Source organism: Hevea brasiliensis, chromosome 7 (genome assembly GCF_030052815.1).
Source record: "Hevea brasiliensis isolate MT/VB/25A 57/8 chromosome 7, ASM3005281v1, whole genome shotgun sequence".
In the NCBI taxonomy this organism is placed as follows: Eukaryota; Viridiplantae; Streptophyta; class Magnoliopsida; order Malpighiales; family Euphorbiaceae; genus Hevea; species Hevea brasiliensis.
The window spans coordinates 25332810-25621167 of record NC_079499.1 but is presented as its reverse complement, the minus strand read 5'-3'; the positions used below and the strand labels follow the sequence as shown (position 1 = coordinate 25621167).

The 288358-nt window shown below is 36.1% G+C and overlaps 2 protein-coding genes and 1 non-coding gene across 5 annotated transcripts; 2 read left to right on the top strand and 1 right to left on the bottom strand.

The window, feature by feature from the left end:
• The first annotated feature begins 99151 nt into the window (after positions 1 to 99151).
• On the top strand, positions 99152 to 99258 carry LOC131181786 (small nucleolar RNA R71). The gene has a single exon (XR_009150263.1). It is a non-coding gene; the product is annotated as a small nucleolar RNA R71 (small nucleolar RNA).
• A 77202-nt stretch (positions 99259 to 176460) lies between these two features.
• LOC110653527 (uncharacterized) lies at positions 176461 to 178291 on the top strand. Of its 3 annotated transcripts, none has more exons than XM_021809204.2 (2): positions 176461 to 177283; positions 177404 to 177704. In XM_021809204.2, the coding sequence occupies exon 1, from the start codon at positions 176564 to 176566 to the stop codon at positions 177266 to 177268; it is 705 nt and encodes a 234-aa protein (XP_021664896.2). In that variant the 5' UTR covers positions 176461 to 176563; the 3' UTR covers positions 177269 to 177283; positions 177404 to 177704. The 3 variants fall into 3 exon arrangements, with proteins under 3 accessions (XP_021664896.2, XP_021664894.2, XP_021664895.2); XM_021809202.2 differs by lacking the exon at positions 177404 to 177704 and adding an exon at positions 177920 to 178291 and having other exon boundaries at positions 176462 to 177283; XM_021809203.2 differs by lacking the exon at positions 177404 to 177704 and adding an exon at positions 177917 to 178291 and having other exon boundaries at positions 176462 to 177283.
• A 953-nt stretch (positions 178292 to 179244) lies between these two features.
• On the bottom strand, positions 179245 to 180730 carry LOC110653526 (fasciclin-like arabinogalactan protein 21). The gene has a single exon (XM_021809201.2). It carries the CDS (start codon positions 180566 to 180568, stop codon positions 179504 to 179506), a length of 1065 nt encoding a protein of 354 aa, XP_021664893.2. The 5' UTR covers positions 180569 to 180730; the 3' UTR covers positions 179245 to 179503.
• Between the last annotated feature and the right edge of the window lie 107628 nt (positions 180731 to 288358).

Genomic DNA, 288358 nt, shown 5'->3' with positions numbered 1-288358 from the left:
TTAGCTCAGCATAAATTGCTGAAAGCTACCAGAGTCTGCAAGGAGTTCAGATGCACCTGGGCTACACAGACATGATGGAACTTTAGAACGGCTCTATAAAACTCGTTCAGGGGAAATCGAAGCTCAACTTTCAATTGTTCCTCATAAACTATGATCAGGGTAGTTTCTTCAAATAAATGATCAGCTTGGAGATCGCCATGGCATCTAACAAGTTCAAAGGAGTCAGTCGGAAAGTTGTACTCTTGGCTAATGGACTGGAGATCGATCTCCTTGAGAACCGATGGCAACTAGTCCATGGGTAAGTTCTCTTTCCCTGAAGACGATGCTTGTTTTGATCTAGTCACCCGACCATGGGTTGGGACAGTGGTTATAGAAGGTTCAGGTCGCTCACTCGGTTTGGCCACCTCACCTTTATCCGACGTCCATGAGATGTGAACAAGAGGAGGACTGGCAGATCTCTGACTATCAGTACCACCAATTTTCAGAGAATGAAAATGAAATCGATCGGAAAAAGATTAAAGCTCTTACCAGAGTATAAATCGATGCCAGAAAACTCTACAAAAAAAAAAGGGAGAGTGTCGAATCGCTAGAGAAAAGTCTAAAAATGACATAGGGGAACAAATAGCTAACCTCCTCCTTATTTATGCCTGCCCTAGCATTAAATGCTCACGAAGCCCCAAGGGACGCATCGGTTAACGGGACTGGGTCATTTCAAGGACACGTCAAAAGAAGATTCTAGAAACATAGTAAAGGTCTGACAAATAAGATCGGCTAACGAAGATCATTTGATAAAACAAGGTTCCGAACCAACAGATTGGCAAAATGGCGATTCGTCTAGGGATCAGATCGAGCACATTTATCAGAGATCAGAATAATAACCAATGCAATAATAAAAAACAAAATAAGCATATCCAAATTTCAATAATAGATTTCATTTTATTTCCAAAAGGTCAGATTACATCATTTGGGCGATCTCTCAAGATCGGTAATTACAAATGTCCTTACACTACATTCTACCTAAATTAAACCACTCCCTAACCCAAAGTGTCTCACGGTAGGCCTATGTCAAAGCCTAGTCTTGTGGCTGAATAAAAAGATGTGTTTGATCAAAAAGCCAGCAATAAATACTGGACAGATGTATAGCTCAGATGGGGTGACAATGACTCTCATGATATTGAGCGGTGTCATTGTCGATGTTGTTGACTAGAACCGAGCTGCAATTGGGACCCTCAAGATAGTGAGGAGCCAAATGAACTTTAAGAGGCAGTCACTGATATTAATATTGAAATTAGTGGTTCTCTTGTCAGAGATAGGTTTGTAAGCCACACCGATGAGCCGATTTGAGATCGGCACGGTAGTCAGTTTCGACCTTGATCGATCAATTAGTCCAGTTCTCTCACCATCATCAGACGACGCCCTCATGAGCCTCTGATCACCGAAATTGCTCATTTTCAGGAGATGAACAAAAAAAACATTCAGAAAAAGATTAAAGTGGTTATCGTGAGAAGAATTCCTACCGAAAAAACCAAGAACTAAGAAATAAAATATTGAAGATTCACTGTAGGAAGAAAGTTATGAGTATGCGAGGAAAAATCCATCAGCATATATATAGGGCCTTGACATTGATTACATGCAGAACTCGAAGTGGTTCATCGACAATTGAAAATTTTATTATTTTGACCAACATAGAGAAGGGATAGAAGGAGGTCAGAGAATAGAAAGTGATCGAGAAAGTAGAAAGGTCCAGATGTAAAAGAAAATAGAGATCAGAACAACAATCCTAAGATCGGTCAGTCATAGTGAGAAAATCGAAAAAAGGAAGGACGACCTACAGAGATCAGGAAACTTAGGGAGTTGGATAGCTTCTAATCATGACCCTTAATTCGAAGACACTAGCTCCCTCCACCATTAGATTAAAGTCAGTTAAAGCATTGCAGGCATGGTCCAATCTTCACCACACATCCCATTTATAAGGATGCACTCCTAGCCGTCGGACTCCAAATGGTTAAAGCAGCCTAGTACATCTCGATTTACACCGTTGATTATAATTGTAAGGATAGATTTTGAGCCTTCAGATCAAAAATAAATAATAGATTCGGTGTTTTTTATTCCCAACCCTTGGATCCATTTTGTAAGGCAAGACCCTTGACCGTTGGATTAAGGGGTAAAAGGACAGAAATTCTGAATAGAATCCTAACCCTCAATTTTAATTCTCTTTAATTTCAGGACATTGGATTATGTCTTTTTGAATCAAGGCCTTCCGTCTCCTCCTGCTGGAATCTTGACTCTCTATTTTGAGTACCCATCTCCTATAAATACCTGCATGCGATGCTATGGAGGTAGTGGTGATTATTGAGGAAAAACCCCAGAATTTTGCTGGAGCTTTATTTTTAATTGAAAACTCTCAAGGCTCCCAGAGACTTTAGAAACAAGTTTTCTGAAGGATCTTACCACGGAAACTATAGAGCTTGCAAGCCATACTTTGGATAACCTCACATAGCCTTGGGAATTCAATCACCGTTTCTCACGAAGATCTCACTTCAGTTGTTTACAACTCCTCAAAATCACCTTACTGTCTCAGTGTTAGTGGTGTCGGATGCACGAAGACATCGGTACTAGCTTACTCTTTGTTTCAGCCTCTTCTACAGGTAAGTGCTTGACTTATCATTCTCGAGTGTTCATGGCATAGTTTATCTTAACAAATCTTTAGAATAAGTTTACGTCGAAACTAGACTTATTTCACTTTTTATGAGGTCAACGAGTTTTACCTTTTAGTTTTACATTGTCTTTAATTTCTTTATGTTATTTTGTGTAAAAAGAGAATAATTCAGGATACTGACATTCTATAAGTATCACAAGTAGTATGGATGGGAGAAAACGATGTGGAGATTCTTATCAGAGTAAAAATGATTAGGAATAGTATGGATGAATTGGGAGTTTAGTTATTCAGCCTAGCTCAAAAAAAAGAAAAAAAAAGAAAAAATGAGAACGGGATTCGGGATCAAGTTCGGATGAGAACTTTCAAAATAAAACGTCTAGAAGGTTCAAAATAAGGAGTCGTAATAAGCTTAGGGAAGTTCGGTAAATAAATCATGAGATCGGAAACAAAAGTAGGGGATAATAGAAAAAACGGGAAGTGATATGAGTAAAGTTCTCATATCTAATATGGTCAAATGAGATCGGTCTCACGACCGTGTCCTTTTAAAATTCATTTTGACATACTTCAAGAGATCAGGAGAGAGTCCTTACCCAAATATTCTTAACAAAATTCTAATATATAAATTAGAAGAGATCGAGAGAGAGTCCTCACTCGAGCTCTCTTAACAAATTTCTAATATACACATTTTAAAGAGATCGGGAGAGAGTTCTTATCCCAATCATCTAAATAAAAATTCTAATATATAAAAGAAATGAGATCAGGAGAGAGTCCTCACTCGAGCTCTTTTAACAAATTTCTAATATGCACATTTTAAAGAGATGGGGAGAGAGTTCTTACCCGAATCTTCTTAACAAAAATTCTAATATATAAAAGAAATGAGATCGGGAGAAAGTCCTCACCCGAGTTCTCCTTACAAACTTCTAATATACATATTTTAAAGAGATCGAGAGAGAGTTCTTGCCCGAATCTTCTTAACAAAAATTCTAATATATAAAAGAAATGAGATCGGGAGAGAGTCCTCACCCGAACCTCTTAACAAATTTCTAACATACATATTTTAAAGAGATTGGGAGAGAGTTTTTACCCGAATCTTCTAAACAAAAATTCTAATATATGAAAGAAATGAGATCGAGAGAGAGTCCTCACCCGGGCTCTCCTAACAAATTTCTAATATACACATTTTAAAGAGATCGGGAAAGAGTTCTTACTTGAATCTTCTTAACAAAAATTCTAATATGTAAAAGAAATAAGATTGGGAAAGAATCCTTACCGAATCCTCTTAACAAAAATTCTAATATACACATTTTGAAAGATCGGGAGAGAGTTCCTACCCAAAAACTCTTCAATCAAAATTTTAATACCGAGATACTTAATATGTGAGCCGAGAACCTTCCTCATCCATTACGGATCTTTAGGGACTCAAATAACATCTCTTCAATATTAGAACCCCAAAATGAATAATTAAATAAGATATGTAATAAATCAAACAAACAAAACACTAATTCACCATGGGGACATCCCATGTACCCGTGTTCTTGGGAAACCCAAAATGGTGAGATATTGAGCGCTCCTTCTGTCAATAAAAGCATCGACAATATGACTCCAAAACCCCCAAATTGTTAATCGTAAAAAGTACATCGTTAAATTTGCTAACCCTCGTTAAGAGACGAGGTAGTGTGCTTAACACCTTCCCCACCCGTGAATGGACACCGAACCTAGAATCTCTGTTTCGGAAGTGATTTTTTTTTTTCAGTAATGGTTTCCTTTAATTTCCCTTAAAATTAAAGTGGAAACTCCTCACTTTTTCCACTTCGGTGAGAATCGTCTGGAGACCACAAAGTCCTTGTGACAACTTGGCGACTCCGCTGGGGAAGAAGACCAAAATAACCCTAGTTTAGAAGTCCAAAAGGCAAATTTAATCCTATGCTCTTATTGATAATTATGGGGTTGATTCATAGAATTAGAAGTTTTAATATTTTAATTATTACTATTCTCTCTAATTGTTTTGTTTGTTTCATTTATTATAGTAATCTTCGCTTAAATTCCCTTGAATAAGGAAGAGGTAAATATGTCACTTCACACACTGATCGCCCACATGATGTCCTCACACACTTTAGCCCTATACCTGGGCTCTCTTACCTTGTAGGAACTAGGAGGGGGTCATGTAGCGGTACCCGTGGGTTTTTACCCCGTTAGTATCCGTGAAGGCTTCTGCTCATATTGGAACTTATTTCACCTATTGTGATAACCGTGGATTTTTCCCGTCATTATCATAATTGTGAAATAAGGGTCTACTGTTTACAGTAGTGAGGATTTAGGAACCTGTGGCTTTAGAAAATTAGACCTTGAGCTAAACCATCACATTAGTCTGAGCCTATGATAAGCCATCCTTGAAGGTAGGACCATCATATTAGATAGTACCTACCTGGTGTCACAGTTACCCTATTTTAGGACAAAAGCGACATACTTGCTTTCACTTTACTCTGTTTATATTTTTAAATTTTTCTTAAATAACATGAGGGTAATTTTGAATCATACTGCCAGGATGATCTAAACACCTTCCTACTTTGATAGATGTATAGATATTGCCACGCTAGCAGTATAATTCAAAATTACCTGAATTTGTTCTACTAATATATTTCCTCTATGGGTATTATAAATTGGTATCTGCCAAGGGTAAGGAAAACTTTAAAATGGCATCTTTGCATCAGTCAGTTGATAAAATTTATGATGAATAGTATAACTCCCATGGGATTTATCCTCATTAGAGCTATACAAAAAGGCGTATGCGCCTTATGAACAAGTATCATAGCCATGCATACGCCCCATCATTCATGGTTGGACTATCGAATGATGTTATTATAAAGAATGATGTAATTTACCCTCGACAAACATCATTTTGGCAATTGCTTGCCGCAGTATCCTTTGATCAGCCAAAACTTTGGTCACAATAAAATTATTTATAGAAATAAAATAATACACTTACACCACAAGAAACCAATATTGCTCCCAAAGCAAATTCGATCCAGCAACCAGTTGTACCAAGAAAAGTTTACTTAACAAGTTCCCAAGCGAAGAAGATAATGAAAAAGCAAGAACAAGTGCAGAACCTATAGGGCAAGTTTCAGAATTAAGGGAACAGATCTCAGAGTTAGTGAAGATGATAAAAGAAATGTCCCAAAACAAAGAAACCACCCGGCCAGCACCGGAACCAAATTTACCAGTGATTCCCCCACTTACAACAACAGTTGATACTTATGCCCAAAAGCTTCACAATCAAGCCTCAACTTCTTTTACCTTCCAAACTCCTATCCTTGACTCAACAATCACCTTCAATCCAACAATCTCAAGTAGTGAATTACCTATCTCCTACCATCAAGCTATCTTAAATGTAGAATTTCATCCTTCAGTACCAATCCCTTCAGTTTACCCTACGACTAATCTTCCAACTGGAGGAATAGTTTATGCAATAGGGGGAGAAAACATAGAAGAAGAGGATGGACAATCTCACTCAGAATCATTTATCAATGTCCTGCACCTGGATTCCATGTCTAAAATACAGATCTCACTAACCACTGAGGAACAAGAGCTTGACAATTGGGAAGCCAAGGATATCCCTATGCATTATTTTGAGTAAAGTATATTTTGTTACCAGCACTTAATTACTTTTTCCATGGTGTCAAGTGTAATTCTGTAAATAGACCTCTTTTTATTATTAAGCAATTAACAAATTAATAGTGCATTTTCTCAAACTCTGTGTCAATATTTTCTTTTAAAAAGTTCATTGTAAAAATCCATTCTTTAATATAATCCATTTTCACTTCTCTAAGACCATTGACCAACCCCACCATAATAATCCAATCAACTCTGAAATCCCTTATGTTAACTTTGAGAGTCCCATAATTGCCATCGATACAAGTGATCCTGAAGAAGAGCCTGCAAAAGAGTTGAGAGAAGCAGATGAACCCACTCTAGTACCTTGTGGAGATGAAATGAATATTTTGAATTTAGGGACAGAGGAAAATAAAAGGGAACTCAAAATCGTGAATAATGAAAAATTAGAAGACATGCTCCAACTGCTAAAGGAATTCATTGACGTATTCGCTTGGGGGCTATGATGACATGCCGAGACTAGATCCTTAGATAGTCACGCATAAGATTCCTTTGATCCCTGAAATAGTCCCGGTTAAACAAAAATTGAGAAGAATGAACCCTGACACACAGCTCAAAGTAGGGATGAAGTTAAAAAGCAATATGATGCTGGATTCCTAGAAGTAGTAAAATATCCGGAATGGGTAGCTAACGTTGTCCCCATAATGAAGAAAGATGGCAGAGTGAGGGTATGCGTTGACCACAAGGATCTCAATAAGGCGAGTTTAAAAGATGATTTCCCTCTCCCGTATATAGATGTACTAGTAGACAATGCTGCAGGATTGGGGAGATGCTCATGTATTGACGGAGCCTCAGGGCATAACCAGATTTTGATGAACAATGATGACAAAGAAAAAACTGCCTTCATCACCCAGTGGGGAGTCTTTTGCTACTGGGTGATGCCTTTTGGGCTAAAGAATGCCAGGGCTACTTACCAACGTGCCATGGTCACATTATTTCATGACATGATGCATAAAGAAGTAGAAGTTTATGTGGATGACATGATTATTAAATCCAGGGGGACTGAAAGCCATGTACAGGTATTAAGAAAAGTATTCGAAAGGCTCAGAAAATATCAGCTGAAGCTGAACCCGACAAAATGTGTGTTTGGGGCAAAATCAGGAAAGCTGTTGGGATTTATAGTAAGTGAGAAGGGAATAGAGGTGGATCCAGACAAAATTCGAGCCATCCAAGAGATGCCCTCCCCAAAAATGGAAAGAGATACTCGTGGTTTCCTAGAAAAGTTGAACTACATCTCAAGATTCATCTTTAACCTCACCGCCAAGGCTGAACCCATTTTCAAGTTACTTAGAAAGAATAATACTGCCAAGTGGGACCAAGCTTATCAAGAGGCTTTCGAAAGGATTAAGTAGTACTTGCCAAATTCGCCAATTCTGGTTCCTCCGGTGATGGCTAGGCCATTAATTCTGTATATGGCAGTTCAGTAGAGCTTGATGAGTTGTGTTCTGGGACAGCATGATGACACCGGGAGGAAAGAAAGAGCCATTTACTATTTGAGCAAGAAATTTAACGACTGCGAGTCGAGATTGTCATCCCTAGAAAAAACCTGTTGTGTGTTGGCTTGGACAGCGAATCGACTCAAACATTACATGTTGAATCATAAAACATGGGTCATCTCGAGGATGGATCCGATCAAGTATGTATTTGAAAGCCCTTTCATACCTGGGAGATTAGCAAAATGGTAGGTCATACTTTCTCAGTATGACATAGTCTATATGACAAGAAAAGCAGTAAAAGGAAGTGTGATAGCTGACCTCCTGGCTAAAAACCTAATCAATGATTATGAAGCCCTGGATTTCGAATTCCCAGACGAATATATTAACACAACGAGCAATGATGTTGAGGGTCCAAATGTTGTATGGGAAATGTATTTTGATAGAGCGGTCAATTTAGTTGGCAATGGGATCGGAGCAATACTGGTTGCCCTAGATGGGAAACATTTCCCAATAGCTGTTAAGCTGAGGTTCGGCTACACAAACAATGTAGCAGAGTATGAAGCCTGCGTAATTTGCAGGCCACCATTGAAATGAAGATAAATAAGTTAGAGGTGTATGGGGATTCAGCTTTGATCATTTACCAAGTCAAAGAGGAATGGCAGACTAAAGACCCGAAACTGATCCCGGATCAAAAATATCTCTTTGAACTAATTAAGGAATTTGAGGAGATCTCTTTCACTTACCTGAGTCGGGACAAGAACCAATTTGCTGATGCCTTAGCTACTCTGGTATCATGATGTCCAGGTTTACATAAAAAATATGGAATATCCTCCTGGGGCAAGCAGAAACAAAAGGAGAATGATCAGACGATTAGTAATGGCATACTTCCCCAATGGAGAAATCCTGTACAAGAGAAGCTCCAATGGTGAGTTATTGAGGTGCCTGAATGCCAAAGAAGTAAGAAGAATTCTATTTGAAACCCATGAGGGGAATTGTGCTACTCATAGCAATGGGTATATGATGGCAAAGCAGATTTCAAGGCGGGGTTACTTCTGGACCACCTTAGAAAAGGATTGCATTGAGTACTTCTGAAAGTGTCACAAATGCCAAGTTTATGCTAATTAGATAAATGTCCTACCTTATCAGTTCTACAATCTCACCTCACCATGGCCATTTGCAATGTGGGGTATCGATGTGATCGGTCCGATTAATCCGAAAGCATCCAATGGGCACAGATTCATTTTAGTAGCCATCGACTACTTCACTAAATGGGTGGAAGCGACTTTGTATGCTCACATCACTTAGAATACCTTTCTGAAAATTTTTAGGAATAATATTATCCACCAGTATGGTCTTCCTGGAGAGTTTATCACTGATAATGCTAAAAATCTAAATGGTCTGAAGATTCAGAAATTGTGTGATCAGTATAAGATTCGGCATCTCAATTCATCGCCATATCGGCCCCAGACGAATGGAGCTGTAGAAGCTGCCAATAAAAATCTCAAACGGATAATTAGAAAAATTATAGTCACTTATAAAGATTGGCATGATATGCTTCCCTTTGCTCTTCATGCCTATCTAACTACAGTACGAACGTTAACTGGGGCAACTCCATATTCGATGGTCTACGGGATGCAAGTTGTTCTACCAATTGAGGTAGAAATTCCTTCTTTAAGGATTCTAAAAGAGGCAGGACTAGATGAGACCAAATGGGTTCAGTCAAGCTTAAATCAGCTGAATTTGATAGATGAGAAAAGACTAATGGCGATATGCCACAGTCAACTGTACCAAAGAAGGATGGCTAGAGCATCCAATAAGAATGTATGCCCATGCTTATTCCAATCAGGAGATCTAGTTCTAAAGAAGATCCTCCCAAATCAAAGTGATTACCGAGGCAAGTGGTCACCAACTTATGAAGGGCCTTATGTGGTTAAAAAAGCATTTTCAGGCGGTGCACTTATCTTAACCCACATGGGTGGGGAAGAATTGCCAAGGCTGGTGAATGCAAATGCTATAAAAAGATATTATGCATAAAAAAAAAAAGAGGTAGGAGTGAAAACCCGAAAGGGCACTCCTAGCAAAATGAGGGAAAGAAAGTGAAAACCTGAAAGGGCGCTTTCCACAAAATGAGTGAAGGGTGAAAATCCGAAAGGATGCCCTGGAAAAGAGAGCCTAAAAAAAATAATAAAAAAAAAGAGGTAAGAGTGAAACCCCAAAAGGGCGCTCCTAGCAAAATGAGGGAAAGAAGGCGAAAACCTGAAAGGGCGCTTTCTGCAAAATGAGCGAAGGGTGAAAATCCAAAAGGACGCCCTGGAAAAGAGAGCCTAAAAAAATATAAAAAAAGGAGCTAGAAGTGAAAACCCGAAAGGGCGCTTCTAGTCAAAAACGACGAAGAAAAAAAAAGAATTCCAAGATCAAGGGACAGTAAAATACACAGCACGCTTTTCAGAAGGTCACTTGAAAAGATGGCAATTGAGGGACTTCAAAATTGACTGAGGACATTTCTGAGATTTATTTCTATACTCTTAGCCACAAAGTTGTACCTTTATTTATGACACCCCTTACCTGTCTACTGTATAGCCGAGTAAGATATGTCACACAGTGTACCGGAACACCTTATTTTAATTCAATTATTTTTATTCTTCCTAATTTATTTCTTTCATAGTTATGAAGTATAATTCATGAAATATCATTCATTTAAGTCATTTATTGAAATTATAATTTATTTGAGGTTTCACAAATTTTACAGAAAATCCAGTAGAGTGCCCACTAAAAATGGATAAAACAGTTCTTCGGAACCTGTAAAAAACACTTCCAAAATTTTCAATCAATCCCAAACTCCATTTCATCAACAAAATCTCAATATTTTTCAACAACATTTCCATTTCTCAATCATTCATTTCATATGATATTCATATAAAAGTCATCAATAAATATTCACTTTTTCATTTATAAACATAATTTCCACTATTTACATTGATAACAAAATACATTACATGAGTCTCAATTTCACATGAGAAAGTAAAAGTTAATTACAAAATATCAAAACACAACCTAGTGTCCTACCAATGCACTGATAATGGTGAGGTGACACGGACACTATACAGAGCTGCAGAAGGTCTCACCCAGTCTGTGGTCTACTGGGCTCTTGGTCGGTCTCTCTAGAACCTATGCATGGTAAAAAGCAACGCGCTAAGCAATAATGCTTAGTGGTGCCAATAATAGAATAAAAAGAAATAAAAGAAAATAATTATGCAGTGCATGTTCTGATGTCTTATGCAGACCATTTTTTGATCATTATTTGTAATCTTATTTATTATATACTTGTTATATTCATAATTTTATTAAATTTATCCACTTTCATTTTTGGTTGCCTAAGTAACCTATACTGGATGACTGGACTGGATAAATGGGTAAACTGGCACTGGGTATCAAGTACCTCGGGCCGTCACACCATCGGTCACATACGTATCTCCCGGTGTGCAACAGAATAGCTAATAAGCTGTAATAACATTAGGCACAAGGCCAAGTCTCAACACAATGTCAGAATGACTAAAATCCATAAAATCACAGAATGGCCTAGTGCCATGTGCAGTACTGCTAATTGAACCCTAATGGCATGCCAACCTATCCAAACTAATCTTGCTAGGTGTACTAGGGCATGTTACACTTTTAAACTTTATAATTCTTGAAATTTAGGTTTAGGTGTTACTATTCATTTCCTTAGTCAACTAAAATGTTGACTATTGCATAGACAATAGATACATTAGTTCTAATACTCCCAACATATCACATTTTGCATTCTAAAATTGTTGGTATTGGTTGCCAATACCATTTCTAAGCTTAGTGTTAGTTATTCAAAATTTTCAGATTTTAAGCCTCATGTTTATTATTCCATTGGTCATTTGTACAGTAGGAATTTGGTAAAATTGTCTTCATGAAAGTTGTTCCTTATTGTGTCTAGTTACATTTCTTTTTTTGAATCACTCCATTTGGAGTTTTGTAGCTTAATTTATGTCCTAATCACCATAACTGGCCAGATTGCAATTTTCCAGATTTTCTGGGCATAACCAATTTTGTAGGTTTTGTGCACTGACCATAGGTCAGTTTTTGAACATGTTATGTTCAAAATTTGGGTTTGGTTTCTTCACTAAAGTTGTAGGTATATGTCTCAGCTTTCTGCTGGTAAAATTTCAGAACAATTGGAAGTTTCTACACTGAGTTATGACCAAATGAATAGATACTGTTCATTTGATCATTTTGCCCAGGCAGAATGCAGGTCACCCAGATTAGGACAATTTTTAAGTCAACTTGGTTTGGATTTCTGGGCAGGGTTTCTTCACAAAAGTTGTGCCATTATGTGTCTAGTTTCATGTCCAATTGGCCTTCCACCAATTGAACCTCTACAACTCCATTTATAGCTGCCTAAACATGCTGGACTCACACTCAGTCCTGTAGGTCAGCCAAGGCAGCTCACCCAAACTCAAATACCAAGCCACAACTCACTTCATTTCCTCCTCACACACATTCAAATGGTGACTAATTGACCATTATAAGGTTAATAAACCATCATATGAGCAAACCCTTGAATTGTTCAAGTGTCCAATTTTTTTCATGTTCATACATGCACAATTCTTGCATTTCACCTACTTAACTATGTTCAATCACCCATCCACTACCAAAGACTGCTCATAACTATTTTGCTATTAAGCAAAATCATCAAACCCTAGCTAACCCTAGCTACCAAAATTTTTAGAGTGCACACACACACATTTTTATCTTATTTTCTTACATTTCCTACTTACTTCATACCATTAAACATGAATTTAATCAAAAATAGCAAAAGTTTGGACACTAACCTTGATTTAGCTAATTCCCAAAGCTTGAGAACTCCTCTTTTTCTCTTTCTTTTTGCTTCTTAAGACTTGCTCCAGGTGTAAGGGTAAATATTTGTGAAGGGAAGCTAGGGTTTTGGGGTGATTTGGGTGGTGAACTCAAGCTTGGTGAAGCTTTAATGGTAGAAGGGAGAAGGGAGGGCTTCGGATGGAAGAAGAAAGGAAAAAGAAATCTGATTTTTTTTCTTTCATTTCTGCCCATTTAACTCATTTTAAATGAGTTATAGCCATGTGTCACCATGTGATTGGGTGGAGGCACACTAATGATATCATGTAATGTCATAATTTCCTATTTAATTCATTTTCTTTTTCTTTTCTTTGCTACTCATTTTTAATTCAATTTTTAACAATATTTATTCATATTTTAGATCATAATAATTATTTACTTTATTGGACAAGTCGGTCAAAAATCACCTCTGAAGAAGAAATGACCAAATGCCTTCTGTTTGGCTTAACAGACTAAAATTGTCTGTACCAATTAAAAAAATTTTCTAAGCATTTTCTTGGCATTCTAATACTATAGAAACCTCAATAACCCTTCTCTGGAGTCCCAAAAATTATTTTATGAATTTTTTCCCTGGTCTAGGGCTCCTAGTTGCGAGAACCACAACTTCCCACTAGGTTACCCATCGCTCATTTAACGTAGTTGTATTTTATTTCTAAAATTTTTCCTAAATTCTTCTTATTAATATTTGAGTTAATTATGGTTCCTCACTTTAGTTTAAATATTTTTCTAGACGTTCTAGTTGTTAGGACCGACACTGGTCACCAGAACAGTAGAATGTACGGAGTTGCTACAAGGAGGGTGTTACATTATTCTTTTGATAATTATCTTCATTCGCCATGAATAAATTTGTGCATATCTTGTATTCTTTAATTTATGTGCTATAAATTTGTTGAAAGCTTTCATATAAGATGAGAATCTAAACATAGTTAACTTCATATACTTTACTTTGAGACTTACAGGAGGGTAAAGAATCATCAGGCAATTAGTGCATCTAAGAGGCGCAAACCTACAAGGGCGATTCCTGCAAAGCCAGACAAAAAAAAAAAGGGTAGAAGTGAAAGCCTGAAATGGCACTCTTAGCAAAATGAGGGAAAGAAGGCAAAAACCTGAAAGGGCGCTTTTTGCAAAATGAGCGAAGGGTGAAAATCCGAAAGGACACCCTAGAAAAAAGAGTAAAAAAAAAAAAAAAAAAAAAACTAAGAATGAAAACCCAAAAGGGCACTTTTAGTCAGAAATGGTAAGAAGTAAAAGCCAAAAATGCTACTAGAGAAAATCATGGGCCAAGCCTCGTAACTCATCCTAGCCTTTTCTATCAATCGTTTATCTTCGGGATCTTGTTAAGTAAACTTCGTTTGGAATAACACCTTGCATCATATTTGTTTTGCGAACATTTGAGGTATATACACAAAACTTACCTACGATAGTTAGTTAAGTAAGCTCTAAGTCAATTTTTAATTTCTCATTATTAACTTCTGGATTCAAGATCCAAGTTGATTTTAATTTTCAGCATTTAATTTCCTATCATCAACCTCTGGGTTCAAGATCCAAGTTGATTTTAATTTTCAGCATTTAATTTCCTGTCATCAACCTCTGGGTTCACATACAAGTTGATTTTAATTTTCGGCATTTAATTTCCTGCCATCAACCTCTGGGTTCAAGATCTAAATTGATTTTAATTTTCGGTATTTAAATTCCTGTCATCAACCTCTGGGTTCAAGATCCAAGTTAATTTTAATTTTCGGCATTTAATTTCCTGTCATCAACCTTTGCGTTCAAGATCCAAGTTGATTTTAATTTTCGGTATTTGATTTCCTGTCAACAACCTCTGGGTTAAAGATCCAAGTTGATTTTAATTTTCAGCATTTAAATTCCTATTATTAACCTCTGGGTTTAAGATCCAAGTTGATTTTAATTTTCGGTATTTAAATTCCTGTCATCAACCTGTGGGTTCAAGATTCAAGTTGATTTTAATTTTCAACATTTAATTTTTTGTCATCAACCTCTAGGTTCAAAATCCAAGTTGATTTTAAGTTTTAGCATTTAATTTCTTGTCATCAACCTCTGGGTTCAAGATCCAAGTTGATTTTAATTTTTAGCATTTAATTTCCTATAATCAACCTCTGGGTTCAAGATCTAAATTGATTTTAATTTTTAGCATTTAATTTTCTGTCATCAACCTCTAGGTTCAAGATCCAAGTTGATTTTAATTTTCAGCATTTATCCAAGTTGATTTTAATTTTAGCCATTTAATTTCTTGTCATTAACCTCTGGGTTCAAGATCCAAGTTGATTTTAATTTTTGGCCTTTAAATTCCTGTCATCAATCTCTGGGTTCAAGATTGATTTTAATTTTCGGCATTTAAATTCCTGTCATCAACCTCTGGGTTCAAGATCAAAGTTGATTTTAATTTTTGGCATTGAATTTCCTATCATCAACCTATGGGTTCAAGATCTAAGTTGATTTTAATTTTCAGCATTTAATTCTTGTCATCAACCTCTGGGTTCAAGATCCAAGTTGATTTTAATTTTCAGTATTTATAAGTTGATTTTAATTTTTAGTATTTAATTTCTTGTCATCAACCTCTGGGTTCAAGATCCAAGTTGATTTTAATTTTCGGCATTTAAATTCCTGTCATCAACCTCTGGGTTCAAGATCCAAGTTGATTTTAATTTTCGTCATTTATCCAAGTTGATTTTAATTTTCAGCATTTAATTTCTTATTATCAACCTCTGGGTTCAAGATCCAAGTTGATTTTAATTTTTGGCATTTAAATTCCTATCATCTACCTCTGGGTTCAAGATCCAAGTTGATTTTAATTTTCAGCATTTAATCTCCTGTTATCAACCTCTGGGTTCAAGATCGAAGTTAATTTTAATTTTAAGCACTTTAATTCCCTGTTATTCGAGATCTGAGTTGATTTCAACCTCTAGATACTAATGTCCTAGCCGCCCAAAATATGGTTCTAAATCTTTACATGATTCCTACACAAGAGAATTTCATTCTCTTTAATAGAAATTATTTAAAGTGGGACAGCTGTAGACACCATAATTTGGTCAACTCTCAAATGCAATGCTCTTTTAAAAATTGACATTTCTTTATGTTATCCATTCTCAACCAATGACCCAATCACAGGTTACTTTTCCGAACTCACCAACGGCTTGTCTTTGGAATAACTCGATTTCGCGTTCAAGTTAGATTGCTTTCTGATCTCTTAAGCCTTTATCCGATGTGTTCGAATCGGTCTTCGATCTCCGATCCATTCAATCTTACATGCTATTGTTTTTCGATCTCTCTATGTTTACATACCTCAAAATTCCATATCTGTATGGTGTTGTGATCAGGTATCTCACTCGAGTTGCCCAAATATTCTTCAAACAAAGCTAAGGTTTTATCCGATCTCCAAATAATGATTCCGACCCTAATAAGTTCAAGCCATTTTCAAATCTTTATAATTCTACCAAAGCACTATTCAAATGTTTTAAGGTTTCAGTCGATATACAATCATAGCACTGTCCGATCTCATGTTCACGTATGATGGTTTCTCGATCTCTTAAAGTGGCTTGATGTTTTATGATTAATAATCGGTCTTAGGTTTAATGTTCAACTATATTCAATTGATTAAGTACTCAGGCAAATTGTTTTGGATGTTTTCCGATCTCATCAAGAAATTGAACATGAAAAAGACTTAGATTCATTTCAAAATAAAAATATACAAGCCATTCGGCAGGAGGGTCTCCCCTAACCTGCTCTCCAAGTACATTATTAGTTTTATCATTCTCTCTCTCTCTCTCAGGCTCCTCCTCGCTGTCCTCTTCAACTCTTGAGATGAGATCTACCATCCAGGAGAAGTCTTCCTCAGGATAGCGCCTCACAAGCTTGGCCAGAAGATCACCATGAGCATTCACATAAGCACCAGCTTCTCTCGCCACAGCCTCTTCTTCTTTTACTTTAATCTCTTCAATAAGGCGAGTGACATCGATAGATCGACAGGCTCGAGCATCTTCAAGTTCCCACTCCAGTTCAGCTATCCTATCCTCGTAAGACTTCGTCCGATCTTCAATTTGAGCGATGTGGTCCTAAGCAAATAAAAGTTAGGCTTTGGCGGAAGCTGCATCCTGGACTGCCTTCAGAATCTCCTGTCTCAAGAGATGGGCCTTTTCTCTAATTATATGTTAATTCACATTGCTCTCTAAACCCAAGCTCATTGTCTGAGCTAGGAGATCGTTAATGCTATCCAGAGTCAGTCTATTCCGATCTTCCTGAAAATAGATGGTGGCACCCAGGACCTTGGCTAAGTCAAGATTCCCCCGAACTAAGTGGTTCCTTTCCAGATAGTGGATAAGGACCTGAGCACCACGAGAGAGTGTCCTTACTTTTAGTCGGGAAGACCCTCCTTTTACACTTGAAGAGACCGGTAGAGGAGGTGGTTCAGCTTGTCGAGGAGGGGAAGGAGCGATCTCTACCTATGGGGTTGGTTATTCTGAAGGTTGGAAGGAAGAGCTTGGCACTTCTATCGAGTCCCGCCTCGGCATTTGGGAGGCAGCAGCAGCTTTCATTTCTAGCACTTTCTGGGTGACCTCCCTTTTTTGCTTAAATCTCTCCTTTGTGCTCTCGCCTCTCACCATACCTGTACAAAGAATAAGTTAGTGAGATTACCAAAGTTAAGAGACTGAAGATTTAGATTATACTGATCCCAAGTACAAGGTTAGAGAGTTACAGCTCATAGTTCTCATGGGCAATCATTTGCATTAATTACCATTTCAGTTCGGCCATAACCACATCCAAACATGAATACTTGTGAGTGGCCACCTGATCCTTTAATTCCTTTACCATGGTGTCCTTGTCTTTATTTAAGGTGATCTTTTTTGGAATGAAAGGAACAAGATACTGCGAACTACGCAGGATGCCCTCAAAGCCATTCGGGTCCTTACACCTCAATATGAAGAATCGATTTTTCTAGTTGTTCAACAAGGAAGGGAGATCGGTAAAGAGTCCACAATTCGGCTTGGCTTGGAAAAACCAATAATTATTGTCTTTCCACTGAGCGAGCCTATGCAACTAAGTAAAAACATTCACCGTAGGTTCGAGCTTTTCAACTCGGCATAAACCGCTGAAAGCTACTAGAGTCCGCCAGGAGTTTGGATGCACCTGGGCTATACAGACATGATGAAACTTCAAAACGGCTCTATAGAACTTGTTCAGGGGAAACCGAAGCCCGGTTTTCAATTGTTCCTCATAAACTATGATCAGGTCAGTTTCTTCAAAGAAATGATCGGCTCGGAGATCGCCATGGCATCTGATAAGTTCGAAGGAGTTAGTCAGAAGGTTGTACTCTTATCTAATGGACTGGAGATCGATCTCCATGAGAACAGATGGCAACTCATCCACGGGTAAGTTCTCTTTCCCTGAAGATGATGCTTGTTTTGATCTAGTCACCCGACCATGGGTTAAGACGGTGGTTGTAGAAGGTTCGGGTCACTCACTCGGTCTGGCCACCTTACCTTCATCCGACGTCCATGAGATGTGAACAGAAGGAGGACTGGCAGCTCTCTGACCATCGGTATCGCCCATTTTCAAAGAATGAAAATGAAATTGATCGAAAAAAGATTAAATCTCTTACTAGAGTATATATCGGCACCGAAAAGTTCTATAAAAGCAAGGGAGAGTGTCGAAGTCGCTAGAGGAAAGTCTAAAAATGACATAAGAGAACAAATGGCTAACCTCCTCCCTATTTATACCCGCCCGAGTATTAAATGCTCACGAAGCCCCAAGGGATTTATCGGTTAGCGGGACAGGGTTGTTTCAAGGACACGTCAAAAGAAGATTCTAGAGACATAGTAAAAGGCCTGACAAATAAGATCGGTTAATGAAGATCATTAGATAAAATAGGGTTCTGAAGTAACAGATCGGCAAAATGGCGATTCGTTTAGGGATCAGATCGGACACATTTATCATAAATCGGAATAATAACCAATGCAATAATTAAAACAAAATAAGTAGATCCAAATTTCAATAATAGATTTCATTTCATTTCCAAAAGGTCAAATTACATCATTTGGGTGATCTCTCAAGATTGACAATTACAAATGTCCTTACATTACATTCTACCTAAATTGAACCACTCCCTAACCCAAAGTATTGCATAGTAAGCCTATGTCAAAGCCTAGTCTTGTGGCTGAATCAAAAGATGTGTTTGATCAGAAAGCTAGCAATAAATACTGGATAAATATACAGCTCAGATGGCGTGACTATGACTCTCATGATATTTAACAGTGTCATTGTCGATGTCATTGACCAAAATTGAGCGGCAATCGGGACCCTCGAGATGGTGAGGAGCCAAATGAACTTCAAGAGGCGCTCACTGATATTAAGATTGAAATTAGCAGTTCTCTTGTCAGAGATCGGTCTACAAGCCACACCAATGAGCCGATCCGAGGTCGGCGTGATAGTCAGTTTCAACCTTCATCGGTTAATTAGCCTAGTTCCCTCACCGTCATCAGACGATGCCCTCATGAGCCTCTGATCACCGAAATTGCTCATTTTCAAGAGATGAACAAAGAAAACATTCAAAAAAAGATTAAAGTGGTTGTCATGAGAAGAATTCCTACCGGAAAATCCAAGAACTGAGAAATAAAACATTGAAGATTCACCCGAGGAAGAAAGTTGTGAGTATGCGAGGAAAAATTCGTCAGCATATATATAAGGTCTTGGCATTTATTACATGCAGAACTCGAAGTGGCTCATCTACAATAAAAAAATTTATTGTTTTGACCAACATAGAGAAGGGATAGAAGGAGGTCGGAGAAGAGAAAGTGATCAAGAAAGTAGAAAGGTCTAGATGCAAAAGAAAATAGATATTGGAATAACAATCCTAAGATCAGTCAGTCACAGTGAAAAGATAGGAAAAGGGAAGGACGACCTACAGAGGTCAGGGAACTTAAGGAGTTGGACAGCTTCTAATCATGACCTTTAATTCATAGACACTAGCTCCCTCCATCCTCAGATCAGATTCAGTTAAAGCATTGCAGGCATGGTCCAATCTTCACCACACATCCCATTTGTAAGGATGCACTCCTAGCCATTGGATTTCAAAAGGTTAAAGTAGCCCAGTACATCTCGATTTACACCGTTGATTATAATTATAAGGATGGATTTTGAGCCTTCAGATCATCCCAGCCCTTGGATCCATTTTGTAAGGCAAGACCCTTGACCATTGGATTAAGGGGCGAAAGGACAGAAATTTCAAATGGAATGCCAACCCTCAATTTTGATTCTCTTTAATTCTAGGACGTCGGATTATGTCCTTTTGAATCAAGGCCTTATGTCTCCTCTTGTTGGAATCCTGCCCCTCTGTTTTGAGTACCCATCTCCTATAAATACCTGCATGCAATGCAATGTAGATAGTGGTAATTATTGAGGAAAAATCTCGAAATTTTGCTGTAGTTTTATTTTTAATTAAAAACTCTCAAGGTTCCCAGAGACTTTAGAAACAAGTTTTCTGAAGGATCTTACCACGGAAACTATAGAGCTTGCAATCCATACTTTGGATAACCTCGCATAGCCTTGGGAATTCAATCACTGTTTCTCACAAAGATCTCACTTCAGTTGTTTACAACTCCTCAAAATCACCTTACTATCTCAGTGTTAGTGGAGTCAGATACACGAAGACATCGGTACCAGCTTACTCATTATTTCAGCCTCTTCTACAGGTAAGTGCTCGACTTATCATTTCGAGTGTTCATGGCATAGTTTGTTGCAACATATCTTCGGAATAAGTTTATGTCGAAACTGAACTTATTTCACTTTTTGTGAGGTCAATGAGGTTTACCTTTTAGTTTTACATTGTCTTCAATTTTTTTATGTTATTTTGTGTAAAAAGTGAATAATTGTGGATACTGACATTCTATAAGTATCAAAAGTAGTATGGATGGGAGAAAACAATGTGGAGATTTCTATCAGGGTAAAAATGATTAGGAATAGTACAGATGAATTAGGAGTTTAGTTATTCAGCCTAGCTCAAAAAAAAAAAAAAGAGAGAAATGAGATCGGGAATCGGGATCAAGTTCGAATGGGAACTTCCAAAATAAGACATCTAGAAGGTTCAAAATAAGGAGTCGTAATAAGCTGAGGGAAGTTCGGTGAATAAATCATGAGATCAGAAACAAAAGTCAGGGATAATAGGAAAAGTGGGAGGTGATATGAGCAAAGTTCTCATATCTAATAGGGTCAAATGAGATCGGTCTCACGACCGTGTCCTTTTAAAATTCATTTTGACATACTTCAAGAGATCGGGAGAGAGTCCTTACCCAAATCTTCTTAACAAAATTCTAATATATAAATTTGAAGAGATCGGGAGAGAGTCCACACCCAAGCTCTCTGAACAAATTTCTAATTTACACATTTCAAAGAAATCGGGAGAGAGTTCTTACCCGAATCTTCTAAATAAAAATTCTAATATAAAAAAGAAATGAGATCGGGAGAAAGTCCTCACCCGAGCTCTCTTAATAAAATTCTAATATACACATTTTAAAGAGATCGGGAGAGAGTTCTTACCCGAATCTTGTTAACAAAAACTCTAATATAGAAAAGAAATGAGATCGGGAGAGAGTCTTCACTCGAATTCTCCTTGCAAACTTTGAATATACGTATTTTAAAGAGATCGGGAGAGAGTTCTTACCCGAATCTTCTTAACAAAAATTCTAATATATAAAAGAAATGAGATCAGGAGGGAGTCCTCACCCGAGCCCTCTTAACAAATTTCTAACATACACATTTTAAAGAGATCGTGAGAGAGTTCTTACCCAAATCTTCTAAACAAAAATTCCAATATATGAAAGAAATAAGATCGGGAGAGAGTCCTCACCTGAGCTCTCTTCACAAATTTCTAATATACACATTTTAAAGAGATCAAGAGAGAGTTCTTACCCGAATCTTCTTAACAAAAATTCTAATATATAAAAGAAATAAGATCGGGAGAGAATCCTTACTCGAATCCTCTTAACAAAAATTCTAATATAAATATTTTGAAAGATCAGGAGAGAGTTCCTACTTGAAAACTCTTCAATCAAAATTTTAATACCGAGATACTTAATATGTTAGCTGAGAACCTTCCTCATCCATTACGGATCTTTAGGGACTCAAATAATATCTCTTCAAGATTAGAACCCCAAAATGAACAATTAAATAAGATATGTAATATATCAAACAAACAAAACATCAATTCACTGTAGGGACATCCCATGTACCCATGTTCTTGGGAAACCCAAAATGGTGAGATATTGAATGCTCCTTCTGTCAATAAAAGGACCGACAGCATGACTCCAAAACCCCTAAATTATTAATTATAAAGAGCACATCGTTAAATTTTCTAACCCTCATTAAGAGACGAGGTGGGATGCCTAACACCTTCCCCACCCATGAACAAACACTGAACCTAGAATCTCTATTTTGGAAGTGGTTTTTATTTTCAGTAATGGTTTCCTTTAATTTCCCTTAAAATTAAAGTGGCGACTCCTCACTTTTTTCACTTCGGTGAGAATCATCTGGCGACCGCAAAGTCCTTGCAACAAAGGGTATGTTACAAAGCCATCGGAGCCTGCTTTAATTGTAGTGGTACAGGGCTTTCTGCAAAGGATTGTACCAGTCCTTGCAGGTCTGGGCCACCTACTACCACTGAAGGGTCAGTCCAAGGTTTTGCTATAAGAGGTTCACAGCCAGCTAGTAGAGGAAGATGTCACATCCTACTCCTCCATAAGATGTAACATAATCCCGTAGTACACCTAATGAATTACCGTACTTCGCCTACCGGTAACCCATTAAATATATTACATGGGATTTTAAATCAATTTTCATGAAATTTAAATCATCGATTAAAATCTGGTGTTATAAAAATTTTTCAAAATTTCGGCAGAATGTCGGCTGTATTTTGAGAAAACAGTTCTTCAAAACCTACAAAGAAACACACTTCCAATATGATTTCTCAAATACAACTCCAATAAACTTCATTTCATCTCACAATGCAATCTCATCATAAAAGAAACATTTCATTGATTACAAGGCTCAAAATTAATATTACAAAACTATTCAGGTAAATGAAATCTCAAATTTACATTTACAATGATTTACATTTAATTACATATCAAAATATTTTACAAGAGTTTGTATACAACTGCTCAAATAATCTACATACATATTATTACATGCATACATCAAAACCTGTGTACATGGGTATACTTAGAGCTGATCTGAATGTCTCTTCAAAGAAGCTTACTCAATTGCTCTATGCTCTTTTCACCTTCAATAGCATACAAAGCTACGCTGAGTGGTGAACTCAGTGGTGCACAACTATAACTTAAAACATAGTTCAATATACCTTAGCAAAATTACAGCAAATAATTTGGAAATCAGGATACTCATCAAATTCCAAAAATCAAATTATTCATTGCCAATAACATAAATCATTTGTATGAAATGACTTTGATCGTGAAATTCAATTTATCAAATCACAGCCAAACATTTTAGGTAATTCTAGTAAAATCAATTATACATAAATCATAATTGAAATCACAATTCTTTACTATTCAAAACCATTTTTTATCTCAAAAACCATTCTTTATCTCGAAAACCATTCTTTATCTCGAAAACCATTCTTTATCTCACTAACCATGCAAGACTAATTCGAAAGGGCCATCTTCGGGGTGATTTTAACTCCCTATGGTCAGGAAGGTCGAATCAGATTCTAACTCCCTATGGTCGGGGAGGTCAAATCATCGTGCACAGTACACATCACAATAATGAATCTTCTGAAAGGGCCATAATATAAAACTTAGATCTAACCTCTAATAAGAGGAGAATCTAAGCCTATGCACATACCATGATAATCAAAACACAACTAACTCCATTGTCTTCTCAACAAATGAGAGAGACGGGTAATAACCTAGTCAAGCATCTATAATGAGATACAAAATAATATCACATTCCTTTTAGTGAGCATAAATCACAATATAATTTGATTCAAAGTCAATTTCAATATCCAATAATTTTTATGCTCATCACAATTCAAATCATAAATTTGCATTTTTCCATGCAAATTGCCCATCACAATTCAAAACATGTTCTATCACAATTTTCTAAAACATAATTTATTCAATCCACAATAATGCTTAATACTTGTGGAAATACCATTTCACAAAGCTAAATTCATACATACTATAACAATTTCAATAATCATTGAATTAAATCCAATGCTTGTTAAACATAATACATAAGAAAAATATGTCATTTAATCACATGAAATATTTAGAACAAAATCAGTTAAAAACTAGTTGTGCACAAACCTTTGATAAATGCTCTTGGCTCTGACTCAGTGTTTCCTTCTCCTTTCCTGAGTCTTTGCTAACTGAAACACACAATTTGAAGTGTTTCAGTGCTCATTTAAACCGTCTTTAATAATAAGGCTTAATAATTAATTTAATGAATTCTATTATTTTCTTAGTCAACCTAAGATGTTGACCCTCGATGCATTCTAGGTGAATTAGGTTTAATGTTACCAATATGTCACATTTTATAGCCCTTTAGTGTTGGTATAAGTTACAAAATTCATTTTTAAGTGTATTGCATTTTATTGCAATTTACTGGATTTCGGTGTACTATTTTGACCTAGTCGGATGACCTAGTTTCCTCAGTTTTCGAGTTTCGGTCCAAACTACAAACTTGTAGGTCTATGTCTTATTGCACATGGGGCAAAATTTTAGGTCATTCTGAGTTGTGTAGACTAAGTTATGGTCAATTTACCAATGCTGGATAGAATGCACCAAAATGGTAACTTTAGGTCATTTTTAGGTCACTTTTGGTTCGGCTAGTTTTGGTACCTAAACTTGTGCAAGCTATTTGGCTTGGTTCTGGCCATTTCTGGGCTTTGGTATCTCCATAAGAATTGTAGATCTATGTCTAAACTATTCATGGTAAAAATTTCAGGTCAATTGGACTTGTTTTGAGTGAGTTATGGTCAAAACACTAACTACTGCCCAAATGGTCACTTTTCAGGCTTTCAAGTCACTAATCCGGATTTGGTCATTTTTCAAGTTACCTTCTAGGCAGAATTTAGGTAAGCTTCCTTCATGAAAGTTGGCACATTTTGTGCCTAGTTTCACCTCCAATTCGTCTCATACCAATTGGAGTCACACACTTAAGGTTCTAAGCCAAAACATATACTGTCCTATTACACATTGTTCATCCTTAACCAATTACACATCCAACACTTACCAAGTTAACTCTTCCATTCCAATTCTGGTTGTATCATACCATTAACACATTTTACTTCACATTTTTTGTCATTTTGGCAGCTTGTAACCACTCTCGACATATATACTATAATACAGAATTTTCCAAAGTCCCATTTACAACAATTCAACCACATGAACATACCTCATTTCCATATCCAATTTCAAACAAAAATTTATATACACATGCTGCCATCAATGACAACATAATTCAACAATATTTCATGAACTCAAACACTTCAATCTTCTTCATGAGGCCACCACAAATTTACATATACTCATCAATTTCCATTTTCACTTTTCAAGCTTCCAAATCAAACCTTACACATGGAATTCAACTACAATACAATCAAACATTTAAATCATCATTCAAACCACTATTTACATGCAAGAATAAGCTGTTCATATTGAAGTTCCATGGTTGCCAAAATGTACATCTCCATTAAAACATCAAACTTCAAAAATTCTTCCATAAATCAACTACCCACAACCTTGGTTACACTTTTAATGAAATAAGAATTGAAAACACTCACTTACCACTTTTGAAGCTTGATCAAAACCTCACCAAACCTCCTTAAAATTACTACCAAAATCTTCCTTGTGATGTGGGGAGCAAAGTTAGTGAAGCAAGCTTTGGGGTTTGAGTTGAAAATGGAGTTTAGGAAGCTTTCAAAATTCGGCAATGGAGGAAGCTTAAGAGAAACAATTCGGCTAAGAGGTTGATGAAGGTTGAAGATGAGTATTAGTGGATATATACATGTCCCAAATAGCTTTTATACCTCCACTAATTGATATTAAATTATTTTAATACTTTAACTTTCCAATATTCTAAATTACCCCTTTATTTCACCTAATTTCAATCTATCTATATATATTTGCATATTTTTACAGGATTTTTAAAATTTAATGCTACTTATTTCTCATGGAAATTTAGGTCAAAAGTCAACTCTAGATATCAAATGACCAAAATGCCTCTCTTCGGGTTATATTTTGGATTTTTCGGTACTACCGATTAACTCCTTGTACCGCCGATTTCTTTAATTTTCTTTTTTCGTTTATACTAAATTATTTTTTTTTTTGACATTTTCCAAGTGTAATATCATTTATTTTTAATGGAAATTTAGGTCAAAAGGCAATTCGAGATGTCAAATGACCACAATGCCCCTATTCGGGTTGCATTCCCGATTTTTAGGTAACACCGAGTTTTGTCATTTTCTCGATTTCTCGTTTTTCTTTATACTAATTAATTAATTTTTCTTTGATATTTCTAATGAAATTTATACTTTAATAAGTCTTTAATTATGTCTTAAAACTAAATTTTGAGGGTTCCCTGCAGTCCTAGGGTTGGCTATTGCCTATGCCGTAACTTCCCCGTGCAGTCACCCATCGCTGCGATGCTAGCTCGTTTAACTTAGTTTCATTTCATTGCTATTATTTTTCCTTTGTTTTTCTTGTATTTTCTTTTCTTGTATTTTATTATTTTATGTCTCCTCACTAACAATTAAATGTAGTTCTAGGCATCCTAGCTGTCCGGACAGACACTGTTCATCGAAACAGTAGAACGCACTACCGAACATAGGGGTGTTACAGAAGAGGCAAAAGTAGGGGCAGTACCTTAGGCAGTTAGGGTACAATTAATCAGTCAGAGCAAGGTAGTGCTCTAGCCAGAGTGTACACTATGCGGCAGAGAGAAGAAATAGAGACATCTGATATTGTAGCTAGTACATTCTCTATCTTTGAACAAGATGTGTATGTGCTATTTGATCCTGGATCTACTCATTCTTATGTTAGTGCCAGCATCACTTGTTTTACTATTGTCCCTTATGTGAAAATGGATTTTGAGGTGCTAGTAACTAGTTCGCTAGGACAAGAGGTTAGGGTAAATAGAATGTATAAGGATTGTCTTTTGGTGATCCAAGGACATACTTTCCTATCTGATTTGATTGAAATGCCCTTCAGAGATTATGATATCATTTTGGGCATAAATTGGTTAGCCAAACATCATGTTATGATTGACTGTAGACTGAAAACAGTCACTTTTGGTCTCCCTCATTATGCTGATGTGGCAATACATGGGGAGAGGCAATTATTGCCATTAAATCTCATTTTAGTTGTACTTGCTAGAAAAATGATCCGAAAGGGGTGTGAGCCATATTTGGCCCATGTGATAGATACCCAAGTAGAGAGTCCAGCATTGAGGAACATTCTTACCGTATGTGACTTTCCGAATGTGTTTCCTGAAGAATTGCAAGGATTACCTTCGAAAAGAGAAGTATAGTTTGAAATAGAGGTTATGTCTGGTGTGGAAAATCTCCATTACTTCGTACAGAATGGTACCTACTGAGTTAAGGAATTGAAGGTACAGTTGTAAGAATTACTTGATAAGGACTTCATTCACCCCTATCACCTTAGGGTGCGCCAGTGTTGTTTTTTAAGAAGAAAGATCGTAACACCCTCACTTTAGCTAGTCCGAGCATTCGACTATTTCAGTGACCAATGTCTGTCCGGATACTAGAATGTCTGGAACTGTAATTAAACTAGAGTGAGGAGTCATAAATAGACCAAATAGTAGTAAGAAAAATTAAGGAAAAATTTTAGAAATGAAATACAATAAAGTTAAATGAGCCGGTGCCCTAGCGATGGGTGACCCTAACGAGAAGTTGCTGTCTTCACAACTAGTAACCCTAAACCCGAGGGGAATCCCGTGAAATAATTTCTGGAATGCCAGAGAAGAGTTACGGCGCCCTGGGTAGCATTAGAATGCCAAGAAAAGGTTAGGAGAATTTTTAAGATCGGTACAGACAATTTTGGCTCCTTAAGCCAAATGGAGGGCATTTTGGTCATTTCGTCTTCAGAGATGATTTTTGACCAACTTGTCCAATTAAGTAAGCGAATTATATGACATAAAATATGAATTAATATTGGTGAGAAATTAATTAAAAATGAGTAAAAGAAAGACTTATCGGGTACTAAAGAAAAAGGCAAATTGAAAACTTGGCAAGAGTGAAAATTCGATCAATGAAATTTTGAAGTCCCACATTAACTAGGAATGAAATTTATTAAGTCATAAAGCTAAATTAGTTTAATTAATGAAGATTATAAAAATTAAATATAATTAAATAAATAGTCAAACTAAAATGATTAGAAAATTCAAGGTAATTACAAAATTGCCATTCCACTTATTTACAAATTTGCCATTGAATATTTAATTAATATATAAATCACTTTTTGGGCAAAAAATTCAGGCACCTTCTTCATGTTTCCTGTCCATCCTTGCTTGCTCTCTCTTTCTTACATTTTCCTCCATTAACACCTAAAATAAAAGCTTGAATTCCTAGGTTTCTCACGTGATTTCTTTAGGAAATCAATAGAAACCACAAAACTTAGCCTTGAAAAGAAGTGAGCACTCAAGAAATCAAGAAAAATTGGAAACTTGGAAGAGCAAGAAATTCTGCTAAGAAGGGTTTACCAAGGGGAATTGAAGTTTGATTAAAGGGAAGGGTGCTTGAAGGTTGATTGAAGCGGGTTTGATACATTTGGGAATTTTATTATCTATGTCTTATTTATTGAAATTAAGAAAATATTATTGCTATTGGGATGTATGATTGTTGAAATATGTTGAGAAGATACCAAATGAGTTAAGGGAGTGTGGTGTTGTGTTTATGCAGGATTTTTTGGACCTTGAGTCCAGTGTGGTTTTTAGGCCATAAGTAGAATTGTGCAAGTCCAATTGGTGCAAGGCTAATTAGATATGAAACTAGACACATAATGACACAACTTTCATGAAGAAATCCTGCCAAGAGAACCAAGTTATAATGACCTAGAAATTGCCCCAATCCCGATGACCAACAAGTTGTCCTTGGAAAATGACCAAATGAATAGTATTTGTTCATTTGGTCATAACTCACTGTAGAAATGTCCAATTGATCTGAAATTTATATCAATGGAAAGCTTAGACAATTTAGAACAACTTTCATGAAGAACACAAACTTAAATTTTGAACCTAACCAATTGAAATTTCTAGCCCAATTTAGGACACTAAATCTGGCAGAACCAAATTCTGCCCATAATTTTTGGACAAGACCAATCCGACTAGTTATGGTATTTAGGCCATGACTTGAGCTACAAAACTCCAAATAGAGTGATTCAAAAAGGAAATTAAAGAAGACACATAAAGGAACAACTTTCATGACGAAAGTTTTATCAAAATTCTACTATAGCAAGGTCCAATGGAACAGTAAACTTTGACGTCAAATTCTGAAAAATTGAAATAAAACCTAGGAGGCTAGGAATTGAGTTTGACAATCAATGCCAACAAAAATAAAGTGCAAAATGTGATATCTTGGTGAATTTAGGCTCAACAAATTTATTATAAATCAAAAAGTCAACCTTTGAGTGAAAAGATCAAATGAATACTAACCACTAAATTATGTGAAGTAAAAAAATCAAATTATAAGAACCATTGTAGTTATTAATATAGGATGTGGTAGGTAAATTGTGAATAGTGAATTTGAGTGATACTAGGATTTAAGGAAAATTTAGCTAAATTTGAAATCTATGAAATATTCATGGATTACTTAAAATATAAATGATAATTCACCTAAATTATGAGGAATAGATAGTTAGGGCTTATATGCCCATTACAAATAGAATTTATGATACATTAGTAATACAATTGGAAATATGAAATTGTAATTAACATAAGTGAATTGTCAAATGTATAAATGAAATGAAGTCAACATAAGGAATTATGTTTCATTGTAATTAGAACAATAATAATATCCTACCCAATAAGTGGTACATGAGAGAAATTAAGGTGAATTATGAATACTTGTTCTCATCATAAGGAAAAAGAGAAATTAAAATTTATACATAAATAAGTTTGTATTTCAACTACATTTCTAGGGAAAATTTAATTTTCAGTTTTGGACCTCATAATATATTCATAATATAACTGGGAATATAAAATGTGAATTATATATATATGGACTGTTAAATGTGAAAATGAGGCAAAATTATCACTAGGGCTTATGCCTCTTTTGTAACTAGAAATTAATACCTTATTAATTAATGGCATATGAGAAATAAAAAGAATGTTTTGAGTACAATGGTACATGAGAACCATTATTGTGAATTGTGATCAAAATGAATGATAAAATGAATGTATAAATTTTGAGAAATGCATAAATGATGTATAATTGTGATTCAGAAAATTTATGTTCCCACTGGGAACAGAATTAAGTGATATAAATTATAATTAAAACTTATAATGAATTAATGATATACTAATGCATATTAACACTTAATGGTACATATGTGCCTATGTATCGCCTAGACATGTTTATCAAATTGGATAGATTAGCATGCCAATAGGGCATTGTTTAGCAGTACTGCGTAAGGCTTTATGCCTGTATTCATGGCTTTATGCCCGTACTCATAGCTTTATGCCCGCACTTGTAATACTCCTATGTTCGGTAGTGCGTTGTACTGCTCCGGTGACAGTGTCTGTCCGAAGAGCTAGGATGCTTGGAATTATATTTAAATATTAGTGAGGAGACATAAAATAATAAAATACAAGAAAAGAAAATACAAGAAAAACAAAGAAAAAATAATAGCAATGAAATGTAACCAAGTTAAACGAGCCAAAAACTGTAGCGATGGGTGACCGCACCAGGAAGTTACGGCGTGGGCTGTTGACTAGTCTTGAACTGCAGGGAACCCTAGAACATATTTTTGGGACTTAAATAAACATCTATTGAAAAATAAATGGTATTAGAAATGTCAAAGAAAAATTAAATAATTAGTATAAAGAAAAACAAAAAATCGAGAAACCGATAAAAACTCGGTGTTATCGAAAAAGCCGAAAAGCAACCTAAATAGGGGCATTGTGGTCAATTGACATCTCGAGTTGCCTTTTGACCTAAATTTCCATTAAAAATAAATGATATTACACTTTGAAAATATCATGAAAAATTAAAATGAGATACATTATGTAAATAGTGAAAGAAAAGAGGTTAAATGTGGGAATTATGGAAAATTTGATTAAACAAACATTATAATTAGTTTTAGTGCTCCACTAACATCTTCAAAGTGGACCATTAAGCAGATTTGTGGCAGAATATACCTTCATCTTCTTCATTTAGCAAACCAGCCGAAAAACCTTGGGAGAAAAACTCCATAGCCAAAATCTTCCAAGCTCCATGCAACCTTGGTTAAGTCACTTTTTCCACTAGGTTCCTTCACTAAACCTTGTCCACACACCTTGGGCAGCATACTTGGAGCAGGAAAGATAAGTTTTGGTGAGGTTTTGAAGAAGTCCAAAAGAGGTAACTGGGTGTTTTCAATCCTTGTTTCATTAAAAGTGTAACCAAGTTTGTGAGTAGTTGATTTATGGAAGAATCTTTGTTGTTGATGAATTATTGGAGTTGAGCCATTTAGGCAGCCATGAAACCTCACCATGAACAGCTTGTCCTTGCATGTAAATGGTTGTTTGGATGATGATTTAAATGTTTAATTGTATTGAAGTTGAATTCCATGTGTAAGGTTTGATTTGTAAGCTTGAAAAGTGAAAATGGAAGTTGATGGATATGTGTAAACTTGTGCCAGCCTCATGAAGAAGATTGTAGTGTTTAAGTTCATGAAATATTGTTGAATTATGTTGCTTATGGTGGCAGCATGTGTATGCGAATAATTGTTTGGATTTGGACATGTGAATAAGGTATGTTCATGTGGTTAAATTTTTGTAATTGGACTTTGAAAATTCTGAGTTATAATGTGTATGTTGAGAGTGGTTACAAGCTACCCAAAATAACCAAAATATGATGTAAAGTGTGTTAATGTTATGGTACTAAATCAAAATTGGCATGAAAGGTAAACTTGGTAAGTATTGAATGTGTAATTGGTAAGTGTTGAAGAATGTGTAGCAGGGCAGTGTGTGTTTTAGCTTAGAACCTTAAGTGTGTGACTCCAATTGGTATGAGACTAATTGAAGGTGAAACTAGGCATAAAATGTGCCAACTTTCATGAAGGAAGCTTACCTAAATTCTGCCTAGAAGGTAATTTGAAAAATGACTAAATCCGGATTAGTGACTTGAAAGCCTGAAAATTGACCATTTGGGCAGTAGTTAGTGTTTTGACCATAACTTACTCAAAACAGGTCCAAAGGACCTAAAATTTTTACCATGAATATTTTAGACATAGATCTACAATTCTTATGAAGACACCAAAACCCAGAAATGGCCAGAACTAAGCCAAATAGGTTGCGCAAGTTCAGATACCAAAACGGGCCGAACCAAAAGTGACCTAAAAATGACCTAAGCCTACCATTTTGGTGCATTCTGTCCAGCATTGGTAAATTGACCATAACTTGGTCTACACAACTCAGAATGACCTAAAATTTTGTTCCGCATGCAATAAGACATAGGCCTACAAGTTTGTAGTTTGGATCGAAACCCGAAAACCAAGGGAACTAAGTCGTCTGGCTAGATCAAAATAGTACACCAAAATCTGGTAAATTGCAATAAAAGGCAATACACTTGGAAATGAAATTGGTAACATATACTAACACTAAAGGGCTATAAAATGTGACATATTGGTAACATTAGAATTGACTCACTCAGAGTGCATCAAGGGTCAGCATTATAGGTTAACTAATGAAATGAATTGAAGGGAATAGTACCAAGAAAATTTAAATATTAGATTTTATTGTTAGAAACAAATTCATTGAGTACTGAAACAATTTAAATTGTGTGTTTCAATTGAAAAGATTATTGAGAAGCATAAGGGACATTGAGTCAAGACCTAAAGGTGACTCAAATCAGGTTTGTGCATAATAGTTTTTATATTCACTGTTTTTACCAGAAAATTTATTTGGAGAAATGAGTTATGAATAATTTTTTATTGTTTTGGCTTTGGGAATCTTAATTGGAAATTATTGTATTGCCTACTTTGCTAATGGAAATTTTGAGATAAAATATGATTTGTGATTTGTATGAAGTATTTAAATATTGTGATTTGGAATTGTTTTGATTCACACTTGGCATGACAATATTACTATGTTCCTCCTCCATTTATGGGGTGAGTGTGATTATATTCCTCCCTCGTTGACTTGTCAGTCTGAGGTGAGTGTGGATGAGTGCTCATTATCTAGCTAGCTTCCTCCCTCATTGATTTCGATTAGTGGGGTGAGTGTGCCTTGTTGTGATGTACACACGGCATGTTCAGAAAAATTTGTGTCATGGCCTAAATTGTGTTATTGATTGGCAAAACTGTGTTATTCAGTTATTTGATCAAATTATGTTATTGATTGGCAATACTGTGTTATTCAGTTATTTGATCAAATTGTGTTATTGATTGGCAACACTGTGTTATTCAATTGTTGATCAAATTTGTGTTATATAAGCTTTGAAAAATTGTGAATTGTTTGGATTGTAAATTGTCAATAAAAAGTTTTACATACTGTATTTTAAATTGTTATTGTGCACCACTGAGTAAATTTTACTCAGCGATAGCTTTCATTCTTTGTCGCGAGTTGTGACAGACGGAGAAGCGTGAGTAGGCTGCTTGTACCACATTTGGAGATTTTGCCGGGTATATTGATTATACCATATTTTGTAGTTTTTATTGTAATGTATGTGCATTGTATGTATATATTGTACTTGGTCTTGAGCAGTTATAAACTAAAATTGTAAACTATTTGGCCTGTAAAAGTATTGTGATATATTTCTTTTATCTCAGCTTTTGAAAACATTGGAAAATTATTATGAATTTGAGTTGACAAATGTTGAGAAACTTATAGTGTTGATTGGATATTGGAGTTTGGGGATTGAACAAAATATTGGAAGTGTTTTTTTTTACAGGTTTTTAAAGAACTATTTTATTCAAAATACATATGGCACTCTGCCAAAATTTTTACAGAAATTATTAATTCTTCAAATGTGTTATCTGGTTTCAGTTTAGTTAAAAAATTTTTTAACACCTATAGATAGTGCTCACCACTGTAAAAAGAAGTAAGAAAAGGTTTAAAATCCCTTATAGTGTATTTAATGGGTTATCAGTAGACGAAGTTGATAATTCATTAGGTATACTATGGGATCATGTTATGCCTTACGGAGGGGTAAGGTGTGACAGCACTCATGGCTTTTATGCCCGATTATGTGTTATCATGGCTTTTTAGCCATATTGACTGCATACGTGGTTGATGTTCCACATCCCATGGTATGACGACCTGAGGCACCGCGGTGTCCAGTGCCAATGACCCGTTCTCCAGTTTAGTCAGCCTGTCATAGGTTACCTAGGCAGTGTAAATTATTGAAATTATTTAAGAACATTAGTAATTAAAAACATTAGAAAGTATTGAATGAAAAGAGGAAAAAAATTAGCATGGAAACATAGTTAAATCAAGTAGTACAAACGAAATTTTTAGAATTATAGGAACCAAAAATACAATACTCCTAGAATTAATCAGTATATCGAATATTATTACTGTATAAACTCAGCACTTTCAAAGAGGGACAAAATATAATATAAGATAGTTGATATTAGAAATATTATACTAAATTTAATTGATACCCGAGGATCTAAATTATACTTTATAATTATACTACAGCCTTTTTTTATTTGTATATATTATTTTCTTGTTATATTATTGCACCATTAAGTAGCAATGCTTAGCGCGATGGATTGTTTCCTACACGCAGGTACTGAAGGTAAAGCCCAGCGAATACTAAACAGGGATTTTGGAGTTATGATCTGCAGAAATATCTGAAGTATTCAAGGTTATCACCTCCTCAGTAATGCATGTAGATAGGGCCCATATAGATCATATTTTGTATTTTGTATAAAATGCTTAGTTATTGTATTGTAATGTAGATTATGAACAAGTTATTAATAGGAATGTGATGTAAATTAATAAATTAGTTATTTTCATATGTAATTAATTTATATATCTTGTAAATTATGAAATTATGTAATTTTAACATGAATGAGATTGTATGGGTTTGAAGACAGAATTGAAATATATAGATGATGCATGAAATGATGAGATGATTATGAGAATTATTGATGAGATTTTTATTTGTAAAATATTATTAAATTTCAAGTAGATGAATAGTGAAAATACGCCAACTGGTAATAAAACAGGAGAAACTCCGCTGGTTTCTCTTTAGAAAAATAATTTATATTAAAATATAACGAAAACAAATTATTAAAAGAATAAAATAAGATAAGATAGGGTACTCTGGCACCGAGTGTTACATGTCTTACTCAGTTACACTGTAAACGGGTAAGGGGTGTTACAAAGATGGTATTCTCCATCTGTGTATCGACTACCGACAGTTGAATAAGGTGGCCATAAAGAATAGATATCCATTGCCTCGCATAGATGATCTGTTTGATTAGTTGAAGGGTGCAGCTATGTTTTCCAAAATTAATCGAGTTATTATCAGTTGAAGGTGTAAGAGCAGAATATTCCAAAAACTACTTTTAGAACTCAATATGGCCACTATGAGTTTCTGGTTATGCCATTCGGGTTAACCAATGCTCAGGCTACTTTTATGGACCTGATGAACACTATCTTTAGGCCATATTTAGACTAGTTTGTTGTGGTATTCATCGATGACATTATGGTGTATTCGAAGAGTGTAGAGGAGCATGATAAGCACCTGAGGATTGTGCTACAGACCTTAAGGGAGAAACAGTTGTATGCCAAGCCATCGATGTGTGAATTTTGACTAAAGGAAATTACTTTCTTGGGGCACATTGTATTAGCTGAAGGCATTAAGGTAGATCCAAGCAAGGTAGAAGCTATCCTCAATTGGAAGCCATCTAGAAATGTTATAGAAGTTTGTAGTTTTCTGGGCTTAGCTGGTTACTACCGCCAGTTTGTAAAGGGATTTTCTATGTTAGAGCTACTTCAGAAAGATGTAAAATTTCAGTAGACTGATAAATGTTAGCAAAGCTTTGATGAGTTGAAAAGATGTTTGACTGAAGCTCCATTTCTGACTTTACCTACTTCAAGTAAAGAATATACTGTTTACAGTAATGCTTCCCATAATGGGCTAGGCTGTGTATTGATGCAAGACCGAAATGTTATTGCTTATGCATCACGTTAGCTGAAACCCCATGATAAAAACTACCTTACACATGAATTGGAGCTAGTAGCCATAGTATTTTCTCTGAAGATCTAGAGATATTATTTATATGGGGAGAAATGTTACATCTACACAGATCACAAGAGCTTGAAGTATTTAGGCACACAAAAAGAATTGAATTTGAGACAGAGGAGATGGCTGGAACTGATTAAAGACCATGACTGCTTAATAGATTATCAGTCAGGGAAAGAAAATGTGGTAGCAGGTGCCTTAAGTTGCAAGACTATGGCTAGTTTAAGGGTTTCTCCTTTGTCTATGGTGCATGAGTTGAGGGCACTACATGCTAATGTAGAGATAGATGATGAAGGACAAATGATAGCTACTTGGCAAGTGAAGCCAATATTAACTGATCAGATAAAAATAGTAGCTCACAATGATGAAAAGTATGTGAAATTGATGGAAGAAGCTCGGGATGGCAAGAAACTAGACTTTTCAGTGAATGATAATGGCTTACTATTACACCAGGGTAGAGTGTGTGTTCCAAATGATGTAGAATTGAGGCAAACCATTATGAAGGAAGCACATGACTCTCCTTTTCTATGCACCCTGGTGGAACCAAAATGTATAGGATTGTCAAGGAGCACTATTGGTGGATAGGTATGAAGAGGGACATAGCTAATTATGTATCTAAATGCCTAACTTATCAGCAAGTCAAGGCTGAACACCAAGTGCCAGCTGGTTTGCTGCAGCCATTGCCAGTTCCCGAGTGGAAATGGGAAAGGATCATGATGGATTTTGTGATGGGACTTCTTAGAACTCAGAAGAATCATGATGCAGTTTGGGTCATTATGGATAGACTGACTAAGTCTGCTCACTTTCTGCTAGTGAGGATGGACTATAGCCTGGACAGATTGGCTAAACTGTACATTGATCAGATAGTAAGACTTCATAGAGTGCCGGTATTGATTATGTCAAACAGAGATCCAAGGTTCACTTCTAAATTCTAGGGTAGTTTGCAAAAAGCCCTAGGAACTAGATTAAACTTTAGTACTATATTCCATTCACAGAAAGACAACCAGTTTGATAGGGTAATTTAGATATTGGAGCATATGCTACAGGCTTGTGTGATTGAGTTTGAAGATAGTTGGGACACACACTTACCTTTGATTGAATTTGCATACAATAATAGCTATCAATCAAGCATTGGAATGCCTCCATATGAACCTTTGTATGTCAGGAAGTGCAAAACTTCTCTGTGTTGGGATGAAGTGGGTGAAAGGAAACCGATTGGCCCAAAAATTGTTCAACAGACAGAGGAGAAGGTTAAACTTATCAGAGACAGACTCAAGGCTATATCAGACCGTCAGAAGTCCTATATTGATATGAAAAGAAGAGATATTAATATGCAGTGGGTAACAAGGCATTCTTCAAGGTTTCCCCTTGGAAAAAAATTATGAGATTTAGCAGAAAGGGGAAGCTGAGTCCTCTCTTCATCAGGCCGTATGAGGTTCTAGATAGAGTGGGTCATTTGGCATATAGATTGGCACTACCTCCAGAGTTAGAAAAGATTCACAATGTCTTCCATGTATCTATGTTGAGGAGGTACAGATCAAACCCCTCTCATGTTCTAGCAGTATAAGAGATTAAAGTGAATCCAGACCTCACTTATGAGGAAGAGCCCATAAAAATCTTAGCATATGAGGTGAAGCAACTGAGGAACAAGCAGATACCAGTGGTCAAGGTGCTGTGGAACCATCATTCAGGCCAGGAGGCTATTTGGGAGCGCGAGGAGGACATGAGGAGACAGCACCCACAACTGTTCAGAGATTAATACTAGGTAAATTTTTGATATGAAATTTATTTAAGGGAGGGAGAATTGTAACACCCCTATACTATGTAGAGTATACATTCTACTGTTTTGGTGACTAGTGCCTGTCTGGACAGTCAGGATATTTATAACCACATTTAAGTCATCTAGAAAAGCTAAAAATAAAAATTAATAGAAATTACTTGAAGGTGAAATGAAAATAAGAAAAACAAAACATAATTGGTTAAATGAGCCAAGGTCCTGGCTATGGGTGACCGAACTGGGAAGTGACTGCAACTCAGTTGCCACCCTAATTTCGTGTGGGACCCCATGACACCTCAAGCCTAGGGATAATTGCGAAGCTAATGGTAATGTGAAAACCATAGAAACGAATTGAGAACAAGTTCAAATAATTGAAACAAAATTCAGGAAGCAATTTAGTGCTATTAGAACAATTGATCAGACCGATAAGGGGCATTTTGGTCAATTCACCCCTAGAGGTGATTTTTCACTTACATGTCCATTAAAATATGTAAAATTAAAATATTAAAAAATATATTAGAAATTAAGAGGCATAAAGAAAGAAAATGAAAGAAATAGAAAAATTCAAAATTTAATTACTTTAATGACATCACTATGAGATAATTAAAAATTTTAATTTTGATTTATTAAATTATGGGATAATTATAACATAAATAAGACAAAATTTAAAAAGGAAAAATTCACTTTCTTCTTCCTAAAAGCTAGTCGTCCCTCTCTCTCCATCTCTCTCTCTTTTTCTTTCCTTTCCACCATTGTTAAGGTTGTGAAGCTTAAATTTCACTAGTTTTCTTCCATAATTTCCCTAAGTCCCAATACAAAAGTTTATCCCTAGACCTTGCTTTACACTTTGGGAGCCAAAAGGAGAGGAAAAACTTGAAGTTTGGTTAGCTTGGACTTGAGCTACTTGAGGTTAGTGTTAATTCTTACACTTCTCTTTCTTTATTCATGATTAGGCACTTAAATTGAGTTAGGACTTACTGAAATTGAAACAAAAATTGAATGCTTGGGTACCCACAAATTTCGGCCAGCCATGGTGTTGTGAGGTGTTGATGTGTTTTAATTCAATTAAAGGTGTATTCAAGTTTAAATGATCAAGGATAGGTGATTAGTATACTTGAATGATATGACTTTGCATGAATTGAGAAAAAGGAGAATTAGGGTTTTGAGTGTAACACCCCTATTTGCATAGCCTGGTATATTTTACTGTTCCGGTGATCGGTATCGGTCCAGACATTTGAGGGGATTAGAATCACATCTAAGACAACTAGATAAGCCTTGACCGCAAATAATTTGTAATTGCCAAATAATTAAGTATAAAGAAGAAAAACAAAGCATAAAATGTTAAATGAGCCGAGAGTCAAAGCGATGGGTGACCTTCCCGGGAAATGACTATGAGGTCAATCGTAACCCAAATTCTGAACCGAAAAATGTGACGCCGCAGTCCTTACGACTATTGCGAACACAGTGGAAAAGAGAAAATCACGAAAAAGAATTTTTAAGTAGGTCAAATAATTAGGTCAGAGATCCGGAAGAAATATCGAATAACTTGTAAATCGGATTGAACTAAAGAGGGGCAATTTAGTCAATTCACCCCTAAAGATGACTCCTGACCTAACTGTCCAATAAAATCAGAGAAAAGAAAATTTTGGAATCGAAAATTAAATTAAAGAACTAATGGAAAAATAAATGCAAAAGAAAAAGAAAAAGAAAAAAAAAAAGAGAAAAAGTGTTATTACATCACTTGGATGACATCATGGGTGATGTCAAAATCCAATTTAATTTTCCCACAATCTTTGACCAAGTTAATTAAAGTTAATTACATATAAAATAACAAAAAAGAAAAGAAAAAAAATCACTCTTCTTCTTCTTCCAAGTTGGCCGCCCCACCTCTCTCTCTCACCACCATTGAAGAACTACCATGAAAGCTTGAATCCAAGCTTGATTTCAACCACTTAAGCCTACTTTGACCCTAAACTAATCCATAAAAACTTGTTAGATCAACTTGAGAAAGTTTTAGAAGAAGGAAAGAAAAGAAGAAAAGGAAGAAAGTGAAGATTGAACTTCAAAGTTTAAGGTTAGTGGTTTGAATTGAAAATTTATGTTTAGTACTTATGTTTTTAGTACTTATGTTTTTAGTGTAAGTAGCTTGGATCTTAACTTAAAATCAAAAGAAAACACTTGTTGGGGAAGTAATATGGAAATTTTGGCCAGCTTAGGTTAGGGTTTGAAATGAATGATTTTGATGTGTTTGATTGGTTGTTTAGGTTGAATGAAGTATGTAGACATTAGATGTACACTTTGATGGCATTGAATTACACAAATGTGTAACTAGGGTTTTTAGCATTTTGAAAAATTGGAGAAAAAGTTGAGAATTGGTCAATTGATGCAATTAACCTTAGTTGAGTTGAGAAATGGTCAATTGTGACCATTTGTGGTGTGTGTGAATTGTTAGAACCAAGTTTTAATTCGGATTGGTTAGGGCCAGTATTGTAACACCCCTCACCCGACTACAATGTAGCCGAGCGAGGCGTGCTACATTCGGTGTCGGAGCACCCTATCTTATCTTACTTTATTCCTTTAATAATTTGATCTCGTTATATTTTAATATCAATTATTTTTCTACGGAGAAACCAGAGGAGTTTTCCCTATTTTATTATCAGTTGACGTATTTCACTATTCACCTGCTTGAAATTTCCAATAATATTTTATAATAAAAATATCATTCATGCTCGTCATATTCATCTCACATTCAATTCTTGTAATTCACATACTCATTTTTATATATCTATTCACACTTAATTCATATGTTTCAATTTCATATTCATTTCCATGCATTTCCATTCATGCACAATTTATATATAAATTCTCAAGTTTCATTAATTTACATGATTTACAAATTAATTACAGTTCCATAATCTATATTTCAACATACAATTCATAGTTTACATTACAAATAATAACTGATTATAATATACAAAATACATAATATGGTCTATATGGGCCCTATTCACATGCATTGCTGAGGAGGTGACAACCTTGAACACTCTGCAGATCAGAACTCCAAAATCTCTGTTTGGTATTCACTGGGCTTTAACTTCAGTACCTGCGCGAGGAAACAAATCCATCGCACTAAGCATTGTTGCTTTGTGGTGCAATAATATAACAAGAAAATAATATAACAAGTAAAAATAATTAGAGCATATTTTCTATACTCACAAATTTTACTGGGTTCATATGAAATTTGCCATACAATACATTTTTCGTCATTTATGTTGCTCTCTAGAATCACTTCTTTCATAAGTTTACAATAATCATTTATATAATGTACAAATAAATCTAAAATTTATACTTATACTTATATTCTTATGAAAGTCACATTTGTAATGTTATTTAAGTTATAATTCTTCTACTAGTCTTTTAATCACTTTCTTGATACTTTCTAAGTTGTTTACAATCATTTCGTAATATTTAAAATTTTTAGAACTAGTTTAATTTACTTCAAATCATTCTAAGGAACAAATTTTTGGAGCTAATCTAATTTATTTCAGAACTTCTTCTCATTTATTTACTTTCTAGCATTTTTAATTGCTAATATTTATAACTTATTTTAATAAATTAAACTGCCCAAGTAACCTACGACAGGCTGACTAAACTGGATAACGGGTCGTTGGCACTGGACACCGCGGTGCCTCGGGCCGTCATACCATGGGACGCAGAATGTCAATCACGTATGCAGTCAGTATGGCTAAAAAGCCATGATAACACATAATCGAGCATTAAGCCATGAGTGCGGGCATAAAGCCATGAATACGGGCATAAAGTCATGAATACAGGCATAAAGCCTTTCACAGTACTGCTAAAACAATACCTATTGGTATGCCAATCTATCCAATTAGACACACATGTCTAGGCAATACATGGGTACATTAGTACGATTATCAGTTTATATGTTTCATCATTTCATTATATTTTTCATTTATATTTTATAGCATTCTAATTTTGTTTATAGTGGAAGCATAATTTCCAAATTCACATTTCTAGATAATTTATGCATTCATCGTAATATTCATAGTAATTACAATTCACATTCATTTAATCTCATGTACCATTCACATTCAAAACATCTTTCCTTTCTCTCTTGATGGGAACCTAAATCTCCAATGACATTTTTATCACATTTATTTATTCAACAATCTATTCATGCAAGGTACATTTCATACTTCAAGTTGTATAGCTAATATATTATGAACTCCATTGGTGTTGGGAGTATAAGTCTCAACAATCCATCTAGGTTAATTTCATTTCCTATTCAAGTGGTATCACTCATGTTTTATTAGACTTACTAGTAATGGGAATACAAATCTTAATTATATATTCACATAACTTAAATATTCATTACGTCATTTTGTCACACTTTACTCCTCTGTAAGGCATAACATGATCCCGTAGATTACCTAATGAACTACCACACTTCACCTACCGATAACTCATTAAGTACCCTACAAGGGATTTTAAAACCATTTTCTTACATTTTGGAAGTGGTGAGCATTTTAGTAGGAATTAAAAACAATTGATTGAAGTTTGAAAACTAGTTAAGATTTTTGTCCCATTTTATTTGTCCGCAAATTTTAGAAATATTTCGGCAAAGTGTCGTCTATATTTGGAGAAAATAGTTCTTCAAAAGCCTGTAAAAACACTTCCAATAAATATTTTCACAACTCCCAACCTCCAAATAATCTTAATTTAACTCAAAATTTTTAGATCAAACCATTTTAAAAAAATTCCATCAACATTGCATTCAGTAAAGCTAATTTACATTCACAAGTTTAATTTACAGATATAAAATCCAAAAATAATACTATTACAGTTTATAAATACAACTGCTCAACTTTACATTAATACATATAAACGATATTTATTTACATCAAACTAAATTACATTGGGTATAAATAAATACCCATACAAAAAAGATCAGTGAAGTCCTAAAATCAGTAGCTCACTCTACTGCTTTTTCCTTGTCTCTATCTGTGACAGCAAACAAAGCCATCGCTGAGTATAAAAATACTCAGTGGTGCACAATAAAGTATAAAATGCATAATATACAACATTTATGAACAATTTATAATTCAAAAATCTCATTATCGCATTCCCCAATTTTTCAAATTACATTTATAACAAATCATAATTTTCAAAGCTTAATATAACACAACATTGATCAAACAATTTAACAAACATAGTGTTGCCAATCAATAACACAACTTAGGCCATGACACAAAATTTTCAAATATGTCGTGTTGTACACCACGACAAGGCAAACTCACCCTACTAATCGAAATCAATGAGGGAGATAGCTAGCTAGCTAATGAGTACTCATCCAAACTCACCTCCTGACTGGAAAGCCAAAGAGGGAGGAATATAGTCAAATATCAAACTCACCCCACAAGTGGAGGAGGAACTGTAACACCCCATTTGCATAGCCTGGTAGATTTCACTGTTCCGGTGATCGGTGTCGGTCCGGATAATTAAGGGGATTAGAACTATACTTAAGACAACTAGAGAAGCCATAAACACAAATAATTAGTAATGTCCAATTAGTTAAGTATAAATAAGAAAAACAGGACATAAGAAGTTAAACGAGCCGAGAGTCACAGCGATGGGTGACCTCCTCGGGAACGACTGCGAAGTCATTTTAAACTCAAATTTCGAACCGTAAAAAGTGACGCTGCGGTCCTTAGGACCCTTATAAACATAGTGGAAAAAAGAAAATCACGAAATAGAATTGTTAAGTCAGTCAAATAATTAGGCCAGGGAGCCGAAAGAAATATGGAATTATTTGCAAACCGGGATGAAACGGCGAGGGGCAATTTGGTCAATTGACCCCGAGAGCTGACTCCTGACCTAATTGTCAAATAAAATCGGAGAAAAGGAAATTTCGGAATCGAGAATAAAATTAAAGAACTAATAGAAAAAAAAAAACAGAGGAAAATGAAAAAGTTAAAAGTGATGACATCATGCATGATCTCATGCATGATGCCAAAAATAAATTAATTAGTTGAATTATTTAATTGGACTTTTTGTGGTCTTCCATAAGCCTAAATAAATAAAGAAAAGAAAAGAAAAAAAAAACAAAAATCCTATCTTCTTCCACCTCTCTTTGCCGCCCCACTCCTCCCAAAATTCTCCATGGAAGTTTCTTCATTAAGCTTACACTTAAGCTTAATTTTCTCCACTTAACCTTTATAACTTCCCTAAAAACTTCACTAATGCTTGTTATTACAACTTGAGAAGAAGAATTACAAGAAGAAAGAAGAGTTAAAGATAGGGTTTGAAGGATTTAAGAAAGGTTAGTGTGCTAACTTACCATTTTACTTCTTTAAATGCATAATTAGTTGTGAAAGAGAGCTTAGAACTTGATTAAATGAAACAAATATGGGGGAAGGACCATTGCTGAAATTTTGGTCTGGTTGAAGGGAGTATGAATTGCATGAATTTAATGAGTTTGAATGAGTTTATGGATCTCCATTAGTTGAATGATTAGGACTAAAACCATTAAATGTAGTTAAATGCATGAGATGAATAAGTTAGAGTTTGAATGTTAGGGTTTGTGAACCAAATTTTGGAGAAATATATAAATGATATCTTTGACCAATTGTGGACTGAAAAATGGTCAATAATGACGAAAGGAAATGTGTGGGAATTGTTAGAATGGAAGTCAAATTCGTAGGTCAAATGGTCATGCTGCCAGCAGCATGACCAAACCAACTTTGAAGGACCAAAACGGAAATTTTACAAGTCCAATTGATATGCCACCAATTGGGGATGATAATAGACATAAAAGGGCACAATTTTCATTAAGGAACCATGCCCAAAAACTGACCAAAACCTAGTGAACCAATTGACCAAAGTGAAATGAGAGCAGGCTGCCACTGCACAAACTGACCAAATGAACAGTAATTGTTCATTTGGTCATAACTCGAGCTAGGAAGGTCAAAAGGACCTGAGATTTTACCAGTAATTAGATAAGACATAGATCTAAAACTTTCATGAAGAACACCACCCAAATTATGCCATTAACCTAGTCAAATTATTGAGCAAAGTTGAGTTATTAAACCTGCAACTCTGCAGAATTGCCATTGAGCAGTAAAGTTCCAATGGCTATAACTCTCTCTAGAAAACTCCGATTTAGGTGAATCTTGAACCGATGGAAACCTAAGACATAGTAGAACATTTCGTATGAAGGAAATTAGACCAAATTATGGACTTAACTTGATCAAATTATTGAATGAAGTTGGACTAAAAATCTGCCAGAACCAAAATTGCAGGGATGAGCGATTGCGTGAACAAGAATTGTATTTTGGCTATAACTTGAGCTACAAAACTCCAATTGGGGTGATCCAAAAATGAGAATACACTTAAGACAATAAGGAACATTTTCTATGAAGGAAGGTTTGCCAAATTCCAACAGTAGATGGACCAATGAAACAGTGCAATTTAGAACTCCAAAACCGAAAATTGGCAATTTTGCCTAAAAGACCTAAGTTTTGAGAAAATGGCCAAAACCAACAATTTTAGTGACCAAAATGTGGTATGTGGGTGAAGTTGGAATTCCCATACCTATTAAGCCTTAGAAAGTCAACTATTTGACTTGAATAGTGCAGTGAATAGTAACCCGAAACACAAAATTTAAAGAACGTTGAATTTAGCACGTTAGAGCTAGGTAATTGTGAAGCTAAATTTATTTTGGATTTATGTTAAGTTCTAGTAATGAAACATTGTAAAATTGTGTGTTTCAGTTGAAAAGAATATCGGGAAGGAACCCGAGGAACCGAGTCGAGGCTAAAGGACGACTCGCTTGAGGTTTGTGCACAATAAACCCTATTTAAGCATTTTATCCTTGAAAATTTGATTTAGTACGCATTATGAATTTATGAACTTTTGTGTTGCCACCTTGTGATGAAATTGTAACTTTGGAAATTGATTTGATTTTGTATGCAATATTTGAATGAAATGTTTGAAATGGATTTTTGATTCACACTTAGCATGACAGTTACTTATTATTCCTCCTCCATTTATGGGGTTGAGATCGTTTATTTTCCTCCCTCTCTGGCTTGCCAGTTGAGGTTGTAGATCGAATGAGTACTCATTAGCTAGCTAGCCACCTCCCTCATTGATTTTCATTAATGGGGTTGAGATTGCTTTGTCGTGGTGTACAACGCGGCATTGATCGGAAATTTTGTGTCATTGCTTAAGTTGTGTATAACTTTGGCAACACTGTGTTTATGAAATTGTTTGACTAAACTGTGTTTAATAGATTATTTGACAAAATGATGTTATTATGAACTTTAATATTTGTGAAATGTAATTGAGAAACATTTAAATTGTGTTTGGCAATGAATGATTTATTTATTGCATTTTAAATTTTTATTGTGCACCACTGAGTATTTTTATACTCAGCGATAGCTTATTTTGCTATCGCATAAGAGCAGAGAGAAAGCAGATCGAGTCATTGTTAAATCGAGGACTACTCTGATTATTTTGTACGGGTATTATTTTATACCCTTGTAGATAATCTTAATGTAAATATAGAAATGTTATTTGTATCAATGTAAGTTGAGCAGTTGTAAATAAATTGTAATGAAATTATTTTGGACTTTCTTCTGTAAATTTAATATTTGTACATATGAAATTCCTACTTTATGCTTTGTGAATGGAATTATTAACTATTCTGAGTTGATAAATTTGATTTGGATTGTGGAACTGTTTTGAAATGAATTGATTGGAGTTGAATTGTGATTTATTGGAGGTTGGAAATTGTGAAACATTTTTGGGAGTGTTTTTCTCAGGTATTTGAAGAACGGTTTTCTCCAAAAACAAACGGAACTCTGTCAAAATTTTTATAAAAATTGCAGCAAAAGTAAAATGGACAAAAATTTTTACTAGTATTTAAACTTGAATAAATGATTTTTAATTCTCACTAAAATGCTCACCACTTCCAAAATGTAAGAAAATCGTTTTAAAATCTCTTATAGGGTACTTAATGAGTTATCGGTAGGGGAAGTTCGGTAGTTCATTAAGTATTCTATAGGATCATGTTATGCCTTACGGAGGGGTAAGGTGTGACATGTTTTAGTGGTATTAGAGCATGGTTTTTCAATAAATTTTGACTATGTTTATGAACATTTTATTGACAAGTACAACTGCTCAAGTGTCTTTAATTGATACATATGATATATTTACATCATGAATATGCACTAACGGAGATCAACCTCCTAGTGTTTGATCTCAGGAAGTAGAAAATTGTGAAAAACAGAATGGAAGGAGGAGATCATTCCGAAGAACAATCTGTTGAGGCTGAGGTTCAAGGGGAAGCCCCAGCACTCCAGAACGTGAGTGGGTCAGCCACTCCAGCTCTTGCTCCAGCACCGCAGTTTCCTGCTCAATTTGTACAGCAGATGGCTGCGTTCTTCCAACAAATTGCGGGTAATGTGCCACCCCAAGCTCAGATGCCAGTACCAGTAACACAACCACAGCCCTCAACTCGGCAATATGAAAAATTGATGAAATTTGGGGCCACCGAGTTTAAAGGTACTGTGGATCCACTGGAGGCAGAACAGTGGTTGTAAAGAATGGAACGAGTTTACAGAAAACTGCAGTGCACGAAAGAGATGAAGTTCGAGTATTCTGTTTCCTTGTTACAAGGGGATGCATATGAATGGTGGAAGACCATCCCCCACAGCCTGGTTGAGCCGCCTGTGCTGACATGGACAGACTTCCTGAGGGAATTCAGGCAGAAATGGGTTCCCGATGCTTATGTAGATAAGAAATTGCAAGAATTCCTGAGTTTGAAGCAAGGGGACCGAACCATAGCAGAGTATGAGAGAGACTTCTCAAGGCTAAGCCACTATGTTGGAAGCTTAGTCTCCACCCCCAAAGACAGATGCAAGAGGTTTGAGTCCGGGCTAAGGCCAAGTCTGAGGATGCAAGTTGTGGGTTTCAGACATCAGAATTTCGCTGAATTGATCTCACAGGCCCTAGAACTGGAAAGGATAGAATCAGAAGGGGCAGTGAAGAAGGGTCCTCAAGAGAAAACTGAAAAGACTACGGGGCAAGCATCTGAAAGTGGTTCTGGGAAGAGGAAACAGTTTGGGGGATCTAGCTCCCATAAATCTGGCAGAGGCAGATTTTCTGGCCAAAGACCACCCCGGTCTGGTCAGCAGACCCAACAAGCTTCTCGAGGATCTCTATCAGTATGACAGTGTGAGACTTGTGGGAAAACTCATGGCGGGGTTTGTTTTAAAGCTACTGGTGCATGTTTTAACTGTGGAGGGAGCGGACATTTCGCGAAGGATTGCACTATCCCACGCCGGTCTGGATCTTTCACTACATCTGAAGGATCAGCCCAAGTCTCTGCACCCAGAGGGTCACAGTCAGCTGCTAGAGGCAGAGGCAGAGGTAGGGGTCCTGGTAACACCCTTGGAAGTCAAAGCACTGTTAACCAGCCAAGCACTGGCGCACTACCAGAGTGTATACCATGCGTCAGAGGGAGGAGGCTGAAACATCAGACGTAGTAGCTGGTATTTTCTCCATCCTTGACCAAGATGTGTATGTGTTATTTGATCCTGGCTCCACACATTCATATGTTAGTGCTAGTGTGATGTGCTCTACTGCTATTCAGTGTGTACCAATGGACTATGATGTGCTAGTAACTAGTCCATTAGGCCAGGAGGTCAGGGTAAATAGGCTATATAGGGACTGTCCTTTGGTGATCCAAGGACATACTTTTCTATCTGATTTAATTGAAATGCCCTTCAGAGATTATGACATTATCTTGGGCATGGATTGGTTAGCCAAGCATCATGCTATGATTGACTGTAGACTGAAGACAGTCAATTTTGGTCTCCCTCAATATGGTGATGTAGTAATACATTGGGAGAGGCAGTTATTACCTTCAAACATCATTTCAGCTGCACTGGCCAAAAAAATGATTAGAAAAGGGTGTGAGGCGTACTTGGCTCATGTGATAGACACCCAAGTGGGGAGTCCAGCACTGAGGGACATTCCTACTGTATGTGACTTTCTGGATGTGTTTCCTGATAAATTGCCAGGATTACCTCCAGAAAGAGAGGTGCAATTTCAAATTGATGTTATGCCTGGTGTGGACCCAATCTCCATAACACCATATAGAATGGCACCTATAGAATTGAAGGAGTTGAAAGTGCAATTGCAAGAATTGCTTGATAAGGGCTTTATCCGCCCTAGTGTGTCACCTTGGGGAGCGCCAGTATTGTTTGTTAAGAAGAAGGATGGCACTCTCCGGTTATGCATTGACTATCGGCAGTTGAATAAGGTGACAATAAAGAACAGATATCCATTACCCCGTATTGATGATTTGTTTGATCAGTTGAGGGGTGCAGCTGTATTCTCCAAAATTGACCTGAGATCAGGTTATTATCAGCTGAAAGTTCAAGAGCAGAGTATTTCAAAAACTGCCTTCAGAACCTGCTATGGTCATTATGAGTTCTTGGTCATGCCATTCGGGTTAACTAATGCTCCGGCTGCTTTCATGGATCTGATGAACACTATCTTCAGACCATACCTCGACCAGTTTGTTGTGGTATTTATTGATGATATATTGGTCTATTCGAGGAATGCAGAAGAGCATGATAGACATCTGCGGATTGTACTGCAGACTTTGAGAGAGAAACAGCTATATGCCAAACTGTCGAAATGTGAATTTTGGCTGAAGGAGATATCCCTTTTGGGGCACATAGTATCAGCAGAGGGTATTAAGGTAGATCCTAGCAAGATTGAAGCTGTCCTTAATTGGAAGCCACCTAAAAATGTCACAGAGATTCGCAGTTTTCTGGGTTTAGCCTGATACTACCGTCGATTTGTGAAGGGATTCTCCATGTTGGCATCTCCATTGACCAAGTTGCTTAGAAAGGATGTGAAATTTCAGTGGACGGAAAAATGCCAGGAAAGTTTTGATGAATTGAAAAGATGTTTGACAGAGGCTCCAGTCCTGACTTTACCTACACCGGGTAAAGAATATACAGTTTACAGCGATGCTTCTCACAATGGGTTAGGTTGTGTGTTGATGCAAGATCGAAATGTTATTGCCTATGCATCACGCCAGCTGAAACCGCAAGAGAGGAATTATCCAACACATGATTTGGAGCTTGCAGCTATTGTGTTTGCTCTTAAGATCTGGAGACATTATTTGTATGGGGAGAAGTGCTACATCTACACAGATCATAAGAGCTTGAAGTATTTGGGCACCCAGAAAGAGTTGAATTTGAGACAGAGGAGGTGGTTAGAGTTGATAAAAGACTATGATTGCCTGATAGACTATCAGCCAGGGAAAGCTAATGTTGTGGTTGATGCCTTAAGTCGTAAGACTATGGCAAGTCTACAGGTTACTCCCTTGTCTTTGATACATGAGTTGAGATCATTACATGCCAGTTTAGAGATTAATGATGAGGGGCAGACAACAGTTGCATGGCATGTACAGCCAGTGTTAATTGATCATATCAGAATGGCTGCTCAGAATGATGAAAAGTATCAGAAGCTGTTGGAAGAAGTTAGACAGGGCAAGAAACCAGAGTTGTAACATCCTCCCGGTAGCAATTCTGCACAGTCTACTGTTCCGGTAACCAGTGTCGGTCCGGACAACTAGAACGTTCAGAAAAATATTTAAACTTAAGTGAGAAACCATAAATAACTCAAATATTGACAAGAAAAATTTAGTAAAAATTTTAGAAATAAAATACAACCAAGTTAAACGAGCCGGTGCCCTAGCGAGGGGTAACCCAGAGGGAAGTTGCGATTCTCGCAACTAGGAGCCCTAGACCCGGGAAAAATTTCATAAAATAATTTTTGGGACTCCAGAGAAGGGTCATTGAGGTTCCTACGGCATTAGAATGCCAAGAAAATAATTAGAAAAAATTTTCAATCGGTACAGACAATTTTGACCCGTTAAGCCAAACGGAGGGCATTTTGGTCATTTCGCCTTCAGAGGTGATTTTTGGCCGACTTGTCCAGTTAAGTAAATAATTATAATGATCTAAAATATGAATAAATATTGCTAAAAATTGAATTGAAAATGAGTAGAGAAAAGAAGAAAAGAAAATGAAGGAAAATGCTTAATTATGACATATGATGATGTCATTTAAAAGCCCCCTCCAATCACCATTTGACAAACCAATAAAAAGAGATAAAAATGACTTAAAATGAGATAAAAAAAAAGGAAACCAGCAGTTTCCTTCTTCATACGGGCTGGAATAAGAGAGAAAGAGAGAGAAAAGGAAAAGAAAGAAAGAAAGGAAGAAGGAGAAGGAGATGAACAGTAGCAGAAAAAGGGGTTCAGCAGGGCAGCATGTTTCTCTTCCGTCCAGGTGAGTTTGGCTCAACATCTATGGTTGATTTTTGGATATGTTTGAGGTATGTATGTGTGGAAGTTATGGTTAAAATTTGGTGATTTTTCAACGGTTGGATTTGGAGAAATATATTGTTGAACACAGGCTGTCTGTAGGTTGAATTCTGAATTTTGGCTACTGAAATTTGAAAAAAATAAATAGTTAGGATGCTTATAAAATTATGAAATTTGGTACAAATGATATTTGGGATGTTGAGGCTGCTGGGTTAAAATTTGGTGAATTTTAGACTTGTGGTTTATGAGATATAAATTGTTTTGCATGAGCTGTCTGAGTAAGACTGATTTCTGCAACAATTCAGATTTTGAAGGGTTAAATGAATGTTTTGATATCTCATGATATAGAGATTATTTGATGCTAAAATTTTTACTGATATTGTATAGGGATGTCTTGAATATATGGTTAAAATTTGGGATTTATCTAACGGTTAGATCATTATATATAAATTTGAATGCACAAGCTGCCAGATTGGGTATTAATGGGTTGTTGTAGATTTAAGATTTATGATAGGAGTTTAGTCCAATTTAAGGGGAAATGCTGTTGAATTTTTATTGGATATTTAATTTAGGAAAGTGTTTATAATTGATTATGATTATTATGATTCTAGGGGAAATCTTGAAGAATAACAAGCTCAAGGTTGGTTTCAAAAAGGTTAGTGCCTATTTATACTTATACTTCTTTTATTCCATATTAAGGACTTAAAATAAGTAAGGAATTGTGAATTAAATGAATGAAATTTATGTATATGTACTCCTTGAATTTTGGCAGCCCTATTGAAGGAATAGAAATGGAGTGTTTGATGGACTTAGAGTGAACTAGAGCTTAGGTTTAAAGTGTATACATATATATATATAGAGAATGAAAGAGTAAATTAGGGAAATTGTGAAAAACTTTGAAATTTAGCTAGGGTTTAGGAATGAAAATTTGACTTGGCTTATGAAATGGTTAAAGAACATTCTAATGGTCAATTAGTGACCATTTGAGGTATGTTGACCATAAATTGGACTGAAAAATGGCATGGCAAAGTGGACTGGTAGGTCGCTAAAGACAAGAAAGATGGTGGCTGAGATTTCAGTCCAATTGGACTGCCATAACTTTGGCTGTGTAGGTTCAATTGGTATTTGGCCAATTGGACATGAAACTAGGCTTATAATGGCACATTTTTGCTGAAGAAACCAAGCCCAAAAGACCAAATCAAGTGGACCAAAAGTTGGCCCCAATCCGGATACCCTGCAAACAGCCCCTGCAGAATGACCAAATGAACAGTAACTGTTCATTTGGCCATAACTCACTGTAGAATGGTCAAATTGACCTAAAATTTTTACAGCAACAAGATATGATATAGAAAAACAACTTTCATGAAGAACATCACCCCAAATTATGTCATTAACCCATTCAAATTATTGAGCAAAGTTAAGTTATCAAACCTGCAACTCTGCAGATTTTCATTTGAACAGTAATGTTTGGATCACTATAACTCCCTCTAGAAAACTCGGATTTAGGAGATTCTTGAACTGATGGAAACCTAAGGCATGGTAGAACATTTCATATGAAGAAAGTTAGACCAAATTATGAACTTAACTTGGTCAAATTACTGACCAAAGTTGGACCAAAATCTGCCAAAACCCAAAATTTCAGCATGAACAGTACACATGAACAGTAAACTTATTTTGACCATAACTTGAGCTACAAAACTCCAAATGGAGTGATTCAAAAAAAGAATCAGCTAGACAAAATAAGGAACAACTTTCATGTTTACCATTTCCTCAAATTCCCACTGTAACAGTGCTTAATTGAACAGTAAATTTAAGCTTCAAAAACTGAAAATTTTGGTTCCCTTGGTTTAAGCCTAGAAATGGTAATGGTGATCACTTCCAACAAGTTTTAAATGAAAAATGTGTATGTTTGAAGTGCCAAAGTCAATGTACCTACTTTCTATGCAAAAGTCAACTTTCTTGTTGACCAATGAAATGAATAGTGACACCAATAGTTAAAATTCAAAGATTGAAGAATTTTAAAGTATCAAATGCCCTAGTATACCTAACAAGATTGGTTTGGATAGTTTGGCATGCCAATAGGGTATTGTTTTAGCAGTACTGCGAAAGGCTTTATGCCTGTATTCATGGCTTTATGCCCGTATTCATGGCTTTTATGCCCGTATGCATGGCTTTTATGCCCGATTATGTGATATCATGGCTTTTTAGCCATCGATCGCATACATGGTTGACGTTCTGCGTCCCATGGTATGACGGCCCGAGGCACCGCGGTGTCCAGTGCCAAAGACCCGTTATCCATTCCAGTCGTCCAGTATAGGTTACTTGGGCAAGGAAAAGTATAACTGTGATTGAACTGATTATTAAAGAAAATACGAAAATTAAGAATCAGCAATGATTACAAAAATACAAAGAAGCTCAAGATCATGAAGAAAATAATTAACGAAATGCATGAAGAAGTTAATATCATAAAACATGATTAGCCCTCGACTAAACAATAAGTTAGTAATTATTCATTTCTTATGAACACAATAGCAAGGAAATTATTATTTTTATTGCATATTATATTTTCTTGTATTATTGGCACCACTAAGCTTTATGCTTAGCGCGTCGCTTTTGCAACGCCAGGTGCGAAGATTTGGACAGAGGGCCCAGTAGACCACATATTCGGTAAGGCAGTTCACAGTTCTGCATAGTGTCCGTGTCACCTCACAGACTACAGTGCATTGGTAGGACACTAGGTCCCATTTTGTATTTTGAGATTTTTGTAAATTTGGTAATTAAACTCTTATTTTATCATATGTATTTGAAATAAATGTAATATAATTTTGTATTAATGTAAGTACTTGTAATTTGTGATTATAAATCACATGTGAGAATTTATTTATGATTTGAGTCTAATGATGATGTGAAATGACAAATAGAGGAATCGTTAAGAAATTGCTGTAACTTGATGTGATACAAAATGTGAATTGTATATGAGTACCATGAGATGAATGATTGAGAAATAAATGAAATTGCTGAGATTATTCTGAGACTTTGTTGATAATTGGAGTTGGGATTGATTGAATATGATCATAGGAAGTGTTTTTCACAGGTTCCAAAGAACTGTTTTCTCCATTTTTAGCCGGTACTCCGCCGGATTTTCTATAAAATTTTCGGAACCTCAAATAAATTACAATTTCAATAAATGAATTATATTTCACAAGTTATTTTCAAAACTATGATAAAAATGAATTAAGATAAAATAGAGTGCTCCGGCACACTGAGTGGCATAACTTGCTCGGCTACACTGTAGTCGGGTAAGGGGTGTCACAAGAGTTCTCAATCAGAGATGATGGTTTACTGCTACACCAGGGCAGAATGTGTGTTCCTAATGATGTTGATTTGAGGCAGATCATTTTGAAGGAAGCACATGAGTCTCCTTTTGCTATGCACCCTGGTGGTACAAAAATGTATAGACGGCTAAAGGAGCATTACTGGTGGATGGGTATGAAGTGAGATGTGGCAGAGTTTGTATCCAAATGCCTAACTTGTCAGTAAGTAAAGGCAGAGCATCAAGTGCCAACTGGGTTATTACATCCACTGTCAGTGCCAGAATGGAAATGGGAAAGAATAACAATGGATTTTGTAATGGGACTTCCGAGGACACAGAAGAGTCACGATGCAGTGTGGGTCATTGTTGACAGATTGACTAAGTCTGCTCATTTTCTGCTAGTTCGAATGGACTACAGTTTGGACAGATTGGCCAGCTTGTACATTGACGAGATTGTGAGACTGCATGGAGTGCCAGTATCCATTGTATCAGACAGAGATCCTAGGTTCACTTCTAGATTCTGGGGTAGTCTTCAGAGAGCCCTAGGAACTAGATTGAACTTCAAGACATTCCACCCACGCATGCATGGCCAGTCTGAGAGGGTAATTCAGATCTTGGAGGACATGCTACGGGCTTGTGTGATTGAGTTTGAGGGTAGTTGGGATACACACTTGCCTTTGATTGAGTTTGCTTATAACAACAGTTACCAATCAAGCATTGGGATGCCTCCATATGAAGCTTTGTATGGCAGGAAATGTAGAAACCCGTTGTGTTTGGATGACGTGGGTGAAAGAAAAATGATTGGCCCTGAAATTGTTCAACAGTCTGAAGAGAAAATCAGGGTCATCAGAGGTCGACTTAAAGCTGCATCAGACCGTCAGAAGTCCTATATTGATTTGAAAAGAAGAGATATTGAGTATGCAGTGGGTGAAAAAGTTTTCCTCAAAGTTTCTCCTTGGAAGAGAATTATGAGATTCGACAGAAAGGGGAAACTAAGTCCTCGTTTTATTGGGCCATATGAGGTTCTGGAAAGAGTGGGTCCTTTGGCATATCGGTCGGCACTACCTCCAGAGTTGGAAAAGATACATAATGTCTTCCATGTGTCTATGTTGAGGAGGTATCGATCAGACCCATCTCATGTACTACCAGTAGAAGAAATTAAAGTGAATCCAGACCTCACATATGAAGAAGAACCCATAAAGATTCTGGCTTATGAGATGAAGCAGCTACGGAACAAGCAGATACCGTTGGTGAAAGTGCTGTGGAACCATCATTCGGGCCAGGAGGCTACTTGGAAACGAGAGGAGGACATGAGGAGACAGCACCCACAGCTGTTCAGAGATTGATACCAGGTAAATTTCGAGACGAAATTTATTTTAAGGGGGGGAGAATTGTAACACCCTGTTTGCATAGCCTAGTAGATTTCACTGTTCCGGTGACTGGTGTCGGTTCGGATAATTAAGGGGATTAGAACCATACTTAAGACAACTAGAGAAGCCATAAACACAAATAATTAGTAATGTCCAATTAGTTAAGTATAAATAAGAAAAACAGAACATAAGAAGTTAAACGAGCCGAGAGTCACAGCGATGGGTGACCTCCTAGGGAACGACTGCGAAGTCATTTTAAACTCAAATTTCGAACCATAAAAAGTGACGCTGCGGTCCTCAGGACCCTTATAAACATAGTGGAAAAAAGAAAATCATGAAAAAAAACTATTAAGTCAGTCAAATAATTAGGTCAGGGAGCCAGAAGAAATATGGAATTATTTGCAAACCGGGAAGAAACGGCGAGGGGCAATTTGGTCAATTGACCCGAGAGAGTGACTCGACCTAATCACAAATAAAATCGGAGAAAAGGGAATTTTGGAATCGAGAATTAAATTAAAGAACTAATAGAAAAAAAAAGAGAGGAAAATGAAAAAGTCAAAAGTGATGACATCATGCATGATCTCATGCATGATGCCAAAAATAAATTAATTAGTTGAATTATTTAATTAGACTTTTTGTGGTCTTCCATAAGCCTAAATAAATAAAGAAAAGAAAAGGAAAAAAATAAAAATCCTTTCTTCTTCCACCTCTCTTTGCCGCCCCACTCCTCCCAAAATTCTCCATGGAAGTTTCTTCTTTAAGCTTACACTTAAGCTTAATTTTCTCCACTTAACCTTTATAACTTCCCTAAAAACTTCACTAAAGCTTGTTATTACAACTTGAGAAGAAGAATTACAAGAAGAAAGAAGAGTTAAAGATAGGGTTTGAAGGATTTAAGAAAGGCTAGTGTGCTAACTTACCATTTTACTTCTTTAAATGCATAATTAGTTGTAAAAGAGAGCTTAGAACTTGATTAAATGAAACAAATATGGGGGAAGGACCATTGCTGAAATTTTGGTCTGGTTGAAGGGAGTATGAATTGCATGAATTTAATGAGTTTGAATGAGTTTATGGTCTCCATTAGTTGAATGATTAGCACTAAAACCATTAAATATAGTTAAATGCATGAGATGAATAAGTTAGGGTTTGAATGTTAGGGTTTGTGAGCCAAATTTTGGAGAAATGTATAAACGATATCTTTGATCAATTGTGGACTGAAAAATGGTCAATAATGACCAAAGGAAATGTGTGGGAATTGTTAGAATCGAAGTCAAATTCGTAGGTCAAATGGTCATGCTCCTGGCAGCATGACCAAACCAAATTTGAAGGACCAAAACGGTAATTTTACAAGTCCAATTGATATGCCACCAATTGGAGATGATAATAGACATAAAAGGGCACAATTTTCATTAAGGAACCATGCCCAAAAACTGACCAAAACCTAGTGAACCAATTGACCAAAGTGAAATGAGAGCAGGCTGCCACTGCACAAACTGACCAAATGAACAGTAATTGTTCATTTGGTCATAACTCGAGCTAGGAAGGTCAAAATGACCTGATATTTTACCAGTAATTAGATAAGACATAGATCTAAAACTTTCATGAAGAACACCACCCCAAATTATACCATTAACCTAGTCAAATTATTGAGCAAAATTGAGTTATTAAACCTGCAACTCTGCAGAATTGCCATTGAGCAGTAAAGTTCCAATGGCTATAACTCTCTCTAGAAAACTCCGATTTAGGTGAATCTTGAACCGATGGAAACCTAAGACATAGTAGAACATTTTGTATGAAGGAAATTAGACCAAATTATGGACTTAACTTGATCAAATTATTGAATGAAGTTGGACTAAAAATCTGGTAGAACCAAAATTGCAGCATGAACAGTGCACGTGAACAGTAATTGTATTTTGGCTATAACTTGAGCTACAAAACTCCGATTGGGGTGATCCAAAAATGAGAATACACTTAAGACAATAAGGAACATTTTCTATGAAGGAAGTTTTGCCAAATTCCAACAGTAGATGGACCAATGAAATAGTGCAATTTAGAACTCCAAAACCGAAAATTGGCAATTTTGCCTAAAAGACCTAAGCTTTGAGAAAATGGCCAAAACCAACAAGTTTAGTGACCAAAATGTGGTATGTGGGTGAAGTTGGAATACCCAAACCTATTAAGCCTTAGAAAGTCAACTATTTGACTTGAATAGTGCAGTGAATAGTAACCCGAAACACAAAATTTAAAGAACGTCGAATTTAGCACGTTAGAGCTAGGTAATTGTGAAGATAAATTTATTTTGGATTTATGTTAAGTTCTAGTACTGAAACATTGTAAAATTGTGTGTTTCAGTTGAAGAGAATATCGGGAAGGAACCCGAGGAACCGAGTCGAGGCTAAAGGACGACTCGCTTGAGGTTTGTGCACAATAAACCCTATTTAAGCATTTTATCCTTGAAAAATTGATTTAGTACGCATTATGAATTTATGAACTTTTGTGTTGCTACCTTGTGATCAAATTGTAACTTTGAAAATTGATTTGATTTTTGTATGCAATATTTGAATGAAATGTTTGAAATGGATTTTTGATTCACACTTAGCATGATAGTTACTTATTATTCCTCCTCCATTTATGGGGTTGAGATCGTTTATTTTCCTCCCTCTCTGGCTTGCCAGTTGAGGTTGTAGATCGAATGAGTACTCATTAGCTAGCCAGCCACCTCCCTCATTGATTTTCATTAATGGGGTTGAGATTGCTTCGTCGTGGTGTACAACGAGGCATTGATCAAAAATTTTGTGTCATTGCTTAAGTTGTGTATAACTTTGGCAACACTGTGTTTATGAAATTGTTTGACTAAACTGTGTTTAATAGATTATTTGACAAAATGATGTTATTATGAACTTTAATATTTGTGAAATGTAATTGAGAAACATTTAAATTGTGTTTGGCAATGAATGATTTATTTATTACATTTTTAATTTTTATTGTGCACCACTGAGTATTTTTATACTCAGCGATAGCTTATTTTGCTGTCGCAGATAAGAGCAAGGAGAAAGCAGCAGAGTGAGCTGCTGTTAAATCGAGGACTACTCTGATTATTTTGTACAGGTATTATTTTATACCCTTGTAGATAATCTTGATGTAAATATAGAAATGTTATTTGTATCAATGTAAGTTGAGCAGTTGTAAATAAATTGTAATGATATTATTTTGGACTTTCTTCTGTAAATTTAATATTTGTACATATGAAATTCCTACTTTATGCTTTGTGAATGGAATTATTAACTATTCTGAGTTGATAAATTTGATTTGGATTATGGAACTGTTTTGAAATGAATTGATTGGAGTTGAATTGTGATTTATTGGAGGTTGGAAATTGTGAAACATTTTTTAAAGTGTTTTTCTCAGGTATTTGAAGAACCGTTTTCTCCAAAAACAAACGGAACTCTATCAAAATTTTTATAAAAATTGCGGCAAAAGTAAAATGGACAAAAATTTTTACTAGTATTTAAACTTGAATAAATGGTTTTTAATTCTCACTAAAATGCTCACCACTTCCAAAATGTAAGAAAATCATTTTAAAATCTCTTGTAGGGTACTTAATGAGTTATCGGTAGGGGAAGTTTGGTAGTTCATTAAGTATTCTACAGGATCATATTATGCCTTACGGAGGGGTAAGGTGTGACAGGAACATATTAATATTTCCATGCCAAGTGTGAATTAAAAACAATTTAAATCAAGTTATTCAAATATTTTATGCAAAACCAATCAATTTCCAAAGTCAAATTTCCATTCCCAAAGTGGCAACACAGTAGTTCTCGAAACCCATAATTAATACAATAATTTCACAATGCATAACTAAACAAATTTTCTATGAGAAGACGATAAATTAAGGTTTATTGTGCACAAACCTGATGTGAGTCACCTCTAGGTCTTGACTCAAACCTTTAGACATTCTGGGTCTTTTTCAACAGAAATATGCAATTTATTGCGTTTCAGTATCTTATCTCACAATAAATCCAATAATTAATTTATATATGTTCAATTCTAGCTCCAATATATATAAACATACATCCTTGAAAATTTTTATGTTGAGGTTACTATTCATGGTACTATTCAAGTCAAAATATTGACTTTCTTATGCTTAATAGGTATGGGAAATCCAATTACCCACATACCACATTTTGGTTACCTAACTTGTTGGTTTTGGTCATTTTCTCAAAACTTAAGTCTTTTAGGCAAACTTTCAAATTTTTAGTTTTGGTGACCTATTTTGCACTGTTCCATTGGTCATGTTGCTATTAGAATTTGGCCAAGTTTTCCTCATAGAAATTGTTCCTTATAGCCATTTGAACATGGCTGCCGAATTGGCCTAACCCAAATTTTCTAGGCAAATTCTGGGTTCTGGTAGTTTTATGTCACCAATTTTGAGTGACTAAATGACTTGGTTAAGGACATAATTTGGGTTTGTGTTCTTCATGAAAGTTTTAGGTCTATATCTCAGCTTTCTACTGGCAAAATTTCAAGTCATTTAGACATACCTAGCCCAAGTTATGGCCAAATGAACAAACACTATTTATTTGGTCATTTTTGTACAGGGCAGAATACCTAAGTCTGGATTTGGCCAATTTGTTCACTATGCTATGGTCACTTTTTGGGCATGATTCCTAAATGAAAAATGTGTCATTTTGTTTCTGGTTTCATTCCCAATTAGCCTCACACCAATTGGTTTGGTAAATTTTTAGTTTTGGTCCCCGAAAGGAACCTTGGTCCTGCTACCTGCAGAATGCCCATAACTAATCCGAATTTAAACCTAATTCCAACACTTCCAACATACCACAATTGGTCACATATGACCATTTTTCAGCTCAAACAAGGTCAGACACACCATTTGACCATTTCTCTAAATTTTGTCTCCCAAAACCCTAGGTCCAAAACCCTAACACACTTGATTTGTTACATTTAATTGATTCCAAGCATACCAATATCATTTCTCAACTCATTCAAGCTTACATGCACTTTTAATTCAATCAAACACATCATACTCTCATAAATCTATGGCTGGCTGAAATTCTTCCCTTTCCAATCATACAATTTTTTTTTTTCACTTTTCTCAATTTAATTACTTCATTTCTAATGCTAACTAAACATAATTAAGCTAAATTTCAAGATATCTAAAGTAATTTAGCTTGAACATTAAGTTACCTCAATTGATGAATTTCAATCTTCTATTTCCTTCAATTTCTCTCAATTTCTTATGTCCAATCTTCCATTCATAGGTGATTTAGAGGTTTTCTAAGGATTGAATCATGAAAATTTATGGAAAATTCAAGGTTTAATGAGCTTGAAATATGCATCCATGGAAGAAAAGGAAGAGAGAATGAGAGAGAAGGAGTGGTGGCCAAAATGAAGGAAGAAGAAGCAAAAAAATTTTTTCTTTTCTGTTAAATTTTAGCTAAATTAATACATAATTATCCCATAATTTGTAAATTCTTAATTATTAAGTTTATTGCATCATGCATGATGTTATGCATGATGTAATAAACCTTTTTCACTTTTTCAACTTTTTCTTTTTCCTTTTTTTTTTCATTTATTTTTCTTTAGTTCTTTAATTTAATTCCCGACTTCGAAATTTTCTTTTCTTTGTTTTTATTTGACAGTCAGGTCAGGAGTCAGCTCTAGGGGTCAATTGACTAAATTGCCCCTCACCGGTTCGACTCGATTTGCAAATAATTCAATATTTCTTCTGGATCCCTGACCTAATTATTTGACTGACTTAATAATTCTTTTTCGTGATTTTCTCTTTTCAATTGTGTTCACAAAAGTCCTAAGGACCACGGCGTCACATTTTACGGTTCGAAATTTGAGTTTAAATCGACCTCGTAGTCCTTCCCGAGAAGGTGACCCATCATTGTGACTCTCAGCTCACTTAAATTTTTATGTTATGTTTTTCTTATTTATACTTAACTATTTAACAATTACTAATTATTTATGTTCAAGGCTTCTCTAGGTGTATTAAACATAATTCTATTCCTCTTAATTGCCCGGACCGATACCGGTCTCCGGAACAGTGTAATTTACCAGGTTATGCAAATAGGGGTGTCACAATTCTCCCCCCCTTAAAATAATTTCGTCCTCAAAATTGTGTCCACTATCTGTCCTCAATTAGTCATATGTGTTATTTTCTCATGTTTTTCTCACATTTCTATGTAGCCTCATCGTCGGAATGATGGTCCGTAGCAAAATAGATGAACAGCTTGTCCTTGCATGTAAATGGTTATTTGGATGTTGATTTAAATGTTTAATTGTATTGAAGTTGAATTCCATGTGTAAAGTTTGATTTGTAAGCTTGAAAAGTGATAATGGAAGTTGATGGGTATGTATAAACTTGTGGCAGCCTCATGAAGAAGATTGAAGTGTATAATTTCATGAAATATTGTTGAATTATGTTGCTTATGGTGGCAGCATGTGTATGTGAATAATTGTTTGGATTTGGATATGTAAATTGGGTATGTTCATGTGGTTAAATTATTGTAATTAAACTTTGAAAATTCTGAGTTATAATGTGTATGTTGAGAGTGGTTACAAGCTGCCCAAAATGGCCAAAATATGATGTAAAGTGTGTTAATGTTATGTTACCAAATCAGAATTGACATGAAAGGTAAACTTGGTAAGTATTGAATGTGTAATTGGTAAGTGTTGAATAATATGTAACAGGGCAGTGTACACTTTAGCTTAGAACCTTAAGTGTGTGACTTCAATTGGTATGAGACCAATTGGAGGTGAAACTAGGTACAAAATTTGCCAACTTTCATGAAGGGACCTTACCTAAATTCTACCTAGAAGGTAACTTGAAAAATGACCAAATCCGGATTAGTGACTTGAAAGCCTGAAAATTGACCATTTGGGCAGCAGTTAGTTTTTTGACCATAACTTACTCAAAACAGGTCCAATTGATCTAAAATTTTTACCATGAATAGTTTAGACATAGATCTACAATTCTTATGAAGACACCAAAGCCTAGAAATGACCAGAACCAAGCCAAAGAGCTTGCACAAGTTCGGATACCAAAACTGGCCGAACCAAGAATGACCTAAAAATGACCTAAGCCTACTATTTTAATGCATTCTATCCAGTATTGATAAATTGACCATATCTTGGTCTACACAACTCAGAATGACCTGAAATTTTGCCCTGCGTGCAGTAAGACATAGATCTACAAGTTTGTAGTTTGGACCGTAACTCGAAAACCGAGGAAATTAGGTTATCCGGCTAGGTCAAAATAGTGTACCGAAATTCGGTAAATTGCAATAAAATGTAATACACTTGAAAATGAATTTGGTAACATATAGCAACACTAAAGGGCTATAAAATGTGACATATTGATAACATTGGAATTAACTCACTTAGAGTGCATCAAGGGTCAACATTATAAGTTGACTAATGAAATGAATTGAAGGGAATAGTACTAAGAAAATTTAGATATTGTATTTTATGGTTAGAAACAAATTCATTGAGTACTGAAACACTTTAAAATATGTGTTTCAGTTGAAAAGGATATTGAGAAGCATAAGGAACATTGAGTCAAGACCTAGAGGCAACTCAAATCAGGTTTGTGCACAACTAGTTTTTAAATGATTTTATTCTGAATATTTCATATGATTAAATGACATATTTTTCTTATGTATTATGTTTAACAAGCATTGGATTTAATTCAATGATTATTGAAATTGTTATAGTATGTATGAATTTAGCTTTGTGAAATGGTATTTCCACGAGTATTAAGCATTATTGTGGATTGAACAAATTATGTTTTGGAAAATTGTGATAGAACATGTTTTGAATTGTGATGGGCAATTTGCATGGAAAAATGCAAATTTATGATTTGAATTATGATGAGCATAAAAATTATTGGATATTGAAATTGACTTTGAATCGAATTGTATTGTGATTTATGCTCACTAAAAGGATTGTGAATTGTTTTATATCTCACTATAGATGCTTGACTAGGTTATTACCCGTCTCTCTCATTTGTTGAGAAGACAATGGAGTTAGTTGTGTTTTGATTACCTTGGTATGTGCACAGGCTTAGATTCTCCTCTTATTAGAGGTTAGATCTAAGTTTTATGTTATGGCCCTTTCGGAAGTTTCATTATTGTGATGTGTACTGTGCACGATGATTCAACTTCCCCGACCATAGGGAGTTAGAATTTGATTCGACCTCCCCAACCAAAGGGAGTTAAAATCACCTCGAAGATGGCCCTTTCGGATTAGTCTTGCATAGTTAGTGAGATAAAGAATGGTTTTCGAGATAAAGAATGATTTTCGAGATAAGGAATGGTTTTGAATAGTAAAGAATTGTGATTTCAATTATGATTTATGTATAATTGATTTTGTTGGAATTAGTTATGATTTGATAAATTAAATTTCGTGATCAAAGTCATTTTATACAAATGATTTATATTATTGGCAATGAATATTTTGAGTTTTGGAATTTGATGAGTATCCAGATTTCCAAATTATTTGCTGTAATTTTTGTTAAGATATATTGTACTATGTTTTAAATTATAATTGTGCACCACTGAGTTCACCACTCAGCGATAGCTTTGTATGCTGTCGCAGGTGAAAAGGGCATAGAGCAATTGAGTAAGCTTCTTTGAAGACACATTTAGATCAGCTCCAGGTATATCATAGGTATACCCATATACATAGGTTTTGATATATGCATGTAATAATATGTATGTAAATTATTTGAGCAGTTGTATAAAAACTCTTATAAAATATTTTGGTATTTAATTAAATGCAAATTATTGTAATGTAAAATTTGAGATTCCAATTACCTGTATAGTTTTGTAATATTAATTTTTGATTCTTGTAATCAATGTAATGTTTCTTTTATGATGAGGTTGGTTTGAAAATAAATTGATTTGATTATTGAGATTGAATTGTGAGATGAAATGAAGTTTATTGGAGTTGTATTTGAGAAATCATATTGGAAGTGTTTTCCTTTTCAGGTTTGAAGAACTGTTTTCTTAAAATCCAGCAGGCACCTTACCGAAATTTTGAAAAAAATTTTATAACACCAGATTTTAATCGACGATTTAAGTTTCACGAAAATTGTTTAAAATCCCTTGTAGTATATCTAATGGGTTATCGGTAGGCGAAGTACGGTAATTCATTAGGTGTACTACGGGATCATGTTACATCTTACAGAGGAGTAGGGTGTGACATTCAATATGTTATCTCACAATAAATCTAATAATTAATTTATATATGTTCAATTCTAGCTCCAATATGCTTAAACTTACATCCTTGAAAATTTTCATGTTGAGGTTACTATTCATGGTACTATTCAAGTCAAACAATTGACTTTCTTATGCTTAATAGGTATGGAAAATCTAATTATACCTACATACCACATTTTGGTTACCTAACTTGTTGGTTTCGGTCATTTTCTGAAAACTTAAGTCTTTTAGGCAAACTTTCAAATTTTCAGTTTTGGTGACCTATTTTACACTATTCCATTGGTCATGTTGCTGTTAGAATTTGGCCCAGTTTTCTTCATAGAAATTGTTTCTTATTGTCTTAACTTTATTTCCCTTTTTGAATCACTCCATTTGGAGTTTTTTAGCACAAGTTATATCCATTTGAACATGGCTGCCGGATTGGTCTAACCCAGATTTTCTAGGCAAATTTTGGGTTCTAGTAGTTTTAGGTCACCAAATTTGGGTGACTAAATGACTTGGTTAAGGGCATAGTTTGGGTTTGTGTTCTCATGAAAGTTTTAGGTCTATATCTCAGCTTTCTACTGGTAAAATTTCAGGTTATTTAGACCTTCCTAGCCCAAGTTATGGCCAAATGAATAAATACTGTTCATTTGGTCATTTTTGTATAGGGCAGAATACCTAAGTCCGGATTTGGCCAATTTGTTCACTATGCTATGGTCACTTTTTGGGCATGATTTCTAAATGAAAAATGTGTCATTTTGTGTCTAGTTTCATTACCAATTGGCCTCACACCAATTGGGTTGGTAAATTTTCAGTTGTGGTCCCTGAAAGGGACCTTGGTCCTGCTACTGCTTACCCATAACCAATCCGAATTTAAACCTAATTCTAACACTTCCAACATACCACAATTGGTCACATATGACCATTTTTCAGCTCAAATAAGGTCAAACACACCATTTGACCATTTCTCCAATCCCAAAACCCTAAGTCCAAAACCCTAACTCACTTGATTTTTTACATTTAATTGATTCCAAGCATACCAACATCATTTCTCAACTCATTCGAGCTTACATACGCTTTTAATTTAATCAAACACATCATACTCTCATAAATCTATGGCTGGCTGAAATTCTTCCCTTTCCAATCATATAATTTTTTTTTTCAATTTTCTCAATTTAATTACTTCATTTCTAATGCTAACTAAACATAATTAAGCTAAATTTCAAGATATCTAAAGTAATTTAGCTTGAACATTAACTTACCTCAATTGATGAATTTCAATCTTCTATTTCCTTCAATTTCTCTCAATTTCTTATGGCCAATCTTCCATTCATAGGTGAATTAGAGGTTTTCTAAGGATTAAATCATGAAAATTTGTGGAAGATTCAATGTTTAATGAGCTTGAAATATGCATCCATCAAAGAAAAGGAAGAGAGAATGAGAGAGAAGGAGTGGCGGACAAAATGAAGGAAGAAGAAGCAAATTTTTTTTTCTTTTCTTTTAAATTTTACCTAAATTAATACATAATTATCCCATATTTTTTAAATTCTTAATTATTAATTTTATTGCATCATGCATGATGTAATAAACCTTTTTCACTTTTTCAACTTTTTCTTTTTCCTATTTTTTTTTATTTATTTTTCTTTAGTTCTTTAATTTAATTCCCGACTCTGAAATTTTCTTTTCTCCGATTTTATTTCACAGTTAGGTCAGGAGTCAGCTCTAGGGGTCAATTGACCAAATTGCCCCTCGCCGATTCGACCCGGTTTGCAAATAATTCAATATTTCTTCCAGATCCCTGACCTAATTATTTGACCGACTTAACAATTCTTTTTTGTAATTTTCTCTTTTCCACTGTGTTCACAATAGTCCTAAGGATCGTGGCGTCACAATTTACAATTTGAAATTTGAGTTTAAATCGACCTCGCAGTCCTTCCCAAGAAGGTAACCGTTCGCTGTGACTCTCCGCTCACTTAACTTTCTATGTTCTGTTTTTCTTATTTATACTTAACTATTTAACAATTACTAATTATTTATGTTCAAGGCTTCTCTAGTTGTCTTAAACATAGTTCTAATCCTCTTAATTGCCCGGACCGACATCGATCTCCGAAATAGTGTAATTTACCAAGTTATGCAAATAGGGGTGTTACGCATTTAGGTAAATTACTATTTCTATTCCAAGTAATCCATGAACATTTCATGGATTCCAAATTTCATACCTTAATTTCCTCTACCATTTTAGTTCTTACACTTTGTGTCTTTATACCACTATTCACATTACTATTCACTCAAATTGTTGACTTTTTAATACATAATAATTTATTGAACCTAAGTTCTCCAAGATACCACATTTTGCATTTTATTTTTGTTGGTATTGATTTCCAATACCATTCCAAAGCTTATCTTATGTTATTCAAAATTTTCAGATTTCATACCCTAGATTTACTATTCCATTGGTCATTTGTACAGTAGAAATTTGACAAAATTATCTTCATGAAAGTTGTTCCTTATTATGTCTAGTTACATTTCTTTTTTGAATCACTCCATTTGGAGTTTTGTAGCTCAAGTTATGGTCATTTTACTCTAACTGGTCGGATTGACCTGTACCTAGAATTTCTGGGCAATTTAGTTTTGCTAGATTTGGTGACCTAAGTTTGGTTGGCAATTTGACTAGGTTATGGTCAGAATTTGGATTTGTGTTCTTCATAAAAGTTGTAGGACTATGTCTCAGCCTTTTGCTGGTAAAATTTCAGATCAATTGAACTTTTATACACTATGTTATGACCATTTGAACATATACTGTTCATTTGGTCATTTTCCAGGGATAGCATGTTGGTCACCCAGATTAGGGTAATTTTTAGGTCAACTTGATTTGATTTTCTGAGCATGGTTTCTTCACCAAAGTTGTGCCATTATGTGTCTAGTTTCATGTCCAATTGGACTTGCACCAATTAAACCTATACAACTCCATTTATAGCTGCCCAAACCTGCTGGACTCACAACCAGTCCTGCAGGTCACCAAGGGCAGCATGCCTAAACTCAACTCCATTATCCTTACTCACTTCAATTCCTCCTCACACACATTCAAATGGTCACTAATTGACCATTACAAGGTTAATATACCATTTTATAAGCAAAACTCCAATTTTTTCACAAACCCTAATTCCCAAGTGTCCATTTCATGCTTTTCATGTCATCTAACACATCCAACACACATAGTTCAACATTCAACTCAAGTTATCTCATCACAAACCATTTCTAAACAATTCAAGTCATACAAATCAACAAATCTCATCCTTCTCCCATGGCTTCAAATTTTCATACACACTTCAATATAATTGTTTTGTTCAATTTTACAACAAATTCTCATTTAATTTGTCTTCCTAACAAAGATTAAAAGATATGGAAGTGAGTATAGGCACTAACCTTGTTGGAGCTACTCCTAAGCTTGCCAAACTTTTGTTTTTCCTCTTCAAATTGCTATCCAATGCTTGCTCTAGTGGTAGGGACAATTTTTCATGAAGAGAAATTAGGGTTTGGAGGTGATTTAGTGGGTTAGCTCAAGCTTGATCAAGCTTCCATGGAGTTTTCTTTCCTCTCTCTCTCTCTCTCTCTCTCTCTCTACGTTTTTTGGCTGCCCAAAGGTTGAAGATGCAGATTGTTTGTCAAGTTTTGGTCTTTCTTATCCCTTTTAATGAGTTTAATAAATTATGATTGGTGGAGGAAATTTAAATGACATCATATGATGTCATAATTAGCATTTTCTTTTATTTTCTTTTCTTCTCCTCTACTCATTTTCAATTTAATTTTTAGTAATATTTATTCACATTTTATATCATAATAATTATTTACTTAACTGGACAAGTCGGTTAAAAATCATCTCCGAAGACGAAATGACCAAAATGCCCTCCGTTTGGCTTATTAAGCCAAAATCGTCTGTACCGATCGAAAAATTTTCTAAATCTTTTCTTGGCATTTTAATGCCATAGAAACCTCAATAACTCTTCTTTGGAGTCCCAAAAATTATTTTATGAATTTTCTTCTGGGTCTAGGGCTCCTAGTTGCGAGAACCGTAACTTCCCACTGGGTTACCCATCGCTAGGGCACCGGCTCATTTAACTTGGTTGTATTTTATTTCAAAAATTTTTTCTAAATTTTTCTTATTAATATTTGAGTTAATTATGGTTCCTCAATTTAGTTTAAATATTTTTCTAGACGTTCTAGCTATCCAGACCGACACCGGTCACCGGAACAGTTGAATGTGTAGAATTGCTACAGTGAGGGTGTTACAAGCATGCTGACAGCTTGACCTAGGTCCCTTTCAAGGACTAAAGCCGAAAATTTTCCAAAATTTATGTAAAAATAAAAATGGACAAATATTTTAACTAGTCTTTAAACTTTCAGTAAATATTATTAATACCTGCTATAAAAAGCTCACCACTTTTAAAAAGTAAGAAAATTATTTCAAAATCCCTTATAGTATATTGAATGGATTACCAGTAGGCAAAGTATGGTAATTCATTAGGTGTACTACAGGATCATGTTATGCCTTACGGAGGAGTAGGGTGTGACATGTTTAGTGGTATCAGAGCAATGGTTTTAAAGTAAATTTTAAACTGTGAATTTGAAATATTTTATCAGAAATTATAACTACTCAAATGTTTGATACATATAGTATATTTATATCATAAATATTAACTATTAGAGAGAAATCTCGTTGTGTAGGTTGTATCGGGAAAAGAAGATTTTGTGAATAGAAATGGAAGAGGGAGATAAAACAGTAGAACAACCAGTTACAGTTGAGCCACAAGGGGAGGCCTTAGCTTCTCAGAGTGTTGAAAGTAGTTGAGAACCCATCAGCAAAAAATCAGAAGTTCCTACCCTAACCGTGTCTGTGAGGTATGTGGCAAGTTACACGGGGGTATGTGTCATTAGGCCACTGAAGCCTGCTACATTGGGGTGAACATGGACACTTTGTTAGAGATTGTACTAGAGCATCTCAATCTACTCTTTAGAGTTCACAGACAGTCGGTCAGGGCCAAGCTAGAAATAGAGTTGGTACTCCTCGCAATCCAAGCACGGCGAATCCACCCAATCATAGTATCGCATCAGTCAAAGCATCTACTATGCACCAGAGAGAAATAGCAGAAACTTTAGATGTAGCTGCTGGTAAGTTTTTAATTTTTAGAGGAAACAATTAGTTATTATTTGACCCCAGCATTACTTATTTGTATGTTAGTGTTAGAATTATATATTCTGCTGTTATTCCTTTGTATGGGAATTGTAACACCCCTATTTGCATAGCCTGGTATATTTTACTGTTCCGGTGATCAGTGTCGGTCTGGACAATTAGGAGGACTAGAACTATGTTTAAGACACCTAGATAAGCCTTGAACGCAAATAATTAGTAATTGTCAAATAGTTAAGCATAAAGAAGAAAAACAAAGTATAAAAAGTTAAATGAGCCGAGAGTCACAGCAATTGGTGACCTTCTCGGGAATGACTGCAAGGTCAGTCTAAACTTAAATTTCAAATTGTAAAATGTGACACCGCGGTCCTTAGGACTATTGCGAACACAGTGGAAAAGGAAAAATCACGAAAAAGAGTTGTTAAGCAGGTCAATAATTAGGTCAGAAATCCAAAAGAAATATCGGATAACTTGCAAACCGGATTGAACCGACGAGGGGCGATTTGGTCAATTCACCCCTAGACCTGACTCCTGACTTAACTGTCCAATAAAATTGGAGAAACAAATCTTTAGGAATCGAGAATTAAAATAAAGAACTAATAGAAAAATGAATGCAAAAGAAAAAGAAAATTGAAAAAGTTTATTACATCATTGGATGACATCATCATGATGTCAAAACTAATTTTGATTTTTCCCTACATAATTGACCAAGTCCATTGTTGTTAAATAAAACATAAAATACATAAAATTGAAAAATTAAGTTGTGTTATTGATTGGCAACACTATGATTATTAAATTATTTGATCAAATTTGTATTATATTAAGTTTTGAAAATTGTGAAATATTTAAATTGTGATTTATTATAAATGTGATTTTAAAAATTGTGACATGTAATTGTGAAATATTAAACTGTGAATTAATGATAAATCTTTTATATTTTTCATTTTATTTTTTATTGTGCACCACTGAGTATTTCTATACTCAGCGATAGCTTTCTTTGCTGTCGCAGATAAGGAAAATGACATAGCAGCAGAGTCAGCTGATACAGTAAGAAAGGAGCACAGTTTGGAGATTTTTGCACGGGTATTCGTTGATACCTTTATAATTATTTTGATGTAAATGGTTTAGTGTCATATATATTAATATAGACTGAGCAGTTGTACGGTCAATGTATAATAATATTATTTTTGAGATTTATGTTTGTAAATTAAATTATGAATGTAAATTAAATATTTAAAATGCAATGTGCATGAGTTTATGAAATGTTTTGAGGTAATAATTTTTGATATGAAATTTGGATTTTGAATTGAATTGTTGCTATTGATGTTGATTTGAGTTTTAGTGGTTGCAAATGGAGTTGAGAAATGAAAAGAATTGTTTGGAAGTGTTTTTCATAGGTTTTAAAGAACTGTTTTTCCCAAATATAGACGGCACTCTGCCAAAAATTTTCTAAAATTTACGTAAAATAAAAATGTATAAAAATTTTAACTAGTCTTTAAACTTTAAGAAAATTGTTTTAAAAATCCCTTGTAGTATATTTAATGGGTTATCGGTAGGCGAAGTACGGTAATTCATTAGATGTACTACAGGATCATATTACATCTTACTGAGGGGTAAGGTGTGACATGTTTATTGGTATCAGAGCAATGGTTTTAAAATAAATTTTAAACTGTGAATTTGAAATATTTTATCGATAAATACAACTGCTCAAATGTTTGATATATATGACATATTTACATCATGAATATGCACTAACGGAGGTCAATCTCCTTGTGTTTGTTATCAGAGAGTAGAAAATTTCTAAAAGCAGAATGGAAGAAGGAGATCATTCCGTAGAACAATCTATCGAGGCTGAGGCCCAAGAAGAAGCCCCAGCACTCCATAATGTGAGTGGGTTAGCCACTCTAGCTCTTCCTCAAGCACCGCAGTTCCCTGCTCAGTTTGCACAGCAGATGGCTGCATTTTTTCAACAAATAGCTGGAAACTTGCCAACACAAGCCCTTACAGTATAACCACAGCCCCCAGCAAGACAATATGAGAAGTTAATGAAATTTGGGGCTATAGAATTCAAAGGAACAGTGGATCCACTGGAAAGTAAAACAGTGGTTAGAGTGGATGGAACGGGTTTTTAAAAAACTACACTGTGCTGAAGAGTTAAAGTTCGAATATTCAGTATCACTCCTCTAAGGGAATGTATATGAATGGTGGAAGACATCCCCCATAGCCTGGTAGAGCCATCAGTCCTCACATGGGTAGACTTTTTGAGGGAATTTTGGCAAAAGAAGTTCCTCGACACATATGTGGACATGAAACTGCAAGAGTTTTTAAGTCTAAAGTAAGGGGACAGAACTGTAGCAGTGTATGAAAGAGACTTCTCTCGACTAAGCCACTATGCTAGAAACTTGGTCACCACCCCCAGAGATCAGTGTAAGAGGTTTGAGGCCGGGTTGAGGCCTACTTTGAGAATGTAAGTGGTGGGGTTCCAACACCAAAATTTTTCTGAATTGATTTCACAAGCCCTAGAACTGGAAAGGATAGAATCAGAAGGGGCAGTGAAAAAGAGTACAAAAGAGAAAGAAAACAGTAAAAGCTACTGGTCAAACTACAGAAAGTAGTTCGGGTAAGAGAAAACATTTTGGAGGATCTAGCTCACGCGAATCGGCTAGAGGTAGTTCTTCTGGACAAAAACCACCTCGATCCGATCAGCAAACTCAGCAGACACACAGAAATACGCTGTCGGATTGACTTTGTGAGACTTGTGATAAATCACATAGTGGAGTATGTTATAGAGCTATAGGAGCATGTTTTAATTGTGGAGGGATTGGTCATTTTGTTAAGGATTGCGTAAGTCCACGTTGCTATGGATCATTTATCACGTCAGAAGGATTCGCCCAAGTTTCTACCCCAAAGAGTTCAACAGCAGTTGGTAGAGGTAGAGGCAGAGGTAGGGGCAGTACACTTGGAAGTCAGAGTACTATGAATCAGCCAGGACAAGGTGATGCTCCAACTAGAGTATACACTATGCGACAGAGGGACGAGGATGAGACTTCTGACATTGTTACTGGTATTTTCTCAATTCTTAATTAAGATATGTATATGTATAAAAATCAATTTTGATGTGTTAGTGATTAGTCTTTTAGGATAAGAATTACGATAATAAGCGTGATTGGAATTAATTTTGGAAAAGTTTCTAGTGAGAGACATCTCCTAGACTACGATAAATTATTGTCACATCTTATCCCTCTGTAAGGCATAACATGATCCCGTAGAATACCTAATGAACTATCGCACTTCACCTACCGATAACTCATTAAGTACCCTACAAGGGATTTTAAAAAAAATTTCTTTCTTTTGTTAAGTGGTGAGTATTTTCTAATAGGTATTTAAAACATTTAATTGAGATTAAGAACTAGTTAAAACTTTTGGCCCATTTTATTTTTCCGCAAATTTTATAAAAATTTTGACAGAGTTCCATTTATATTTTGAGAAAATAGTTCTTCAAATACTTGTAAAAAAGAACTTCCAAAAATTTTATCAACCACTACTTTAATTTCACAATCAATCTCAACAATTTCTCAAATCTCAAAATTCAACAGTCAACATTTCCCAATTTTCAAAGTTCAATCATCAATAAAATAATATCTATCAATCTCATTCAAATTAAAATAAAACATTTCCATTCATTAAAGACAACAAACTATATATATACATCATACCAAAATCTACAGTATGAAAATTCAAACTAAATTTTATTACAACTTTATACAAACTTTGTACAAACTGCTCAAGACCGTTTTACATGTCCATACATTCATGTGCAATACATACATCAAAATAAATATTTATAGGCAGGGTATAAATTATACCCGATAACTTCAAGCTGATAAATCCTCAATCCTCAGTAGTTCAGTCTGCTACTCCTCTAGTCTCTATATATGCGACAGCAATAAAAGCTATCGCTGAGTACTAGGATTCAGTGGTGCACAACATACTAAAAGAATCTTTATGCAGAATTTAAATCACATTTATTCAAAAGTTGAACTAAGCATGCGAGTTAAACACAAAACATAATTTATGAGATTTTAATCCCAAACAATTTCATTTAGAAGTATCAAATCACATTTCATAAGACCCACAGTTAGATCATGCCATTCGAAACCAATAGAATCTCAATAGCCAGAGGCTAAAGAGAAATCACATCATAAGGCTAGCTAGCTCAAATATATGGATATCCATTCACATCCTCTTCTACTGGCACACCTCAACACTTCTCCAGAGAAGAATCAAAATTTAAAACTAATTACCCCCACTAGTCGTGCTAGTGAGGTGTTCAAATATATGGTCATGACATTGTAGTTTCAAAACTTATCTTAACAATTTGCTAAACATTGTCATTTTAAATATACACAATAACTTTCACAATTTAAATCAAAACATCATAAATAAGGTCACAATAAACTTTCAACAATTCAAAGCAAAAGTAAAATGCATATTTCATTCACTTTATCAATGAATTTTAAAGCATAGTGATGTTGTGCACAAACCTCAAGCGAGTCACCTCTTAGCCTTGACTCGGTTCCTCGGGTTCTTTCCCGATAATCTTTTCAACTGAAACACACAATTTTACAGTGTTTCAATACCATAACTTAGCATAAATCCAAAAATAAATTTAACTTCACTTTTACCTAGCTCTAATGTGCTAAACTCAACGTTCTTGAAATTTTGTGTTTTCGAGTTACTATTCACTATACTATTCAAGTCAAATTGTTGACTTTCTAACGCTTAATAGGTATGGGAATTCCAACTTCACCCACATACCACATTTTGGTCACTAAATTTGTTAGTTTTGGTTGTTTATTCAAATTCTAAGTCTTTTAGGCAAATTTGATAAATTTTCAGTTTTGGTGTCTAAGGTTGCACTGTTCCATTGGTCACTTTTCTGTTGGAATTTGGCAAAACTTCCTTCATAGAAAATGTTCCCTATTATCTTAAGTTTATTCTCCTTTTTGAATCACTCTAATTGGAGTTTTTTAGCTCAAGTTATAGCCATTTGAACTATGGCTGCCGGATTGGAACAACCCAGAATTCTGGGCAATTTTTGGTGCTGGAAGTTTTAGGTCACCAACTTGGGGTGGCAAAATGACTTGGTTAATGGCATAATTTGGGTTTGTGTTCTTCATGAAAGTTTTAGGTCTATATCTCATCTAACCACTGGTAAACTTTCAGGTCATTTAGACCTGCCTAGCTCAAGTTATGACCAAATGAACACACACTGTTCATTTGGTCAGTTTGTACAGGGCAGCCTACAATTTTCTAACTTTGGTCAATTTATTCATTAGGTTTTGGTCACTTTTTGGGCATGCTTCCTAAATGAAAATTGTGTCATTTAGTGTCTATTTTCATCCCCAATTGGTCCTATACCAATTGAACTTGTAAAAGTTCATTTTGGGTCCCTCAAAAAAATTTAGTCATGCTGCCAGCAACATAACCATACTCCATCCGAATTTGGCTTTGATTCAAACACCTCTAACACTCTTCATTAGGTCACAAATGACCATTTTTCACTTCACATTAGGTCAAAGACATCATTTACCACTTCCTCACATCTTTGGTCTCTAAACCCTAATGTTCAAACCCTAATTCACAACTCATGCATTTAGTTACTTTCAAAGCCTTTAATCCTAACCATTCAACTAATTAAAGCTCCTATACCCATTCAAACCATTCAAATCATGCAAATCACCCTTCCCTTCATGCTGACCGAATTTCAGCTTAGTCCCTCAACAATTTGTTTCATTTCATTTTAAGTTTATTTACAAGTAATTCAAGCTAAAAACACAACAAATAAATCTCAAACTTTCAAATTGATGTGCTTACCTCACTTGAATTTGAATTCTTTAATTTCCCTCTTCTTTTCTTCTTTCTTTGATGACCAAGCTTCTTCTCAAGTGACTAAAACAAGCTCTAATGAGGTTTTTATGGAAGTGATTAAGGTTTAATGAAGGATTGTAAGCTTGAGAGCAAGCTTTAATAGAGGACTTTTCATGGAGATGGGAAGGAGAGTGGGGCGGCAACTTTATAAGGAAGAAGACTTTTTATCTTTTTTCTTTTCTTTTCTTTTCTTTTCTTTTTATCTTATGGAAGACCATAAATTCCAATTAATTAAATATATTAATTATTATTTTTATGGCATCATGCGTGATGTCATGCATGATGTCATCACCTTTTTAACTTTTTCATTTTCTTTTTTTTTATTTATTTTTCTATTAGTTCTTTAATTTAATTCTCGATTCTGAAATTTTCTTTTCTCCGATTTTATTTGACAGTTAGGTCAAGAGTCAGCTCTCGGGGTCAATTGACCAAATTGCCCCTAGCCGGTTCATCCCGGTTTGCAAATAATTCAATATTTCTTCCGGCTCCCTGACTTAATTATTTGACTGGCTTAACAGTTCTTTTCATGATTTTCTCTTTTCCACTGTGTTTATAATAGTCCTAAGGACTGCAGCGTCACATTTTAAGGTTCGAAATTTGAGTTTAAAATGACTTCACAGTCCTTCCCGAGAAGGTAACCCATCGCTGTGACTCTCGGCTCTTTTAACTTCTTATGTTCTGTTTTTCTTATTTATACTTAACTAATTGACAATTACTAATTATTTGTGTTTATGGCTTATCTAGTTGTCTTAAGTGTGGTTCTAATCCCCTTAATTGTCCGAACTGACTCCGATCACCGGAACAGTGAAATATACCAGGCTATACAAATAGGAGTGTTACAATTCTCCCCCCCTTAAAATAAATTTGTCTCGTAATTTTACCTGGTATCAATCTCTGAACAGCTGTGGGTGTTATCTCCTCATGTCCTCCTCTCATTCCCAAGTAGCCTCCTGGCCCGAATGATGGTTGCACAGCACTTTTACCAACGGTATCTGCTTGTTCTGTAGCTGCTTCACCTCATAAGCCAGAATCTTTATGGGTTCTTCTTCATATGTGAGGTCTGGATTCACTTCAATTTCCTCTGCTGGTAGTACATGAGATGGGTCTGATCGATAACTCCTCAACATAGACACATGGAAGACATTATGTATCTTCTCCAACTCTGGAGCTAGTGCCAAACGATATGCCAAAGGACCCACTCTTTCCAGAACCTCATATGGCCCAATGAAACGAGGACTCAGTTTCCCCTTTCTGCCGAATCTCATAATCCTTTTCCAAGGGGAAACCTTGAGGAATACTTTCTCACCCATTGCATACTCAATATCCCTTCTCTTCAGATCGATGTAGGACTTCTGACGGTCTGATGCAGTCTTAAGTCGATCTCTGATCACCCTGATCTTCTCCTCAGTTTGCTAAACAATTTCGAGTCCAATCATCTTTTTTTCAACCATGTCATCCCAACACAACGGGGTTCTACATTTTCTACCATGCAAAGCTTCATATGGAGGCATCCCAATGCTTGATTGGTAGCTGTTGTTGTAAGCAAACTCAATCAAAGGCAAGTGTGTATCCCAACTACCCTCAAATTCAATCACACAAGCCCGTAGCATGTCCTCCAATATCTGAATTACCCTCTCAGACTAGCCATCTATCTATGGGTGGAATGCAATACTGAAGTTCAATCTAGTTCCTAGGGCTCTCTGAAGACTACCCCAGAATCTAGAAGTGAACCTAGGATCTCTGTCTGATACGATGGATACTAGCACTCCATGCAGTCTCACAATCTCATCAATGTATAACTTGGCCAATCTTTCTAAACTGTAGTCCATCTGAATTGGCAGAAAATGAGCAAACTTGATCAGTCTGTCAACAATAACCCAAACTGCATCATGACTCTTATGTGTCCTCGGAAGTCCCATCAGAAAATCCATTGTTATTCTCTGCCATTTCCATTCTGATACTAGTAGTGGATGTAACAACCCAGTGGGTACTTGATGCTTTGCCTTCACTTGCTGACAAGTTAGGCATTTGGATACAAACTCTGCCACATTCCTTTTCATACCCATCCACCAGTAATGCTCCTTTAGCCCTCTATAAATTTTTGTGCCACCAGGGTGCATGGCAAAAGGAGACTCATGTGCTTCCTTTAAAATGATCTACCTCAAATCAACATCATTAGGAACACACATTCTACCACAGTGTAGTGATGAGACCATCATCTCGATTGAGAATTACGGTTTCTTGCCTGTCGGACTTCTTCCATCGACACGATACTTCTAATCATTCTGAGCAGCCATTCTAATCTCATCAATCAACACTGGCTGTACATGCCTTGCAACTGCTGTCTGCCCATCATTATTAATCTCTAAGCTAGCATGTAATGATCTCAACTCATGTACCAAAGACAAAGGAGTAACCCGTGGACTTGCCATAGTCTTGCGACTTAAGGCATCAGCCACAACATTAGCTTTCCATGGCTGATAGTCTATCAGACAATCATAGTCTTTTATTAACTCTAACCATCTCCTCTGTCTCAAATTCAGCTCTTTCTGGGTGCCCAAATACTTCAAACTGTTATGATCTGTGTAGATGTAACACTTTTCCCCATACAAATAGTGTCTCTAGATCTTAAGAGCAAACACAATAGCTACAAGCTCCAAATCATGTATTGGATAATTCCTCTCATGTGGTTTTAGCTGGCGTGATGCATAGGCAATGACATTTCGATCTTGCATTAATGCACAACCTAACCCATTGTGAGAAGCATCACTATAAACTGTGTATTCTTTACTCGGAGTAGGTAAAGTAAGGACTGGAGCTTCAGTCAAACATTTCTCCAATTCATCAAAACTCTGTTGGCATTTATCTGTCCACTGAAATTTTACATCTTTTCTAAGCAGCTTGGTCAATGGAGATGCCAACATGGAGAATCCCTTCACAAACCGACGGTAGTATCCAGCTAAACCCAGAAAACTACAAATTTCTGTGACATTTTTGGGTGGTGTCCAATTAAGGACAGCTTTAATCTTACTTGGATCTACCTTGATGCCCTCTTCTGATACTACGTGCCCCAAGAAAGATATTTCCTTCAGCCAAAATTCACACTTCGACAATTTGGCGTATAGCTGTTTCGCCCTCAAAGTCTGTAGTACAATCCGCAGATGTCTATCATGCTCTTCTGCATTCCTCGAATAGACCAATATATCATCTATAAATACCACAACAAACTGGTCGAGGTATGGTCTGAAGATAGTGTTCATCAGATCCATAAAAGCAGTCGGAGCATTAGTTAACCCGAATGGCATAACAGGTTCTAAAGGCAGTTTTAGGAATACTCTGCTCTTGTACTTTCAGCTGATAATAACCTGATCTCAGGTCAATTTTGGAGAACACAGCTGCACTCCTCAACTGATCAAACAAGTCATCAATGCGGGGCAATGGATATCTGTTCTTTATTGTCACCTTATTCAACTGCCGATAATCAGTACACAAGTGGAGAGTGCCATCTTTCTTCTTAACAAACAACACTGGCACTCCCCAAGGTGACACACTAGGGCGGATAAAGCCCTTGTCAAGCAATTCTTGCAACTGCACTTTCAACTCTTTCAATTCTGCAGCTGCCATTCTATATGGCGTTATGGAGATTGGATCCACACCAGGCATAACATCAATCTCAAACTACACCTCTCTTTCTGGAGGTAATCCTGGCAATTCATCAGGAAACACAACCGGAAAGTCACATATGGTAGGGATGTCCCTTAGTGCTAGACTCCCCACTTAGGTGTCTATCACATGTGCCAAGTATGCTTCACACCCCTTTCTGATCATCCTTCTGGCTAGTGCAACCGAAATGATGTTTGATGGCAGTAAATGCCTCTCCCCATGTATTACCACATCACCGTACAGAGGGAGACCAAAAGTGACTATCTTTAGTCTACAGTCAATCATGGCATGATGCCTGGCTAACCAATCCATGCCCAAGATGATATCATACTCTCTGAAGGGCATTTCAATCAAGTCTGATAGGAAAACATGTCCTTGGATCACCAAATGACAGTCTCTATAAATTTTGTTGACTCGGACCTCTTGTCCTAACGGACTAGTTACTAGCACTTCAAAACCTATTTGGACACATGGAATAGCAAGTAAACTGACTATGCTAGCACTAACATATGAATGGGTTGAACCGAGATCAAACAATACAAATACTTCTTAATCAGAGATAGAGAATGTACCAGCTACTACATCGGAAGTCTCAGCCTCTTCTCGCTGTCTCATCGTGTAAACTCTGGCTGAAGCACTTCCTTGTGCTGATTGACCAACTGTGCCCTGACTGCCTGAAACAGTGCTTCTACCTCTGCCTCTTCCTCTGCCAACTGACTGTGAACCTCTGGGAGCAGGACTCTGAATAGATCCCTCGACAGTAGTAGGAGCTGGACCATATCTCGGAAATGGAGCACTAGTGCAGTCTTTAGCTATATGGCCCTTGCCTCCAAAATTAAAACAGGCTCCAGTGGCCCAATAGCATTCCCCCCCATGAATCTTGCCACAAGTCTCACAGGGGCAGGCAGAATGTGAACCCCTGCTCGACTGCTGACTAGACCTAGGAGGTCTCTATCCAGAAAATCTGCCCCTACCAAATCTTCCACCTCGACCCCTGCTGGGTCCACTAAATTTCTTCTTCTTCCCAGAAGTCCCACCAAAACTCTGTTCAACTGATTTTTCCCCCTTGTCTTTTTCTGATTTCTCAGCTTTCTCTGATTTTTCTTTCACTGGGGTTACTTCTGATTCTATTCTTTCCAACTTAAGTGCTTGAGACATGAGCTCTGAGAAATTACTATATCGAAATCCCATAACTTGCATCCTTATGCTGGGCTTCAAACCCGTCTCAAATCTCTTGCACCTTGCCTTGTTGGTAGAAAGGAGACTCCCAGCATAATGACTTAAGTGGGAGAACTCCCTCTTATACTCTGCCACTGATCTATTCCCTTGTTTCAAACTCAAAAATTCTTGTAGTTTCTGCTCAACATATGCATCTGGGATGTATTTCTGTCTGAATTCTCTGATGAAGTCATCCCAGGTCAGCACTGGTGGTTCAGCCAAGCTGTGGGGGATGGTCTTCCACCAATCATATGCATCCCCTTGCAGTAGCGACACAGAATACTCAAACTTTAGTTCATCTTAGCAGTGTAGCTTCTTAAATACTCTGTCCATTCTTTCAAGCCATTGTTCTACCTCTAAAGTGTCCACAGTACCCTTAAATTCTGCAGCCCCATACTTCAATAATTTATCATACTGTCTGGCTGGAGGCAGTGGTTGGGCCACAGGTGTCTGAGGTAGAGCTTGAGTAGGCATACCCCTAGCCATTTGTTGAAACATCGTAGCCATCTGCTACGCGAACTATGCAGAAAACTGCGGCATTTGCGGTGCTGGTGCTACAGATCCACTAACATTATGCAAAGTTGGGGCTTCCCCTTGTGCCTCAGCTTCAACAGACTGCTCAACTGAGCGATCCCCTTCTTCCATCTCAGTCTGAAGTTAGGGTATCTCCTGAACAAGTAACACGAGGAGATTTCCCTCTGTTAGTTCATATTCATGATGTAATGCACTGTATGTAACAATTATGGACATTGAGCAGTTGTACTTAACAAGAAAGACACAAATTCTTAAGTTAAAACATACTTCAAAAATTTGCTCTGATACCACTAAAACATGTCACACCTTACCCCTCTGCAAGGCATAACATGATCCCGTAGAATACCTAATGAACTACCGCATTTCACCTACCGATAACTCATTAAGTACTCTACAAGGGATTTTAAAACAATTTTCTTTCTTTTGTTTAGCGGTGAGCATTTTCTAATAGGTATTTAAAACATTTAATTGAGATTAAGAACTAGTTAAAACTTTTGGCCCATTTTATTTTTCCGCAAATTTTATAAAAATTTTGACAGAGTTCCGTTTATATTTTGAGAAAACAGTTCTTCAAATACCTGTAAAAAAGCACTTCCAAAAATTTTCTCAACCACTACTTCAATTTCACAATCAATCTCAACAATTTCTCAAATCTCAAAATTCAACAGTCAACATTTCCCAATTTTCAAAGTTCAATCATCAGTAAAGTAATATCTATCAATCTCATTCAAATTAAAATAAAACATTTCCATTCGTTAAAGACAACAAACTATATATATACATCATACCAAGATCTACAGTATGAAAATTCAAACTAAATTTTATTACAACTTTATACAAACTTTGTATAAACAGCTCAAGACCGATTTACATGTCCATACATTTATGTGCAATACATACATCAAAATAAATATTTACAGGCAGGGTATAAATTATACCCGATAACTTCAAGCTGATAAATCCTCAATCCTCAGTAGCTCAGTCTGCTGCTCCTCTAGTCTCTATATCTACGACAGAAATAAAAGCTATCGCTGAGTACTAGGACTCAGTGTTGCACAACATACTAAAAGAATCTTTATGCAGAATTTAAATCACATTTATTCAAAAATTAAACTAAGCATGCGAGTTAAACACAAAACATAATTTATGAGATTTTAATCCCAAACAATTTCATTTTGAAGTATCAAATCACATTTCATAAAACCCACAGTTAGATCATACCATTCGAAACAAATAGAATCTCAATAGCCAGAGGCTAAAGAGAAATCACATCACAAGGCTAGCTAGCTCAAATATATGGATATCCATTCACATCCTCTTCTACTGGCACACCTCAACATTTCTCCAGAGAAGGAATCAAAATTCGAAACTAATTACCCCCACTAGTCGTGCTAGTGAGGTGTTCAAATATATGGTCATGACACTGTGGTTTCAAAACTTATCTTAACAATTTGTTAAACATTGTCATTTCAAATATACACAATAACTTTCACAATTTAAATCAAAACATCATTAATAAGGTCACAATAAACTTTCAACAATTCAAAGCAAAAGTAAAATGCATATTTCATTCACTTTATCAATGAATTTTAAAGCATAGTGATGTTGTGCACAAACCTCAAGCGAGTCGCCTCTTGGCCTTGACTCGGTTCCTCAGGTTCTTTCCTGGTATTCTTTTCAACTGAAACACACAATTTTACAGTGTTTTAGTACCATAACTTAGCATAAATCCAAAAATAAATTTAACTTCATTTTTACCTAGCTCTAACATGCTAAACTCGACATTCTTGAAATTTTGTGTTTTTGGGTTACTATTCACTACACTATTCAAGTCAAATTGTTGACTTTCTAAGGCTTAATAGGTATAGGAATTCCAACTTCACCCACATACCACATTTTGGTCACTAAATTTGTTGGTTTTGGTTGTTTATTCAAATTCTAAGTCTTTTAGGCAAATTTGATAAATTTTCAGTTTTGGTGTCTAAGGTTGCACTATTCCATTAGTTACTTTTCTGTTGGAATTTGGCAAAAGTTCCTTCACAGAAAATGTTCCCTATTGTCTTAAGTTTATTCTTCTTTTTGAATCACTCCAATTGGAGTTTTGTAGCTCAAGTTATAGCCATTTGAACCATGGCTGCCGGATTAGACACAACCCAGAATTCTGGGCAATTTTTGGTGCTAGCAGTTTTAGGTCACCACCTTTGGGTGGCCAAATGACTTGGTTAATGGCATAATTTGGGTTTGTTTTCTTCATGAAAGTTTTAGGTCTATATCTCATTTAACCATTGGTAAAATGTCAGGTCATTTAGACCTGCCTAGCTCAAGTTATGACTAAATGAACAAACACTATTCATTTGGTCAGTTTGTACAGGGCAGCCTGCAATTTTTTTTAATTTTGGTCAATTTATTCATTAGGTTTTGGTCACTTTTTGGGAATTCTTCCTAAATGAAAATTGTGTCATTTAGTGTCTATTTTCATCCCCAATTGGTCCCATACCAATTGGACTTGTAAAATTTCATTTTTGGTCCCTCAAAGGAAATTTGGTCATGCTACCAGCAGCATGACCATACTCCATCAGAATTTGGCTTTGATTCAAACACCTCTAACACTCTTCATTAGGTCACAAATGACCATTTTTCACTTCACATTAGGTCAAAGACATCATTTACCACTTCCTCACATATTTGGTCTCTAAACCCTAATGTTCAAATCCTAATTCACAACTCATGCATTTAGTTACTTTCAAATCCTTTAATCCTAACCATTCAACTAATTAAAGTTCCTATACCCATTCAAACCATTCAAATCATGCAAATCACCCTTCCCTTTATGCTGATCGAATTTCAGTTTAGTCCCTCAACAATTTGTTTCATTTCATTTTAAGTTTATTTACAAGTAATTCAAGCTGGAAACACAACAAATAAATCTCAAACTTTCAAATTGATGTGCTTACCTCACTTGAATTTGAATTCTTTAATTTCCCTCTTCTTTTCTTCTTAGGTCACCCATCCTAGGATTTCTCTCAAGCGAGCACGCTTAACCATGGAGTTCTTCCAACTCTCCAGGCCATTCCACCAAAAGGCGCCTCTAGTGATTAGTTCCCCCATTTTATATATCATTACTTTTTGAACCCAAGACCATCTCCGTGCTTTGCCGATGTGGGATTTGCCTAAGGGACCTTTCTCCCCCCCTTTCGGGACTCAGCGTCCTCGCTGAGGTTTGCCCCACCATCGCCCAAGAGGACACGCGAGTGGCTCTGATACCAATTGTAACAATCGGGCTCCCACCACTAGAGGAATTGTCTTCTCAAGTGACTAAAACAAGCTTTAATGAGGTTTTTATGGAAGTGATTAAGGTTTAATGAAGGATTGTAAGCTTGAGAGCAAGCTTTAATGGAGAACTTTTCATGGAGATGGGAAGGAGAGTGGGGCGGCAACTTTATAAGGTAGAAGACTTTTTATCTTTTTTTTTTCTTTTCTTTTCTTTTCTTTTTATCTTATGGAAGACCATAAATTATAATTAATTAAATATATTAATTATTATTTTTATGGCATCATGCATGATGTTATGCATGATGTCATCACCTTTTTAACTTTTTCATTTTCTTTTTTTTTTCTATTTATTTTTCTATTAGTTCTTTAATTTAATTCTCAATTCTGAAATTTTCTTTTCTCCGATTTTATTTGATAGTTAGGTCAGGAGTCAGCTCTCGAGGTCAATTGACCAAATTGCATCTCTTCGGTTCATCCCGGTTTACAAATAATTCAATATTTCTTCCGGCTCCCTGACCTAATTATTTGATTGGCTTAACAATTCTTTTTCGTGATTTTCTCTTTTCTACTGTGTTTATAATAGTTCTAAGGACCGTAGCATCACATTTACGGTTCGAAATTTGAGTTTAAAACGACTTCGCAGTCCTTCCAGAGAAGGTCACCCATCGCTGTGACTCTTGGCTCATTTAACTTCTTATGTTATGTTTTTCTTATTTATCCTTAACTAATTGACAATTACTAATTATTTGTGTTTATGGCTTATCTAGTTGTCTTAAGTGTGGTTCTAATCCCCTTAATTGTCCGGACCGACTCCAGTCACCGAAACAGTAAAATATACCAGGCTATACAAATAGGGGTGTTACAATTATAAATTTAATTAGTAAGCCTAATTATGTAAGGCAAGAGGACCTAAAAGTAAGTTATAGTAATATAGCTACCTTAGATGCAGATAAGGGTATTACTGCTGATAGATGTCAGTGGGTACCATAATCAAAATAAGTTTAAAATATTAGTGGATTTGAAAGAAATAAGATATAAGGAAGTTTGATCTATTGAGATGTATCGTAGTAACTATGCAATATTCTTGATGTTTGTGCTATAAGCTGCAGATTACAGTACTAACTTGGGATTTATTGTGTAGAGCTACGTACTACCTGATAGTATACCAAGATAAGAATAGTTGTAAACGACATCTGTTTTGGTAAAATTCTGTTGGGACAGAATTTTATTATTGGAAGGGAGTTTGAAAATCCTAACCCGGGATTTAAAACTCTAAAGTTAGAATATCGAGAGGTTATAGTTCAGTACAAAAGGAAATAATGACTACACATCAGTGTAAAATAAGCTATAAAATATCGATAGATAAAAGAGTTGTGGAAGTAAAAATTAGAGTAGTTGGTGCAAATGTAATAAAGAAACGTTATGAATATTAGTTAAAGTGTTGACTAGAATGGTCAGAGGACCAAATCAAATTAATATTGAAGTATAGCGAATTTATTAGGGATGATAAGAGGTGCTAAATCATGACTCGACAGTTAAGTTAAGGAAGAAGATAAGATTGAGGAATAAAATAATTAAAGTTAAGTTGTGGAATAATAAAAAAAAAAGATTACAAAGGAAAATAATTGCTAAAGTAACAGTAAGAAAAGATCATGACTGTACAAACAAATTAAATGTTACATGAGATTGTTAGAATTCTTACACAGACTCAAAGGAATGAAGATTATAAGATTATGTAAAAAGGAGAAAGACTAAGTTCTCATTATCTAGGATCACATGAGGTCCTAGAAAGAGTGGATCAGTTAGCACACAGATTTGCTTACCTCTAAAATTGAAATGAATTCAAAATTAACTTATGACAGAAGCTCATAAGGAACTTGGCACATGAGATAAGCAATCGATATGTAAATATTACTGGTTAAAGTGCTACAGACCATCATTCCAATGATAAGGCTACATGAAAATGTGAGAAAAACATGAAAAAATAACACATATGACTAATTGAGGATAAATAGTGGGCAGAATTTCAATGACGAAATTTATTTTAAGGGGGCCAGAATTGTAATACTCCTATTTGCATAGCCTGGTATATTTTACTGTTCCGGTGACCAGTATCGGTCTGAACAATTAAGAGGACTAAAGCTATGTTTAAGACACCTAGATAAGCCCTGAATGCAAATAATTAGTAATTGCCAAATAGTTAAGTATAAAGAAGAAAAACAAAAGCATAAAAAGTTAAATGAGTCGGGAGTCACAGCGATGGATGACCTTCTCGGGAATGACTGCAAGGTCAGTCTAAACTCAAATTTCGAACCGTAAAATGTGATGCCGCAGTCCTTAGGACTATTGCAAACACAGCGGAAAAGAGAAAATCATGAAAAAGAGTTGTTAAGCAGGTCAAATAATTAGGTCAGGGATTTAGAAGAAATATTGAATAACTTACAAACCAGACTGAACCGGCGAGGGGCGATTTGATCAATTCACCTCTAAAGTTGACTCCTAATCTAACTGTGCAATAAAATCAGAGAAACAAATCTTTGGGAATCGAGAATTAAATTAAAGAACTAATAGAAAAATAAATACAAAAGAAAAAGAAAATTGAAAAAGTTTGTTATATCATTGGATGACATCATCATGATGTCAAAACTAATTTTCGATTTTTTCCTACATAATTGACCAAGTTAATTCTTGTTAAATAAAACATAAAATACATAAAATTAAAAAATTAAACCATTCTTCTTCTTCTTTTTTCAAGTGTACCGCTCCACCTTCCTCTCTCTCACACCACCATTATAGAACCACCATTAAAGCTTGAGCCCAAGCTTGATTCCACCCATTAAACCTTACCTGGCCCCAAAATTCTCTGTCACAAGATAAAAGAGAGAGAGAGCCCCCTTTTTCTGATGTTTTCTCTTCTATTTATAATGTTTGCTATAGGGTTAGGTCATTTTGAGTCCAAAAGGCTTTAGGAGTCTCATTTGAATTGGAAAACAAGAGAGAGAATTCGAGTTATAAAACTGGCTGCCGTATAGTACATGGCCCGTGTGTCACTACACGGCCCTAGGCTGTGTAACTTGCTGGAGTGGAACTGCAGAGTCTTGCATTGGCACAGAGAGTTACACGAGTCTGTGCCAACTACACGGGCCTGATTACACAGCCGTGTACTATTGTTCCCATAAGGTTCTTTAAGCTTGTGCCTGGCAGAGACTTACACGGGTCCCTGCAGATTACACAGGTCTAATTACACGACCCGTGTACTTTTGTTTCTCCATTGGCTATCTGGCTTTCTTCTGGTAGAAGGTTACACGGGTCTGGGGCTTGGCTTACACGACTCGTGTACTTTGTATCAGTAGCTCTTGACCTCTCCAAGCTTCCTTTTGCACTCCTATACTATGGGGCTTCACACAAACACCTAAAATGATGCAGAAAATATAGAATTAAGGGCTTGACAATAGAAATTACAAAAACTAATGAAATCAACTACTATGCATGAAAATACTTACCTAAATGCTATGAGATAGTATACAAATGTGCTTAAAAACATCTATACAATTCAAGTGTATCAAATACCCTCATACTCAAACTTTTACTTGTCCTCAAGCAAAGAAAAACTCTATTTTAAAACACATTTTAGGGGATACTTAGGAATATAACCAACAATTTAATAAGCATAGAGTTGAACTTCTCCAACCTTCATACTAATTTCCCTCTTTCAAGGCATAAGGGTTCTAATAGCTGCCTGTTTAGAACTTCACCTCCTTTCATGGTGCTTTAACTAATTATTCCTCTTTGCAAGGCCATTAATAAGTCACAAATAACCTATTTTATCGGGATAGATTTGAGAAGCACTAACTCCCCCAAATTTGCCTCTTTTGTGAGTAATTGTGATGAAGTAATTCAATTCCAACTCCATAAGCATATCTCAATTTTCTATCTCCACTAATATAGCATGCACTTTTCAAAAGATCAAAAGGTCTTTAAAAAAAAAGGGTTGTACAGGGGCTAAGGGGATAATGACTTGGTTGCCAATGAAAGGTTTTTAGGGAATGCAAATATGAGGATAGCATGTATGCATAAAATACCAAGTATACTAAGTTCATTTCTACATACTTTGTATGGAGAAGAGGGGCTTTTGGTTTATTTTTTTTTTTATGTCCCTTTTGTCCTCTCCTCCAAACTCATTGCTTTTGCTAGGTTGGAAAGGCAATTTTTTTTCCTTTGATTTCAATTGCACACTTACACTTTTTCTTGAGTTCTACATCCTCTCTTCATTTTTCTTATGTATTTTGCTTCCTCAAAAGGGTATGGTAGGTGTTTAGGCTAGAGGCTAGGTAAATAACATGGGTAAACAATAAATTTTAAGGGATAAACATAGGTTTCAAGTTGGTTACAAGGGATATACATTTTAATTAGGGGTGGCTAAGGCTTAGTGAGGCTATATCAAAGAATGCCTTAATCATTTCTTCATCAAGCATATGCTAGGATTTCGCCTTGATAGGTCAAAGAGATATGTTCTAGAGCTAGTGAGGCCTTTTTTTTTTTTTTTTTAGGTTTACTTGTATTTCAAAAATTGTTCTCCTAATTTTACAAGTTCAATGTGATAAATTAATAGTTATGAAGAGGTTTAACTAGTCTAGTTCCATTAAAGAGATTAGTTTCTTCACAAATAACATGTTAGAATCCCTTTTTGCCTATCTAAATATGTTCAATCCTCTATCCCATGTAGTCCAATTATTAGCTTACTAGAAATTGGTTATAGTGCTAATTTTCAAAAATTTTGATACACAAGAATAATGTAGCTGAATTTAAACAATGTAATGATGTGCATGTAATGATATGCAAATGTAATGATATGCAATGCACTTGTATCCCCCCCCCCCCCCCAAACTCAAACCAGACATTGTCCTCAATGTTAAAATAATATGCAAAATTAGAGAAAATGTACAAAGATTATAAGGAAGCATATTATTTATTAGGTATTGAAAAGTTTGAACATTAAGCATATAAAAGAGACCTATGATTGCAACTTAGGACTAAGGCATGTAAGATATTACAATAAAGATTCCATCCTATAGTCCTAGCTCTAAAAGGTCTATGATGGTGATGATGGCGATGCTGGCTCCTCCTCCTCATCATTTAGCTTCTCCATTAGCGTGTCCAATTTGTTGTGGGCTTCCTAGAGACTGTCCTTGATTGCATGCATTCTGCTATATATTTGAAGGAACGGAAGCGTGAAAAACACAAGATTATACCATTGAATTCAAAATTTTTCACCTAGGGTCACATGCACCATGCAAGATTTATTTTTATCTATTTGATTTCAATGATAAACAACATATTAAAACTCTTTTAATATGTTTTTTGGATCTGTATTTGCCATTTAAGATTTTAAAATTAATCAGATTAATTTTAGAACCCTAGATTAAATCAAGAACGATTACACTAACCTCTTGATGTGCTGCAGCGTGTCTGCGCCTTTGAGATTCGTCTTCAGGACACCAGATGTTGTCCCTCTAGCTTGTCCACACCAAGAACACCAATGGCAGCCCTTGAACAGCTTCTAAAGCCTTTTCTATTAATTAGAAATTCAAGTTCTGCCTTTTAAGAGATTAGAGATGTAAACATGACACTAGAAACAATTTCTAGTGTTCTTAATTCAAGAGATTGATGGCTAATCTCTTTGAATTGATGAGAGATGAAGAAGAATGGCTGGAGAGGCTCAAAATGGCGTGACAAATGAGAGGAGAGGCTGCTGGTTATGTTTTCTTTTCATAACCACACTTAAATAGCTAGGTTAACACATTAAACCCTAGCCACATGTCACCTTTTGATTAGCTCTAGTTTTAAGTGACCCAATCACATTGTGCCAAGTGTCAAACCTATATTTAATCTTGATTTTAATCATCTTACATGATTAAAAATATTTGGCAAGCTTATGTGTTATGCCATGTGTCACCATCTCATGGTGCCACGTGTCACAATCGTGAAATGACCAAAATGCCCTCGTGTCTTAATTTTGAGTTCTTAACCCAAAATAATTATTTTCTTCTTATAATCTTTTTATTTCAAATATATATTAATTAATTATTTTATATTAATTAATTTTCATCAATTAAATTCATATTTAAACACTTTAAATATAAATTTAATTTATACTACACATCCAATAATCTAGATTTGGTTTCAAGTCATGCTAGGGACTTTGCAATTTAATTGCAAACCAAATCTATTTAATTAATCAATTAAACTCTTTAATTAATTAATTAAATCATATTTAAATAGGTGATAACTTGTGTATGCGTGACTTACTAGGCTCATCACTAATTGGCAATGAGACATGATATCAACTCTTAATATCATCGAACTCTTTCTTACCATAAATGATTTCTCTAAATCATTTTATGAACCTCATAGACCATGGTTAACACCTAGCATAGCATGCCATGGCCACCCAATTAGTAATAAGGTTTACCTTAAATGAACCTATAATCATATGTTACCATGCACTAGAATCTCTCTCATAAAATCCCAACTCAAGCCGAGTCATGGTTTATGTCAAACTCCATTTGCTATGAATATTATGTTCTCTTTTAATTCCAGTTCTTGATTAAAAGATTTTTCTCATCGTAAACTCTTTCTCAATAAATCTATCTGTCTGGCCAGAACTTGAAACATCAAGAACAATTAAATGAACATAGGATTTTATCTCTATTTACTTAGAGGAACAGATTCCATCTTGATCAACACCTACCTCCATATATAACTAGCAGAGCCAACACATGCCCATATACCCATACATAGTACAAGTATGAAAGCGATCAAACTCAAACTACCTATATACAAGATAACTGTGCTATCTCAGTCTAAAGATTATATGCACTGATATGATTTATGACAAAACATTGACAAGAGTAAACTCCATGTGCTTGTCATAAGTGTCACTGGTTCGGCCTACTTATCATTTATAAGTGCCTATCATGTTTGTTATATGGCATGAGACTCACCATTCCATCTTATTTATATCTCATATAAATAACTTAGGAACAAACATGAATACAATCTTTCTGGATAAGTCATGTCCTTATTATGAAGTATCCTCGATTGTGAACCTATTTATGATACTTTGTGCTAGAAATATTGTCACTCATATTCTTAACAACTTAAGAATAATATTTCTAACAAAATATCAATGGACCTTTTCTATTACACATAAATATATTATGTAAACGGAAAAGTGGAAATGCCTTTTATTATTAAAAATATGTACAAGATACATACTAAATGATATGCTCTAGGGCATACTACTAACAATATTGTGGTCTCCATGCGCTGTAGGTATGTGAGGACCGGATTTGTTGGTGGTGGTGTGTATGGAGGCACTCAAACGGGGAACTCTTAGAACATCCGCTCTTAGCCTTCTTCTTGAGGCTGCGAAGTCTCGCCAGGTCCTTCTCGTGCTTCATCTCTCCGAGGGATGGCGTTTCCTTCGGCATGCAATAGGTAACATGTGTTGCCCACCTTCCTACATATCCCCATGGATATGCAAATAGTTTGATCTATTCTTAACGTTCCAGTGACAGAGCGCAGCCTGTGATGTCCTAGAATGAAGCCGAAGTGGAGGGCAATGGTTATGATAAGGCCACTAAGCATGATGTGCCCGGTAGACTGATGACAAAGGCATCAAAGATGGTTGCACAAAAAAAAAGCCGATGCTGCAGCACTGTTCGGTGACCATACACCACAAAAAGAATAGCCCATTGGCATTTACAACTCCAAGGCTGTCGCCACGGTCCATGATGGTGTGGGCGGTGAACTGATGCATATAGTGCAGGGCTGGACTTGTGATGCCTGTGGATTTGGACTTGTTAGAGTTATATGGCTCCGTGTTTGGGGCAATGGAACTCCAGAAGTTGATGTTGTTGTAGAGCATGCGGTTCCTAGGGATCTCCTATGGCCGACGCTGTCAAACCTGAAGATGGCGTTGAACTCATCAATGTTCATCACCTGGTTAACATCGAGGAGATGAAATTCAACCCTGCCCCTATCCTCCCTGTCGATAGGCCATAAGGTGGCCTTGAAACTGCCCAAAAACTCCAGAGTGGTGTCCTTATATGCTGGAAATTAGAGTTGGGCGAACCATGTCCACCCAACGCTATCGAGTAGCCCATTGATTTCATTCTGCAGCCCGATTTGCTCCAACAGCAGAAAATCCATGTTTTTGGTGGAGCTTATTTTTCGGGTGTGAAGCCGAGTGCACATTACCTTATGAGCATCATCACGAAATCCCCAAGGAATGGAAATTTTGGGTTGTGGAGTGGCATGTGGTTGGGGTTGCGGTGGAGGATGGGCAGGTTGAGATGGTTTAGGAGAGGCTACCCTTGTTCTTAGGGGTTGGGGTGGAGGCTGAGGTAGAGAAGATGAGGATTCTCCTCTTTGCCTCGAGAAAGAGCCGATTCTTCTTGTAGATCACTTTACAGGGGCCATTGATGAGTTTTTGGGAAGGAGAAGAGTAGGGTTTGGTGAAGGGAGATGAGATTTGAGGGGTTTTTATAGCCTAGGAGGGGTGGAAATGAAGGGTTTTGCCTTTATGAATGGTTTTAATGCTAGGAGTGCATTTAAAGAGCCGTTAGGACTCTTCATTTCACACGTTTTGCTCCCTAAGAGTCGCATCTGCGACATGATACATGGGTTATGTATCACTACACGAGTCCTGACATGTAGGGCCGTGTAAATTTCTGCCTGAAAATTTCAAATTCTATTGTAGTACACGGCCCGTGTAAATGAGCTTTAGGACCCGTGTAACTTTCTGTCTCCCGAGTTGCTTTACTCGATATGTTACACGGCCCGTGTCAAATACAAGGAGGCCCGTGTAATTCCCTAACTTTAAGTTATTCTGCTAGAGCCATTACACGGTCCGTGTAAATTGGGTTATGGACCCGTGTAACTTTCTGTCTCCCTCAGAGTTAAAAATGCAAGAAATTTACGGACTTTTAGAAAGTTACATGGGGCGTGTACAACCAGTACATGACCCGTGTAATTTTTTGATTTTCTAAATTTTTGTAAAATGAAAAAAATTTTATCATCACAACACATGAAATGGATGTAAAGTTTAGGAATAGAGCTACTTCCCTAGTTTTGTCCAAATTTCCCTTTTGTGGTTTTCACTTGGTGATTCCTTTCCTCTCTTTTTCTCTACTCCCCTTTCCAAAAAAAATCTTACAAAATGAAATGCTAATAAGTGTGAAACAAAAATCAATATGAAAAAGGAAAAAAAAGAAAAGTTCAGAAAAAATTTTGGGTTGCCTCCCAAAAAGCGCTTGTTTATAGTCTTTAGCTGGACCTTACTTGTTTATGATCTGTCGGTAGGATGGTCGAGGGTGCAATTGACTACCATTTCTATGGGTTCTCCCTGAAAGTAAGGCTTCAGCCTCTGCCCATTAACCTTAAATGCACCTGAGGTTTCTCTCCACACTTCTACTGCTCCATGTGGGAAGACTTGGGTGACCTTGAAAGGTCCGAACCATCTTGATTTTAGCTTTCTCTAGAGTTGAATAAGAGGACAAGATCTCCTTCTTTTATTTCTTTCCTTACTATGCGCCTATCATGCTATCTTTTGGTTTTATCCTTGAAGATTTTGGCATTTTCATATGCATCCTGTCGGATTTCTTCCAACTCATTCAGTTGTAGGAGCTTTTCTCACCAACAGCTTTGAGGTCAAAGTTTAGGATCTGAATTACCCAGTAAGCTTTATGCTTAAGTTTAACAGGGAGATGGCATGATTTTCCATTAACCAGTCAGAAGGGTGTTGTGCTAATTGGGGTTTTATATACAGTGCGGTATGCCTATAGTGCATCATCTAACTTCATGCACTAGTCCTTCCTGGATCTGTTTATAGTTTTCTCCATAATCTGCTTCAGTTCCCTGTTTGAGATTTCTACTTGACCGCTGGTTTGAGGATGATAAGGTGTGGCCACCTTGTGAGTTACTTCATACTTTTTCAATAGTGTTTCGAACTGTTTCAAACTGTTGGTTGCAAAAGTGACTTCCTCCATCGCTGATTATTGCTCGTGATGTGCCAAATCTTGTGAAGATGTTCTTCTTAAGGAACCTTGTGACCACTCTAGCATCATTGGTTGGTGTTGTAATTGCTTCTACCCATTTTGACACATAATAAACTCCAATCAGAATATACTTATTTCCACGGGAAGAGGGAAATGGGCCCATGAAGTCTATTCCCCATACATCAAACAATTCTATCTCAAGTATACCATGCAATGGCATTTCATTCCTTCTTGAACTGTTACCTGTTCTTTGGCATTGATCACAACCTAGCACAAAGGATTTTACATCCTTAAACAAATGTGGCAGTAAAACCCTACTTGCAAAATCTTGGTTGCGGTTTTTAAGGTGCCCAAGTGTCCTCCATATAGTGATGAATGGTAATGATGAATGATACTTTTCATATCTTCCTCTAATATGCATCTTCTTATCAGCCCATCATTACATCTCTTGTACAGTAGAGGTTCCTCTCATATGTAATATCTCACATCATGTAGGAATTTCCTCCTTCGCTGATAAGTCATGTTTGGAGGCAGTACCCTGCATACAAGAGTCAGCGTACCAAGGAGCCTTAGAGAATGCAAGTAATTGCTCATCAGGAAATAAATCATCAATTGACAAATCTTTGAAGTCCTCTGTGTACTCTAATTTTAGTCTGTAAAGATGGTCAGCTACCACATTTTTGGATCCTTTTTTTCCCTTGATTTTAAGGTCAAATTCTTGCAGGTGTAGAATCCATCGAATCAGCCTTGGTTTTGCTTCCTTCTTATTCAAAAGGTATTGGATTGCAGCATGATCTGTGAATACAATGAATTTTGACCCAATGAGGTAAGATCTGAACTTGTCCATTGCAAACACCACTGCTAGGAATTCCTTCTTTATGATGGCATAATTGATTTGCGCATCATCGAGTGTCTTGCTAGCATAATAAATAGCATGGAGCTTTTTATCTTTTCTTTGCTCGAGCACTGCTCCAACTGCAAAGTCACTCACGTTACACATCACCTTGAATGGTAGCTCCCAATTTGGTGGCTGCATTATTGGTGCTGATATCAGGGCCTCTTTGATCCTGTTAAAGGAGACAAGGCAATTTTCATCAAAATCAAAGGGAATATCTTAACTTAACAAGTTGGTAAGTGGCTTAGCTATTTTGGAAAAGTCCTTGATGAATCTTCTGTAGAATCCTGCATGTCCCAAAAAACTTAGCACTCCCTTCACTGATATTGGGGGTGGCATGTTTTCAATGATCTCAATTTTTGCCTTATTAACTTCAATTCCTCTTTCTGATATCAAATGTCCCAGAACTATACCTGCCCTTACCATGAAGTGGCATTTTTCCCAATTTAGGACCAAGTTTGATTCTTCACATCTTAGCAACACCTTAGATAAATTAGCTAGGCAATCATTAAAACTAGTTCTATAGACAGAAAAATCATCCATAAAAACTTCCATGATATCTTCAATATAATCAGAAAAGATAACCATCATGCATCTTTGAAAGGCAACAGGAGCATTACAAAGACCAAAAGGCATTCTCCTATATGCAAATGTTCCATAGGGACAAGTGAATGTTGTCTTTTCTTGGTCTTCTGGGTGAATAGGAATTTGAAAGAATCCTGAATACCCATCTAGATAACAGAAATAAGAGTATTTCGCTAACCTTTCCAACATTTGGTCAATAAAAGGGAGAGGGAAATGGTCTTTTCTGGTAGCACTGTTCAATTTCCTATAATCTATGCACATTCGCTAACCAGTGACTACTCTAGTAGGGATTAGTTCATTGTTTGCATTTTGAATAATAGTTGTCCCACCTTTCTTAAGAACTACATGTACTGGAATAACCCATTTACTATTAGAAATTGGGTATATGATACTTGCATCTAATAGTTTTAAAATTTCTTTTTTTACTACTTCTTTCATGTTTGGGTTAAGTCTTCTTTGGTGTTCGATCGTGGGTTTACTGTTTTCTTCCATTGGTACCCTATGCATGCAAATCGAAGGGTTGATTCCCTTCAAGTCTTCTATTTTATACCCTCTGGCTTTGCTATGAATCCTAAGTTCTCTTAACAATTTTTCCTCTTTTAACTTAGACAGGCTAGCATTGATTATAATAGGATATTTAGAATTTAAGTCCAGAAATGCATACCTTAGCAAAGAGGGGAGAGGTTTAAGCTCTACCTATTTGGCATTTTCCTGGAGCTCACCTTTGGTTTATTCCTCCTTCAACTTCTCCATCTCAGAAGCCTTAGCTAAGGGTAGGGGTGGATAAGCTGCTAACTGTTGTGCACAAGCTACTATTTCTGTATTTTCATCATCCACTATGTGGCTGTGCATAATACATGCTTCAAGAGGATCTTTAGGATGTGTCTTATGAAATTCCTTTTCAACTTGTTTGTCAATTATGTCACCCTTGAAGCATTCATCAAGTTCAAACTTGTGTTTCATTATGTCGAACAAGTTGAACTCCACTTCTTCTTCTCCTACCTTGAGGGTTAGTTGCCCATTTTTGACGTCTATGATGGCTCCGGGGTTTGCCAAGAATGGTCTTCCCAAGATGATAGGAATTTGAACATCTTCTTCCATCTAAAGGACAACAAAGTCCACTAGAATGAAGAATTTGCCCACTTTGATAAGAATATTCTCAAGTATTCCCACAGGATATTTAACAAATCGATCAGCCAATTACAATGAGATTGTTATGGGCTTCAGTTCTCCGATCTCCAGCTTTTTGCATATTGATAGACGCATTAAACTAATGCTTGCCCCAAGATCACAGAGGGCCTTGTCTATTTTCTTGTTACCAATGAGGCAGGGTATGGAAAAGCTTCCTGGATCTTTCAACTTTGGAGGTAGTTTTTTTTGCAGTATGGCACTGCATTCTTCTGTTAGAGCTACTATTCCATAATCTTCTAGCTTTCTTTTCTTTGACAGAATTTCCTTAAGAAATTTGGCATAGGATGGCATCTGAGAAAATGCTTCAGTGAAGGAGATGTTGATGTAAAGTTTCTATAAAACCTCCTAAAACTTCCCAAACTGCTTGTCTAATTTGGATTTCTGAAATCTTTGAGGAAAAGATAGGGGACGCTGGTATGGCTCTGGTAATTTCTTTGTCTTCCTTGCTTCTTCTTCCTGATCTTTCTTAGCTTCTTCCTCCTTTTTCTCTGCTTAGCCTTTAGATTTTTCTATGGTTTCCTCTATCGGTTCTACTTCTGGTTGTACTAGAGTTCTCCCACTCCTCAGTGTAACTACCTTACAATGCTCCCTTGGGTTCATTTTTGGTTGGCTAGGTAGTTTGCCAGCAGCCTTACTTGAAGAACTTGCTTGCTGAGCGATTTGATTCTCTAGCATCTTGTTATGAATAGCAAGTTGGTCCACTCTGAAAGTCAGCTGTTTAATCAATTCATTTTGTTGTTGTTGAGCTGCTAGGAATCCTTCCATCATGGTTTCCATGGTCATTTTCAGTTCAGGTTATTGAGCTTGGAGGGGTAGTGATGGCTGTGTAAAATTTTAACCTCTGTTCTGAAATCCAGGGGGTGCTAGTGGTTTGTACCCTTGTTGCTTGATTATTGGCTAGTTTTGCTGATTAGACCATAAGAAATTTGGGTGGTTCCTCCATCTAGGGTTGTAAGTATTTAAATATGGATTGTTGGGCTGCCTCTAGTTGAAGTTTCCTCCATTATTCATATAGTTCATCTATCCTGTGGAGGGTTCATTGAAATTGTTGTATTCTGAACTCATGTATCCTTCTCCATAGCTGTCCTCATGTTGACTGTTTCTACCAACTACGTTGGCTTGCATTCTTTCGAGTCTCATTATGAGCTGATCAAATTGAGCATTTATCATGCTTAGGGTGTCTACTTCCAGGACCCCTATAGTTCTCCTTGCATTTCTTCTTTCATTTGAGCACTCATAATTATGGTATGCAACCCTTTCTAGAAGTTCAAGTGCTTGTTTCACTGTTTTCTCCATTAGATCACCCTCTGCAGCTAAATTAACTGTGCTCCTTGTAAAGGCTAGTAATCCATTATAAAAATTTTGCACTAATAGCCAATCTTCTATGCCATGGTGTGGACATTCCCTCTGCAAGTCTTTATATCTTTTCCATGCATCATAGAGTAATTCTCCTTCCTTTTGTCTGAAGGTGTTGAGCTCAAGCCTCAGTTTTACAGTCTTTGCAGGTGGAAAATACCTTACAAGAAAAGCTTGAGAGAGGTTTTCCTAAGTGGTGAACGTTCTAGTCGGTTGAGAAAGTAAACACTTCCTTGCTCTGTCCCGAAGGGAGAATGGGAATGCTCTGAGTCTTATTGCTTGATCAGACACTCCATTCATCTTGAATGTGTCAAATAGGGCAAGAAAGCACTAGAGGTGATAGTACGGGTCTTCTGTTGGTGAACCTGTAAACTAGGTTTGTTAAATCATTTAGAGCCATGCTGGTTTTAATTCAAAGTTGTTGGCTTCCACTGTGGGTCTAGTGACACTAGCCTGAAATCCTTGGATAGATGGAGCTCCATAATCTCTCAAGAGTCTTGGTCTGTCTTTATTATTGGCCATGGTTGGAATTTCAGGATCTCCTTGACCGTGCTCTTGATGTTTCCTTTCCCTCTTGATGGCTCTCAGAGTTCTGTCTATCTCTGGATCACAGTCCAAAATTTCTTCTTCTGGCTTTGTTCTAGTCATATACCAGATCGGGCACCTGAGAGAAAAGAAGAGAAATACAATCAGTAAAATAAAATTAGATAATAAATATAATTGTCTAAATCAGCTAAATTGCCTATCACTTGATATTACTAAAACCAAAAAAAATTCCCCCGGCAACGGCGCCAAAAACTTATTTCGCTGGTTTTACAACCCCACAAGTGCACAGATCGCTAACAAGTAATAAAGTGATGAGTAGAGTATCGTTCCCACGAGGAATTTGATTAGCAAGTACCAATCTACACAGTAATTTTGACTGTCTAGGCTATTGAATGCTTAGGGAATGAAGTTCGTTAACCTTAAACACTAGAATAATAAACTTGAAACGAAATGATTTATTTAAAATAATTCTGGAATTAAGATTTCACATTTGAATCTTGCTATGGATGTTATCTTGTTTATTTACTAGTTTTGAGAATCGTTTACCATGTGGGAAATTAGTCCTAAGCTATCCTAAGTCCTCTCTTTTTAATTAACTTAAACTCTACTTTCATGGCGATCAGATTAATTAAAATCCCTTAAGGTCTTTGACTAATTTTGAGGTTCCACAAAGGTATCAGCCTATGTCTAGGTCAGAATTTCTAGGTTCAAGATTTTGATTTTCTAATATTAATCTTCACCTTTTAGTTCTTCAATTAATATCTACAATCAATACAAAGTGGGTACCAACAAATAGCATGCATTAAGATCACAAGAAATTAAATCAAGGGACAAATCTCAAATCCAATAAATAAAATTTAATGTTTATCCATAACAATTATTACAAGCATTACTCTCCCAAATCTAGAATAAGAAAACTACTCACTCATGAGTTCAGCAAACATCATGACAAAAAGGTAAAGATAATAAAAAAAAAAAAGCATATAGAAGAAATAAAACAATAAAAAATCCGTTTAAGGAGATGGAATAAAGGAACCGAAGAGAGTTTGCAGCTTTGATCTTATGGGACTTCAGCTGGAGAACTCCCCTTGATACTGATATTCTTCTCCTCAAGACGGCTGGAGAGAGTGCAGAATGTGAGTTTCTCTAAAACTCCTAAAAGTGCTGTCGCAAGATAAAAGAGAGAGAGAGCCCCCTTTTCTGATGTTTTCTCTTCTATTTATAATGGTTGCTCTAGGGTTAGGTCATTTTGAGTCCAAAAGGCTTTAGGAGTCTCATTTGAATCAGAAAACAAGAGAGGGAATTTGAGTTATAAAAATGGCTACCGCATAGTACACGACCCGTGTGTCACTACACTGCCCAGGGCCGTGTAACTTGCTGGAGTGGAACTGCGGAGTCTTGCATTGGCACAGAGAGTTACACAAGTCTGCGCCAACTACACGAGCCTGATTACACGGGCCGTGTACTATTGTTCCCATAAGGTTCTTCAAGCTTGCGCTCGGCAGAGACTTACACAGGTCCCTGCAGATTACAAGGGTCTAATTACACGACCTGTGTACTTTTGTTTCTCCATTGGCTATCTGGCTTTCTTCTGGTAGAAGGTTACACAGGTCTGGGGCTTGGCTTACATGACGCTTGTACTTTGTATCAGCAGCAATACTCAGTCTCTTGACCTCTCCAAGCTTCCTTTTGCACTCCTAAGCTGTGGGGCTTTACCCAAACACCTGAAATGATGCAGAAAATATGGAATTAAGGGCTTGACAATAAAAATTACAAAAACTAATGAAATCAACTACTATGCATAAAAATACTTGCCTAAATGCTATGATATAGTATACAAATGTGCTTAAAAACATCTATACAATTCAAGTGTATCAGCTAACATAAAAAACCCCTTTACAAAGCGGTGGTAGTAACCAGCTAAACACAAAAAACTACGAACTTCTGTAACATTTCTGGGTGACTTCTAGTTAAGGATAGCTTCTACCTTGCTGGGATCTACCTTAATGCCTTCAGCTGATACAATGTGCCCCAAGAAAGAAATTTCCTTCAGCCAAAATTCACACTTCGATAGCTTAGCATACAACTGTTTCTCCCTTAGGTTCTGTAGCACAATCCTCAAGTGCTTATCATGCTCCTCTACACTCTTCGAATACACTAAGATGAAATCGATGAATACCACAATAAACTGATCTAAATATGGCCTGAAGATAGTGTTCATCAGGTCCATAAAAATAGCTAGAGCATTGGTTAACCCAAATGGCATAACCAGAAACTCATAATGGCCATATCGAGTTTTAAAAGTAGTTTTTAAAACACTCTGCTCTTACACCCTCAACTGATAATAACCCGATCTCAAATTAATTTTAGAGAACACAGCTGCACCCTTTAACTGATCAAATAAGTCATCTATGCGAGGTAGTGGATATATATTCTTTATGGTCATCTTATTCAACTGTCTATAGTCGATACACAGGTGGAGAGTACCATCTTTCTTCTTAACAAATAGTACTGGTGCTCCCCAAGGTAATACATTGGGACGGATGAAGCCTTTATCAAGTAATTCTTATAACTGTACCTTCAGTTCCTTCAACTCAGTAGGTGCCATTCTATACGGAGTAATGGAAATTGGTTACATACCAGGCATAACCTCTATTTCAAACTGCACCTCTCTTTACAAAGGTAATCTTGGCAATTCTTCAGGGAACACATCTAGAAAGTCACATACAGTAGTAATGTCCCTCAATGCTGGGCTCCCTACTTGGGTGTCTATCACGTGAGCCAAATATGTTTCACACCTCTTTCAAATCATTTTTTTAGCCAATGCAGTTGAAATGAGATTTGATGGCAATAACCGCCTCTCCCCATGTATTACCACATCACCATACTGAGGGAGACCAAAAGTGACTGTCTTTAGTCTACAATCAATCATGGCATGATACCTAGCTAACCAATCCATGCCCAAGATGATGTCATAATCTCTGAAGGGCATTTCATTCAAATCAGATAGGAAAGTATGTCCTTGGATCACCAAAGGACAATCCTTATACATTTTGTTTACCCTAACCTCCTGTCCTAACGGACTAGTTACTAGCACCTTAAAATCCATTTTAACATAAGGAACAGCAGTAAAATAAGTAATGCTGGCACTAACATAAGAGTGAGTAAACCCGAGATCAAATAGCACATACACATCTTATTCAAAGATAGAAAATGTACCAGCTATAATATCAGATGTCTCTGCCTCTTCTCTCTGCCGCATAGTGTATACTCTGGCTGGAGCACTACCTTGCTCTGATTGATTAACTGTACCTTGACTACCTGTGGTACTACCCCTACATCTGCCTCTGCCTCAACTAACTGGCTGTGAACCTCTTATAGCAGAAACTTGGACTGACCCTTCAGTGGTGGTAGGTGGCCCAGATCTGTAAGGACTAGTACAATCCTTCACAAAATGCCTTGTACCACCATAATTAAAGCAGGCTCTAGTGGCTTTGTAACATACCCCTCTGTGGTTCTTACCACATGTCTCACATGGATGGTGACTAGATCGAGGTGGTCTCTGTCTCGAAAATCTTCTCCTACTAGATTTTTTTCTACTTTATCCCCCAAAGTTCTTCCTCTTACCAATATTACTGCTGGAACTCTAATCCACTGGCTTCCAATTAAGGATAGCTTCAATTTTACTAGGATCTACCTTAATGCCTTCTGCCGATACTATGTGCCCCAAGAAAGAAATTTCTTTCAGCTAAAATTCACATTTCGATAATTTGGCGTATAGCTGTTTCTCCCTCAAAGTCTGTAGTACAATTAACAAATGTCTATCATGTTTCTCTACACTCCTCGAATACACCAAGATGTCATCAATAAACACCACTACAAATTGATTTGAGTATGGTCTGAAGATAGTGTTCATTAAATCCATAAATGCAGCTGGAGCATTGGTTAACCCGAATGGCATAACCAGGAACTCATAATGGCCATATCGGGTTCTAAAAGTAGTTTTAGGGATACTCTGCTCTTGCACCTTCAGCTGATAATAACCCGATCTCAGGTCAATTTTGGAGAACACAGCTGCACCCTTTATATGATCAAACAAGTCATCAATGTGGGGCAATGGATATCTATTCTTTATTGTCACCCTATTCAATTGCCGGTAATCAATATACAAGTAGAGAGTGCCATCTTTCTTCTTAACAAACAACACTGGTGCTCCCCAAGGTGACACACTAGGGCGGATGAAGCCCTTGTCAAGTAGTTCTTGCAACTGCACCTTCAACTCTTTCAATTCTGCTGGTGCCATTCTATATGGTGTTATGAATATTGGATCCACACCAGGCATAACATCAATCTCAAATTGCACCTCTCTTTCTAAAGGTAGTCCTGGCAACTCATCAGGGAACACATTCGGAAAGTCACATACTGTAGGGATGTCCCTCAATGCTGGACTCCCCACTTGGGTGTCTATCACATCTACCAAGTATGCTTCACACCTCTTTCTGATCATTTTTCTGGCCAGTATAGCCGAAATAACGTTTGATGGCAATAGCTGCCTTTTCCCATATATTACCACATCACCGTACTGAGGGAGACCAAAAGTGACTGTCTTTAGTCTATAGTCAATCATGGCATGATGCCTGGCTAACCAATCCATGCTCATAATGATGTCATAATCTCTGAAGGGCATTACAATCATATCAGACAGAAAAGTATGTCATTGGATCACCAAAGGACAATCTCTATACATTCTATTTACCCTGACCTCTTGTCCAAGTGGACTCATTACTAGCACCTCAAAATCCATTTTCACACATGAAACATCAAGACAATCAACGATGCTAGCACTCACATAAGAGTGAGTAGAACCCGGATCAAATAACACAAGTACATCTTCATTAAAGGTGAAGAAGGTACCAGCAACTATGTCTGAAGTCTCAGTCTCTTCTTGCTGTCTCATTGTATACACTCTAGCTGGAGCTTGCTCAGGCTGATTTAATATGCTTTGACTTCTGAGGGTACTACCCCTACCTCTGCCTCTACCTCTGCTAGCTGACTATGAACCCCTCGGTGTAGAGGCTTGGGCTGATACCTCTGATGTGGCAAATGGCCCAGAACGGCGTGGACTGGTACAATCTTTTGCAAAATGTCTGGTCCCTCTATAATTAAAACATGCGCCTGTAACTTTGAAGCATGTCCCACCATGTGTTCTACCACAAGTCTCACATTGATGGACTGATAATGCCCCTCTGGGTGCCTGCTATGTCTGCTGAGTCTGCTGACTAGATTGGGGTGATCTCTAGCCAGAAAATTTGCCTCTACCAGATTTACGGGAACTGGATCCCCCAAAATTCTTTCTCTTCCCAGAACCACTTTCAGGTGCTTGATCAGTGGCTTTTTTAGTCTTCTCTCTCTCTTGTGTACCCTTCTTAACTGATCCTTCCTTTTTAATTCTTTCTAAGTCCAAAACCTGTGAGATCAACTCAGAGAAATTCTGATGTCAGAACCCCATAACTTGCATTCTCAGATTAGGCCTTAACTCGGCTTCAAACCGCTTACACTGATATCTAGGGGTGGAAACTAAGCATCCAGCATAGTGGCTCAACCGAGAGAAGTCTCTCTCATACTTTGCTATGGTCCTATCCCCTTGCTTCAAATTCAGGAATTCTTGCAGCTTCATGTCTATATAAGTGTTGGGGACCCAATCCTACCTTAATTCCCTCAGAAAATCTGCCCAGGTGAGGACTGGTGGCTCTGCCAGGCTGTGGGGGATGGTCTTCCACCATTCATAGGCATCCCCTTGCAGAAGTTATACAGAATACTCAAACTTCAGCTCTTCTGCACTGTAACACCGCTCACCCGACTACAGTATAGCCGAGCAAGGCATGCTACGATCGGTGCCGGAGCACCCTAACTTATCTTACTTTATTTTTATTTAAATAATTTTGAATTCATTTAATTTAATATCAATTATTTTTCGACAGAGAAACCAGCGGAGTTTCCCCTATTTTATTATCGTTTGGCGTATTTCAATATTCACCTGTTTGAAATTCAATAATATTTCCAAAATAAAGTCTTATCCATGCTAATCATAATTATCTCATCAATCATTCTCATAATTTTCTCATATTTCAAATCTCATCCATACATTTCAATTTCATAATCAATTCCATACATTTCCATTCATACTCAATTCATATGTAAACATTCTCAAATTCAATGAGCAAAATTTTCAAATTTCCTTAATTTACATAATTTACAAAATAATTACAAAATTTCATAATTTACATAATGTATAAACTAATTACATATGAAAGAGCTAATTTATTAATTTACATCACATTTATATTAATTACCTATTCCTAATCTACATTATAATGCAATATCTAGCATTTTATACAAAATACAAAATATGATCTATATGGGCCCTATCTACATGCATTGCTGAGGAGGTGATAACCTTGAACGCTCTGCAGATCAAAACTCCAAAATCTCTATTTAGTATTCGCTAGGCTTTAACTTTAGTACCTGCGCGAGGAAACAATTCCATCGCGCTAAGCATTGCTGCTTAGTGGTGCAATAATATAATAAGGAAATAATATATAAATAAAGATAGAAACAAAACATAATTCAAATAATTAAGGTTTATTTATACTTCACATGCGGTTTCTAAAATTTAATACGGTTTATCCTAATTTAGTCTTTTTTGAAAGTGTTTGTTTCGCCAATGTACAATAATAATGTATAAAGAAAAATGATCTAAAAATAATAAATATATGCTTATATTATCATGTAAGTCACATTTTCAATATTTATGTGTGTTATAATTTTTAACATTTTCTCAATACTTTCTAGGTTGTCTCAGATTATTTCATAATAAGTAAATTTTGATATCGGTCCAGTTCATTTCGATTCTTTTTAATAAATAACTATTCTAATTTATTTTAGGTCATCTTACTCATTTCTTTTATTTAATATCTAATATTTTTAATTGCTAATATTCTTAACTTATTTCAATAAATTTCACTGCCCAAGTAACCTATGACAGGCTGACTAAACTGGATAACGGGTCGTTGGCACTGGACACCGCGGTGCCTCGGGCTGTCATACTATGGGACGCAGAACGTCAACCACGTATGCAGTCAGTATGGCTAAAAAGCCATGATAACACATAGTGGGGCATAAAAGCCATGAATGTTGGCATAAAGCCATGAATGCGGACGTATAGCCATGAATACGGGCACAAAGCCATGAATACAGGCATAAAGCCTTTCGCAGTACTGCTAAAACAATACCCTATTGGCATGCCAAACTATCCAATCTGAAACACATATCTAGGCAATACAAGGGCACATAATATTATTAAATATTAATATATTGTGTTTTATGACTTCATTATTTCATTATAAATTTCAATTATAATTCATATATTCATTTGATGATTTATATGATCACAATTCACATCAATTATCCTTTTATACCATTGTACTCAAAATACTTCTCCTCTCTACAATAATGAGAACTAATGTCTCATTCATACATTAATATGGTTCATTTATTCATTCATTATGTTATTCATATTGATCACAATTCTAAACAATGGTTTACATGTACCATTGTATTCAAAACATTTTTTTTTCTTTCTCATTTATACATTCAAGAATCTACTTATGTAATTACAAATTTTATAATTCAAGTTGAGTTACTAATATTTCATGAATTCCATTTGTGATGGGCATATAAGCCCTAACTATCTATTCACATCAATTAGGTGACTTATTTTTCATGTTTCAAGTAATCCATTAATATTTCATAGATTTCAAATTTATGGCCTTAATTTCTTTTTTAACAATTTTGACTAGGATGCATAGTCCACATTTGTCATACAATTCTAAGCATTTAAGCTTAGAATTGGTTCTAGGTCTTCATATTAGTTTGCTAATTATTTTGATTACTATTCACCTTACTAGTCAACCAAAATGTTGACTTTTTAATACATAATAAATTTATTGAACCTAAGTTCTCAAAGATACCACATTTTGCATTCAAAATTTGTTGGAATTAATCTCCAAATCCATTTCCAAGCCTAGCACTAAGGGGGCAGAAATTTCAGATTTTTTTGCCCTAACTTCACTGTTCCATTAGGGACTGTTACATTAAGAATTGGAGGAAATGGTAAACATGAAAGTTGTTCCTTTTTTTGTCTAGTTGAATTTCTTTTTTCGAATCACTCCATTTGGAGTTTTTTACCTCTAGATATGGTCCAAAAACCACAGCTGGCCGGATTTCAATTCTGCAGAGTTTACCAAATCTACAGTACCATGAACAGTGACTGCCACTGCCTTGTTGGATGGGTTCTGGCCATAATTTGGGATAGGTTTCTTCATGAAAGTTGTTTTTCTATGTCTTATCTTGTTGCTATAAAAATATCAGGTCAATTGACCATATCTACAGTGAGTTAACTGTTCATTTGATCATTCTGCAGAATTGGCTTGCAGGGTACCCGGATTGGGGCCAACTTTTGGTCCTCTTGCTTTGGTCTTTTTGGCATGGTTTCTTCAGCAAAAATGTGCCATTATAAGTCTAGTTTCATGTCCAATTGGCCAAACACCAATTGAACCTACACAGCCCAAGATATGGCAGTCCAAACAGGCTGGACTCACAGCCTCCCTGCTGCTGTCACTAGGCAGCCTGCCCATTTCACTTTGCCATGCAATAGTTCACTCCTAATTATGGTCAACTTACCTCAAATGGTCACTAATTGACCATTAGAATGTTCTTTAACAATTTCATAAGCAAAGTCAAATTTTCACTCCCAAACCCTAGCTCAAATTCATGGTTTTGTATAAACTACCCTAGTTAACTAACTAAATCAATATCCTTATGTTTATATACTTTAAACATGATTTCTAGTTCACTCCAAGTCCATCAAAAACATTCAATCCTATTCCTTCCTTAGGGCAGCCGAAATTCATAGAGTACATATACATGAGTTTAGTTCATTTAATCTACCATTTCATAACAATTTCAAGTTCCTAACATGAAATAAAAGAAATACTTATATAAATAAGCACTAACCCCACTTGAGAGCTTTTCAAGAGCTCAAATTCTTCACTTTCTTTCCTTTTCTAGGCTGCCAATCACTTTCCCAAGATGAGTGGACAAGTTTTAATGAAGAGACCTAAGGGTTTTAGGGTAAGAAATCAAAGATTGGAAGGTATAAAAAAAAAATTAAAAGCTATGGAGGAAGAGGAATGGATTTTTGGCTGGTTGAAGATGAATAAGGAGACCAGAAATTTTTTGTCTATTTTTGACTCTTTTAAGTGTTTTAAGAATGCTTGTTGACTTGTGATTGGTTGGGAGTAAGTGAGTGACATCATGTGATGTCATTATCTTTAATTTTCTTTATTTTCTTTTCTTTTCTTTTCTACTAACTTAAAATTAATTTTTCATCAACATTAATTCATATTTTATGTCATAATAATTATTTACTCAACTGGACAAGTCGGCCAAAAATCGTCTCTGAAGGCGAAATGACCAAAATGCCCTCCGTTTGGCTTAACGGGTCAAAATTGTCTGTACCGATTGAAAAATTTTTCTAAATATTTTCTTGGCATTCTAATGCCATAGGAACCTCAATGACCCTTCTCTGAAGTCCCAAAAATTATTTTATGAATTTTCCCCCGGTCTAGGGCTCCTCGTTGCGAGAACCACAACTTCCCTCTGGTTACCCATCGCTTGGGCACCGGCTCGTTTAACTTGGTTGTATTTTATTTCAAAAATTTTTCCTAAATTTTTCTTATTAATATTTGAGTTAATTATAGTTCCTGACTTTAGTTTAAATATTTTTCCGGACGTTCTAGCTGTCCGACCAACATCGTCACCTAATAAGAGATCAGATTTGACTAGCTAAAGTGAGGATGTTACATGCACACTTTAGTTTTTGAAAAACCCTTTCCATTCTTTTTAACCATTGTTTTGCTTCCAGAGGATCCACGGTTCCTTTGAATTCCATAGCCCCAAATTTCATTAGCTTCTCATACTGTCTTGCTGGGGGTTATGGTTGTGTTGCAGGGGTTTGTATCTATGATGGGGTTGGCAAGTTCCCAGCCATTTGCTGAAATAAAGTAGCCATCTGCTGTGCAAACTGAGCAGGAAACTGCGGTGCTTGAGGAGGAGCTGGAGTGGCTAACCCACTCACATTCTGGAGTGCTGGGGCTTCCCCTTCTGCCTCAGCCTCAATAGACTATTCCACAGAATGATCTCCTTCTTCCATTCCGATTTCACTAATTTTCTACTTCCTGATAACAAATACAAGGAGGTTGACCTCCATTAGTTCATATTCATGATGTAAATATGTCATATGTATCAATTAGGACACTTCAGTAATTGTACTTATCACAAGAAATTATTACATGCATAGTCAAAATTCATTTCAAAACCATGCTCTGATACTACTAAAACATGTCACACCTTACCCCTCTGTAAGGCATAACATGATCCTGTAGTATACTTAATAAACTACCGAACTTCGCTTACTTATAACCCATTAAATATACTACAAGGGATTTTAAAACAATTTTATCATCTTTTGAAGGTGGTGAGCTGTAACACCCTCCCGGTAGCAACTCCGTACATTCTACTGTTCCGGTGACCGGTGTCGGTCCGGACAGCTAGAACGTCCGGAAAAATATTTAAACTAAAGTCAGGAACCATAATTAACTCAAATACTAATAAGAAAAATTTAGTAAAAATTTTAGAAATAAAATACAACCAAGTTAAACGAGCCGGTGCCCAAGTGATGGGTAAACCAGAGGGAAGTTGCGGTTCTCGCAACGAGGAGCCCTAGACCCGGGGGAAAAGTTATAAAATAATTTTTGGAACTCCAGAGAAGGGTCATTGAGGTTCCCATGGCATTAGAATGCCAAGAAAATACCTAGAAAAATTTTTCAATCGATACAGACAATTTTAACCCGTTAAGCCAAACGGAGGGCATTTTAGTCATTTCGCCTTCAGAGGTGATTTTTGGCCGACTTGTCCAGTTAAGTAAATAATTAATATGACATAAAATATGAATAAACATTACTAAAAATTAAATTGAAATTGAGTAGAGAAGAAAAGAAAAGAAAATGAGAATAAATGTCAATTTTGACATCATATGATGTCATTTAAAGGAATTCCAACCAATCACATTAAAGCATAACTTAAGTAAGTGATAAAAGAAGACAAAAAACACCAAAAAAAGGAAAAAACAATCTGTTTCTTTCCCAAATGAAAGAGCAGCCGTTTCCCTCTTTTCCCATAGCCAAACCTCCATTGATTTTCAATCCAAAGCTCAAATTCCCTCTTCATTTCACCCTAAAACCCTAGAGACCTTTCACTAAAATTTGTCCTTGCACCTTGCAAAACCTCTTGGCATGCCAAGAAGAAGAAAGAAAGTGAAGTTTGGGGCTTGGAAAAATCTTCCTACAAGAGGTTAGTGCACATATACAGCTAAAGCTCTTTATTTCTATGTTGAGGGACTTGAAATAAGTAAGAATTTGTAACTAAAATGAATAAAAACTATGTGTGTGTATGGCATCAATTTCGGCTGCCCTAAGGAAGGAACAAAGGTGGAGTGTTTGTGATGGTTTTAATGGACTTAGAATGAATTAAAGATTATGCTTAAGGTGTATATACACATATATAATGAATGAAAGTGCTTAACTAGGTATATGGGTGAATTGAAATGGAAACTAGGGTTTTGAAAAGTGAAAATTTGACTTGGCTTAGAAAATTGTTAGAGAACATTTTAATGGTAAATTAGTGACCATTTTAAGTAATTTGACCACAATTTGGACTGAAATATAGCATGGCCAAGTGAATGTGTAGGCTGCCTAAGGATAGCAGCAGAGTGACTGAAATTTCAGTCCACTTACATAGCCATAACTTTGGCTGTGTAGGTCCAATTGGTGTTTGGCCAATTGGACATGAAACTAGGCTTATAATGGCACATTGTTGCAGAAGAAACCATGCCCAAAAGACCAAAGCAAGAGGACCAAAAGTTGGCCCCAATCCGGATACCCTGCAACAGCACTTGCAGAATTGACCAAATGAACAGTAATTGTTCATTTGGCCATAACTCACTGTAGATATGGTCAATTGACCTGAAATTTTTACAGCAATAAGTTAAGATATATAAAAACAAGTTTCATGAAGGAACCTACCCCAAATTATGGCCAGAACCCATCCAACAAAGTGATTTTAGTTACTGTTCATGTTACTGTAGATATGGTAATTTCTGCAGAATGGAAATCAGGCCAGCTGTGGTTTTTGGACCATATCTGGAGATACAAAACTCCAAATGGAGTGATACAAAAAAGGAAATTCAACTAGACAAAATAAGGAACAACTTTCATGTTTGCCATTTCTTCAAATTCCCACTACAACAGTGTCCAATGGAACAGTAAAGTTGAGTTACAAAAACTGAAAATTCTGCTTTCCTTGGTTTAAACTTTGAAATGGTATAAATGCTTAATGCCAACAAGTTTTGAATGCCAAATGTGGTATATTGGGAGTGCCAAAGTCAATGTACATATTTTCTATCCAAAAGTCAACATTTTTGTTGACCAATGAGGTGAATAGTGACACCAAAAACTTGAAATTCACAAATTGAAGAATTTAAAAGTTTCAAATGCCCTAGTATACCTAACAAGATTGGTTTGGATAGTTTGGCATGCCAATAGGGTTCAGTTAGCAGTACTGCACATGGCAATATGCCATTCTGTGATTTTATGGTTTTTAGCCATTCTGACCTTGTATTGAGATTTGGCCTTGTGCCTGTATTATTTACAGCTTGTTAGCTGTTCTGTTGCACACCGGGAGATGCATATGTGACCGATGGTGTGACGGCCCGAGGTACTTGACACCCAGTGCCAGTTTACTCGTTTATCCAGTCCAGTCATCTAGTGTAGGTTACTTGGGCAACCAAATGAATTAAAGTGGACAAAGTTAATGATATACAAATTCAAAACAAATGAAACATATACATTCACTACATATCTATTTTCTTGCTATTTCTTTTATTTTCTTATTGCACCACTAAGTATTATTGCTTAATGCGTTGCTTTTGCCACGCGTAGGTTCTGGAGATACAGATTGTGAGCCCAGTAGACCGCAGACTGGGTGAGTTCATCTTGCAGCTCTACACAGTGTCCGTGTCACCTCACTACCTGCAGTGCATTGGTAGGGCACTAGGTGTCATTTTGTCATTTTGTAATTAAATTTTTATTTTCTCATATGTATTTGGATTTATGTAATGTATTTTGAAGTTCATGTAAATAATAAAGATTTATGGTTATGTATGGAAGTAATTTGAGTATTTAATTGTTGTTTATATATGAGAACCCTGAGAAATGATGATTGAGAACTGAAACTGAACAATGTGAGATTTTGATATTGAGACTCTGTTGATGAATTGAAGTTGGGATTGTTTGGAAAATTATTTGGAAGTGTTTTAACAGTTCAAGAACTTTTCCATTTTTAGCCAGACTACTGGATTTTCTTTAAAATTTTCGGAACCTCAAATAAATAATAATTTTGATAAATGGCTTAAATAAATTATATTTCACAAATCATATTCAAAAGCATGATATAAATTAATTAAGGTATATTAGAGTGTGCCGGTACATCGTGTGGCATTACTTATTCTGGTATACTGTACACGGGTAAGGGGTGTCACATTTAGTGGTATCAGAGCACGGTTTAGGCGTTTCTGGGCCTAGATTGAGTCCATACCATGCATTGCATTTGTAAGAGTCGAGGTGACACTAACGCAGATCTGTTTGTCTTTGTTAAATACGATATGGACCCTTCATCTCAGAGGGCAGTCGAGGAGGAAGTGGAGAGTCATGCTCCACCTGCAGTAGCTGAGACTGGGGGCATGAGAGAATATGCTCCGCCAGCTCAAGCAGAGCCTGCTCAGCCTCCACAGGCCATGTTCTAGCAAATGGCCGATTTCTTTAGACAAATGGCCGGGGTAATGCTAGCACCACCACCACCACCACCAGCTCAACAGCAGAAATCACACCTGGAAAGGCTAAGAAAGTTTGGAGCTGTGGACTTCTATGGCAAGAGAGAAGATGACTCTGTTGCAGCCGAGAATTGGTTGAACAGAACAGGCAGAGTTCTAAAACAACTCCACTGCACTCCAGAGCAAAACCTGGAAGCTGCCATATCTTTGTTGCAAGATGATGCCTACGAATGGTGGGACACGGTATCCAGTGAAGTGAAGCCAGAAGCTATAACTTTGGACTTCTTTCTCTCTGAATTCAAGAAGAAATATGTGGGTACTGTATACCTGGAAGAGAGAAGAAGAGAGTTTATTAACCTGAGGCAGAGACAGTTGTCAGTGGCTGAGTATGAGAAAGAATTCGTCCGATTAAGCCGCTATGGAAGGGAGATAGTCCCTAATGAAGCTGAAAGATGTAAGAGATTTGAAGAGGGACTAAATGACAACATAAAGATCCAGCTCACTACCCTGGGAATCACAGAATTTACCAAGTTAGTGGAAGCTGCAATAAAGGTTGAAAAAGTAAGAATAAGTGAGCGCACTGAAGGGAGAGACGAGAAGAGGGGACCGGTCGCCTAGCTCATCTCCGCACTGGAAGAAGTTCAAAGGTCCACCCGCACGCAGTTCAGTGGCAACCACAAGGTCGTGGTCACCTCAAGGGCCCAGGCCACAGTTTACCCCTAGGAGAGGTCAGTCCACACCATCAGTGGGCAGCTCTCCAGGGATGGGGTTCAGGGGACCAGCCCCAGCATCTTCTGCATGTCCACACTGTCTGAAGTGGCACAAGGGGGAGTGTTGGAGAGTGACTAGATGCTCGCTAAGGTGTGGGTCAACAGAGCATCGCTAAGGAACCGCCCATGCAGAACTACTACATTTGCTCCAACACAAGCGCATGCACTGCTCCGCACCAAAGAGGGTAGGAAATCTGGTAAACTGAGGTCATTGGACCATCACAGAGGCTCGTGACTGAGCAAGAAAGAGGCCTGACAGCAGACCACCAGCAAGAGCTTATGCTATTAGAGCTCAAGAGGAGCAAGATGCCCCAGACGTCATCAGGGGTACGTTCTCCCTCTATAATACACCTGTGCATGCATTGGTGGATCCAGGATCCACTCATTCATATATCTGCATCAACTTACCTGTAGAAAGAGAGATACTAGTAGGGGAGAGTGACCAAGACATTCTGGTCACTAATCCATTGGGCCACAGTGTAGTAGTAAACAAAGTGTACAAGGATTGCCCGTTAAGGATTCAGGGGTATGAATTTTTGGCAGACCTGATTGAGTTGCCCTTCCACGAGTTTGACGTGATTTTGGGAATGGACTGGTTGTCATGTCATCAGGCAATAGTTGATTGCAAATTGAAGAGAATTTCCCTGAAAACTTCTGGGGGTAATGAGATCACTGTTGTGGGTGAAAGGACAGATTTCTTGTCCAATGTCATCTCAAACACGATTGCAAGAAGAATGATGAAAAAAGGCTGTGAAGCCTACCTAGCACATGTGGTGGATACTAGGCAGGCTAAGCCAAACATGAGTGACATACCCACAGTAAGAGACTTCCCAGAGGTATTTCCTGAAGAATTGCCTGGTTTGCCACCAGAAAGGGAAGTTGAATTTGCTATTGAGACACCGCTGCAAAGACCCATTTCCATTGCTCCTTATAGGATGGCACCCACGAATTGAGGGAATTGAAAACTTCGGTTGCAAGAGTTGCTTGATAAGGGTTCATACGCCTGATGTGTCACCATGGGGAGCTCCAAGGTCGCTTTGTGAAAAAGAAGGATGGGACCTTGAGGCTTTGCATTGATTATCGGCAGTTGAATAAAGTGACTGTGAAGAATAAATATCCGTTGCCTAGAATTGATGATCTGTTTGATCAGTTGAAGGGAGCAGGAGTATTTTCTAAGATTGATCTCAGATCAAGGTATCATCAGTTGAGGGTGAAGGATGTAGATGTGCCCAAGACTGCATTCAGGACCCGATATGGGCATTATGAGTTTCTGGTGATGCCCTTTGGCCTAACTAATGCACCAGCGGCATTCATGGACCTTATGAACCGTATCTTCCATCCATACCTAGATCGGTTCGTAGTGGTCTTTATTGATGATATTTTAGTGTATTCCAAGACCAAGGAAGAACATGATGAGCATTTGAGGATTGTTCTACAAACCCTGAGAGAAAAGAAGCTGTATGTTAAGTTGTCCAAGTGTGACTTTTGGTTGAATGAGATTGCATTCCTTGGACATATAGTGTCAGCTGATGGGATTAGGGTGGATCCCAAGAAAATAGAAGCAGTGATGGAATGGAAGCCTCCCAAGAATACAACTGAGGTCAGAATTCTTAGGGCTAGCTGGGTATTACAGAAGATTTGTGAAGGGATTTTCCCTAATAGCTGCTCCAATAACCAAGTTGTTACACAAGAATGTCAGATTTGACTGGAATGACAAGTGTCAGACCAGTTTTGAGAAGTTGAAGGCTATGTTGACAGAGGCACCAGTGTTAACATAGCCAGTGTCAGGAAAGAACTTCGTGGTCTATAGTGATGCCTCACATAATGGGTTAGGGTGTGTATTGATGCAAGAGGGAAAGGTGGTCGCTTATGCTTCCAGGCAGTTAAGGCCACATGAACAAAATTACCCTACCCATGATCTAGAGCTTGCAGCAATTATCTTCGCACTGAAGATATGGAGGCATTACTTGTATGGTGAAAAGTGCTACATTTACACAGACCACAAAAGTCTGAAATATTTGCCAACTCAGAAGGAGCTCAACCTTAGACAGAGGCGATGGATTGAGTTCCTGAAGGACTATGATTGTGTAATTGACTACCATCCTGGGAAGGCAAATGTAGTTGCTGATGCTTTTAGCAGAAAATCCATGACAGCTTTGAGGTCATTGAATGCCCGTCTATCTTTGGTTCGAGATGGAGCTATTTTGGCTGAGTTGCAAGTGAGGTCAAATCTGCTATAGCAAATTTTAGATGGGCAAAAGGTAGATGACAAGTTAATAGCTATTATGAACAAAATCTCAGAGGGAAAAGCAACTGACTATGGAGTGAAAGCATATGGGTGTCTGTATTACAAAGGAAGATTGTGTGTACCAGATGATGGGGAATTGAAGGTCAGTATTCTGATAGAGGCACACACTAGTGTATATGCTATGCACCCAGGAAGTACAAAGATGTATCATGATCTGAAGCTTCAGTATTGGTGGCCTGGTATGAAGAAGGACATAGCTGACTATGTGACTAAATGCTTGACATGTCAGCAAGTCAAGGCAGAACATCAAGTTCCATCAGGTTTGCTACAGCCTATACGCATACCTGAATGGAAATGGGATCGGATCACCATGGATTTTGTAAGTGGTCTACCTCTCACCCAGAAGAAACATGATGCATCATGGGTGATAGTTGATAGATTGACCAAGTCAGCACACTTTCTACCAGTTAGGACTAACTACTCACTGGAGAAGTTAGCAGAGTTGTATATCAGTGAGATAGTTAGACTGCATGGAATTCCACTTTCCATCATATCTGATCGAGACCCAAGGTTTACATCGAGATTTTGGAAGAAGTTGCATGAGTCCTTGGGTACACAACTCCACTTCAGCACAGCTTTCCATCCTCAGACGGATGGGCAATCAGAAAGAGTAATCCAGGTAAACAATTGAAACCAATGAAATTGATACAAATATTGAATTAAAATGATAATAATAACATAAAATATATGTCAGGTCCTTGAGGATATGCTGAGGAGTTGTGTCATTGAGTTTGAGGGAAGTTGGGATAGATACCTCCCACTGGTAGAATTTGCATACAACAATAGCTACCAAGCTAGCATCCAAATGGCCCCATATGAAGCACTGTATGGAAGAAAATGTAGAACTCAGCAGGCCGGACTGAATTGGGCGAAGACAACCGGTAGGGCTGCACTGGTGAAACATCGAGGAGAAAGTGAAACTAATCAAAGCCAACTTGAAGGTTGCCTCGATGCATGTAAATCTTATGCCGACCTGAAGAGAAAAGAAATAGAATATGTGGTTGGCGACAAAGTGTTCCTCAAGGTGTCACCGTGGAAGAAGGTATTGAGGTTTGGAAGAAAAGGTAAGTTGAGCCCTAGGTTCATTGGCCCATATGAAGTCATTGAACGTGTGGGTCCAGTGGCCTATAGGCTAGCTTTACCACCAGAGCTGGACAAGATCCACATTGTGTTCCACGTGTCCATGCTCGTAAGATATCGCCAGATCCTTCACATGTCATCTCCAGTGGAAGAAATTGAAATACAAATGATTTGACATATGAAGAAGAACCTTTACGGATCCTGGCTCGGGAAGTAAAAGAGTTGAGAAATAAGCAGATTTCATTGGTGAAAGTGCTTTGGAGGCACCACAACACCGAGGAGGCGACTTGGGAAAGTGAAGAGACGATGAGGCAACAGTTCCCTCAACTGTTTGCATCAGGTAAATTTCGAGGACGAAATTTAAATCAGAGGGGAAGAGTTGTAACACCCTCCCGGTAGCAACTCCGTACATTCTACTGTTCCGGTGATCGGTGTAGGTCCGGACAGCTAAAACGTCCGGAAAAATATTTAAACTAAAGTCAGGAACCATAATTAACTCAAATACTAATAAGAAAAATTTAGTAAAAATTTTAGAAATAAAATACAACCAAGTTAAACGAGCCGGTGCCCAAGCGATGGGTAAACCAGAGGGAAGTTGCGGTTCTCGCAACGAGGAGCCCTAGACCCGGGGGAAAAGTTATAAAATAATTTTTGGAACTCCAGAGAAGGGTCATTGAGGTTCCCATGGCATTAGAATGCCAAGAAAATACCTAGAAAAATTTTTCAATCGATACAGACAATTTTAACCCGTTAAGCCAAACGGAGGGCATTTTAGTCATTTCGCCTTCAGAGGTGATTTTTGGCCGACTTGTCCAGTTAAGTAAATAATTAATATGACATAAAATATGAATAAACATTACTAAAAATTAAATTGAAATTGAGTAGAGAAGAAAAGAAAAGAAAATGAGAATAAATGTCAATTTTGACATCATATGATGTCATTTAAAGGAATTCCCACCAATCACATTAAAGCATAACTTAAGTAAGTGATAAAAGAAGACAAAAAACACCAAAAAAAGGAAAAAACAATCTGTTTCTTCCCCAAATGAAAGAGCAGCCGTTTCCCTCTTTTCCCATAGCCAAACCTCCATTGATTTTCAATCCAAAGCTCAAATTCCCTCTGTCCTTGCACCTTGCAAAACCTCTTGGCAGCCAAGAAGAAGAAAGAAAGTGAAGTTTGGGGCTTGGAAAAATCTGCCTACAACAGGTTAGTGCACATATACACCTAAAGCTCTTTATTTCTATGTTGAGGGACTTGAAATAAGTAAGAATTTGTAACTAAAATGAATAAAAACTATGTGTGTGTATGGCATCAATTTCGGCTGCCCTAAGGAAGGAACAAAGGTGGAGTGTTTGTGATGGTTTTAATGGACTTAGAATGAATTAAAGATTATGCTTAAGGTGTATATACACATATATAATGAATGAAAGTGCTTAACTAGGTATATGGGTGAATTGAAATGGAAACTAGGGTTTTGAAAAGTGAAAATTTGACTTGGCTTAGGAAATTGTTAGAGAACATTTTAATGGTAAATTAGTGACCATTTTAGGTAAGTTGACCACAATTTGGACTAAAATATAGCGTGGCCAAGTTAATGTGTAGGCTGCCTAAGGATAGCAGCAGAGTGACTGAAATTTCAGTCCACTTACACAGCCATAACTTTGGCTGTGTAGGTCCAATTGGTGTTTGGCCAATGGACATGAAACTAGGCTTATAATGGCACATTTTTTCAGAAGAAACCATGCTCAAAAGACCAAAGCAAGAGGACCAAAAGTTGGCCCCAATCCGGATACCCTGCAACAGCACCTGCAGAATTGACCAAATGAATAGTAATTGTTCATTTGTCCATAACTCACTGTAGATATGGTCAATTGACCTGAAATTTTTACAGCAATAAGTTAAGACATAGACAAACAAGTTTCATGAAGGAACCTACCCCAAATTATGGCCAGAACCCATCCAACAAAGTGATTTCAGTTACTGTTCATGTTACTGTAGATATGGTAATTTCTGCAGAATGGAAATCAGGCCAGCTGTGGTTTTTAGACCATATCTGGAGCTACAAAACTCCAAATGGAGTGATGCAAAAAATGAAATTCAACTAGACAAAATAAGGAACAACTTTCATGTTTGCCATTTCTTCAAATTCCCACTGTAACAGTGTCCAATGGAACAGTAAAGTTGAGTTACAAAAACTGAAAATTCTGCTTTCCTTGGTTTAAACTTTGAAATGGTATAAATGCTTAATGCCAACAAGTTTTGAATGCCAAATGTGGTATATAGGGAGTGCCAAAGTCAATGTACATATTTTCTATCCAAAAGTCAATATTTTTGTTGACCAATGAGGTGAATAGTGACACCAAAAACTTGAAATTCACAAATTGAAGAATTTAAAAGTTTCAAATGCCCTAGTATACCTAACAAGATTGGTTTGGATAGTTTGGCATGCCAATAGGGTTCAGTTAGCAGTACTGCACATGGCAATATGCCATTCTGTGATTTTATGGTTTTTAGCCATTCTGACCTTGTATTGAGATTGTAACACCCCTCACCCGGCTACAGTGTAACCGAGCAAGGCATGCTACAATCGGTGCCGGAGCACCCTAACTTATCTTACCTTATTTTTCTTAAATAATTTTGAATTCATTTAATTTAATATCAATTATTTTTCAACGGAGAAACCAGCGGAGTTTTCCCTATTTTATTATCGTTTGGTGTATTTCAATATTCACCTGTTTGAAATTCAACAATATTTCTAAAATAAAATCTTATCCATACATTTCAATTTCATAATCATTTCCACACTCATATCATCATTTGAAAAATCATTATGTAATTCAAATCTATACTCATTTGTACAAATTCATTCATGCTCCATTCTTATAGCAAAATTCTCAAATTTGCATTAATTTACATCATATGCAATAATTAAATAGATCATTAATTTACATGATATACAAATTAATTACAATTTGCTAATTTACATTACAATATAAGAAATAAATAACATACACAAAATACATGATATGCTTAATGTGAGCCCTATCTACATGCATTGCTGAGGAGGTGACAACCTTGAACGCTCTGCAGATCGAATCTCCAAAATCTCTATTTAGTATTTGCTGAACTTAACTTCAGTACCTGCGCGAGGAAACAATTCCATCGCGCTAAGCATTGCTGCTTAGTGGTGCAATAATATAACAAGGAAATAATATACAAATAAAGATAGAAATAAAACATAATTTAAATAATTAAGATTTATTTATACTTCACATGCGGTTTCTAAAATTTGATATGTTTTATCCTAATTTAGTCTTCTTTGATAGTGTTTATTTCGCCAATGTACAGAAATAATGTACAAAGAAAAATGATTTAAATATAATAAATATATGCTTATATTATCATGTAAGTCACATTTGCAATATTTATGTGTGTTATAATTTTCTTGCTAATCTTTTAGCTTTTTCTCAATACTTCCTAGGTTGTCTCAGATTATTTCATAATAAGTAAATTTTGATATCGGTCCAGTTCATTTCGATTCTTTTTAATAAATAACTATTCTAATTTATTTTAAGTCATCTTACTCATTTCTTTTATTTCATATCTAATATTTTTAATTGCTAATATTCTTAACTTATTTCAATAAATTTCATCGCCAAGTAACCTATGACAGTCGACTAAATCGATAACGGGTCGTTGGCACCGACACCGCGCGTTCGCCGTCATACCATGGGACGCAGAACGTCAACCACGTATGCAGTCAGTATGGCTAAAAGGGCCATGATAACACAATCGGGCATAAAAGCCATAAATATTGGCATAAAGCCATGAATACGGGCATAAAGCCATGAATACAGGCATAAAGCCTTTCGCAGTACTGCTAAAACAATACCCTATTGGCATGCCAATCTATCCAATCTGACACACGTGTCTAGGCAATACAAGGGCACATAATATCATTAAATATTAATATATTGTGTTTTATGAATTCATTATTTCATGAGAAATTTCAATTATAATTCATACATTCATTTGATCATTTATATGATCACAATTCACATCAATTATCCTTTTATACCATTGTACTCAAAATACTTCTCCTTTCTATAATAATGAGAACTAATGTCTCATTCATACATTAATATAGTTCATTTATTCATTCATTATGTTATTCATATTGATCACAATTCTAAACAATGGTTCACATGTACCATTGTATTCAAAACATTTTCCTTTCTCATTTATACATTCAAGAATCTACTTATGTAATTACAATTTTTGTATTTCAAGTTGAGTTATTAATATTTTATGAATTCCATTTGTGATGGGCATATAAGCCCTAACTATTTATTCACATCAATTTGGTGACTTATTTTTCATGTTTCAAGTAATCCATAAATATTTCATGGATATCCAATTTATGGCCTTAATTTCTTTTTAACAATTTTGACTAGGATGCATAGTCCACATTTGTCATACAATTCTAAGCATTCAAGCTTAGAATTGGTTCTAGGTCTTCATCTTAATTTACTAATCATTTTGATTACTATTCACCTTACTAGTCAACCAAAATGTTAACCTTTTTATACTTAATGGATACATTAATTCTAATTACACCAAGATCCCACATTTTGAGTTTTACATTTAATAGTATTAATTGCCAATTGCAATTTAAAGTCCCCTAGATGCATTTCTAATTTCAAATTTTAAATTTCAAGTTTTTGTGTCACTATTCACCTCATTAGTCAACAAAAATGTTGACTTTTGGATAAAAAATAGGTATATTGGTTTTGACACTCCCAACATGTAACACCCTCCCGGTAACCACTCTGTACATTCTATTGTTCCGGTGACCGGTGTCGGTCCGGACTGCTAGAATGTCCGGAAAAATATTTAAACTAAAGTCAGGAACCATAATTAACTCAAATATTAATGAGAAAAATTTAGTAAAAATTTTAGAAATAAAATACAGTTAAGTCAAATGAGCCGGTGCCCAAGCGATGGGTAACCGGAGGAAAGTTGCGGTTCTCGCAACGAGGAGCCCTAGACCCAGGGGAAATATTATAAAATAATTTTTGGGACTCTAGAGAAGGGTTATTGAGGTTTCCATGGCATTAGAATGCCAAGAAAATACCTAGAAAAATTTTTCAATCGGTACAGACAATTTTGACCCGTTAAGCCAAACGGAGGGCATTTTGGTCATTTCGCCTTCAGAGGTGATTTTTAGCCGACTTGTCCAGTTGAGTAAATAATTAATATGACATAAAATATGGATAAACATTACTAGAAATTAAATTGAAGATGAGTAGTGGAGGAAAGAAAAGAAAGTAAAGAAAAAGCTTATTTATGACATCATTGTGATGTCATTTAAAATTGCCAACCAATCACCATTAAGTAACCATTTGACTAACTAATAAAAGAGCTAAATAAAGACCAAGGAAGACCAAAAACCAGCTGCCTTCTCTTCAGCCAAAAACGTGAGTTTCTCTTCTTCCTCCCTCCATTGATGTTCAATCAAGCAAGCTTAATTTCCTACCTTGTTTCACCATAAAACCCTAACCCCACTTCATTAAAATTTTACCCTACACCTTAAACAAGCTTTTGGCAGCCAAGAAGAGGAAAGAAAGAAAAGTTTGAGTTGGGAAAAAAAACTGCCCTATTCAAGGTTAGTGCACTATATACCTAAAACTCTTTAATTTCATGAAATGGAACTTGAATTTAGTAAGAAAATGTAATTTAAATAAACAAAATTCATGTGTATGTGTACATGAGTTTTGGCTGCCCTAGTGAAGGAATAGGAAGGAGTGTTTTTGATGAGCTTGAAGTGAAGTAGAATCATGTAGGAAGTTTATAAACATAAGAATAATAAGTTGGTATGCTAACTAAGGCATTTTGTAGAAAACCTAATGTGAAGCTAGGGTTTTGGGGAGTGAAAATTGACTTGGCTTAGGAAATTGTTAGAGCACATTTTAATGGTCAATTAGTGACCATCTTAGGTAAGTTGACCATAAAATGGACTGAAAAATAGAATTGCAAAGTGAAGTTGCAGGCTGCCTTAGGACAGCAGCAGAGGGACTGAAAATTTAGTCCACTTGCACTGTCATAACTTGGGCTGTGTTGATCCAATTGGTGTTTGGCCAATTGGACATGAAACTAGGCTTATAATGGCACATTTTTGCTGAAGAAACCATGCCCAAAAGACCAAAGCAAGAGGACCAAAACTTGGCCCCAATCCGGACACCCTGCAACAGCCCTTGCAGAATTGACCAAATGAACAGTAACTGTTCATTTGGCCATAACTCACTGTAGATTTGGTTAATTTACCTGAAATTTTTACAGCAACAAGATAAGATATAGACAAACAACTTTCATGAAGGACACCAATCTAAATTATGCCACTAACCTAATCAAATCATTGAGCAAAGTGAAGTTTACTGTACTGAGATTTCCAGAATTTTCATTTGAGCAGTAATGTTTGGATGGCTATAACTTTCCCTAGAAAACTCAGATTTAGGCGATTCTTGAACCGATGAAAACCTAAGGCATAGTAGAACATTTCATATGAAGAAAGTTAGGCCAAATTATGAACTTAACTTGATCAAATTACTGACCAAAGTTGAACCAAAATCTGCCAAAACCCAAAAGTGCAGCATGAACAGTGCACGTGAACAGTAAACTTATTTTGGCCATAACTTGAGCTACAAAACTCCAAATGGAGTGATTCAAAAAAGGAAATTCAACTAGACAGAATAAGGAACAACTTTCATGTTTACCATTTCCTCAAATTCCCACTGTAAAAATAACAAATGGAACAGTAAAGATGAAGCACCAAATCTGAAAATTATGTTCAATTAGCATTAAGCTTAGAAATGGTATTGGCAACCAATACCAACAAGTTTTAAATACAAAATGTGGTATGTTTGGGGTGTTAAAACCAATACACCTATTTTCTATCCAAAAGTCAACATTTTTGTTGACCAATGAGGTGAATAGTGACACCAAAACCAAAAATTGGCAATTTTGCCAAAATGACCTAAGCTTTGAGAAAGTGACCAAAACCAACAAGTTTTGAATACAAAATGTGGTATGTTGGGAGTACTAAAACCAATGTACCTATTGTTTATGCAAAAGTCAACATTTTAGTTGACTAATAAAATGAATAGTGACATGAAAACTTGAAATTCAAAAATTGTGAAACTTAAAAGTGCAAAATGCCCTAGTAGGCCTAATGTGATTGGTTTGGATAGATTGGCATGCCAATAGGGTATTGTTTTAGCAGTACTGCGAAAGGCTTTATGCCGTATTCATGGCTTTATGCCCGTATTCATGGCTTTTATGCCCGTATTCATGGCTTTTATGCCAATTATGTGATATCATGGCTTTTTAGCCATACTGACTGCATACGTGGTTGACGTTCTGCGTCCCATGGTATGACGGCCCGAGGCACCGCGGTGTCCAGTGCCAACGACCCGTTATCCAGTCCAGTCGTCCAGTATAGGTTACTTGGGCATGGAAAAGTATAACTATGATTGAACTGATTATTAAAGAAAATACGAAAATTAAGTATCAGGAATGATTACAAAAATACAAAGAAGCTCAAGATCATTAAGAAAATAATTAACGAAATGCATGAAGAAGTTAATATCATAAAACATGATTAGCCCTCGACTAAAACAATAAGTGAGTAATTATTCATTTCTTATGAACACAATAGCAAGGAAATTATTATTTTTATTTGCATATTGTATTTTCTTGTATTATTGGCACCACTAAGCTTTATGCTTAGCGCGTCGCTTTTGCAACGCGTAGTTACTGAAGATTTGGACAGAGGGCCCAGTAGACCACAGATTCGGTAAGGCCGTTCACGATTACGCATAGTGTCCGTGTCACCTCAACTTCGGTGCATTGGTAGGACACTAGGTGTCATTTTGGCATTCTGTAATAAATTTTGATTTTCTCATATGTAATGAAACTTATGTAATGTATTTTGATTTTCATGTAAATAATGCAAATTTGTGCTTGTAAATGGAAAAGTGAATATTGATCTGTGACTGTTACATGACTATCAAACGAGATGAATGATTGAGAATTGAAATTGAGAAATGAATGGTTGACAAATGTTGAGATGATGATTATTGGAGTTTGAGAGTAATTGAATACGAATATATGAATATTGGAAGTGTTTTTCACAGTTTCCGAAAAACTGTTTTCTCCATTTTAAGCCAGTACTCTGCCGGATTTTCTATAAAATTTTCGGAACCTCAAATAAATTACAATTTCAATAAATGAATTATATTTCACAAGTTATTTTCAAAACTATGATAAAAATGAATTCAGATAAAATAGAGTGCTCAGACCTTGAGTGGCATAACTTGCTCGGCTACACTGTAGTCGGGTAAGGGGTGTCACATTTAGTGGTATCAGAGCACGGTTTAGGCGTTTCTGGGCCTAGATTGAGTCCATACCATGCATTGCATTTGTAAGAGTCGAGGTGACACTCATGCAGATCTGTTTGTCTTTGTTATTTTGAATAGGATATGGACCCTACATCATAGAGAGCCATTGAGGAGGAAGTGGAGAGTCATGCTCCACCTGCAGCAGCTGAGACTGGGGGTATGGGAGAACCTACTCCGCCAGCTCAAGCAGAGCCTGCTCAGCCTCCACAGGCCATGTTTCAGCAAATGGCCGATTTCTTCAGACAAATGGCTGGGGTAATGCCAGCAGCACCACCACCACCACCTCTACAACCAAAATCACATTTGGAAAAACTGAGGATGTTTGGAGCAGTGGACTTCTATGGCAAGAGAGAAGATAATTACATTGCCGAAAAATTGGTTGAACAGAACAAGCAGAGTCTTAAAACAACTCCACTGCACTCCTGAACAAAACCTAGAGGCTGCCATATCCCTGTTGCAAGACAATGCATATGAGTGGTGGGATACTGTGTCCAGTGAAGTGCAGCCAGAAATAGTAACTTCGGACTTCTTTCTCTCAGAATTCAAGAAGAAATATGTGGATCTTGTATACCTAGAAGAGAGAAGAAGGGAATTCATTAGCTTTGAGGCGAGACAGGTTGTCGATGGTGAGTATGAGAAGGAATTCGTCAGATTGAGCCGTTATGGAAGGGAGATAGTCCCTAATGAAGCTGAAAGGTGCAAGAGATTCGAAGAGGGACTGAATGACAATATAAAGATTATGATCACTGCCTTGGGGATCACAGACTTCACCAAGTTAGTGGAAGCTGCATTAAAAGTGGAGAAAGTGAGAATAAATGAACAAAATAGGAAAGATAGGCAGCGTAAGAGGGAATTTGGACCAGGACAGTCAAGTATACCAACTGATAGTAAGAAGTTTAAGGGTTCTAGTTCACAAGATCAGACACAGGGCCACAGAGGCCAGATTGGAATATCTATAGCTAGTTCCCCGGCACAATAACAAGGATCAACCTAGTGCTGAATGTATGCATTGTGGTAGAAGACACAGAGGGGAGTGTCGATTGTTAACTGGAGAGTGTTTCAAGTGTGGGGCTACGAATCATTTCATAAGAGATTGCCCTCAGAGGAGTGGTTCAATAGCTCCGGTACAAGTTGATAGATCTTCGCCTATAGTTCAAAGGGGTAAAAGATTGGGTAGAGCGGCTTGGTGACATTTCACAGAAGATTGTTTCTGAGACAGTTGAAAAGCCCGAAGTCAGGGTGGCACCACAAGTATATGCTATGGAAGCTCAGGAAGAGCCAAACCCGGACACTGATGAGGCGATACAAGGAAGTGAAGAAACAAGGAAGTAGCAACTCCCCGATTACTTAAGTCAGGTATATTTCGAGGACGAAATTTAAATTAGAGGGGAAGAGTTGTAACACCCTCCCGGTAACCACTCCGTACATTCTATTGTTCCGGTGACCGGTGTCGGTCCGGACTGCTAGAACGTCCGGAAAAATATTTAAACTAAAGTGAGGAACCATAATTAACTCAAATATTAATGAGAAAAATTTAGTAAAAATTTTAGATATAAAATACAGTTAAGTCAAATGAGCCGGTGCCCAAGCGATGGGTAACCGGAGGAAAGTTGCGGTTCTCGCAACGAGGAGCCCTAGACCCGGGGGAAAAATTATAAAATAATTTTTGGGACTCCGGAGAAGGGTTATTGAGGTTTCCATGGCATTAGAATGCCAATAAAATACCTAGAAAAATTTTTCAATCAGTACAGACAATTTTGACCCGTTAAGCCAAATGGAGGGCATTTTGGTCATTTCGCCTTCAAAGGTGATTTTTAGCCGACTTGTCCAGTTGAGTAAATAATTAATATGACATAAAATATGGATAAACATTACTAGAAATTAAATTGAAGATGAGTAGTGGAGGAAAGAAAAGAAAGTGAAGAAAAAGCTTATTTATGACATCATTGTGATGTCATTTAAAATTGCCAACCAATCACCATTAAGTAACCATTTGACTAACTAATAAAAGAGCTAAATAAAGACCAAGGAAGACCAAAAACCAGCTGCCTTCTCTTCAGCAAAAAATGTGAGTTTCTCTTCTTCCTCCCTCCATTGATGTTCAATCAAGCAAGCTTAATTTCCTACCTTGTTTCACCATAAAACCCTAACCCCACTTCATTAAAATTTTACCCTACACCTTAAACAAGCTTTTGGCAGCCAAGAAGAGGAAAGAAAGAGAAGTTTGAGCTGGGAAAAAAACTGCCCTATTCAAGGTTAGTGCATTATATACCTAAAACTCTTTAATTTCATGAAATGGAACTTGAATTTAGTAAGAAAATGTAATTTAAATGAACAAAATTCATGTGTATGTGTACATGAGTTTTGGCTGCCCTAGTGAAGGAATAGGAAGGAGTGTTTTTGATGAGCTTGAAGTGAACTAGAATCATGTAGGAAGTTTATAAACATAAGAATAATAAGTTGGTATGCTAACTAAGGCATTTTGTAGAAAACCTAATGTGAAGCTAGGGTTTTGGGGAGTGAAAATTGACTTGGCTTAGGAAATTGTTGGAGCACATTTTAATGGTCAATTAGTGACCATCTTAGGTAAGTTGACCATAAAATGGACTGAAAAATAGGATTGCAAAGTGAAGTTGCAGGCTGCCTTAGGACAGCAGCAGAAGGACTGAAAATTCAGTCCACTTGCACTGCCATAACTTGGGCTGTGTTGATCAAATTGGTGTTTGGACAATTGGACATGAAACTAGGCTTATAATGGCACATTTTTGCTGAAGAAACCATGCCCAAAAGACCAAAGCAAGAGTACCAAAACTTGGCCCCAATCCGGACACCCTGCAACAGCCCCTGCAGAATTGACCCAATGAACAGTAACTGTTCATTTAGCCATAACTCACTGTAGATTTGGTTAATTGACCTGAAATTTTTACAACAACAAGATAAGATATAGACAAAAAACTTTCATGAAGGACACAAATCTAAATTATGCCACTAACCTAATCAAATCATTGAGCAAAGTGAAGCTTACTGTACTGAGATTTCCAGAATTTTCATTTGAGCAGTAATGTTTGGATGGCTATAACTTTCCCTAGAAAACTCAGATTTAGGCGATTCTTGAACCGATGAAAACCTAAGGCATAGTAGAACATTTCATATGAAGAAAGTTAGGCCAAATTATGAACTTAACTTGATCAAATTACTGACCAAAGTTGGACCAAAATCTGCCAAAACCCAAAAGTGCAGCATGAACAGTGCACGTGAACAGTAAACTTATTTTGGCCATAACTTGAGCTACAAAACTCCAAATGGAGTGATTCAAAAAAGGAAATTCAACTAGACAGAATAAGGAACAACTTTCATGTTTACCATTTCCTCAAATTCCCACTGTAAAAATAACAAATGGAACAGTAAAGATGAAGCACCAAATCTGAAAATTATGTTCAATTAGCATTAAGCTTAGAAATGGTATTGGCAACCAATACCAACAAGTTTTAAATACAAAATGTGGTATGTTTGGGGTGTTAAAACCAATACACCTATTTTCTATCCAAAAGTCAACATTTTTGTTGACCAATGAGGTGAATAGTGACACCAAAACCAAAAATTGGCAATTTTGCCAAAATGACCTAAGCTTTGAGAAAGTGACCAAAACCAACAAGTTTTGAATACAAAATGTGGTATGTTGGGAGTACTAAAACCAATGTACCTATTGTTTATGCAAAAGTCAACATTTTAGTTGACTAATAAAATGAATAGTGACATGAAAACTTGAAATTCAAAAATTGTGAAACTTAAAAGTGCAAAATGCCCTAGTAGGCCTAATGTGATTGGTTTGGATAGATTGGCATGCCAATAGGGTATTGTTTTAGCAGTACTGCGAAAGGCTTATGCCGTATTCATGGCTTTATGCCCGTATTCATGGCTTTTATGCCCGTATTCATGGCTTTTATGCCAATTATGTGATATCATGGCTTTTTAGCCATACCTTGCATACGTGGTTGGCGTTCTGCGTCCCATGGTATGATCGCCGAGGCACGCGGTGTCGGTGCCAACGACCGTTATCGATCGATCGTCCAAAGATAGGTTACTTGGGCATGGAAAAGTATAAGCGTGATTGAACTGATTATTAAAGAAAATACGAAAATTAAGTATCAGGAATGATTACAAAAATACAAAGAAGCTCAAGATCATTAAGAAAATAATTAACGAAATGCATGAAGAAGTTAATATCATAAAACATGATTAGCCCTCGACTAAAACAATAAGTGAGTAATTATTCATTTCTTTTGAACACAATAGCAAGAAATTATTATTTTTATTTGCATATTGTATTTTCTTGTATTATTGGCACCACTAAGCTTTATGCTTAGCGCGTCGCTTTGCAACGCGTAGTGCAAGATTTGGACAGAGGGCCCGATAGACCACGATTGGGTAAGGCCGTTCACGATTACGCATAGTGTCCGTGTCACCTCAACCTGCGATTGCATTGGTAGGACACTAGGTGTCATTTTGGCATTCTGTAATAAATTTTGATTTTCTCATATGTAATGAAACTTATGTAATGTATTTTGATTTTCATGTAAATAATGCAAATTTGTGCTTGTAAATGGAAAAGTGAATATTGATCTGTGACTGTTACATGACTATCAAACGAGATGAATGATTGAGATTTTAAATTGTGAAATGAATGGTTGAAAGATGTTTATATGATGATTATTGGAGTTTGAGAGTAATTTAATACTAATATATGAATATTGGAAGTGTTTTTCACGAGTTAGAAGAACTATTTTCTCCATTTTTAGCGGTACTCGCGGATTTTCTTTAAAATTTTCGGAACCTCAAATAAATTACAATTTCAATAAATGAATTATATTTCACAAGTTATTTTCAAAACTATGATAAAAATGAATTCAGATAAAATAGAGTGCTCCGGCACACTGAGTGGCATAACTTGCTCGGCTACACTGTAGTCGGGTAAGGGGTGTCACATTTAGTGGTATCAGAGCACGGTTTAGGCGTTTCTGGGCCTAGATTGAGTCCATACCATGCATTGCATTTGTAAGAGTCGAGGTGACACTAATGCAGATCTGTTTGTCTTTGTTATTTTGAATAGGATATGGACCCTACATCACAGAGAGCCATTGAGGAGGAAGTGGAGAGTCATGCTCCACCTGCAGCAGCTGAGACTGGGGGTATGGGAGAACCTACTCCGCCAGCTCAAGCAAAGCCTGCTCAGCCTCCACAGGCCATGTTTCAGCAAATGGCCGATTTCTTCAGACAAATGGCTGGGGTAATGCCAGCAGCAGCACCACCACCACCTCCACAACCAAAATCACATTTGGAAAAACTGAGGACGTTTGGGCGGTGGACTTCTATGGCAAGAGAGAAGATAATGCATTGCGGTAGAAAATTGGTTGAGCGAGAACAAGCAAAGTCTTAAAACAACTCCACTGCACTCTGAACAAAACCTAGAGGTCGCCATATCCTGTTGCAAGACGATGCATATGAGTGGTGGGATCGTGTCGATGAAGTGCGACGAGAAATAGTAACTTGGGACTTCTTTCTCTCGAATTCAAGAAGAAATATGTGGGTCTTGTATACCTAGAAGAGAGAAGAAGGGAATTCATTAGCTTTGAGCGACGGTTGTCGATGGTGAGTATGAGAAGGAATTCGTCGATTGAGCGTTACGGAAGGTAGATAGTCCCTAATGAAGCTGAAAGGTGCAAGAGATTCGAAGAGGGACTGAATGACAATATAAAGATTATGATCACTGCCTTGGGGATCACAGACTTCACCAAGTTAGTGGAAGCTGCATTAAAAGTGGAGAAAGTGAGAATAAATGAACAAAATAGGAAAGATAGGCAGCGTAAGAGGGAATTTGGACCAGGACAGTCAAGTATACCAACTGATAGTAAGAAGTTTAAGGGTTCTAGTTCACAAGATCAGACACAGGGCCACAGAGGCCAGATTGGAATATCTATAGCTAGTTCCCCGGGCACAATAACAAGGGGATCAACCCTAGTGCCTGAATGTATGCATTGTGGTAGAAGACACAGAGGGGAGTGTCGATTGTTAACTGGAGAGTGTTTCAAGTGTGGGGCTACGGATCATTTCATAAGAGATTGCCCTCAGAGGAGTGGTTCAATAGCTCCGGTACAAGTTGATAGATCTTCGCCTATAGTTCAAAGGGGTAAAAGATCGGGTAGAGCAGAAACGGCTGACATTTCACAGAAGATTGTTTCTGAGACAGTTGAAAAGCCCGAAGTCAGGGTGGCACCACAAGTATATGCTATGGAAGCTCAGGAAGAGCCAAACCCGGACACTGATGAGGCGATACAAGGAAGTGAAGAAACAAGGAAGTAGCAACTCCCCGATTACTTAAGTCAGGTATATTTCGAGGACGAAATTTAAATTAGAGGGGAAGAGTTGTAACACCCTCCCGGTAACCACTCCGTACATTCTATTGTTCCGGTGACCGGTGTCGGTCCGGACTGCTAGAACGTCCGGAAAAATATTTAAACTAAAGTTAGGAACCATAATTAACTCAAATATTAATGAGAAAAATTTAGTAAAAATTTTAGAAATAAAATACAGTTAAGTCAAATGAGCCGGTGCCCAAGCGATGGGTAACCGGAGGAAAGTTGCGGTTCTCGCAACGAGGAGCCCTAGACCCGGGGGAAAAATTATAAAATAATTTTTGGGACTCCGGAGAAGGGTTATTGAGGTTTCCATGGCATTAGAATGCCAATAAAATACCTAGAAAATTTTTTCAATCAGTACAGACAATTTTGACCCGTTAAGCCAAATGGAGGGCATTTTGGTCATTTCGCCTTCAAAGGTGATTTTTAGCCGACTTGTCCAGTTGAGTAAATAATTAATATGACATAAAATATGGATAAACATTACTAGAAATTAAATTGAAGATGAGTAGTGGAGGAAAGAAAAGAAAGTGAAGAAAAAGCTTATTTATGACATCATTGTGATGTCATTTAAAATTGCCAACCAATCACCATTAAGTAACCATTTGACTAACTAATAAAAGAGCTAAATAAAGACCAAGGAAGACCAAAAACCAGCTGCCTTCTCTTCAGCCAAAAACGTGAGTTTCTCTTCTTCCTCCCTCCATTGATGTTCAATCAAGCAAGCTTAATTTCCTACCTTGTTTCACCATAAAACCCTAACCCCACTTCATTAAAATTTTACCCTACACCTTAAACAAGCTTTTGGCAGCCAAGAAGAGGAAAGAAAGAGAAGTTTGAGCTGGGAAAAAAACTGCCCTATTCAAGGTTAGTGCACTATATACCTAAAACTCTTTAATTTCATGAAATGGAACTTGAATTTAGTAAGAAAATGTAATTTAAATGAACAAAATTCATGTGTATGTGTACATGAGTTTTGGCTGCCCTAGTGAAGGAATAGGAAGGAGTGTTTTTTATGAGCTTGAAGTGAACTAGAATCATGTAGGAAGTTTATAAACATAAGAATAATAAGTTGGTATGCTAACTAAGGCATTTTGTAGAAAACCTAATGTGAAGCTAGGGTTTTGGGGAGTGAAAATTGACTTGGCTTAGGAAATTGTTGGAGCACATTTTAATGGTCAATTAGTGACCATCTTAGGTAAGTTGACCATAAAATGGACTGAAAAATAGGATTGCAAAGTGAAGTTGCAGGCTGCCTTAGGACAGCAGCAGAAGGACTGAAAATTCAGTCCACTTGCACTGCCATAACTTGGGCTGTGTTGATCAAATTGGTGTTTGGACAATTGGACATGAAACTAGGCTTATAATGGCACATTTTTGCTGAAGAAACCATGCCCAAAAGACCAAAGCAAGAGTACCAAAACTTGGCCCCAATCCGGACACCCTGCAACAGCCCCTGCAGAATTGACCCAATGAACAGTAACTGTTCATTTGGCCATAACTCACTGTAGATTTGGTTAATTGACCTGAAATTTTTACAGAAACAAGATAAGATATAGACAAAAAACTTTCATGAAGGACACAAATCTAAATTATGCCACTAACCTAATCAAATCATTGAGCAAAGTGAAGCTTACTGTACTGAGATTTCCAGAATTTTCATTTGAGCAGTAATGTTTGGATGGCTATAACTTTCCCTAGAAAACTCAGATTTAGGCGATTCTTGAACCGATGAAAACCTAAGGCATAGTAAAACATTTCATATGAAGAAAGTTAGGCCAAATTATGAACTTAACTTGATCAAATTACTGACCAAAGTTGGACCAAAATCTGCCAAAACCCAAAAGTGCAGCATGAACAGTGCACGTGAACAGTAAACTTATTTTGGCCATAACTTGAGCTACAAAACTCCAAATGGAGTGATTCAAAAAAGGAAATTCAACTAGACAGAATAAGGAACAACTTTCATGTTTACCATTTCCTCAAATTCCCACTGTAAAAATAACAAATGGAACAGTAAAGATGAAGCACCAAATCTGAAAATTATGTTCAATTAGCATTAAGCTTAGAAATGGTATTGGCAACCAATACCAACAAGTTTTAAATACAAAATGTGGTATGTTTGGGGTGTTAAAACCAATACACCTATTTTCTATCCAAAAGTCAACATTTTTGTTGACCAATGAGGTGAATAGTGACACCAAAACCAAAAATTGGCAATTTTGCCAAAATGACCTAAGCTTTGAGAAAGTGACCAAAACCAACAAGTTTTGAATACAAAATGTGGTATGTTGGGAGTACTAAAACCAATGTACCTATTGTTTATGCAAAAGTCAACATTTTAGTTGACTAATAAAATGAATAGTGACATGAAAACTTGAAATTCAAAAATTGTGAAACTTAAAAGTGCAAAATGCCCTAGTAGGCCTAATGTGATTGGTTTGGATAGATTGGCATGCCAATAGGGTATTGTTTTAGCAGTACTGCGAAAGGCTTTATGCCGTATTCATGGCTTTATGCCCGTATTCATGGCTTTTATGCCCGTATTCATGGCTTTTATGCCAATTATGTGATATCATGGCTTTTTAGCCATACTGACTGCATACGTGGTTGACGTTCTGCGTCCCATGGTATGACTGCCCGAGGCACCGCGGTGTCCAGTGCCAACGACCCGTTATCGATCGATCGTCCAAGATAGGTTACTTGGGCATGGAAAAGTATAACTGTGATTGAACTGATTATTAAAGAAAATACGAAAATTAAGTATCAGGAATGATTACAAAAATACAAAGAAGCTCAAGATCATTAAGAAAATAATTAACGAAATGCATGAAGAAGTTAATATCATAAAACATGATTAGCCCTCGACTAAAACAATAAGTGAGTAATTATTCATTTCTTATGAACACAATAGCAAGGAAATTATTATTTTTATTTGCATATTGTATTTTCTTGTATTATTGGCACCACTAAGCTTTATGCTTAGCGCGTCGCTTTTGCAACGCGTAGGTACTGAAGATTTGGACAGAGGGCCCAGTAGACCACAGATTGGGTAAGGCCGTTCACGATTCGCATAGTGTCCGTGTCACCTCAACCTGCGATTGCATTGGTAGGACACTAGGTGTCATTTTGGCATTCTGTAATAAATTTTGATTTTCTCATATGTAATGAAACTTATGTAATGTATTTTGATTTTCATGTAAATAATGCAAATTTGTGCTTGTAAATGGAAAAGTGAATATTGATCTGTGACTGTTACATGACTATCAAACGAGATGAATGATTGAGAATTGAAATTGAGAAATGAATGGTTGACAGATGTTGAGATGATGATTATTGGAGTTTGAGAGTAATTGAATACGAATATATGAATATTGGAAGTGTTTTTCACAGGTTCCGAAGAACTGTTTTCTCCATTTTTAGCCGGTACTCCGCCGGATTTTCTTTAAAATTTTCGGAACCTCAAATAAATTACAATTTCAATAAATGAATTATATTTCACAAGTTATTTTCAAAACTATGATAAAAATGAATTCAGATAAAATAGAGTGCTCAGACAATCGAGTGGCATAACTTGCTCGGCTACACTGTAGTCGGGTAAGGGGTGTCACATTTAGTGGTATCAGAGCACGGTTTAGGCGTTTCTGGGCCTAGATTGAGTCCATACCATGCATTGCATTTGTAAGAGTCGAGGTGACACTAATGCAGATCTGTTTGTCTTTGTTATTTTGAATAGGATATGGACCCTACATCACAGAGAGCCATTGAGGAGGAAGTGGAGAGTCATGCTCCACCTGCAGCAGCTGAGACTGGGGGTATGGGAGAACCTACTCCGCCAGCTCAAGCAAAGCCTGCTCAGCCTCCACAGGCCATGTTTCAGCAAATGGCCGATTTCTTCAGACAAATGGCTGGGGTAATGCCAGCAGCAGCACCACCACCACCTCCACAACCGAAATCACATTTGGAAAAACTGAGGAAGTTTGGAGCAGTGGACTTCTATGGCAAGAGAGAAGATAATTCTGTTGCAGCCGAAAATTGGTTGAGCAGAACAAGCAAAGTCTTAAAACAACTCCACTGCACTCCTGAACAAAACCTAGAGGCTGCCATATCCCTGTTGCAAGACGATGCATATGAGTGGTGGGATACTGTGTCCAGTGAAGTGCAGCCAGAAATAGTAACTTGGGACTTCTTTCTCTCAGAATTCAAGAAGAAATATGTGGGTACTGTATACCTAGAAGAGAGAAGAAGGGAATTCATTAGCCTGAGGCAGAGACAGTTGTCAGTGGCTGAGTATGAGAAGGAATTCGTCAGATTGAGCCGTTCTGGAAGGTAGATAGTCCCTAATGAAGCTGAAAGGTGCAAGAGATTCGAAGAGGGACTGAATGACAATATAAAGATTATGATCACTGCCTTGGGGATCACAGACTTCACCAAGTTAGTGGAAGCTGCATTAAAAGTGGAGAAAGTGAGAATAAATGAACAAAATAGGAAAGATAGGCAGCGTAAGAGGGAATTTGGACCAGGACAGTCAAGTATACCAACTGATAGTAAGAAGTTTAAGGGTTCTAGTTCACAAGATCAGACACAGGGCCACAGAGGCCAGATTGGAATATCTATAGCTAGTTCCCCGGGCACAATAACAAGGATCAACCTAGTGCTGAATGTATGCATTGTGGTAGAAGACACAGAGGGGAGTGTCGACTGTTAACTGGAGAGTGTTTCAAGTGTGGGGCTACGGATCATTTCATAACAGATTGCCCTCAGAGGAGTGGTTCAATAGCTCCGGTACAAGTTGATAGATCTTCGCCTATAGTTCAAAGGGGTAAAAGATCGGGTAGAGCGGCTTGGTGACATTTCACGTAAGATTGTTTCGAGACGGTTGAAAAGCCCAAGTCGGTGGCACCACAAGTATATGCTATGGAAGCTCAGGAAGAGCCAAACCCGGACACTGATGAGGCGATACAAGGAAGTGAAGAAACAAGGAAGTAGCAACTCCCCGATTACTTAAGTCAGGTATATTTCGAGGACGAAATTTAAATTAGAGGGGAAGAGTTGTAACACCCTCCCGGTAACCACTCCGTACATTCTATTGTTCCGGTGACCGGTGTCGGTCCGGACTGCTAGAACGTCGGAAAAATATTTAAACTAAAGTCAGAACCATAATTAACTCAAATATTAATGAGAAAAATTTAGTAAAAATTTTAGAAATAAAATACTGATTAAGTCAAATGAGCCGGTGCCCAAGCGATGGGTAACCGGAGGAAAGTTGCGGTTCTCGCAACGAGGAGCCCTAGACCCGGGGGAAAAATTATAAAATAATTTTTGGGACTCCGGAGAAGGGTTATTGAGGTTTCCATGGCATTAGAATGCCAATAAAATACCTAGAAAATTTTTCAATCAGTACAGACAATTTTGACCCGTTAAGCCAAATGGAGGGCATTTTGGTCATTTCGCCTTCAAAGGTGATTTTTAGCCGACTTGTCCAGTTGAGTAAATAATTAATATGACATAAAATATGGATAAACATTACTAGAAATTAAATTGAAGATGAGTAGTGGAGGAAAGAAAAGAAAGTGAAGAAAAAGCTTATTTATGACATCATTGTGATGTCATTTAAAATTGCCAACCAATCACCATTAAGTAACCATTTGACTAACTAATAAAAGAGCTAAATAAAGACCAAGGAAGACAAAAACCAGCTGCCTTCTCTTCAGCCAAAAACATGAGTTTCTCTTCTTCCTCCCTCCATTGATGTTCAATCAAGCAAGCTTAATTTCCTACCTTGTTTCACCATAAAACCCTAACCCCACTTCATTAAAATTTTACCCTACACCTTAAACAAGCTTTTGGCAGCCAAGAAGAGGAAAGAAAGAGAAGTTTGAGCTGGGAAAAAAACTGCCCTATTCAAGGTTAGTGCACTATATACCTAAAACTCTTTAATTTCATGAAATGGAACTTGAATTTAGTAAGAAAATGTAATTTAAATGAACAAAATTCATGTGTATGTGTACATGAGTTTTGGCTGCCCTAGTGAAGGAATAGGAAGGAGTGTTTTTGATGAGCTTGAAGTGAACTAGAATCATGTAGGAAGTTTATAAACATAAGAATAATAAGTTGGTATGCTAACTAAGGCATTTTGTAGAAAACCTAATGTGAAGCTAGGGTTTTGGGGAGTGAAAATTGACTTGGCTTAGGAAATTGTTGGAGCACATTTTAATGGTCAATTAGTGACCATCTTAGGTAAGTTGACCATAAAATGGACTGAAAAATAGGATTGCAAAGTGAAGTTGCAGGCTGCCTTAGGACAGCAGCAGAGGGACTGAAAATTCAGTCCACTTGCACTGCCATAACTTGGGTTGTGTTGATCCAATTGGTGTTTGGACAATTGGACATGAAACTAGGCTTATAATGGCACATTTTTGCTGAAGAAACCATGCCCAAAAGACCAAAGCAAGAGGACCAAAACTTGGCCCCAATCCGGACACCCTGCAACAGCCCTTGCAGAATTGACCAAATGAACAGTAACTGTTCATTTGGCCATAACTCACTGTAGATTTGGTTAATTGACCTGAAATTTTTACAGCAACAAGATAAGATATAGACAAACAACTTTCATGAAGGACACCAATCTAAATTATGCCACTAACCTAATCAAATCATTGAGCAAATTGAAGTTTACTGTACTGAGATTTCCAGAATTTTCATTTGAGCAGTAATGTTTGGATGGCTATAACTTTCCCTAGAAAACTCAGATTTAGGCGATTCTTGAACCGATGAAAACCTAAGGTATAGTAGAACATTTCATATGAAGAAAGTTAGGCCAAATTATGAACTTAACTTGATCAAATTACTGACCAAATTTGGACCAAAATCTGCCAAAACCCAAAAGTGCAGCATGAACAGTACACGTGAACAGTAAACTTATTTTGGCCATAACTTGAGCTACAAAACTCCAAATGGAGTGATTCAAAAAAGGAAATTCAACTAGACAGAATAAGGAACAACTTTCATGTTTACCATTTCCTCAAATTCCCACTGTAAAAATAACAAATGGAACAGTAAAGATGAAGCACCAAATCTAAAAATTCTGTTCAATTAGCATTAAGCTTAGAAATGGTATTGGCAACGAATACCAACAAGTTTTAAATACAAAATGTGGTATGTTTGGGGTGTTAAAACCAATACACCTATTTTCTATCCAAAAGTCAACATTTTTGTTGACCAATGAGGTGAATAGTGACACCAAAACCAAAAATTGGCAATTTTGCCAAAATGACCTAAGCTTTGAGAAAGTGACCAAAACCAATAAGTTTTGAATACAAAATGTGGTATGTTGGGAGTACTAAAACCAATGTACCTATTGTTTATGCAAAAGTCAACATTTTAGTTGACTAATAAAATGAATAGTGACATGAAAACTTGAAATTCAAAAATTGTGAAACTTAAAAGTGCAAAATGCCCTAGTAGGCCTAATGTGATTGGTTTGGATAGATTGGCATGCCAATAGGGTATTGTTTTAGCAGTACTGCGAAAGGCTTTATGCCGTATTCATGGCTTTATGCCCGTATTCATGGCTTTTATGCCCGTATTCATGGCTTTTATGCCAATTATGTGATATCATGGCTTTTTAGCCATACTGACTGCATACGTGGTTGACGTTCTGCGTCCCATGGTATGACTGCCCGAGGCACCGCGGTGTCCAGTGCCAACGACCCGTTATCGATCGATCGTCCAAGTATAGGTTACTTGGGCATGGAAAAGTATAAGCGTGATTGAACTGATTATTAAAGAAAATACGAAAATTAAGTATCAGGAATGATTACAAAAATACAAAGAAGCTCAAGATCATTAAGAAAATAATTAACGAAATGCATGAAGAAGTTAATATCATAAAACATGATTAGCCCTCGACTAAAACAATAAGTGAGTAATTATTCATTTCTTATGAACACAATAGCAAGGAAATTATTATTTTTATTTGCATATTGTATTTTCTTGTATTGTTGGCACCACTAAGCTTTATGCTTAGCGCGTCGCTTTTGCAATGCGTAGGTACTGAAGATTTGGACAGAGGGCCCAGTAGACCACAGATTGGGTAAGGCCGTTCACAGTTCTGCATAGTGTCCGTGTCACCTCAACTTCTGCAGTGCATTGGTAGGACACTAGGTGTCATTTTGGCATTCTGTAATAAATTTTGATTTTCTCATATGTAATGAAACTTATGTAATGTATTTTGATTTTCATGTAAATAATGCAAATTTGTGCTTGTAAATGGAAAAGTGAATATTGATCTGTGACTGTTACATGACTATCAAACGAGATGAATGATTGAGAATTGAAATTGAGAAATGAATGGTTGACAAATGTTGAGATGATGATTATTGGAGTTTGAGAGTAATTGAATACGAATATATGAATATTGGAAGTGTTTTTCACAGGTTCCGAAGAACTGTTTTCTCCATTTTTAGCCGGTACTCCGCCGGATTTTCTTTAAAATTTTCGGAACCTCAAATAAATTACAATTTCAATAAATGAATTATATTTCACAAGTTATTTTCAAAACTATGATAAAAATGAATTCAAAAAAAATAGAGTGCTCCGGCACACTGAGTGGCATAACTTGCTCGGCTACACTGTAGTCGGGTAAGGGGTGTCACACAACATACCACATTTTGCATTTAAAACTTGTTGGAATTAACCCCTAAATCCATTTCCAAACCTAAAACTTAGGGAGCAGAATTTTCAGTTTTTGTGACACAAATTTACTGTTCCATTGGGCCCTGTTGCAGTGGGAATTTGAGGAAATGGTAAACATGAAAGTTGTTCCTTATTTTGTTTAGTTGAATTTATTTTTTTGAATCACTCCATTTGGAGTTTTGTAGCTCTAGATATGGTCCAAAAACCACAGCTGGCCGGATTTCAATTCTGCAGAATTTACCAAATCTCTGATACCATGAGCAAAGGATCGTGACTGCCATTTGGGTTAGGTTCTGGTCATAATTTGGGGTATGTTTCTTCATGAAAGTTGTTTTTCTAGGTCTTAACTTGTTTCTGTAAAAATTTCAGGTCAATTGACCATTTCTACAGTGAGTTATGGCCAAATGAATACTGTTCATTTGGTCATTCTGCACTGGCTTGGTGTGGTACCCGGATTGGGGCCAACTTTTGGTCCACTTGCTTTGGTCTTTTGGGCATGGTTTCTTCAGCAAAAATGTGTCATTATAAGTCTAGTTTCATGTCCAATTGACCAAACACCAATTGGACCTACACAGCCAAAGTTAAGGCTGTCTAAGTGGGCTGGAATCACAGCCTCATTCTCATTGTCACTAGCAAACCTACCAACTTGGTTTGTGACACTTTAGTTCACTTCAATTTATGATTAACTTGCCTCAAATGGTCACTAATTGACCATTAGAATGTCCATTAATCACTTCATAAGCCAAGTCCAATTCTTCACTCCCAAAACCCTAATTTCCATTTCAATTCACCCATACACCTAGTTAAACACTTTCATTCATTAAATATGTGTATATACACCTTAAACATAATCTCTAATTCATTCTAAGTCCATTAAAACCATCAAAAACACTCCATCATTGTTCCTTCCTTAGGGCTGCCGAAATTCATGGTGGACATACACATATATTTGGTTCATTTAATTCACAAATTTTTACCTATTTTAAGTCTCTAACATGGAAAATAAAGAGTTTAAGTTATATATGTGCACTAACCTCTTGTAGGGCAGAATTTTCCCAAGCTTAACTTCACTTTCTTTCTTCTTCTTGGCTGCCAAAAGGTTATGCAAGGTGCAAGGATAAATTTTAATGAAAGGAGTAGGAGGAATTATGGTGAAAAGAGGAGAGAAATGAAGCTTTGGTTGAAAATCAATGGAGGTTTGGCTATGGAATTTGAGAGCTACGGGTGAGCTTTGTGAAGGTGATGGCTGCTGGAATTTTAGGAGCTTTTGTTGTATTCTTATACATATTTTATTAGTTAATTTAAGTGTTGACTAAATGTGATTGGTGGGTAAGTGTTTAATGACATCATATGATGTCATAATTGGTATTTTCTTCCATTTTTTTTCTTCTCTTCTCTACTCATTTTCAATTTAATTTTTAGCATTATTTATTCATATTTTAGATCATAATAATTATTTACTTAACTGGACAAGTCGGCCAAAAATCACCTGTGAAGGCGAAATGACCAAAATGCCCTCCGTTTGGCTTAACGGGTCAAAATTGTCTGTACCGATTGAAAAATTTTTCTAAATATTTTCTTAGCATTCTAATGCCATAGGAACCTCAATGACCCTTCTCTGGAGTCCCAAAAATTATTTTATGAATTTTTCTCCAGGTCTAGGGCTCCTCGTTGCGAGAACCGCAACTTCCCTCTGGTTACCCATCGCTTGGGCACCGGCTCGTTTAACTTGGTTGTATTTTATTTCAAAAATTTTTACTAAATTTTTCTTATTAATATTTGAGTTAATTATGGTTCCTGACTTTAGTTTAAATGTTTTTCCAGACGCTCTAGCTTTCTGGACCGACACCGGTCACCGGAACAGTAGAATGTACGGAGTTGCTATCGGGAGGGTGTTACAACTCTTCCCCTCTAATTTAAATTTCGTCCTCGAAATTTACTGGGTGTTTTAGGTTCTGAGATAATTCTTTTACCTTTCTATTACTCCATCTGTCTACTTCTTTTATATATATGGTACTATTTAGTCTTTTCGAATATATCATTATACACTTAGGCATATCACAAAGGAAATATTTTACCTCAAATTCATATCTGGGGCTTCTTGCTCCTCTCTAACTTGGGTGACATTACTATTGTACTTGGTCCTTCCACGTCCTCTGTTTGGGTCCGTGGTAAATTCCTCTTAGGACAATCTTTCAGACGATGGTCTATGGGCCCACATCTATAACAGGCTCCAGTCAATCCCCTACATTCACCTTTATGCCACTTGTTACAATGGCCACATTTTCTTGCTTGTCCTGGCGCACTCACTACTAGTGTTTCTGGTTGATCTCTTCTGGGTATAGGCCTGGGTTTGGATCTCCTACTTTGATCAAACGTCTGACTTAACTGTTCTCTCGGTCTCTTATTACTAGACTGTCCAAATTTCCTCTTTTGCTGATCACCACTACTCTTTTGTTCCTCTTCATGAACACAGCTAATATATTTCTTTCTAAACTCTATCAGAAAGAATTCCTAAGTTACGTCGGCCGGTGGCACTACCTTGGTTACAACATCCCACCATTGATATGCAGCTTCTTGTAACAGTGAAACTACACACTCCAAACTTTGTTCTGGTGTGCAATGGAGCTGCTGCAGGACTCTATCAGTCCTTTCTAACTAATACTCAGCCGCTGAAGAATCGTCTTCCTTTCTACCATTGAAATCTACAGCTCCATACTTCCTAATTTTTCCTAGAGGTGATTTCTGCTGAGGCAGTGGTGGAATAACCCCAGTCATCTGTTGAAAGAATCCAGTCATCTGCTCAAACAAGGCCTGTTGGGGTTGTACAGGCACCTCTTGCACTAGTGGCGCAGAATCTCCCTGATTTCCAATATCACTTCCAGTCGGAATAAGGCTTACTACTTCTTCTTCTACTGCCCTCTGCGATTTTGAGTCCATACTTTAACATAAAATAACCATGCAGCCGAGAATTGGTTGAACAGAACAGGCAGAGTTCTAAAACAACTCCACTGCACTCCAGAGCAAAACCTGGAAGCTGCCATATCTTTGTTGCAAGATGATGCCTACGAATGGTGGGACACGGTATCCAGTGAAGTGCAGCCAGAAGCTATAACTTGGGACTTCTTTCTCTCTGAATTCAAGAAGAAATATGTGGGTACTGTATACCTAGAAGAGAGAAGAAGAGAGTTTATTAACCTGAGGCAGAGACAGTTGTCAGTGGCTGAGTATGAGAAAGAATTCGTCCGATTAAGCCGCTATGGAAGGGAGATAGTGTCACACCTTACCCCTCTGTAAGGCATAACATGATCCCGTAGTATACCTAATGAATTACCAACTCCGTCTACTGATAACCCATTAAATACACTACAAGGGATTTTCAAACAATTTCGTGCAATTTAAATCATCGATTAAAATCTGGTGTTATAAAATTTTTTTCAAAATTTCGGCAAAGTGCCGGCTGTATTTTGAGAAAACAGTTCTTCAATCCTGCAAAAGAAAAATGCTCCCAATATGTTTTCTCAAATACAACTTCAGTAACTTCAATTCAATTCACAATACACAATCAATTCATTTTCAAACTAATCCCATCATAAAGAAATATCTCATTCATTTCAAGACTCAAAATTTATATTACAAACTATTCAGATAATTGAAATCCCAAATTTACATTTACAACAATTTACATTTGATTACATACCAAAATATTTTACAAGAGTTTTATATACAACTGCTCAAATAATTTACATACATATTATTACATGCTTACATCAAAACCTATGTACATGGGTATACCTATGATATACCTGGAGCTTATCTGAATATATCTTCAACGAAATTTACTTACTGCTCTATGCTCTTCTTACTCATGATAAAGATACAAAGCTATCGAGTGGTGAACCTGGTGCACAACTATAATTTAAAACATAGTACAATATACATTGACAAATTTTACAGTAAATAATTTGAGAATCTGAATACTGATCAAATTTCACAACTCAAAATACTCATTGCCAATAATGTAAATCATTTGTATAAATGACTTGGAGCACAAAATTCAATTTATCATATCTTGACTATCCATTTAAGTAATTCCAACAAAATCAATTATACATAAACCATAATTAAAATCACCATTCCTTACCATTCAAAAGCCATTCTGTATCTCAAAAATCATTATGTATCTCAAAAATCAATCTTTATCTCACTAACTATGCAAGACTAATCCGAAAGGGCCATATTCGATGTGATTCTAACTCCCTATGGTCGGGGAGGTCGAATCAGATTCTAACTCCCTATGGTCGGGGAGGTCGAATCATCGTGCACAGTACCATCACAATAATGAATCTTCCGCAAGGGCCATAACGATAAAATAAACTTAGATCTAACCTCAAATCAGAGGAAAATCTAAGCCTGTGCACATACCATGGTAATCAAAACACAACTCACTCCATTGTCTTCTCAACAAATGAGAGAGACGGGTAATAACCTAGTCAAGCATCTATAGTGAGATATAAAACAATATTACAATCCATTTAGTGAGCATAATCACAATATAATTCGATTCAAAGTCAATTCTAATATCCAATAATTTTTATGCTCATCACAATTCAAATCATAAATTGGCATTTTTCCATGAAAATTACCATCACAATTCAAAACATGTTCTATCACAATTTTTCGAAACATAATTTATTCAATCCATAACAATTCTTAATACTGGTGGAAATATCATTTCACAAAGCTAAATTCATACATACTATAACAATTTCAATAATCATTGAATTAAATCCAATGCTTGTTAAACATAATACATAAGAAAAATATGTCATTTAATCATATGAAATATTCAAAACAAAATCAGTTAAAAACTAGCTGTGCACAAACACATTTTAAAACAATAACATACAATTAATCATATGAAATCTTATTCAGAGTAAAATCAGTTGAAAACTAGCTGTGCACAAACACATTTTAAAACAATAACATACAATTAATCATATGAAATCTTATTCAGAGTAAAATCAGTTGAAAACTAGCTGTGCACAAACCTCTGATGACTGTCTCCCTGATCTGGACTCAGTGTTTCCTTCCCTTTTGCTGAGTCCTTGTTAACTGAGAAACACAATTTGAAGTGTTTCAGTGCTAAATTAAATCGTCTCTATCGATGGTGTTTGGTAAATAATACATCAACTCAATTATTCACTTAATCACCTAATATACCGACTCGCTATGCGTTTTAGGTAAATTAGGTTTTAGTGTCGTTAATATGTCACATTTGATAGGGTTTTAGGTTTGGTATGTTTTACCAAAGTCATTTCCTTGCTTAGTGCATTTTAATGCAAATTCTCGATTCAGGACACCGGTTTGACCTAACCGGACGATCTAGTTCCTCGGTTTTCGGTCTCGTCGAAACTACAAACTTGTAGATCTAGGTCTTATTGCACGTGGTGCAAAATTTCAGGTCAATCCGAGTTAAGTAGACCAAGTTATGGTCATTACACTATTGCTGGTCAAGTGGTACTATTTTAGGTCAATTTTAGGTCAAATTGGTCAATTCTGGTTCGGCCAGTTTTTGGACCCGAACTTGTGCAAGCTTTTTGACTTGCTTCTGGTCATTTATGGGTTTTGGTGTCTTCATAAGACTTGTAGGTATGGGTCTTAACTATTCATGGTTAAAATTTCAGGTCAATTGGACCTGTTTTGAGTGAGTTATGGCCTAAACACTCACTGCTGCCCAATTGGTCATTTTTCAGGTCCTAATTGTACCTAATCCGAATTGGTCATTTTCTTAGGTCACCTTGCAAGCAGAATTTTGGTATGGTTTCTCAATGAAAGTTGGCACATTTTGTGCCTAGTTTCACCTCAAATTGGTCTCATACCAATTGAGGTTACACATTTAAGGTTATAGGCTAAAATGTACACTGCCCTTGATTACTTTGCTTAACACACATCAACTACACACATTTACTTTGCAATTTGTTTACTTCTCTACCAATCTGTTTTGGTACATTAACCATAGTATAATCTGCTTTACATTGACATTATTTTGGGCAGATTACCATTACCCTCAACACACCAAATATAATTCACATTTACAATATCTCAATACCATTACATACACACCTAAACACCACTAATTCTCACATACACTTTACACAATAATTTCATACACATATCCTTCATTCCTTAATGCCACAATTCTGCCAACACTCCCATGAATATACACATTTATTCAAGTGTCCCCAAGGCTTCCGAAATTGTCCTTCAACACCACATTGCCCTACAATCCATCAATTCTCATCCAAGTGCCAAAATCACCATGTATATGTGAAACAATTCATTAGGATATTAATTTACCATGATCAACATTATTTCTCATCAATTATATGCATAATAAATCATCAAATGTGTGACCCCATGGCTGTCCAAAAATGGCTATCTCAATAACTATTTCAACTTCAAAATTTCCTTCACAAAACTAACACCCATAACATAAACATAAAGTTTAACAAGAAAATTCTCAAAAATGCAAACTTACCTTTAATTGTAACTTGCTAAACCTTCACCAAACTTCTCAAAATTGGTATCAATATCTTCCTTGTGATGTGTAGACCATTTTTTGTGAAGGAACTTAAAGGATTGGAGTTGAAATGGAGAGTTAAGAAAGCTTGTATGAAAAATGGCTATGGAGTTTCCTCTCACCTCATTCACGGCAATGTTGAATGCAAATGAGGAAGATGAATTATTCAGCTGCATTTTAAGTGTACACATGTCCCACTATGTGTTTAATTAATTCCCTTAGTGGTCCACTAAAAAATTAAATCATTTTATAAGTTAAACTTTCACTTAATCCCACATTAACCCATGATTTTAGCTATTTACTTTAGGTACCACCAAATTAATTTTTCATTTCATTTTCTAAGTGTAATATTATTTATTTTTAATGGACATTTAGGTCAAAAGACAATTCGGGATGTCAAATGACCATAATGCCCTGTTCGGTTGCATTCAGATTTTTCTAATATCTGGGTTTTGTTTGTTTTTCGATTTCTCACTTTTCTTTGTACTAATTATTTAATTTTTCTTTGATCTTTCTAATGATATTTATTCTTCAATAAGGGTCTATTTAAGTCCTAAAAATGTTTTCTAGGGTTCCCCGCAGTCCAGGGCTAGTCAACGGTCCACGCCGTGACTTCCCAGTGCGGTCACCTATCGTTAGGTTTCCCGGCTCGTTTAACTTGGCCACATTTCTTTGCTATTATTTTTCCTTTGTTTTTCTTGTATTTTCTTTTCTTGTATTTCATTATTTTATGTCTCCCCACTCATATTGAAGTGTAGTTCTAGGCATCCTAGCTGTCCGGACAACACTGGTCACCGAATGAACGCACTACCGAACTTAGGGTGTTACAATTCTCTCCCCTTAAAATAAATTTCGTCTCAAATTTTACAGCATTAGTCTCTGAACACTGTGGGGTGCTGTCTCCTCATATCCTCTTCACGTTCCCAAGTAGCTTCCTGGCCTGAATGATGGTTCCACAGCACTTTAACCAGGTGTATCTGTTTGTTCCTCAGCTGCTTCACCTCATAAGCCAGAATTTTTTATGGGTTCTTCCTCATATGAGAGGTCTGGATTTACTTCAATCTCTTCAACTGACAGTACATGAGATGGGTCTAATCTGTACCTCCTTAACATGGACACATAGAAGACACTGTGTATCCTTGCTAGCTCTGGAGGTAATGCCAACCGGTATGCCAAGGGACCCACTCTTTCCAGAACTTCATATGGTCCGATGAAACGAGGACTCAGTTTCCCCTTTCTACCAAATCTCATAATCCTCTTCCAAGGAGAAACTTTGAGGAATACCTTATCACCCACTGCATACTCAATATCTCTTCTCTTCAGATCAACATAGGACTTAAGGTCCGATGCGACCTTGAGCCTATCTCTGATCAATCTGATCTTTTCCTCTGTCTGCTGGACAATTTCTGGCCCAATTATCTTCCTTTCACCTACTTCATCCCAACATAAAGGAGTTCTGCACTTCCTGCCATACAAAGCTTCATATGGAGGCATCCCTATGCTTGATTGATAGCTGTTGTTATAAGCAAATTCAATCAAAGGCAAGTGTGTATCCCAACTACCTTCAAATTCAATCACATAAGCCCGTAGCATATCCTCCAATATCTGAATAACCCTTTCAGGCTGGCCATCTGTCTGTGGGTGGAATGTTGTGCTGAAGTTCAATCTAGTTCCTAGGGCTCTCTGAAGACTACCCCAGAATCTAGAAGTGAACCTAGGATCTCTGTCAGACACAATTGATACTGGCACTCCATGCAATTTTACAATCTCATATATGTACATTCTGGCCAATCTTTCCAGGCTCTAATCCATCCGAACTGGCAAAAAGTGAGCAGACTTGGTTAGTCTATCAACTATAACCTATACTGCATTATGACTATTCTGTGTCCTCGAAAATCTCATCACAAAATCCATAGTTATCTGTTCCCTTACAATGTTTCATAGGGTGCCACTTGTATGCTAGCTTGACACTTATTAATGTATACAAATTCTGTTAGTGGGATGTATCTGTCCCATCTCCTCTCGGATTCAATGACACAAGTTCTCGATATATTCTTGAGGGCTTGTCACATTTTACCGATTATTATTATCATTTCATTTCATTATTTATAGGAACTCAATGAGTTTCCGAATTTACCTGAATTACTTGTTTCGATTGTCCATCCATTTGAGGATGATAAGTCGTACTGATATCTTTAAACTTATAGCAATTACTGTGGTACAGGTAATTCACATTAATATAACTGAGTCACTGACTCTAGCTACCTTACAAGTGTAGTCGTTTGATAGGCTAGTTCTGAAGTTTTACATTTCTGACTAAAATTTTCACATTTATTTCTAGTAATAATACTCTATTCGGGTGCAACTGTATCAATTTATAGATTACTTACAAATATTCTTAATTTACTATACCACGAGGAAGCACGTAGCTCTACACAATAATCCAGTGTCGGTACTGTAATCTGCAGCTTACAATACAAACATCGAGAACATTATATAGTCACTACGTTATAACCTCATAGACTAGGTTTTCTAACATCTTATCCTTCTCGAATCCACTAATATCCCAAACCGATTCTGATTACAATTTCCTTTGACAATTACTAACAGTAACATTTTTGCCCTCATCTAGAGCAATTCTATTACTGTAACTTACTTTTAGGTTCTCTTGCCATACATTAGTAGGCTCGCCAATTAGCTTTATAATTTACGGTATGTTAGAAAATACTTTTAGCTAACAATTCTTCAAAAATTAATGTCAACCATACTTGTTATTATAGTTATTATCCTAAAGGACTAGTTACTAATACATCAAAATTCATTCCCATGTAAAGGAATAACAACAGAACATATAGTTCTGACACTAACACACAACTAAGTAGTGCTGGGATCAAATAATAACTAATTGTTTCTTTCAAAAATTAAGAACTTACCAGTAGCTACATCTGAAGTTTCTGCTCTTTCTCCTTGGCGCACAGTGGACGCTCTGACTTGTGCACTACCATATTCGGGTTGATTCACTGTGTTATAGTGGTGAGGAGTACTAACTCTATTTCTATCTTGACTCTGACTGACGGTCTGTGAACTCTGGAGAGCAGATCGAGGTGGTTTAGTACAATTTTTAGCAAAGTGTCCAAGTTTTCCACAATTGTAGCAGGCTCCAGAGGTCTTATAGCATATCCCACCATGATATTTTCCACAAGTTTCACATAGGCGGGAAGGGTAGGAACTTCTAGTTGTTCGACGACTGGACCTTGGTGGTCTCTGTCTTAATGATCCACCTCTATAGTATCCCTGAGCTCGGGGTTCCTCAAATTCTTTTCTCTTTCTCAAATTCTGCTCGAGCTCACCCATAGGTTTATCCTCTTTTCCATTTCACACCGCCTTGTGGGGTTGGGTTTGTATTGGGCTTGGGTCAATGTGATTATCAGCCATTTGTTGAAAGAAAGTGGCCATTTGTTGGGCCATTTGTGCAGTAATTTGTACTGGTAAAACTGGTACAGTCGGGCCTTCGACACTTTGTGGAGTTGGGGCCTCAACTTGTACTTTTTCCATCACAGACTGTTCTATTGTCTCATTCTTCTCTTCCATACCTCTTCACAAGATTTTCTATTCCTGTACAACCAACATAAGGAGATTCCTCTCCATTAGTTCATATTTATGATGTAAATGTACTATATGTATCAAACATTTGAGCAGTTGTAGTTCTGACAAAAAGATTTCAAATTCACAGTTCAAAATTCAATTTAAAACCATTGCTCTGATACCACTAAAACATGTCACACCCTACCCCTCTGTAAGGTATAACATGATCCCGTAGTATACCTAATGAATTACCAACTCCGTCTACTGATAACCCATTAAATACACTACAAGGGATTTTCAAACAATTTCATGCAATTTAAATCATCGATTAAAATCTGGTGTTATAAAATTTTTTTCAAAATTTCGGCAAAGTGCCGGCTGTATTTTGAGAAAACAGTTCTTCAATCCTGCAAAAGAAAAATGCTCCCAATATGTTTTCTCAAATACAACTTCAGTAACTTCAATTCAATTCACAATACACAATCAATTCATTTTCAAACTAATCCCATCATAAAGAAATATCTCATTCATTTCAAGACTCAAAATTTATATTACAAACTATTCAGATAATTGAAATCCCAAATTTACATTTACAACAATTTACATTTGATTACATACCAAAATATTTTACAAGAGTTTTATATACAACTGCTCAAATAATTTACATACATATTATTACATGCTTACATCAAAACCTATGTACATGGGTATACCTATGATATAGCTGGAGATTATCTTAATATATCTTAAACGAAATTTACTTATCGCTCTATGCTCTTCTTACTGCGATAAAGATACAAAGCTATCAATGAGTGGTGAACTCTGGTGCACAACTATAATTTAAAACATAGTACAATATACATTGACAAATTTTACAAGAAATAATTTGAGAATCGAATCGATCAAATTTCACAACTCAAAATACTCATTGCCAATAATGTAAATCATTTGTATAAATGACTTGGAGCACAAAATTCAATTTATCATATCTTGACTATCCATTTAAGTAATTCCAACAAAATCAATTATACAGAAACCATAATTAAAATCACCATTCCTTACCATTCAAAAGCCATTCTCAGATCTCAAAAATCATTATGTATCTCAAAAATCAATCTTTATCTCACTAACTATGCAAGACTAATCCGAAGGGCCATATTCGATGTGATTCTAACTCCCTATGGTGGGAGGTCGAATCGATTCTAACTCCCTATGGTCGGGAGGTCGAATCATCGTACGCATACCATCACAATAATGAATCTTCCGCAAGGGCCATAACGATAAAATAAACTTAGATCTAACCTCAAATCGAGGAAAATCTAAGCCTGCACGTACCATGGTAATCAAAACACAACTCACTCCATTGTCTTCTCAACAAATGAGAGAGACGGGTAATAACCTAGTCAAGCATCTATAGTGAGATATAAAACAATATTACAATCCATTTAGTGAGCATAATCACAATATAATTCGATTCAAAGTCAATTCTAATATCCAATAATTTTTATGCTCATCACAATTCAAATCATAAATTGGCATTTTTCCATGAAAATTACCATCACAATTCAAAACATGTTCTATCACAATTTTTCGAAACATAATTTATTCAATCCATAACAATTCTTAATACTGGTGGAAATATCATTTCACAAAGCTAAATTCATACATACTATAACAATTTCAATAATCATTGAATTAAATCCAATGCTTGTTAAACATAATACATAAGAAAAATATGTCATTTAATCATATGAAATATTCAAAACAAAATCAGTTAAAAACTAGCTGTGCACAAACACATTTTAAAACAATAACATACAATTAATCATATGAAATCTCATTCAGAGTAAAATCAGTTGAAAACTAGCTGTGCACAAACACATTTTAAAACAATAACATACAATTAATCATATGAAATCTTATTCAGAGTAAAATCAGTTGAAAACTAGCTGTGCACAAACCTCGATGATCTGCTCGATCCGGACTCAGTGTTTCCTTCCCTTTTGCTGAGTCCTTGTTAACTGAGAAACACAATTTGAAGTGTTTCAGTGCTAAATTAAACTGTCTCTATCGATGGTGTTTGGTAAATAATACACTGAACTCAATTATTCACTTAATCACCTAATATACCGACCCTCGCTATGCTTTTAGGTAAATTAGGTTTTAGTGTCGTTAATATGTCACATTTGATAGGGTTTTAGGTTTGGTATGTTTTACCAAAGTCATTTCCTTGCTTAGTGCATTTTAATGCAAATTGCTGGATTCCGGGACACTGGTTTGACCTAACCGGACGATCTAGTTCCCTCGGTTTTCGGGTCTCGGTCGAAACTACAAACTTGTAGATCTAGGTCTTATTGCACGTGGTGCAAAATTTCAGGTCAATCCGAGTTAAGTAGACCAAGTTATGGTCATTACACTATTGCTGGTCAAGTGGTACTATTTTAGGTCAATTTTAGGTCAAATTGGTCAATTCTGGTTCGGCCAGTTTTTGGAGCCGAACTTGTGCAAGCTTTTTGACTTGCTTCTGGTCATTTATGGGTTTTGGTGTCTTCATAAGACTTGTAGGTATGGGTCTTAACTATTCATGGTTAAAATTTCAGGTCAATTGGACCTGTTTTGAGTGAGTTATGGCCTAAACACTCACTGCTGCCCAATTGGTCATTTTTCAGGTCCTAATTGTACCTAATCCGAATTGGTCATTTTCTTAGGTCACCTTGCAAGCAGAATTTTGGTATGGTTTCTCAATGAAAGTTGGCACATTTTGTGCCTAGTTTCACCTCAAATTGGTCTCATACCAATTGAGGTTACACATTTAAGGTTATAGGCTAAAATGTACACTGCCCTTGATTACTTTGCTTAACACACATCAACTACACACATTTACTTTGCAATTTGTTTACTTCTCTACCAATCTGTTTTGGTACATTAACCATAGTATAATCTGCTTTACATTGACATTATTTTGGGCAGATTACCATTACCCTCAACACACCAAATATAATTCACATTTACAATATCTCAATACCATTACATACACACCTAAACACCACTAATTCTCACATACACTTTACACAATAATTTCATACACATATCCTTCATTCCTTAATGCCACAATTCTGCCAACACTCCCATGAATATACACATTTATTCAAGTGTCCCCAAGGCTTCCGAAATTGTCCTTCAACACCACATTGCCCTACAATCCATCAATTCTCATCCAAGTGCCAAAATCACCATGTATATGTGAAACAATTCATTAGGATATTAATTTACCATGATCAACATTATTTCTCATCAATTATATGCATAATAAATCATCAAATGTGTGACCCCATGGCTGTCCAAAAATGGCTATCTCAATAACTATTTAAACTTCAAAATTTCCTTCACAAAACTAACACCCATAACATAAACATAAAGTTTAACAAGAAAATTCTCAAAAATGCAAACTTACCTTTAATTGTAACTTGCTAAACCTTCACCAAACTTCTCAAAATTGGTATCAATATCTTCCTTGTGATGTGTAGACCATTTTTTGTGAAGGAACTTAAAGGATTGGAGTTGAAATGGAGAGTTAAGAAAGCTTGCATGAAAAATGGCTATGGAGTTTCCTCTCACCTCATTCACGGCAATGTTGAATGCAAATGAGGAAGATGAATTATTCAGCTGCATTTTAAGTGTACACATGTCCCACTATGTGTTTAATTAATTCCCTTAGTGGTCCACTAAAAAATTAAATCATTTTATAAGTTAAACTTTCACTTAATCCCACATTAACCCATGATTTTAGCTATTTACTTTAGGTACCACCAAATTAATTTTTCATTTCATTTTCTAAGTGTAATATTATTTATTTTTAATGGACATTTAGGTCAAAAGACAATTCGGGATGTCAAATGACCATAATGCCCCTGTTCGGGTTGCATTCCCGATTTTTCGGTAATACCGGGTTTTGTTTGTTTTTCGATTTCTCACTTTTCTTTGTACTAATTATTTAATTTTTTTTTGATCTTTCTAATGATATTTATTCTTCAATAAGGGTCTATTTAAGTCCTAAAAATGTTTTCCAGGGTTCCCGCAAATCCAGTAGCTAGTCAACGGTCCACGCCGTGACTTCCCAGTGCGGTCACCTATCGTTAGGTTTCCCGGCTCGTTTAACTTGGCCACATTTCTTTGCTATTATTTTTCCTTTGTTTTTCTTGTATTTTCTTTTCTTGTATTTCATTATTTTATGTCTCCCCACTCATATTGAAGTGTAGTTCTAGGCATCCTAGCTGTCCGGACAACACTGGTCACCGGAACAGCAGAACGCACTACCGAACTTAGGGGTGTTACAGATAGTCCCTAATGAAGCTAAAAGATGTAAGAGATTTGAAGAGGGACTAAATGACAACATAAAGATCCAGCTCACTGCCCTGGGAATCACAGAATTTACCAAGTTAGTGGAAGCTGCAATAAAGGTTGAAAAAGTAAAAATAAGTGAGCGGACTGTAAGGGAGAGACAAAGAAAAGAGGGACCGGTCGCCTAGCTCATCTCCCCGCACTGGAAGAAGTTCAAAGGTCCACCGCACAGTTCAGTGGCAACCACAAGGTCGTGGTCACCTGTGGGCCTAGGCCACGCTTACCCCTAGGAGAGGTCACCACACCATCGTGGGCGCCTCCAGGATGGGGTTCAGGGACCAGCCCCAACATCTTCTCGCATGTCCACACCGCCTCAAGTGGCACAAGGGGGAGTGTTGGAGAGTGACTGGTGCTCGCTAAGGTGTGGGTCAACAGAGCATCGCTTAAGGAACCGCCCACGCAGAACTACTACAATGCTCCAACACAAGCGCATGCACTGCCCTCGCACTACGCAGGGGTAGGAAATCTGTAAATCTGAGGTCGTTGGACCATCACAGAGGCTCGCATCTCGAGCGCCAGAGAGGCTCGACAGCACTCACCAGCAAGAGCTTATGCTATTAGAGCTCAGAGGAGCAAGATGCCCTGACGTCATCAGTGCGTTCTCCCTCTACAATACACCTGTGCATGCATTGGTGGATCCAGGATCCACTCATTCATATATCTGCATCAACTTACCTGTAGAAAGGGAGATACTAGTAGGGGAGAGTGACCAAGACATTCTAGTCACTAATCCATTGGGCCACAGTGTAGTAGTAAACAAAGTGTACAAGGGTTGCCCGTTAAGGATTCAGGGGTATAAATTTTTGGCAGACCCGATTGAGTTGCCCTTCCACGAGTTTGACGTGATTTTGGGAATGGACTGGTTGTCACGTCATCAGGCAATAGTTGATTGCAAATTGAAGAGAATTTCCCTGAAAACTTCTAGGGGTAATGAGATCACTGTTGTGGGTGAAAGGACAGATTTCTTGTCCAATGTCATCTCAGCCACAGTTGCAAGAAGAATGATGAAAAAAGGCTGTGAAGCCTACCTAGCACATGTGGTGGATACTAGGCAGGCTAAGCCAAACATGAGTGACATACCCACAGTAAGAGACTTCCCAGAGGTATTTCCTGAAGAATTGCTTGGTTTGCCACCAGAAAGGGAAGTTGAATTTGCTATTGAGACACTGCCGGATACGGCACCCATTTCCATTGCTCCTTATAGGATGGCACCCACTGAATTGAGGGAATTGAAAACTCAGTTGCAAGAGTTGCTTGATAAGGGGTTCATACGCCCCAGTGTGTCACCATGGGGAGCTCCAGTGCTGTTTGTGAAAAAGAAGGATGGGACCTTGAGGCTTTGCATTGATTACCGGCAGTTGAATAAAGTGACTGTGAAGAATAAATATCCGTTGCCTAGAATTGATGATCTGTTTGATCAGTTGAAGGGAGCAGGAGTATTTTCTAAGATTGATCTCAGATCAGGGTATCATCAGTTGAGGGTGAAGGATGTAGATGTGCCCAAGACTGCATTCAGGACCCAATATGGGCATTATGAGTTTCTGGTGATGCCCTTTGGCCTAACTAATGCACTAGCGACATTCATGGACCTTATGAACCGTATCTTCCATCCATACCTAGATCGGTTCGTAGTGGTCTTTATTGATGATATTTTGGTGTATTCCAAGACCAAGGAAGAACATGATGAGCATTTGAGGATTGTTCTACAAACCCTGAGAGAAAAGAAGCTGTATGCTAAGTTGTCCAAGTGTGACTTTTGGTTGAATGAGATTGCATTCCTTGGACACATAGTGTCAGCTGATGGGATTAGGGTGGATCCCAAGAAAATAGAAGCAGTGATGGAATGGAAGCCTCCCAGGAATACAACTGAGGTCAGAAGCTTCTTGGGGCTAGCTGGGTATTACAGAAGATTTGTGAAGGGATTTTCCCTAATAGCTGCTCCAATAACCAAGTTGTTACACAAGAATGTCAGATTTGACTGGAATGACAAGTGTCGCACGCTTTTGAGAAGTTGAAGGCTATGTTGACAGAGGCACCAGCAGCACACAGTGTCAGGAAAGGACTTCGTGGTCTATAGTGATGCCTCACATAATGGGTTAGGGTGTGTATTGATGCAAGAGGGAAAGGTGGTCGCTTATGCTTCCAGGCAGCTAAGGCCACATGAACAAAATTACCCTACCCATGATCTAGAGCTTGCAGCAATTATCTTCGCACTGAAGATATGGAGGCATTACTTGTATGGTGAAAAGTGCTACATTTACACAAACCACAAAAGTCTGAAATATTTGCCAACTCAGAAGGAGCTCAACCTTAGACAGAGGCGATGGATTGAGTTCCTGAAGGACTATGATTGTGTAATTGACTACCATCCTGGGAAGGCAAATGTAGTTGCTGATGCTTTGAGCAGAAAATCCATGACAGCTTTTGAGGTCATTGAATGCCCGTCTATCTTTGGTTCGAGATGGAGCTATTTTGGCTGAGTTGCAAGTGAGGCCAAACCTGCTACAGCAGATTTTAGATGGGCAAAAGGTAGATGAGAAGTTAATAGCTATTATGAACAAAATCTCAGAGGGAAAAGCAACTGACTATGGAGTGAAAGCAGATGGGTGTCTGTATTACAAAGGAAGATTGTGTGTACTAGATAATGGGGAATTGAAGGTCAGTATTCTGAAAGAGGCACACACTAGTGCAGTCCTTGCCAATTCAGCAGCTCACTCTACTGCTTTTTCCTTTCCCCTATCTGCGACAGCAAAAGAAGCTATGGCTGAGTATAATTACTAAGTGGTGCACAATAAAAATTTTAAATATGGTACATAGAACATTCATTGGCAAATCACAATCTAAATATTTCTTAATCCCATTTCACAAATTTCAAAGCTCATTATAACACAAATTTGATCAAACAATTTAATAAACACAGTGTTGCCAATCCATACACAACTTAAGTAATGACACAAAATTTTCGATCAGTGTCGTGTTATACATCACAACAAAGCAATCTACAATCTCACTAATCAAAATCAATGAGGGAGGTGGCTAGCTAGCTAATGAGTACTCATCCGATCTCGACCTCAACTGATAAGCCAGAGAAGGAGGAAAATTGTGACACCCCTTACCCATGCACAGTATACCCGAGTAAGCAATGTCCCACGGTGTACCGGCACACTCTATTTTACATTAATTATTTTTTTTGTCGTAATTTTGAATATAATTTTTGAAATATAATTTATTTAAGCCATTTATCAAAATTATTATTTATTTGAGGTTTCGAAAATTTTAAGGAAAATCCGACAGAGTACCGGTTAAAAATGGAGAAAACAGTTCTTCGGAACCTGTTAAAAACACTTCCAATATTCATATCTCATCACTCTCAAACTCCAATATCAAAATCTCAACATTTTTCAATTTTATTTCTCAATCATTCATCTCATGTGATAATCAAGTACAATTCACAGATAGATATTCACATTTTTCATTCACCAACACCATTTTCATTATTTACATGAACATCAAAATATATTACATAATTCCAAATACATATGAGAAAATAAAAATTTAGTTACAAAACACCAAAATGAAACCTAGTGTCCTACCAAAGCACTGTGGAGGGTGAGGTGACACGGACACTGTGCAAAGCTGCAGGATGGACTCACCCAGTCTGCGGTCTACTGGGCTCACGTTCAGTATCTCCAGAACCTACGCGTGGCAAAAGCAACGCGCTAAGCAATAATGCTTAGTGGTGCAATAATATAATAAAAGAAAATAGCAGAAAATAAATATATATTTAATGTATGTGTCTTATTTGTTTTGTATCTGTCATATTCATTTATTTCTTTAACTTTGTCCATTTTCATTCATTTGGTTGCCCAAGTAACCTATCTTCGACGATCGGATCGATAAACGGGTAACCGCACCGGGTATCAAGTACCTCGGTCGTCACACCATCGGTCACATATTTATCTCCAGTGCTGTAATGCGCTAATAAGTCAGATAACATCGAGCACAAGGCCACATCTCAATACAAGGTCGAATGGCTAAAAGCCATGAAATCACTGAATGGCATATTGCCATGTGCGATCGCTAATCGAACCCTATTGGCATGCCAAACTATCCAAACCAATCTTGTTAGGTATACTAGGGCATTTGATACTTTTGAGTTCTTCAAATTTTGAATTTCAAGTTTTGGTGTCACTATTCACCTCAGTGGTCAACAAAAATGTTGACTTTTTGATAGAAAATAGGTACATTGGTTTTGGCACTCCCAACATACCACATTTTGCATTCAAAACTTGTTGGCATTAAGAATTAATACCATTTCTAAGCTTAAACCAAGGGAAGCAAAATTTTCAGTTTTTATAGCCCAACTTTACTGTTCCATTGGGCACTGTTACAGTGGGAATTTGAGGAAATGGTAAACATGAAAGTTGTTCCTTATTTTGTCTAGTTGAATTTCTTTTTTTGAATCACTCCATTTGGAGTTTTGTAGCTCCAGATATGGTCCAAAAACCACAGCTGGCCGGATTTCCAATTCTACAGAATTTACCAAATCTACAGTACCATGAACAGTGACTGCCACTGCCTTGTTGGATGGGTTCTGGCCATAATTTGGGGTAGGTTTCTTCATGAAAGTTGTTTGTCTATATCTAATATTGTTGCTGTAAAAATTTCAGGTCAATTGACCATTTCTACAGTGAGTTATGGCCAAATGAACAGTTACTATTCATTTGGTAATTCTGCAGAATTGGCTTGTAGGGTACCCGGATTGGGGCCAACTTTTGGTCCTCTTGCTTTGGTCTTTTGGGCATGGTTTCTTCAGTAAAAATGTGCCATTATAAGTCTAGTTTCATGTCCAATTGGCCAAATACCAATTGGACCAACACAGCCAAAGATATGGCAGTCCAAGTGGGCTGGAATCACAGCCACCCTGCTGCACTTACTGGGCAGCATACTCATTCACTTTGCCATGCTATATTTCAGTCCAAATTTTGTCAAATTTTCTCAAATGGTCACTAGTTGACCATTAGAATGTTCTTTAACAATTTCATAAGCCAAGTCCACATTTTACTCTCAAAACCCTAGTTTCCATTATAAATTTTTACAACATACCTTAATTACTAACTCATTCACTAACCACATGCATACATGCTTTAAACATGATCTCTAATCCAATTTAAGTCCATCAAAACACTCCATCATTGTTCCTTCCTTAGGGCTGCCGAAATTCATGGTAGGCATACACACAAATTTGGTTCATTTAATTCACAAATTCATGTTGATTTCAAGTCCCTAACATGGAAAATAAGGGTTTTAAGTAGATAGGTGCACTAACCTCTTGTAGGGAAGAATTTTCTAAGCTCAAACTTCACTTTCTTCCACTTTCTATTCTTCTAATTGCTGCCCAAGTCTTGCTCTAGTGGTAAGGGAAATTTTTAGTGAAGGGAGGATAAGTTTTTAAGGTGAATTGAAGTGGGAAATGAAGCTTAAGGGAGCTTTAATGGTGGAACCTCTTCTCTCTCTCTCTCAACGTTTTTTTGGCTGCCCAAGGTTGAAGATGCAGATTGGTTTTTCAATTTTTTTTGTCTCTTTTATCTCTTTTAATGAGTTAAACAAATTGTGATTGGTGGATAGGTTTTTAATGACATCATATATGTCATTATTAGGTATTTTCTTTCATTTTCTTTTCTTTTCATCTCTACTCATTTTCAATTTAATTTTTAGTAATGTTTATTCATATTTTAGATCATAATAATATTTACTTAACTGGACAAGTCGGCCAAAAATCGCCTCTGAAGGCGAAATGACCAAAATGCCCTCCGTTTGGCTTAACGGGTCAAAATTATCTATACCGATTGAAAAATTTTTCTAAATATTTTCTTGGCATTCTAATGCCATAGGAACCTCAATGACCCTTCTCTGGAGTCCCAAAAATTATTTTATGAATTTTTCCCCGGGTCTAGGGCTCCTAGTTGCGAGAACCGCAACTTCCCTCTGGGTTACCCATCGCTAGGGCACCGGCTCATTTAACTTGGTTGTATTTTATTTTTAAAATTTTTCCTAAATTTTTCTTATTAATATTTGAGTTAATTATGGTTCCTCACTTTAGTTTAAATATTTTTCCGAACGTTCTAGCTGTCCGGACCGACACTGGTCACCAGAATAGTAGAATGTACGGAGTTGCTACCGGGAGGGTGTTACAAAAATAATCGATCTCAACCCCATAAATGGAGGAGGAAATAATATGGTACTATCATGCTAAGTGTGATTCCAAAATCAATTTAAAACCATTTATTCAAATATTTCATACAAATCACACTAAATTTCCAAAATCAATTTTTCATTCATAAGATGGCAACACAATATTTTTTGAACTCATAAGCAACACAGGAATTTCATATTACACACCAAATCAAATTTTCAATGATAAAATACTTAAATAAGATTTATTGTGCACAAACCTAATGTGAGTTGCCTCTAGGCCTTGACTCAAGGTTCCTTATCCTTTCCAAGTCTTTTTCAATTGAAACAAGCAAATTACAATGTTTCAGTATCATAAATCATAATAATTCTAACAATTTATTACATATTTATTTAATTGTATCCCTGCATAGGCTTAAAACTGTATACTCTAAACTTTGCATTTCGGAGTTACTATTCATGGTACTATTCAAGTCAAAATATCAACTTTCTCATGCTTAATAGATAGGTGAATTCTAGTTACACCCATATACCATATTTTGAGTTCCTAAGTTGCTGGCTTTAGTTGCCATTTAAAATTCTAAGTCTCCTAAGAGAAAATTCAATTTTTTATTCTTGGTCCCTTGTATTTTACTATTCCATTGGTCTTGTTACTGTAGGAATTTGGCTAAGTGTTCTTCATCAAAGTTGTTCCTTATTGTCTTATCTTTAATTTCCTTTTTGAATCACTCCATTTGAAGTTTTTTAGCCCAAGATATGGCCATTTTCCTAAGACTGGCCGGATTGGTTCAACCCAGAATTTCTGGGCACTTTATTGGTTTTGGCAGTTTTGGTATGCTAACTGTAGCTCACTTTTTGGATGGGTTATGGTCAAAATTTGGGTTTATGTTAGTGCTATGTCTCAACTTTCCATCTGTATAAAATTCAGGTTATTTGGACTTTCCTACACCAAGTTATGGCCAAATGAACAAACACTGTTTATTTAGTCATTTTGGTACAATTGCAGTGCACATTACCCAGATTTGACCTAATTGTTTACTATCTTAATGTCATTTTTTAGGCATGGTTTCTGCATGAAAATTGTGTTATTATGTGTCTACTTTCATATCGAATTGGCCTCACACCAATTGGGTTGGCAGAATTTTAGTTTTGGTCCCTGAAAGGGACCTAGGTCATACTGCCTAAAGGTGAACACTCTCCAATTCAAATTGAATTGCATTTCTACTCATTCCAACACATCTCAATTGGTCACAATTGACCATTTCTAATCTCAATTAGGGTCAATTGCATCAATTGACCATTTCCTTCAATTTTTTCCCCCAATTTTAAGAACTCATGAACTCTAATTTTGTAATTTATTCACTTATTGCAAATAAAGTATCTCACTATGTTCTACACACTTAATTACATTTCTATATCACTTTAATTTCATCAAACTCAAACAATTTGAACTCCTATATGGGCTGGCCGAAATTCACAATTAGTCCCACAAATTTGTTTTGTTCCAATTTTCCATAATTTCTAAGTTTATTCAACTATAAACACAATAATTTAACTAGAAATTTCAAGTTTAGCTTACTAACATTTCTTTGAATTTCAAATCCTTCAATTCTCTATCTTTTTCCCTTTCTTTTCTCCTTCAATCTTCTTGTCTAGTGGTACTAGCAAGGTTTCTTTAGAAATTTAGGGGATTTTATGTCTAATTTGGGAGTTTGAAAAGCTTGAAATCAAGCTTTTGTGGAGGTTTAAAGAGGGAGAGGGTGAGGAGAAAGATGGCCGGCCATGATGGAAAGAAGAAGAATAATTTTCTTTTTCTTTTTTTTGTTTTTATCCTCATTTTTTACTTGGTCAAAATAAATTAAATAAAATTTCTTTTATTGCATAATGCATGATGTCACTTGATGATGTAAAAATTCAAATTTTCTTTTCTTTTTCTTTTTTCGTAGTTTTTCCATAGTTCTTTAATTTAATTCTATATTTTAAAATTTTTATTTCTCCGATTTTATTGGAAAGTTAGGTCGTGAGTCACCTCTGGGGGTGAATTGACCAATTTGTCCCTCACCGGTCTGATCCGGTTTGCAATAATTCGGTATTTCTTCTGGATCTCTGACCTAATTATTTGACCTACGTATCAACTCTTTTCTGTGATTTTCTCTTTTCCACTAGCTTCACCATAGTCCTTAGGACCGTGGTGTCATAATTTCCAGTTCAAAATTAGGGTTAGAAGTGACCTCACAATCACTTCTCGGTAAGGTCACCCATCACTGTGAACCCCAGCTCATTTAACCTTTTATGCTTTATTTTTCTTATTTCTACTTGACCTTTTGGTAATTATTATTTATTTTTATTCAGGGTTTTTTTAGGTGTCTTAAACATGATTCTATTCCTTTTAATTACCTGGACCGACACCAGTCACCGGAACAGTAAAATATACCAGGCCATGCATATAGGGGTGTTATAGATTTTATCCGCTCTAGCTCTAGAGCTTGAATTATCAGTTCAGAAAAGTTGTCATGTCGGAATCTGACCACTTAAATTCTCAAACTAGGCTTCAATCCGGCCTCAAACGATTTGCATCTTTCTCTACTGTTAGTGAGTAAGCTCCCCGCATAGTGGCTCAGGCGAGAGAATTTCCTTTCATACTCGGCCACTATTCAGCTCCCCTATTTCAGACCTAAAAATTCCTACAGTTTCATGTCCACAAAAGGTGTCTGGGACGTATTTCTATCTGAACTTTCTGAGGAAGTCGTCCCATGTCAGTACTGGGGTTCCACCAAACTATGGGGGATGGTTTTCCACCAATCATATACATCCCCTTGTAGTAGTGAGATTGAGTATTCAAACTTTAATTCGTCTGTGCAGTGCAGCTTCTTAAATACCCTCCCCATTCTTTCTAACTACTGCTCTGTTTCCAAAGGATCCATTGTACCCTTAAACTCAGTAGTCCCATAGTTCATCAATTTGTCATATTGCCTGGCTGGAGGCTGGGATTGCACTACTGGTGCTTGAATTGGGGCTTGGTTTGGTGTGTTCCCAGCCATTTATTGGAACAAAGTAGCTATTTATTAAGCAAACTGTGCCGAAAACTACTGCATTGCTGGAGCTGATGTAGTTGACCCACTAACATTCTGAGGAGCTGGGGCTTCTCCCTGTGCCTCAGTCTCATCTGACTGCTCAACTGAGCGATCTCCTTCTTCCATTTTCAATTAGAGGATATTCTATCTCCTGAACAAACAACACAAGAAGATTTCTCTCAGTCATCTATTTATAATGTAATACACTGTATGTATCAATCAATGACATTGAGCAGTTGTACTTACCAAGGAAAATATTCAATTTCACAGTTCAAAACATGCTTTAAAAACTAGCTCTGATACCACTAAAATATGTCACACCTTATCCCTACATAAGGCATGACATGATCCCGTAATATATTCAATGAATTACCGAACTTCGTCTACCGATAACCCATTAAATATATTACAAGGGATTTTAAACAATTTCAATCCCTTTGCAAGTGAAAAGAAATGATAAATAACCATTAAAAAACTTTTTATTAGGGTTTATATCATAACGATAATTTTTTATCTTTTTGGAATTTCTAAAATTTAATAGAAATTTTGACAGAGTTTCGTCTATAAATTGAAAAAACAGTTCTTCAAAACCTGTTAAAAACACTCTGAATATACATTTTAACTACAACTCCAGTAATTTCAACACAATTCAATCCCATCGACTCAATTAAAAATAGCAATTCATTATTTGAAAAATTCAAGAAGAACTTAAACATTTCATCAATAAGAAATAACAGGTTTATATTACAAATATTTACACTGATCAAAAATAAAATTCCAAAATCTTTATACAACTGGTCAAGTCTGTCATGCACATACACACAGATACATATACATTAAAAGAAAATTTACAAGGGTATAATCTATATACCCGATAACAACTCCAAAATAATGATCACTCCTCATCACAAACAGCTCACTCTGCTGCTTTATCTGCCTCTTTACTTGCAACAGCATAAACAAGCTATCGCTGAGCCAAAGACTCAGTGGTGCACAACTGAAAAATTAATATTTTACACATCAATATAAATCACAACCTTCCAAACTAAATCAATTGAAATGTTAACACATATAAAATCATGCTTTATTTTTGAAGCCAGAGAGACACTTAACAAAAACAAATTTTATTCCATAAATCATAAAACAAAAATTTCAAAAAGCCACGCAGTTTTGATCATGACACGAATATCCAATTCATCCCAATAACCAAAGGTTAATAGGGAATGCAAATGCTAGCTAGCTAGCACATATATATGAGTATTTATTCAATTCATCCTCAACTGGCACACATCTCAACACTTCAGCCAGAGAGGGAATACAATCCAATTCATCCCACTAGGCAAACTAGTGAGGAATTCAAAACACATAGTCATGTCAACAGTGGTTTCAAACCATTTCAAAAGTTTTCCAAGCATCAAAAGTATTTATCAATTCACATTCTTATTTTATTCAAATTAATTTCCCAAAAATAGCTAACAACACATAATTTTTCAATCAAGATATTTAATGTAATAAAGTTCATAAACTATTTTCACTATTCATTCAGTATAAAATGCAATGTGAAAAACAAAAGAAATTAGTTGTTGTGCACTAACCTCTTTAACTAGTCTTGACTTGATCCAACCTTTTCTCCTTCTTTGGATGGCTCCTTACCAACTGAAATATATAATTAAAGTGTTTTAATATCCACCCAAATTATTTCTACTAATTAACCAATAAATTGAATTTTGCACACTTAATTTTACTTATAAATTCTCATAAGGGTTGAGTTCTTTGCATTTGATATTATTGTGGTTACTATTCACATTACTATTCATTCAAAATGTTGACTTTTTCATCCTACTACATTTTAGGTTACAATTTTATTGGCATTGGTTGCCAATTGCAATTCAAGGCTTATTAGAAGAAATTTCAAAATTTCAGTTTTTGTTACTAATGTTTACTATTCCATTGGACTAATCTACAATAGAAATTTGGTTAAACTTTCTTCATCAAAGTTGTTCCTTAATGTCTTTAATTTAATTCCCTTTTTGAATCACTCCATTTGGAGTTTTGTGGCTCAAGTTATAACATTTTTACCATAATTGGCCAAATTGGTCTATGTCCAGAATTTCTGGGCAAATTCTAGTTCTAGCAGTTTTGATTACCTAATTTTGGTTAGCAATTTTATTAGGTTATAGTCATAACTTGAGTTTCTATTCAAGATGAAAGTTGTTCTACTATGTCTAATCTTTCTAATGGTTCAAAAATCAGGTCATTTGGATATCTCTACATAAAGTTATGACTAATTAAACATGTACTGTTCATTTGGTCAATTCTGCCTAGAATCAGGGCACCAATTCCGAATTCAAGCCAATTTTAGACCAACTTAAGGTCAATTTTTGGGCAAGGTTTCTTCATAAAAAATGTGGCATTATGACCCTAATTTCATCTCTAATTGGTTTCACACCAATTGGAGCAACACAATTCAACTTATAGCTATTAAACCTGCTGGACTCATTAGTCCAGAATTCAGCCATTCCACATTCACAACTCAGTCCAATTCCATTCATCAATTTACACTTATAAGTACACTAATTGATCATAATTGAGTATCACAACATCAATTGGTCAATAATTCTCAAAAATCCCCAATTTCTTCTAAAACCGTAACCACCATAAACCCTAATTCTCCTAATTTCCTAATTCATGCAAATTCACTTCACTAATCATATTCAACACCTCATAAAACATCACAAAGCATGGTTAATTTAAATCAAATTCATCAAATCCCTCACCCTCACAAGTTGGCCAAAATTCATAGATTAGGTTCCATACATAATTTTTCAATTCTTAAGTAAATTTCCACTTAATCACTCTTAATTTCATGAGCATATACTAATTCAAGCTAAGAGAGAGAGACTCACCTATGTGGAACTTTTCAATCTTCTTAATTTCCACTTATTTCTTGAAATTCTCTCTTCAAATCTTCAAATCAAGGCTCAACTTAAGATTTTCTACTAATTTGGTGGAAGCTTTTATGGAGGGAAAGTGAGGATTCAAGCTTGAATTTTGAGTGGAAATGGAAGAAAATGCAGAGGATGAGAGAGAGAGAGAGAGAGAGAATGGAACGGCTCAATTGGGAAGAAGACTAAAAAAATTTTTTGTTTTTAATTTGTATTTATCTACTTTTATGCTTATCCAAAATAATTAAATTAAATTATAAATTTTTATTGTGTCATGCTTACATAAGGATGATGTCGTAATCACTTTAATTTTTGAATTTTCTTTTCTTTTGTTCTTTTCTTCCATACGCCTCTTCACTTTTAATCTATTTTTCATAATTTTAATTTCCTACATTTTAATGGACATTTAGGCCAAGAGTCACATCTAAGGGTGAATTGACCAATTTGCCCCTTGTCAGTCTGATCAGTTTTTCCAATAGCACTAGGATGCTTCCTAAATCCTATTTCAATTATTTGAACTTGTTCTCTATTATTTTCTGTGATTTTTACATTACCATTAGCTTCGTAATTATCCTTAGGCCTAGGGTGTCATATGGTTCCACACGAAATTAGGGTAGCAATTGAACTCACAGTCACTTTCTGGTTCGGTCACCCATCGCCGGGACTTTGGCTCATTTAACCCATTACGCTTTTTTTTTTTCTTATTTCCATTTCACCTTCATATCATTTCTATTAATTTTTATTTATGGCTTTTCTAGGTGACATAAATATGGTTCTATACATCTTGACTGTCCGGACTGACACTAGTCACTGAAACAGTAGAATGTATAGACTACTTAGTATAGGGTGTTACATCTAGTCAACTGGGAATGTAAATAATAACAATATCTAAGTCAGTGTTATTAAGGCGAAATGTGACATTAAGGCGACAAGGTGCCTTATGGCCTTAGGTAAGAGGCGACAGCTTTTTTGAAATAAGGCGCCATAACCTAAATTGCCTAAATTATAAATATATATCAAATTAGCCTTATTTTATTTATACTATAATATATTATTCAGAAAAAGAAATTTTAAATGTCAAACACTATAATTTCTGAGATCATAAAAAAAATTAACATGCTCTCTAATAATAAAATCTGTAACACCCTCACTTTACTGTTTCGATAACCAATGTCTGTCCGGACAGTTAGAATGTCTGGAATTGTATTTAAACTAGAGTGAGGAGTCATAAATAATTCAAATAAGGGTAAGAAAAATTAATGAAAAATTTTAGAAATAAAATACAACAAAATTAAATGAGCCGGTGCCTTAGCAATGGGTAACCCAGTGGAAAGTTGCGGTCTTCGCAGCTAGTAGCCCTAAACCCGAGGGAAACCCAGTGAAATAATTTTTGAGACTCCAGAGAAGATTCATTGAGGTTTTGATGGCATTAGAATGCCAAAAAATACTTAGAAAATTTTATCAATCGGTACAGACAATTTTAGTCCGTTAAGCAAAACGAAGGGCATTTTGGTCATTTCGTCTTCAGAAACGTTTTTTGACCAACTTGTCTATTTAAGTGAATTATATGACATAAAATATGAATAAATATTGATGAAAAATTAATTAAAAATGAGTAAAAAAGAAAAGAAAAGAAAATGAATTAAAACTTGAATTATGACATCATTATGATGTCATTAAAAAGGTCTCCACCAATCAAATTTCAACAAGCACACTTAAACCAATTAAAAAGGGCAAATGAGTCAAAATTCAAAAAGAAATTTCTAGTTTCTTCCTTCTCTCCAGCCGAGACCCATCTCCCTTGCCAACCTCCATTGTTGTTTCATCTTCTCACTAGAAAAACTCTTGAAAATTCACCATAAAATCATAAGTTCCCTTCACCAAAACTCCTCCTCACACCTAGAGCAAGACTTGGGCAGCAATTTAAAGAGGAAAAAGTAAAGTTATACCTTGGAAAAATTATGCGCTCAAGAGGTTAGTGCCATATCTCTCTCTCTCCCTCTTATTGTTTCATGCTAAGACATCAAATTCAACTAAGAATTTTGGAAAAAGAAAGCAAAATATGCATGTTATAACTACACTAAATTTCGGCAGCCCTAAGGTACTATAGGGTTTCCATGATTCAAGTGAGTTATAATTGTGTATTGATGTTATTGAACATGGTTTTGATGATTAGAATACTTGAATGTTTGTTGTTTGAGCAAATTGAAATTTTGGAGTTAGGGTTTGGGGAAAACCTAGGGTTTGCTTATGTGTTAGTGAATAGAAGTTCTAATGGTCAATTAGTGACCATTTGGCTATATATGATGATGAAATGAAGTGAATTATGACTTTGGAATTGAGGTTGGGTGTCTACCTTGAGTGACCTGCAGGGCTGGATGTGAGTCCAGTAAGTTTGGATAGTTATAACTTGAGTTATGTAAGTTTAATTGGTGTAAGAACAATTGGAAATGAAATTAGACACATAATGGCACAACTTTTATGAAGGAACCCTATCTAGAAAATGAACTTAGGATGCTCTAAAAATTGACCAAATTCGGGTAACACACATTCTGCTTGGGCAAACTGACCAAATAAACAATGTTCATTCATTTGGTCATAACTCACTGTAGAAATGTCTAATTGACCTGAAATTTATATCAATGAAAAGCTTAGACAATTTGGAACAACTTTTATGAGGAACAAAAACTTAAATTTTGAACCTAACTAATTGAAATTTTTAGCCCAAGTTAGGACACTAAATCTGGCAGAACCCAATTCTGTCCAGAATTTCTGGATAAGACCAATCCAGCCAGTTATGGTATTTAGGTCATAACTTGAGCTACAAAACTCCAAATGGATTGATTCAAATAGAGAATTAAAGAAGACACATAAAGGAACAACTTTCATGAAGAAAGTTTTGTCAAAATTCTACTGTAATAATGACCAATGGAATAGTAAACTTAAGGCATGAAATCTGAAAATTTTGAATAACATAAAATAAGCTTTGAAATGGTATTGGCAATCAATACTAACAAATCTAGAACCCAAAATGTGGCATAATTATGTATCTATAATTTGTATACATATGTATGAAAAAGTTAACAAATTGAGTAAATAGTAATGTGTGAGTAGTAACCCCAAAAATATAAGGAGTAATAAAAGAAATTAAAGAAGCTATTATTATTAGTGAATTGTGATTTTTAAATTTGAGTGACCCTAAAACATAGAAGAACGTTTTAAGTATAATGGTGCATGAGAACCATTGATGGGAATTGTGATCATATGAATTATCAAATGAATGTATAAATTATGGAATTTGTCATGAAATAATGAAGTCATAAAACACAATATATTAACATTTAATGGTACTATGTGCTCATGTATTGCCTAGACACGTGTGTCAGATTGGATAGATTGGCATGCCAATAGGGTATTGTTTTAGCAGTACTGCGAAAGGCTTTATGTCCACATTCATGGCTTCATGCCTGCACTCATAGCTTTTATGCCCGATTATGTGTTATCATGGCTTTTTAGCCATACTGATTGCATACGTGGTTGAAATTCCGCGTCCCATGGTATGACAGCCTGAGGCACAGCGGTGTCTAGTACCAACGACCCGTTATCCAGTTTAGTCAGCCTGTCATAAGTTACCTGGGCAGTGTAAATTATTTAAGCACATTAGCAATTAAAAACATTAGAAAGTATTAAATAAAATGTGAAAAAGAGATTAGCAATAGAAACATAACAAAAATACAATTTGCAGAATTATAGAGAGACCTCAAATACAATGCTCCTAGAATAAAATGTATATTGAATATTATTACTATAAGGCTATAAACTCAGTACTACCAAAGAGGAACGAATTAGCATATAAGATAGTTAATACTAGAATTGTCATTTTAAATGAAATTGATACTTGAATATTTAGAATATTTGATTCTTTCTTTAGTTGTATACATTATTTCTTGTTATATTATTGCACCACTAAGCAGAAATGCTTAGCGCAATGGATTTGTTTCCTTCGCGCAGGTACTGAAGGCAAAACCTAGTGGATATTAGACTGGGATTTTAAAGTCCAGATCTGCAGAAGTGTCAGAAGGATTCAAGGTTGTCACCTCCTCAGCAATGCATGTAGATAGGGCCCATATAAGTCATTTTATGTATTTTGTATATTATAAATATTTTGTATGTTGTAATGTAAACTAAGAATTATAAACTACGAATTTGTAAGCAATATTTATGTGATGTAAATTAATAAATTAATTAGTTTGTATGTAATTAATTTATATATCATGTAAATTGTAAATTTATTCAATTAGTTTGCAAATTATGTAAATTAATGGAAATATGAGAATTTTGATATGTGAATGGAGTATGAAGGAAAGTGGATGGAAATGAATATGAGAATTGAAATACATGAATGATATTGAAATATGAGATGATTATGAGATTTTATTTTGAAAATATTATTGAATTTCAAACAGGTGAATAGTAAAATACGCCAAATGGTAATAGAAACAGGGAAAACTCCACTGATTTCTCCATAGAAAGATAATTAATATTAAAATATAATGAGAACAAAATTTTTAAAGGAATAAAGTGCTCCGGCACTGAGTGTGACATGTCTTGCTCGGCTACACTGTAGTCAGGTAAGGGGTGTCACAGAATCACAGTGAATGTAACAAGTATAAAGAGGACAATAATAATTTGAACTCATGTCAAAGAAATCAACCAATAATTTAAATGTCAAACACTGTCAGAATACCCATCTAACAAAATTTGAAACAAACGAATTTTAAAAAAAATCTAGTCAAAATTAAAATGAAACAAATGTTAAAAAAAATAAAGTGTTGTGTGTTTGAGAGAATAAGAGAAGAATAAGAAGAAGAGAGAAGGAGGAGGTGAGAGAGAATAAAAAATTTAAAAAGAAAAAAATAAAAAATAAATTGCTGCTTTAAAAAATGGCATGACTGAGATGAGAGAAGAAGAGTGGGAAGAGAAGAATGGAAGAAAAGGATATGAGAGAGAGGAAAGGGAAGAAGAAGAGAGAAAGAGAGAAAGAAATACCTGTTAGGCATTGGTTCTTCTCCAAACGACGTGTAATGAACACAACAAGTTAGGCTTTTTTTATCTTTTTATTGTTTTAAAACAAAAATTAAAAACAAATTGAAGTTTAATGTTATTTTATAAAGGCAACACCTTCCTTGCCTCACACCTCTCACTTCTGGGTCTTAGGCATTCACCTTTTGCTAGCTGACTAGCCTTAGTTAGGCGAGGCGTTAAGGGCTCGCCTTGCCTTGCCTGGCATTTTCACACTTTTAACAACACTGATCTAAGTATACAAATTATTCAAGTTTTTAATTGAGGGAAAGTAGTGACTTTGCCACTTATGGAATTAAATCTAGTTGTTCTACCACTCCTTTAGTAAAATTTAGTGACATTGTCACTTCTGAATTCCATCCAGTGGCTTTGGCACTTCTGTTATCTAAAAGTAGTGACCCTATTGCTTTTGAAATTTGAATATAGTGGCTTCGCTACTTCTATCAAAGTTAGTGTCCTTTCCACTTCTGAAATGGTAGCTATGCTATATGCTCAATTTCCCTCAACTTTAATTCTATAAGTTTTTCAACTGGATAAGGGGAAAAAAAAGTTAGGATTATGGATGAATTGTCCTAAGATAAACTTGAGAAAGGACATAGAAATGATTAATAAGAGATAGTTTAGGGATCTAAGTAATTAGTCTAAGGAAGAATGCCACTTATAGATAATGGGAGCATTTCCCATATTCTAAGTTGCATTAATAAATATATTGACATATCAATGGGTGAAGAGACTAGAATGGTTAATAAGCTTAAAGGAACATATGTACATAAAAAGCTAAGGATACTTGAGAATTGTAAAACGAAATCTTGCCATAATAAATGTTAATGTTCAGGTAGTTGAGTTTATTTATGTTCTTATTCACCTTTTATTAAGAACAAAATGGTTAATTGCATATTTATTGCATTCACATAAGTCACAAAGAGTAAACAACGGTATAAGAGAAAGATACGCCTACTAGACATGGAAGGAATTCGACTATAAATAGTTGGGCCATGTAAGAAAGCATAAGCATATATTATAAGTTTTTTCCCCTTAGTCAAGCCTATTGGTTTGCACAACTTTGGACAATTTGTTCATATTGTAAGGTCTTATGTTATATTAGTTTAGATATTAAATAAGAATTGAAATTATTATGTATATTGAAACGATTTATTGCAAATAATAGATTTTTAACTATTGAAGAATTTTACTATAATTTATGCATTTTTTAAGTGGATTAAGTTCATCTTATAGAAAAAACTCAGTAAAATTTTCACATCAGTAAAATCATGAAATTAAAAAGAAATGAAGTGATTCAAGTTGTTAATTAGTATTAAGATAATTTTAAGGTGTTTAATTAGGAGTCTAAATAAATGGAATAGTATTAATAGGAAGTTATATGCTACATGAGAATTGTTTTTTCAACAATAAAAGATATGAACAGTAGTATGTACGCTAGGGATGTTGCATCTATAATCAAATTAATAATTGTTTACTGATGCAATTATTAATCATATACATTATTTTTCAATTATTATTATTATTATTATCAAATAAAATATATAAATTTATTTTATTTGATAGCAGGTAGATGAGATATTTTAATAAAGAAAAGAGAGAAGAAGAATATGGACGCTTTCCGTCCAGTACGTGACCCAACTCTCCCAAATTTTCTTACATTTTTTAACAATACAAAATTATTGTTTAATACCTAAAATTATTTAATTGATTGTGTTTGTTTAGTTTAGTAATGAATTGAGACTTAAATTTAATTATTTTATTTTAAATTACATTTTTAAAAATTAATTTTTAAAATTAAAGAGGATAAGTAAATAATTGACACTTGAGTTAAATTATTTAGTTGAAATAAAATTTAGAAAATAGTATTCTAAAATTAAAGGGTAAATAGAATTATTTGTCAATTACTCAATTATTTTTTAATGAAATCTAAATTAATAATAAAAATATAAATTAATGGATAATTTTATTAATAAATTTAATAAATATTAATTTCATTAAAATAATTTATTAATAATTAATTATTAAAATATAATTTTATTCTTTTCGAGATATAGGGGCAAAAGGATAATTTTTATAACTTGAAAATCTGCTGTCGTAGATTTGGGACTTTCTAAAACAAAATAAAATTGAGTGATTTTATTATAATAAATTAAAATTTAGAAATAAAAATAAAATAATCACGTAAATTTAGAGATAGTTGATAAAATTTACCTAACTAAATAAAATTCAACTAATACCAAAATACTCGGAGAGATTAAGAATAAATAAATAAAAATATATAAATTAATTAATCTATTTTTTAAAATAAAAAATTAAATAATTAATTTTATTAAATGAAAGGATTAAATAATCTATTCTTAAGAATAAATTATTATTTAATTCTTCATTTATGTTAAAATAATTTGATTCTTGTATTTTTTAAAAATATATAATTTAATTTTTTATTTAATTTTATTAATTATTTAGTTTTTTATTTATTTTTATCAGTTTAGAGATTAAAAAATGAAAGGAAATATTAATAATGGTAAAAACTCAACGATTAAATTTTTATAATGATAAGAGAAAGGTTAAACTAATTTGGCTCTTGAAATTTAATAAAATTTATAATTTAATTTTTATATTTTTAAAATTAAATAATTTAATTACTAAAATTTAGCAAAATTTATAATTTAATTTTTTTTATCTAATTTACTATTAATTAAAAAAAACAAATAAAATATCCATAGTTCTATATATTTTTAAACTTAAAAGTTTAATCTTTAATGTTTTATATTATAAATAAAATAATTTAAATCAATAAACTATTTTATTTATAAAATTTAAATAAAAGAATTATTTTATTTATAATACAAAATATTAATAATTAAATTATTTCAATATAAAATTAAAAAAATTTTAGTCATTTTTATTATAATTAACATCAATTATATAAAAAGTAAAGAGGGATTAAATTATATATATTTTGAGATTTCAGAAATTAAATTATTTTATTTTAAAATTATAAAAAATAAATTGATGATTTTACTTAATTTGAGAGATAAATTATAATTTATCCTTTAAAAAAATTAAAAGAATAAAAAATATAATGAAATTAAAATTAAAATTACATATTGATACTAAACCATTAATTTTTCTATAATTAAAAAAACTAAATAGTTTTCCTTTTTTTTTTTTTAAGGGAGTAACGACATCGCAAAGTAAGCAAGATCGGTAGATCCCTCTTCTTTCTTCACAGCAAATGGATTAGAGCATTGATCTCCTGTTCTCATTTTCTCTGCGATAACAAATCAATGGGAAATCACATACAGAATTTCCTGAACAAAATCTCCATAGCTTGTGCATCCATAGCCACAATCACTCTTCTCTTCCTTTATCTCCAAACCCCAGAAACTTGCATTCCACCAAACGCCCCAATCACAAAACCCCACGTCAAATTCCCCTCCTCCACCTGCGATCCTTCTCTGAATCACCCCTACCTCTCTCTCGCCAAGAAAAACCAGCGCCTTTGGTCCTCCAAGTCCTGGCTCTCTCAGCTATCCTCCTTCACCGCTTTCTTTTCACAGCTCCAACACCTCAATCTCTTGCATAACCACTCCAGAGTCCTCTGTGTCTCCGCCGGTGCTGGCCACGAAGTTATGGCGCTGAATAATATGGGTGTCAGCGATGTTACTGGTGTTGAGTTGGTGGATTCTTTGCCACTTGTTAGAAGGGCTGACCCCAATAATTTACCTTTTTTCGATGGGATGTTTGATTTGGCTTTCAGTGCGCGTTTGGTGGAGGCACTTTTTCCATTGAGGTTTGCTGGGGAGATGGAGAGGACGGTGAGGAGAGGAGGGGTGTGTGTGATAGTTGTGGATGAGTGTGGAGAAGAAGAGGTGGGTGAGATTGTTAGACTGTTTAGGGGGTCCAAATTTGTTGGTGCTGAGAATGTCACCTTGATTGGAGTGAAGATGACTAGGATCATCATGAGAGTTGGTGTTTCTTCTCCTTCATGAATCCTTTTTCTCTTGGTAATTATGCTTCTTTCCCTGATTTGATTGTATTGAATTTCCTTTTTGTGATTCTATACATTGTGGGTTTAATGTTGCTGTCTCTAGTACTGATGATTAGTAGTCTCTGTTGACATTTAGGGGACAAGGGTTGGCTTTCAGCATAAAAAATGTTGAAGCTCTGAAAAGTCCAAACCTGCTTATGATTTTCTAGAAGTCTCACTTGGTGTTGGTTCTGAATCTAACTAGAGGGCATACGTGTACTCAATTCATATGTATTTTTTTCCTTAGCAACCTTCTGTTGTTTTTCTTTTATTCCTCCCTAGCTAAGAATTCACATTGTTGTCTTGGTTCTTCCCTCAGGTGAAAACATTGTGGCTGTATCCTGCAATTTATGTAATTACTTTTCCTTCATATGGAAATAAAATGGCTATTCTGAGCATTTAGTGATTAGAAGTGTATGCTTGCCATATCTCTGGGGATAATTTGCTGGATTTATCCAGGGTTTTTTTTTCCATCCACTGCTAACTTAATGTTTTACTAATTTTGTTGTCTTAATAAGTGAGTTTCTATAAAATGTGTATTTAGCTGTCTTGCGTAGCATCTAGTTTCTCTGTTAATAAATGAGTATATTCTTTTTTGCTGTTTGTGTAGCAGTGAAGGCGCTGTTTCAATCATTTGATCTCCAAGACACAGATTGACTTTATAGCAATCTTGAGGTGGGTAGAACATTCCCCTTTTAAGGTAAAAAGTGTGTTCAGAATGTTCCTACTTCTGCACATGGAGATGGAGATGGAGTATGTCATTGAGGAGCAAGTCACTGTAATGCCTAAGGCAAGTATAGTTTGTCAGCGGGTTATTTGCCCAAGCAATTTTTTTAATGCAACAACATTGTTCACATCATGTTCAAATTCAGAGGGAATTGAAAAATTATTGAAGGTTGGGAAATAATAGAACTTGGATTATTGTTTGGGGACTAGTGGCTCAATTGAACTTGGTACAAGTGGTTCTAATATTTTCATACTTTAACAGCATTGTGTACCTTTGCTATCATAGTAGATGTAGTTTATGATGCACATAGGAGACAAACATTTTGTTTTCTTATTATTTCCATTTTCTACTAGTAGCCACTTTCAAGATCCACAATCAGTGTTTAGCAGAAATATTAATGTGATTCCCATGGCATGGATGCATTCCCATGTTGCAGAAGCATCCATGCCATTGGAATAACTTGGCCATAATAATTCTGATGTAGTCACTGTGCATCAAGGCTATTTCTTCATGTTCCATCACTGCACTGAGTCTGGACGCTGGAGTATCCTTGATAGACCAGGTTATTTTATTTGTTTAGGAGTGGTATTTAAATTTTTGGACTTCTATCTTATAATGTCATTATGACCCTTATCTTGCCTGCAAATATCTGATTTAGATCCATTTGCTCCTGTTCTCCCTTCACTGTTCACCTTAAATTTTCATTTTCCACCTTAAACACTTTGGAAATCCAATTCATACCAACTGCATAAAACTTGAGTTAACATCAATTGCTGGAGCAGTTTCAGCAGCAAGGTCTCCTAGTAGGCAAGTAGACGTTTGATAGCTTTATTTTCTTGAATAAACTTGATATTTGGGATGTGATTTAGGTACTTCTTTCTATTCCTTACCCTTGTTGCCCAAGTTACTGTGAGTTCATAATGATCTGAGTTTTCTTGTAGCAGTAGTTAATATCTGTTGGACATGTTAACAAGGTTTTGAGAAGGCAGATGACAATTAACCAAGTCAGTCTTTTTTCACAACTACTCTGCATTTGCAGGAGAACTTGCCTACTCAAATCATGCTTTTGGATTTGAACTGAACTTCCTTAAATTAAGTATTACATGTGGGCAATGACCATATCTTTCTGTTTCCAACTCCAGGCAATGTAGTTCAGCAATCAGTATTTTGATTTTTAGAAGCTAAATATATTGACTGAGAATCAAGCAGAATCTTATAAGCTAAATTTATTGAATTAGAATCGAGCTGAATCTGAACCATAATGCATTAGAGTCAGCAGCTAAATTACCTGTAAGAATTCTGCTAACTACTATTGAAACCATCAATCGGTTCAATCAACTAGAGCCAACTTCGTTTTTAAAGCTTCCTTTCTGTATTACACCTAGGCAGTGGAACAACAATGAGACTAGTGCTATCTTGTGCAACATACAATATTCAGGTATAACATTTATTTCTCTGAACTGGAAGCTACTATCTTGACGTAGTGGGAAGCTCAGCCACCTTAAAAGCCTGAGAAATCCCATGAACCATGAACTTCTTTGATGATAAGATTTCCGGTACTGCAATCTCCACGCCATTAATGGCTAATACTTTTGTGATATTGAAATCTCCAGTTATCTCAAGTTCTTGATTAGGAAGCAGTGTCCTTAACATTGTTTTACCAGGCAATAATGCAAGTTGTGAAAACGTAACCCTTTGAGGCAGAATGTGAAGCCTCACAATCTTGTCAAGCATTGGCGAGGGAGATGCTACAAACGCTAATTCTGGAGGAGCAAAGATTGTTACAGAATTCAAGCCCCTGTAATCTTCAAGAATCCCAGCAAGAACAGAGTTCAATCCAATTGCAAAAGACACAAAACCGTTAGAGCTTAGCAAACGGACTATTCTGGTCCATTCAACCAGGTTCTTGGTGTCGCTGACATCCAAAACTAAACTAGAATTGGCATCACAAATTGGAGCTCGAATAGAATCCCAGTTCTTGCCAAAATCTTGAGAACCCAGTGAGGAAAAAGGTCCAAGAACGCCATGAATTGCAACATTTCCTTCAATAAATATGTCAGGGTGTGAAACCAAGACATGATTGATCTCTACCAGTCTTTCTTTTGCCCCAACCTTTGTAACAGCAACATTCTTTGGACGAAGAAGGGTAGGGAAGCAGCTACCCTGAGGTTTCTTTAACAGATCATCCATTGTAAAAATCAATGGGGAGGTATGGTATTGGAGAAGATGTTTCAAGAACCATGGAGGAAGGGAAGCATTGACGAGGGAAGAGTCTTTGATGGCAAAGATGGTGGAGCTGGGAGATAAAAGGAATATTTCAGGGGAGATTAGGAGAAGGGTAGACATGATATTGAAACCAGATCTCCTTAAAGCGATTGATGCGTTGAGTGAGAGATGGTGGCTGATGGGTCTGGTTGGTGGTGTTGTGTCGTAGCTGGATGGAGAATTCAGGGCAGTGGAGATGGCTATGAATGCCAAGACTACTGAGATGGTGAAGTAGATTGGTGCATGCCACCAACGATAACAAAAAGCCATTGATGAGAGAGAGTTGTAGTTGCTTTGCGGAAAAGAATACGAGGGAGAGAGATTTTGCAAATTTGGAAATCGTTATGAACTCTTATCCCGCTCATGACTTATGGTTTGGTCTTGAAATTTCAATTAGTTAACACGGCTTTTTTAAGTGCATCCATTATATGGGAAATTTCAGTTAAAGTCTTAACGTTTAAAACCTTATGATTTTAATTTTCGATTAAAAAAACCCCATATAATTTTAGAGTAATTTTGGTATTGTTCAGGTTTACAGGCTTTTTTTTTTTTAAAATAAATAAAAACCTGTTCGGCTAGAACTTTTTTTTTTCTTTCTTTTTTTTTTTAGCACTGCAATAAAAAAAAAAGTGCTTTTATGTTTTGGTTTTTTCCGCAAGTGCAAGCGTATACCCACTAACCCACTACTCTAGTATTAGAGTACAGTTTTTTTTTTTTAATAATTTTTTACTCGTTTCTATAAACGCATCTATATCATTTTAATAATTATGGTGATAAGGTTAATTTAAATGCATCAAATTCAATAATGTTTTCTATTTGATTTCATTGATTAATTATTTTATCATTTTTTTTTATTTTTATAAATACTTTATTATTTTTAATTGTAAAATTTATTTTTTTGGAAAATGTATAAAAAATAAACTTAAAAGATTTTCAAAAATAGTTTAGAAAAATAAAGAATAAAAAATTATAAACAGTTTTTAATTTTTAAAAATAAAAACAAAAAATTTACAACGATACCAAACATAAATAACTTAAGTTTGTCTATTTAAGTAGCAACAAAATTTTGTATTTGTAGTTTCATTTATTTTACTTTTATTTAATATATATATAAATTAATTTTTGTTATAAAATAACAATAATAAAGATAAGAACATATAGAGAGAATAGAGAGAATTTCATTATATAGATGAAAAATAAATCTAGAAAGATAATCACTATAGGCTTAAGAAAACCCTATTTATAGCATATAAATTACATCCAAAGAGATAATATTAAATAGTATATTAAATAACAACGATACCAAACATAAATAACTTAAGTTTGTCTATTTAAGTAGCAACAAAATTTTGTATTTGTAGTTTCATTTATTTTACTTTTATTTAATATATATATAAAATAATTTTTGTTATAAAATAACAATAATAAAGATAAGAACATATAGAGAGAATAGAGAGAATTTCATTATATAGATGAAAAATAAATCTAGAAAAATAATCACTATAGGCTTAAGAAAACCCTATTTATAGCATATAAATTACATCCAAAGAGATAATATTAAATAGTATATTAAATAAATTTACGGAGAAAATAAATGGATTCATCGGAAATAAAAATGAACATCCATCATAAATATAGATTTATAACACTCATTGGACGTTCATTTCAAAAAGAATATGCCTTATTAAAATCTTATTAGGTGGGAAAAAATCTTAGTAAATAAAAAAGAATACATAATCTTTTATAGAATACACTATAAATATTGTCTCGTTAAAAACCTTTACCAGGAAAATTCAATGGGGAAAAACACAATAAAGAGAAAAAGAGTACATTGCATATTAACTCTCCCTCATGAAAATATCACTTGAAATCTTTAAGTCTTTGCATCTCAATCTTGTTCACTAATTTTTTGAAACTTGCAGTTGGAAGAGCTTTGGTGAGTAGATCAGCAAGATTATCTCTTGAGCAAATTTGTTGAATATTGATTTCATCATTCTATTGAAAATCATGAGTGAAGAAGAATTCTGGAGAAATATATTCTGTCATGTCTCCTTTAATGTATCATTCTTTTAGCTGATTTATCATGCAATATTATCTTCATATAAAATGATTGAAACTTCCATTTTGATAGGTAGACCACATGTACTTCGAATAGGTTGAATTGCTAATCTCAACCAGACACATTCTCAACTTGTTTCATGAATTGCTAAAATTTTTGCATGGTTAGAAGAAGTAACAGCTATAGTTTGTTTTGTAAAATGCCCTGAAATAACTGTATCTTCACATGTAAATATATAGCCTCTGAGATCTACCATTATATGGATCTAAAAATAACCTGTATCTGTATAACCAACAAAATCTGGTTGTGACATATTAATATAATATAAACTCATATCAATTGTATCTCAAAGATATCCAAATATATGCTTAATACCATTCTAATGACTTTGGGTTGCAACAAAACTATATCTTGCTAACAAATTTATGGAAAAAGCTATATCAAGTTGAGTATGACTAACAAGATACATTAGTACACTTATTGCACTAAGATATGGTACTTTAGGACCAAAGAGTTCTTTATCATTTCCTTAAAGTCAGAAACGGTTCTTTTTAATGTCAGAAACAGTTCTTTGTGTTGTGGTGGAGCAATTGGAACATATACTACACAGAAAAAATTCTTAGATGGGAAATATTTGGTTCATGACTTAAAAAGGAGAACTTATGGTAAGATGTTGGCTTGATGCGTATAAATGTTATTGCATGCAGAATAATATGTCCCCAAAACAAAAACATGGAGTTTTGTTCTTATAAGTAATGGCCTTATAATTAACTGCAGTTGTTTAATAAATGATTCTGCCAAACCACTTTGTTTGCGAACACAAGCTACGGGATGTTCAACAACTATTTCATGTTCACAAAAAGGTTTGGTAGAATCATTTATTAAACGACTGCAGTTGATTACAAGGCCATTACTTATAAAAACAAAACTACATGTTTCTATTTTGGGGACATATTATTATGCATGCAGCAGTATTTATACGCATTAGGCCAACATCTTATCATAAGTTACAGGATGTTCAACAACTATTCCGATCGACATGCAATAATCAAGAATAATGGTCTTAATTAGATAATTATGAAAATATGCACATAGGCGAATTATTGATGGAAGTAATATTGCAAATGCCAAATTGCGAGATGATAGTAAACACACATGTGACTATCTAATTGATGCATCAATTAAAATCATAAAATATCTTAATTGTCACACCTTACCCCTCTGATGATTCCGTAGCATATCTAATGAATTACCGAACTTCGTCTATCGATAACCCATTAAATATACTGCAAGGGATTTTAAATCAATTTCTATTCATCTTGAAGCGTAGGGTAATTATGAACAATTAATAAAAAGCCTTTAATTGAGGTTTATATCATAAGATAAAATTTCGATATATTTGGGATTTCGAAAATTTTACAAAAATTTTGACAGAGTGCTAAAATTGAGAAAACAGTTATTCAAAATCTGTTAAAAACACTCCCAATATGTATAAAATTTACAACTCCATTTAAATCAACACAATCCAACTCAGTCAACACAATTGCAATACATTTTCAATAAACCTCATTCACATACAAATATCTCAATTTACAGAAAAAAATAAAAATAATATTAATACAAATTTTACTATACAACTGCTCAGTAAGTTCTACAGATACATATAAACAAAATTTTATATCAAAGTAAATTTACAACGGTATAAAATATTATACCTGTACAAGATTCAAAAATATATCTTCTGTCACTCCCTACCCCTCCGTAAAGCATAACATGATCCCGTAGTATACCTAATGAATTACCAACTTCGTCTACTGATAACCCATTAAAAACATTACAAGAAATTTTAAAACTTTTCTTACTTCTTTTTACAGTGGTGAGCACTATTTACAGGTGTTAAAAATTTTTTGAACTGAAGTGAAACAACTAACACATTTGAATAATTAATAATTTCTGTAAAAATTTTGGCAGAGTGCCATCTGTATTTTTAAAAATATAGTTCTTCAAAAACCTGTAAAAAGCACTTCAAATATTTTGTTCAATCCCCAACTCTATAGTTCTTATTGAGGTTCCATGGCTGCTAAAATGTACATTTCCACTAATTCATCAAACTTCAAAAATCCTTCCACAATTCAACTACTCACAACACCCATTCAAAGTTTAATGAAACAAGAATTAAAAATACATACTTACCACTTTTGAAATTCTTCAAAACCTCACCAAAACTTAACTTTCTTACTGCCTAATTGCTGCCCAAGGTGTGGTGATCACTTTTAAAGAAGGAACTATGGTGAAATGAAGCTTGGAATGGGAGTGCATGTGGCATGCTCCATGGATGGCAATGGAGCTTTAATGGTGGTTCGTATGGCTATTTGTTATGAGGTTGAAGATGAAGTGGTTTCTGCCCTAAATATGATATATTATATGTCCACTAATCCCTTTAGTGGAGCACTAAATCAATTAAAATGTTTGTTTATTCCAACATTTCCAATTTCCCACATTTTCCTCCTATCTTTTGCTATTTAGATTATGTATGTAAATCCCACATCGACAAAACACGGGAGAGATGCTGGGTTTATAAATTGATGGTTTGTAACCCTTAGTGACGCGTTTTAAAACCGTGAGGGCTTTGGCCTAGAGCGGACAATATCACTAGTGGGCCGGGCCATTACATTTGTGGTATCAGAGCTGCTCCGCGTGCAACCTTGAACGATGGTGGGGCAAACCTCAGCGAGGACGCTGAGTCCCATAAGGGGGGTGGATTGTAACACCCTAGGCAAATCCCACATCGACAAAACACGGGAGAGATGCTGGGTTTATAAGTTGATGGTTCGTAACCCTTAGTGACACGTTTTAAAACCGTGAGGGCTTCGGCCTAGAGCGGACAATATCACTAGTGGGCCGGGCCATTACAATGTACCACCATTTTAATTTTTTATGACATTTTCCTAGTGTAATATCATGTATTTTTAATGGACATTTAGGTCAAAAGATAACTCAGGGTGTCAAATGACCACAATGCCCCTATTCGAGTTGTATTCCCGATTTTTCGGTAACATTGAATTTTGTCATTTTCTCGATTTCTCGTTTTTCTTTGTACTAATTAATTAATTTTTCTTTGATATTTCTAATGATATTTATTCTTCAATAAGTCTTTAATTATGTCTTAAAAATATTTTCCAGAGTTCCCCGCGGTCCAGGGCTAGTCAACGGTCCACACCGCAACTTCCTGGTGCAGTCACCCATCGCTAGAGTTCTCGGTTCGTTTAACTTGGTTACATTTCATTGCTATTATTTTTCTTTTGTTTTTATTGTATTTTCTTTTCTTGTATTTCATTATTTTATGTCTCCTCATCAATATTTAAGTGTAGTTCTAGGCATCATAGCTGTCTGGACAACACTGGTCACCGGAACAGTAGAACGCACTACCGAACATAGGGGTGTTACAATTCTCCCCCCCTTAAAATAAATTTTGTCTGTGAAATTTTACCCAATAGCCATCTTACAATAGTCATACATTTATTTTCTCCTTTCTATATGATTGTATAATCTTCTTTCCCTCGAATTTGTGTAAGACTTTTAACAATCTAATACAACATTTAATTAGTTTGTATAACACCAATCTTCTCTTAGTATTGTGCTATCTAATATTTCAGTTCATGTTCCTTCTTGAATGACCCTTGAGGTCATGTTAGAATGATTTATCTAGTCATTGGTCCTCTGACCATTCTAGTCAATAGTCTTCCTCACATTCGTAACATTTCTTTATTATATCTGAACCAACTGTTCAAATTTTTACTTCCACAATTCTTTTTATCTATTAATATTCTATAACTTACTTCCTTTTATACTAAACTATAACCTTTCAATTTTCTAACTTTTGAGTTTTAAATCCCTAAGTAGGATTTTCAAACTTATTTCCAACAATTAAATTTTGTCCTGGCATAACTATACCAAAACAGATGTCATTGGCAACTATTCTCATCTGGGTGTACTATCGAGTAGTACGTAGCTTTACACAACAATCTCAAGTCAGTACTGTAATCTGCAGCTTACAGTATAAACATAAAAAATATTGCATAGTTACTATGATACATCCCAATAGATTAAACTTTCCTATCCTTTTATCCTTTTCGAATTCACTAATATCCAAAACTTATTCTGATTACAATATCCATTGACAATTACTAATACCCATTGACAATTAATAACTGTAACAACTTTGCCCTCATCTAGAGCAATTCCATTACTATAACTTACTTTTAGGTAATTAACAATTTTTTTTTTATATGAGGGACAGCAGGAAGGAAAACAATACTGGCACTAACATAAATGTGACACCCCTTACCCGACTACAGTGTAGCCGAGCAAGTTATGCCACTCATTGTGCCGGAGCACTCTATTTTATCTGATTTCATTACAGTCCTTGATTTATTTATTCAAAAACTTTATTAAAGATTTAGGCTATTTTTACTTTTATCAAAATCTAACTAAGTTGGAAATTTCAAAAAATTTAACGATAATCCGACAAAGTGTCGGCTGTAATTTGGACAAACAGTTCTTCTGAACCTGCCACAGACAATTTCAATATATACTCAATTTCTCAAACTTAATAGTCTCAAAAATTTTCAAACATAATGTATCTCAATGCAGTATCCAGATTTCTCAGAAATCTCATTAGATTTTCAATATCTCAATATTCACAAGTATAATCTCATTATAACTCAAATTCAATTCACATACTAAAATACTTACTTTGAATAGCTTCCATAATTCATAGGTTAATTACATGAGTTTATTTTGTACAAGATATACAAATAATTTACAATGTGCTAGGAATGAACAATATACATAACATGTATAAAATGAGCCCTATCTACATGCATTGCTGAGGAGGTGACAATCTTGAACTCTTCTGACACTTCTGCAGATCTGGGCTCTAAAATTTTACCTTTAGTACCTGCGCGAGGAAGCAATTCCATCGCGCTAAGCATTTCTGCTTAGTGGTGCAATAATATAACCAAAACTAATATATACAAGTAAAGAAAGAAATAAATGATAATTCAGATACTTAAGAATCAATTTAATTTGGTATGGTATTTCTAGTATCAACGATCTTATATACTAGTTTGTTCCTCTTTGGAAGTGCTTAGTTTATAACTTTTCAGTAATACTAGCAGGTATATAATTTATTCTATCTGTATTGTATTTCAAGTCCGCATTTGTTCTGCAATTTATATTTTTGTTATGTTTCTTTTGCTAATCTCTTTTGCTTATTCATCCAATACTTAATTTAATTGTACTGGATTTTCATTATACTTAACTTAACTTAGCTGCCTGAATTGAATAATACTTTATTTGACTGCCCAAGTAACCTATACTAGACGACTGGACTGGATAACGGGTCGTTGGCACTGGACACCGCGGTCGGGCCGTCATATCATGGGACGCAGAACGTCAACCATGTATGCAGTCAGTATGGCTAAAAAGCCATGATAACACATAATCGGCATAAAAGCCATGAATACGGGCATAAAAGCCATGGATACGGGCATAAAGCCATGAATACATGCATAAAGCCTTTCCTTTCGCAGTACTGCTAAAACAATACCCTATTGGCATGCCAAACTATCCAAACCAATCTTGTTAGGTATACTAGGGCATTTGATACTTTAAAATATTAATATATTGTGCTTTATGACTTCATTATTTCATGATAAATTTCAATCATAATTCATACATTCATTTGATCATTTATATGATCACAATTCACATCAATTATCCTTTTATACCATTGTACTCAAAATACTTCTCCTCTTTACAATAATGAGAACTAATGTCTCATTCATACATTAATACGGTTTATTTGTCCATTCATTATGTTATTCATATTGATCACATCAATTAGGTGACTTATCTTTCATGTTTCAAGTAATCCATGAATATTTCATGGATTTCAAATTTATGGCCTAAATTTCTTTTTAACAATTTTGACTAGGATGTATAGTCCATATTTGTCATACAATTCTAAGCATTTAAGCTTAGAATTGGTTCTAGGTCTTCATCTTAATTTACTAATCATTTTGATTACTATTCACCTTACTAGCCAACCAAAATGTTGACCTTTTTATACTTAATGGATATATTAATTCTAATTACACCAAGATCCCACATTTTGAGTTTTACATTTACTAGTATTAATTGCCAATTGCAATTTAAAGTCCCCTAGATGCATTTCTAATTTCAAATTTTGAATTTCAAGTTTTGGTGTCACTATTCACCTCATTGGTCAACAAAAATGTTGACTTTTGCATAGACAATAGGTATATTGGTTTTAACACTCCCGATGTACCACATTTTGCATTTAAAACTTGTTGGAATCAATTACCAAATCCATTTCCAAGCTTATTTCAAGTTTTCATGTCACTATTCACTTCATTAGTGAACTAAAATGTTGACTTTTGCATAGAAAATATGTACATTGACTTTGGCACTTCAAACATACTACATTTTTCATTTAAAACTTGTTGGTTTTGGTCACTTTCTCAAAGCTTAGGTCATTTTGGCAAAATTGCCAATTTTCGCTTTGGTGCTAAGTTGCACTATTTCATTGGTCGATTTACTGTTGGAATTTGACAAAACTTCCTTCATAAAAAATGTTCCTTATTTTGTCTAGTTGAATTTCTTTTTTTGAATCACTCCATTTGGAGTTTTGTAGCTCAAGTTATGGCCAAAATAAGTTTATCGCTTACGTGCAATCGCTCATGCTGAGATTTTGGGTCTGGCAGATTTTTGGTCCAACTTTGGTTAGTAATTTGATCAAGTTAAGATCATAATTTGGTCTAACTTTCTTCTTATGAAATGTTCTACCATACCTTAGGTTTCCATCGGTTCAAGAATCGCCTAAATCCGAGTTTTCTAGAGAGAGTTACAGTCCTCCAAACATTGCTGCTCAAATGAAAATCTACAGAGTTGCAGGTTTGAACAGTAACTGTGACTGCTATTTGGGTTAGGTTCTGGTCATAATTTGGGGTAGGTTTCTTCATGAAAGTTGTTTGTCTATGTCTTAACTTGTTGCTGTAAAAATTTCAGGTCAATTGACCAAATCTACAGTGAGTTATGGCCAAATGAACACTGTTCATTTGGTCATTTCTGCAGGGGCTGTTGCAGGGTGTCCGGATTGGGGCCAAGTTTTGGTCCACTTGCTTTGGTCTTTTAGGCATGGTTTCTTCAGAAAAAATGTGCCATTATAAGCCTGGTTTCATATCCAATTGGCCAAACATCAATTGGACCTACACAGCCAAAGTTATGGCTGTGCAAGTGGACTGAATTTTCAGTCCCTCTGCTGCACTAACAAGGCAGCCTACACATTCACTTGGCTATACTATTTTTCAGTCCAATTCATGGTCAACATACCTAAAATGGTCACTAATTGACCCTTATAATGTTCTTTCACAATTCCATAAGCTAAATCCAAGTTTCACTTCTCAAAACCCTAATGTCTAATTTAAATTATCCATAAACCTCAATTAGCACACTAATTCAACATCCATGCATATTCATACCTTAAACATCATTTCTATCCATTCTAAATTCATTAAAACAATCAACCTCATCCTTCCTTAGGGCTGCCAAAAATTAAGGATGCCCTAACACATATAACTTACTTCAAACTCTTACAATTTCTTAACTTAAAATGATGCTTTAACAAGGATTAAAGGAGTGAGAGTGAAAGGATAGCACTAACCTCACTTTAACCTCTTGTAGGGCAGATTTCTTCAAGCTAAAACTTCACTTTCCTTCCTTTTCTAGGCTGCCAAAAGCTTTGTCTAGGTGTGGGATTAATTTTTGATGAAGAGACTTATGGGTTTTAGTGAGTGGATGAAGAGAAAATCAAGTTCAAAGCTTGATAAAATGGTGGAGGGAGAGGGAGAGATTCACGTCCAAATGAAGAAGAAGAACCAGAAATTTTGTGTCTTCATTTGTCATTTTTTTCTCTTTTTAATTTGGCTTATTAGGTTGTGATTGGTGGAAGCCCTCCAAATGACATCATGTGATGTCATATTTAGGTTTTTCTTTCATTTTCTTTTCTTCTTTTCTCTACTCATTTTCACATTAATTTTTAGTAATATTTATTCATATTTTATGTCATATTAATTATTTACTCAATTGGACAAGTCGGCCAAAAATCACCTCGGAAGGCGAAATGACCAAAATGCCCTCCGTTTGGCTTAACGGGTCAAAATTGTCTGTACCGATTGAAAAATTTTTCTAAGTATTTTCTTGGCATTCTAATGCCATAGGAACCACAATGACCCTTCTCTAGAGTCCCAAAAATTATTTTATAATTTTTCCCTCATGTCTAGGGCTCCTCGTTGCGAGAACCGCAACTTACCTCTGGTTACCCATCGCTTGGGCACCGGCTCTTTTGACTTAACTGTATTTTATTTCTAAAATTTTTACTAAATTTTTCTTATTAATATTTGAGTTAATTATGGTTCTTGACTTTAGTTTAAATATTTTTTCGGACGTTCTAGCTGTCCGGACCAACACTGGTCACCGGAACAGTAGACTGTGCGGAATTGCTACAGTGAGGGTGTTACAATTCTTCCCCTCTCATTTAAATTTCGTCCTCAAAATTTACCCAGTGTAAATAGTCGAGGAGCTACTACCTCTTTATTTCTTTACCTTTCCGTGTTATCCTACTTACTTTCTCCTTAGTCTCAATCCTATCCTCAAACAGTTATGTACTCATCCTTTTTCATCTTAAATATAGTCTCCTTCTTATTTCCATTCGCTATCTCATTGTCTCTTCACTCTCTTATTCCATACCTTAACCTAAAATAAACAGGAAATACAGATCTGCAATAGTGTCACCTTGACTCTTATGAATGCAATGCATGATATGCAATCTATCTAGGTCCAGAAACGCCTAAACCGTGCTCTGATACCACTAAATGTGACACCCCTTACCCGACTATAGTGTAGCCGAGCAAGTTATGCCACTCAGTGTGCCGGAGCACTCTATTTTATCTGATTTCATTACAGTCCTTGATTTATTTATTCAAAAACTTTATTGAAGATTTAGGCTATTTTTACTTTTATCAAAATCTAACTAAGTTGGAAATTTCAAAAAATTTAACGATAATCCGACAAAGTGTCGGCTGTAATTTGGACTAACAGTTCTTGTGAACCTGCCAAAGACAATTTCAATATATACTCAATTTCTCAAACTTAATAGTCTCAAAAATTTTCAAACATAATGTATCTCAATGCAGTATCCAGATTTCTCAGAAATCTCATTAGATTTTCAATATCTCAATATTCACAAGTATAATCTCATTATAACTCAAATTCAATTCACATACTAAAATACTTACTTTGAATAGCTTCCATAATTCATAGGTTAATTACATGAGTTTATTTTGTACAAGATATACAAATAATTTACAATGTGCTAGGAATGAACAATATACATAACATGTATAAAATGAGCCCTATCTACATGCATTGCTGAGGAGGTGACAATCTTGAACTCTTCTGACACTTCTGCAGATCTGGGCTCCAAAAATCTCAGTCGACAGTCTACTGGTTTTACCTTCAGTACCTGCGCGAGGAAGCAATTCCATCGCTCTAAGCATTTCTGCTTAGTGGTGCAATAATATAACCAGAAATAATATATACAAGTAAAGAAAGAAATAAATGATAATTCAGATACTTAAGAATCAATTTAATTTGGTATGGTATTTCTAGTATCAACGATCTTATATACTAGTTTGTTCCTCTTTGGAAGTGCTTAGTTTATAACTTTTCAGTAATACTAGCAGGTATATAATTTATTCTATCTGTATTGTATTTCAAGTGCATGCATTACGCAATTTATATTTTTGTTATGTTTCTTTTTCTAATCTCTTTTGCTTTTTCATTCAATTCTTAATTTATTTGGACTGGATTTTTATTATACTTAACTTAACTTAGCTCGAATTGAATAATACTTTATTTGATCCCAAGTAACCTATACTAGACGATCGATCGATAACGTCGTTGGCACTGGACACCGCGTGCTCGGGCCATCATACCATGGGACGCAGAACGCCAACCATGTATGCGATCGATGGCTAAAAAGCCATGATAACACATAATCGACATAAAAGCCATGAATACGGATGCCATGAATATGTGCATAAAGCCTTTCCTTTCGCAGTACTGCTAAAACAATACCCTATTGGCATGCCAAACTATCCAAACCAATCTTGTTAGGTATACTAGGGCATTTGATACTTTAAAATATTAATATATTGTGCTTTATGACTTCATTATTTCATGATAAATTTCAATCATAATTCATACATTCATTTGATCATTTATATGATCACAATTCACATCAATTATCCTTTTATACCATTGTACTCAAAATACTTCTCCTCTTTACAATAATGAGAACTAATGTCTCATTCATACATTAATACGGTTTATTTGTCCATTCATTATGTTATTCATATTGATCACATCGATTAGGTGACTTATCTTTCATGTTTCAAGTAATCCATGAATATTTCATGGATTTCAAATTTATGGCCTAAATTTCTTTTTAACAATTTTGACTAGGATGCATAGTCCATATTTGTCATACAATTCTAAGCATTTAAGCTTAGAATTGGTTCTAGGTCGTTATCTTAATTTACTAATCATTTTGATTACTATTCACCTTACTAGTCAACCAAAATGTTGACCTTTTTATACTTAATGGATATATTAATTCTAATTACACCAAGATCCCACATTTTGAGTTTTACATTTACTAGTATTAATTGCCAATTGCAATTTAAAGTCCCCTAGATGCATTTCTAATTTCAAATTTTGAATTTCAAGTTTTGGTGTCACTATTCACCTCATTGGTCAACAAAAATGTTGACTTTTGCATAGACAATAGGTATATTGGTTTTAACACTCCCGATGTACCACATTTTGCATTTAAAACTTGTTGGAATCAATTACCAAATCCATTTCCAAGCTTATTTCAAGTTTTCATGTCACTATTCACTTCATTAGTGAACTAAAATGTTGACTTTTGCATAGAAAATATGTACATTGACTTTGGCACTTCAAACATACTACATTTTTCATTTAAAACTTGTTGGTTTTGGTCACTTTCTCAAAGCTTAGGTCATTTTGGCAAAATTGCCAATTTTCGGTTTTAGTGCTCCGAAGTTGCACTGTTTCATTGGTCGATTTACTGTTGGAATTTGACAAAACTTCCTTCATAAAAAATGTTCCTTATTTTGTCTAGTTGAATTTCTTTTTTTGAATCACTCCATTTGGAGTTTTGTAGCTCAAGTTATGGCCAAAATAAGTTTACTGTTCACATGCAATCGCTCATGCTTTGAGATTTTGGGTCCGCAGATTTTTGGTCCAACTTTGGTTAGTAATTTGATCAAGTTAAGATCATAATTTGGTCTAACTTTCTTCTTATGAAATGTTCTACCATACCTTAGGTTTCCATCGGTTCAAGAATCGCCTAAATCTGAGTTTTCTAGGGAGAGTTATAGTCCTCCAAACATTGCTGCTCAAATGAAAATCTGCAGAGTTGCAGGTTTGAACAGTAACTGTGACTGCCATTTGGGTTAGGTTCTGGTCATAATTTGGGGTAGATTTCTTCATGAAAGTTGTTTGTCTATGTCTTAACTTGTTGCTGTAAAAATTTCAGGTCAATTGACCAAATCTACAGTGAGTTATGGCCAAATGAACAGTTACTGTTCATTTGGTCATTTCTGCAGGGGCTGTTGCAGGGTGTCCGGATTGGGGCCAAGTTTTGGTCCATTTTCTTTGGTCTTTTGGGCATGGTTTCTTCAACAAAAATGTGCCATTATAAGCCTAGTTTCAGATCCAATTGGCCAAACATCAATTGGACCTACACAGCCAAAGTTATGGCTGTGCAAGTGGACTGAATTTTCAGTCCCTCTGCTGCACTAACAAGGTAGCCTACACATTCACTTGGCTATACTATTTTTCAGTCCAATTCATGGTCAACATACCTAAAATGGTCACTAATTGACCCTTATAATGTTCTTTCACAATTCCATAAGCTAAATCCAAGTTTCACTTCTCAAAACCCTAATGTCCAATTTAAATTATCCATAAACCTCAATTAGCACACTAATTCAACATCCATGCATATTCATACCTTAAACATCATTTCTATCCATTCTAAATTCATTAAAACAATCAACCTCATCCTTCCTTAGGGCTGCCAAAAGTTAAGGATGCCCTAACACATATAACTTACTTCAAACTCTTACAATTTCTTAACTTAAAATGATGCTTTAACAAGGATTAAAGGAGTGAGAGTGAAAGGATAGCACTAACCTCACTTTAACCTCTTGTAGGGCAGATTTCTTCAAGCTAAAACTTCACTTTCCTTCCTTTTCTAGGCTGCCAAAAGCTTTGTCTAGGTGTGGAATTAATTTTTGATGAAGAGACTTATGGGTTTTAGTGAGTGGATGAAGAGAAAATCAAGTTCAAAGCTTGATAAAATGGTGGAGGGAGAGGGAGAGATTCACGTCCAAATGAAGAAGAAGAACCAGAAATTTTGTGTCTTCATTTGTCATTTTTTTCTCTTTTTAATTTGGCTTATTAGGTTGTGATTGGTGGAAGCCCTCCAAATGACATCATGTGATGTCATATTTAGGTTTTTCTTTCATTTTCTTTTCTTCTTTTCTCTACTCATTTTCACATTAATTTTTAGTAATATTTATTCATATTTTATGTCATATTAATTATTTACTCAATTGGACAAGTCGGCCAAAAATCACCTCGGAAGGCGAAATGACCAAAATGCCCTCCGTTTGGCTTAACGGGTCAAAATTGTCTGTACCGATTTAAAAATTTTTCTAAGTATTTTCTTGGCATTCTAATGCCATAGGAACCTCAATGACCCTTCTCTGGAGTCCCAAAAATTATTTTATAATTTTTCCCCCGGGTCTAGGGCTCCTCGTTACGGGAACCGCAACTTACCTCTGGTTACCCATCGCTTGGGCACCGGCTCTTTTGACTTAACTGTATTTTATTTCTAAAATTTTTACTAAATTTTTCTTATTAATATTTGAGTTAATTATGGTTCTTGACTTTAGTTTAAATATTTTTCCGGACGTTCTAGTCAGGACCGACATCGGTCACCTAAGAGATCATGCGGAATTGCTACAGTGAGGGTGTTACAATTCTTCCCCTCTCATTTAAATTTCGTCCTCGAAATTTACCCAGTGTAAATAGCCGAGGAGCTACTACCTCTTTATTTCTTTACCTTTCCGTGTTATCCTACTTCACTTTCTCCTTAGTCTCAATCTTATCCTCAAACAGTTATGTACTCATCCTTTTTCATCTTAAATATAGTCTCCTTCTTATTTCCATTCGCTATCTCATTGTCTCTTCACTCTCTTATTCCATACCTTAACCTAAAATAAACAGGAAATACAGATCTGCAATAGTGTCACCTCGACTCTTATGAATGCAATGCATGATATGCAATCTATCTAGGTCCAGAAACGCCTAAACCGTGCTCTGATACCACTAAATGTGACACCCCTTACCCGACTACAGTGTAGCCGAGCAAGTTATGCCACTCATTATGCCGGAGCACTCTATTTTATCTGATTTCATTACAGTCCTTGATTTATTTATTCAAAAACTTTATTGAAGATTTAGGCTATTTTTACTTTTATCAAAATCTAACTAAGTTGGAAATTTCAAAAAATTTAACGATAATCCGACAAAGTGTCGGCTGTAATTTGGACTAACAGTTCTTCTGAACCTGCCAAAGACAATTTCAATATATACTCAATTTCTCAAACTTAATAGTCTCAAAAATTTCAAACATAATGTATCTCAATGCAGTATCCAGATTTCTCAGAAATCTCATTAGATTTTCAATATCTCAATATTCACAAGTATAATCTCATTATAACTCAAATTCAATTCACATACTAAAATACTTACTTTGAATAGCTTCCATAATTCATAGGTTAATTACATGAGTTTATTTTGTACAAGATATACAAATAATTTACAATGTGCTAGGAATGAACAATATACATAACATGTATAAAATGAGCCCTATCTACATGCATTGCTGAGGAGGTAACAATCTTGAACTCTTCTGACACTTCTGCAGATCTGGGCTCCAAAAATCTCAGTCGACAGTCTACTGGTTTTACCTTTAGTACCTGCGCGAGGAAGCAATTCCATCGCGCTAAGCATTTCTGCTTAGTGGTGCAATAATATAACCAAAAATAATATATACAAGTAAAGAAAGAAATAAATGATAATTCAGATACTTAAGAATCAATTTAATTTGGTATGGTATTTCTAGTATCAACGATCTTATATACTAGTTTGTTCCTCTTTGGAAGTGCTTAGTTTATAACTTTTCAGTAATACTAGTAGGTATATAATTTATTCTATATGTATTGTATTTCAAGTCTGTACGGTTCTGCAATTTATATTTTTGTTATGTTTCTTTTGCTAATCTCTTTTGCTTATTCATTCAATACTTAATTTAATTGTACTGGATTTTCATTATACTTAACTTAACTTAGCTGCCTGAATTGAATAATACTTTATTTGACTGCCCAAGTAACCTATACTAGACGACTGGATTGGATAACGGGTCGTTGGCACTGGACACCGCGGTGCCTCGGGCCGTCATACCATGGGACGCAGAACGTCAACCATGTATGCAGTCAGTATGGCTAAAAAGCCATGATAACACATAATCGGCATAAAAGCCATGAATACGGGCATAAAAGCCATGGATACGGGCATAAAGCCATGAATACAGGCATAAAGCCTTTCCTTTCGCAGTACTGCTAAAACAATACCCTATTGGCATGCCAAACTATCCAAACCAATCTTGTTAGGTATACTAGGGCATTTGATACTTTAAAATATTAATATATTGTGCTTTATGACTTCATTATTTCATGATAAATTTCAATCATAATTCATACATTCATTTGATCATTTATATGATCACAATTCACATCAATTATCCTTTTATACCATTGTACTCAAAATACTTCTCCTCTTTACAATAATGAGAACTAATGTCTCAATCATACATTAATACGGTTTATTTGTCCATTCATTATGTTATTCATATTGATCACATCAATTAGGTGACTTATCTTTCATGTTTCAAGTAATCCATGAATATTTCATGGATTTCAAATTTATGGCCTAAATTTCTTTTTAACAATTTTGACTAGGATGCATAGTCCATATTTGTCATACAATTCTAAGCATTTAAGCTTAGAATTGGTTCTAGGTCTTCATCTTAATTTACTAATCATTTTGATTACTATTCACCTTACTCGTCAACCAAAATGTTGACCTTTTTATACTTAATGGATATATTAATTCTAATTACACCAAGATCCCACATTTTGAGTTTTACATTTACTAGTATTAATTGCCAATTGCAATTTAAAGTCCCCTAGATGCATTTCTAATTTCAAATTTTGAATTTCAAGTTTTGGTGTCACTATTCACCTCATTGGTCAACAAAAATGTTGACTTTTGCATAGACAATAGGTATATTTGTTTTAACACTCCCGATGTACCACATTTTGCATTTAAAACTTGTTGGAATCAATTACCAAATCCATTTCCAAGCTTATTTCAAGTTTTCATGTCACTATTCACTTCATTAGTCAACTAAAATGTTGACTTTTGCATAGAAAATATGTACATTGACTTTGGCACTTCAAACATACTACATTTTTCATTTAAAACTTGTTGGTTTTGGTCACTTTCTCAAAGCTTAGGTCATTTTGGCAAAATTGCCAATTTTCGGTTTTGGTGCTCCGAAGTTGCACTATTTCATTGGTCGATTTACTGTTGGAATTTGACAAAACTTCCTTCATAAAAAATGTTCCTTATTTTGTCTAGTTGAATTTCTTTTTTTGAATCACTCCATTTGGAGTTTTGTAGCTCAAGTTATGGCCAAAATAAGTTTACTGTTCACGTGCACTGTTCATGCTGAGATTTTGGGTCTGGCAGATTTTTGGTCCAACTTTGGTTAGTAATTTGATCAAGTTAAGATCATAATTTGGTCTAACTTTCTTCTTATGAAATGTTCTACCATACCTTAGGTTTCCATCGGTTCAAGAATCGCCTAAATCTGAGTTTTCTAGGGAGAGTTATAGTCCTCCAAACATTGCTGCTCAAATGAAAATCTGCAGAGTTGCAGGTTTGAACAGTAACTGTGACTGCCATTTGGGTTAGGTTCTGGTCATAATTTGGGGTAGATTTCTTCATGAAAGTTGTTTGTCTATGTCTTAACTTGTTGCTGTAAAAATTTCAGGTCAATTGACCAAATCTACAGTGAGTTATGGCCAAATGAACAGTTACTGTTCATTTGGTCATTTCTGCAGGGGCTGTTGCAGGGTGTCCGGATTGGGGCCAAGTTTTGGTCCATTTTCTTTGGTCTTTTGGGCATGGTTTCTTCAACAAAAATGTGCCATTATAAGCCTAGTTTCAGATCCAATTGGCCAAACATCAATTGGACCTACACAGCCAAAGTTATGGCTGTGCAAGTGGACTGAATTTTCAGTCCCTCTGCTGCACTAACAAGGTAGCCTACACATTCACTTGGCTATACTATTTTTCAGTCCAATTCATGGTCAACATACCTAAAATGGTCACTAATTGACCCTTATAATGTTCTTTCACAATTCCATAAGCTAAATCCAAGTTTCACTTCTCAAAACCCTAATGTCCAATTTAAATTATCCATAAACCTCAATTAGCACACTAATTCAACATCCATGCATATTCATACCTTAAACATCATTTCTATCCATTCTAAATTCATTAAAACAATCAACCTCATCCTTCCTTAGGGCTGCCAAAAGTTAAGGATGCCCTAACACATATAACTTACTTCAAACTCTTACAATTTCTTAACTTAAAATGATGCTTTAACAAGGATTAAAGGAGTGAGAGTGAAAGGATAGCACTAACCTCACTTTAACCTCTTGTAGGGCAGATTTCTTCAAGCTAAAACTTCACTTTCCTTCCTTTTCTAGGCTGCCAAAAGCTTTGTCTAGGTGTGGAATTAATTTTTGATGAAGAGACTTATGGGTTTTAGTGAGTGGATGAAGAGAAAATCAAGTTCAAAGCTTGATAAAATGGTGGAGGGAGAGGGAGAGATTCACGTCCAAATGAAGAAGAAGAACCAGAAATTTTGTGTCTTCATTTGTCATTTTTTTCTCTTTTTAATTTGGCTTATTAGGTTGTGATTGGTGGAAGCCCTCCAAATGACATCATGTGATGTCATATTTAGGTTTTTCTTTCATTTTCTTTTCTTCTTTTCTCTACTCATTTTCACATTAATTTTTAGTAATATTTATTCATATTTTATGTCATATTAATTATTTACTCAATTGGACAAGTCGGCCAAAAATCACCTCGGAAGGCGAAATGACCAAAATGCCCTCCGTTTGGCTTAACGGGTCAAAATTGTCTGTACCGATTGAAAATTTTTTCTAAGTATTTTCTTGGCATTCTAATGCCATAGGAACCTCAATGACCCTTCTCTGGAGTCCCAAAAATTATTTTATAATTTTTCCCCCGGGTCTAGGGCTCCTCGTTGCGAGAACCGCAACTTACCTCTGGTTACCCATCGCTTGGGCACCGGCTCTTTTGACTTAACTGTATTTTATTTCTAAAATTTTTACTAAATTTTTCTTATTAATATTTGAGTTAATTATGGTTCTTGACTTTAGTTTAAATATTTTTCCGGACGTTCTAGCTGTATGGGACCGACATCAGTCACCGAATAAGAGATCAGGCTTGAATTGCTACAGTGAGGGTGTTACAATAAAAGTATGCAAACCCTGGGTCAAACAATACATATATATATTAGTTACTAGTTTAGAGAGTACCAGCAATGATGTCAAAAGTCTTAGCCTCTTCCCTCTGTTGTATAGCTTATCCTCTAGTTGAAGCATCACCCTGTTCTGGCTGATTCACAGTACTCTGACTTCTAGGTGTACTACCCCTACCTCTACCTCTGCCTCTACTAACTGATGGTGAACTATTTGTGGTAGAGACTTGGGTTGACCCCTCTGGTGTAGTAAATGATTCAGAACGACGTGGATTTATACAATCCCTAGCAAAATGACCAATCTTTCCACAATTAAAACATGCTCCTATGGCTCTTTAACATAACACACTATGTGGTTTACCACAAGTTTCACAAAGTCGATCTGACAGTGTATTTCTGGGTTTCTGTTGAGTTTGCTGATCGGATCGAGGTGGTTTATGTCCAGAAGATCTATCTCTACTGGACTTCTTACCACCTTTATTGTGTCCCCAAAGTTTTTCCTCTTTCCAGTAGGACCACTGAAACTCTGTTCTACTGACGTTCTCTCTTTTTCTGTCTTCTCTGATTTCTTTTTCTCAGGGGCCGCTTCAGATTCAATTCTTTCTAATTCTAGTGCTTGAGAAATAAGCTTAGAGAAGTTGTTATGTTTGAATTCGACCACTTGTAATCTGATACTGGGCTTTAAGCCGGTTTCAAACCTTTTACATCTCTCCCTACTGGTAGAAAGTAGACTTACTGCATACTGGCTCAGGCAGAAAAATTCCCTTTCATATTCAGCCACCGATCTACTCCCCTGTTTCAAACATGGGAACTCTTGCAGCTTCTTGTCCACATAAGCATCAGGGACATATTTTTGTCTGAACTCCCATAGAAAATCATTCCATGTTAGCACTGAAGGTTCTACCAGACTATGGGGAATGGTTTTCCACCAGTCATATGCATCCCCCTGTAGCAGAGACACTGAATATTCAAATCTGAGCTCCTTTGTGCAGTGCAGTTTCTTGAACACCCTATCCATTTTCTCTAACCACTATTCTACCTCTAGAGGATCTACTGTCCCCTTGAACTCAATAGCCCCATATTTCATCAATTTGTCATACTGCCTAGCAGAAGACTGTGGTTGTACCACTGGTGTCTGTAGTGGGACTTGAGTAGGCATGTTACCAGCCATCTGTTGGAACATTGCAGCCATCTGAGCGAGCGAAGCTGCGATCTTGAGAAATGGTGCGGCTGATCCACTGACATTGTGTAGGGCTAGGGCATCCCCTTGTACCTTAGCCTCTATCGATTGATCAACTGAACGATCACCCTCTTTCATAGTCAATTCGAGGATCTTAGACCTTCTGAACAAATAACACAAGGATATTTCCTCCCGTTAGTGCATATTTATAATGTAATGTACTGTATGTATCAAACAATGACATTGAGTAGTTGTACTATGAAGAAAGAATATTCAATTTACAGGTGAAAACAGAATTTAAAAACTAGCTCTGATACCACTTAAATATGTCACACCCTCCGTAAGGCATAACATGATCTCGTAGAATACCTAATGAATTACCAACTTTGTCTACTGATAACCCATTAAATACACTATAAGGGATTTTAAAACTTTTCTTACTTCTTTTTACAGTGGTGAGCACTATTTACAGGTGTTAAAATTTTTTTAAAATGAAGTGAAACAGCTAACACATTTGAATAATTAACAATTTCTGCAAAAATTTTGGCAGAGTGCTATATGTATTTTGAATAAAACAGTTTTTCAAAAACCTGTAAAAAAGCACTTCAAATATTTGGTTCAATCCCCAACTCCAATATTCAATCAACATAATAAGTTTCTCAATAATTGTCAACTCAAATCCACAATAATTTTTCAGTGTTTTCAAAAGCTGAGATAAAAGAATATATCACAATATTTACAAATCAAAATAATTTACAAATTAGTTTACAACTTTAATGTACAATTTTAATTTACAACTGCTCAAAACCAAGAACACTATGTACATACAGTGAACATACATTACAATACAAAATGCAAAATATGGTATACTCAATATACCCGATAAACTCTCAATATAGCATTAGCAGCCTAGTCTGCTGCCCTGTCAGTCTGTTTACCTACGACAGCAATGAAAAGCTATCGCTGAGTAAAATTTACTCAGTGGTGCACAATAACAATTTGAAATGCGATATATAAATCTTTTATTGACAATTCACAAATCAAATAATTCACAATTCCATTTCACAATTTATAAAGTTCATATAACACAAATTTGATCAAACAATTGAATAACACAGTTTTGCCAATCAATAACACCATTTGATCAAATAACTGAATAATATAGTTTTGTCAATCAATAACACCATTTGATCAAATAACTGAATAATACAGTGTTGCCAATTAATAACACAATTTAGGCCATGATACAATTTTTCTACACATGCCGTGTTGTACACCACGACAAGACACACTCACCCCAATAATCGAAATCAATGAGGAAGGTAGCTAGCTAAATAATGAGTACTCATCCACACTCACCTCAGACTGACAAGTCAAAGAGGGAGGAACATAATCACACTCACCCTAGACTAATAAGTCAAAGAGGGAGGAATATAATCATTATCATGCCAAGTGTGAATCAAAACAATTTCAAATCACAATATTTCATACAAACCACAAATCACATTTTATCTCAAAATTTCCATTTGCAAAGTTGGCAACACAATGATTTCCAAATAATATTCCCAAAACCAAAACAATAAAAAATTATTCATAACTCATTTTTCCAAATAAATTTGCTAGTAAAAGTAGTGAATATAAAAGTATTGTGCATGGACACAATTTAAAACTATAATGTTCAATTAAATTTTTAAGTAGAAAATGAGAAGTCAAAATTATTGTGCACAAACACAATTTAAAACAATAACATACAAATAATCATAATTTATTTCAATTGAAAAATTCAAAAGAAATAACTATTGTGCACAAACCTCTGATATATGCCTGACTCAGTGTTCCTTACACTTCTCAATATCCTTTTCAACTGAAACACACAATTTAAAGTGTTTCAGTACTCAATGAATTTGTTTCTAACAATAAAATCCAATATTTAAATTTTCTTGGTACTATTCCCTTCAATTCATTTTATTAGTCAACCTATAATGTTGACCCTTGATGCACTCTAAGTGAGTCAATTCTAATGTTACCAATATGTCACATTTTATAGCCTTTTAGTGTTGGTACATGTTACCAAATTCATTTTCAAGTATATTGCATTTTATTGTAATTTGCTAGATTTCGGTATACTAATTTGATCTAACCAGATGACCTGTTCCCTCGATTTTCGGGTTTCGGTCCAAACTATAAACTTGTAGGTCTATGTCTTATTGCACACGGGGCAAAAATTTTAGGTCATTCTGAGTTGTGTATGTAACACCCCTATTTGTATAGCCTGGTATATTTCACTGTTCCGGTGACCGGTGTTGGTCCGAACAATTAAGGAGATTAGAACCACACTTAAGACAACTAGATAAGCCATAAACACAAATAATTAGTAATTGTCAATTAGTTAAGTATAAATAAGAAAAACAGAACATAATAAGTTAAACGAGCCGAGAGTCACGGCGATTGGTGACCTTCTCGGGAACGACTGCGAAGTCAATTTAAACTCAAATTTTGAACCGTAAAATGTGACACTGCGGTCCTTAGGACTATTGCGAAAATAGTGGAAAAGAGAAAATCATTAAAAAGAACTTTTAAGCCAGTTAGATAATTAGGTTAGGGAGCTGGAAGAAATATTGAATTATTTGCAAACCGGGTTAAACCGACGAGGGACAATTTGGTCAATTGACCCCGAGAGCTGACTCCTGACCTAACTGTCAAATAAAATCGAAGAAAAGAAAATTTCAGAGTTGAGAATTAAATTAAAGAACCAAGAAAAAAATAAATAAAAAAAAAGAAAAGAAAATGAAAAAGTAAAGGGAGATGACATCATGTATGACATCATGCATGATGCCATAAATAGTATAATTAATAAATTCAATTAATTAGATATTTTGGTCTTCCTAAGACATAAAAAAAGAAAGGAAAAGAAAAGAAAAAAAAAAATAAACAAAAGTTTTCTTCTTCCTTATCCCTTGCCGCCCTCACTCTCTCCCTCACATCTCCCCCTCACATCTCCATTTTTAAACCTCCATTGAAGCTTGCACTCAAGCTTAAATTTCTTCACTAAACCTTGATAGTTTCCATAAACACCTCATTAGAGCTTGTTATCTCAACCTAAGAAGAAGATTGAAAGAGGAAAGAAGAACAAAAGATAGAGATTTGAAGTTCTAAGAAAGGTTAGTAAGCAAACTTGACAATTTTAGTTTGATTTCTATATTTTTAGCTTAATTAACTTAGAAATAAACTTAAAATAAAGTGAAATCAATTGTTGAAGGATCAAATTGAATTTCGGCCAGCATGTGCATGGGAGTATATTTGCATGGTTTGATTGAATTAGGAGGGAATATAAACCTCAAGTAGTTACATGATTATGGTTAAAGACTTTGAATTAGCTAAATGCAAAGAATTGGTAAACTAGGGTTTGGACACTTAGGGTTTACAGACAAAAATGCGAGAAATTGGTAAATGATATATTTGACCTAGTTTGAAGTGGAAAATGGTCAATGGTGACCAAATGAATGTGTTGGAAGTGTTGGAGTTGAGATCAAATTCGGATTGAGCAGCATGACCAAGGTCCCTTTGAGGGACAAAAAATGAAAATTTACAAGTCAATTGGTATGAGACCAATTGAGAATGAAAATAGACACTAAATGACACAATTTTCATTTATGAAGCATGCCCAAAAAGTGACCAAAACCTAGTGAACAAATTGACCAAACTCAGAAAATCTCAGTCTGCCCTGTACAAACTGACCAAATGAACAGTGTTTGTTCATTTGGCCATAACTTGACCTAGGAAGGTCTAAATGACCTGAAATTTTACCAGTAGACAGTTGAGATATATACCTAAAACTTTCATGAAGAACACAAACCCAAATTATGCCATTAACCAAGTCATTTGGCCACCCAAATTTGGTGACCTAAAACTGCCAGAACCAAAAATTGCCCAGAAAATCTGGGTTAAGTCCAATCCGGCAGCCATGGTTCAAATAGCTATAACTTGAGCTACAAAACTCCAATTGGAGTGATTCAAAAAGGAGAATAAATTTAAGACAATAGGAAACATTTTCTTTGAAGAAAAGTTTGCCAAATTCTAACAGGAAAATAACCAATGGAACAATGCAACTTAGGACACCAAAACTGAAAATTTGCAAATTTGCCTAAAAGGCTTAGAATTTGAGCAAACAACCAAAACCAACAAATTTAGTGATCAAAATGTGGTATGTGGGTGAAGTTGGAGTTCTCATACCTATTAAGTCTTAGAAAGTCAACAAATTGACTTGAATAGTATCATGAATAGTAACCCCGAAACACAAATTTTGAAGAACGTTAAGTTTAGCATATTAAAGCTAGGTATAAGTGAATTTGAATTTATTTTTGGAATTATGATGAGTTATGATACTGAAACACTGTGAAACTGTGTGTTTCAGTTGAAAAGAATACCGGAAAAGAACTCGAGGGATCGAGTCAAGGCCAAGAGGCGACTCGTGTAAGGTTTGTGCACAACTAACTATTTTGTTACTTTTTATTTCTAAATTGATTTGAACAAGTTATTTTATGATTTTTGTTGTGTTGAAAATTTTAACTTATTGAATGAAATTGTATAATTTGAATATAAATTTTCTTATGCATTTAAGGATTTATTGCATGGTTTTGAGGATTGTAAATTTTAAGTTTGATGTGTTGCCAACCTTGAGCATGAATTTATGATGATTAAATATGTTGATTTGTAAACACTTTGTGTTTAGAAATTGTTTTGAATATGATTTGAAACCACAGTTGATATGGCAAAATTTGCTGTGAATTCTCATTAGCTTGTCTAGTGATATATCTCCTCCACTTGATGGGGCGAGTTACTTCCTCTCTGGCTTGCCAGTTGGGGAAGAATTTGAATCAATACTCATATATACTAGCTAGTCTTTGTTTCTCCCTTTTAACCTCAATTATTGGGAGAATGTAAAATGTCGTGGTGTACAACACGGCATCTATTTGAATTTTGGGTCATGGGATCAACTGTGTGAATTGTTGGCAACGCCCTTTAAATTATGCATAATTTGATAAATTGTGATTGAAATGAATAAATTGTCAGTGAATCAAAATATTTTTCTATTATTTCAGAATTTAAAAGAAATGTAAATAAATAGTTACTATTTGATCAAAATGATATTCAAGTGAATAATTTGCATAAATGAAAATAATGATTTTTGTATGTCATGGATTTTGAAAAATTTAAAAATTTTAAATTTTTATTCATTATGAATTGCTAAGAATAATTTGTATTAAGTTTTAAATTATTAGTTTGTGCACCACTGAGTTCACCACTCAGCGATAGCTTTGTATGCTGTCGCAGATAGAGAGACTAGAGGAGCAGCAGATTGAGCTGCTGAGGACAGGGGAGCTACCTGCTTGAAGTTATCAGGGTATAATTTATACCCTGACTGTAAATATTCATTTTGATGTATGTATTGCACGTAATTGCATGGACATATAAAATCGGTCTTGAGCAGTTTGTACAAAGTTTGTATAAAGTTGTAATAAATTTTAGTTTGGATTTTCGTAGTGTAAATTTCTAGTATGATGTATATATAAATTATTTTGTCATTAATGAAATATGATTGGTAGTATTTTATTTTAAATTGAATGAAATTCATTAATGGTATTTTGATAATTGTTGGATATTGGAAATGGTGAATTTGAATTTTGGAAGTTGATAAATGTGTTGAACTTGGTTGAAATGATTGTGATTTTTGAAGAAGTTGTTGAGAAAAATTATTGGAAGTGCTTTTTACAGGAATTTAAAGAATTGTTTTCTCAAAATACAAACGGCACTCTGCCGAAATTTTTAAAAAATTTGCGGAAAAATAAAATGGGCTAAAAATTTTAACTAGTTTCGACTTCGAATAAATGATTTTAATACCTATTAGAAAATGCTCACCACTTATCAATAGTAAGAAAATTATTTTAAAATCCCTTGTAGAGTACTTAATGAGTTATCAGTAGGTGAAGTTCGGTAGTTCATTAGGTATTCTACGGGATCATGTTATGCCTTACAGAGGGGTAAGGTGTGACTGTGTAGACCAAGTTGTGGTCAATCTACCAATGCTGGACAGAATGCACCAAAATGGTAGGTTTAGGTCATTTTTTGGTCACTTTTGGTTCAGCCAGTTTTTGGACCTGAACTTGTGCAAGCTATTTAGCTTGGTTCTGGCCATTTCTGGGCTTTGGTGTCTTCATAAGAATTGTAGATATATGTCTTAACTATTCATGGTAAAAATTTCAGGTCAATTGGACCTATTTTGAGTGAGTTATGGCAAAAAAACTAACTGCTGCCCAAATGGTCAATTTTCAGGCTTTCAAAGCACTAATCTGGATTTGGTCATTTTTCAAGTCACCTTCTAGGCAGAATTTTGGTAAGCTTCCTTCATGAAAGTTGGCACATTTTGTGCCTAGTTTCACCTCCAATTGGTCTCATACCAATTGGAGCCACACACTTAAGGTTCTAAGCCAAAACATACACTGCCCTATTGCACATTGTTCATCCTTTACCAATTACACATCCTATGCTTACCAAGTCACTCTTCCATGCCAATTCTGGTTTATACCATAACATTAACACATTTAGCAACTCATTTTTGGTCATTTTGGCAGCTTATAACCATTCTCAATATGCACACTATAATCCAAAATTTTCTAAGTCCAATTACAACAATTAAACACATGAATGCACCTCATTTACATGTCCAAATTCATACCTTTACACACACATACATGCTGCCATCCATAACAACATAATTCAACAATATAATTTCATAAACCAAACCATGAAACAACACATTTTGATCTTCTTCATAAGGCTGCCACAAGTTTACACATACCCATCAATTTCCACTTTCACTTTTCAAGCTTACAATTCAAACCTTACATATGGAATTCAACTTTAATACAATTAAACATTTAAATCGTCATTCAAACCACTATTTACATGCAAGAATAAGCTGTTCTTATTGAGGTTCCATGGCTGCCAAAATGTACATTTCTACTAATTCATCAAACTTCAAAAATCCTTCCACAATTCAACTACCCACAACACCCATTCAAAGTTTAATGAAACAAGAATTAAAAATACATACTTACCACTTTTGAAATTCTTCAAAACCTCACCAAAACTTAACTTTCTTACTGCCTAATTGCTGCCCAAGTTGTGGTGATCACTTTTAGTGAAGGAACTATGGTGAAATGAAGCTTGGAATGGGAGTGCATGTAGCTTGCTCCATGGACGGCAATGGAGCTTTAATGGTGGTTCATATGGCTGTTTGTTATGAGTTTGAAGATGAAGTGGTTTCTGCCCCAAATATGATATATTATATGTCCACTAATCCCTTTAGTGGAGCACTAAATCAATTAAAATGTTTGTTTATTCCAACATTTCTAATTTCCGACATTTTTCTCCTATCTTTTGCTATTTAGATTATGTACCACCATTTTAATTTTTCATGACATTTTCCTAGTGTAATATCATATATTTTTAATGGAAATTTAGGTCAAAAGACAACTCGGGGTGTCAAATGACCACAATGCCCTTATTCGGGTTGCATTCTCGATTTTTCGGTAACACCGAATTTTATCATTTTCTCGATTTCTTGTTTTTCTTTGTACTAATTAATTAATTTTTCTTTGATATTTCTAATGATATTTATACTTCAATAAGTCTTTAATTATGTCTTAAAAATATTTTTCAGGGTTTCCCGTGGTCCAGGGCTAGTCAACGGTCCACACCACAACTTTCCGGTGCGGTTACCCATCGCTAGGGTTCTCGGCTCATTTAACTTGGTTACATTTCATTGCTATTATTTTTCCTTTGTTATTTTCTTTTCTTGTATTCATTATTTTATGTCTCCTCATCAATATTTAAGTGTAGTTCTAGGTATCCTAGCTGTCCAAACAACACTGGTCACCAGAACAATAGAATGCACTACCGAATATAGGGGTGTTATATCTTCACTGTAGCAAAAAACAGTTCACTCTGTTGCTTTATCTACCTCTTTGCCTGTGACAACATAAGAAAGCTATCGCTGAGTATTACACCTAGTGGTACACAACTAAAATTTAAAAAATCATTTATAAAGCACATCATTTATATATATCAAAACATAACAAAGTATAATTTTCAAAATTTCAAGTCAAAAAGATTCATCTATTTCAAACCACATTTCACAAATCACAAAGTAAGGGTGTTGCTAAGAACACACAGTCTAGACCATGATACAAAATTTCATGATCAATAACGTGTTGTACACCACGACAAAACAAATCACCTCACTAACTATTATTAATGAGAGAAGGGCTAGCTAATGAATACTCATATAGTCTTACCCCACTAACAGTTATTAATGGGAGAGATAAGCAATTTTTAATTATCAAATCCCAAATAGCCGTTACTACTGGGGAGTTCCTAACGGGATTGCCATGCTAACTGTGGTTTAAAAATAATTTCATAAAATTTCTATTCAAATAATTGCATTTCAATTCATATAACACATTTCATTTAATGAAATTTTCCTTATAGGGTTGGCAACACATAATTTACAAAATTCAAAGAAAAATCATAATTGCATCCAAATAGTTTATAATCACAATTTATTCAACTCATTTACAAAATTAAAATCAATTGAGAAGCTTAGTTGTGTATAAATCTCTTTCGCTTGCTTTAATTCAATCCCCTCGACTTCCTTCCTTGGAAGGCTCTTTTTCCACTGAAACACAAAATTAAAGTGTTTCAATATCTATCCAAATTATTTCTAATAATAATTTCAACTATTGAACTTTGTATTTTCAATTTACTTATACAGTCCCATAAGTTGAGTTCTTTGTATTTTTGTTATGGTGGTTATTATTCATTTGACTAGTTATGTAAAATGTTGACTTTTCATATTTAATAGGTATACCAATTCTAAACTCATGGTCATACCACATTTTGGGTTTTACATTTGTTGGCATTGATTGCCAAATTCAATTCAAAGTTTCCTAAGAGAATTTGCAAATTTTCAGTTTTTCTCTTTAAGGTTTACTGTTCCATTAGACCAATCTACAGTCAAAATTTAGCTAAAATTTCTTCATCAAAATTGTTCCTTAATGTCTTATCTTTAATTCCCTTTTGAATCACTCCATTTAGAATTTTGTAGCTCAAGTTATGACACTTTTACCATAACTGGCCAGATTGATCAAATTCTAGATTTCTGGGTAACTTTTTGGTTCTTGTAGTTTTGATGACTTAATTTGGTTAACAATTTGAATGTGTTATGGTTAGAATTTGAGTTTCTGTTCTTCATAAAAGTTGTTCTACTATGTCTAAGCTTTCCATGGCCATAAAAATCAGGTTATTTGGACCTTTCTACACTAAGTTATGACCATTTGAACATGTATTGTTCATTTGGTCAATTTTGTCTAGTAACAGGGTACTAATCTTGGATTCAAGCAGACTTTAGGTCAACTTGGGGTCAGTTTTAGGGTAAGATTTCTGCATGAAAAATGTTGGATTATGATCCTATTTTCATCTCCAATTGGCCTCACACTAATTGGAGCAATAGAATTCAACTTACAACTGCTCAAATGGACAAAGGTCAAGCTATCCAGAATTCAACCTTACCACATTTACACTTACTTTAATTCCATTCATCAAATTGCACTTATAAGTACTCTAATTGACCAAATTAAGCATCACCAATACCAATTGGTCATCAATTCTCAAAAATCCCTAATTTCCAACCAAAACCCTAATTGCCAAGAACCCTAATTTCTAATTGCTTAATTCATGTAAAATTCACTACACTAATCATGTCCAACACCTTATAAAATATCATAAAACATGTTTAATTCAAATTAACTCATCAAATCCTTCACCCTCACAAGCTGGCCGAATTTTCATCTCTCCCCCAACATGCCTAATTTTTCAATTTTTCCAAGTAATCTCTACTTATTCAACTTCAATTCAATTAATTTTACAAAAGAAAAAGCTTGGAATTACTTACCTCAACTTGATCACTTCAAGTCTTCCAAATTCCTCAATTTTCCTTCTCTTTCTTGCTCCCAATCTTCTTACCAAGACTCAAACACAAGTTTTAACTAAGGAAACAATAAAATTTTGTGGTTGAATTTAGGGGTAGAAGAGCTTCAAAGTTGGCTTCAGTGGAGGAAATGAAAGATGAGAGAGAGAAAGGAGAGGTGGTTTCGACACACTTAAGAAGAAGACCCAAATAATTTTTTTTTTCTTTTAGTTGTCTCTTTTTATTTGTTAATTATCCCATAATTTCAATAATTAAAATTATAATTTATATTAGATCATGCTTGCATAATGATGATGTCATTAAAGTAATTAAAATTTGAATTTTTCTATTTCTTTCATTTTTTTTTCTATGCACCTCTTCATTTCTAATATATTTTTTAATATTTCAATTTTACATATTTTAATGGACATTTAGGCCAAGAAACACATTTAAGGATGAATTGACCATATTGCCGCTTATCAGTTTGATCAAATTTTCTAGTAACACTAAGTTACTTCCTGAACTCTGATTCAATTATTTGAGCTTGTTCTCTATTCTTTTCTGTGGTTTTCACAATACTATTAGCTTCTCAATTATCCCTAGGCCTGGGGTGTCACAGGGTCCCACACAAAATTAGGGTAGCAACTGAGCTCGCAATCACTTTCCAGTTCGATCACCCATCGCTGGGACCTCGACTCATTTAACCCACAATGCTTTGTTCTTCTTATTTATATTTCACCTTCTTACAATTTCTATTAATTTTTATTTAGGGCTTTTCTAGATGACACAGACATAGTTTTAGACATCCTGACTGTCCGGATAGACACTAGTCACCGAAACAGTGGAATGTATAGACTACTTAATATAGGGGTGTTACAATTCTCCCTCCCTTAAATAAATTTCATTTCGAAATTTTACCTAGTTTTAGTCTCCGATCTATATGCCAATCTATATGACAAAGGACCCACTCTTTCCAGAACCTCATATGGCCTGATAAAGTGAGGACTTAGCTTCTCTTTTCTGTCAAATCTCATAAGTTTCTTCCAAGGGAAAACCCTGAGGAATATCTTGTCACCCATTGTATACTCAATATCCCTCCTCTTCAGATCAATATAAGACTTCTGATGATCTGATGCAGTCTTAAGTCTGTCTCTGATAAGCTTAGTCTTCTCCTCTATCTGCTGTACAATTTCTGGGCCGATCAGTTTTCTTTTACCTACCTCATCCCAATATAAGGGAGTTATACACTTTCTACCATACAAAGCTTCATATGGAGGCAACCCAATGTTTGATTGATAGCTATTATTGTAAGGAAATTCAATCAAAGGCAAGTGTGTATCCCAACTACCTTCAAACTCAATCACACAAGCCTGTAGCATGTCCTTCAAGATCTGAATTACCCTTTCAGACTGGCCGTATGTCTGTGGGTGGAATGCAGTGCTAAAGTTCAATCTAGTTCCTAGGGCTTTTTGCAGACTATCCCAGAATCTAGAAGTGAACCTTGGATCTCTGTCTGACACAATAGATACTAGCACTCCATGAAGTCATGTGTAGGATAGTTTCTCTCATGGGTTTTTAGCTGACGAAATGCATAAGCAATGACATTTCGGTCTTGCATTAGTGCACAGCCTAGCACATTGCGAGAAGCATCACTATAAACAGTATATTCTTTACCCGATATAGGTAAAGTCAGGATTGGAGCTTTAGTCAAATATCTTTTCAACTCATCAAAACTCTGTTGGCATTTATCAGTCCACTGAAATTTTACATTTTTTTGAAATAGCTTGGTTAGTGGAGATGCTAACATAGAAAATCCCTTCATGAAACGACGGTAGTAACTAGCTAAACTCAGAAAACTGTGAGCTTCTGTAACATTTCTGGGTGGCTTTCAATTAAGGATAGCTTCAACCTTACTGGGATCTACCTTAATGCCTTCAATTGATACAATGTGCCCCAAGAAAGAAATTTCCTTCAGCCAAAATTTACACTTTGATAGCTTGGCATACAGCTGTTTCTCCCTTAGAGTCTATAGCACAATCCGCAGGTGCCTGTCATGTTCCTCTGCATTCTTGGAATACACTAAGATATCGTCAATAAACACCACAACAAATTGATCTAGGTATGGCTTAAAGATAGTGTTCATCAGGTCCATAAAAGCAGCTGGAGCATTGGTTAATTCGAATGGCATAACCAGAAATTCATAGTGGTCACATCGAGTTCTAAAAGCAGTTTTTGGAATACTCTCCTCTTGCACCTTCAACTGATAGTATCCCGATCTTAAGTCAATTTTGGAGAACATAGCTACAACATTCAACTGATCAAACAAATCATCTATGCAGAGCAACAGATATCTGTTCTTTATTGTCACATTATTCAACTGCCTGTAGTCGATACACAGATAGAGAGTACCATCTTTCTTCTTAACAAATAACACTGGGGCTCCCCAAGGTGACACACTGGGTTGAATGAAGCCCTTGTCAAGCAATTCTTGCAATTGCACCTTCAACGCCTTTAACTCAACAGGTGCCATTTTGTACGGAGTAATGGAGATTGGGTCCACATCAGGCATAACCTCTATTTTAAACTGCACTTCTCTTTCCAGAGGTAACCCTGGCAATTCTTCAGGGAACACATCCGGAAAGTCGCATACTGTAGGAATATCCGTCAATGCTGGACTCCCTACTTGGTTATCTCTCACATGAGCCAAATAAGCTTAACACCCTTTTCAGATCATCTTCCTAGCAAGTGCAGCTGAAATAAGGTTTGATGGCAGTAATTGTCTTTCCCCATGTATCACCACATCACCATACTGAGGGAGACTAAAAGTGACTGTCTTCAGTCTACGGTCAATCATGGCATGATGCTTGGCTAACCAATCCATGCCCAAGATAATGTCATAATCTCTAAAGGGCATTTCAATCAAGTCGGGTAAAAAAGTATGTCCTTGGATCACCAAAGAACAATCCTTATACATTCTGTTGACCCTAACCTCTTGTCCTAATGGACTAGTTACTAACACCTCAAAATCCATTTTCTCATAAGGAACAACAATACAAAATGTGATGCTGGCACTAATATAAGAGTGTGTAGAACCCAGATCAAACAACACATACACATCTTGTTTAAAGATAGAGAAAGTACCAGCAACTATTTCAAAAGTTTCAGCCTCTTTTCACTACTGCATGGTGTATACCCTAGCCGGTGCACCACTCTATTCAGGCTGGTTGACTGTGGCCTGACTACCAGAGGTACTACCCCTGCCTCTGCCGCGGCCTCTGCTAACTGTCTGCGAACCTCTAGAGGCAGAACTCTGAACTGAGCCTTTGACTGTAGTAGATGGTATAGGTTTGCGAGCACTCACACAATCTCTAGCAAAATGGCCAGTTCCACCACAACTATAACAGGCTCCAATAGCCTTATAGCACACCCCTCTGTGTACTTTTCCACATGTTTTACAAGTATGGACTGGGGTTGTTTCTTTGGATGTCTGCTAGCTAGGTCGGGGTGGCCTCTATCCTAAGGATCTACCTCTACCAGACTTGCAAGAACTGGATCCCCCAAAGTGTTTCCTCTTTCCTGATCCACTATCAGAAGCTTGACCAGTAGTCTTTTCACCTTTCTCCTTTTCTTTTGATCCATTTTTAGGTGCCCCTTCCATTTCAGTTCTCTCTAGCTCCAGGGCATGAGATATCAGTTTAAAGAAGTTTTCATGTTTGAATCTCACTACTTGCATCCTTAAACCGGGCTTCAAACTAGCCTCAAACCGCTTACATCGATCTCTACTGGTGGTAAGCAGGTTCCCCGCATAGTGACTCAAGCGGGAAAAGTCTCTCTCACACTCAGCCACGGATCTATTCCCTTGATTTAACCCCAAAAATTCTTGTAATTTCATATCTACGTATGTATCAGGGACCTATTTTTGTCTGAATTCTCTTAGAAAATATGACCAGGTCAGAACTGGAGGCTCTATTAGACTATGGGGGATGGTTTTCCACCACTCATAAGCATCCCCTTGTAATAATGAGACTGTGTATTCAAATTTCAGCTCATCAGTACAATGCAACTTTTTAAACACCCTTTCCATCTGTTCCAACCATTGTTCATCTTCTAGAGGGTCTATTATGCCTTTGAATTCTACTGCCCCATATTTAATCAATTTTTCATACTGCCTAGCTGGAGTCTGTGGTTGCAGTATTGGTGCTTGAGTTGAGGCTTGGGTTAGCATATTCCTAGCCATTTGTTGGAATGAAGTTACCATTTATTGAGCAAATTAAGCAAGGAATTACTGCATTGGTGGAATTAGTGCAGCTGACCCTTTAACATTTTAGGGAGCTGGGGCCTCACCCTGTGCCTCAGCTGCCACTGATCGCTCAACTGAGCGATCTCCCTCTTCCATGTTCAATGAGAGAATAGTTTATCTCCTGAACAAATAACACAAGGAGATTTCCCTTCATTAGTTCATATTCATGATACGAATGCATCATATGTATCAATTAAGAACACTTGAGCAATTTTACTAATCAAGAAAATAATTTAAATGCATAGTTTAAAACTCATTCAAAACATTGCTTTGGTACCACTAAAACATGTTAGACCTTACGCCTCCGTAAGGCATAATATGATCTTGTAGTATACCTAATGAATTACCAATTTTGCCTACCGATAACCCATTAAATATACTACAAGGGATTTTAAACCAATTTTTATTCATCTTGAAGCGTAGGGTAATTACGAACAATTAATAAAGAGCCTTTAATTGAGGTTTTTATCATAAGATAAAATTTCGATTTATTTGCGATTTCGAAAATTTTACAAAAATTTCGGCAGAGTGCCGGCTAGAAATTGAGAAAACAGTACTTCAAAACCTGTTAAAAACACTCCCAATATGTATAAAATCCACAACTCCATTTAAATCAACACAACCCAACTCAGTCAACACAATTGCAATACATTTTCAATAAACCTCATTCACATACAAAAATCTCAATTTACAGAAAAGAAAATAAAAATAATATTAATATAAATTTTACTGTACAACTGCTCAGTAAGTTCTACAGATACATATGAACAAAAATTTTACATCAAAGTAAATTTTCAAGGGTATAAAATATTATACCCGTACAAGATCCAAAAATATATCTTCACTGCAGCAAAAAGCAGCTCACTCTGTTGCTTTATCTACCTCTTTGCCTGCGATAGCATAAGAAATCTATCGTTGAGTATTACACCCAGTGGTACACAACTAAACTTTAAAAACTCATTTATGAAGCACATCATTTATATATATCAAAACGTAACAAAGTAGAATTTTCAAAATTTCAAGTCAATAAGATTCATCTATTTCAAACCACATTTCACAAATCATAAAGTAAGGGTGTTGCCAAGAATACATAGTCTAGATCATGACACAAAATTTCACGATCAATGCCGTGTTATACACCACAACAAAGCAAATCACTTCACTAACCATTACTAATGAGGGAAGGGCTAGTTAGCTAATGAGTACTCATATAGTCTCACCTCACTAACTGTTATTAATGGGAGACATAAGCAATTTTTAATTATCAAACCCCAAATAGCCGTTACGACTGGGGAGTTGCGAACGGGATTATCATGCTAACTGTGATTTAAAAATAATTTCGTAAAATTTCTATTCAAATAATTGCATTTCAATTCATATAACACATTTCATTTAATGAAATTTTCCTTATAGGGTTGGCAATACATAATTTATAAAATTCAAAGAAAAATCATAATTGCATCCAAATAGTTTATAATCACAATTTACTCAACTCATTTATAAAATTAAAATCAATTGAGAAGCTTAGTTGTGCACAAAACTCTTTCGCTTGCTTTAATTTAATCCCCTCTACTTCCTTCCTTGGAAGGCTCTTTTTTCCACTGAAATACAAAATTAAAGTGTTTTAATACCTATCCAAATTATTTATAATAATAATTTCAACGATTGAACTTTGCATTTTCAATTTACTTATATAGTCCCATAAGTTGAATTGTTTGTATTTTTGTTATGGTGGTTACTATTCATTTGACTAGTAATATAAAATGTTGACTTTCTATATTTAATAGGTATACCAATTCTAAACTCATGGTCATACCACATTTTGGGTTTTATATTTGTTGGCATTGGTTGCCAAATTCAATTCAAAGTTTCTTAAGAGAATTGCAAATTTTCAGTTTTTGTCTCTAAGGTTACTATTCCATTAGACCAATCTACAGTAAAAATTTGGCTAAACTTTCTTCATCAAAGTTGTTCCTTAATGTCTTAGCTTTAATTCCTCTTTTGAATCACTCCATTTAGAGTTTTGTAGCTCAAGTTATGGTACTTTTACCATAACTGGCCGGATTGGTCAAATTCCAGAATTCTGGGCAACTTTTTGGTTCAGGCAGTTTTGATGACTTAACTTTGGTTAACAATTTGAATGTGTTATGGTCAGAATTTGGATTTTTTTTCTTTATAAAAGTTGTTCTACTATGTCTATATTTTCCATGGCTACAAAAATCAGGTCATTTGGACCTTTTTACACCAAGTTATGACTATTTGAACATGTACTGTTCATTTGGTCAATTTTGTCCAGTAACAGGGTACTAATCCCGAATTCAAGCAGACTTTAGCTCAACTTGGGTTCAGTTTTAGGGTAAGGTTTCTAAATGAAAAATGTTGCATTATGACCTATTTTCATCTTCAATTGGCCTCACACCAATTGAAGCAATAAAATTCAACTTATAACCTCTCAAATGGACAAAGGTCAAGTTGTCTAGAATTCAACCTTACCACATTTACACTCACTTCAATTCCATTCATCAAATTGCACTTATAAGGACCCTAATTGACCAAATTAAGCATCGAAAGTACCAATTGGTCATCAATTCTCAAAAATCTCCAATTTCCAATCAAAACCCTAATTGCCAAGAACCTTAATTTCTAATTGCTTAATTAATATCAAATTCACTACACTAATCATGTCCAACACCTCATAAAATATCATAAAGCATGTTTAATTCAAATTAACTCATCAAATCCTTCACCCTCACAAGCTGGCCGAATTTTCATCTCTCCCCCAACATGTAACACCCTTATGTTCGGTAGTACGTTCTACTGTTCCAGTGACCAGTGTTGTCCGGACAGCTAGGATGCCTAGAACTACACTTAGATATAGATGAGGAGACATAAAATAATGAAACACAAGAAAAGAAAATACAAGAAAAACAAAGGAAAAATAATAGCAATGAAATGTAACCAAGTTAAACGAGCTGAGAACCCTAGCGATGGGTGACCGCACCGGGAAGTTGTGACGTGGACCGTTGACTAGCTATGGATTGCGGGAAACTATAGAAAATTTTTTTAAGACATAATTAAAGACCTAGTGAAGTATAAATATCATTAGAAATATCAAAGAAAAATTAATTAATTAGTACAAAGAAAAACGGGAAATCGAGAAAACGACAAAACTCGGTGTCACCGAAAAATCGGGAATGCAACCCGAACAGGGGCATTGTGGTCAATTGACACCCCGAGTTGTCTTTTGACCTAAATGTCCATTAAAAATAAATGATGTTACACTTGGAAAATTTCATGAAAAATTAAATTGGTGGTACATAGTTTAAATAGCAAAAGATAGGAGTTAAATGTGGGAATTTGTAAACTTTAGAATAAAGAAACATTAAAATGGGTGATAGTGCTCCACTCACTCCATTAAGTGGACCATTAACCTTCATTTGGGCAGAAATAATTCATCTTCTTCAACCTCCCAAAACCAATCGAATCCTTTTCTTCTCTCAAGTTCATCCATGGCCGTCCATGGCCAAGCTTCACTCTTCCATGATCCAAGCCAATTTCCTTGCATTTTGCTTCACTAAAATTGTTCTACACAACTTGGGCAGTAGATAGGCAGCAATAAAATTAAGTTTTGGTGAGGTTTTGAAGAATTTCAAAAGTGGTAAGTATGTATTTTTTATTATTATTTCATTAAACTTTGAATGGGTGTTGTGGGTAGTTGAATTGTGGAAGGATTTTTGAAGTTTGATGAGTTAAGGGAGAGATACATTTTTGGCAGCCATGGAACTTCAATAAGAGCAGTTTATCTTTGCATGTAAATGGTAGATTAAAGTGTTGATGTAAGTTCTTTTGTGTGTAGGAATAAATTGGATAATGTATACTAAATTTATGTGTGATAATACACTTGATTTTGGAAGCTTGGAAGTTAATTGAAGGAGATGTACAAATCGGCAACTTTGAAGTGTAGATCAAAATGTGTTGTTTCATGGTTTGGTTTATGGAATTATATTGCTGAATTATGGTGCTTGTTATGGCAGCATGTATATGTGTATAAAGGTTTGAATATGGACATGTAAATGAGCTATGTCATGTGGTTAAATTGTTTGTAATTGGACTTGGAAAATTCTGTACAATAATGTGCATATTGAGAATGGTTGTAAGTTGCCAAAATGACAAAAAATGAGTTGCTAAATGTGTTTATGTTATGGTACAAATTAGAAATAACATGAAGGAAATAACTTGGTAAGCATAGGATGTGTAATTGGTAAAGGGTGAACAATGTACAATAGGGCAGTGTATGTTTTGGCTTAGAACCTTAAGTGTGTGGCTCCAATTGGTATGGGACTAATTGGAGGTGAAACTAGGCACAAAAAGTGCCAACTTTCATGAAGCAAGCTTACCAAAATTCTGCTTGGAAGGTGACTTGAAAAATGACCAAATCCGGATTAGTGCTTTGAAAGCCTGAAAATTGACCATTTGGGCAACAGTTAGTATTTTGGCCATAACTCACTCAAAATAGGTCCAATTGACCTAAAATTTTTACCATGAATAGTTTAGACATATATCTAAAATTCTTATGAAGACATAAAAGCCCAGAAATGGCCAGAACCAAGCCAAATAGCTTGCACAAGTTCAGGTTCAAAAACTGGCCGAATGAAAAGTGACCAAAAAATGACCTAAAGCTACCATTTTGGTACATTCTGACCAGCATTGGTAAATTGACCGTAACTTGGCCTACACAACTCAGAATGACCTGAAATTTTGCCCCGCGTGCAATAAGACATAGATCTACAAGTTTGTAGTTTTGATCGAAACCCAAAAACTGAGAGAACTAGGTCATCCGGCAAGGTCAAATTAGTATATCGGAATCTGACAAATTGCAATAAAATGCAATATACTTGGAAATGAATTTAGTAACATGTACCAATACTAAAAGGCTACAAATGTGACATATTGGTAACATTAAAACCTAATTCACCTAGAGTGCATCAAGGGTCAACATTTTAGGTTGACTAAGGAAAATAATAAAATTCAATAAATTAATTATTGAACTTTATTGTTAGAGACAGTTTAAATGGGTACTAAAACACTTTAAATTGTGTGTTTCAGTTAGCAAAGACTCAGGGAAGGGGAAGGAAACACTGAGTCAGAGCCAAGAGACAATTATTAGAGGTTTGTGCACAACAGTTATTTCTTTTGAATTTTTCAATTGAAATAAAATATGACTATTTGTATATTATTGTTTTAAATTGTGAAAAATTATTTGAATGATATTTGATGGATACTTATTGATTGAAAAGCATTGTAAATGGTTTGAAACCACAGCTATCATGTATATTGATTGAATTCCTCGCTAGCTTGTCTAGTGGGACGAATTGACTTTGAATTCCCTCTCTGGTTGAAGTGTTGAGGTGTGTGCCTATTGAGGATGAATAAAATGAGTACTCATATTATTGCTAGCTAGCTATGTTATTCCTCACTAGCCATCGGCTTTTGGGATGAATTGAATTCCTCACTAACCATCGGCTTTTGGGATGAATTTTAAACTGTGTGTGTGTTATTTATTGATATTTATTGTGATATTGTGAAATGTAGTTTAAGTTCTTTATGACATTCACTGTCTTTGACTTTAACTATGGTTTTAAGTATCCACTATTTATATGACTTATGAGTTGTGATTTAAAGTTACATTGTGTTAATGTTGTGCACCACTGAGACATTGGCTCAGCGATAGCTTTTCATTGCTGTCGCAGGTAGACAGAATGACCAGGCAGCAGACTAGGCTGCTAATACTACACTGAGAGATCATCGGGTATATTGAGTATACCATATTTTGCATTTTGTATTGTAATGTATGTTCACTGTATGTATATAGTGTTCTTGGTTTTGAGCAGTTGTAAATTAAAATTGTAACATTGAAGTTGTAAAATAAATTGTAAATTATTTTGATTTGTAAATATTGTGATATATATTTCTTTTATCTCAATCTTTGAAAATACTGAAAAATTATTGTGAATTTGAGTTGAGAAACATATTGTGTTGATTAAATGTTGGAGTTTGAGATTGAGAAATATATTTGAAGTGCTTTTTACAGGTTTTTGAAGAACTGTTTTATTCAAAATACAGATAGCACTCCATCAAAATTTTTACAGAAATTACTAATAATTCAAATGTGTTAGCTGTTTCACTTCAGTTCAAAAAAAAAATTTTTTTTAACACCTGTAAATAGTGCTCACTACTGTAAAAAGAAGTAAGAAAAGCTTTAAAATCCCTTGTAGTGTATTTAATGGGTTATCAGTAAACGAATTTTGTAATTCATTAGGTATACGACGGGATCATTTTATGCCTTACGGAGGGGTAGGGTGTGACACAACATGCCTATTTTTCAATTTTTCCAAGTAATCTCCATTTATTCAACTTCAATTCAATCAATTTTACAAAAGAAAAAGCTTGGAATTGCTTACCTCAGCTTGATCACTTCAAGTCTTCCAAATTCCTCAATTTTCCTTCTCTTTCGTACTCCCAATCTTCTTACTAAGACTCAAACACATGTTTTAACTAAGGAAACAATAAAATTTGTTGTTGAATTTAGGGTTAGAAGAGCTTCAAAGTTGGCTTCAATGGAGAAAATGAAAGATGAGAGAGAGAAGAGAGAGAGTGGTTTCGGCACACTTAAGAAGAAGACCCAAATAATTTTTTTTCTTTTAATTTGTCTCTTTTTATTTGTTAATTATCCCATAATTTCAATAATTAAAATTATAATTTATATTAGATCATGCTTGTATATTGATGATGTCAATAAAGTAATTAAATTTTGAAATTTCTTTCATTTTCTTTCTCGATACCTCTTAATTTCTAATATATTTTTCAATAATTTAATTTTACATATTTTAATGGACATTTAGGCTAAGAGTCACCTCTAAGGGTGAATTGACCATATTGCCCCTTATCAGTCTAAGCTCGCAGTCACTTCTCAATTCGGATACCCATCACTGGGACCTCGGCTCATTTAACCCACTATGCTTTGCTTTTCTTATTTGTATTTCTCCTTCTTACAATTTTTAGTAATTTTTATTTAGGGCTTTTCTAGATGACACAGACATAGTTCTAGACATCTTGACTGTCCAGATAGACACTAGTCACCGGAACAGTAGAATGTATAGACTACTTAATATAGGAGTGTTACATTAATGGTCCACATGGTGGATGTATAGATCCACATATATCATCCTGAATACATTTTAAAAATACTGGAGATTCAAATCCAATTTTATTTAGTGACGGCCTAATAATTTATTTTCCTTGAGAACAAATAGCACATAAGAATTTAATGAATTGAAGAATTTTCTGGATTTTTAATAATGACCACATGAATTAGTAATTTTTTTGCATTATAATTGATCCACGGATGGCCCAACTGGTCATGCCAAATAATAAAGTTCCTTTGATTAGTAAATTTCAGGTTTACATTAGTAGACTTCAGGTTTACTATAACATGTGTTTCAATCATAATAATTTTTTTGCAGTAAAATGTAAAGGACAAAGAGGGTAATTTTTTCCAACAAATATTTCTTACTAAAAATAATAGCAGTAATGCAAATATACTCTATATTTCCCTTATTCATTGTCTCAATATGATATCCGTTAAATCGAATATCTTTAAAACTTAATAAATTTCTTTGAGATTTAGGGAAGAATAAGGCATCATTTATTCCTTTGAGTAACAATATATTAGCTCTTCTAGATCATAGCTTTTCCAATGTCACACCCTACCCCTCCGTAAGATGTGACATGATCCCATAGTATACCTAATAAATTACTATACTTCGCCTACTGATAATCTATTAAACATACTACAAGGGATTTTGGCAGAACAATTCCATTTAATAATTTGGCGTGGTGATAAAAATTTAAACTAAGTGTTTTCAAATCAATTATATGTCATAAATTTTGTTTAGGAATAATTAAGCATTTTCAAAATTTTGTGAAAAATCCGCGTGGTTACGGCTAAAATTATATAAAAACAGTTCTTCATAACCTGTTGAAAAAAAAAAAAACAATTTACAAAAATATATCATGTCCAATTGGAATTTAATCAACTCATTCTTAATAAATCTCATCATAAAGAAAATAATTTATTATTTACAATACTCATGAAGAAATTTAAATGTTTGCTTTCATTGAAATAACAAAATTAATATTACAAAAATTTACATGTAAATAAAATCTCAAAATACTATTACAATAATTTCAATCTCAAATTTTTATTATAAACTTTTCTGTACAATTGCTCGAATGTAATTACATACAAATAGCTACATGATTATATCAAAATCTAATGTACAAGGGTATACCTATGATATACCCGAAGATAGTCCCAATATGTCTTCAAGTGATCTCACTCAGCTGCTCTATATTTTCTTTCACCTGCGACAGCATACAAAGCTATCGCTGAGCGGTGAACTCAGTGGTGCGCCAACTAATATTTTAAAACTTAATACAAGTCATGCTTTGACAAATCATAACAAAAAGAAAAGCTTGAAATCTTTAAATTCTTCAAAATTCATAACGTCCAAAATCAATATTTTCAACCATGCTAATTATTCGTTTGAATGACATTTTGATCAAATAATAACAATATATCCACATTTCTCTTGAACCAAACAATATAATATTTTTCAATAACTAACAAATATTTATTTCAATCAAATTTTATCAAAGTATGCTTAATTTAAGGGTGTTGTCAACAATTCGCACAGTTGGACCCATGATACAAAATTTCACGATCAATGCCGTGTTGTACACCACGACAAAGCAAACTCTCCCAATAACTGAGGCTAAAGGGAGGAACAAAGACTAGCTAGTATATATGAGTACTCATCCAAACTCTTCCTCAATTGGCAAGCCAGAGAGGAAGGAACTCAACCCTAAACAAGTAGAAGAGATATCTCACTAGACAAGCTAATGCGAAACACAAAGCATAGTGCCATGTCAACTGTGATTTTAAAACATATTTAAAGAAATTTCATTCACAAAATACATTTATAAAAATAAATAAACGCATTCAATTATAGTAAATTCATGCACAAGGTTGGCAACACATCAAGTTCGCAAAACACTTCTAAGAACATTCAAATACCGGCCCACCCCCTTACTACAATGAAACCAAGGGCCCACATCCGCCAACATCCGCCTTTCCATGACACTATGATTTTTAATTTTTTTTTATTCATTATCATATTTATACTTATCCAAAATTTAATTTAATTAAATTAAAATTCTTTATTGTGTTATGCTTACTTAAGAGTGATGTCTTAATTCTATTAAAATTTAGAATTTCCTTTTTCCTTTTCTTTTCTTTCTCCATACCTCTTCATTTTTAATCTATTTTTTTATAATTTTAATTTCATACATTTTAATGGACATTTAGGCTAGGAGTCACCTCTAAGGGTGAATTGACCATATTGCCCCTTATTAGTCTGATCAAATTTTGTAGTAACACTGAGTTACTTCCTGAACTCTGATTCAATTATTTGATCTTGTTTCTATTCTTTTTTGTGGTTTTCACAATACCATTAGCTTCGCAATTATCCTTAGGCTTGAGATGTCACATGGTCCCACACGAAATTAGGGTAGCAACTAAGCTTGCAGTCACTTCCCATTTTCATCATCCATCGCCAGGACCTCGGCTCATTTAACTTATTATGCTTTGTTTTTCTTATTTTCATTTCACCTTCATAAAATTTCTATTAATTTTTATTTATGGCTTTTCTAGATGGCTTAAATATGATTCTAAACATCCTGATTGTTCGGATAAACACTAGTCACCGGAACAGTAGAGTGTATGAAACTGTCCAATGTGAGGGTGTTACAATTCTCCCCTCAAAAAAAATTTTGTCCTCGAAATTTGCCTAATGTTAGTCTCTAAATAATCGTGGGTGTTGTCTTCTTTTTATGTTCTTCTCCTATTTCTATGCAGCTTCTTGGCTTGGATGATGGTTCCATAGCACTTCAACCAAAGGTATAAATTTATTTCAATTATGGAGGTAAGCAAATCTGTGTGCTAATGGACCCACTCTTTCTAGGACCCCGTATGGTTCTATGAAGTGAGGACTTAGTTTTCCCCATTTCTCCATAATCTCATAATCTTCTTATGGGGGGAAAAGCCTTCAAAACACTTTATTATACACAATATCTTTAATATTTCTTTTCTTTAAGTCTAGCAATTTAATGCAACTTTTAATTTGTTTGTATAATTATAATATTCTCTTACTGTTGTTTTATCTAATATTTCGATTCATATTTCTTATTAAGTGACCATTGTAGTTATATTAGAATTACTTATCTAATCATTGGTCATATATCCATAACTGCTACTTACTATCTTTATTTATGACCTAGGCTAATATGCCATTTTGCACCATCTTGTTCACTTTTATTTAAATTACTACTTACTAATTCACTCCCTTATCTCCCTTCACAATTTAATTTTGGTTATATTATTCTCTAATCTTATTCTTTTTCTTTTATTTACCAATATTCTATAACTTAGTTTTCACTGATTTGCAATCATTGCCTTCTCTCTTTTACTGAACTATAAACTACTATCTAATACCATAAGAAGGGAGTCCACAGAACTCTCCTTTTTCCATGCTATGCAATAGTTTTGCACAAATCATAATCTAATCCTTATAATCCGCACAATAAAATTGTGCTCTTTCTAAAAAAAATACCTAACCAATTATTTCCCATCACATTATTGTCCCTATTAGAACATCATTTCGCAATCATTTTATAAGTTATGACTATCATCCATAACATTCTGTCTGCTTCAAGGGAATAAAATCATATTTTGTGTCTAGCTGCTACGCAATTAAGATATTGTTTTCCTCTAAATTTTAGGCAAAAGGTCAATTGCAGTGCTAAAACAACTATAAAACCCCATATCAGAGACCGGATCACCTCGCCCTTTAGGTTTTATCTTTAATTTATGACTATACTGAAATCTCTAGTGTTATAGCAATTCCTGATGTACTATAACTCGTGCTAGCGTAACTGAGTCATTTACTCTCACTACCTTGTAACCATGATTTTTTGATATTCTAATTCTAGGATTTTAAATCCCTATGTAGGATTTTCAAACTCAATTCTAGTAATAGAACTTTGTTCTGGCATATCTGTACCAGGGCGAAAGCCATTTGCAACTATTCTTATCTTGGTGCACTATTGAGTAGTACGTAGCTCTACACAATAAATGCCAAGTCGGTACTGTAATCTGTAGCTTACAGTATAAACTTCAAGAACATTGCATAATTACTACGATATATCCAAATAGATCACACTTCCTTATGTTTTATTCTTCTCGAGTCCACTGATATCTTAAACTTATTCTGATTATGGTATCCACTGACATCTATAAGCAATAATACCCTTGCCGGCATCTAGGACAGCTATATCACTATAACTCACTTAATTTTACTCATAATTTCTCCTAAGGGTTGAGTTCTTTACATTTGGTGTATTTGTGGCTACTATTCACTTGACTATTCATGTAAAATGTTGATTTTTTCATAATTAATAGGTATACCATTTCTAAACACATGGTCATACCATATTTTGGATCACAAATTTTTTGGCATTGGTTGCTAATTACAATTCAAGGCCGATTAGATGAAATTTCAAAATTTCAGATTTGGTCACTTAGGTTTATTGTTCCATTGGATCAATCTAATATGGAAATTTGGCTAAACTTTCTTCATTAATGTTGTTTCTTAATGTGTCTAGTTTAATTCCCTTTGTGAATCACTCTATTTAGAGTTTTATAGCTCAAGTTATGAAATTTTTACTAAAACTGGCCGGATTGGTCATTTCCAGATTTTATGGGCAAATTAGGTTTCTAGCAGTTTTGGTGACCTAACTTTGGTTAGCAATTTGACTAGGTTATAGTCAGAATTGGGGTTTGTGTTCTGCATAAAAGTTGTTCTAATATGTCTAAGCTTTCCAATGGTTCAAAAATCAGGTTATTTGGAGCTCTCTACTCAAAGTTATGACCATTTAAATTAATACTATTTATTTGGTTAATTCTGCCCAGAAATAAGGCACCAACTCCGGATTCAACCTAATTTTAGACCAACTTATGGTCAGTTTTTGGACAAGGTTTCTCCATAAAAAATGTAGCATTATGACCTTAATTTCATCTCCAATTAGCCTCACACCAATTGGAGTAACACAATTCAACTTATGGCCTGTTAACCTAGCTAGACTCATTAGTCCAGAATTCAACACTTCAACCATTACCAATTCTTTTAATTCCATTCATCAAATCATAATTATACACACACTAATTGACCAAAATTAAACATCAGAACATCAATTGGTCAATAATTCTCAAAATCTCCAATTTCATTCAAAATCCTAACCACTAAGAACTCTAATTTTTCTAATTATCACAAATCATGCAGTTCACTTCATCCATCACACATATAAGTTCACTTAAGTTCAAATTCATGTTCAATTTAAATTTGAAACCTCAAAACCCTAATGGTTCATGGCTGGCTGAAATTCTAAGGGTCCTATATATGCATGATTTTCCAATTTATCATCTTAAAATCTCACAATTATACTCACTTTCAAAGAAAGAAGAAGAGAGAAAGCTTGAATACTACTTACCTCTATGAAGCTCCTTCTCAATCTTTTAAATCTCTAAATTTCTTCTAAATTCTTGCTTTAGTTCTTCTTTTCTAGGGTAAATTAAGAGTTTTCTATGGTTCAATGTTAGGGATTGTGGAAAGAATTCAAGTTTTGAAAGCTTGAACTCACCTATCAATGGAGGAAATTGGGTATAGAGAGAGAGAGAGAGAGAGAGAGAGAGAGAGGGATTTTGGAAATTTTGGTGGAGGAAGACAATGATTTTAATTTTTTTTTTCATTATCATATTTATACTTATCCAAAATTTAATTTAATTTAATTAAAATTCTTTATTGTGTCATGCTTACTTAAGGGTGATGTCATAATTCTATTAAAATTTAGAATTTCCTTTTTCCTTTTCTTTTCTTTCTCCATACCTCTTCATTTTTAATCTATTTTTTATAATTTTAATTTTCTACATTTTAATTGATATTTAGGGCAGGAGTCACCTCTAAGGGTGAATTGACCATATTGGCCCTTATCAGTCTGATCAAATTTTATAGTAACACTGAGTTACTTCTTGAACTCTAATTCAATTATTTGAGCTTATTTTATATTCTTTTCTATGGTTTTCACAATACCATTAGCTTCACAATCATCCTTAGGCTTGCAGTGTCACGTGGTCCCACACGAAATTAGGGTAGCAATTGAGCTTACAGTCACTTCCCGTTTCGGTCACCCATCGCGGGGACCTCGGCTCATTTAACTGATTATGCTTTGTTTTTATTATTTCCATTTCACCTTCATATAATTTCTATTAATTTTTATTTATGGCTTTTTTAGATGGCTTAAATATGGTTCTAAACATCCTGACTGTCCGGACAGACCCTAGTCACTGGATCAGTAAAATGTATGAAACTGTATAATGTGAGGGTGTTATAATTCTTGCCTCCTAAAAAAAAATTCATCCTCGAAATTTGCCTAATGTCAGTCTCTAAATAAATCGTGGGTGTTGTCTTCTTTTTATGTTCTTCTCCTATTTCTATGCGGCTTCTTGGCTTGGATGATGGTTCCATAGTACTTTAACCAAAGGTATACATTTATTTCAATTATAGAGGTAAGCAAATCTGTGTGCTAATGGATCCACTCTTTCTAGGGCCCCGTATGGTCCTATGAAGTGAGGACTTAGTTTTCCCCCTTTCTCCATAATCTCATAATCTTCTTTCAGGGGGGAAAACCTTCAAAACACTTTATTATATACAATATCTTCAATATCTCTTTTCTTTAAGTCTATGTAAGACTTCTAGCAATCTAATGCAACTTTTAATTTGTTTGTATAATTCTAATATTCTCTTACTATTGTTCTATCTAATATTTCGATTCATATTTCCTAATTAATTGACCATTGTAGTTATATTAGAATTACTTATCTAATCATTAGTCGTAGATCCATAACTGCTATCTTACTATCTTTATTTATGACCTAGGCCAATGTGCCATTTTGCATCGTCTTGTTCACATTTATTTAAATTACTATTTACTAATTCACTCCCTTATCTCCCTTCCCAATTCAATTTTGGTTATATTATTCTCTAATCTTATTCTTTTTCTTCTATTTACCAATATTCTATAATTTAGTTTTCACTAATTTGCAATCATTGCCTTCTCTCTTTTACTGAACTATAAACTACTCTCTAATACCATAAGAAGGGAGTCCACAGAACTCTCTTTTTTCCATGCTATTCAAAAGTTTTGCACTAATCATAATCTAATCCTTATGATCCGCACAATAAAATTGTGCTCTTTCTAAAAAAAAAAAAAATACCTGACCAACTATTTCCTGTCACATTATTGTCCCTATTAAAACATTGTTTCGCAATCATTTTATAAGTTATTATTATCATCCATAGCATCCTGTCTCCTTCAGGGGAATAAAATCATATTTTGTGTTTTGCTGCTATGTAATTAAGATATTGTTTTCCTCTAAACTTTATGCAAAAGGTCCATTTCAGTGCTAAAACAACTATAAAACCCCATATCAGAGACCGGATCACCTCGCCCTATAGGTGTTATTTTTAATTTATGACTATATTGAAATCTCTAGTGTTATAGCAATTCTTGATGTAATGTAACTCATGCTAGGGTAACTGAGTCATTGACTCTCGCTACCTTGCAAACACGATCTTTTGATATTTTAATTTTAGGGTTTTAAATCGCTATGTAGGATTTTCAAACTCAATTCTAGTAATAGAACTTTGTTCTGGCATATCTGTACCAAAGCGAAAGCCATTTGCAACTATTCTTATCTTAGTGCACTATCGGGTAGTACATAGCTCTACACAATAAATCTCAAGTCAGTACTATAATCTGTAGCTTACAGTATGAACATCAAGAACATTGCATAATTATTACGATACATCCCAATAGATCACACATCCTTATATTTTATTCTTCTTGAGTCCATTGATATGTTAAACTTATTATGATTATGGTATCCATTGACATCTATCGGCAGTAATACCCTTGCCCGCATCTAGGATGGCTTTATCACTATAACTCATGTTTAGGTCCTTTTGCCTTATACTAAATAGACACACTAATTAGCTCTATAATTTTATCGTATTCTAGGAGATGTCTCTCACTAGCAAACTTTTTCAAAACTGATTACAATCATACTTATTGTTGTAGCTCTTATCCTAAAGGATTCATTACTAACAAATCAAAATTTATTTCCTTGCAAGGGATAGCAGTAAAACATATAATTTTAGCACTAGCATACGGATGAGTAGAGCCAAAATAAAATAATACATAATCATTCCTTTCAAAAATTTAAGAACGTACTGGCAACTACATCTGAAGTCTCTGCTTCTTCCCCTTGGCACAGGGTGTACACCTTGACTGGTGCACCCCTCTGTTCGAATTGATTCAGTGTGCCTTGGCTACCAGAAGTGTTACCTCTACCTCTACCTCTGCCTCCACTAACTATTTGTGAACCTCTATGTCGCAAAGTATTTTGCGGTTACCTGGATGATCACTCACCGAAGTGGAAAAAGTGAGGAGTCGCCACTTGAATTCTTGAGGGAAATTAAAGAAAACCATTTGTGAAAATAAATTAAAATGAAAACACTTCGAAAACAAAGATTCTAGGTTCAGGGTTCGTATACGGGCGGGGAACGTGTTAGGCACCCCACCTCGTCCCTCTATGAGGGCAAACAGATTTGACATTATGCCCTTTATAAATTAAAATTGGTAGTTAGGGGGGCTAGAATGAAGATGTTAATCCCTTTGATAAAAGAGAATATTTAATTTTTCACTGGTTTGGGTTACCCAGATACATAAATAAATGAGATGACCCTTAGTGAGTTGGTGTTGCGTATTAGTTTTTGTTTAGGGGGTTACTTTGCGTATTGCGCTATTTTAGTTTGGATTTGAGAAAATTCGGGTAAAGGCTTTTCCCGATCTCTGGGGATAATTTATTTAAAGTTTGAATGAAAGATCTCGGATAAGAACTCTCCTCCGATCTCCACATATTTTGGTTGAGAATCGAATAAGAACTCTCCTCCGATCTCTTTTTAATATTCGTTAAAATTTTGATTGAGAATCGGATAAGAACTCTCCTCCGATCTCCTATTTGGTTTGGATGAGGATCAGATAAGAACTCTCCCCCGACCTCTTGAAATTTAGTTACGATCGTATCGCGCGAGGACCTTAGGCTAAGGGTTCTGGCATCCGAAGACACTGGGAACCCGGATTAGGCTTCTTTTAACTCATTGGTACCTTGTGACTAGATAGGGGATACCAGACTGAATTTTTACTGATCTCCTATGTGATCGCCTTACCAGTACCTTTCGACAGGCAATACTCGCTCTATTTCGTTTGCTAATCTGAGACTCGATTTTACTCTGACTCCCGACCTTACCCAGTCATCTTCTTGAGCTAGTCTAGTGGTTCGACTTCATAATTTTCTCTGATTTATTATCTGAACTTTTATTTCAAGAAAATCTTGTGTTAAGATACAGCTACCAACATTTATCAAACTACTTATATGTTACTCGGGACCAGAACACCTACATTTGAAAGTAAGAAAGACTAACAGAAAAAGAATGAACTGATGAACAAAAAGTAAACTCAAGGATAACCTTCTTCGCGGGTTCCTTAGCATAACATAAACTTGGTGAAAATTACGAACATGAATACAAAGAAAATACATAAAATAAAAACGAGCACTTGATAAAGCAGTGGTATAGGCACTCACCTGTAGGGAGTCGAATCTATAGAACTAACTATGGAGTCACAAAATATAGTAGAGCTGCGTGCTGATAGCCCGAGGACTAATGTTCGCCTTGTAATGAAGAATACCAAGTTAAAATGCAGTTAAACCGAAATGACAACAACCGGGTTTGAATGAGGTTGAGCTTGGAAAATGAAAGTGGAAATGAGGACAAAACTGAAACTAAGAGAGGCTATCACAGAGTAATGAACGAACTGAAAATAGAGAGTTTCAGTATTCAATACCCCTTCAAAGAAAATACTTTAGAAAACTGGTTTCTGAAGTTTTTTTCTATTTTTGAAAGCTTAAAAATAGCAGAGTAGCAAAACTGAATTAAGTTTCAGAACCTTTCCACTATAGTCACCACCCTTTTTCGTCCCCCTTCAACAGTTTTCATGCAGGTATTTATGGGGACCGGGTGCTCCCAATGAAGGGTCGGGATTTTCTTTGAGGGAGATGGAAGGTTTGGATTTTAAAGGACATGATTTGATGCTTGGGAATTAAAGAGAATCAAAATGAACGGTTGAGATCCTTTTCAGAATATTTTTCCTTTCTCTTTTCTAATTTGACGGCTCAAAATTTTCTTGTCAAGAGCGATCTGAGGGTTGGGAATAAAAAGCGTTGGTCTTGTCGTCTTCTTCTTTGATCCAAGGGCCACGGACTTGTCCTTACAAGTAAGATCAACGGTGGAGATCGAGATGTACAGGACTGCCATGACACGTCCTGGTGCCTGTCAATAATGTGGGCGATTCTGTTAATGAGGCATGCAGTGGAGATTTGATCTTGTCTGCAATGCTTTAACTACCTCGGCTCTGATTATGACGACAGTTATTGGAAGTTGTCTTATTCTCTCTTCGCTTTTCGATCTCCAATTCCTTCCGACCTTCGTAATACGATCTTTTTCCGATCTCTCATGTCGGGCCCCCTCTCCCGATCTCTCCCATTCCTGAGTCTTTTCCTTTATCTGGGCCAGTTCAGTCAAAGCATTTATTCCTTCGATTTTCAAGGTGTCCGCTTCGTTTTCTGCTAGCAATAAATGCTCAGACCTTCTCTATATACACCTTTAATGGGAAATCCTTTAGCATTTCATTTTCTCCTCTTTCTTTCTCACTTTTCCTGTTCTAGCCACTCCGGCCATGGTAGCTATTTTTTATCTTTTTCCGACTATTCCCTTTGTTTATTGACTGAAAATTTATAACCCCGGTGATCAGAAAATCACGATGGCCACCTCTTATGACAGAGAGAGAACTAGACTAATTTACCGATCCAGATCGAGAATGCCGATCGTGTTGATCTCGAGTCAGTCGATCGATCTAATCGGCGAACCGATTTCGAGCTAGAGGATTGTTAATTTCCCTCTTATCATTGGTGACTGCCCTTCAAAGTTCACTTGGCTCCTCACCACATCGGGTGTCCCGACCGCGGCTCGGTTCCGAGTTATAACATTGACGATGACCTCTCTTATCCTCATGAGAGTCATAGTCGCGCCATCTGAGCTGTACATCTATCCGATATCGATGGCTGGTTTCCTGATCAAACTCGTCTTTTGATTTAGCCACGAGACTAGGCTTTGACATAGGTCTTTACTAGGTAGGATGTACTGCTGATCTCTAGAGATCGCCCAAATGATGTAATCTGACCTTTAATGTAATTCGATCTCTAGAGATCGCCCAAATGATGTGATCTGACCTTTAATGTAATCCGATCTCTTGAGATCGCCCAAATGATGTAATCTGACCTTTTGGAAATAAAATCTTATTTTGACAATTATCATTTTATTATTATTGCATTGGTTATTTTCTGATATCTGATGTGTTTATTCGATCCGATTCCTAACTGAATAGCCCTTAGCCGATCTGTGATTCTAAACATCTACCTTAATCTGCCGATCTTTAACCAACTGATCTCTCCTTATTTAATTATGGAGTTTCCGTAATATTCGTGAGACGTGTCAGAAAAAGCTGGCGAATCCCGTTAACCGATGCGCCGCTTGGGGCACTGTGAGCATTAAATGCTCAGACTGGTATAAATAGGGGATGAGTCAGCCAGTTGCTCTCTTATGTCATTTTTAGCATCTCGCGAGCGATTCCAAAATTCTCTCATTTTTTTAAGTTCTTCCGACACCGATCACACTCCGGTAAGGGTTTTGATCTTTCTTTTAGTTTAAATTTTCTCTTTAAATTTTCTTTTAGTTTTGATCTTTCTTATGTCATTTCAGCATCTCGCGAGCGATTCCAAAATTCTCTCATTTTTTCAAGTTCTTCCGACACCGATCACACTCCGGTAAGGTATTGGCAGAATATTGACATTGAGGATTGATGGATATGTATATAGATTGGTTGTGTAAAGTGTATGTAAGAATGAGTAATGTTTAGGTGTATATGTGATTGTACTTAGACTTTGTAAATTTGAGTTTTAATTGGTGTATTGAGGATGTGTGTATTCTGCCCAAAGTGACTTTAAAGTGAAGTGGTATATGGTTTTGGTAATATACCAAAACAGAATTGGTAAGGGAAGTGGACATATAGTAAGGTGAATGTGTCATTGATGTATGTTTAAGCAAGGTAATTAAGGGCAGTATGCATTTTAGCCTATAACTTTAAATGTGTAACCTCAATTGGTATGATACCAATTGGAGGTGAAACTAGGCACAAAATGTGCCAACTTTCATTAAGAAAGCATACCAAAATTCTGCTTGCAAGGTGACATGAAAAATGAGCAATTCGGATTAAGTGCAAGTGAAACCTGAAAACTGACCAATTGGGCAGCAGTTAGTGTTTAGGCCATAACTCACTCAAAACAGGTCCAATTGACCTGAAATTTTAACCATGAATAGTTAAGGCCCATACCTGCAAGTATTATGAAGACACAAAAACCCAGAAATGACCATAAGAAAGTCAAACAGCTTGCACAAGTTCGGGTCCAAAAACTGGCCGAACCAAAGTTGACCAAATTGACCTAAAATGACCAAATTTGATGCCATTTGACCAGCAACAGTAAAATGACCATAACATGGTCTACATAACTCGGATTGACCTAAAATTTTTCCCTGCGTTCCGTAAGACATAGATCTACAAGTTTGTAGTTTTGACCGAAACCCAAAAACCGAGGGAACTAGGTCGTCCGGCTAGGTCAAACTAGTATACCGAAATCCAACAAGTTGCATTAAAATGCACTAAACAAGGAAATGAGTTTGGTAAAACATACCAACCATAAAACCCTATCGAATGTGACATATTAATGACAATAAAACCTAAATTACCTAGAACACATCGAGGGTCGGTATATTAGGTGATTAAGCAAATAATAGCTTTCAGTGAATTATTTGTCAAACATTATCGATAGAGACAGTTTAATTTAGTACTGAAACACTTCAAATTGTGTTTCTCAGTTAGTAAAGACTCAGGGAAAGGGAAGGAAACACGAGTCGGACAGAGACGATCATCAGAGGTTTGTGCACAGCTAGTTTTTAACTGATTTTGTTTTGAATATTTCATATGATTAAATGACATATTTTCTTATGTATTATGTCTAACAAGCATTGGATTTAATTCAATGATTATTGAAATTGTTATAGTATGTATGAATTTAGCTTTGTGAAATGGTATTTCCACAAGTATTAAGCATTGTTATAGATTGAATAAATTATGTTTTGGAAAATTGTGATAGAACATGTTTTGAATTGTGATGGTAATTTTCATGGAAAAGTGCAAATTTATGATTTGAATTGTGATGAGCATAAAAATTATTGGATATTGGAATTGACTTTGAATTGAATTATATTGTGATTTATGCTCACTAAAAGGATTGCGATATTGTTTTATATCTCACTATAGATGCTTGACTAGGTTATTACCCATCTCTCTCATTTGTTGAGAAGACAATGGAGTTAGTTGTGTTTTGATTACCATGGTACGTGCACAGGCTTAGATTTTCCTCTGATTTGAGGTTAGATCTAAGTTTATTTTATCGTTATGGCCCTTGCGGAAGATTCATTATTGTGATGGTACTGTGCACGATGATTCGACCTCCCCGACCATAGGGAGTTAGAATTTGATTCGACCTCCCCGACCATAGGGAGTTAGAATCACATCGAAGATGGCCCTATCGGATTAGTCTTGCATAGTTAGTGAGATAAAGAATGATTTGTGAGATACAACATGGTTTTTGAGCTACAGCATGGTTTTTGAGATACAACATGGTTTTGAGATAAAGATTGATTTTTGAGATACATAATGAGTTTTGAGATACAGAATGGCTTTTGAATGGTAAAGAATTGTGATTTCAATTATGGTTTATGTATAATTGATTTTGTTGGAATTACTTAAATGGTTAGTCATGATTTGATAAATTGAATTTTGTGATCAAAGTCATTTATACAAATGATTTACATTATTGGCAATGAATATTTTGAATTTTGGAATTTGATGAGTATTCAGATTTCCAAATTATTTACTGTAAATTTTGTCAATGTATATTGTACTATGTTTTAAATTATAGTTGTGCACCACTGAGTTCACCACTCAACGATAGCTTTGTATCTTTATCGCAGTAAGAAGAGCATAGAGCGTGAGTAAGTTTCTTTGAAGACACTTTGGACCAGCTCGGGTATATTATAGGTATACCCATGTACATAGGTCTGATGTATGCATGTAATAATATGTATGTAAATTATTTGAGCAGTTGTAAATTAAAATTATACATTGAAGTTGTAAAGTGAATTATGAGTTATTTTGACTAGTAAAATTTGTATTATATTTCTTTTATCTCATCATTTGAAAATACTGAAAAATTGTTGTGGATTGAGTTGAGAAAAATATTGTGTTGAATTTTATTGGAGTTGAGATTGGGAAAAATATTGAAGTGCTTTTTACAGGTTTTCTGAAGAACTGTTTTATCCAAAATACAGATGGCACTCTGCCAAAATTTTTACAGAAATTCCAAATAAGTCAAATGTGTTAGTTCTATCACTTCAGTTCAGAAAAGTTTTTAACACCTATAAATAGTGCTCACCACTGTGAAAGAAGTAAGAAAAGTTTTTAAAATCCCTTGTAGTGTATTTAATGGGTTATCAGTAGACGGAGTTGATAATTCATTAGGTATACTACGGGATCATGTCATGCCTTACAGAGGGGTAGGGTGTGACATGTTTAAGTGGTATTAGAGCAATGGTTTTAAAGTGAATTTCGAACTGTGAATTTGAAATCTTTTTGTCAGAACTACAACTGCTCAAATGTTTGATAAACATAGTACATTTACATCATAAATGTGAACTAATGGAGAGGAATCTCCTTGTGTTGGTTGTACAGGAATAAAAAAATTCTGTGAAAAAAATGGAAGAGAAAAATGAGACAATAGAACAGTCTGTGATGGCAGAAGAACAAGTTGAGGCCCCAGCTCCACAAAATGTCAAAGGCCTGAGTGTTCCAGTTTTACCGGTACAAATTACTACACAAATGGCCCAGCAAATAGCCACTTTCTTTCAACAACTGGCTGATAATCTGTCAGTTCAAGCCCAAGTACAGACCCAACCCCCACAAGGGCAGTGTGAAATGGAAAAGAGGGAGAAACCTATGGGTCAGAGTTCGAACAGTAATTTGGGGAAGAGAAAAGAATTTGAGGAACCCCGAGCTCAGAAATATGATAGAGGCGGATCATCAGGGCAGAGACCACTAAGATCTAGTCGTCGAACAACCAGAAGTTCCTATCCTGCCCGTTTCTGCCATGTTTGTGGTAAGCTACATGGAGGTATTTGTCGTAAGGCCTCTGGAGCCTGTTACAATTGTGGAAAACTTGGACACTTTGCTAAAGATTGTGCTAAACCACCTCGATCTGCTCTCCGGAGTTCACAGACCGTCAGTCAGAGTCAAGATAGAAATAGAGTTGGTACTCCTCACCACTATAACACAGTGAATCAACCCGAATATAGTAGCGCACCAGTCGGAGAGTCCACTATGCGCCAAGTAAAAGGAGCAGAAACTTCAGATGTAGCTGCTGGTAAGTTCTTAATTTTTGAAAGAAACAATTAGTTATTATTTGATCCCAGCACTACTTAGTTGTGTGTTAGTGTCAGAACTATATGTTCTGTTGTTATTCCTTTACATGGAAATGAATTTTGATGTATTAGTGACTAGTCCTTTAGGATAATAACTACAATAACAAGTATGGTTGACATTAATTTTGGAAGAATTGTTAGCTAAAAGTATTTTCTAACATACCGTAAATTATAAAGCTAATTGGCGAGCCTACTTAATGTAAGGCAAGAGGACCTAAAAGTAAGTTACAGTAATAGAATTGCTCTAGATGAGGGCAAAGATGTTACTGTTAGTAATTGTCAAAGGAAATTGTAATCAGAATCGGTTTAGGATATTAGTGGATTCGAGAAGGATAAGATGTTAGAAAACCTAGTCCATGAGGTTATAACGTAGTGACTACGTAATGTTCTCGATGTTTGTATTGTAAGCTGTAGATTACAGTACCGACATGGGATTATTGTGTAGAGCTACGTACTTCCTCGTGATACAGTAAATTAAGAATATTTGTAAGTAATCTATAAATTGATACAGTTGTACCCGAATAGAGTACTATTACTGGAAATAAATGTGAAAATTTTAGTCAGAAATGTAAAACTTCAGAACTAGCCTATCAAACGACTACACTTGTAAGGTAGCTAGAGTCAGTGACTCAGTTATATTAATGTGAATTACCTGTACCATAGTAATTGCTATAAGCTTAAAGATATCAGTACGACTTATCATCCTCAAACGGATGGACAGTCGAAACAAGTGATTTAGGTAAATTTTGAAACTCGTTGAGTTTCTATAAATAATAAAATGAAATGATAATAATAACCTGTGAAATGGAATAGACCCTCGAGAATATACTGAGAACTTCTGTCCTTGAATCCGAGAGATATGAGACAGATACATCCCATTAACAGAATTTGTATACAATAATATGTGTCATGCTAGCATACAAACGGCACCCTATGAAACATTGTAAGGGAACGAATAACTATGGATTTTGTGATGAAACTTCCGAGGACACAAAATAGTCAAGATGCAGTATAGGTCATAATTGACAGACTAACCAAGTCTGCTCACTTTTTGCCAGTCCAGATGGACTATAGCCTGGAAAGATTGGCCAGATTGTACGTATATGAGATTGTAAAACTGCATGGAGTGCCAGTATCAATTGTATTTGACAGGGATCCTAGGTTCATTTCTAGATTCTGGGGTAGTCTTCAGAGAGCCCTAGGAACTAGATTGAACTTCAGCACAACATTCCACCCACAGACAGATGGCCAGTCTGAAAGGGTAATTCAGATATTGGAGGATATGCTATGGGCTTGTGTGATTGAATTTGAAGGTAGTTGGGATACACACTTGCCTTTGATTGAGTTTGCTTATAACAACAGCTACCAATCAAGCATTGGAATGCCTCCATATGAAGCATTGTATGGCAGGAAGTGCAGAACTCCCTTATGTTGGGATGAAATAGGTGAAAGGAAGATGATTGGGCCAGAAATTATTCAGCAAACAGAGGAAAAGATCAGATTAATTAGAGATAGACTCAAGGCTGCATCAAACCGTCAGAAGTCCTATGTTGATTTGAAAAGAAGAGATATTGAATATGCAGTGGGTGATAAGGTATTCCTCAAAGTTTCTCCTTGGAAGAGGATTATGAGATCTGGCAGAAAGGGGAAACTGAGTCCTCGTTTCATCGGACCATATGAGGTTCTGGAAAGAGTGGGTCCTTTGGCATATTGGTTAGTATTACCTCCAGAGCTAGCAAGGATACACAGTGCCTTCCATGTGTCCATGTTAAGGAGGTACAGATCCAACCCATCTCATGTACTATCAGTTGAAGAGATTGAGGTAAATCCAGACCTCTCATATGAGGAAGAACCCATAAAAATTCTGGCTTATGAGGTGAAGCAGCTGAGGAATAAACAGATACACCTGGTTAAAGTGCTGTGGAACCATCATTCAGGCCAGGAAGCTACTTGGGAACGTGAAGAGGATATGAGGAGACAGCACCCACAGCTGCTCAGAGACTAATGCCAGGTAAAAATTTCGAGACGAAATTTATTTTAAGGGGAGGAGAATTGTAACACCCCTAAGTTCGGTAGTGCGTTCTACTGTTCCGGTGACCAGTGTTGTCCGGACAGCTAGGATGCCTAGAACTACACTTCGTTATGAGTGAGGAGACATAAAATAATGAAATATAAGAAAAGAAAATACAAGAAAAACAAAGGAAAATAATAGCAAAGAAATGTAACCAAGTTAAGCGAGCCGAGAACCCTAGAGATGGGTGACCGCACTGGGAAGTCACGGCGTGGACCGTTGACTAGCCCTGGACTGCGGGGAACCCTGGAAAATATTTTTAGCACTTAAAGAGACATCAATTGAAGTATAAATATCATTAGAAATATCAAAGAAAAATTAAATAATTAGTACAAAGAAAAGTGAGAAATCGAAAAACAGACAAAACCCGGTTTTACCGAAAAATCGGGAATGCAACCAGAACAGGGGCATTATGATCATTTGACATCCCGAATTGTCTTTTGACCTAAATGTCCATAAAAAAAATAAATAATATTACACTTAGAAAATAAAATGAAAAATTAGTTTAGTGGTATCTAATGCAAATAACCAAAAGTGGAGTGAAAGTGTGTAATTAGCACATTAAACATATTAAATGAATTAACTAATGTGAGTGGACCACTAAGGGATTTTAAAATGTATTAAGTGGGCAGATTGCTCCACTAAAATATCATCTTCAACATTAGAAACCTCCATTGCCGTGAATGAAAAGCTCCCAAAACCTCCATGGCCATTTTTCTTCAAGCTTAATCCACTCCTTCATTTCACCTCTAATCACCTAGGTAGCTTCATTAAAAATTGTCCCCACATCACAAGGAAGAGTTTGATACCAAAATCAAGAAGTTTAGTGAAGGTTTAACAAGTCCCAACCAAAGGTAAGTTTGTATTTTTGAACATTGCTTTATTAAACTTTGTATACTTGTTATGGGTGTTTGAATTGTGAAGGAAATTTTTAAGTTTGAGGAGTTATTGATATGTCCATTTTGGACAGCCATGGAGTTATATGTTTAATGAAATGTTTATACATATATTTGATGAGAAATTATATTGATTAGGGTGATTTAATGTCCAAGTAAATTAATTCCACATGTATATGGTAATTGTGCACTTGGAATGGAAATTGATGAATTGTAGGACACTTTGGCATTGTGGGACAATTCGGCAGCCTTGGGACACTTTGATAAATGTATGAGTTCATGAAGGTATTGGCAGAATATTGACATTGAGGATTGATGGATATGTATATAGATTGGTTGTGTAAAGTGTATGTAAGAATGAGTAATGTTTAGGTGTATATGTGATTGTACTTAGACTTTGTAAATTTGAGTTTTAATTGGTGTATTGAGGATGTGTGTAATCTGCCCAAAGTGACTTTAAAGTGAAGTGGTATATGGTTTTGGTAATATACCAAAACAGAATTGGTAAGGGAAGTGGACATATAGTAAGGTGAATGTGTCATTGATGTATGTTTAAGCAAGGTAATTAAGGGCAGTATGCATTTTAGCCTATAACTTTAAATGTGTAACCTCAATTGGTATGAGACCAATTGGAGGTGAAACTAGGCACAAAATGTGCCAAATTTCATTAAGAAAGCATACCAAAATTCTGCTTGCAAGGTGACATGAAAAATGACCAATTCGGATTAAGTGCAAGTGAAACCTGAAAACTGACCAATTGGGCAGCAGTTAGTTTTTAGGACATAACTCACTCAAAACAAGTCCAATTGACCTGAAATTTTAACCATGAATAGTTAAGAACCATACATACAAGTCTTATTAAGACACCAAAACCCAGAAATGACCATAAGCAAGTCAAACAGCTTGCACAAGTTCGGGTCCAAAAACTGGCCGAACCAAAGTTGACCTAAAATGACCAAATTTGATGCCATTTGACCAGCAACAGTAAAATGACCATAACTTGGCCTACATAACTCGGATTGACCTAAAATTTTGCCCCGCGTTCCATAAGACATAGATCTACAAGTTTTTAGTTTTGATCGAAACCCGAAAACCGAGGAAACTAGGTCGTCCGGCTAGGTCAAACTAGTATACTGAAATCCAGCAAGTTGCATTAAAATGCACTAAACAAGGAAATGAGTTTGGTAAAATGTACCAACCCTAAAACCCTATCGAATGTGACATATTAATGACACTAAAGCCTAAATTACCTAGAACACATCGAGGGTCAGTATATTAGGTGATTAAGCAAACAATAGCTTTCAGTGAATTATTTGTCAAACATTATCGATAGAGACAGTTTAATTTAGTACTGAAACACTTCAAATTGTGTTTCTCAGTTAGTAAAGACTCAGGGAAAGGGAAGGAAACACTGAGTCCAGACCAGGAGACAGTCATCAGAGGTTTGTGCACAGCTAGTTTTTAACTGATTTTGTTTTGAATATTTCATATGATTAAATGACATATTTTCTTATGTATTATGTTTAACAAGCATTGGATTTAATTCAATGATTATTGAAATTGTTATAGTATGTATGAATTTAGCTTTGTGAAATGGTATTTCCACAAGTATGAAGCATTGTTATGGATTGAATAAATTATGTTTTGGAAAATTGTGATAGAACATGTTTTGAATTGTGATGGTAATTTTCATGGAAAAATGCAAATTTATGATTTGAATTGTGATGAGCATAAAAATTATTGGATATTGGAATTGACTTTGAATTGAATTATATTGTGATTTATGCTCACTAAAAGGATTGCAATATTGTTTTATATCTCACTATAGATGCTTGACTAGGTTATTACCCGTCTCTCTCATTTGTTGAGAAGACAATGGAGTTAGTTGTGTTTTGATTACCATGGTACGTGCACAGGCTTAGATTTTCCTCTGATTTGAGGTTAGATCTAAGTTTATTTTATTGTTATGGCCCTTGCGGAAGATTCATTATTGTGATGGCACTGTGCACGATGATTCGACCTCCCCGACCATAGGGAGTTAGAATTTGATTCGACCTCCCCGACCATAGGGAGTTAGAATCACATCGAAGATGGCCCTATCGGATTAGTCTTGCATAGTTAGTGAGATAAAGAATGATTTGTGAGATACAGCATGGTTTTTGAGCTACAGCATGGTTTTTGAGATACAACATGATTTTGAGATAAAGATTGATTTTTGAGATACATAATGAGTTTTGAGATACAGAATGGCTTTTGAATGGTTAAGAATTGTGATTTCAATTATGGTTTATGTATAATTGATTTTGTTGGAATTACTTAAATGGTTAGTCATGATTTGATAAATTGAATTTTGTGATCAAAGTCATTTATACAGATGATTTACATTATTGGCAATGAATATTTTGAATTTTGGAATTTGATGAGTATTCAGATTTCCAAATTATTTACTGTAAATTTTGTCAATGTATATTGTACTATGTTTTAAATTATAGTTGTGCACCACTGAGTTCACCACTCAACGATAGCTTTGTATGCTGTCGCAGGTAAGAAGAGCATAGAGCTGTGAGTAAGTTTCTTTGAAGACACTTTCAGACTAGCTCCAGGTATATTATAGGTATACCCATGTACATAGGTCTGATGTATGCATGTAATAATATGTATGTAAATTATTTGAGCAGTTGTAAATTAAAATTGTACATTAAAGTTGTAAAGTGAATTATGAGTTATTTTGACTTGTAAAATTTGTATTATATTTCTTTTATCTCATCCTTTGAAAATACTGAAAAATTGTTGTGGATTGAGTTGAGAAAAATATTGTGTTGAATTTTGTTGGAGTTGAGATTGGGAAAAATATTGAAGTGCTTTTTGAGTTTTCAAGAACTGTTTTATCCAAGATACAGATGGCACTCTGCCAAAATTTTTATAGAAATTCCAAATAAGTCAAATGTGTTAGTTCTATCACTTCAGTTCACAAAAGTTTTTAACACCTGTAAATAGTGCTCACCACTGTGAAAGAAGTAAGAAAAGTTTTTAAAATCCCTTGTAGTGTATTTAATGGGTTATCAGTAGACGGAGTTGATAATTCATTAGGTATACTACAGGATCATGTCATGCCTTACAGAGGGGTAGGGTGTGACATGGCGAGCGGCGAGGCTTCCAAGGAGAGCCGAAAGTGGAAGAGAGAGGTTTCCAGAAAAGTGCGAGAGATGAAGTACGCCGAGGCCTCTCAGACGCCAATGCATGACCCAGGGGAGATGCAGGGAGGTTCGTCCGAACCCTCGGGACCGCCGATCCCTGAAGTAAAAGTGGTTCGGTCTCCTTCTCGATAAGAAGAGCCGCCACCACCTCCTCTAGTTGCTTCGAGTGCAGAAGGGGGTCCTTCCCAACCCACTTCGAGGACACTCTCCTGCGGCGCTCAGGTCTTGATTCACTCCTTGGAGAAGAACCGAACTGTTCGAGAGAATCTGAGTTTGGCTAAGGTTTTGGGGGCCTCCATCTGCCTTTAGGAGGATCGAAATAGGCTGACCCTGAACAGTCTCGACGATATCCTAACCCAGACTATGAGACTGAGCGTGGAGAGTTTGGTGAACCAACATATCGTCCGGGAAAAGGCTCATCATTTAAAGCAGGAGATCCAAAAGGTGGGTCAGGAAGCGGCTTCTACCCGAGCTTAACTTTCATCCGCCCGAGAATATATAGCTGAAATTAAGGGGCAAATGAAATTCTATGAAGATAAATTGGCTGAGCAGACTCATGTTTTCGAAGAAGCTCGGGCGCTCCGAGCTGCTGATGTCGCTCGCCTCACTGCAGAACTTATAGCAAAAGAAGAAGAGGCAGTGACGAGGGAGGCCGGTGCTTATGTGAACGCCCATGGGGACCTTTTGGCTGAGCTCAAGAAGCGTTATTCCGAGGAGGACTTTTCCTGGATGGTGGACCTGCCTCCCCAAGACGAAGAGGATAGCGAGGAGAAGGCTGAGGGTGATAGAGAGGGTGAACAAAATGTAGAACAGGCTGGGGGTGATCCTCCAACCGAATGACTTGTATTTTTTATTTTGAAATGAAATGAAGTTCTTTCTTTTGTTCAATGACTTGATGAGATCGAAAAGAATCTAAATTGTACAAACGCTTGACTATCTGAACCAATTAGAACATCAAACTTAAAAGTGATTATTAGTCCAAGTATAAGAGGTCGGAAAAACATTGTAAGGATAAGATCGGCTGAGAACAAACACCAAACGGGACTTAAGATTATTAAAATTGGAAACCTGATTTGAACACTTAAGATTGGAAGCATCATTAAATCGGATTAAAACCTTAACTTTATTAAATGATTATCCTTAAAATTTTAAAAGGGAGATCAGAAATAAAACTGGATGGCACGAAGACCTAATGTTGGTTTGATTTCGTTTGATGAGAGATCGAAAAGGTGATTAACTGGCCAAGAGACTTAATAATTGGTTCAATAGATCGGTAGGGATTTGAGCGATACGGAAACTTGGTATTGGTTCAGTTTCTTTGGAGAGAGATCGAAAATGTGATCGTCTGGCAAGGAGACTTGGTGTCGGTTTAGATCCCTATGAAGAGAGATCAGAAACGAATGGAGACTTGGTGATGGGGATCGATTTCAAAGTTTATTGATTTCGGGGATCGACCAAAATATGGTGTCGATAGCTGCCCCTCTTTACATAATTTCTATCGAAGGGAAAAAAAGTTCCCGTGTAGGAATTATGTAAAGATTCAGACCCATATTTTGGACGATTTAAAATTTTGAAACTCAAATTTAAAGTTAGGAAACTAAAACCCACTCAGGTCGGCGACCCAGAGGTTGGTAACAGGAATTTAAACGCTGAAAAACTAAAATCAACTTAGATTAAAGAACCAAAGGTTGATAAAGAATTAAAGTCAACTTGGATCAAGGAACCAGAGGTTGATAACAGGAATTTAAATGCTGGAAAATTAAAATAAACTTAGATCAAGCAACCAGAGGTTGATAACAGGAATTTAAATGCTGAAGAATTAAAATCAACTTGGATCAAGGAACCAGAGGTTGATAACAGGAATTTAAATGCTAGAAAATTAAAATCAACTTAGATCAAGGAACCAGAGGTTGATGATAGGAATTTAAATGCTGAAGAATTAAAATCAACTTAGATCAAGGTACCAGAGGTTGATAATAGGAATTTAAATGCTGAAAAATTAAAATCAACTTGGATCAAGGAACCAGAGGTTGATAACAGGAATTTAAATGCTGGAAAATTAAAATCAACTTAGATCAAGGAACCAGTTTAAATGCTGAAAAATTAAAATCAACTTAGATCAAGGAACTAGAGGTTGATAACAGGAATTTAAATACTGGAAAATTAAAATCAACTTAGATCAAGGAACCAGAGGTTGATAACAGGAATTTAAATGCTGGAAAATTAAAATTGTCACACCCTACCCCTCTGTAAGGCATAACATGATCCCGTAGTATACCTAATGAATTACCAACTCCATCTACTGATAATCCATTAAATACACTACAAGGGATTTTAAAAACTTTTCTTACTTCTTTTACAGTGGTGAGCACTATTTACAGGTGTTAAAAACCTTTTTGAACTGAAGTGATAGAACTAACACATTTGAATTATTTGGAGTTTCTGTAAAAATTTTGGCAGAGTGCCATCTGTATTTTGGATAAAACAGTTCTTCAGAAAACCTGTAAAAAGCACTTCAATATATATTTCCAAATCTCAACTCAAATTCACAACAATTTTTCAGTATTTTCAAAGGATGAGATAAAAGAAATATAATACAAATTTTACAAGTCAAAATAACTCATAATTATTTTACAACTTCAATGTACAATTTTTATTTACAACTGCTCAAAACCAACAACAATATGTACATACAGTGAACATACATTACATTACAAAATACAAAATATTGGTATAATCATTATACCCGGTAGTCTCTCACTGGAGGTACTAGCAGCCTAGTCTGCTGCACTGTCTGTCTGTCTACCTGCGACAGCAATAAAAAGCTATCGCTGAGACAATGTCTCAATGGTGCACAACATTAACTAAATACAACTTTAAATCACAATTCATAATTCAAATAAATAGTGGATACTTAAAAACCATAGTTAAATTCAAGACAATACTGTCATAAGGAATTTAACACAGTATCACAATAAATCTCAATAATCAAAACATAGTTAAATTCGAAAAACAGTAAATGTCAATAAGAATTTAAACTTCATTTCACAAATTATCAAATTGCATAACAACACAATTTAGTCGAATAAGTTAAGAATACAGTGTTGCCAATTCATTCACAACTTAGGCCATGACACAAATTTTCGATCAATGCCGCGTTGTACACCACGACAAAGCAATCACAACCCCACTAATAGAAATCAATGAGGAAGGGAGCTAGCTATATAATGAGTACTCATCCGATCACCTCAATTGGTAAACCAGAGAGGGAGAAAAATAAACGATCACGACTCCATAAATGGAGAAGGAAAATAAACGATCACAACCCCATAAAAGGAGAAGGAATGATATGATACTGTCATGCTAAGTGTGAACACAAAATCAATTCCAAACATTTTATTCAAATGATTCGTGAGAATCCAATAAATTTCCAAAGTTATAATTTCATTCACAAAATGGCAACACAATTCATAATTATCTTTAATTTCCACAAAAACCATTTACAGTGCTTTTCAATCAATAGTATCCATCAAATCATTTACAATGCTTTTCAAGCAATAAAAATCCATTCAAACACATTTCCACAATTTAAAACAATAATGTACAAATAGTCATAATTCATTTCAATTGAAAAATTCAAAAGTAATACTATTGTGTACAAACACAATTTAAATCACTAACATACAATTAATCATATGAAATCTTATTCAGAGTAAAATCAGCTGAAAACTAGTTGTGCACAAACCTCTGATAACTGTCTCTCGGTATGGACTCAGTGTTTCCTTCCCTTTTCTTGAGTCTTTGGTAACTGAGAAACACAATTTGAAGTGTTTCAGTACTAAATTAAACTGTCTCAAACGATAATGTTCGATAAGTAATTCACTGAAGGCTATTATTTGCTCAATCACCTAATATACCGACCCTCGATGCGTTTTAGGTAAATTAGGTTTTAGTGTCATTAATATGTCACATTCGATAGGGTTTTAGGGTTGGTACGTTTTACCAAACTTATTTCCTTGTTTAGTGCATTTTAATGCAACTTGCTGGATTCCGGGATACTAGTTTGACCTAGCCGGACGACCTAGTTCCCTCGGTTTTTGGGTTTCGGTTAAAACTACAAACTTGTAGATCTATGTCTTACGGAACGCAGGGCAAAATTTTAGGTCAATCCGAGTTAAGTAGACTATGTTATGGTCATTATACTATTGCTGGTCAAATGGCATAAAATTAGGTCAATTTTAGGTCAATTTGGTCAACTTTGGTTCGGCCAGTTTTTGGACCCGAACTTGTGCAAGCTGTTTGACTTGCTTATGGTCATTTATGGGCTTTGGTGTCTTCATAAGACTTGTAGGTATGGGTATTAACTATTCATGGTTAAAATTTCAGGTCAATTGGACCTGTTTTGAGTGAGTTACGGCCTAAATACTAACTGCTGCCCAATTGGTCAGTTTTCAGGTTTCAATTGCACTTAATCCGAATTGGTCATTTTTCATGTCACCTTGCAAGCAGAATTTTGGTATGCTTTCTCAATGAAAGTTGGCACATTTTGTGCCTAGTTTCACCTCCAATTGGTCTCATACCAATTAATGTTACACATTTAAAGTTATAGGCTAAAATGCATACTGCCTTAATCACATTGCTTAAACATACATCAATTACACCCTTACCTTACTATATGTTCACTTCCCTTACCAATTCTGTTTTGGTTCATTACCAAAACCATATTCCACTTTACATTAACATCACTTTGGGCAGATTACAAATATCCTTAATACAGCAATTAAAACTCACATTTACAAAGTCTAAGTACAATCACATATACACCTAACATTACAAATTCTTACATACACTTTACACAATCACTCTATATATATATCCATCAATCCTCAATGTCAATATTCTGCCAATACCTTCATAAACACATACATTTATCCAAGAGTCCCAAGGCTGCCGAAAATGTCCCTCAATACCAAAGTGTCCTACAATTCATCAATTTCCATTCCAAGTGCAAAATCACCATATATATATGGAATAATTTACTAGGATATTAAATCCCCTAATCAATATCATTTCTCATCAAATATATGTACAAATATTTCATTAAATACATAACTCCATGGCTGTCCAAAATGAACACATCAATAACTTCTCAAACTTGAAAATTTTCTTCACAAATCCAACACCCATAACATGTACACAAAGTTTAACAAAGCAATCTTCAAAAATGTAAACTTACCTATGTTTAGGACTTGTTAAACCTTCACCAAAGTTCTTGATTTTGGTATCAAGCTCTTCCTTATGATGTGTAGACAATCTTTAATGAAGAAATCTAAATGATTGGAGTTGAAATGGAGGAGTGCATGAAGCTTGAAGAGAAACGGCCATGGAGGTTTTGGGAGCTTCTCATTCACGGCAATGGAGGTTTTTAATGTTGAAGATGATATTTTAGTGGAGCAATCTGCCCACTTATGCTTATTTTTAATTCATTTTATAATTCTTAGTGGTCCACTTACTTACTTTAAATCATATAATATGTTTAATTTCCATTTATTCCACATTAAACTCTTAATTTTTGTTATTTACTTTAGGTACCACCAAATTAATTTTTCATTTTATTTTCTAAGTGTAATATTATTTATTTTTAATGGAAATTTAGGTCAAAAGACAATTCGGGATATCAAATGACCATAATGCCCCTGTTCGGGTTACATTCCCATTTTTTCGGTAACACCGGGTTTTGTCTGTTTTTCAATTTCTCACTTTTCTTTGTACTAATTATTTAATTTTTCTTTGATCTTTCTAATGAGATTTATTCTTCAATAAGGGTCTACTTAAGTCCTAAAAATGTTTTCCAGGGTTCCCCGCAGTCCAGGGCTAGTCAACGGTCCACGCCGTGACTTCCCGGTGCGGTCACCCATCGCTAGGGTTCCCGGCTTGCTTAACTTAATCACATTTCTTTGCTATTATTTTTCCTTTGTTTTTCTTGTATTTTCTTTTCTTGTATTTCATTATTTTATGTCTTCTCACTCATAACGAAGTGTAGTTCTAGGCATCCTAGCTGTCCGGACAACACTGGTCACCGGAATAGTAGAACGCACTACCGAACTTAGGGGTGTTACAATTCTCCCCCCCTTAAAATAAATTTCATCCACGAAATTTCACCCAATAGTCATCTTACAATAGTCATACGTTTAATTTTTTCCCTTTTTATACGATCGAATAATCTTCTTTTCCTCAAATTTGTATAAGACTTTTAACAATCTAATACAATGTTTAATTTGTTTGGATAACACCAATCTCCTCTTACTATTATGCTGTCTAATATTTCGGTTCACGTTGCTTTTTGAATGACCCTTGAGGTCATGTTAGAATCATTCATCAGTCATTGGTCATCTGACCATTCTGGTCCATAGTCTTCCTCACATTAGTAATATTTCTTTGTTATATATGAATCAACTGTTCAAATCTCTACTTCCATAACTCTTTTTATCTGTCAATATTTTATAACTTACTTTCTTTTGTACCGAACTATAACCTTTCGATATTCTAACTTTTGAGTTTTAGATCCCTAAGTAGGGTTTTCAAACTTATTTCTAACAATTAAATTATGTCCTGGCATAACTATACAAAAACAGATGCCGTTGGCAACTATCCTCATCTAGGTGTACTATCAGATAGTACGTAGCTCTACACAATAATCTCAAGTTAGTACTGTAATCCGCAGTTTACAGTATAAACAATCAAGAACATTGCATAGTTACTACAATACATCCCAATAGATCAAACTTTCCTATCCTTTGTCCTTTTCGAATTCACTGATATCCAAACTTATTCTGATTACAATATCCCTTAACAATTACTAACAGTAACATCTCTGCCTTCATCTAGAGCAATTCTATTACTGTAACTTACTTTTACGTCCTCTTGCTTTACATTAAATAGGCTTGCCAATTAGCTTTATAATTTATGGTGTGTCAGGAAATACTTTTCGTCGATAAACTCTTCCAAAACTAATTTCACTTATTATCATAATCCCTATCCTAAAGGACTAATCACTAATGTATCAAAATTTATTTCCCTGACCTCCTGTCCTAGCGGACTTGTTACTAGCACCTCAAAGTCCGTTTTTGTACATGGAACAGCAATGCAATCAATGATGCTAGCACTCACATAAGAATGGGTAAAACCCGAATCAAATAACACAAACACATCTTGGTTAAAAGTTGAGAAGGTACCAGCCACAACTTCAGATGTCTCGGCCTCTTCCCTCTGTCTCATTGCATAGACTCTGACCGGAGCACTATTTTGCTCTGAATGTTTTACCGTGCCTTGGCTGCCTGCTGGGCTACCTCTACCCCTGCCTCTACCTCTGCTAGGTGGTTGTGAGCTTCGTGACAGTGGCTCGAATCGACCCTTCTACAGTAGTAGGAGGTGGTCCAACTCTGCAACTACTGGTGCAGTCCTTGGCAAAATGTCCTGTGCCTCCACAGTTATAACAGGCTCCAATAGCCTTATAGCATATCCCACCATGATATCTTCCACAATTTTCACATCGGCGGGAATGGTAGGAACCTCCGATACTCTGCTGACCAGATAGAGGAGGTTTCTGTCCTGAATATCTTCCCCTACCAGACTTCTTGCCACCTCTGCTGTGTCCCTCATAGTTCTTCCTCTTTCCAGTGGGACCACTGGAACTCTGTTCTACAGATTTTCCCTCTTTCTCTGTCTTTTCTGATCTCTTTTTCTCAGGAGCATCTTCAAACTCAATTCTTTCCAACTCTAGGGCTTGAGAAATAAGTTCAGAGAAGTTAGTGTGTTTGAAGCCTACGACTTGTAATCTGATACTGGGCTTCAAGCCAGTTTCAAACCTCTTGCATCTCTCCCTGCTGGTAGCAAGTAAACTTACTGCATAATGGCTCAGGCTGGAAAATTCTCTTTCATACTCACCACCGACCGCTCCCTGCTTTCAAACTTAGGAATTCTTGTAACTTCGGTCTACATAAGCATCGTGACATATTTGCCTTAATTCTCGAGAAAGTCATTCCATGTTAGCATCAGAGGTTCTACTGCATCGTGGGGAATGGTTTTCCACCAGCCATAAGCATCCCCCTGTAGTAAGGACACTGAGTATTCAAATCTGAGCTCTTCTGTACAATGTAGCTTCTTGAACACCCTATCCATCCTCTCTAACCATTGTTCAGCTTCTAGAGGATCTATCGTCCCTTAAACTCAGAGCCCATATTTCATCAATTTTTCATACCGCCTAGTAGGAGATTATGGTTGTACCACCGTGTCTCAGATTGGGACTTGAGTAGGCACATTACCACCATTTGTTGGAATATTGCGACCATCTCACGAGCAACCGAGCAGAAATCTGCAGATCGCAGGGCCGGTGTCTTTGAACCACTGACATTTTGTAGGCCTAGGGCATCCCCTTGCACCTCAGCCTCAATAGATAGATCGACTAAATGATCACCCTCTTCCATAGTCAATGTGAGGATTTTAGATCTCCTAAACCAATAACACAAGGAGATTTCCTCCCGTTAGTGCATATTTATAATGTAATGAACTGTATGTATCAAACAATGATGTTGAGCAGTTGTACTATGAAGAAAGGATATTCAAATAACAGGTGAAAATAGAATTTAAAAACTTTGCTCTGATACCACTAAAACATGTCACACCCTACCCCTCTGTAAGGCATAACATGATCATGTAGTATACCTAATGAATTACCAATTCCGTCTACTGATAATCCATTAAATACACTACAAGGGATTTTAAAAACTTTTCTTACTTCTTTTACAGTGGTGAGCACTATTTACAAGTGTTAAAAACCTTTTTGAACTGAAGTGATAGAACTAACACATTTGAATTATTTGGAGTTTCTGTAAAAATTTTGGCAGAGTGCCATCTATATTTTGGATAAAACAGTTCTTCAGAAAACCTGTAAAAAGCACTTCAATATATATTTCCAAATCTCAACTCAAATTCACAACAAATTTTCAGTATTTTCAAAGGATGAGATAAAAGAAATATAATACAAATTTTACAAGTCAAAATAACTCATAATTATTTTACAACTTCAATGTACAATTTTTATTTACAATTGCTCGAAACCAACAACAATATGTACATACAGTGAACATACATTACATTACAAAATACAAAATATTGGTATACTCATTATACCCGTTAGTCTCTCGCTGGAGGTACTAGCAAATTAGTCTCAGATCACTGTCTGTCATTTCACTGCGACAAAGAATAAAGCTATCATTGAGACAATGTCTCAGCAGTACAACATTAACTAAATACAAATTTAAATTACAATTCATAATTCAAATAAATAGTGGATACTTAAAAACCATAGTTAAATTCAAGACAATACTGTCATAAGGAATTTAACACAATATCACAATAAATCTCAATAATCAAAACATAGTTAAATTCGAAAGACAGTAAATGTCAATAAGAATTTAAACTTCATTTCACAAATTATCAAATTGCATAACAACACAATTTAGTCGAATAAGTTAAGAATACAGTGTTGCCAATTCATTCACAACTTAAGCCATGACATAAATTTCTGATCAATGCCGCATTGTACACCACGACAAAGCAATCACAACCCCACTAATCAAAATCAATGAGGAAGGGAGCTAGCTATATAATGAGTACTCATCCGATCACCTCAACTGGTAAACCAGAGAGGGAGAAAAATAAACGATCACGACTCCATAAATGGAGAAGGAAAATAAACGATCACAACCCCATAAAAGTAGAAGGAATGATATGATACTGTCATGCTAAGTGTGAACACAAAATCAATTCCAAACATTTTATTCAAATGATTCGTGAGAATCCAATAAATTTTCAAAGTTATAATTTCATTCACAAAATGGCAACACAATTCATAATTATCTTTAATTTCCACAAAAACCATTTACAGTGCTTTTCAATCAATAGTATCCATCAAATCATTTACAATGCTTTTCAAGCAATAAATATCCATTCAAACACATTTCCACAATTTAAAACAATAATGTACAAATAGTCATAATTCATTTCAATTGAAAAATTCAAAAGAAATACTATTGTGCACAAACACAATTTAAATCAATAACATACAATTAATCATATGAAATCTTATTCAGAGTAAAATCAGCTGAAAACTAGTTGTGCACAAACCTCTGATAACTGTCTCTCGGTCTGGACTCAGTGTTTCCTTCCCTTTTCCTGAGTTTTTGGTAACTGAGAAACACAATTTGAAGTGTTTCAGTACTAAATTAAACTGTCTCAAATGATAATGTTCGATAAGTAATTCACTAAAGGCTATTATTTGCTCAATCACCTAATATACCGACCTTCGATGCGTTTTAGGTAAATTAGGTTTTAGTGTTATTAATATGTCACATTCGATAGGGTTTTAGGGTTGGTACGTTTTACCAAACTCATTTCCTTGTTTAGTGCATTTTAATGCAACTTGCTGAATTCCGGGATACTAGTTTGACCTAGCCGGACGACCTAGTTCCCTCGGTTTTTGGGTTTCGGTTAAAACTACAAACTTGTAGACCTATGTCTTACGGAACGCGGGGCAAAATTTTAGGTCAATCCGAGTTAAGTAGACCAAGTTATAGTCATTATACTATTGCTAGTCAAATGGCATCAAATTAGGTCAATTTTAGGTCAATTTGGTCAACTTTGGTTCGGCCTGTTTTTGGACCCGAACTTGTGCAAGCTGTTTGACTTGCTTATGGTCATTTCTGGGCTTTTGTGTCTTCATAAGACTTGTAGGTATGGGTATTAGCTATTCATGGTTAAAATTTCAGGTCAATTGGACCTGTTTTGAGTGAGTTACAGCCTAAACACTAACTGCTGCCCAATTAGTCAGTTTTCAGGTTTCAATTGCACTTAATCCGAATTGGTCATTTTTCATGTCACCTTGCAAGCAGAATTTTGGTATGCTTTCTCAATGAAAGTTGGCACATTTTGTGCCTAGTTTCACCTCCAATTTGTCTCATACCAATTGAGGTTACACATTTAATGTTATAGGCTAAAATGCATACTGCCTTAATCACATTGCTTAAACATACATCAATTACACCCTTACCTTACTATATGTTCACTTCCCTTACCAATTCTGTTTTGGTTCATTACCAAAACCATATTCCACTTTACATTAACATCACTTTGGGCAGATTACAAACATCCTTAATACACCAATTAAAACTCACATTTACAAAGTCTAAGTACAATCACATATACACCTAACATTACAAATTCTTACATACACTTTACACAATCACTCTATATATATATCCATCAATCCTCAATGTCAATATTCTGCCAATACCTTCATAAACACATACATTTATCCAAGAGTCCCAAGGCTGCCGAAAATGTCCCTCAATACCAAAGTGTCCTACAATTCATCAATTTCCATTCCAAGTGCAAAATCACCATATATATATGGAATAATTTACTAGGATATTAAATCCCCTAATCAATATCATTTCTCATCAAATATATGTACAAATATTTCATTAAATACATAACTCCATGGCTGTCCAAAATGAACACATCAATAACTTCTCAAACTTGAAATTTTTCTTCACAAATCCAACACCCATAACATGTACACAAAGTTTAACAAAGCAATCTTCAAAAATGTAAACTTACCTATGTTTAGGACTTGTTAAACCTTCACCAAAGTTCTTGATTTTGGTATCAAGCTCTTCCTTATGATGTGTAGACAATCTTTAATGAAGAAATCTAAATGATTGGAGTTGAAATGGAGGAGTGCATGAAGCTTGAAGAGAAACGGCCATGGAGGTTTTGGGAGCTTCTCATTCACGGCAATGGAGGTTTTTAATGTTGAAGATGATATTTTAGTGGAGCAATCTGCCCACTTATGCTTATTTTTAATTCATTTTATAATTCTTAGTGGTCCACTTACTTACTTTAAATCATATAATATGTTTAATTTCCACTTATTCCACATTAAAATCTTAATTTTTGTTATTTACTTTAGGTACCACCAAATTAATTTTTCATTTTATTTTCTAAGTGTAATATTATTTACTTTTAATGGAAATTTAGGTCAAAAGACAATTCGGGATGTCAAATGACCATAATGCCCCTGTTCGGGTTACATTCCCAATTTTTCGGTAACACCGGGTTTTGTCTGTTTTTCGATTTCTCACTTTTCTTTGTACTAATTATTTAATTTTTATTTGATCTTTCTAATGAGATTTATTCTTCAATAAGGGTCTACTTAAGTCCTAAAAATGTTTTCCAGGGTTCCTCGCAGTCCAGGGCTAGTCAACGGTCCACGCCGTGACTTCCCGGTGCGGTCACCCATCGCTAGGGTTTCCGGCTCGCTTAACTTAATCACATTTCTTTGCTATTATTTTTACTTTGTTTTTCTTGTATTTTCTTTTCTTGTATTTCATTATTTTATGTCTTCTCACTCATAACGAAGTGTAGTTCTAGGCATCCTAGCTGTCCGGACAACACTGGTCACCGGAACAGTAGAACGCACTACCGAACTTAGGGGTGTTACAAAAATCAACATAGATCAAAGAACCAGAGGTTGATGACAAGAATTTAAATGCTGAAAAATTAAAATGCTCACAAAGTAAGCCTAACCTGACACAAGAAGTTCTTCCGCGATAAAGTGTACTTAACAGGATCCCGAAGGTCAACGATTAATGGAGGACAAGTTACAAGACTTGTCCTACAACTTCCCTTTCCTTACTCACTTCCTAGGATGCCCCTTTTTTGTTCTCGACTTTCTTCTTGTTTTGTGGAAAGCGCCCTTGCAGGTTTTCACTTTCCCTTCCGTTCATTCAACTAGAAGCGCCCTTCCGGGTTTTCACCCCTAGTTTTTTTTTTTTTTTTTTTTTTGCTATCGACCATCCCCTGCAAGTTTTTTAGCAAAGTACACGAGGTTATCAATATCCAAATCCTAATCTTATAACAAAATTTTAACAAATTAATAGCGCATAGAAAACAGTATTAGAGTGTGAGTATATGAGAAAGATTAAAATGCGAAGAAGATAGATCGAAGTGAAAGGATGACTTTATTATGGCCTTATTATGGCTTTGAGAAACAAAGGTAAAGTTTCAAAGAAAAGGGATACAAGGATAGTTCTCACAAATTCCTTGTAGTTAGCTTTGAAGTCTCTTAATTGCCATTATTTCAAGTACTCTATTAACGAAGATTCATGCCATGATGGTTTATTTTTCCTTCCTTGGTCCCATACCTTCTTCCTTATTTCTCCATTTTCTAGTTCTAAGGGTGCCCTTTCGGGTTTTCACCCTTAGATTATTTATTTATTTATTTATTTTTACTCGCTTTTTCAGGGTGCCCTTTCGGGTTTTCACCCTTCACTCATTTTACAGAAAGCGCCCTTCCGGGCTTTTGCCTTTTTCGCGCATTTTGCTAGGGGCGCCCTTTCGGGTTTTCACCCCTACCCTTTTTTTTTTAAGCATAATATCTCTTGACAGTGTCGACATTCATGGGTCTTGGGAATTCTTCACCATCCATATGGGACAAGATTAGGGCCCCACTAGAAAACGCCCTTTTAACCACATAGGGTCCCTCATAAGTTGGTGACCATTTACCCTGGGTATCATTTTGAATTGGAAGTACCTTTTTCAGGACTAGGTCCCCGGGTTGAAATTCGCGTGGGCGAATGCCTTTATTAAATGTCCTAGCCATTCTTCTCTGGTATAACTGCCAATGACACGCTGCCGCTAGCCTTTTCTCGTCTAGCAAATTTAATTGGTCCAACCTTGACTGGATCCACTCCGACTCATCAATCCCTGATTCCTTTAGAATTCTTAGGGAAGGAATTTCCACTTTAATAGGTAATACAGCTTCCATCCCGTAAACCAGTGAGTATGGGGTTACCCCAGTTGACGTCCTTACGGAAGTCTGGTATGCTTGAAGGGCATAGGGAAGCATATCATGCCAATCTCTATAGGTGACTGTCATTTTCCAAATTATTCTCTTGAGATTTTTATTTGCGGCTTCTACTGCTCCATTCATCTAGGGACGGTATGGTGAGGAATTGAGATGTCGGATCTTGTATTGATCACATAATCTTTGGATCTTTGGACCATTCAAATTCTTGGCGTTGTCAGTGATGATCTCACTGGGGAGGCCGTGTCGGCAGATAATATTATTTCTGAGGAACTTGAGAAATGTGTTCTGTGTGATGTGGGCATATGATGTCGCTTTGACCCATTTAGAAAAATAGTCAATAGCTACCAAGATAAATCTATGCCCATTGGATGCCTTGGGGTTGATGGGACCAATCACGTCGATTCCCCACATTGCGAAAGGCCATGGTGAAACGAGGTTGAACAATTGGTGAGGCGGAACATTTATCGGATCCACGTAGATTTGACATTTGTGACACTTCCGAAAGTATTCAATGCAATCCTTCTCCATAGTAGTCCAGAAGTATCCTCGTCGCAAGATTTGCTTAGCCATCATATGTCCATTGGTATGGGTAGCACAGTTCCCCTCATGAGTTTCGAAAAGGATTCTCTTTGCTTCTTTTGCATCCACGCATCTCAACAATTCGCCATTGGAGCTCCTTTTGTATAGAATTTCTCCACTGGGGAAGTATCCCAAAGCTAATCTCCGGATCATTCTTCTTTTGTTTCTACTTACCTCTGGAGGTTTTGATGTAGACCTGGATGTCATGATACCAAGGTTTACCATCTGTTTCTTCCTCGATCATGAAGTAGTACGCCGGCTCACTCCTTGCTTTGATCTGCAATTCCTGAGTCATCTGCCCTTCTTCTATTTGAGCCATGACAGCCAGTGTGGCTAAGGCATCCTCGAATTGATTTTTGTCCTGACAGAGGTGAGTGAAAGAAATTTCTTCAAATTTCTTGATCAGTTCCAGTAGGTACTTCTGATATAGGATTAACTTCGGATCCTTGGTTTGCCATTCTCCCTTGACTTGATAAATGATCAAGGCTGAATCTCCATATATCTCCAACTTCCTAACTTTCATTTCGATGGTGGCCTGTAAACCCATCACACAAGCTTCGTATTCTGCGACATTATTGGTACATTCAAACCTTAACTTAATGGCTATTGGGAAGTGTTTCCCATCGGGTGATACCAGTACTGCTCCAATTCCATTACCAAACAAATTAATAGCTCCGTCAAAATACATTTCCCACACATCAGCTGGCTCTTTTTCTTCACTGTCGACTTCATTAACATGCTCATCAGGGAACTCAAAATCCAAGGCTTCATAATCCTGGATTGGGTTTTCTGCTAGGAGATCAGCGATTACGCTGCCTTTTACAGCTTTATGAGTCATATAAACAATGTCATATTGAGAGAGTATGACTTGCCATTTGGCTATCCTTCCTGGCACAAATGGGCTTTCGAATACATACTTAATAGGATCCATCCTAGAGATGAGCCATGTCTTATGATTCAACATGTAGTGTTTAAGTCGATTTGCCACCCAGGCTAATGCGCAACAAGTTTTCTCTAGGAAGGAGTACCTTGACTCGCAATCATTAAACTTCTTGCTCAGGTAATAAATAGTCCTCTCTCTTTGACCGGTATCATCATGTTGTCCCAAGACACATCCCATTGAATTCTGTTGGACAGCCATGTATAGAATCAATGGTCTTCCTACCACTGGAGGAACCAGTATCGGCGGATTTGACAGGTACTGCTTAATTTTCTCGAGAGCCTCTTGACAAACTGAATCCCATTGAGTGGTGTTGTTCTTTCGGATTAGTCTAAAGATAGGCTCAGCTTTAGCGGTGAGGTTGGAAATAAATCTTGAGATGTAGTTCAGCTTCCCCAGGAAACTGCGTACCTCCCTTTCTGTTTTTGGGGATGGCATCTCTTGAATAGCTCGAACTTTGTTTGGATCTACTTCTATTCCCTGCTCACTCACTATGAATCCTAACAACTTCTCAGATTTAGCTCCGAACACACATTTGGCAGGGTTTAATTTTAGTTGATACTTCCTGAGTCTCTCGAATACTTTTCTTAGCACCTGCACATGGCTTTCTCCTTCCCTGGATTTGATGATCATATCATCCACGTACACCTCCACTTCTTTGTGCATCATATCATGGAATAATGTGACCATAGCATGTTGGTAGGTAGCGCCTGCATTCTTTAAGCCAAATGGCATGACCTGATAACAGAATACCCCCCACTGAGTGACAAAAGCGATTTTCTCCTTATCCTGTTCATCCATGGGGATTTGATTGTACCCGGACGCTCCATCGATACATGAACATCTGCCCAATCCTGCGGCATTGTCTACTAGCACGTCTATATGCGGGAGAGGGAAATCATCTTTCAGGCTTGCTTTATTAAGATCCCTGTAATCAACACACACCTTGACTCTTCCGTATTTCTTCATTACCAGGACAATGTTAGCTATCCATTGGGGATATTTGACTACTTCGTAAACCCAAAGATCATCGCTTTTGACTTCATCCCTGACTTTGAGCAGCGTGTCAGGGTTCATTCTTCTTAGCTTCTGCTTTACCGGGATCGTTTTGGGAATTAGGGGAATCTTGTGTGTCACAATCTGAGGATCTAAACTGATCATATCATCATAGCTCCATGAAAATACGTCTAGGAATTCTTTGAGTAAACTGACCATATCTTCTAATTCTGCACTCTCCATAACCTTAAATTCTCTTTTTATTTCTTCTGTGCCTAAAGTCACGGTGTGCGTTTCGTCCCCACAAGGCATCAGGGAAGGTCCATGCGAGTTCTTCCTCAGAATCGCTTGAAGTAATGGCAGTTATGGGGATTTCAAAATTAACCAGAGGGATTTCTGAGTCTATTGAATTGTTAGGTGTTAATTGATGAATGGTCCTGAAGAAATGAAAGTGGAATATATTATGAAAATGGCAAAACAAGAAAAAGAGAATTGGATGTAAAAATGCGCTGTTAGTCCCTTAATATTTATAACATAAGAAAAGGGTCCATTTACAGTATTACACTTGTCACCATGGACAAAATGATCAAGTGTTGATAACCAAAAGTACTTTACTCGAAATTGAGCACAAGAATGTCCTCTGTCGTCTAGTTGTCTAGTTCTTGCCCTTCAGCTATTGGCGAGACTAGAGCTTCATACAAGGAATCGAGATGGATGACATCAATGGATGGTTCATCGGGTGATTCTTCAGTTTCCGCTGGATTTTCAATAACCGGCTTAGTGAAGACCTCTGTGATTTTCGGGACTACCTTCATTTTCCCGATTTTCTGATCAAATCTTTGATCCCAAAGCATACTTCTCATCCAGAATCGTACATCCATGAGGACATCCTCCTCATAACCCAAACCGCAATGACCAACCTTTTGGATAGCTGGTATAGGTTTGACTATCCCCTGTAATGTAGCGCTTAACCCCTTGCCCATCTCATACCCATTCTTCAGCATCACCTTCGCTACCATAGCCATAGCCCCTTCATTTCTAGAGGTGGTTTCTTGTAATTCAAGAGCCTGGAAAGAGTTTCCAATGATTCCTCAGCTACTTCCACATAAGGAAATGATTGCGGCTTGGTGATCAGCATGGCCTCCTCCCCCTTCACAGTGATGATCCTGCCATCCATTATGTACTTAATTTTTTGATGCAGGGTTGAAGGTACGACATTTGCTGAATGGATCCAAGGTCTTCCTAGCAACATAGTGTATGCAGGTTCAATGTTTATCACTTGGAACGTGACATTGAAAGTGCATGCGCCGATTTGGAGTGGCAAGTCAATGTTTCCCAGTACCTCTCTCCTCATGCCGTCAAAAGCACTTTGATGCATGTTTGACCGGTCGACCGGCAACCTGGCCAATGTGGCGTTGGGCAAGACGTTGAGTGCGGATCCATTTTCAATGAGTACCTTAGCAACTATGCAACCTTTACATTTTACTGTTACATGCAGAGCTTTGGTGTGCTTTAAGCCTGCCGAGTCTATCTCTTCTTCTGAGAAAGTGACAAAACTGGATGCTTGAATTTGTCCCACTATCTTCTCAAATTGCCTCGGTGTGATGTCGGGTTTACGAAGGCCTAATCTAGAATTTTCTGCAAGGCTTGACGGTGCACTTCTGAGCTCAGAATCAGTGACAATAGTGAAATTCGAGCAGGTGTCTTCCTTAACTATTCGACCACGTCGTACTCACTTTGCTTCATTATTTGAAGCAACAACTCTTCCTGTTCTTTTGGTTCCATAGGTTCTGCTTTCTCTGTTTTCTCAACCTCTTCCGTATTCTCTCGTGGCTCTCCCATTTTTACTTTCCCTTTCTTCTTTTCCTTTTTTTCACTCCTGTAACATTTCCCACTTCGGGTTATAAACTCAACTTCTTGCTCAAGTGGGGAGGATTTTGTGGTAGTGACGGACTGGGGGTTTGATTGGGGAGTAGCATTGCTAGAAGGTCCGGTGTAAGTCATCTTGAAGAGCTCATGAGGAGTGAAGCATGGTTTAGGAGGTGCTGAGGGTGAAGCAAGGCTAGGAGCCTGTGTGTTGCTCAATGCTCGTTGGGTGAAAACTTGGAAGTTATAGTTTCAAGGTACAGCATAGGTGTTCGTGACTGGGAGCTGGGGCGAGGTTCGAATAATTGTTACTGGTGGTGATGATGCTGGGGCGGAGAAGGTCATTCGGTGATTAGAAGTAGAGGCATTCTGGCCGAATCGGGCCGTATTTACTCCGCCCTCCATTTTCGACCTTGCTTGGCATCTTAAGACTTTGAGGGATAGTAAGTTCTGGACCTCTTATTTGAACTCTTCACAATTTTATAGCTCGTGGTTAGCTAATCTTCCGTGGTAGGGGCATTCCGTATTGTCTTTAGGTTCTGGCGTTTGAGGGTAGAGGTATCCTTCCCTTACTACTGTTGTAAAAATTTCCTCAAAGTGAGGAATCAGTTGATCTATCTCCAAGGTTGACCCTTCTCCTTCCGAATCTATCATATTCGCGCCATTGCCCGTACTATGATTGGGCAATGGGTTTGAGGTGACATTGGGGAGGGAGCCATTCCCTTTGATTTTCAGCCACCCGTTTCTAATTAGAGCGTGCACCCTTCCCCTGAGTGCTCCACAATTATCAGTAGAGTGCCCCTGTGTCCCTCCATGATACTCACACTGGGCTCCGGCATCATACCACCTGGGATATGGCGGCTGAATTGGGTCAAGGGGAATCGACACTATTTGATTTATACCGATGAGGTATCAGTATATTTCTCTGAGTGGGAGGGAAAGAGGTGGATCAGGGTTTCTTTGGGGTCTTGGGTTATTTTGAGGTGGTCTGGGTTGAGTGGGTTGTGGAAGTGGTCTGGGCTAGTAAGTTGACGGTGGCAAATACTGTGGGCGTGGGTGAGGATAATTTGGGAGAGGGGGTGGAATATTTGCAATGGTTGGGCCATGAGGGGGAGGATATGGCCAGTAGTTATTTGGAGGTAATAAAGATTAGGTGTTCTGTCGGGTGATGGAATGCACATCACCCTCTTTCTTCTTGCCAAGAATGGCAGTTTTCTTTGCAGGATTCTCAGTCAACTCCTGCAGTCGTCCCATCCTTAAGTTAGCTTCTATCCTCTCGCCAGCTTGGATGATGTCCGAGAAGCTATTGGAGGTGTTCCCAATCATCAGATTGAAATAAGGTGCCTTCAACGTCTCAATGAACAAAGAGCATAGTTCATTGTCAGTCACTGGAGGATATACTTCTGTGGCTTTCTCTCTCCATCTCTGGGCATATTCTTTGAAACTTTCCCTGTCTCTCTGCACCAGGTTTTGGAGGTCTCTCCTTATGGGGGCAATGTCACAGTTGAACTTGTATTGTTTCAGGAAAGCGTCAGCCAAATCTTTCCAGGAGCGTAATTTGCTCCTGTTCAACTGAATACACCACCTCAAGGCTGCCCCGGAGAGACTCTTGTGAAAGAAGTGAACCAGAAGTCTATCGTCTTTCGTCAGGGCGGACATTTTGGCAATATAAGTGGCCAAGTGAATACGAGGGTCTGAATTCCTAGTGTATTTGTCAAAGTCTGGGACCTTGAACTTAGGCGGCACCACCACATCAGGCACTAATCTTAGTGACGCCACATCAACTGAACCATACATGTTCAGTCCCTTTATTACTCTTAATCTCTCTTCTAGAGCGGACAAATTCTCATTTTCTCTCGTCTTATTTTCTCCTCCTACTGCATGAAATACTCCCCCAGTTGGGAAATGAGGGGTGGAATGAACCGGAGGGATCAGGATTGAAGGGTATGGCTCGGCATTTGGGACAGTCGGGTAATGGGAGAAAGGTGGGTCATTATTCAAGGGAGCCGGATTGACGGTGATTGTCAGATCCGGGATAGGTGGCTGAAAGGTTAAAGAGGTTGAAGCATGATGAGAATCAACCGTTGTAAGAGGTGGGGGAGGTAGTGGTAAGTTAGGCTCTGAGGCAGGCTTATTATGGGACATATCTCTCATTAGTCTCATGAGCTATGAGACCTGGTCTTTCAATTTGGACACTTGTCCTTTTAGGTTCTGGACTTGTTCCTGGTCTTCCATTAGCCTTCTTATTTGTGACCTCGTTAAGTACACTCGTTTGGGTTGAACTGCGTGTCTGGTCAGGCTTGCTTTGTTTGAACCAACGTTGATTTTCTATAGGGAGTAAAAAGTTTTTAATGAATTTCAAATTTTGTAAAAAAAATTAAAGGTCCTGGTTTAGACAAAGGATACAGTGGCATCTGAGAGCCAAAAATGAAATCTGTAGAAGAATAATTGCATCAATTTTATCATGGCATCGTTCGATAGTCCGACGGTGAATGACTGGATTGAATGAGCATCTATGATACCTGTCCATATGGCACATCCAATTTTTCGCATAACCCTAGCGAGGGGGTTCCTACGGGAGTTATACTATTCATTCACAATTTTGCTAAACAATGGCCCAAAGTTGTTCCATTAATCGAATAATTCATACATGGCATTCTTTACATTGGCCTAGGCTCAGGGAGATTCTTAATAATGTAATGACATTTCCTGAGATATTCATACAACCTTTCTTCTTGTCTGCCGGGGTTGAATATTCTCAGGGCATACTCGGATTCAGGTAAGAGTTCCTGTGCCATCATTCTCTCTAGCTAGTCAACATTTTCTTTTAGCTCTTGATAGAGAGTGGCTTGTCTTTCTTTTTCCTTCCTTTCTTTAGCATATTCTCTCAGGATATCATTGATAAGTTGTGCTTGCTCCTTCAGTTCAAGCTTCTTTTTTTTGCTTTCTTGTTTATACTCCTCCATGAGTATCTCCTGGTATTTCATTTTCTCTTGAAGCTTGCCATTCTGTATTTCTGCTTCTTTCATTATAGCTTGGAGAGAGCTCTTTTCCTCTTCCCACAGCATTTCTTATTCCTCAAACTCTGTCTTTTCGGCCCTTGCTCCTTCCCTCAACCCTTTTAATTTTCTTTTGAGGATCTGCTGTTGGTCCTCCAACTGTCTTATTCGTTCTTGTAATTGCTAATTTTTGGTATCCGCCTTTTGTAGAGAGTCGGCCAAATGAGCACTAGCTTCTTCTGAAAGGATGTTTCAACGAGGGTCGCTACCTTCGAATTTGGCTGGATTTGCAGTTAGGTGTCCTTGATCCCTGCCAGCCCTCCATTTAAGATAATCGCCCGTGACACTCGGACCTTTAGGTGACCTTTCCATCATAGTGATGTTTTCCCAGGATTTGCGAGCTACTTTCAACTCTTCTTCACTATCGAGCTCATGATAGAAATGACCTTGGTGGTATTCTTCAATACTGATTGCAGACTGGGTTGAGTCGAACTGCCTCATTACTAATGCTGGCATGTAACTTGTGTGTCCGGTCACTCCAATTAGGGACACTGAACGATTACCCCCTGTACTAAACAAAATGGGTTGACCCGACGTCCATAATTTCTTCCAATAGTAGTTATGGCTGTTGAAGCTCAGAATCCACTCTTGCCACTGCAGCTCGTCCTTTGAGCTGATTACTAATCTGATCATCTTTTCAATAAGAGGCTAGTCAAGATACCAAGTTAACCCCTTTGTTTCTACAGGACACATGTGACTGATGATCCAGAGGTGCAACAATTGAGAACAACACTTGATGGACCCCTTGCCTTATTGATGATAGTAAGTAAGAGTCAATAAAGTCTCTGCAAGAATTGCCGGTATCGGGTTAACTTTCTGTTTCTCTACTGCCTAGAATATCTCCACAACACTGCCGGTTATAATTCCCGGAGGCCCAGGGATCAAGATCAAGCCATAGATCCCCAAAGTAAGTGCCAATGAAGCTTGCTCCCATTGTTCATCCTGGATGCATCAATCTAACCACTTCCTGAGGTAAGTCCAATACCATCCATGCGCGTTTCCTTTGACAGTTTCTCTTACCTTCGCTTTTTCGAGGGGAATTCTCAACATATGTGTGAACCGTTTCCAGGTCTGCCTATGCTCAAGGTGTAAATAGATATGATTTTTTTCACCGCATAAGGAATTTCTAGCAATGCCTAATATTCTTCCATAGTGGGGGTAGTATCGATATCATTGAAGGAGAACACTCCATACTTAGGGTTCCAGACCGACAGCATGGCCTTTAATGCTGAAATTTGGACTTTGACTCGTATCAAGGTCGCAATCCTTCTGTATTTTTCCTCGAACTTCGACTTGATGTGATTGAGAAGCCATCTCTAACTACTAGATAGACCCTCGAGATCGGTCATTCTGACCTCAACCTTACTTAGGTCCAATGGAGGTAACGGGCTAGTATCTGCCTTGGTGGCATCACTTTGCGAAGGTACTGAACTATGAGGCGGTCTGGACCATGGTTTAGCATTTTGTTCTTGTCTAGGAACTTCTTCTGCCGACTAACTCGAGGATGCCATGTTAAAAATGATGCTTATTCTTTTATAGACCTTAATTCTATAAGGCCAAAGTAGAAAACTTGTTAGCAGGGTAAATTCGAGTAATTTTGAATTATATTGTTGGCAGGGTAACACCCACACATTTGTCAAAGTAGGAAAATGTCCAGATCCTCCTAACAGTATGATCCAAGATTACCCTCAAAATAAAAATATAAGAAAACACAAATAGAATAGGGTAAGAGCAAGTATGTCCCTTTCGTCCTATAACCAGGAAAATCCTAGTATCGAGTAGGTGCTACCTAATTGGCTAGTTCTATCTTATGAGGTAGTTTGCTACGGCTTCCAGCTATTGTGATGGTTTAGCTCAAGGTCTAAATTTCTAAAAGCCACAGGTTCCCAAATTGCCCCCACTGTAAACAGTAGAGCTCCATTCTATCACCATGATACTAACGGGAGAGTTCCATGGGTATTACAGTAAATAGAACGAGTTTCAATCTGAGCAGAAGCCTTCACGGATACTAACGGGGTAAAACCCACGGGTACCGCTACATGACTCCCTCCTATTTTCCTAAAAGGGTAAGAAAGCCTGAGTATAGGGTTGAAGTGTGTGAGGACATTGTGTGAGTATTCAGTGTGTGAAGGGACACCTTTACCTCTTCCCAGTACGGCAGAGTTTTTTCTTTCCTTTTTTTTTTAGACGAGGAGTGCTGTAGGGAATAAGACAATCGAGATAAGCAAAATGATTAGTAAAAATAACAATAATTAATAGATTGAGATTTTCCAATTTTGTAAATTAAACCCACCTAACTACAGTTTGAGCATAAAATTAAATCTGCTTTTGGACCTCTAATCCGGGGTTAAGGTGAAATGGAGTCCCCAGTAGAGTCGCCAAGCTGTCGCAAGGTATTTTGCGGTTGCCTGGACGAGCACTCACCGAAGTGGAAAAAGTGAGGAGTTGCCACTTTAATTTTTGAGGGAAATTAAAGAAAACCATTTGTGAAAATAAATTAAAATGAAACCACTTCGAAAACAAAGATTTTAGGTTCGGGGTCCGTATACGGGCGGGGACGGTGTTAGGCACCCCGCCTTGTCCCTCTATGAGGCCAAACAGATTTGACATTATGCCCTTTATAAATTAAAATTGGTAGTTAAGGGGGTTAGAATGAAGATGTTAATCCCTTTGATAAAAAAGAATATTTAATTTTTCACTGGTTCGGGTTACCCAGATACATAAATAAATGAGATAACCCTTAGTGAGTTAGTGTTGCATATCAGTTTTTGTTTAGGGGGTTACTTTGCGTATTGTGCTATTTTAGTTTGGATTTGAGAAAATTCGGGTAAAGGCTTTTCGCAATCTCTAGGGATAATTTATTTAAAGTTTGAATGAAGGATCTCGGATAAGAACTCTCCTCCAATCTCCACATATTTTGGTTGAGAATCAGATAGGAACTCTCCTCCGATCTCTTTTTAATATTCCTTAAAATTTTGATTGAGAATCGGATAAGAACTCTCCTCCGATCTCTTTTGATATGTAATTTTAGAGTTTTGATAAAGGATTTCAGATAAGAACTCTCCTCCGATCTCCTATTTGGTTTGGATGAGGATCAGGTAAGAACTCTCCCCCGACCTCTTGAAATTTAGTTACGATCGTATCGCACGAGGACCTTAGGCTAAGGGTTCTAGCATCCGAAGACACTGGGAAACCGGATTAGGCTTCTTTTAACTCATTGGTACCTTGTGACTAGATAGGGGATATGAGACTGAATTTTTACCGATCTCCTATGTGATCGCCTTACCAGTACCTTTTGGTAGGCAATACTCGCTCTATTTTGTTTGCTAATCTGAGACTCGATTTTACTCTGACTCCCCACCTTACCCAGTCATCTTCTTGAGCTAGTCTAGTGGTTCGACTTCATAAATTTCTCTAATTCATTATTCGAACTTTTATTTCAAGAAAATCTTGTGTTAAGATACAGCTACCAACATTTTATCAAACTACTTATACGTTACTTGGGACTAGAACACCTACATTTGAAAGTAACAAAGACTAACAGAAAAAGAATGAATTGATGAACAAAAAGTAAACTCAAGAATAACCTTTTTCGCGGGTTCTTTAGCATAAGATAAACTTGGTGAAAATTACGAACATGAATACGAAGAAAATACATAAAATAAAAATGAGCACTTGATAAAGCAGCAGTATAGGCACTCACCTGTAGGGAGTCGAATCTATAGAACTAACTATGGAGTCACAAAATATAGTAGAGCTGCATGCTGATAGCCCGGGGACTAATGTTCGCCTTGGAATGAAGAATACCAAGTTAAAATGCAGTTAAACCGAAATGACAACAATCGGGTTTGAATGAGGTTGAGCTTGGAAAATGAAAGTGGAAATGAGGACAAAACTGAAACTAAGAGAGGGTATCACAGAGTAATGAATGAACTGAAAATAGAGAGTTTCAATATTCAATACCCCTTCAAAGAAAATACTTTAGAAAACTGGTTTCTGAAGTTTTTTTCTATTTTTGAAAGCTTAAAAATAGCGGAGTAGCAAAATTGAATTAAGTTTCAGAGCCTTTCCACTATAGTCACCACCCTTTTTCGTCTCCCTTCAACAGTTTTCATGCAGGTATTTATAGGGACCGAGTGCTCCCAATGAAGGGTCAGGATTTTCTTTGAGGGAGATGGAAGGTTTGGATTTTAAAGGACATGATTTGATGCTTGGGAATTAAAGAGAATCAAAATGAACGACTGAGATCCTTTTTAGAATATTTGTCCTTTCTCTTTTCTAATCTGACAGCTCAAAATTTTCTTGTCAAGAGCAATCCGAGGGCTGGGAATAAAAAGCGCCGGTCTTGTCGCCTTCTTCTTTGATCCAAGGGCTCCAAACTTGTCCTTACAAGTAAGATCAATGGTGGAGATCGAGATGTACAGGACTGTCATGACACGTCCTGGCGCCTGTCAGTAATGTGGGTGATTCTGCAAATGAGGTGTGCGGTGGAGATTTTATCTCGTATGCAACGCTTTAACTACCACGGCTCTGATTATGACGACAGTTATTGGAAGTTGTCTTATTCTCTCTTTGCTTTTCGATCTCCCATTCCTTCCGACCTTCCTGATACGATCTTTTCCTGATCTCTCATGCTGGGTCCCCTCTCCCGATCTCTCCCAATCCTGAGTCTTTTCCTTTATCCGGGCCAGTTCAGTCAAAGCATTTATTCCTTCAGTTTTCGAGGTGTTCGCTTCATTTTCTGCTAGCAACAAATGCTCAGACCTTCTCTATATATACCTTTAATGGGAAATCCTTCCGCATTTCATTTTCTCCTCTTTCTTTCTCACTTTTCCTGTTTTAGCCGCTCTAGCCACAATTCGGCCATGGTAGCTATTTTTGATCTTTTTTCAACTATTCCCTTTGTTTATTGACTGAAAATTTACGACCCCGATGATCAGAAAATCACGATGGCCACCTTTGATGACAGAGAGAGAACTGGACTAATTTACCGATCCAGATTGAGAATGCCGATCGTGTTGATCTCGAGTCGGTCGACCGATCTAATCGGCAAATCGATTTTGGGCGAGAGGACTGCTAATTTCCCTCTTATCATTGGTGACTGCCCTTCAAAGTTCACTTGGCTCCTCACCACATCGGGTGTCCAGACCATGGCTCGGTTCCGAGCGATAACATTGACGATGACCTCTCTTATCCTCATGAGAGTCATAGTCACCCCATCTGAGCTATACATCTATCCAATATCGATGGCTGGTTTCCTGATCAAACACATCTTTTGATTCAGCCATGAGACTAGGCTTTGACATAGGTCTTTACTAGGTAGGATGTACCGCGGATCTCCAGAGATCGCCCAAATGATGTAATCTGACCTTTAATGTAATTCGATCTCTAGAGATTGCCCAAATGATGTGATCTGACCTTTAATGTAATCCGATCCCTTGAGATCACCCAAATGATGTAATCCGTCCTTTTGGAAATGAAATCTTATTTTGACAATTATCATTTTATTATTATTGCATTGGTTATTTTTCGATCTCTGATGTGTTTATCCGATCCGATTCCTAACTGAATAGCCTTTAGCCGATCTGTAATTCTAAACATCTACCTTAATCTACCATTCTTTAACCAGCCGATCTCTCCTTATTTAATTATGGAGTTTCCAGAATATTCATGAGACGTGTCAGAAAAAGCTGGCGAATCCCGTTAACCGATGCGCCGCTTGGGGCACTGTGAGCATTAAATGCTCAGACTGGTATAAATAGGGGATGAGTCAGCCAGTTGCTCTCTTATGTCATTTTCAGCATCTCGCGAGCGATTCCAAAATTCTCTCATTTTTTCAAGTTCTTCCGACACTGATCACACTCCGGTAAGGGTTTTGATCTTTCTTTTAGTTTAAATTTTCTCTTTTCTTTGAAAATGAGTGGCGCCGAGGGTCAGAGAGTGGCGAGCCCCCCTTCCGTTCATGTCTCGTGGTTGTCAGAAGAAGTTGAGGTGGTCAGACCAAGTGAGCAATATGAACCTCCTACATCCTTTGTTCCAGCCCGTGGTCAAGCGGCACCCTTAAGACGAACGCATACCTTAGGGAAAGAAAGCCTTCCTGTAGATGAGCTACCGTCAATCCTTCAAGAAACTGATCTGTAGACGATTAGCCAAGAATATAACCTTCGGACTGACTCATACGAACTCATCAGATGCCATGGCGATCTCCGAGCCGATCATTTCTTAGAAGAAAATGATATGATCATGATATACGAAGAACAATTAAAAGCCGGGCTGCGGTTTCCTCTCAATGACTTCTTTAAGGAAGTTCTAAAATTTCACCAAGTATGTGTAACTCAAGTACATCCAAACTCATGGCAGATCCTAGTAGCCTTCAGAGGCCTCTGCCGAGCTAAGGGACTCAGTCCAGCAGCGAAGGTGTTTGTCGAGCTACATAGGCTAACTCGTCGAAAGGACGATGAGTATTGGTTCTTTCAGGCGAAGCCGCATTGCGGGCTTTTTATCGATCTGCCTTCCTCACTGAAGAATTGGAAGAATCGCTTCTTTATTCTGAGGAGCAAGATTCCGAATGGTTTTGAGGGTTTCCCACGTAGCTGGCTGCATCTGGGCCCCTCACTTCCGAAGCGCATCACCTTGAATAGGGAAGAGGGCATAATGGTGATGGAGTTGAAAGATCAGGCGGCCACTCAGAAGTTCTCCCGTTTAGATGCGGTGACGGCCGAACTGCATCATTGGACAATGCAGCTGATTACCGGCGAAGAACGCGGGCTTCAGCTCTCTGACCTCGGCCTCGGTACTTTCTATATCTCTGATCTTTGGGCCTTAGCGAACTCAGTGAATTTTTCTTTGTGCAAGCATGGCGAGCGGCGAAGCTTCCAAGGAGAGCCGAAAGCGGAAGAGAGAGGTTTCCAGAAAAGTGCGAGAGATGAAGTACGCCGAGGCCTCTCAGACGCCAAGGCCCGACCCAGGGGAGATGCAGGAAGGTTCGTCTTGACCCTCGGGACCGCCGATTCCTGAAGTAGAAGTGGTTCGGGCTCCTCCTTGACAAGAAGAGCTGCCACCACCTCCTCCAGTTGCTTCAAGTGCGGAAGGGGGTCCTTCCCAATGCACTTCGAGGACACTCTCCCGCGGCGCTCAGGTCTTGATTCACTCCTTGGAGAAGAACCGAACTGTTCGAGAGAATCCGAGTTTGGCTAAGATTTTGGGGGCCTCCATCTGCCTTCAGGAGGATCGAAATAGGCTGACCCCGAATAGTCTCGACGATATCCTGACCCAAACTATGAGCCTGAGCGTGGAGAGTTTGGTGAACCAACATATCGTCCGGGAAAAGGCTCATCATTTAAAGCAGGAGATCCAAAAGGTGGGTCAGGAAGCGGCTTTCGCCCGAGCTCAACTTTCATCCGCCCGAGAATATATAGCTGAAATTGAGGGGCGGATGAAATTCTATGAAGATAAATTGGTCGAGCAGACTCATGTTCTCGAAGAAGCTGGGGCGCTCTGAGCTGCTGATGGCGAGAGGCAGTGATGAGGGAGGCCAGTGCTTATGTGAACGCCCACGGGGACCTTTTGGGAGCGTTATCCCGAGGAGGACTTTTCCTGGATGATGGACCTGGCTCCCTAAGACGAAGAGGATAGCGAGGAGGAAGCTGAGGGTGATAGAGAGGGTGAACAAAATGTAGAATGACTTGTATTTTTTATTTTGAAATGAAATGAAGTTCATTCTTTTATTCAATGACTTGATGAGATCGGAAAGAATCTAAATTGTACAAGCGCCTAACTATCTGAACCAATTAGAACATCAAACATAAAAGTGATTATTAGTCCAAGTATAAGAGGTCGGAAAAACATTGTAAGCATGAGATCGGTTGAGAACAAACACCGAACGGGAATTAAGATTATTAAAATTGGAAACCTGATTTGAACACTTAAGATCGGAAGCATCATTAAACCGGATTCAAACCTTAACTTTATTAAACAATTATCCATAAAATTTTAAAAGGGAGATCGGAAATAAAACTGGATGGCACGAAGACCTAATGTTGGTTTGATTTTGTTTGACGAGAGATCGAAAATGTGATTAACTGGCCAAGAGACTTAATAATTGGTTTAATAGATCAGTAGGGATTTGAGCGATATGGAAACTTGGTATTGGTTCAGTTTCTTTTAAGAGAGATCGAAAATGTGATCATCTGGCAAGGAGACTTAGTGTCGGTTTAGATCCCTATGAAGAGAGATCAAAAATGAATGGAGACTTGGTGATGGGGATCGATTTAAAAGTTTATTGATTTCAGGAATCGACCAAAATATGGTGTCAACACTCTGAAAGAAAAACTTTGGACTGATCCTTCTGGTTGAGTATGTGGCATAGGTTGACGTACTTTAGTACAATCTTTGATGAAATGCCCAATTTCACCACAATTATAATAGGCTCCAGTGACCTTATAACAAATACCCCCATATAGCTTGCCACATACATCACAGGTGCGGATAGGAAAAGAACTCCTGGTTTTCTACTAATTAAATCTTAGTGGCCTCTGCCCAGAAGATCCGCCTCTGTCATACCTATAAGTATGAGGTCCCTCAAAATCTTTTCTCTTCCCTAAGCTGCTGCCTAAACTTTGGCCAGTAGGCTTCACACCCTTCCTTTATTCATGCTACTTTTATGGGGGTTGGGTTTGTACTTAGGCTAGGGTCGACAGATTACCAGCCATTTGTTGAAAGAATGTGGCCATTTGCTGGGCCATTTGTGCAGTAATTCATATAGGTGGGGTTGGTGCTGATACACTTGAATTGTATAGATGTTTTTAAGCATATTTGTATACTATCTCATAGCATTTAGGCAAGTATTTTCATACATAGTAGTTGATTTCATTATTTTTTGTAATTTCTATTGTCAAGCCCTTAATTTAATGTTTTCTGCATTATTTCAGGTGTTTGGGTGAAGCCCCACAGTATAGGAGCGCAAAAGGAAGCTTGGAGAGGTCAAGAGACTGAATATTCCTACTGACACAAAGTACACGGGTCGTGTAAGCCAAGCCCCAGACCCATGTAACCTTCTGCCAAAAGAAAGTCAGAGAGCCAATGGAGAAACAAAAGTTCACGGGTCATGTAATTGGACCCGTGTAATTTGCAGGGACCCGTGTAAGTCTCTACCGAGCACAAGCTTGGAGAACCTTATGGGAACAAAAGTACACGGCCCGTGTAGTTGGCATAGACCCGTGTAAGTCTCTGTGCCAATGCAAGACTTCGTAGTTTTACTCCAGCAAGTTACACGGCCCTGGGCCATGTAGTGGCATACGGGCCGTGTACTATGCGGCAGCCAGTTTTATAACTCGAATTCCTGCTCTTGTTTTCTAATTCAAATGAAACTCCTAAAGCCTTTTGGACTCAAAATGACCTAACCCTATAGTAATCATTATACATAGAAGAGAAAACATCAGAAAGAAAGAGAGGGGGGAGGGGGGTGGGGGGAAGGAGGGGGGGGGGGGGGGGCTCTCTTTTATCTTTTGATAGTACTTTTGAGGAGTTTTGAACGAGAGAAATCCACACTCTGCACTTTCTCCAGCCGTCTCAAGGAGAGGAACATCAGTGCAAAAAGGAGTTTTCCAGCTGAAGCTCCATAAGATCAAAGCTGCAAACTCTCTTCGGTTCCTTCATTTCATCTCCTTAGACATATTTTTATTATTTTATTTCTTCTACATGATTTTCTTTTTACTGTTTTTACCTTTTATCATGATGTTCACTGAACTCACCATGAGTGAGTAGTTTTCTTATTCTGGAATTGGGAGAGTAATGTTTGTAATTATTATTATGGATGAATACTAAGTTTTATTTATTGGATTTGAGATTCGTTCATTGATTTAATTTCTTGTGATCTTAATGCATGCTATGTGCTGGTACCCACTTAGTATTGATTGTAGATATTAATTGAAGGACTGAAAGGTGAAGATTAATATTAGAAAATCAAGATTTTGAACCTAGGAATTCTGACCTAGACATAGGTTGATACCTTTGTGGAACTTCAAAATTGGTCAAAGATCTTAAAGGATTTTAATTAATTTCATCACTATCAAAGTCGAGTTTGATTTAATTAGAATACAACCTAAGTGCCTTGAGAGAGGATTTAGGATAACTTAGGACTGATTTCCATCAAGGAAAACAATCATCAATCTAGTAAATAAAAAGAGATAACATCCCTAGTAAGATTCAAGTGTGAAATCTTAATTCCAGAATTGTTTCAAATAAATTATTTCATTTTAAGTTTACCATTCTAGTGTTTAAGGTTAAGAAACTTCATTCCCTAAGTATTCAATAGCCTAGAAAGTCAAAATTACTATGTAGATTAGTACTTACTAATCAAATTCCTCGTGGGAATGATACTCTACTCATCACTTTATTACTTGTTAGAGATCCGTGCAATTGCGAGGTTGTAAAACCAGCGAAATAAGTTTTTGGCACCATTGTCGGGGAGTTTTTGGCTTTAGCAATATCAAGTGATAGGCAATTTAGCTAATTTAGGCAATTATTTTTATTATCTAATTTTATTTTACTGGTTGTATTTCTCTTCTTTTCTCTCAGGTGCCCAATCTGGTATATGACCAAAACAAGGCCAGAAGAGGAAATTTTAGACTGTGATCCGGCGATAGACAGAACTCTGAGAGCCATTAAGAGGGAAAGGAAACATTAAGAGCACGGTCAAGAAGATCCTGAAATTCCAACCATGGCCGATAATAATGATAGACCAAGACTCTTGAGAGATTACGGAGCTCCATCTGTCCAAGGATTTTAGCCCAGTGTCACTAGACCCAAAATGGAAGTCAACAACTTTGAATTAAAACCAACATAGCTCCAAATGATTCAATAAACCCTGTTTGCAGGTTCACCAACAGAAGACCTACACTATCACCTCCAGTGCTTTCTTGCCCTATGTGACACATTCAAGATGAATGGAGTGTCTGATCAAGCAATAAGACTCAGAGCATTCCCATTCTCCCTTCGGGACAGAGCAAGGAAGTGGTTACTTTCTCAACTGGCTGGAATGTTCACCACTTGGGAAAACCTCTCTCAAGCTTTTCTAGCAAGGTATTTTCCACCTGCAAAGACTGCAAAACTGAGGCTTGAGCTCAACACCTTCAGACAAAAGGAAGGAGAATCACTCTATGATGTATGAAAAAGATATAAAGACCTGCAGAGGGAATGTCCACACCATGGCATAGAGGATTGGCTATTAGTGCAAAATTTCTATAATGGGTTACTACCCTCTACAAAGAGCACAGTTGATTCAGCTGCAGAAGGTGATCTAATAGAGAAAATAATGACATAAGCACTTAAACATCTAGAAAGGGTTACATACCATAATTATGAGTGGTCAAATGAAAGAGGAAATGCAAGGAGAACTGCAGTGGTCCTGGAAGTAGACGCCCCAAGCATGATAAATGCTCAATTTGATCAGCTCACAAAGAGACTCGAAAGAATGCAAGCCAACACAGTTGGTACAAATAGTCAATATGAGGACAGCTATGGAGGAGGATACATGAGTTCAGAATACTACAATTTCAATGAACCCTCCATAGAACAGATGAATTATGTGAATAATGGAGGAAACTTCAACCAGAGGTAGCCCAACAATCCATATTCAAATACTTACAACCCTGGATGGAGGAAACACCCAAATTTCTCATGGTCCAATCAGCAAAACCAGCTAATAAACAAGCAACAAGGGTACAAATTACCAGCACCCCCTGGATTTCAGAACAGAGGTCAAAACTTTGCATAGCCATCACTACCTCTTCAACCTCAACAACCTGAAATGAAGATGACTATGGAATCCATGATGGAAGGATTCCTAGTAGCTCAACAATAACAAAATGAATTGATCAAATAGCTGACTTCCAGAATGGACTAACTTGCTACTCATAACAAGATGCTAGAGAATCAAATCGCTCAGCAAGTAAGTTCTTCAAGTAAGGCTGCTGGCAAACAGCCTAGCCAACCAGAAATGAACCAAAGGGAGTGTAAGGCAGTTACATTGAGGAGTGGGAGAACTTTAGTACAACCAGAGGTAGAACTGACAGAGGAAACCATAGAAAAATGTAAAAGCCAAGCAGAGAAAAAGGAGGAAGAAGCTAAGAAAGATCAGGAAGAGGAAGCAGAGAAGACAAAGAAATTACCAGAGCCACACCAGCCACCCCTACCTTTTCCTTAGAGATTTCAGAAAGCCAAATTGGACAAGCAGCTTGGGAGGTTTTTAGAAGTTTTACAGAAACTTTATATCAACATCCCCTTAACTGAGGCACTTTCTCAGATACCATCCTATGCCAAATTTCTTAAGGAAATTCTGTCAAAGAAAAGAAAGCTAGAAGACTATGGAACAGTAGCTTTAACAGAGGAATGCAGTGCCATACTGCAAAATAAACTGCCTCAAAAGTTGAAAGATCTAGGAAACTTCTCCATACCCTACCTCATTGGTAATAAGAAAATAGACAAGGCCCTCTGCGATCTTAGGGAAAGCGTCAGTTTAATGCCTCTATTAATATGCAAAAAGCTGGAGATCGGAGAATTGAGGCCCATGACAATCTCATTGCAATTGGTTGATCGATCTATTAAATATCCTGTGAGCATACTTGAGAACATCTCTATCAAAGTAGGCAAATTCTTCATTCCAGTAGACTTTATTGTCCTTGAGATGGAAGAAGATGTTCAAATCCCTATCATCTTGGGAAGACCATTCTTGGCAACTGCCGGAGCCATCCTAAACGTAAAAAATGGGTGACTAACCCTCAAGGTAGGAGAAGAACAAGTGGAGTTCAACTTGTTCGACACAATGAAACACAAATTTGAACCTGATGAATGCTTCAAGGTTGATATAATTGACAAATAAGTTGAAGAGGAATTTCATAAGATACATCCTAAAGATCCTCTTGAAGCATGTATTGTGCACAATCACATAGTGGATGATGAAAATACAGAAATAACAGCCTGTGCACAATAGTTAGCAGCTCATCCACCCCTACCCTTAGCTAAGGCTTCCGAGATGGAGAAGTTGAAGGAGGAACAAACCAAAGGTAAGCTCCAGGAAAACTCCAAACAAGTAAAGCTTAAACCTCTCCCTTCCTTGCTAAGGTACGCATTTCTGGACTCAAATTCTAAATATCCTATTATAATCAATGCTAGCCTATTTAGAAGAGGAAAAATTGTTAAGAGAACTTAGGATCCATAACAAAACCATAGGGTATAAAATAGAAGACCTGAAGGGAATCAACCCTTCGATTTGCATGCATAGGATACCCATGGAAGAAAACAGTAAACCCACTATCGAACACCAAAGAAGACTTAACCCAAACATGAAAGAAGTAGTCAAGAAAGAAATTTTAAAACTATTAGATGCAAGTATCATATACCCAATTTCTGATAGTAAATGAGTTAGTCCAGTACATGTAGTTCCTAAAAAAGGTGAGACAATTATTATCCAAAATGCAAACAATGAACTAATCCCTACTAGAGTAATCACTGGTTGGCAAAAGTGCATAGATTATAGGAAATTGAATAGTGCTACTAGAAAAGACCATTTCCTCTCCCCTTCATTGATCAAATGTTAGAAAGGTTAGTGAAACACTCTTATTTTTGTTATTTAGATGGGTATTCGGGATTCTTTCAAATTCCTATTCACCCAGAAGTCGAAGAAAAGACAACATTCACTTATCCCTATGGAACATATGCATATAGGAGAATGCCTTTTGGTCTTTGTAATGCCCCTTCTACCTTTCAAAGATGCATGATGGCTATCTTTTCTGATTATATTGAAGATATCATGGAAGTTTTTATGGATGATTTTTCTGTCTATGGAACTATTTTTTATTATTGCCTAGCTAATTTATCTAAGGTGTTGCAAAGATGTGAAGAATCAAACCTGGTCCTAAATTAGAAAAAATGCCACTTCATGGTAAGGGAAGGCATAGTTCTGGGACATTTGATATCAGAAAGAGGAATTGAAGTTGAAAAGACAAAAATTGAGATCATTGAAAACATGCCACCACCAACATCAGTCAAGGGAGTGTGAAGCTTTTTGAGACATGTAAGATTCTACTGAAGATTCATCAAGGACTTTTCCAAAATAGCTAATCCACTTACCAACTTGTTAAGTCAAGATGTTCCCTTTGATTTTAATGAAAATTACCTTGTCTCCTTTAACAGGATCAAAGAAGCCCTGATATCAGCACCAATAATGCAGCCACCAAATTGGGAGCTACCATTCGAGGTGATGTGCGATGCGAGTGACTTTGCAGTTGGAGCAGTGCTCGGGCAAAGAAAAGATAAAAAGCTCCATGCTATTTATTATACTAGCAAGACACTCGATGATGCGCAAATCAATTATGCCACCACAAAGAAGGAATTCCTAGCATTGGTATTTGCAATGGACAAGTTTAGATCTTACCTCAATGGTTCAAAAGTCATTGTATTCACATATCATGCTGCAATCCGGTACCTTTTGAATAAGAAGGAAGCAAAACCAAGGCTGATTCGATGGATTCTACTTCAACAAGAATTTGACCTTGAAATCAAGGACAAAAAAGGATCCAAAAATATAGTAGCTGACCATCTTTCCAGACTAAAATTGGAGTATACAGGGGACTTCAAAGATTTGCCAATTGATGATTCATTTCCTGATGAACAATTACTTGCATTCTCCCAGGCTCCATGGTATGCGGACTTTGTTAATTTTCTTATATGCAGGGTGTTACCCCCAAACATGACTTATTAGCAAAGAAAGAAATTCCTACATGATGTGAGATACTACACATTGGAGGAACCTCTACTGTACAAGAGATGTAATGATGGGCTGATCAGAAGATGCATACCAGAGGAAGATATGGAAAGAATCCTCCAGCATTGCCATTCATCACTATATGGAGGACACTTCGGCACCTCAAAAACTGCAGTCAAGATTTTGCAAGTAGGGTTTTATTGGCTACATTTGTTTAAGGATGTAAGATCCTTTGTGCTAGCTTGTGATCAATGCCAAATAACAGGTAACAGTTCAAGAAGGAATGAAATGCCACTACATGGTATACTTGAGATAGAATTGTTTAATGCATGGGGAATAGACTTCATGGGCCCATTTTCCTCTTCCCATGGAAACAAGTATATTCTAGTTGGTGTTGATTACGTGTCAAAATGGGTAGAAGCATTTGCAACACCAACCAACGATGCTCGAGTGGTCACAAGGTTCCTTAAGAAGAACATCTTCATAAGATTTGGCACACCACGAGCAATAATCAGCGATGGAGGAAGTTACTTCTGTAACCAATAATTCGAAACACTACTGAAAAAGTATGGAGTGACTCATAAGGTGGCCACACCTTATCATCCTCAAACCAGCGATCAAGTAGAAATCTTAAACAGGGAACTGAAGTGGATTCTAGAGAAAATTATAAACAGATCCAGGAAGGACTGGTGCATGAAGTTAGATGATGCACTATAGGTATACCGCACTGCATATAAAACCCCAATTAGCACAACACCCTTCCGACTAGTTTATGGAAAATCATGCTATCTCCTTGTTGAGCTTGAGCATAAAGCTTACTGAGCAATTCGGATCCTAAACATTGACCCCGAAGTTGCTGGTGAGCTACAACTGAATGAATTGGAAGAAATCTGACAGGATGTATATGAAAATGCCAAAATTTTCAAGGATAAAACCAAAAGATGGCATGACAGGCGCATAGCAAGGAAAGAAATAAAAGAAGGAGATCTTGTCCTCTTATTTAACTTTATATTGAAACTCTTTCCAGGGAAGCTAAAATCAAGATGGTCCAGAGCTTTCAAGGTCACTCAAGTCTTCCCACATAGAGCAGAAGAAGTGTGGAGCGAAACCTCAGGTGCATTTAAGGTCAATGGGCAGAGGCTGAAGCCTTACTTCAGGGAGAACCCATAGAAATGAGAGTCAATTGCACCCTCAACCATCCTACCGATAGACCATAAACAAGCAAAGTCCAACTAAAGACTATAAACAAGCGATTTTTGGGAGGCAACCCAAAATTTTTTTTGAACTTTTCTTTTTTTCTCCTTTTTCATATTGATTTTTGTTTCGTACTCATTAGCATTTCATTTTGTAGGATTTTTTTGGAAAAGGTAGTAGAGAACAAGAGAGGAGAGGAATCACCAAGTCAAAACCACAAAAGGGAAAATTGGACAAAACTAGGGAAGTAGCTTTATTACCAAACTTTACATCCATTTCATGTGTTGTGTTGATAAAAATTTTTCGTTTGAGAAAAATTTGGAAAATCAAAAAATTACATGGGTCGTGTACCGGTTTCACACGCCTCGTGTAACTTTCTGGAAGTTCGTAAATTTCTTGCAATTTTTAACTCTGAGGGAGATAGAAAGTTACACGGGTCCATAGCCCAATTTATACGGATCGTGTAATGTCTCTAGCAGAATAACTTAAAGCCAGGGAGTTACACAGGCCTTCTTGTATTTGACATGGGCCGTGTAACATATCCAGTAAAGCAACTTGGGAGACAGAAAGTTACACGGGTCCCAGAGTACATTTACATGGGCCGTGTACTACCACAGAATTTGAAATTTTCAGGCAGAAATTTACACAGCTCTACATGTCGAGACCCGTGTAGTGATACATGACCTGTGTATCATGTCGTAGACATGACTCCTGGGGCACAAAACAAGCAAAACGAAGAGTCCTAACGGCTTTTTAAATGCACCCCTCGCATTAAAATCGTTCATAAAGGCAAAACTCTTCATCTCCACCCCTCTTAGCCTATGAAAACCCCTCAAATCTCATCTCCCTTCACCAAACCCTACTTTTCTCCTTCCTAAAAACTCATCAATGGCTCCTGCAAAGCGATCTGCGAGAAGAATAAGCTCTTCCTTGAGGCAAAGAGGAGAATCCTCACCTTCTCCACCTCAGCTGCCACCCCAACGCCCAAGAACAAGGGCAGCCTCTCTCCAACCATCTCAACCAGCTCATCCTCCACCACAACTCCAACCACAAGCTGCTCCATAACCCGAAATCTCCATTCCTTGGGGATTTCGTGATGATGCCCATAAGGCATTGTGCACTTGGCTTCACACCCGGAAAATAAGCTCCACAAAATACATGGATTTTCTGCTACTAGAGCAAATCGGGCTGTAGAATGAAATCAATGGGCTACTCGATAGCATCAAGTGGACAAGGTTTGCCCAACTCCAATTTCCAGCATACCGAGACACCACAATGGAGTTTTTGGGCAGTTTCAAGGCCACCTTATGGCATACTGACAGGGAGGATAGGGGCAGGATTGAATTTTGCCTCCTTAGTGTCGACCGGGTGATGAACATAGATGAGTTCAATGCCATCTTCGACTTTGACAACGTCGGCCACCAAGAGGACCCTAGGAACCACATGTTCTACAACAATATTAGTTTCCAGAGTTCCATTGCCCCGAGCACAGAGTCGTATAACTCCAGCAAGTCCAAATCCACAGGTATCACAAGTCCGGCCCTGCGTTACATGCATCGGTTCGCCCTCACACCATAATGGGCCGTGGCAATAGCCTTAGCATTGTAAATGCCAACCAGCTATTCTTCTTATGGTGTATGGTCACCGGACAGCACTGCAGCACCGGCTTCTTTTAATGCAACCATTTTCGCCACCTCTGTCATCAGCCTACCAAGCACATCGTGCTTGGTGGCCTTATCACAACCATTGCCCTCCACTTTGGCTTTGTTCCAGGACATCACAGGCTGCGCTCTATCACTGGAACATCAAGAATAGATCAAACCATCTACATATCCATGGGGATATGTAAGAAGGTGGGCAACAGGTGCTACCTACTAGATGTCGAAGGGAACGCCATCCCTCGGAGAGATGAAGCACGAGAAGGACCTAGCGAGACTTCACGGCCTCAAGAAGAAGGTCAAGAGCAGATGTTCTAGGAGTCCCCCATTCGAGTGCCTCCATACACAACACCACTAACAGATCTGGTCCTCGCATACCTACAGTGCAGGGAGACCACCATATACAGCAGGATGCAAGCAATCGAGGACAACCTCCAGGATGCCCACAATAAATTGGACATGCTAATGGAGAAGCTAGATGAGAAGGAGGAGAAGCAAGCATCGCCATCATCACCATCAGAGACCTTTTAGAGCTAGGACTATAGGATAGGATCTTTATTGTAATATCTTGCATGCCTTAGTCCTAGGTTGCAATCATAGGTCTCTTTTATATGCTTAATGTCCAAACTTTTCAATGCCTCATAAATAATATGCTTCCTTATAATCTTTGTACATTTTCTCTGATTTTGCATATTATTTTAACATTGAGGACAATGTCTGGTTTGAGTTTGGGGGGAATACAAGTGCATTGCATATCATTACATTTGCATATCATTACATTCACATCATTACATGCTACATTATTCTTGTGTATTTTGGACTTTAAATTGTGAAACTTAGTACTATAACTAATTTTTAGTAAGCTAATAATTGGACTCCACGGGATAGAGGAATGAACGTATCTAGATAGGTAAAAAGGGATTCTAACATGTTGTTTGAGAAAAAACTAATCTAACTAGACTAGTTAAACCTCTTCATAACTATTAATTTATCATATTAAACTTGTAAAATTAGGAGAACATTTTTGAAATACAAGCAAACCTAAAAAATGTCTCACTAGCTCTAGAATATATCTCTTGGACCTATCGAGGCGAAATCCTAGCATATGCTTAATAAAGAGATGATTAAGGCATTCTTTGATATAGCCTCACTAAGCCTTAGCCACCCTTAATTAAAATATATATGTCCCTTCCAGCTAACTTAAAGCCTATACTTATCCCTTTGAATTTATTGCTTACCCATATTATTTACCTAGCCCCTATCCTAAACACCTACCCTACCCTTTTGAGGAAGCTAAATGCATAAGTAAAAAGTATATTAAGTGCAACAAAAAAAATTTTTTGAGAGAGGATGTAGAACTCAAGAAAGAGTGCAAGTGTTCAATTGAAAAAAAAAAAAAAGAAAAATTTGTCTTTCCAACCTAGCAAAAGTAATGAGTTTGGGGGAGAGAGGACAAAAGGAACATAATAAGTATCATGGAAGCATGCTTGGCACTATAAAAAGCCAAAAGCCCTTCCTCTTAATATAAAATCAGTAGAATAAACTTAGTATACTTGATATTTTATGCATACATGCTATTCTCATATTTGTATTCCCTAAAAACCTTTCATTGGCAACCAAGTCATTATTCCATTAGCCCCATTACAACCCTTTTTAAAGACCTTTTGATCTTTTGAAAAGTGCATGCTACATTAGTGGAGATAGAAAATTAATATATGCCTATGGAGTTGGAATTGAGTCTCTTCATCACAATTACTCACAATAGGGGCAAATTTGGGGGAGTTAGTATTTCTCAAATCTATCCCGATAAAACAGGTTATTTGTGGCTTATTAATAGTCTTGTATAGAGGAATAATTAGTTGAAACACCATGAAATGAGGTGAAGTTCCAAACAAGCAGCTAATAGAACCCTTATGCCTTAAAAGAGGGAAATTAGTATGAAGGTTAGAGGAGTTCAATTCTATGCTTATTAAATTATTGGTTATATTGCTAAGTATCCCTTGAAATGTGTTTTAAAACAGAGTTTTGCTTTGCTTGAGGATAAGCAAAAGTTTGAGTTTGGGGGTATTTGATACACTTAAATTGTATAAATGTTTTTAAGCACATTTGTATACTATCTCATAGCATTTAGGCAAGTATTTTCATTCATTAGTTTTTGTAAGTTCTATTGTTAAGCCCTTAATTTCATGTTTTCTGCATCATTTCAGGTGTTTGGGTGAAGCTCCACAGTATAGGAGTGCAAAAGGAAGCTTAGAGAGGTTAAGAGACTGAGTATTACTGCTGACATAAAGTACATGGGTCATGTAAGCCAAGCCCCATACCCATGTAACCTTCTACCAGAAGAAAGCCAGAGAGCCAATGGAGAAACAAAAGTACACCGATCGTGTAATTGGACCTGTGTAATTTGTAAAGACCCGTGTAAGTCTCTGCCAGGCACAAGCTTGAAGAACCTTATGGGAACAAAATTACACGGCCCGTGTAACTAGGCCTGTGTAGTTGGCGCAGACTCGTGTAAGTCTCTGTGCTAATGCAAGACTCTGCAGTTTCACTCCAGCGCGTTACACGGCCCTGGGCCGTATAGTGACACATGGGCCATGTACTATGCAGCAGCCAGTTTTATAACTCAAATTCTCACTCTTGTTTTTTGATTCAAATGAGACTCCTAAAGCCTTTTGGACTCAAAATGACCTAACCCTAGAGCAACCATTATAAATAGAAGAGAAAACATCAGAAAGAAATGAGGGGGGGGGGGGGGGGGCGGTGTTTTTATCTTTTGACAGTACTTTTGAGGAGTTTTGAAGGAGAGAAACCCACACTCTGCACTCTCTCCAACCGTCTCGAGGAGAGGAACATCAGTGCCAAAAGGAGTTTTCCAGCTGAAGCTCCACAAAAGCTACAAACTCTCTTCGGTTCCTTCATTTCATCTCCTTAGACAGATTTTTATTGTTTTGTTTCTATTACATGATTTTCTTTTTACTGTTTTTAATTTTTATCATGATGTTTGCTGAACTCACCATGAGTGAGTAGTTTTCTTATTCAGAAATTGGGAGACTAATGCTTGTAATTATTATTATGGATGAACACTAAGTTTTATTTATTGGATTTGAGATTCATTCATTGATTTAATTTCTTGTGATCTTATTGTATGCTATGTGCTGGTACCCACTTAGTATTAATTATAGTAATTAATTGAAGGACTGAAAGGTGAAGATTAATATTAGAAAATCAATATTTTGAAACTAGAAATTCTGACCTAGACATAGGCTGATACCTTTGTGGAACTTCAAAATTGGTCAAAGATCTTAAAGGATTTTAATTAATTTGATCACCACGAAAGTCGGGTTTGAGTTAATTAGAATACACCCTAGGTGCCTTGAGAGAGGATTTAGGATAACTTAGGACTGATTTTCATCAAGGAAAACGATCCTCAATCCAGTAAATAAACGAGATAACATCCCTAGTAAGATTCAAGTGTGAAATCTTAATTCCAGAATTGTATCAAATAAATTATTTCATTTTAAGTTTACCATTCTAGTGTTTAAGGTCAACAAACTTCATTCCCTAAGTATTCGATAGCCTAGACAATCAAAATTATTATGTAGATTGGTACTTACTAATCAAATTCCTCGTGGGAACGATACTTTACTCATCTCTTTATTACTTGTTAGCGATCCATGCACTTGCGGGATTGTAAAAGCAGCGAAACAGGTGCCGCTGGACCTCCAACACTCTGAGGAGCTGGGGCCTCTTCTTGTACATCATTTGCAACATACTGCTCTACCGTTTTATCCCCCTCTTCCATATCTTTTCACAGAATTTTCTATCCCCTGAACAACCGACAAAAGGAGATTTCTCTCTGTTAGTTCATATTTATGATGTAAATGTATTATATGTATCAAATATTTTAGCAGTTTTACTTATCGAAAAATATTTCAAATTCACAATTCTAAATTTACATTAAAAACTAGCTTTGATACCACCAAAACATGTCACACCCTACCCCTCCATAAGATATGACATGATCCTGTAGTATACTTAATAAATTACCGTACTTTGCTTACCAATAATCTATTAAATATACTATAAGGGATTTTGGCAAAACAATTCCATTTAACAATCTAGCGTGGTGATAAAAATTTAAACTAAGTGTTTTCAAATCAATTATATGTCATAAATTTTATTTAGGAATAATTAAGCATTTTTTAAATTTTGCGAAAAATTCGCGTGGTTGCGACTAAAATTATATAAAAACAGTTCTTCATAACCTGTTGAAAAAAAAAAACAATTTACAAAAATATATCATGTCCAATTGGAACTCAATCAACTCATTCTCAATAAATCTCATCATAAAGAAAGTAATTCATTATTTACAATACTCATGAAGAAATTTAAATGTTTGCATTCATTGAAATAATAAAATTAATATTACAAAAATTTACATATAATAAAATCTCAAAATACTATTACAATAGTTTCAATCCCAAATTTTTATTACAAACATTTCTGTACAACTG

What these genes read in the sequence shown, in the direction of transcription:
- LOC110653527 (XM_021809202.2), top strand. Translation starts at nt 176,564, where the DNA reads ATGGGAAATCACATACAGAATTTCCTGAACAAAATCTCCATAGCTTGT.
- LOC110653526 (XM_021809201.2), bottom strand. Translation starts at nt 180,568, where the DNA reads ATGGCTTTTTGTTATCGTTGGTGGCATGCACCAATCTACTTCACCATC.